The sequence below is a fragment of the Ranitomeya imitator genome, chromosome 3 (assembly GCF_032444005.1).
Source record: "Ranitomeya imitator isolate aRanImi1 chromosome 3, aRanImi1.pri, whole genome shotgun sequence".
NCBI classification, from domain to species: domain Eukaryota; kingdom Metazoa; phylum Chordata; class Amphibia; order Anura; family Dendrobatidae; genus Ranitomeya; species Ranitomeya imitator.
Window position 1 is genome coordinate 1,787,144 of NC_091284.1, and position 244,323 is coordinate 2,031,466.

Sequence of the window (244,323 nt, forward strand, 5' to 3'; positions counted from 1 at the left end):
TATATATATATATAGCTCAGAGTATAAGTCAACACCATTAATAGAGGGAACAAGTGCTCTGTGGGACATATAAATAAAGTCTCTTAGGGGGTCGTCACGGGGGGGGGGGGGCTTGTCACGAGGGGGCTGTCACCTCCGGCCTTCACCATCATTCTCCATGGACATCAGACAAGTCACACAAGGAAGGAACAGCTGGTAGCCATGATGACTTCAGACTTCACACAGACAGACGGCTTTTACCATTCAGAACTTTGGGAAAGATGAGTAACAAATGCTGATAGGAACAAATGGACAATCTGTTCGTAACTATTTCATCTATTTTTATGTTTTGCTGCAATGTGGTTTTTCTGTGGACAATTCAATAAACCACTACATTTTTAATGAAAATATCATGACATTTTTTCTTTAAGAGTAACGCACCTGGTAAAGTCTTGATTAAATAAATGTGTGAAATAAGCATATTTAACACATTGATGTTAGAGGGGGCAATACACGGTATTAAGAAATGGGGTATGTGAACGTTTGATCAGGGTCATTTGGATGTGTTGGGTTGTCATTATGATTTATAAAGAGAAAACACAGTAGTCTGACAATAAATGGCTTCACCCAACCACTGACCATGAGTGGAGAAAAAGTTTTGGTGTTATCATTCATATTCTCTGAAAAAAAGGCCAAGAAAGCAAAAATTCTGCCTGGGTATGTAAACTTTAGAGCAGGGGTCCCCAACTCCAGTCCTCAAGGCCCACCAACATGTCATGTTTTCAGGATTTCCTTAGTCTTGCCCAGGTAATAATTGCATCACCTGTGCAATGCAAAGGAAATCCTGAAAACATGACCTGTTGGTGGGCCTTGAGGACTGGAGTTGGGGACCCCTGCTTTAGAGCACAACTGTATCTATTTATTCTATTCTATGTGTATATGCTATGATTTTATTGTATGCGGCTGCTGAGTTGCCGGCTTTTCCAAGGATCTACAGGTATGGTTCTACAGGAAGTAGTTTGTTTTTTTCTCTGGGGCAATCAACTTTATTAGCATGCACAAAGAGACACAAGTTAACCCCCAAAAAACACATGAAAAAAACGCAACAAAAACACCCAGTGTGAACTTACCCAAACTGTATCAAATCAGCACAAAAACTGCATCAAATAAGCAGAAAACTGCATCAAATCAGCAGAAAACTGCATCAAATCAGCAGAAAACTGCATCAAATCAGCACAGAAATGTGTTATTTTTCAACAAAGATGTTATAGCCTGAAAAATCTGCTTCAGGGCTGTGTGTGAGAGCACCGAGCCACAGAAACAGACATAAGGCATCCGACTTCACCAGATGCCTATAAACGTTGCGGTGGAGCCGAAGTCTCTGCTCAGAGCGGGGTCCTCCTGGCAGCCGAGGTCGCGTGCTTCCCAGGATCTGTCCGTCCACTGATGGATCACATGGAGCCACTCGCGTTACAGAGGGACCAGATCAGACCCCATTAGATGAAAATAACTAACGATCGCTCGTCACGGCCACAAGCGCTTCACAGATGACATTGGCCATTGCTGGCTTTTTGGTCTGATGACGCATCCAGTGCCGATTACAAACGGGGAAATTGATTGGCCGGAGATGACTTCTTGTGGTCACGGATGGTCTGGGCACAGCCGCACGTCATGTCAGCAGCAGAGATGCCACGCACGTTACCCTCCTCTGATGATACAACACCAGCGTCCACTGATAATGTACAGAGGAAGATTACTACCATTCCGAGGACGGGAACTCCCATCATCCATTACTGCACCGGAGGACACAGCCCTCACCACAGAAGACGGAGTCAGCCGAAACTTTTCCAAGGTTTATTCTTTCACAACTCTACAAAAATACAGTTCTATATGGGGAGTAAAATGAAGATGTTGTGAATCTGCCACCAGGATGCTGCTGAGGCCGCGCTCCTCGCCGGGGTGGGCACCGAAGTCTCCAGGAATCCTACAGCTGGAGTGTAGAAATGCCGGCGGCAGGAGCGTTACAGGCGACGTGTGCACGGCCCTCAGCGACTCCACCGTCAGCAGGCGAGAAGTACGGCTGCTCCGCGCCCCGCAGGGATGTTTGGCACCGGGGAAGGGGTGTTAGGCAGTGAAATCCTTGGAAGCGACAGGTTTTGTTTTTTTAAGGTGCAAATATTTGTCGCAAGTGAAGATAAAATAGTTTGGGTCACAATTGCCCTGTGCGGCGTCATAATCATCACAAGCACAATCAAACGTGTGCGACCAACATGTCCTTCTCACTGGAGTCCTCCACCGCTCAGGACCAGACCCCGCAGCTCCCCCGCACTCAGTCCTGTCTCTGCGTCCTCCTGGTCTGTGTCCAGAGAGTCGTCATCACTCTGTCCTCCCAGCATCACCTGCTGCACTGCCAACGTGGCCCCGTCCGATGTCAGCGACTGCAGACTGTCTGCTCCGAGACCACCGGTAGCTGAGAGGGTCACAACGTCACCTGGGGGAGCGCAAGGCCAAACATTACACAGGTTAGTGTCCAACACACATACAGAGCCCCGTGACCATCCATCATACATACAGAGCCCACTGACCATCCATCACACATACAGAGCCCTCTGACCATCATACATAGAGAGCCCTCTGACCATCCATCATACATACAGAGCCCACTGACCATCCATCATACATACAGAGCCCTCTGACCATCATACAAAGAGAGCCCTCTGACCATCCATCATACATACAGAGCCCACTGACCATCCATCACACATAGAGAGCCCCCTGACCATCCATCATACATACAGAGCCCCCTGACCATCCATCACACATATAGAGCCCTCTGACCATCCATCATACATACAGAGCCCACTGACCATCCATCACACATAGAGAGCCCTCTGACCATCCATCATACATACAGAGCCCCTGACCATCCATCACACATAGAGAGCCCTCTGACCATCCATCATACATACAGAGCCCCTGACCATCCATCACACATAGAGAGCCCTCTGACCATCCATCATACATACAGAGCCCACTGACCATCCATCACACATAGAGAGCCCTCTGACCATCCATCATACATACAGAGCCCCTGACCATCCATCACACATAGAGAGCCCCGTGACCATCCATCATACATACAGAGCCCTCTGACCATCCATCACACATAGAGAGCCCTCTGACCATCCATCATACATATAGAGCCCTCTGACCATCCATCACACATAGAGAGCCCCGTGACCATCCATCATACATACAGAGCCCTCTGACCATCCATCACACATAGAGAGCCCTCTGACCATCCATCATACATACAGAGCCCTCTGACCATCCATCACACATAGAGAGCCCCGTGACCATCCATCATACATACAGAGCCCACTGACCATCCATCACACATAGAGAGCCCTCTGACCATCCATCATACATACAGAGCCCACTGACCATCCATCATACATACAGAGCCCTCTGACCATCATACATACAGAGCCCTCTGACCATCCATCATACATACAGAGCCCACTGACCATCCATCACACATAGAGAGCCCCGTGACCATCCATCATACATACAGAGCCCACTGACCATCCATCACACATAGAGAGCCCCCTGACCATCCATCACACATAGAGAACCCTCTGACCATCCATCACACATAGAGAGCCCCCTGACCATCCATCACACATAGAGAACCCTCTGACCATCCATCATACATACAGAGCCCCCTGACCATCCATCATACATACAGAAGCAAAGCGTCACGGAGCTAAGCGTCTTGATACAGCAGTTATTCCATAGCAAAGAACTAACATCCATCTTCTCTCTTCACACAGGTATAACTTCCCACCTCTGCTTGCTGTCTGTCATCTGCTGCTTTACCATCTAGACACATAATTTAATGTGTCTGCTAATTCATTGGTATAATTCATTTGGTGCATTGTACTTAAAACTCACTGTTGCAGATCCATGACTGGGATCAGTGTAGATCTTATCTGGTGGAAGGTGTTAAAGTAGATGTTACCAGGCTGAATGTCTTTGATCATCTTAAAAAAAAAAGCCCCTGGTGTGCTGCTCCCAGCTGCCAAATTATCCTCAACCAGTTCCCACAATCCATCTCTTCTGACCAAGCAGTCTGGAGTATAAATTTAGAACCATCCTTAGGGTGCACGCATGTGGGGGGTGCAAGCGTCCCAGAAGCAAAGAGTCACGGAGCTAAGTGTCGTGATACAGCAGTTATTCCATGGCAGTTAGTCAGGGCAGGAGTCAGGTAACCCACACTCTGTTCTCCCGTCTATCCATGTGCTTTATTCCTATCCTCCTATGTTCCCTTGCAATCCACTTACACCGACCAATCCCCCCTCCATCACGACTCATATACATCAGCTCCTCTCTCCTTCCCTGTTGTGAATTCTGTGGCGGAGCTCCCTCCTGTGGTCACAAGTGGTACTTCGGCTGGTTCTCTCTGTGAGCTTCCGTTGGTGGAGGAAAGTGGTACTGCGGCTTCTGAGTTTCCTTCCTCAGGTGATGTGGTGAAGTCGTTAGGTGCTGCTCTATTTAACTCCACCTAGTGCTTTGATCCTGGCCTCCTGTCAATGTTCTAGTATTGGACCTGTTTCCTCCTGAATCGTTCCTGTGGCCTGCTGCTCTGCATAGCTAAGTTCCTCTTTGCTATTTGTTTGCTGTTTTTTTCTGTCCAGCTTGTCAATTTGTTTTTTCTGCTTGCTGGTAGCTCTGGGACGCAGAGGGTGTACCTCCGTGCCGTTAGTTCGGTACGGAGGGTCTTTTTGCCCCCTTTGCGTGGTGTTTGTAGGGTTTTGTGTTGACCGCAAAGTTACCTTTCCTATCCTCGCTCTGTTCAGAAAGTTGGGCCTCACTTTGCTAAATCTATTTCATCTCTACGTTTGTCTTTTCATCTTAACTCACAGTCATTATATGTGGGGGCTGCCTTTTCCTTTGGGGTATTTCTCTGAGGCAAGGTAGGCTTATTTTCTATCTTCAGGCTAGCTAGTTTCTCAGGCCTTGCCGAGTTGCATAGGGAGCGTTAGGCGCAATCCACGGCTGCCTCTAGTGTTGTTGGAGAGGATTAGGGATTGCGGTCAGCAGAGTTCCCATGTCTCAGAGCTCGTTCTATGTTTTTTTTGGGTTATTGCCAGGTCACTGTATGTGCGCTGATCTCTATGTCCATTGTGGTACTGAATTACCTTTCATAACAGTACAGGAGGCCCAAAGTACTAATGATTCCCAATAGAGGGAAAAAAGAAGTTCTGAGACCATTTTTTTTTTCTTTGCACTGTGTTTTGCCTTTTTTTTCCCCTAGACATTTGGGTGGTTCAGGACACAGGTGTAGCGATGGACATTAAAGCTCTGTCTTCATGTGTGGATCAGCTCTCGGCAAGAGTACAAAGTATTCAAGACTTTGTGGTTCAGAATTCTATGTTAGAACCGAGAATTCCTATTCCTGATTTGTTTTTTGGAGATAGAACTAAATTTCTGAGTTTCAAAAATAATTGTAAACTATTTCTGGCTTTGAAACCTCGCTCCTCTGGTGACCCAGTTCAACAAGTTAGGATCGTTATTTCTTTTTTGCGTGGTGACCCTCAGGACTGGGCATTTTCTCTTGCGTCAGGAGATCCTGCATTAAGTAATATCGATGCATTTTTCCTGGCGCTCGGATTGCTGTACGATGAACCTAATTCAGTGGATCAGGCAGAGAAGAATTTGCTGGCTCTGTGTCAGGGTCAGGATGAAATAGAGGTATATTGTCAGAAATTTAGAAAGTGGTCCGTACTCACTCAATGGAATGAAGGTGCGCTCGCAGCTATTTTCAGAAGAGGTCTCTCTGAAGCCCTTAAGGATGTCATGGTGGGATTTCCTATGCCTGCTGGTCTGAATGAGTCTATGTCTTTGGCCTTTCAGATCGGTCGACGCTTGCGCGAGCGTAAATCTGTGCACCATTTGGCGGTATTACCTGAGCTTAGACCTGAGCCTATGCAGTGCGATAGGACTTTGACCAGAGTTGAACGGCAAGAGCACAGACGTCTGAATGGGCTGTGTTTCTACTGTGGTGATTCCACTCATGCTATCTCTGATTGTCCTAAGCGCACTAAGCGGTTCGCTAGGTCTGCCACCATTGGTACGGTACAGTCAAAATTTCTTCTGTCTGTTACCTTGATCTGCTCTTTGTCATCGTATTCTGTCATGGCATTTGTGGATTCAGGCGCTGCCCTGAATTTGATGGACTTGGAGTATGCTAGGCGTTGTGGGTTTTTCTTGGAGCCCTTGCAGTGTCCTATTCCATTGAGAGGAATTGATGCTACGCCTTTGACCAAAAATAAGCCTCAGTACTGGACCCAGCTGACCATGTGCATGGCTCCTGCACATCAGGAGGTTATTCGCTTTCTGGTGTTGCATAATCTGCATGATGTGGTCGTGTTGGGGTTGCCATGGCTACAAGTCCATAATCCAGTATTAGATTGGAAATCCATGTCGGTGTCCAGCTGGGGTTGTCAGGGGGTACATGGTGATGTCCCATTTCTGTCTATTTCGTCATCTACCCCTTCTGAGGTTCCTGAGTTCTTGTCTGATTACCGGGATTTATTTGATGAGCCCAAGTCCGATACCCTACCTCCGCACAGGGATTGTGATTGTGCTATCGATTTGATTACTGGTAGTAAATTCCCAAAAGGTCGACTGTTTGATTTATCTGTGCCTGAGCACTCCGCTATGCGGAGTTATGTGAAGGAGTCTTTGGAGAAGGGGCATATTCGCCCGTCATCGTCGCCATTAGGAGCAGGGTTCTTTTTTGTAGCCAAGAAGGATGGTTCACTGAGACCTTGTATAGATTACCGCCTTCTAAATAAGATCATGGTTAAATTTCAGTACCCCTTGCCATTGTTATCTGATTTGTTTGCTCGGATTAAGGGGGCTAGTTGGTTCACCAAGATAGATCTTCGTGGTGCGTATTATCTTGTGCGTATTAAGCGAGGCGATGAGTGGAAAACTGCATTTAATACGCCCGAGGGCCATTTTGAGTATCTAGTAATGCCATTCGGACTTGCCAATGCTCCATCAGTGTTTCAGTCCTTTATGCATGACATCTTCCGAGAGTACCTGGATAAATTCCTGATTGTGTACTTAGATGACATTTTGATCTTCTCGGATGATTGGGAGTCTCATGTGAAGCAGGTCAGAACGGTGTTTCAGGTCCTGCGTGCTAATTCTTTGTTTGTGAAGGGATCAAAGTGTCTCTTTGGTGTTCAGAAGGTTTCATTTTTGGGGTTCATCTTTTCCCCTTCTACTATCGAGATGGACCCTGTTAAGGTCCAAGCCATCCATAATTGGACTCAGCCGACATCTCTGAAAAGTCTGCAGTTCCTGGGCTTTGCTAATTTTTATCGTCGCTTCATCTGCAATTTTTCTAGTATTGCTAAAGCATTGACCGATTTGACCAAGAAAGGTGCTGATTTGGTCAATTGGTCTTCTGCTGCGGTGGAAGCTTTTCAAGAGTTGAAGCGTCGTTTTTCTTCTGCCCCTGTGTTGTGTCAACCAGATGTTTCGCTTCCGTTCCAGGTCGAGGTTGATGCTTCTGAGATTGGAGCAGGGGCTGTTTTGTCGCAGAGAGGTTCTGATTGCTCGGTGATGAAACCATGCGCCTTCTTTTCCAGGAAGTTTTCACCTGCTGAGCGAAATTATGATGTGGGCAATCGAGAGTTGCTGGCCATGAAGTGGGCATTCGAGGAGTGGCGTCATTGGCTTGAAGGAGCTAAGCATCGCGTGGTGGTCTTGACTGATCATAAGAACTTGACTTATCTCGAGTCCGCCAAGCGGTTGAATCCTAGACAAGCTCGTTGGTCGTTGTTTTTTGCCCGTTTTGACTTTGTGATTTCATACCTTCCGGGCTCTAAAAATGTGAAGGCGGATGCTCTGTCTAGGAGTTTTGTGCCCGACTCTCCGGGTGTATCTGAGCCGGCGGGTATCCTCAAAGAGGGAGTAATTGTGTCTGCCATCTCCCCTGATTTGCGGCGGGTGCTGCAAAAATTTCAGGCTAATAAACCTGATCGTTGCCCAGCGGAGAAACTGTTTGTCCCTGATAGGTGGACGAATAAAGTTGTCTCTGAGGTTCATTGTTCGGTGTTGGCTGGTCATCCTGGAATCTTTGGTACCAGAGAGTTAGTGGCTAGATCCTTTTGGTGGCCATATCTGTCGCGGGATGTGCGTACTTTTGTGCAGTCCTGTGGGATTTGTGCTCGGGCTAAGCCCTGCTGTTCTCGTGCCAGTGGGTTGCTTTTGCCCTTGCCGGTCCCGAAGAGGCCTTGGACACATATCTCTATGGATTTTATTTCAGATCTTCCCGTCTCTCAAAAGATGTCAGTCATTTGGGTGGTCTGTGATCGCTTCTCTAAGATGGTCCATTTGGTTCCCTTGTCTAAATTGCCTTCCTCCTCTGATTTGGTGCCATTGTTTTTCCAGCATGTGGTTCGTTTACATGGCATTCCAGAGAATATCGTTTCTGACAGAGGTTCCCAGTTTGTTTCGAGGTTTTGGCGATCTTTTTGTGCTAGGATGGGCATTGACTTGTCTTTTTCCTCGGCTTTCCATCCTCAGACTAATGGCCAGACCGAACGAACCAATCAGACCTTGGAAACATATCTGAGATGCTTTGTTTCTGCCGATCAGGATGACTGGGTGTCCTTTTTGCCTTTGGCTGAGTTCGCCCTTAATAATCGGGCCAGCTCGGCTACCTTGGTTTCACCGTTTTTCTGCAACTCTGGGTTCCATCTTCGTTTCTCTTCAGGGCAGGTTGAGTCTTCGGACTGTCCTGGTGTGGATACTGTGGTGGACAGGTTGCAGCAGATTTGGACTCATGTAGTGGACAATTTGACTTTGTCCCAGGAGAAGGCTCAACGTTTCGCTAATCGCAGACGCTGTGTGGGTCCCCGACTTCGGGTTGGGGACTTGGTTTGGTTATCTTCTCGTCATATTCCTATGAAGGTTTCCTCTCCTAAGTTTAAACCTCGTTTTATTGGTCCGTATAGGATTTCTGAGGTTCTTAATCCTGTGTCTTTTCGTCTGACCCTTCCAGATTCTTTTTCCATACATAACGTATTCCATAGGTCATTGTTGCGGAGATACGTGGCACCTATGGTTCCATCTGTTGATCCTCCTGCCCCGGTTTTGGTGGAGGGGGAGTTGGAGTATATTGTGGAGAAGATTTTGGATTCTCGTGTTTCAAGGCGGAAACTCCAGTATCTGGTTAAGTGGAAGGGTTATGCTCAGTAAGATAATCCCTGGGTCTTTGCCTCTGATGTCCATGCTCCCGATCTTGTTCGTGCCATTCATATGGCTCATCCTGGTCGTCCTGGGAGCTCTGGTGAGGGTTCGGTGACCCCTCCTCAAGGGGGGGGTACTGTTGTGAATTCTGTGGCGGAGCTCCCTCCTGTGGTCACAAGTGGTACTTCGGCTGGTTCTCTCTGTGAGCTTCCGTTGGTGGAGGAAAGTGGTACTGCGGCTTCTGAGTTTCCTTCCTCAGGTGATGTGGTGAAGTCGTTAGGTGCTGCTCTATTTAACTCCACCTAGTGCTTTGATCCTGGCCTCCTGTCAATGTTCTAGTATTGGACCTGTTTCCACCTGGATCGTTCCTGTGGCCTGCTGCTCTGCATAGCTAAGTTCCTCTTTGCTATTTGTTTGCTGTTTTTTTCTGTCCAGCTTGTCAATTTGTTTTTTCTGCTTGCTGGTAGCTCTGGGACGCAGAGGGTGTACCTCCGTGCCGTTAGTTCGGTACGGAGGGTCTTTTTGCCCCCTTTGCGTGGTGTTTGTAGGGTTTTGTGTTGACCGCAAAGTTACCTTTCCTATCCTCGCTCTGTTCAGAAAGTTGGGCCTCACTTTGCTAAATCTATTTCATCTCTACGTTTGTCTTTTCATCTTAACTCACAGTCATTATATGTGGGGGCTGCCTTTTCCTTTGGGGTATTTCTCTGAGGCAAGGTAGGCTTATTTTCTATCTTCAGGCTAGCTAGTTTCTCAGGCCGTGCCGAGTTGCATAGGGAGCGTTAGGCGCAATCCACGGCTGCCTTTAGTGTGGTTTGAGAGGATTAGGGATTGCGGTCAACAGAGTTCCCACGTCTCAGAGCTCGTTCTTGTTTTTTTGGGGTTATTGCCAGGTCACTGTATGTGCGCTGATCTCTATGTCCATTGTGGTACTGAATTACCTTTCATAACACTTCCCTCTCCCATGTACAGCTCCCATGCACTTCTCACCTTCTTGAAAAACCTCAGTCCATCTTACCCAAACACACTGCACAAAAAAACTTCATACAATTCCAAAAACTACTTGCTCTTTATCTTCCTGCTCCTACTGATTTTAGGGGACATCTCATCCAACCCCGGTCCACCAACCTCAACCCCTACCCTACCTCACATCGAAACCTTAATAATCTTACTAATATTATTTGCCACTCCTTCATCTCCTTCTTTTAATTGTGCCCTTTGGAATCCACGGTCTGTATGTAACAAGCTTCCTTTCCTTCACAATTACTTTCTGAAAAACTCTCTAAATCTATTGGCCCTCACTGAAACCTGGATTCAGGATTCTGACACGGTCTCTCCTACTGCCATTTCCCATGGTGGCTTACAATTCTCACATTCCCCGAGACCCACAAACAGACCTGGTGGTGGAGTTGGCATAGTCCTGTCCCCACAATGCACTTTCCGGGTCATCCCCCCAGTTCCATCACTCTCATTCCCTTCTTTTGAAGTCCACGCCATCAGGCTCTTCTGTCCCCTCTCCCTCAGAGTAGCAGTCATATACCGGCCCACAGGCTCACCCACCCACTTCCTGGACCATTTCTCAGCCTGGCTGCCGTACTTCATGTCCTCAGAACTCCCAAGCCTTATCCTGGGAGACTTCAACATCCCCATAAACAGCCGCACTTCCACATCTGCATCCCAGCTTCCATCACTAACCACTTGTCTCGGCCTCTCACAGCTCTCAACCTCTGACACACACAAAGACGGTAACACCCTGGACCTGGTTTTCGCCCGGCTCTGCTCAATCTCCTACCTAGATAACTCACCGCTTCCCCTCTCTGACCACAACATTCTCTCCTTCACACTCACAAATCCTCGCTCACCCCAGCACCCTCCTACCTACCATTCAGTCAGAAATCTACATGCCATTAACCCTCATACACTTTCAGACTCCCTACATTCATCATTGTCCCCAATCTCTTCTTTTTCCTGTCCTGATCTGGCGTCACTACAATGACACCCTTAGAAGCACCATTGCCCAAGTAGCTCCCCTCACCCTCAGAACCTCCAAACACAGAGTGAAACAGCCCTGCATTTCCCCTGGCTCACTCTCCACATTCGATCCCATCACAGAAGAAGAAGTCTCCAAGCTCCTCTCCTCTTCTGACTATATGCACCACCGACCCCATTCCCTCACATCTCCTCCAGTCTCTATCTCCAGTCGTCACAACTCACCTAACTACAATCTTTAATCTCTCCCTCTCCTCTGGCATTTTCCCCTCCTACTTCAAACACTCTATCATTACTCCATTACTAAAGAAACCCACCCTCGACCCATCCTGCACAAACAACTACAGACCAGTCTCCAATCTCCCCTTCATCTCTAAACTCTTGGAGCGCCTGATATACTCCCGCCTTACCCGTTACCTCTCCACTCACTCCCTCCTAGACCTTTCACAGTCCAGTTTCCGCCCCCTACATTCGACAAACTGCACTCATCAAAGTGACCAATGACCTTCTGACAGCAAAAAGTAACGGTGACCACTCTCTGCTCATTCTTCTCGACCTTTCTGCAGCTTTCGACACTGTTGACCACCCTCTCCTACTCTCTAGGCTCCAGTCACTAGGCATTAAGGACACTGCTCTCTCCTGGTTTTCCTCCTACCTTTCTGACCGCTCCTTCAGTGTTCTGTTCTCTGGCTCCACTTCATCTCCTCTTCCTCTCGCTGTCGGGGTACCTCAGGGCTCAGTCCTTGGCCCCCTTCTCTTCTCCCTCTACACGGCCCCAATTGGACAGACCATCAGCAGATTTGGCTTTCAGTACCATCTTTATGCTGATGACACACAACTATACACATCATCCTCTGACCTTACCCCCGCCGTACTACAGAACGCCACTGACTGTCCGCAGTCTCCAACATCATGTCCGCTCTCTATCTGAAACTCAACCTCTCCAAAACTGAACTTCTTCTGCTCCCACCGTCTACTAACCTCCCTAAACCTGACGTTTCCTTCTCCGTGGGTGGCACCATAATAACACCCCGGCAGCAGGCACGCTGTCTGGGTGTTATGTTTGACTCCGATCTCTCCTTCACCTCCCATATACAATCTCTTGCCCGCTCGTGCCGCTTACACCTAAAGAACATCTCTAGAATCCGCCCTTTTCTCACCATGGAGACAGCTAAAACCCTCACTGTCGCCCTGATCCACTCCCGCCTGGACTAGTGTAACGCTCTATTAATTGGCCTCCCCCCTCACTCGACTTTCCCCTCTCCAGTCCATCCTTAATGCAGCAGCCAGGGTTGTCCATCTGGCTAATCGTTACTTGGACGCGTCCGCTCTTCGCCAGTCGTTACACTGGCTGCCCATTCATTACAGGATACAATTCAAAGTACTTGTTCTCCCCCACAAAGCTCTCCACAGTGCGGCCCCCCTTACATCTCCTCCCTCATTTTTGCCTATCAGCCTAACTGACCACTGCGCTCTGCAAATGACTTCCGACTAACCTCTGCACTAATCCGTACCTCCCACTCCCGACTCCAAGACTTCTCCCGTGCTGCGCCAATCCTCTGGAATGCTCTACCCCAAGATATTAGGACCGTCCACAATTTGCATAGTTTTAGGCGCTCCCTCAAAACATATTTGTTCAGAGCGGCCTATCACGTTCAGTAATCAGTCATTTCATGTTTGTGTGTGTGTAGCCCATTCACTATCTCCATCTATTCCCCAACCCCTGAAGATGGCCGGACCCTCATTGTAAATACATCATTGTAAATACACACCTGTACTTTGTATCTCCCCACCTCATTGTAGATTGTAAGCTCTCACCAGCAGGGGCGGCTTATTGTGCTTTAATTATTGTATTGTTAACGTTGTCACTTATGACTGTTGTGTTTGAAACTGTTAAACTGTAAAGCGCTGCGGAATATGTTGGCGCTATATAAATAAAAATTATTACAGAGCCCTCTGACCATCCAAACATACAGAGTTATCTGACCATCCATCATACATACAGAGCCCCCTGACCATCCATCATACATACAGAGCCCTCTGACCATCAATCATACATACAGAGCCCTCTGACCATCAATCATACAGAGCCCTCTGACCATCATACATACAGAGCCCTCTGACCATCAATCATACATACAGAGCCCTCTGACCATCAATCATACAGAGCCCTCTGACCATCATACATACAGAGCCCTCTGACCATCTATTATACATACACAGCCCCTGACCATCCATCACACAGAGCCCCCTGACCATCCATCATACATACAGAGCCCCTGGCCATCCATCATACATACAGAACCCTCTGACCATACATCATACATACAGAGCCCTCTGACCATCCATCAAACATACAGAGCCCTCTGACCATCCATCATACATACAGAGCCCTCTGACCATCCATCATACATACAGAGCCCTCTGACCATCAATCATACAGAGCCCTCTGACCATCATACATACAGAGCCCTCTGACCATCTATTATACATACACAGCCCCTGACCATCCATCATACAGAGCCCCCTGGCCATCCATCCTACATACAGAACCCTCTGACCATCCATCATACATACAGAGCCCTCTGACCATCCATCAAACATACAGAGCCCTCTGACCATCCATCATACATACAGAGCCCTCTGACCATCTATAATACATACAGAGCCCTCTGACCATCATCATACAGAGCCGTCGGTCCATCCATCACACATACAGAGCCCCCGACCATCCATCAAACATACAGAGCCCCCGACCATCCATCATACATACAGAGCTCCATGTAACCACCCATCATACAGAGCCCCCTGACCATCTATCATACAGAGCCCCCAACCATCCATCATACATACAGAGCCCTCTGACCATCCATCATACATACACAGCCCCTGACCATCCATCATACATACAGAGCCCCCTGACCATCCATCATACATACAGAGCCCTCTGACCATCATACAGAGCAGAGCCCTCTGACCATCCATCATACATACAAAGACGCCTGACCATCCATCATACATACAGAGCCCTCTGACCATCAATCATACATACAGAGCCCTCTGACCATCCATCATACAGAGCCCTCTGACCATCATACATACAGAGCCCTCTGACCATCTATTATACATACACAGCCCCTGACCATCCATCATACAGAGCCCCCTGACCATCCATCATACATACAGAGCCCCTGGCCATCCATCATACAGAGCCCTCTGACCATCCATCATACATACAGAGCTCCATGTAACCACCCATCATACAGAGCACCCTGACCATCTATCATACAGAGCCCCCAACCATCCATCATACATACAGAGCCCTCTGACCATCATACAGAGCAGAGCCCTCTGACCATCCATCATACATACACAGCCCCTGACCATCCATCATACATACAGAGCCCCCTGACCATCCATCATACATACAGAGCCCTTTGACCATCCATCATACAGAGCCCTCTGACCATCATACATACAGAGCCCTCTGACCATCTATTATACATACACAGCCCCTGACCATCCATCATACAGAACCCTCTGACCATCCATCAAACATACAGAGCCCTCTGACCATCCATCAAACATACAGAGCCCTCTGACCATCCATCATACATACAGAGCCCTCTGACCATCATCATACATACAGAGCCCCCTGACCATCCATCATACATACAGAGCCCTCTGACCATCCATCATACATAGAGAGCCCTCTGACCATCCATCAAACATACAGAGCCCTCTGACCATCCATCAAACATACAGAGCCCCCTGACCATCCATCATACATACAAAGACCCCTGACCATCCATCATACATATAGTGCCCTCTGACCATCCATCATACATACAGAGCCCCCTGAAAATTCCATCATACATACAGAGCCCTCTGACCATCGATCATACAGAGCCCTCTGACCATCTTTTATACATACACAGACCCTGACCATCCATCATACAGAGCCCCCTGACCATCCATCATCATACAGAGCCGTTGGTCCATCCATCACACATACAGAGCCCCCGACCATCCATCAAACATACAGAGCCCCCGACCATCCATCATACATAGAGCCCTCTGACCATCCATCATACATACAGAGCCCTCTGACCATCCATCACACATACAGAGCCCTCTGACCATCCATCATACATACAGAGACCCCTGATCATTCATCATACATAGAGCCCCCTGACCATCCATCATACATACAGAGCCCCCTGATAATCCATCATACATACAGAGCCCCATGGCCATCCATCATACATACAGAGCCCCAACCATCCATCATACATACATAGCCCCCTGACCATCCATTATACATACAGAGCCCCCTGATCATCCATCACACATACAGAGCCCCCTGACCATCCATCATACATACAGAGCCCCCCTGATCATCCATCATACATACAGAGCCCCCAACCATCCATCATACATACAGAGCCCCCTGACCATCCATCACACATACAGAGCCCCATGTAGCCATCCGTCACACATACAGAGCCCTCTGACCATCCATCATACATAGAGCCCCCTGACCATCCATCATACATAGAGCCCCCTGACCATCCATCATACATAGAGCCCCCTGACCATCCATCATACATACAGAGCCCCCAACCATCCATCATACATACATAGCCCCCTGACCATCCATTATACATACAGAGCCCCCTGATCATCCATCACACATACAGAGCCCCCTGACCATCCATCATACATACAGAGCCCCCTGACCATCCATCATACATAGAGCCCCCTGACCATCCATCATACATACAGAGCCCCATGGCCATCCATCATACATACAGAGCCCCCAACCATCCATCATACATACATAGCCCCCTGACCATCCATTATACATACAGAGCCCCCTGATCATCCATCACACATACAGAGCCCCCTGACCATCCATCATACATACAGAGCCCCCTGATCATCCATCATACATACAGAGCCCCCAACCATCCATCATACATACAGAGCCCCCTGACCATCCATCACACATACAGAGCCCCATGTAGCCATCCGTCACACTTACAGAATGCCAAAACTGGAGATGACTGCATGGGACAGATGAAGAGAACCTGTCAGAAGGTGTGCTCGATATAACATATGGCCTGATATACAGGATTCTGTAATGCTGCATAACTGCCCCCCGACCCGAGGGAGCGAGAAGGAGGACGGCATCACAAAAAGAAGGGAGACGCCGGACCAAGACCAGCAACACCCCTCGGACCCGACGGTCCCACAGGTGAGTATAATAACAGGTCTTTTTCTTGTCTTGCAGGTCGGGTTGGGGACAGATATACAGCAGTATAGAGTCCTGCATGTCAGGCCCGAAAGGTGGTGGCCGTATCTCAAATCGGTCAAACCTGGTAACAGGTTCACTTTAAGGATTGTGGACAGCAGGACATGTAAGAAGGGTGTAGACAGAAGGGCACAGATGAAGGGTGGAAAAGAGAGCACGACAAAGATGAAGGGTGGAGGACACACGAGAAAATGTATGGAGTGTGGAGGAGACCGAAAAGGACGGATGAAGCATGGAGGAGACGACAGGGCAAGGATGAAGGGTGGAGGACACAGGAGAAAAATATAAAGGGTGGAGGAGACCACAGGGCAAGGATGAAGGAGACAGCAGGGTAAGGATGAAGGGTGGAAAAGAGAGCAAGACAAAGATGAAGGAGACAGCAGGGTAAGGATGAAGGGTGGTGGACACAAGAGAAAAAGGTTGAAGGGTGGAGGTGACCGCATGCAAAGGATTCAGGATACAGCAGGACACGGATGAAGGGTGGAGGAGACCGCAGGAAACAGATGAAGGGAGGAGGAGACTGCAGGGCACGGATGAAGTGTGGAGGAGAAAGCAGGGGATGGATGAAGGGTGGAGGAGACCGCAGGGGATGGATGATGGAAGGTGAAGAAACAGAGCATGAATGAAGGGTGGAGGAGTCAGCAGGACACGGATAAAGGGAGGAGGAGACCGCAGGGCATAGATGAAGGGAGGAGGAGACCGCAGGGCACGGATGAAGGGTGGAGGAGACTGCAAGGCAAGGATGAAGGAGACAGCAGGGCATGGATGAAGGGTGGAGGAGACCGCAGGAAACAGATGAAGGGAGGAGGAGACTGCAGGGCACGGATGAAGTGTGGAGGAGAAAGCAGGGGATGGATGAAGGGTGGAGGAGACCGCAGGGGATGGATGATGGAAGGTGAAGAAACAGAGCATGAATGAAGGGTGGAGGAGTCAGCAGGACACGGATAAAGGGAGGAGGAGACCGTAGGGCACAGATGAAGGGAGGAGAAGACCGCAGGGCACGGATGAAGGGTGGAGGAGACTGCAAGGCAAGGATGAAGGAGACAGCAGGGCATGGATGAAGGGTGGAGGAGACAGGAGGGGAAGGATGAAGGGTGGAGAACACTGCAGGGGATAGATGAAGGGTGGAGGAGACCACAAAGGACGGATGAAGTGAGGAGGAGTCAGCAGTGCATGGATGAAGGGTGGAGGAGAAAGCGGGGGATGGATGAAGGGTGAAGGAGACAGCGGGGGATGGATGAAGGAGACAGCAGGGCATGAATGGAGGGAGGAGGAGACATGTTATGTGCAGACAGCAGTTTTTAGGAAGTCTAGAGTCCTCATCTAACCGTCAGATATACCTAGGTCTTCTTCCTGCTGTGGTGTGCCCCCGGCAATGGAGTCTGGCCAGAACCTCTGCACGGGGCGACTCTGCCCGCTCTTCTTTTTCGCCTTTGGGGTGTCTGTTGTGCTTGAATCCAACATGGGCTGTAGGATTCTGCGTCTGGCATTTATAAACCTACAAATAAAGAGAAGAAGCTTGAGCAGGGGGTGTAGGACATAACATAACCCCATAGGAACGGCCGTCCTCATCGTCACATGGCTGATGGGTTGTTACAACGTAACATACAGCGCTAACCTAAACTGTACCTATTCCATCAGCATGTGTAAGGTGGAAGAGGCAACGTATACAGTCATGACTAGAGCACGGCGCTGTCACCAGGAGGCTCCGACCTTGGAATGGGGGACTCACCAGTTGTTGACCTGCAGAAGGGTGAGGTTAGTTTGAGCAGCAATCTGCTTCTTCTCATCCTCGGTTGGGTACGGATGCTGCAGAGATGGAGAAGATGGAACACATTCACACATAGCTGATGACGGTACTCCACATCCATGTCTATACTGGATGGCATGATGGATGGCATCAGGGAGAGAAGCATTTGTGGCGTCTTCTGGTGACGCCATGCATCCCAGATTACTGCAGAGCATAGGGCATAAGTGACGGCAGCGTCCACCACACCAAACTCACCCCAATGTGCTGGAACAGCCAGGACCTCATCACATTGGTGGCTTGCTTGGGAAGGACCCCACGCTTGTTCTTTCCAGATCCATCATCTGTTTGCAAGAGGCCGAGATCCTGACTGAGCTGCAACTGCAACTGGAACAAGATTTGATTGGGTTACCAGGCAGACGATTGGCACGTGGGGGCAGATAACGGAGAGCTGGAGGTAATTACGGGAGCGCTGTAAGATTTTGAGCAGCTCTCACCTGTGAGTTCTGGATTCGGATGGTCCCAGGAGACAGTGCTTGAGCCACAACCTGTCCCTGTGGGGTGACGACAGTCACGGGCTGGTACAACGTGCCGCCTGCTAGTTAGACAGATAAATAACACTGTGAGAAATCATGACGTGACATCATCACAGAAAATAGGAAGCAACACCCTCTCAACAAACAGAATGCAACATCATCACAGAAAACAGGAAGTGACATCACAGAAAACAGGAAACGACATAACAGAAAACAGGAAGTGACATCATCACAAAAAAAAACAGAAAGTTATATAATCACAGAAAATAGGAAGTGACATCATCATAGGAAACAGCAAGTGAACCCCTCACAACAAACAGAAAGCAACATCATGATAAAGGACAGGATGCAACATCATCACAATGAACAGGAAGTAACATCATCACAGAAATCAAGAAGTGACATCACAGAAAACAGGAAGCAACCTCATCATAGAGGACAGGAAGAAACATCATCATAGGGGACTGGAGGCGACACCATCACAACAAACAGGAAGCAATAATATCTTAGGGGACAGGAAGCAACCTCATCAAACAAGAAGCGACATCATTACAAACAGGAAGCAACATCATCATCATCATAAAAAACAGGAACAGACATCATCATAGGGGACTGGAGGCGACATCATCACAACAAACAGGAAGCAATATTATCATAGGGGAGAGGAAGCGACCTCATTACATGAAACAGAAATCAACATCATCACAGAAAATAGGTACCGACCTCATCACAGAAAATAGAAAGCGACATCACAGAAAACAGGAAGCAACATCATCATAGAAACAGGAAGTGTCATCATTACAGAAAACAGGAAGCAACATAATCACAGAAATGGGAAGCAAAATTATCACAGAAATAGGAAGTGACATCACAAAAATAGGAAGCAACATCACAGAAATAGGAAGCTTCATCACTACATAAAACAGGAAGAGACATCATCACAGAAATAGGAAGCAACATCACAGAAATAGGAAGCAACATCACAGGAAACGACATCATAACAGGAAACAGGAAGTGCCATTATCACAGAAAGCCGGAAGCAACATCAAAGAAAAAGGAAGCAAAATCACAGGAAACAGGAAGCAACATCATAACAGAAAACAGGAAGTGACATCATAGAAAACAGGAAGCGATATCAAAGAATCAGAAATCGACATCTTAACAGAAATAGGAAGCAACATCATCATAGAAACAGGAGGTGTCATCATTACAGAAAACAGGAAGTGTCATCATTACAGAAAACAGGAAGCAACATAATCACAGAAATGGGAAGCAAAATTATCACAGAAATAGGAAGTGACATCACAAAAATAGGAAGCAACATCACAGAAATAGGAAGCAACATCACAGGAAACAGGAGACAACATCATAACAGGAAACAGGAAGTGCCATCATCACAGAAAGCCGGAAGCAACATCAAAGAAAAAGGAAGCAAAATCACAGGAAACAGGAAGCAACATCATAACAAAAAACAGGAAGTGACATCATAGAAAACAGGAAGCGATATCAAAGAATCAGAAATCGACATCTTGACAGAAATAGGAAGCAACGTCAGTGCAGAAAACAGAAAGTGACATCACAGAAATAGGAAGCAACCCCTTCACAACAGAAAGCAACATCATCACAGAAAACAGGAAGTGATATCACAGAAATAGGAAGCGACATCATCACAGAAAACAGTAAGTGACAATCACAGAAAACAGGAAGCGACCCTCTCACAACAAACAGAAAGCAACATCATCACAGAAAACAGGAAGTGAAATCACCACAAAAAAACAGGAAGTGACATAACGGAAATAGGAAGTGACGTCAGAGATAACAGGAAGTAACATCATCACAGATAATAGGAAGCAACATCACAGGAAACAGAAAGCAACATAACAGAAAACAGCAAGTGGCATCATTACAGAAAACAGGAAGCGATATCATCACAGAAAACAGTAAGTGACATCACAAAAATAGGCAGCAACATCATCACAGAAAACAAGAAGTGACATCATCACAGAAATAGGAAGCAACATCACAGAAATAGGATGCAACATCATCACATAAAAAAGGAAGTGACCCCCTCACAACAGAAAACAGGAAGTGACATCATCTCAGAAAACAGTAAGTGACATCATCACAGAAAACAAGTGACATCACAGAAATAGGAAATGACATAATCACAGATAACAGGACGAGGCCCCCTCATGACAAACAAAAAGCAACATCATCACAGAAAACAAGTGACATCACAGAAAACAGGAAGTGACATCACAAAAAAAAGCGACATCATCACAGAAATTGGAAGTTACGTCATCACAGAAATAGGAAAAGACATCACAGAAATAGGAAGCAACATCATATCATCACAGAAATAGGAAGCGACATCACAGAAATAGGAAGCAACATCATCACAGAAAACAGGAAGCAACATCATCACAAAAATAGTTAAAGACATCATCATAGAAATAGGAAGCGACATCACAGAAATTGGAAGTTACGTCATCACAGAAATAGGAAAAGACATCTTCACAGAAATAGGAAGCAACATCATATCATCACAGAAATAGGAAGGGACATCATCACAGAAAACAGGAAGCGACATCATCACAGAAATTAGAAGCAACATCATCACAGAAAACAGGAAGTGACATCATCACAAAAATAGGAAACAACATCATCACAGAAATTGGAAATGACATCATCACAGAAATAGGAAAAGACACCATCACAGATATTAGAAGCAACATCACAGAAATATGAAGCAACATCATCACAGAAAATAGGAAGCAACAATATCACAGGAAACAGGAAGCGATATCATCACAGAAAACAGGAAGTGACATCAATCACAGAAATAGGAACAGACATCACAGATATTTGAAGCAACATCACAGAAATAGGAAGCAACATCATCACAGAAAATAGGAGGTGACAATATCACAGGAAACAGGAAGTGACATCATCACAGAAAACAGGAAGTGACATCACAAAAATAGGAAGCGACATCACAGAAATTGGAAGTAGCATCATCACAGAAATGGGAAAATACATCATCACAGAAATAAAAAGCGACATCATCACAGAAATAGGAAAATACATCATCACGGAAAACAGGAAGCGACATCACAGAAATAGGAAAAGACATCATCACAGATATTGGAAGCAACATCACAGAAATAGGAAGCCACATCATCACAGAAAATAGGAGGCAACAATATCACAGGAAACAGAAAGCGACATCATCACAGAAAACAGGAAGTGACATCATCACAAAAATAGGAAGCGACATCATCACAGATATTGGAAGTAGCATCATAACAGAAATAGGAAAAGACATCATCACAGAAATAAAAAGCGACATCATCACAGAAATAGGAAAATACATCATCACAGAAATAGGAAGCAACATCATCACAAAAAACAGGAAGCGACATCATCACAGAAATAGGAAGCAACATCATCACAGAAAACAGGAAGCGAGATCACAGAAATAGGAAGTGACATCATATCACAGAAAACGGGAAGCAACATCATCACAGAAAATAAGAAGTGACATCATCACAGAAATTGGAAGCAACATCATCACAGAAAACAGGAAGTAACATCATCACAAAAATAGTAGAACGCAACATCATCACAGAAATTGGAAGTGACATCAGGAAACAGGAGGCGACCCCTTCAAAACAAACAGAAAGCAACATCTGTCATGATTCCTTTGTTCAGAGTGTCTGGAATGTGGCTCTGTCATCCTATCCTGTGCTGGGGCATGCTGAGCTGTCGATGCTTTGATTGACAGCTTGGTTGACCTATATGACTGGAAGGTGCAGAGATTTCTGCAGGTGCTCCATGTGATTGGTAATTGCCCTGATATTTAGGTGAGCAGTCTGGCTCAGATCTTTGCCAGTCAAAAGCTTGTGCTCCCTGGTGTGTTCGCCTGTACCCTGTGCTGTAAGTTCTCATCTTCTTCTGCTGCTGACCTTTGGACAGTGTTCAGACTACTCGTTTGTTATTGCCCCTTTGATTATCCACTATTTCTCTGGTATTCTGACCCTGGTATGTGACCTGACTTACAACTTCGCATTTTCCCTTGGTTTACTACCTGATCCTTTGGTATTGACCCCGAAACGTCTGACTGTTCTGATTCACGGCCTAGCCATGGGCTATGACTAGCGTCACATTCGTGCACTCTGTGATCAGGTGGCGAATCAGACCCAGATGGTTCAGGATCTCGGAAGGGAACACCAGACACTAGAATCTACACAGTCCCAGCTGCAGGGTCAATTTTCTAGTCCTATGGATGCTTCCCAAAGCTCTTCACCATCAACTGTAGTAATGACTCCTTTACCTTCGGATGTGCAGTTGTTCTCTCCTGAACCTGTAGTTGCTTTTCCTGACAAATTCTCAAGGGAGAAGGATCAGGTTAGGGTGATGAGTCCCAGCTGGTGGGAATAGTCATGTCCCTATTGAGAGGGGGTCCTCAGACTTGGGCATTCTCTTTCTCCCCACTAGCCCCAGAACGGTCTTACGTTAATGTCTTTTTTGATGCCTTAGGGATGATCTCTGATGAACCTGACAGGGCCCACGTTGCAGAAGCTAAGATCATGAGCCTGACGCAGGGGGGCAGCACCGCGGAGGACTATAGCTCTGAGTTCCAGCACTGGTCCTCTGAGGTTTTGTGGAATGATGCAGCTCTCAGGTGTGAGTTTCACCGTGGCCTTTCTGATACCCTAAATGACGCTCTGGCTTTGCATACTCCACCCTGTTCCCTGGGGAAGGACATTCAAATGGATCGCCGAATTCGTGAGACTTGTGAACAACAGGGGGCTTCTGTCATCCTGCCCAAGTCTGTTCACTTGCCTGACACGGAACCAATGGAGGTTGGAACAGCCAGCTCTCAAGTTGTGGAGAGGAAGCGTCAGCGTAATCTTGGACTTTGCCTTTATTGTGGTCATGCTGGACATTTCCTCAAAGACTACTCCATTTGCTCTCAAGCCAGCAAGCCGTCAGGAAACGTCTAAGTCTGGGTGATATTCGAGGAGGTCACCCAGACTTCCAGGTACCCTTTTACTCCTCAGATAAAGTATTGCTGAATGTGGAACTTTGTTTTCAGAACCCGTGTTTATCTGCTCTTGCTTTCATTGACTGTGGATCTTCCACCAATTTCATTGATTCTGGACAGGTTCTTAAATTAGGATTAGGGACAGTTAGATTGGAAAGATCTATTCTAATTGTCACCATTGATGGACACCGTTACTTCAGAACTTAGTCCAGCTGGTAACAGTGGAATTTACACTTAGAGTGGGAACTCTGAACTCGGAGTCCATCTCCTGCTTTGTGTTGGGTAATTTACCTGCTGGGTTGGTGTTGGGATTTCCATGGCTGCACATCCATAATCCTGTTATTGATTGGTGTCGGAAGGATATTGTTAAATGGAGTTTCTACTGTCATAAGAAATGTCTTAGTTTTGTACATAATTTGCTCCGCTAGTCTGGAGTGTCTGCGTCTTACCTGAAAGACTTCGGAGATGTGTTCTCTGAGAAAGAGGCTGAGATATTATCGCTACATCGTCTTTATGATTTTGCTATAAATCTTTTTTCTTAATGCCAAATTTCCTAAAGCTCGGCTGTATAATTTGTCGGGACCTGAACGGACCACTGTGAAGGAATACAGTGGGTACAGAAAGTATTCAGACCCCTTTAAATTTGTCACTCTTTGTTTCATTGCAGCCATTTGGTAAATTCAAAAAAGTTCATTTTTTTCTCATTAATGTTCACTCTGCACCTCATCTTGACTGAAAAAAACAGAAATGTAGAAATTTTTGCAAATGTATTAAAAAAGAAAAACTGAACTCTCACATGGTCATAAGTCTTCAGCCCCTTTGCTCAGATGCTCATATGTAAGTCCCATGCTGTCCATTTCCTTGCGATCCTCCCTGAGATGGTTCTACTCCTTCATTGGAGTCCAGCTGTGTGGGAAGTCCATTAAACTGATGGGACTTGATTTGGAGAGGCGCACACCTGTCTATATCCCCTTAATCCCATTGGACGTACTATCCCATCAAGGTGACCTGGGACTTAATTCCCAGTGACGGGATAGTACGTCCAGCGCGATCAACTGCGCTCACGGGGGGAGCGCGGCCGATCGCGGCCAGGTGTCAGCTGACTATCGCAGCTGACATCTGGCACTATGTGCCAGGAGCGGTCACAGACCGCCCCCGGCACATTAACCCCCGGCACACTGCGATCAAACATGATTGCAGTGTTCCGGAGGGAAGCATTGCGCAGGGAGGGGGCTCCCTGCGACCCTCGGAGCAATGCAATGTGATCGCGTTGCTCCGAAGGTCTCCTACCTTCTTCTCCCTGCAGGCCCCGGATCCAAAGTGGCCGCGGGGCTGCATCCGGGTCCTGCAGGGAGGTGGCTTCACTGCGCCTGCTCAGAGCAGGCCCCGGGAAGCCTCCAGGAGGGCACGTCAGATCGCTGATCTGACACAGTGCACAGAAAAGTGTCAGATCAGCGATCTGTCACTTTACTGTGATGTCCCCCCTGGGGCAAAGTAAAAAAGTAAAAAAAAAATTAACATGTGTAAAAAAAAAAAATAATCCTAAATAAATAATAATAATAAAAAATATATTGTTCCCATAAATACATTTCTTTATCTAAATAAAAAAAAAAACAATAAATGTACACATATTTAGTATCACCCCACCTATAAAACTGTCCCACTAGTTAACCCCTTCAGTGAACACCGTAAAAAAAAACTAGGCAAAAAACAACGCTTTATTATCATACCGCCGAACAAAAAGTGGAATAACACGCAATCAAAAAGACGGATATAAATAACAATGATACCGCTGAAAACGTCATCTTGTCCCGCAAAAAAAGAGCCGCCATACAGCATCATCAGCAAAAAAATAAAAAAGTTACAGTCCTCGGAATAAAGCGATGCCAAAATAATTATTTTTTCTATAAAATAGTTTTCATCGTATAAAAGCGACAAAACATAAAAAAATGATATAAATGAGGTGTCGCTGTAATCGTACTTACCCGACGAATAAAACTGCTTTATCAATTTTACCAAACGCGGAACGGTATAAACGCCTCCCCCAAAAGAAATTCATGAATAGCTGGTTTTTGGTCATACTGCCTCACAAAAATTGGAAAATAAAAAGTGATCAAAAAATGTCACGTGCCCGAAAATGTTACCAATAAAAACGTCAACTCGTCCCGCAAAAAACAAGACCTCACATGACTCTGTGGACCAAAATATGGAAAAATTATAGCTCTCAAAATGTGGTAACGCCAAAAAATATTTTTTGCAATAAAAAGCGTCTTTTAGTGTGTGACGGCTGCCAATCATAAAAATCCGCTAAAAAACCTGCTATAAAAGTAAATCAAACCCCCCTTCATCACCCCCTTAGTTAGGGAAAAATAAAAAAAATTTAAAAAATGTATTTATTTCCATTTTCCTATTAGGGTTAGGGTTACATTTACGGTTGGGAATAGGGTTGGGATTAGGGTTAGGGGTGTGTCAGGGTTAGGGGTGTGGTTAGAGTTACCGTTGGGATTCGGGTTAGGGGTGTGTTTGGATTAGGGTTTCACTTATAATTGGGGGTTTCCACTGTTCAGGCACATCAGGGGTCTCCAAACGCGACATGGCGTCTGATCTCAATTCCAGCCAATTCTGCGTTAAAAAAGTAAAACAGTGCTTTTTCCCTTCCGAGCTCTCCCATGTGCCCAAACAGGGGTTTACCCCAACATATGGGGTCTCAGCGCACTCAGGACAAATAGGACAACAACTTCTGGCATCCAATTTCTCTTATTAACCTTGGGAAAATAAAAATATGGGGGGCTAAAAAAAAACATTTTTGCAGGAAAAAAATGATTTTTTATTTTCACGGCTCTGCGTTATAAACTGTAGTGAAATATTTGGGGGTTCAAAATTCTCCTAACACATCTAGATAAGTTCCTTGGGGGGTCTAGGTTCCAATATGGGGTCACTTGTGGGGGGTTTCTACTGTTTAGGTACATCAGGGGCTCTGCAAATGCAACGTGACACCTGCAGACCAATTCATCTAAGTCTGCATTACAAACGGCGCTCCTTCCCTTCCGAGCTCTGCCATGCGCCCAAACGGTGGTTCCCCCCCACATATGGGGTATCAGCGTACTCAGGGCAAATTGCACAACAACTTTTGAGGTCCAATTTCTCCTGTTACCCTTGGGAAAATACAAAACTGGGGCTTTTTGTGGAAAAAAAAAGAATTTTTATTTTCACGGCTCTGCGTCATAAACTGTAGTGAAACACTTGGGGGTTCAAAGCTCTCACAACACATCTAGATAACATCCTTAGGGGTCTACTTTCCAAAATGATGTCACTTGTGGGGGGTTTTCAATGTTTAGGCACATCAGGGGCTCTCCAAACGCAACATGGTGTCCCATCTTAATTCCAGCCAATTTTGCATTTAAAAGTCAAACAGTGCTCCTTCCCTTCCGAGCTCTCCCATGCACCCAAACAGTGGTTTACCCCCACATATGGAGTATCAGCGTACTCAGGACAAATTGCACAACAACTTTTGCGGTACAATTTCTTCTAGTACCCTTGGGAAAATAAAAAATTGGGGGCGAAAATTTCATTTTTGTGAAAAAATATTATTTTTTCTTTTTACTGCTCTACATTATAAACTTCTGTGAAGCCCTTGGTGGGTCAAAGCGCTCACCACACATCTAGATAAGTTCCTTAGGGGGTCTACTTTCCAAAATGGTGTAACGTGTGGGGGGTTTCAATGTTTAGGCACATTAGTGGCTCTCCAAAAAAACATGGCGTCCCATCTCAATTCCAGCCAATTTTGCATTGAAAGGTCAAATGGCGCTCCTTCCCTTCCGAGCTCTCCCATGCACCCAAGCAGTGGTTTACCCCCACATATGGGGTATCGGGGTACTCAGGACAAATTGTACAACAACTTTTGGGGTCCATTTTTTCCTGTTACCCTTGGTAAAATAAAACAAATTGGAGCTGAAGTAAATTTTTTTGAAAAAAAAAATTAAATGTTCATTTTTTTAAACATTTCAAAAATTCCTGTGAAACACCTGAAGGGTTAATAAACTTCTTGAATGTGGTTTTGAGCACCTTGAGTGTTGCAGTTTTTAGAATGGTGTCATACTTGGGTATTTTCTATCATATAAACCCCTAAAATTACTTCAAATGTGGTGTGGTCCCTAAAAAAAATGGTGTTGTAAAATGAGAAATCGCTGGTCAACTTTTAACCCTTATAACTCCCTAACAAAAAAATGTTGTTTCCAAAATTGTGCTGATGTAAAGTAGACATGTGGGAAATGTTACTTATTAAGTATTTTATGTGACATATCTCTGTGATTTAAGGGCATAAAAATTCAACGTTGGAAAATTGCAAAATTTTCGCCAAATTTCCGTTTTTTTCACAAATAAACGCAGGTAATATCAAATAAATTTTACCACTATCATGAAGTACAATATGTCACGAGAAAACATTGTCAGAATCAGCGGGATCCATTGAAGCGTTCCAGAGTTATAACCTCATAAATGGACAGTGGTCAGAAGTGTAAAAATTGGCCCGGTCATGAACGTGCAAACCACCTTCGGGGCTTAATGGGATATAAGACCTCAGAGCTCACAGTGCATGTCAGACCAAAGGAGAATCATGAGGTCAAAGAAACTGGCCAAGGAGCTCAGAGACAGAATTGTGGCAAGGCACAGATCTGGCCAAGGTTACAACAGAATTTATGCAATACTTAAGGTTCCTAAGAGCATAGTGGCCTCCATAATCCTTAAATGGAAGAAGTTTGGGACCGCCAGAAGTCTTCCTAGACCTAGCCGTCAGCTGCAGGGACAGGAAAACTGGTTGTCATTGAAGGAACCATGAATGCGGCCAAGTACAGAGATATCCTGGATGAAAACCTCTTCCAGAGTCCTCTGGACCTCAGACTTGCAGAAGGTTCACCTTCCAACAAGACAATGACCCTAAGCACACAGCTAAAATAACAAAGGAGCGGCTTCAGAACAACTCTGTGACCATTCCTGACCGGCCCAGCCAGAGCCCTGACCTAAACCCAATGGAGCATTTCTGGAAAGAACTGAAAATGGCGTCCACCAAAGTTCACCATCCAACCTGACGGAACTGGAGAGGATCTGCAAGGAAGAATGGCCGAGGATCCCCAAATCCAGGGGGGAAAACTTGTATCATTCCCAAGAAGACTCATGGCTGCACTAGCTCAATAGGGTGCTTCTACTCAATACTGAGCGAAGGGTCTGAATACTTATGACCATGGGAGATTTCAGTTTTCTTTTTTAATATTTTTAATACATTTGCAAAAATTTCTACATTTCAGTTTTTTCATTCAAGATGGGGTGCAGGGTGTACTTTGATGAGAAAAAAATTACGGTTAAGAAAACGTACCCGCTTCCACTCATCCCCGACCTATATAATCAGCGAAATGGTTTTCTAACCTTGACCTTAGAGGGGCATATAATGATGAGTGGAAAACAGCATTTTTAATTTTGGAGGGTTTGTTTGAAAATCTTGTCATGCCTTTTGGTTTAACCAATGCACCTGCTGTCTTTCAGAACGTTATAAATGACATTTTCTCTGATATTATTGGAAGGATTATTGTGGTATACCTGGATGACATTCTCATTTTTTCATCTAATCTGGATTCACCCTATGAGCACGATCGATTTGTTTTACGGAAACTCAGGGAAAATTCTTTGTTAGCTAAATTGGAGAAATGTACTTTTTCTGTTCAGGAAATATTATTCCTGGGATTTATTGCGTCTGCTGAAGGGTTTTAAATGGACCATGGGAAGGTGCAGACAATAATTTATTGAGTTCAACCTCGTGATCTGAAAGCATTGCAACGATTCTTAGGGTTCACTAATTACTACAGAAAGTTTATTAAGGCTATGTTCACACCTTGCGGCGTCCCTCTGCGGGTTTTCCCGCAGCGGATTTGATAAATCTGCAGGGCAAAACAACTGCGGTTCTCCCTGCAGATTTATCGCGGTTTGTTCCGCGTTTTCCGCTGCGGGTTTCCGCCTATACTATTGATGCTGCATATGCAGCAATATGCAGCATCAATAGTAATGTTAAAAATAATAAAAATTGGTTATACTCACCCTCTGATGTCCGGATCTCCTGGGCGCTGCACCCGGCGGTCCGGTTCCTAAGATGCTGTGGGAGAAGGACCCTTCGTGACGTCACGGTCATGTGACCGCGACGTCACCGCAGGTCCTGGTCGCACAGCAACTCTGACCGGACAGCCACGTGCAGCGCCCAGGAGCTCCGGACATCAGAGGGTGAGTATAACCAGATTTTTTATTTTTTAACCCCAAATATGGTTCCCAGGGCCTGGAGGAGAGTCTCCTCTCCTCCACCCCGGGTACCACCCGCACATTATCCGCTTACTTCTCGCATAGTGGGCACAGCCCCATGCGGGAAGTAAGCGGTTCAATGTATTCCTATGGGTGCAGAATCGCAGCGATTCTGCACAAAGAAGTGACATGCTGCGGGTTGTAAACCGCTGCGTTCCCGCGCGGTTTTTCCCGCAGCATGTGCACAGCGGTTTGCGGTTTCCATAGGGTTTACATGTTACTGTAAACGCTATGGAAACTGCTGCGGACCCGCAGCATCAAAATCGCGGCGGTTCCGCGGTAAAAACCGCTAAGTGTGAATATAGCCTAAGGGTTTTTTCTCAGACAGTGAAACCCCTTACAGACCTCACACGAAAGGGGGCGACTCTTAAGGATTGGTCGATGGATGCAGTTGGCGCCTTTGATAAATTAAAGGAGTGCATCATATCCGCTCCAGTTTTGATTCAACCTGATCTCCAGAAACCGTTCATCGTAGAGGTGGATGCCTCAGAGGTTGGGATGAGAGCTGTTTTTTCTCAAGGTTCCAGAACTCTGACCAACTTGCATCCATGTGCGGTTTTCTTCAGGAAATTTTCATCTGCTGAAAGAAATTATGATGTGGGGAATCGGGAGCTGCTCACGGTCAAGTTAGATTTTAAGGAATGGAGACATTTTTTGGAGGGAGCTATTCATCCTGTTACTGTGGTGACATATCATAAAAATGTAGCTCATATTGAATCTTCTAAACGTTTAACCCCTAGACAATCCAGATGGCCCTTATTTTTCTCTAGAGTCAATTTTTCCATCACGTTCAGACGGGGGGGGGGGGGGGGTCTAAGAATGTTAGGGCTGTCGCTTTGTCACGCAGCCTTGATTCAGTTTCTCCTCCAGAACCTCCATCATACATTCTTCCTCTAGGAATTGTGATTTCTATGGTATAATTGGAATTGGAAGCTGAAATTCGTGAGGTCCAGTCGTTGGCCCCATCTGCTACTCCTGAACTTAAATTATTTGTGCCTGTGTATCTTAGACTATGTCTATTGCAGGAATTTCATGACTCCGTCTTGAGTGGTCACTCGGGAGTCACTGCTACACAGAAAGTTGTTGCTAGACTCTTTTGGTGGTCATCTATGCTTAACGATGTTAAGGAATTTGTATCCGTTTGTGAGATTTGCGTGCGCACGCGCTAAAGTCTGTCATAGCCGGCCGGCTGGGTGGCTCCATTGCCCATTATAGAAAGACCATGGACTCATTTGTCCATGGACGTCATTACAGATTTGCCTTTATCTGGTGGAAAAACGGTCATTTGGGTACAATGATACAATAGTAACATAGTTAGTAAGGCCGAAAAAAGACATTTGTCCATCCAGTTCAGCCTATATTCCATCATAATAAATCCCCAGATCTACGTCCTTCTACAGAACCTAATAATTGTATGATACAATATTGTTCTGCTCCAGGAAGACATCCAGGCCTCTCTTGAACCCCTCGACTGAGTTCGCCATCACCACCTCCTCAGGCAAGCAATTCCAGATTCTCACTGCCCTAACAGTAAAGAATCCTCTTCTATGTTGGTGGAAAAACCTTCTCTCCTCCAGACGCAAAGAATGCCCCCTTGTGCCCGTCACCTTCCTTGGTATAAACAGATCCTCAGCGAGATATTTGTATTGTCCCCTTATATACTTATACATGGTTATTAGATCGCCCCTCAGTCGTCTTTTTTCTAGACTAAATAATCCTAATTTCGCTAATCTATCTGGGTATTGTAGTTCTCCCATCCCCTTTATTAATTTTGTTGCCCTCCTTTGTACTCTCTCTAGTTCCATTATATCCTTCCTGAGCACCGGTGCCCAAAACTGGACACAGTACTCCATGTGCGGTCTAACTAGGGATTTGTACAGAGGCAGTATAATGCTCTCATCATGTGTATCCAGACCTCTTTTAATGCACCCCATGATCCTGTTTGCCTTGGCAGCTGCTGCCTGGCACTGGCTGCTCCAGGTAAGTTTATCATTAACTAGGATCCCCAAGTCCTTCTCCCTGTCAGATTTACCCAGTGGTTTCCCATTCAGTGTGTAATGGTGACATTGATTCCTTCTTCCCATGTGTATAACCTTACATTTATCATTGTTAAACCTCATCTGCCACCTTTCAGCCCAAGTTTCCAACTTATCCAGATCCATCTGTAGCAGAATACTATCTTCTCTTGTATTAACTGCTTTACATAGTTTTGTATCATCTGCAAATATCGATATTTTACTGTGTAAACCTTCTACCAGATCATTAATGAATATGTTGAAGAGAACAGGTCCCAATACTGACCCCTGCGGTACCCCACTGGTCACAGCGACCCAGTTAGAGACTATACCATTTATAACCACCCTCTGCTTTCTATCACTAAGCCAGTTACTAACCCATTTACACACATTTTCCCCCAGACCAAGCATTCTCATTTTGTGTACCAACCTCTTGTGCGGCACGGTATCAAACGCTTTGGAAAAATCGAGATATACCACGTCCAATGACTCACCGTGGTCCAGTCTATAGCTTACCTCTTCATAAAAACTGATTAGATTGGTTTGACAGGAGCGATTTCTCATAAACCCATGCTGATATGGAGTTAAACAGTTATTCTCATTGAGATAATCCAGAATAACATGGTGGTTGGTTGACTGATTGTCAACATGGTGGTGGTTGACTGATTCAGTAAACAAGCTCACTTTGTTCCGTTATCTAGGTTACCTAATGCTGAAACACTTTCCAGGTTATCAATCATGTGGTGAGATTGGCATTCCTTTAAACATTGTTTCTGATAGGGGGATGCAATTTATCTCTAAGTTCTGGAGGGCATTCTCTAGGAAGTTGGGGATTGATTTGTCTTCCTCTGCTTATCACCCTGAAACAAGCGGTAAGACAGAGAGGACAAATCAACCACCAGAACAAATTTTAAGATGTTTTGTGGCTGTTCAGCAGGAGGACCGGTCCTCATTTTTGCCTCTTGCTGAGTTCGCTTTTAACAGTCAGGTTAATCAGTCCACTGGAACATCTCCTTTCTTTTGTAATTATGGTTTTCATCCTCATTTTGGTGAATTCTCTAGGATGAGTTCTGGTTATGCTGGAGTGGAGGTGACAATTCAGAAACTTGGGGAAGTTTGGAGGGAGGTTCAGAGGAATATTGTGCTGGCTCAGTTTCGGCAAAAATGTTAAGCTGATAGGAAACGTTCGGTGGGTTTCACTTTCAAAGTTGGGGATAAAGTTTGGTTATTGTCCATGACTATAAGGTTAAAAGTACCTTAGGCTAAGTTGGGTCCGAAAATAAATTGGCCCGTATGAGATTTTGGAGGTAGTAAATCCAGTTGCCTTTAGATTGAAGCTTCCACAGTCCCTTCGTGTCCCCAATGTTTTTCCCAAATCCCTGTTAAAGAAGTTTGCTCCTTCTGTGTTGTCTGTCTTTTCCCCTCCTCCTCCAGTCTCTGTTCATGGAGGTTTGGAGTATGAAGTGCAGAGGATCGTGGATTCTCGGAGGGTCCTAAATTCCCTCCAATAACTGGTTCACTGGAGGAGATACAGACCCAAGGAGAGATCCTGGGTTCCGGCTCATTCGGTGAAGGCTGATCGTTTGGTCAGAACTTTCACCGTAGATTTCCTGGGAAACCTGGAGGTCTGGTTCCCCCCTCCTTGAAGAGGGGGTACTGTCACGATTCCTCTGCTCAGTGTGTCTGGGACTCTGTGATGGACAGCTCTGTCATCCTATCCTGTGCTGGGGCGTGCTGAGCTGTCCTTACTTTGATTGACAGCTCAGTTAACCTATATGACTGGAAGGTGCAGAGATTTCTGCAGGTGCTCCATGTTCTTGGTGATTGCCCTGATATTTAGGTGAGCAGTCTAGCTCAGACAATTGCCAGTCAAAAGCTTGTTCTAAGCTTGTGCTCCCTGGTGTGTTCGCCTGTACCCTGTGCTGTAAGTTTTGATCTTCTGCTGATGACCTTTGGACCGTGTTTAGACTACCCGTTTGGTTTTGCCCCTTTGAATCTGATATTCTGTTGCTGAACTTTGGACCGTGTTCAGACTACCCATTTGTTATTGCTCCTTTGCATCTGATATTCCGCTGCTGACCTTTGAACTGTGTTCAGACTACCTGTTTGTTATTGCCCCTTTGATTATCTGCTATTTCTCTGATATTCTGACCCAGACATGTGACTTGACTTACAACTTTGTATTTTCCAAACAGGAAGCAACATAATCACAGAAAACAGGAAGAGGAATCGTCACAAAACAGGAAGCAATATTACCATAGGGGAGATGAAGGGACATCATCACAACAAACAGAAATCAGCATAATCACAGAAAACAGGAAGCGACCTTATCACAACAAACAGAAAGCGACCTCATCACAGAAAACAGGTAGCGACCTAATCACAACAAACAGAAACTGACATAATCATAGCAAACAGGAAGAGGCATCATCCCAAAAAACAGGAAGAGGCATCATCACAGAAAACAGGAAGCAATATCACAGAAAACAAGAAGCGACATCATCCCGACAAATAGGAGGCGATATTATCATAGGGCAAAGGAAACAACCTCATCACAACAAACAGAAAGTGACTTCTTCACAGAAAACAGGTAGCGACCTAATCACAACAAACAGAAATTGACATAATCATAGCAAACAGAAAGCAACATAATCACAGAAAGCAACAATCACAGAAAACAGGAAGTGACATAATCACAGAAAACAGGAAGGGACATCATCACAGAAAACAGAAAGTGACATCATCAGAGAAAACAGGAAGTGACATCATCACAGAAAACAGGAAGCGACATCATCACAACAAATAAGAAGCGATATTTACATAGGGTTGAGGAAGCAACCTCATCCCAACAAACAGAAAGCGATCATCACAGAAAACAGGAAGCGACTTAATCACAACAAACAGAAATTGACATAATCACAACAAATAGGAAGCAACATTATTACAGAAAACAGGGAGTGACATCATTACAACAAACAGGAAGCAACATCATCAGAGGGGATAGAAAGAAACATCATCACAGAAAACAAGAAACAACATCATTATAGAAAACAAGAAGTGACAATATCACAGGGGACAGGAAGCAACCTCATCACAGCAAACAGGAAGCAACATCATCACAGAAAACAGCAAACGACATCACATGGGGACAGTATAAGCCACCTCATCACAGAAAACAGGAAGCGTCATCATCATAGAAAATGGGAAGCAACATTATCACAGGGGAGAGGATCGACCTTATCAGAGAAAACAAGAAGCGACTTCATCACAACAAACAGGAAGCGACATCATCACAGAAAACAGGAAGTGAACTCAGCACAACAAACAGGAAGCGACATCATCATAGAAACAGGAAGAGACACTATCACAAAAACATTAAGCATCCTCATTGCAGAAAACAGTAAAGCAACATTATCACAGGGATAGGAAGTGATTTCATCACAATTAACAGAAAGCGACATCACAGAAAACAGGAAGAGGCATCATCACAGAAAAGAGAAAGCGACCTCATCACAACAAACAGGAAGCAACATCATCACAGGGGAAAGGAAGCAACATAATCACAGAAAAAAAGAAGAGACATCAAAGGAAGAGTCCTTCTCACAAAAAAAAGGAAGATACATCACAGGATATTACACCAAACTGGAAGCGACCAGATCACAGAGAACAGGAAGTGACATCATCACATAAAACACTAACATTATCACAAAAAGCGTTAAAACAACATCATCATAGAAAACAGGAAGCAATCTCATCACAGACAACAGGAAGCGACATCATGACAAAAAACATCACAACAGGAAGCAACATAATCACATAATTAGGAAGTGACATTATCACAACAAACAGGAAGCGACATCACACAGGGAAAAGGAAGCAACCTCATCATAAACAGGAAGCAAGCAACATTATCACAGAAAACAGGAAGATACATTTTTATAGTAAAAAGGAAGTGACATAATCACAGAAAACCGGAAGCGACAATATCACAACAAACAAGAAGCAAAGTCATCACAGAAAACAGGAAGTGACATCATCACATAGACCATTAAGCAACCTTATCACAAAAAATGTTAAAACAACATCTTCACAGAAAACAGGAAGCGACATCATCAAACAAAACGGGAAGCAACAACATCACAGAAAATAGGAAGAGACCTCATCACAACAAACAGGAAGCGACATCATCACAGAAAACTAGGAAGAGATATTATCATAGAAAATATTAAGCAACCTCATTGCAGAAAACGGTTAAGTGATATTAACACAGGGGAAAGGAAGCAATCTTATCACAATTAAGAGGAAGCAACAGCAATACAGAAAACAGGAAGAGATATCTTCACAGAAAACAGGAAGCAACATCACTACAGGGAAAATGAAGCGACCTCATCATTAACAGGAAGCAGCGTAAGCACAGAAAAAAGAGACATTATCACAGGAAGCGTCCTACACACAAAAAAAACAGGAAGAGACATCACAGCAAACAGGAAGCTACCTCATCACAACAAACAGGAAGCTACCTCATCACAACAAACAGGAAGCGACATTATCACAACAAACAAAAACGGACCTCATCACAGAAAATTGGAAACAATCTCATCACAGCAAACGGGAAGCTACATCATCACACATTATCATAGGATGCAGTCAAATAAACAAAGCAGCACACTGCGGCGTCAAAACCTGCAAACATGAAACATGAAAATTGAACTGCATTACTGCACTAGAAATATGAAAAATTGAGAAAGTTTAGCGCATAAATTGGCCAATTTACAGTATGTGTACCTTGCAGCCACGTTAAGGCATTTCTCGTATACAAGGTCCTAGCAATGCCTTTCCTCTCTGAGAATAAAATCTTCATCTGAATGGGAACCTAAAAGGGAGTCCTCTCTTTGCCTAAAAATCTCTCTCTCTCTGTGGAGGGGTACTGGACCTACTGTGATTAAAAACACCAGTGGCTAAGAGGCGGAGTGCTCAGTCAGAAGGCTAATGAATACAAACTTCAAAAAACTGACCGTCACATCCAAACATAGACTAAGTGTGAACAGGTGCTGAACCTAGAGTCGCCAACTCGCATACAGTCAAATAAATAAGGCAGCACACTGCAGCGCCAAAACATGCAAACATGAAAATGTAATTGCATTACTGCACTAGAAATCTTAAAAATTTTTAGTCAGAGAGGACTCCCTTTTTAGGCTTCCATTCAGATGAAGACTTTATTCTCAGAGAGGAAAGGCATTGCTAGGACCTTGTATACGAGAAATGCCTTAACGTGGCTACAGGGTACACATAAATTGGCCAATTTATGCACTAAACTTAATGCAATTCAATTTTCATGTTTGCAGGTTTTGGCGCCACAGTGTGCTGCCTTATTTATTTGACTGTATACGAGTTGGTGACTCTAGGTTCAGCAGTGCACCTGTTCACACTTAGTCTATGTTTGGATGTGACGGTCAGTTTTTTGAAGTTTATTATCACAAGCTGTGACCGTCACACACAGTGTAGGATAGACTAAGTGCAACACAGAGGGATAAGGGGAAGGGGGGCCCAAAACTAGGGAAGCGGGGAGTGGAGACCCCTAGGCAGATCTAATGTTACCCTGTCTGCCCTAAGAGACCCTAAATAGGTTCCACACTTATCAGTGAGCAGGACACCTAGTCCATGTCATACCCTAGCGGTAAGCCCTGCTTAGGGAAGGAAGGGGTGAACGCTGGTCAAACCCCACTAACAGTACAGAAAGCTAGGATACACAAAACAAGGGGAAACTTAGTTTGAGTAGACTCAGGAAGAAACACTGTTGTCCTTCTGCAAGGCTCATCTCTGAGACTTTCTGCAACCAAATGCATTGTGACTGTCTGCAGCCTTTGACATACCCGTGACAGTATGCCCCCCTTCATCGAGTGGCCTCTGGACACTCAGGATCAAGGTTCTCGGGATAAGAGGTGTGAAGTGAACAAACCAGCCTGGGAGCATTCATCTCTGATGCTGAGACCCACATTATTTCCTCTGGACCATAACCCTTCCAGTGCACCAAGTATTGTAGGGAACGACGTTGGAGACGAGAATCTACAATCCTCAAAATCTGAAACTCCAGATTTCCATCAACCATTATTGGGGGCAGCAGTAGGGATGAGGGTTCAAGAGGTTCCACATATTTCTTGAGTAATGACCTGTGGAAGACATTGTGGATTTTAAGAGCCTGAGGTAGCTCAAAACGAAACACTGCTGCATTAGTGACAGCGGTTATTTTATAGGGACCAATGAATCAAGGTCCCAACTTCCAGGAAGGAACCCTCAAACTGATATTTCTGGTCGACAACCACACAAAGTCATTCACATTCAGGTCCGGACCTGGCAAGCGTTTTCTGTCAGCCGTAAGTTTGTACCTGTCTCCCATAATCTTCAAATTACTCAGAACCCCCCCTACCCGCCACACTGAGGAGAACGGCATAGCAAAACATTCCTCTCCAGGAACTCCCAAAGCCCCTCCCTCACTAAAAGTACTAAACTGTGGATGGTAACCGTATGCATCAAAGAATGGTAGATTGCTGTCATTAGATTTCTGACGGTGATTATTGATTGCAAATTCTGCCAGCAGTAGGTAGGATGCCCAATCCTCCTGATTTTCATTGACAAAACACCTGAGGCAGGTCTCCAAATTCTGGTTAACGTGCCCGGTCTGACCATGACTGGGGATGGAAGGCAGAGAAAAAGGACAGTTGCACCCGCAGTCGAAAACAGAAAGTCCTCCAGAACTTTGAAACAAATTGGGTTCCTCGATCTGACACCACATTGGAGAGAACCCGATGAAGCTTCACAACCTCATTTATGAACCCCTGAGCAAGAGTCTTGGCATTCTGAAGTGTCGGTAATGCGACGAAGTGAACCATCTTACTGAACCCATCTACAACCACCAAAACCACAGTCTTGCCTGCATATACCTGTAGGTCAGTAATCTATGGACAAGTGTGTCCATGGTCTGCTGGGAATAGGCAGCGGAAGAAGAGGACCAGACGGATAGGTATGTGATACCTTAGAATGTGGGCAGACACTACAAGCAGATGTGTTCAACCACATCCCGATGCAACCTGGCCACCAAAAACGACGAGAAATGAGGTCCGCAGTTGCCGTACCACCTGGATGACCAGCAAGCACAGAGTTGTGATGTTCCCTTATTACTTTTCAGCACACATTTGGTGGTACAAATAACCTTCCTGAAGGGCAGGAGGCTGGGGCATCCCCCTGGGCCTCCAACACCTCACCCTCCAGCTCAGGGTACAACACCGAAATATCTACCCCTTTCTGAAAAATTGGGGCAGTGTTCTCATGGTCAGCATCACCAAGAAAGCTCCATGACAAAGCATCAGCTTTGACATTTTTTACCCCGACGGAAAGTGACCACAAAATTGAACCTCGTAAAAATAGGGACCATCTAGCTTGCCTATGGTTGAGACATTTAGTCGAAGATATGACAAGTTCTTATGGTCAGTGATAACAGTAATATGATGGACAGTCTTCAAATGCCAACTTGATTACCAAAAGCTCTCTATTACCCACGTCAGCTGAAGACAATTTCTTAGAAAAGAAATCACATGGACGCCATTTACCAGGGGACAGACCCTGAGATAACACAGCCCCAACGCCCACCTCCGACACATCAACCTGAACAACAAAGGGTTTGGAAACATCGGGTTGACTAAGTATAGGAGCCGTGGCAAAACAGCTCTTAAGGGAGGAAAAAGCCTGCAGGGCACCGTCAGACCATTTGGAAAAGTCAGACTCCTCCCTTGTTATGCCAGTAAGGGGTTTCACAATTACTGAATAATTCCGGATGAATTTCTGGGAAAAATTAGTAAACCCCAGGAAACATTGTAGGGCCTTCAGGTTCTCGGGACGGTCCCAATCAAGGACAGCACGGATCTTCTCCGGATCTATCCGAAAACCCGAAGATGACAACAGATACCCCAAAAACTGCACCTCATGGACTGCAAAAACACATTTTTAGAGTTTTGCATACAATTTGTTAACTCTTAATATTTGCAGCACCTGTTTAACATGCCCCCAATGTGTCTCCAGATCTGAAGAGTAAACCAAAATATCATCTAGATAGACCACCACAAACCTGCCCAACAAGTGATGGAAAATATAATTAATGAAATGCTGAAACACTGTGGGTGCATTAGTTAGACCAAAAGGCATAACCAGACTCCGGAAATGATCCTCAGGGGTATCGAATGCAGTTTTCCATTAATCCCCTTCTCTGATTGTAACCAGGTTGTAGGTCCCCCTTAAATCCAACTTGGAGAAAACCTGAGGTCCCACTACCTGGCTGAACAGATCTGGAATCAGCGGAAGAGGATATAGATCTCGGATGGTAATCCGATTTAATTCCTGGAAATCTAAACAGGGACGTAGCCAGACATCTTTTTTTCTTCACGAAGAAGAACCCTGCTGCCACGGGCGAAGATGAGTGTCTGATGCGTCCTTTCTCCAGAGTTTCCGCAATTAAATCCTTCATGACCGGAAAGATTATACAATCTGGATTTTCGCAATTTAGCTTCAGGAACAAGATTAACAGGACAGTCATATTCACGATAAGGAGGTAAATCCTGACACCACCTCTCAGAAAAAACGTCCTCAAACCCAGTCAAAAAGACAGGTACGGTTTCTGTAGAGACTGTAGAAAGGGAAATTTAACCAGTTCTCCTGGCAGTAATCCCCCCAACTCAATGATCACCCTGTCTTGCCAATCCACCAATGGATTATGTGTCACCCACCAGGGAAGACCCAATAATTGGAGTGGGAAGACCGTCCAGGACAAAGCAAGGAATGATCTCACAATGAACCAACCCCACCCACAGTATTACATTATGAACAATCTGAGTCAGAGCTTTATGTAAAACTGGCACTGAGTCCATGGAGAAGATGGGAATGGGCTTAACTAAAGCACCGCAAACCAGACCATGGGTTCTAGCAAACTCTGCATCAACCATGCTGACTCCAGCTCCACTGTCTACAAACACAGAAATCTTCTTGGTTTTGCTCTCCAGCACCACCTCTGCTGTCAGGACAAACTGGGAACTGCAGGTTGATAAAAAATGCACCCCTTCCTCATTTAACTCCACACTACCAAGGGTTAAACAAGTCTCCCTTTGTTTAGGCATCAAAGGACAGGCCCAAATAAAATGTTCCTTTTTTCCACAGAGAACCCCCCCCTTTTGGGGATCTCCGTGGAAATGTACGTTGGAGAGGCACCCCAAACTGCATGGGCCCCTCCACCCTCCCCAGTACAGGTTTACAGCTAGACTGCTCCTCTGGCAAAGGGGCATTACCCCGAAAAAGAGGCTCCGGAGAAGGTGGTCTTACCCATCTATCTCGGAGACGTCTATCTACCCAAATGGCCAATGACATGGCAGCCTCCAAGGACTCTGAGGTTTCATACACTGCCAATGCATCCTTCAACCTTTCTGTAAGACCTTAACAAAATTGGTTACTGAGAGCCGAGTCTTTCCATTTGGTATCGGTTGCCCACCGGCGGAATTCAGAGCTATAAGTGTCCACTGAACAATTCCCCTCTTGAAGGCAGCAGAGCCTGGATTCAGCCAAGGAAATACAGTCAGGATCATCATAGATAAGGGCTAAAGCCCTAAAACCTCTTCCACAGACTGCAGACACATATAATCCTGTGGTAGAGAAAAAATCCAGGACTGAGGTTCCCCTGCAACAGTGAAATAAAAATTCCTACTCATAAAATTTGCAAGCCTCTTTAAACACAAAAAACTTGTACCTATCCCCCAGAAAACCTGTCCGGGAGAGCAATTTTGGGTTCTAGCTGGAACGGCCTACCCAAACAATAGGTAAGTCACCTCCAGTGACAACTTCTGCAGCTGCTCTGCCAGCACAGAAACAAGATCCATGAACCCAGCAAAGGGAAATAAAAAAGTGTCAAAATATTTTAGTTTTTTTTCCTTTGCAAACGTGAACGGCGGGTGTTAATGTCATGCACAGTGTAGGACAGACTAAGTGCAACACAAAGAGATAAGGGGAAGGGGGGCCCAACACTAGGGAAGCGGGGAGTAGAGATCCCTAGTTAGATCTAACGTCACCCTGTCTGCCCTAAGAGACCCTAAATAGGTTCCGCACCTATCGCTGAGCAGGATACCTAGTTCTTGTCAGACTGTAGCGGTAAGTCCTGCATCGGGAAGGAAGGGGTGAACGCTGGTTGAACCCCACTAACACTACAGATATCTAGGATACACAAAACAAGGGGAAACATAGCTTGAGTAGACTCAGTGAGAAACACCGTCGTCCTTCAAACTGCAAAGAGGACGCTAGCCGACTGCTGCAGCTCCAAGCCTCAATAGGGAAGTGCAAATAGAAAATAAAACCTGGAACTCCCAACAGGAAGTTGGGAGTTATAAACATCCAGATCCAGGTGGCACCATTAAGGCCGGGGGAGGTGGCCACTAGTCTGCAAGGCCAACCGCTGAGACCTTCGGAAACCAGATGCAGTGCGACTGTCTGCAGCCTCTGACACACCCATGACAGCGACCTCATCACAGGAAGCGACCTCATCACAGAAAACAGGAATATACATCATCACAGAAAACAAGAAGCATCATCATCACAGAAAACAGGAATAGACATCATCACAGAAAACAGGAAGCAACATCATCATAGAAAACAGGAAGCGACAATATTCAAAACGAACAGAAAGTGACATTATCACAGGAAACATTAAACAACCTTATATTCCTCACCAACCTTACACCCAGGGCTGTGGAGTTGGAGTCGTGGCCCATTTTGGTGGAGTCGGTATAAAATGGACCGACTTCTAAAATATATAATAAATTGGGTACAGTAGTTCAATGCAGTTTGTGGGGAATATTTTTTCCATAAGAATTTGGGAAAGTTATGAAATCTCCTATAAATGTCTGTCCTATTCCTGATCTAAGGTCTAGACTTTTAGCTGAGATGAATCTGTGCTTCAGTTTATGTTCATGATAAGTAGTGAAGCTCCTCCTCTACAGATAAGGGGAAAAAATAAACACACAGGGAAGGAATGCCTGCATTCATCTCAGAACTTCTGGAGTGAATAGGAAAGCAGGATTAAAGTCCTTCTTAAAGCATATCTAAACTTTCAATAAAATGTGCATAAATCAATAGTCCAGTATATGTTGTCTCTATGCTTGATGTTTTAGAAAAAAGTAAGGAGGCACACACAGCTTGAGAGGGGGATGAGGTGCAAGCTGAACCGGATTGATCCGAAATATTGAAGGTCAAACAGCTGCACTCTCAATTTGATTGCAAAGGTTATTTAATAAGTAGAAAATTGACACCACAAGAAAACTGATTTTTGGTGTAAAAGGCACTGAATCAAGAAGCGTGTGTGACATTTCACGCCCTTGTAGGGTCTTTTTCGGCATTGTTGCGCCAGAATATCCCTGAAAAACACGCCCTTGCACACCATCGCAAATTGCGCTCCCGGACACTGCACATCAATGCATATTCCCAGCATCTAAATTGCACAGCAGTTTTGTTTTGGGCCATTTTGAATCTACATTAGCGTCGTTCAAAAAAGAAACTACACTAGGTCAAAACGTCACACACGCTTCTTGATTCTGTGCCTTTTACACCAAAAATCAATTTTCTTTTGGTGTCAATTTTCTACTTATTAAATATCCATTGCAATCAAATTGAGAGTGCAGCTGCTTGATGTTTTAGTTTGCTTTTCCTCTTAGCTCATGTTTGGAGAAATTAGCTGCTCTGATGAGTTATATACACTATACATAGAATATAAGGGGAAAAACTGTTTTCTAACATCATAAATTTTGAAATAGAGTAACAGAATCGATGAGGACATATATATTTGTTTGTGTTCTGGAATATGATTCAGCACAAACATGCTCCCTCCCTCGTCCCCTCTTCATAGACTGTGAAGAAATGTGAAGTGAAGCATTTAGTGAGCTGAACCCTGCTGAGACAAGCCTGACATTGAAAATTCAGCGTAACGCTATCTAACAACATATTTTACAAACTTTATACTTACTGTATCATCTGTCCTAATGATTCATGCAAAGATTGTTTTATTTCTATCCTAAATTATACAGTGCATGATTCCCTATTCTTGCAAAAATTGCAGTATACCTTATTCTTTTACAGGACAAAATTGCTTTGAGAGCGAATTTACATAATTACAAAATGTCTAAGAAGCATCTTATGAAGTCAGCTGTATTTGAGCATTTTATAGTGACTCAAGATAAAAAAAAATTGTGTCTCAGTGTATAGGTGACCCAGATGAAAACAAATGCAGTGATGCCAAAATCAGTGCATATTCAGGCAGTGATAAATATGCTCCTTCATGAGCTTCCAATCTAAAAGACATTTACAACTCTGCCACCCGGAAGTTTTTAAAGCTATGATTGAAAAAGACCACAGCAGCACCAAGAAACCAGAGACCAGCACTTCCCGCCAGGCAAAAGAGGAGGAAAGAACATCTCAATCATCAGTTACAAGATATTTTGTAAGTGACAAAGTTACTGTAATAATGACTTGAGAGTCCTCAGTGGGTGATACCTTTTAATGGCTAACTGAAAAGATGGTAACAAATTGCAAGCTTTCGAGACTACATACGTCTCTTCATCAGGCAAAGACTAAATACATTTCGGTTTCCCAAATCATAACATTATGGACATGAAATTACTTGTGCTAAAAGGTAGCTTCAAATCTCAGAGAGACAGAAGAGTCTGGGAATATAAACTGATGACGACCTTTGACACTCTAACTGCAGGAATGAATGTGTCGCACGGATTTATGTCTTTTTACATCAACTAAGGAACTTGCCCCTCAGACCTTGTGGGGTCATCACAACAGAACCAGACCCCAATCAGAGGACAATAAAACAATCCTTATCTAAGAATTGGCCCAATATTTATGGACGTAACTGTTTATCACCCATGGTAATTCTGCTTCATGTCACCTGGCTTATCCATGTTCTTTCCCTTTTTTTTTCTATACTATGTTGTGCATAAATATGTGATTCTTCAGAATTTGTTTTAGTCTTTGCCTGATGAAGAAACGTATGTAGTCTCGAAAGCTTGCAATTTGTTACCATCTTTTCAGTTAGCCATTAAAAGGTATTAACCACTGAGGACTCTCAATTCTAAATATTTTTCTATCTACTGGCTAACACGGTACCAAGATATATTTCTTTTCTGTAATAATGACAGCAGATGTGTTTAAAAGACCGCTCATCGAGTTTGTTGTGAAGGACTGTGTACCATTATCATTATTTGCACGACCAGGTTTTACAGTTCTTAATGGAGAAATGGCCCACAATCTTGGTGTTTCTCTGGAAAGAAAAAGTATTAGAAAATTAGTGATTGAAGAAGCCCTTAACCAAAAGGAAGATCTTAAAAAGACTCTCAAGAGATGCTTTGTGTTTATTAAAATGGATGCCTGCACACGTCACAGAGTGAACTATTTTGCTATCAACGGTCGATAGGTTTGTGACAGCAAAAAATTGTTACTAAGTCGCTGGCAGTAAAAGATACTAAAGATCATCACAGCAGCCAGTTTCTCCAGACCTTAGTGGAAAAAGTTCTGCAAGATTATGAACTCAAAAAAGAACAAGTTCTTGCTATTGTAACTGATAATGCTTCAAACATGATAAGTACAATTAAACTGATGAATGAGAATAATGAACATTTCACATTCAGTATGTTGGAGATGGAAGGCCACAGTCCTGTTCCCATAAACAGATATTACTACAGAAGAACAGCAAAATGATTCTTTACAATTAGATGATCTTTTTGAAGCTGCTTCACACCTCTTTCCTTTTCATCACATGCGCTGTGTTGTGCACACCCTGCAGCTGGCAATAAGAGACAGTCTGCAAGAGGGACATGCTGGAACTCTGATTAGCAAAGTGAGGAAATTGGCTATTGCTGCCAGAACCCCTAAAATTGGTTCCATCTTTAAGAGACGTGCTGGAAAAGGGGCAATTGTGGATCAAGCCACCCGGTGGGGCAGCACCTATTTGATTGATTGCTTGACCTGAAATCCTTCCTTGTAGATATGGACAACCCTCAGGTAACACTATATGAAAGTCAATGGACAGAGGTGGCAGAATTGAAGAAATTTCTTCATCACCCATTTACAGTGACTAACAAGTTACAAGCGGAGGATTTTACTCCTGGCATTTTTATAAAGGAGTGGAAGAACTTGTTGTTTTGCCTGTCCCAAAGAGGAGGTTTAATCGCAGACGGCATTGCTGCTTCAATAAAACGAAGAGAGACACTGCTATTAGAAAATAAAATTCTTCTGGAAGCTGTTTATGTGGACCCGAGTCATCGTATATTGCTGCATGATCAACAGTTTACTAAAGGAAAAGAAGCTTTGATTGAGGTAGCAGATAGGATGAGCTACAGGACGGCCAAGAGCAAGAGGACTCGGGTCCTGCCAGTGCTGCTGCTGTTCCTTCATCCTCATCAGATGAGGAGTTTGATTTCGACAAGTATTTGGACAACATGGAGCAGGCAAAGCGTTGCTGCAGGGAAAAAGATTCCACTCCCATAGAAAACAGATTGACCATATTTCAGCAACATTTTTCACTTGCTCTCAAAAAACTAGAAGAGTTCAATCGTTCATCAAAACTGACTGTGCACGAGGCAATTCCTTTATAGCCTGAAATTGTTAGAGAAGTCGCCCATGTGGTCACTGCTTTACCACCAACCCAAGTTAGTGCAGAGAGGTTGTTCTCCAGCCTTAAAATAATGAGGTCAGATGTGAGGTCATCTATGGAGGAGGATCTGATGGAGGCGATACTATTTCTCAGAACAAATTCATAGACTGCAGAAATGTTATTCAGTACGTTTTTGTTGAAAACTGTTTTTTTCCCACTTACTGCAGAGTGTATAATAAAGTGTAAACATGAAAAAGTTTTTTGTTCTAAGGTTGTATTCCAATAAATATATTTTATGCTCTATCTAAATGGCGTGATTATTGTATCATAATAATGATTAAAAGCCTGATGCTACCATTTTACTACAGTAAATTTATCACTTACATTTAAACATGAGCCGTGTATGAGGGAGTCGGAGTTGGTGTCATGGAAATTGAGGAGTCGGAAGTTTGGCTACCGACTCCACAGCCCTGGACACTGATGCCTCTGCTTTGTGCCAGTCATTGCACTGGTTACCCACCACTCCAGAATTCAATATAAACTTATCACTGTCACCCACAAAGCGCTCCAGGGTTCAGCACCACCCTACATCTCCTCCCTGGTCTCAGTCTACGCCCTTACCCATGCTCTCCGTTCTGCTAATGACCTGAGGTTACATCCTCAATAATCAGAACCTTCTCACGTGCTGTACCAATTCTTTAGAATGCACTACCCAAGAAATTTTGATTAATCCTCATTACCTATAGTTTTAGGCGTGCCCTAAAAACACATTTCTTCAGATTGGCCTACCGCCTCAATGCATTAACCTAACTATCCCTGTGTGGCCCATTCAAAATTTTCACCATAACCAGGCTCCTCGCATCATGTTCTCATACACTTCATGCAGTTATTAGCCCTCTGTGTCTGTACTGCTACATACTTAGGCTGATAGACACAGAAGAAAAAAACCCCATTGCATATTTAATATGCCAAAAGTGGGGATACTAAGTATCAACCCACATTCACAATATTTTATTGACTCCGTAATGTAACTATATAAATAGGAGAAAACCTGGAGTAACCAATAAATAAGTAAGAAAGTACAAAATTTATTTAAAAAAATCAAAGAAAAACACATATAATAAAATTGTCAATCAGGACAAGGACACGGAAGTGTCCTGAGGAAGTGTCTGGTATAGACACGAAACGTACGTCGGGGTCACCCGCCATCATTTGGGGCTCATTACCATCTGAGTAGTGTTGTGCACTGGGCCTGGTAAGTTTTGCCCTTAATTTATGATACAGTCCCTTTACTCTGCGGATCTCCAGCTGGGCTTGATCTATGTTGATTTACCCTAACCTTTTTTTTTTTGCCTTACTTTTGGCTTTAAACCTTGCTATAGAGCTCCCGCTGCTTCTGTGGATCCCCGCATTGTTATACAATACTTGGGCTTTATTTATTGTGCCTTATTTTTGGCTCTACTTACCTAGCACATGGACAAGCATTCAAATGTAAATCAGATAGATGTACGACCTCTGAACTCCCATGTGCACCGCACTACTGTATGGACTTCCGTGTCCTTGTCCTGATTGACAATTTTATTATGTGTTGTTCTTTGATTTTTTGAAATAAATTTTGTACTTTCTTACTTATTTATTGGTTACTCCAGTTTTTCTCCTATTTATATACTTAGGCTGATAACTGGTTCATGCAGCTTTACATGAACACCCAAGCCTTACACTATGGCTGGTCCGAATAACTAAAGCAATTGTTACCATCCACCTCTCGTGTCTCCCCTTTTCCTCATAGTTTGTAGCTTGCGAGCAGCAGGGCCCTCACTCCTCTTGGTATGTATTTTGAACTGTATTTCTGTTATGCTGTAATGTCTATTGTCTGTACAAGTCCCCTCTAAAATGTAAAGTGCTGCGGAATATGTTGGCGCTATATAAATAAAAATTATTATTAATTATTAACCTCATCACAGAAAACAGGAAGCAACATCATCACAGAAAACGGGAAGCAACATCATCACAGAAAACGGGAAGCGACATCATCACAACAAACAAGAAGTGACATCATCACAACAAACAGGAAGTGACATCATCACAGGAAACGGGAAGCAACATCATCACAGAAAACGGGAAGCGACATCATCACAACAAACAAGAAGTGACATCATCACAGGAAACAGGAAGCAACATCATCACAGAAAACAGGAAGCAACATCATCACAGAAAACAGGAAGCAACATCACAAAAAACGGGAAGCAACATCATCACAGAAAACGGGAAGCAACATCATCACAAAAAACAGGAAGCAACATCATCACAAAAAACGGGAAGCAACATCATCACAGAAAACGGGAAGCAACATCATCACAGAAAACAGGAAGCAACATCATCACAAAAAACAGGAAGCAACATCATCACAAAAAACGGGAAGCAACATCATCACAGAAAACAGGAAGCAACATCATCACAGAAAACGGGAAGCAACATCATCACAGAAAACGGGAAGCAACATCATCACAGAAATCGGGAAGCAACATCATCACAGAAAACAGGAAGCAACATCATCACAAAAAACGGGAAGCAACATCATCACAGAAAATGGGAAGCAACATCATCACAGAAAACAGGAAGCGACATCATCACAGAAAACAGGAAGCGACAGTATCACAACAAACAAGAAGTGACATCATCACAGGAAACAGGAAGCAACATCATCACAGAAAACAGGAAGCGACATTATCACAACAAACAGGAAGTGATATCATCACAGGAAACAGGAAGTGACATCATCAAAACAAACAGGAAACATCATTACAGAAAACACAAGTGACTTCATCACAGAAATCAGGAAGCAAATTTATTACACAAAAATAGGAAGCGACATCATCACAGAAAACAGGAAGCTACATCATCACAGAAAACGGGAAGCAACATCATCTGTTGTGAATTCTGTTGTCGGGCTCCCTCCTGTGGTCATGAATGGTACTTCGGCTGGTTCTGTCCATGGACTTCCTCTGGTGGGTGTTTCTGAGTTTCCTTCCACAGGTGACGAGGTTAATTCGTTAGCTGCTGCTCTATTTAACTCCACTTAGATCTTTGCTCCATGCCACCTGTCAATGTTCCAGTATTGGTCTAGTTCTCTCCTGGATCGTTCTTGTGACCTGTCTTCCCATCAGAAGCTAAGTTCCAGCTTGTATTTCTTTGGTTTGCTATTTTTCTGTCCAGCTTGCTATTTAATTTGTTGTCTTGCTTGCTGGAAGCTCTGGGACACAGAGGGAGCGCCTCCGCACCGTGAGTCGGTGCGGAGGGTCTTTTTGCGCCCTCTGCGTGGTCTTTTTGTAGGTTTTTGTGCTGACCGAAAAGTAACCTTTCCTATCCTCGGTCTGTTCAGTAAGTCGGGCCTCACTTTGCTAAATCTATTTCATCTCTGTGTTTGTATTTTCATCTTTACTCACAGTCATTATATGTGGGGGGCTGCCTTTTCCTTTGGGGAATTTCTCTGAGGCACGGTAGGCTTTATTTTTCTATCTTCAGGGCTAGCTAGTTTCTTAGGCTGTGCCGAGTTGCATAGGGAGCGTTAGGCGCAATCCACGGCTATTTCTAGTGTGTTTGATAGGTTTAGGGATTGCGGTCAGCAGAGTTCCCACGTCCCAGAGCTCTTCCTTTATTATCAGTAACTATCAGGTCATTCCGTGTGCTCTTATCCACCAGGTCCATTATTGTCCTGACCACCAGGTCATAACAGTACAGGTGGCCCAAAGTACTAATGCATCTCAATAGAGGGATAAGAGAAGTTCTGAGACCATTTTTTTTTTCTTTGCAGTGTTTTTTGTCTCTCTTTTCCCCTTTACCTCTGGGTGGTTCAGGATACAGGTGTAGACATGGACATTCAAGGTCTGTCCTCTTTGATGGATAATCTCACTATAAGTGTACAAAACATTCAAGATTTTGTGGTTCAGAATCCGATGTCAGAGCCTAGGATTCCAATTCCTGATTTGTTTTTTGGTGATAGATCTAAGTTCTTGAATTTCAAAAATAATTGTAAATTGTTTCTTGCCTTGAAACCTCGCTCCTCAGGTGACCCTGTTCAACAAGTAAAGATCATTATTTCTTTGTTACGTGGTGACCCTCAAGACTGGGCATTTTCCCTTGCGCCAGGAGATCCGGCATTGCATGATGTTGATGCGTTTTTCCTGGCGCTTGGATTGCTTTATGACGAACCTAATTCAGTGGATCAGGCAGAGAAAATCTTGCTGGCTCTGTGTCAGGGTCAGGATGAAGCGGAGATATATTGTCAGAAGTTTAGAAAGTGGTCTGTCCTCACTCAGTGGAATGAATGTGCTCTGAAGCCCTTAAGGATGTCATGGTGGGGTTTCCCATGCCTGCTGGTCTGAATGAGTCTATGTCCTTGGCCATTCAGATCGATCGACGCTTGCGTGAGCGTAAAGCTGTGCACCATTTGGCGGTATCTGAGCATGGGCCTGAGCCTATGCAATGTGATAGGACTTTGACCAGAGCTGAATGGCAAGAACACAGACGTCGGAATGGGCTATGTTTTTACTGTAGTGATTCCACTCATGCTATCTCCGATTGTCCTAAGCGCACTAAGCGGTTCGCTAGGTCTGCCACCATTGGTACGGTACAGTCTAAATTTTTATTGTCTGTTACTCTGATTTGCTCTTTGTCATCCTATTCTGTTATGGCATTTGTGGATTCAGGCGCTGCCCTGAATTTGATGGACTTGGAGTATGCTAGGCGCTGTGTTTTTTTCTTGGAGCCCTTGCAGTATCCTATTCCATTGAGAGGAATTGATGCTACGCCTTTGGCCAAGAATAAGCCTCAGTATTGGACCCAATTGACCATGTGCATGGCTCCTGCACATCAGGAGGATATCTGCTTTCTGGTGTTGCATAATCTGCATGATGTGGTCGTTTTGGGGTTGCCATGGCTACAGGTTCATAATCCAGTATTGGACTGGAAATCTATGTCTGTGTCCAGCTGGGGTTGCCAGGGGAGTAGTGTATAATCTAGATGATTCGTCAAACTCAATCTGACAGGTGCCCCGCCCCCTATCAAAGTGTATCAAAGTGTGTAACCCCTCCCCTTGTCTGACGGCTGGTATCCAGCTGTCCCTCCTTGTTTGATTTCCCCTTTTGATATAGTTTGATATTATTCTCGTATTTGTTTTATATTAGATTTTATACGTAGCTCGAGTTTGATTCTGTAAGCTGTGTTTTATTCACAGTGTACAGATATAGTGCAGAACTTTGTTTTATAACACAACCAGCTGTTTATTTGTGTTTCTACTGACCATTAACTAAATGTTTATTTTCACAAACAGAAGAGACAGATTTTCTGTTTGTACCTGTATTGTACCTGTAGGGTTATATAGGGTTATCTGCGGGTCATTTGCCCGGGCAGTGTGTTTTATTTATGTTTTTATAACGCACCATGTTTGATATTTGCTTTCTCTTTTTTGTGTCTGTAGATGTCATCTGAGAAGTTATTTGTGTTTCTACTGACCATTAACTAAATGCTTATTTACACAAACAGAAAAGACAGATTTTCTGTTTGTACCTGTAGGGCTATCTGCGGGTCAGTGGTTTATAACACCTAGGTCATTTGTTTTTGTTCTGTAAGATGTGTTTATTCACAGTGTACCAGATTTTCTCTTTTGTGCCTATATATATATATATATATATATATATATATATAATATGCCCCAATGTTACAACACAAGCAAGTAAGAAGCGGTGTGTTTTATACGAATATAAATTTTATTTCTCACAATAAAACAGCATCTCAAAGACATTTCAATACTATAAAAATTCTTACAGAATATAAAAAGTAAAAAATTCTTACAGAATATAAAAAGTAAAAACATTAATACATCCAAAGACATTTCAATACTATAAAAATTCTTACAGAATATAAAAAGTAAAAACATTAAATAGTACAATGAACATACATCATTACACTTCTTACAAAATAATTAATATAGCGTTACAAGGCGTGTACAGCATTTATCCAGTACATTCTTTACATTGTGAGCCACATGGTTTGTAGCATCGGTAGAGACCTTTTTTTTAGGTAGCAGAGTTCCGCGTGTGGTACCTAATGACGGGGAATGTAAAGATTGAATTGTACGGGGCGCCGTAGCTAACTTCAGCGGTGTAGATACAGAGCGTGTCTCACTGTTGGTTGCCCACAACTGTAGACGGCATATTTAGCTCGGCCATAGCCTGCATAAATGAATCCCAACCCGGCGGTAAATTTCTACTGTTCAGAGCATGGCTCTGCGTTGTACTACGTACCAAATCCAGTAAGTTAGACCCTGGTATTACGGATCCTTTGAAAATAAATTCAGCATTATTATTCCATGCTGTAACATTTTTATTCTGCAGCAGCCTGTTTAGTAAAAATTCAGCATTCTTTTTATATCTTTGGTTTATATGGCCGACAATTTCCGCGATCTCATGATTTTTATCAGAGTCGGTATTTGGCAATTGTTGCTGACCAGGATCAGGAGTGCTAATGAGATTTAAAGCCGTTACTTCTTTTGAGCTGTGTCGCGTATGTACCAAGTAGCGTTGTAGCACAGAGCTATACATTTTAATTTTCACATCATCGGGAATGTCACGACGCTGTAAAATGTCAGTTATCTGCGGGTCATAGCAAGTGGTAATGCCAAATTCTGAAAATAGCCATTTTATATTGAATTACTAACATTTTTCTATTTTAGCGCTGCCACATCCACACATATTATTCCAGCTTTCTTTAATTCTGCATTATTTTATCACATGATGAAAATAGCCATTTTATATTGAATTACTGCAGATCGCTGAGCGTTACCACCGGACTCGTTTCTCAATTAATTTCCCAGCTGGCGGCGCTATCTATAATTATGCTTATACCTTAGGCGTGTATTTACATGGCACTGTAATTCGCACTTTTACACACTATATGTGGATTACAGCCGGTATACAGTAACAGTCGGCATGACTGAGTGTAATATTGCACTCAATACTGTGCAAAGGGCCTGAATACTTATGTCCGTGTGATATTTCAGTTTTTCTTTTTAATAAATTTGCAAAAAAAAATCTACATTTCTGTTTTGTTCAGGCATGATGGAGTGCAGAGTGTACATTAATATATATATCTCAGAATGCAGCTGAATAGTATTGCTAATTAGTCCATATAAATAGAAAATTATGTAGAAACCCAAAGTTTTGATAAGTGTATGAAAATACACCAATATTAACTATTTGTGCTATTTTAGGCGCAAATTTGGTCTATATGTATAACAGTCAGGAGTTGGGGCGGTGAAATATGTGTTACAAGCGTAGTGAATTGCAGATATATTCTGTAGTGTATGTCATTTTGAGAAATGTGTAGCATAACCAATTACCTATCACGGCCACTAGATGGCAGAATATCATATTAATTATACATTGGGGTTTACTTTTGGAAACTTACAAATTCATTGGAAAATTTTTAAGCCATTATTGCTTAGGCAAATTCATTGGAAATTTATAAATTTATTGTACTAACTACATGCACTCATATTGATAAAACTTTACCTCAGCCTCTATGATTGTTACTTTTGCACATGTATTACTGTTTTTCTTATTTTTTGTGTAAAATCTCGGTCAGGCAGGCACGAACACACACAACAAACACACATAACATACAAAACACACACAACACATACAACACACACGACAAACATACACACACAACATACAGAACACATACAACACATGCGACACACAGAACGCACACACAACAAACACACAGAACACACACACACAAGAAATAGGCATTTAGGACTTATTTATGTTATTATGTTTATGCACTTTGCCTGTGCTGTCTATAATTTGACTCCTTTTTATTCAAAGACAGTTAACATATGCAGCCTTTTAAAGCTTTTTTACATTTCTATTGGTGTTACATTTCTATTGGTGTTACTTTTGCACATGTATTACTGGATTCTTTAAAAATATGAATATTATCTAGTTTACTTATGTTGCGGTATTTTATTTTCCTGGTGTTACTTTTGCACACGTATTACTGTTTTTCTTGTTTTTTTGTGTAAAATCTCGGTCAGGCAGGCACGAACACACACACACACACACACACACAACACACAGAACCCACACACAACAAACACACATAACATACAAAACACACAACACATACAACACACACGACAAACATACACACACAACATACAGAACACATACAACACATGCGGCACACACAACACACACACACACAACAAATACACAGAACACACACACACACAAGAAATAGACATTTAGGACTTATTTATGTTATTATGTTTTTGTTTTTATATGAAGTTGTTATGTGTTTACTGCAGTTATCAGAGCAATGTATTTATTTTACACAACAGTCACACAGGCCATAATGATAGTGTATCTGCAGCATGTTATTTAGTGTGTTTTATTCATGTCTTTATAACACACCATGTTTGATATTGTTAATTTGATTCTGTGTCCCGCCTTGTTTGATTTCCCCTTTTGATATAGTTTGATGGCTTACAAAGACATTTCAATAATATAATTGCTATCAGATGCTAGCTATAAGTGTGAAACTGACAGACAAGCACAGCTGTGTCTCTACAGGACATGCTGGTCACTAGACAGCCAGAGTTTCTGTGGGGGAGATATACTAACAGTCAGAGTTTCAGAGGACCGAAGTTTATAACTCCAGGCTCATTGTATTTTATCCCCAATGATCACATAGAGTGCAAAATTGTGTTTATACCAACAGTCAGAGTTTCTGTTGACCCAAAAACCGGTGTAGAACGTACACAGAGAGCAACTTACAATATTTACTAAGGTGGCTGAAATGAGTTTACTGTAGTTATCAGAGCATTGTATTTTACAAAGACATTTCAATACTATAAAAATTCTTACAGAATATAAAAATGGTTTACTGACAGTACTATACTGCTACTGGCTTATTTCTGTACAAATCCAGGCTGTCTGGTGACCCCACTTTTTTTGGCATGGCCGCTGCTTTTTCTTGTTTTTTGTGTAAAATCTCGGTCAGGCAGGCACAGCTGTATCTCTACAAGACATGCTGGGCACACCAGAGACATTGGAAATTGGATTTATAACGACAAATTCAGAAAATAACCATTTTATATTGAATGACTAATGATTTCTATAGGCATACTTTACTATGAAATTATGCATAAAAAGCTTCTTGGTTAGCCCAAAACCCGTAAGAAACAATCGTATAACTTTTAGCTCGAGCACATCAGCATATCCCAAAGTTTTGATAAGTGTATGAAAATACACCAATATTAACTATTTGTGCTATTTTAGGCTCAAATTTGGTCTATATGCATAACAGGCAGTAGTTGGGGCGAAGAAATATGTGTTACATGTGTGATGAATTGCAAATATATTCTGAAGTGTACGGCATTTTGAGAAATGTGTAGCATAACCAATTACCTATCACGGCCACTAGATGGCTGAATATCATATTAATTATGCATTGGGGTTTACTTTTGGAAACTTTCAAAGGCGGTGTGTATGTGCACAGGTATGACTTATTTTGTTTTTATAATCACTAGTATTCATATTAATAGTTACTTTTAACCATCCTTTTAGAGTGTCTAGTAGTTTTATATTCTTTGTCTGATATATTTCTACACAAAGCTTCAAAACTATTTTGTGCTTTATAATGTATCACAGTAGTTTCATGTGAAGTTACATCTTAGGCGCTGTTCTGACTATTGTAATATCTGTAGCTTAAAATAGAGCCAAATAGCTACTTTCAAATCCGGACATACACCCTTGATTTTCTTCACAAATGGATCCAATTTACACTATATCTCCTTCCTCTATATATATAGTTTGTAACATTCTGGCTCAAATACAGACGGCAGGCAGCCTATTTACACTGCACTTAATAAAATCTAAATCTTTATAGAAATAATACTTCTGCACTCATGGCCGCTTCTCCGTCACCTTTGTCTCCTGAACTCATCATTCACTGTGAAATAATGCAAAAATTCATCTTTGTATTTCTTGTGTGTGTTTGTGTGTGTGTTTGTTGTGTGTGTGTGTATGTTTGTCGTGTGTGCTGTATGTGCTGTGTGTTTTGTATGTTATGTGTGTCTGTTGTGTGTGGGTTCTGTGTTGTGTGTGTGTTCTGTGTGTTTGTTGTGTGTGTGTGTGTGTTTGTTGTGTGTGTGTGTGTATGTTTGTCGTGTGTGCTGTATGTGCTGTGTGTGTTTTGTATGTTATGTGTGTCTGTTGTGTGTGGGTTCTGTGTTGTGTGTGTGTGTTCTGTGTGTTTGTTGTGTGTGTTCTGTATGTTGTGTGTGTATGTTTGTTGTATGTGTTGTGTGTGTTCTGTATGTTATGTGTGTGTGTTCTGTGTGTTTGTTGTGTGTGTTGTGAGTGCTGAAGTATTATTTCTATAAAGATATATTGCAAGGTTTCCTATGTATGCCCAGTTATTTATTCAAAGTTTATTAAAACATCAGTGATCCCTTAACCAAGAAAAATCAGGAGAAACACATCTGTTATACAAAATGTTTAAGGCCGCCAAAGCACGGATTCAAAATGGTTCTATAATGGACAATTCATTTACCCATATTTATATAGAAAAGGTAAAAATCACAGCTGAAGAAGAAGCCAGTAGTACATGAACAAAAGTAGCCCCCGGAAAATAAAATACTGTAAACAAAAGTAAAACATTATATTCAATAATATTCATATTTGTAACCTTATATGTTTTGATTGCTGCAGTTCAGAGAAATCAAAAACCATATCATGTTTGGTGCGCTATATTAAATGCTTTATGCATATAAACTTACGTTATCTTAACCCAAGGATTCTTGATAATGCAAAAAGAAAGTGACTTACTAATGCTGATAGGTTATTTCTAGGTACCCAGATAAGGTCATTTTTTGTGATAAAATGTATTGTTAAACTGTAAATGATCTAGCCTAAGCAAATAAATAGCGCAAGTCACATATCTAATGAGAAAATTAATATTTAAATGCTTATAACTTTAAACCATAACGCAGAAAAACAAACTGTGATACATATGTTTGCCTGTGCTTTTAGAATTACTCGCTTATCGAGCCAGAGTTGCGCTTTAGAAATACAGAATAACCTTTCAAACGAAAGATTTTATAAAGTGCAGTGTAAATAGGCTGCCTGCCGTCTGTATTTGAGCCAGAATGTTACAAACTATATATATAGAGGAAGGAGATATAGTGTATATTGGATCCATTTGTGAAGAAAATCAAGGGTGTATGTCCGGATTTGAAAGTGGCTATTTGGCTCTATTTTAAGCTACAGATATTGCAATAGTCAGAACAGCTCCTAAGATGTAACTTCACATGAAACTACTGTGATACATTATAAAGCACAAAATAGTTTTGAAGCTTTGTGTAGAAATATATCAGACAAAGAATATAAAACTACTAGACACTCTAAAAGGATGGTTAAAAGTAACTATTAATATGAATACTAGTGATTATAAAAACAAAATAAGTCATACCTGTGCACATACACACCGCCTTTGAAAGTTTCCAAAAGTAAACCCCAATGCATAATTAATATGATATTCAGCCATCTAGTGGCCGTGATAGGTAATTGGTTATGCTACACATTTCTCAAAATGCCGTACACTTCAGAATATATTTGCAATTCATCACACATGTAACACATATTTCTTCGCCCCAACTACTGACTGTTATACATATAGACCAAATTTGAGCCTAAAATAGCACAAATAGTTAATATTGGTGTATTTTCATACACTTATCAAAACTTTGGGATATGCTGATGTGCTCGAGCTAAAAGTTATACGATTGTTTCTTACGGGTTTTGGGCTAACCAAGAAGCTTTTTATGCATAATTTCATAGTAAAGCATGCCTATAGAAATCATTAGTCATTCAATATAAAATGGTTATTTTCTGAATTCGTCGTTATAAATCCAATTTCCAATGTCTCTGGTGTGCCCAGCATGTCTTGTAGAGATACAGCTGTGCCTGCCTGACCGAGATTTTACACAAAAAACAAGAAAAAGCAGCGGCCATGCCAAAAAAAGGGGGGTCACCAGACAGCCTGGATTTGTACAGAAATAAGCCAGTAGCAGTATACAGTAGTACTGTCAGTAAACCATTTTTATATTCTGTAAGAATTTTTATAGTATTGAAATGTCTTTGTAAAATACAATGCTCTGATAACTACAGTAAACTCATTTCAGCCACCTTAGTAAATATTGTAAGTTGCTCTCTGTGTACGTTCTACACCGGTTTTTGGGTCAACAGAAACTCTGACTGTTGGTATAAACACAATTTTGCACTCTATGTGATCATTGGGGATAAAATACAATGAGCCTGGAGTTATAAACTTCGGTCCTCTGAAACTCTGACTGTTAGTATATCTCCCCCACAGAAACTCTGGCTGTCTAGTGACCAGCATGTCCTGTAGAGACACAGCTGTGCTTGTCTGTCAGTTTCACACTTATAGCTAGCATCTGATAGCAATTATATTATTGAAATGTCTTTGTAAGCCATCAAACTATATCAAAAGGGGAAATCAAACAAGGCGGGACACAGAATCAAATTAACAATATCAAAAATGGTGTGTTATAAAGACATGAATAAAACACACTAAATAACATGCTGCAGATACACTATCATTATGGCCTGTGTGACTGTTGTGTAAAATAAATACATTGCTCTGATAACTGCAGTAAACACATAACAACTTCATATAAAAACAAAAACATAATAACATAAATAAGTCCTAAATGTCTATTTCTTGTGTGTGTGTGTGTGTATGTTCTGTGTATTTGTTGTGTGTGTGTGTGTTGTGTGTGCCGCATGTGTTGTATGTGTTCTGTATGTTGTGTGTGTATGTTTGTCGTGTGTGTTGTATGTGTTGTGTGTTTTGTATGTTATGTGTGTTTGTTGTGTGTGGGTTCTGTGTGTTGTGTGTGTGTGTGTGTTCGTGCCTGCCTGACCGAGATTTTACACAAAAAAACAAGAAAAACAGTAATACGTGTGCAAAAGTAACACCAGGAAAATAAAATACCGCAACATAAGTAAACTAGATAGTATTCATATTTTTAAAGAATCCAGTAATACATGTGCAAAAGTAACACCAATAGAAATGTAAAAAAGCTTTAAAAGTCTGCATATGTTAACTGTCTTTGAATAAAAAGGAGTCAAATTATAGACAGCACAGGCAAAGTGCATAAACATAATAACAGAAATAAATCCTAAATGCCTATTTCTTGTGTGTGTGTGTGTTCTGTGTGTTTGTTGTGTGTGCGTTCTGTGTGTCGCATGTGTTGTATGTGTTCTGTATGTTGTGTGTGTATGTTTGTCGTGTGTGTTGTATGTGTTGTGTGTGTTTTGTATGTTATGTGTGTTTGTTGTGTGTGTTCGTGCCTGCCTGACCGAGATTTTACACAAAAAATAAGAAAAACAGTAATACATGTGCAAAAGTAACAATCATAGAGGCTGAGGTAAAGTTTTATCAATATGAGTGCATGTAGTTAGTACAATAAATTTATAATTTCCAATGAATTTGCCTAAGCAATAATGGCTTAAAAATTTTCCAATGAATTTGTAAGTTTCCAAAAGTAAACCCCAATGTATAATTAATATGATATTCTGCCATCTAGTGGCCGTGATAGGTAATTGGTTATGCTACACATTTCTCAAAATGACATACACTACAGAATATATCTGCAATTCACTACGCTTGTAACACATATTTCACCGCCCCAACTCCTGACTGTTATACATATAGACCAAATTTGCGCCTAAAATAGCACAAATAGTTAATATTGGTGTATTTTCATACACTTATCAAAACTTTGGGTTTCTACATAATTTTCTATTTATATGGACTAATTAGCAATACTATTCAGCTGCATTCTGAGATATATATATTAATGTACACTCTGCACTCCATCATGCCTGAACAAAACAGAAATGTAGATTTTTTTTTGCAAATTTATTAAAAAGAAAAACTGAAATATCACACGGACATAAGTATTCAGGCCCTTTGCACAGTATTGAGTGCAATATTACACTCAGTCATGCCGACTGTTACTGTATACCGGCTGTAATCCACATATAGTGTGTAAAAGTGCGAATTACAGTGCCATGTAAATACACGCCTAAGGTATAAGCATAATTATAGATAGCGCCGCCAGCTGGGAAATTAATTGAGAAACGAGTCCGGTGGTAACGCTCAGCGATCTGCAGTAATTCAATATAAAATGGCTATTTTCATCATGTGATAAAATAATGCAGAATTAAAGAAAGCTGGAATAATATATGTGGATGTGGCAGCGCTAAAATAGAAAAATGTTAGTAATTCAATATAAAATGGCTATTTTCAGAATTTGGCATTACCACTTGCTATGACCCGCAGATAACTGACATTTTACAGCGTCGTGACATTCCCGATGATGTGAAAATTAAAATGTATAGCTCTGTGCTACAACGCTACTTGGTACATACGCGACACAGCTCAAAAGAAGTAACGGCTTTAAATCTCATTAGCACTCCTGATCCTGGTCAGCAACAATTGCCAAATACCGACTCTGATAAAAATCATGAGATCGCGGAAATTGTCGGCCATATAAACCAAAGATATAAAAAGAATGCTGAATTTTTACTAAACAGGCTGCTGCATAATAAAAATGTTACAGCATGGAATAATAATGCTGAATTTATTTTCAAAGGATCCGTAATACCAGGGTCTAACTTACTGGATTTGGTACGTAGTACAACGCAGAGCCATGCTCTGAACAGTAGAAATTTACCGCCGGGTTGGGATTCATTTATGCAGGCTATGGCCGAGCTAAATATGCCGTCTACAGTTGTGGGCAACCAACAGTGAGACACGCTCTGTATCTACACCGCTGAAGTTAGCTACGGCGCCCCGTACAATTCAATCTTTACATTCCCCGTCATTAGGTACCACACGCGGAACTCTGCTACCTAAAAAAAAGGTCTCTACCGATGCTACAAACCATGTGGCTCACGATGTAAAGAATGTACTGGATAAATGCTGTACACGCCTTGTAACGCTATATTAATTATTTTGTAAGAAGTGTAATGATGTATGTTCATTGTACTATTTAATGTTTTTACTTTTTATATTCTGTAAGAATTTTTATAGTATTGAAATGTCTTTGAGATGCTGTTTTATTGTGAGAAATAAAATGTATATTCGTATAAAACACACCGCTTCTTACTTGCTTGTGTTGTAACATTGGGGCATATTATATATATATATATATATATATATATATAGGCACAAAAGAGAAAATCTGGTACACTGTGAATAAACACAGCTTACAGAACAAAAACAAATGACCTAGGTGTTATAAACCACTGACCCGCAGATAACCCTACAGGTACAAACAGAAAATCTGTCTTTTCTGTTTGTGTAAATAAGCATTTAGTTAATGGTCAGTAGAAACACAAATAACTTCTCAGATGACATCTACAGACACAAAAAAGAGAAAGCAAATATCAAACATGGTGCGTTATAAAAACATAAATAAAACACACTGCCTGGGCAAATGACCCGCAGATAACCCTACATAACCCTACAGGTACAATACAGGTACAAACAGAAAATCTGTCTCTTCTGTTTGTGAAAATAAACATTTAGTTAATGGTCAGTAGAAACACAAATAAACAGCTGGTTGTGTTATAAAACAAAGTTCTGCACTATATCTGTACACTGTGAATAAAACACAGCTTACAGAATCAAACTCGAGCTACGTATAAAATCTAATATAAAACAAATACGAATAATATCAAACTATATCAAAAGGGGAAATCAAACAAGGAGGGACAGCTGGATACCAGCCGTCAGACAAGGGGAGGGGTTACACACTTTGATAGGGGGCGGGGCACCTGTCAGATTGAGTTTGACGAATCATCTAGATTATACACTACTCAGGGGGTACATGGTGATGTTCCATTTTTGTCTATTTCGTCTTCCACTCCTTCTGAAGTTCCAGAGTTTTTGTCGGATTATCGGGATGTATTTGATGAGCCCAAAGCCAGTGCCCTACCTCCTCATAGTGATTGCGATTGTGCAATTAATTTGATTCCTGGTAGTAAGTTTCCTAAGGGCCGATTGTTCAATTTATCTGTGCCAGAACACGCCGCTATGCGGAGTTATATAAAGGAATCCTTGGAGAAAGGCCATATTCGCCCGTCGTCATCACCGTTGGGAGCAGGGTTCTTTTTTGTGGCCAAGAAGGATGGTTCTTTGAGACCTTGTATTGATTACCGCCTTCTTAATAAAATTACAGTCAAATTTCAGTATCCTTTGCCGCTGCTGTCTGATTTGTTTGCTCGTATTAAAGGGGCTAGTTGGTTCACCAAGATAGATCTTCGAGGGGCGTATAATCTTGTGCGTATTAAACAAGGCGATGAATGGAAAACAGCATTTAATACGCCCAAGGGCCATTTTGAGTACCTGGTTATGCCATTCGGGCTTTCCAATGCTCCATCAGTATTTCAGTCCTTTATGCATGACATCTTCCGAGAGTACCTGGATAAATTCCTGATTGTGTATTTGGATGATATTTTGGTCTTTTCGGATGATTTGGAGTCTCATGTGAAGCAGGTCAGAATGGTGTTCCAGGTCCTTCGTGCGAATTCCTTGTTTGTGAAGGGGTCAAAGTGTCTCTTTGGAGTTCAGAAGGTTTCATTTTTGGGGTTCATTTTTTCCCCTTCTATTATCGAGATGGACCCTGTTAAAGTCCAGGCCATTTACGATTGGACTCAGCCGACATCTGTGAAGAGCCTGCAAAAGTTCCTGGGCTTTGCTAATTTTTATCGGCGCTTCATCGCTAATTTTTCTACTGTTGCTAAACCGTTGACTGATTTGACCAAGAAGGGTGCTGATGTGGTCAATTGGTCTTCTGCGGCTGTAGAAGCTTTTCAGGAGTTGAAGCGTCGTTTTTCTTCTGCCCCTGTGTTGTGCCAGCCAGATGTTTCGCTTCCGTTTCAGGTTGAGGTTGATGCTTTTGAGATTGGAGCAGGGGCTGTTTTGTCAAAAAGAAGTTCTGATGGCTCGGTGATGAAGCCATGTGCTTTCTTTTCTAGAAAGTTTTCGCCTGCTGAGCGTAACTATGATGTTGGTAATCGTGAATTGTTGGCCATGAAGTGGGCATTCGAGGAGTGGCGTCATTGGCTGGAAGGAGCCAAGCATCGCGTGGTGGTCTTGACAGATCACAAGAATTTGACTTATCTTGAGTCTGCCAAACGGTTGAATCCGAGACAGGCTCGATGGTCGTTATTTTTCTCCCGTTTTGATTTTGTGGTTTTCGTACCTTCCGGGCTCTAAGAATGTGAAGGCTGATGCCCTGTCAAGGAGTTTTGTGCCTGACTCTCCGGGTGTTCCTGAGCCGGCGGGTATTCTCAAAGAGGGGGTAATTTTGTCTGCCATCTCTCCTGATTTGCGGCGGGTGCTGCAAAAATTTCAGGCTGATAGACCTGACCGTTGCCCAGCGGAGAAACTGTTTGTCCCTGATAGATGGACTAGTAGAGTTATCTCTGAGATTCATTGTTCAGTGTTGACTGGGCATCCTGGAATCTTTGGTACCAGAGATTTGGTGGCTAGATCCTTCTGGTGGCCGTCTTTGTCGCGGGATGTGCGTTCTTTTGTGCAGTCCTGTGGGACTTGTGCTCGGGCTAAGCCCTGCTGTTCTCGTGCCAGTGGGTTGCTTTTGCCCTTGCCGGTCCCGAAGAGGCCCTGGACGCATATTTCTATGGATTTTATTTCGGATCTCCCCGTCTCTCAAAAGATGTCGGTCATTTGGGTGGTTTGTGATCGCTTTTCTAAGATGGTCCATTTCGTACCTTTGTCTAAATTGCCTTCCTCCTCTGATTTGGTGCCATTATTTTTCCAGCATGTGGTTCGTTTACATGGTATCCCGGAGAACATCGTTTCTGACAGAGGTTCCCAGTTTGTTTCAAGGTTTTGGCGATCCTTTTGTGCTAGGATGGGCATTGATTTGTCTTTTGCCTCGGCTTTCCATCCTCAGACAAATGGCCAAACCGAACGAACTAATCAAACTTTGGAAGCATATCTGAGATGCTTTGTTTCTGCTGATCAGGATGATTGGGTGTCCTTTTTGCCGTTGGCTGAGTTCGCCCTTAATAATCGGGCCAGCTCGGCTACTTTGGTTTCGCCGTTTTTCTGCAATTCTGGTTTCCATCCTCGTTTCTCTTCAGGGCAGGTTGAGTCTTCAGACTGTCCTGGTGTAGATACTGTGGTGGACAGGTTGCAGCAGATTTGGACTCATGTGGTGGACAATTTGACATTGTCCCAGGAGAAGGCTCAACGTTTCGCTAACCGCCGGCGCTGTGTGGGTCCCCGACTTCGTGTTGGGGATTTGGTTTGGTTGTCGTCTCGTCATGTTCCTATGAAGGTTTCCTCTCCTAAGTTTAAGCCTCGTTTCATTGATCCGTATAAGATTTCTGAGGTTATCAATCCTGTGTCATTTCGTTTGGCCCTTCCTGCTTCTTTTGCCATCCATAATGTGTTCCATAGGTCGTTATTGCGGAGATACGTGGCGCCTGTGGTTCCATCCGTTGATCCTCCTGCCCCGATGTTAGTTGAGGGGGAGTTGGAGTATGTGGTGGAGAAGATTTTGGATTCTCGTGTTTCGAGACGGAAACTCCAGTACCTGGTCAAGTGGAAGGGTTATGGTCAGGAAGATAATTCCTGGGTTTTTGCCTCTGATGTTCATGCTGCCGATCTGGTTCGTGCCTTTCATTTGGCTCATCCTGGTCGGCCTGGGGGCTCTGGTGAGGGTTCGGTGACCCCTCCTCAAGGGGGGGTACTGTTGTGAATTGTGTTGTCGGGCTCCCTCCTGTGGTCATGAATGGTACTTCGGCTGGTTCTGTCCATGGACTTCCTCTGGTGGGTGTTTCTGAGTTTCCTTCCACAGGTGACGAGGTTAATTCGTTAGCTGCTGCTCTATTTAACTCCACTTAGATCTTTGCTCCATGCCACCTGTCAATGTTCCAGTATTGGTCTAGTTCTCTCCTGGATCGTTCTTGTGACCTGTCTTCCCATCAGAAGCTAAGTTCCAGCTTGTATTTCTTTGGTTTGCTATTTTTCTGTCAAGCTTGCTATTTAATTTGTTGTCTTGCTTGCTGGAAGCTCTGGGACGCAGAGGGAGCGCCTCCGCACCGTGAGTCGGTACGGAGGGTCTTTTTGCGCCCTCTGCGTGGTCTTTTTGTAGGTTTTTGTGCTGACCGCAAAGTTACCTTTCCTATCCTCTGTCTGTTCAGTAAGTCGGGCCTCACTTTGCTAAATCTATTTCATCTCTGTGTTTGTATTTTCATCTTTACTCACAGTCATTATATGTGGGGGGCTGCCTTTTCCTTTGGGGAATTTCTCTGAGGCAAGGTAGGCTTTATTTTTCTATCTTCAGGGCTAGCTAGTTTCTTAGGCTGTGCCGAGTTGCATAGGGAGTGTTAGGCGCAATCCACGGCTATTTCTAGTGTGTTTGATAGGTTTAGGGATTGCGGTCAGCAGAGTTCCCACGTCCCAGAGCTTGTCCTTTATTATCAGTAACTATCAGGTCATTCCGTGTGCTCTTAACCACCAGGTCCATTATTGTCCTGACCACCAGGTCATAACAATCATCACAGAAAATGGGAAGCAACATTATCACAACAAACAGGAAGTGACATCATCACAGAAAACAGGAAGCAACATCATCACAGAAAACGGGAAGCAACATTATCACAACAAACAGGAAGTGACATCATAACAGGAAACAGGAAGTGACATCACAACAAACAGGAAACATCATTACAGAAAACACAAGTGACTTCATCACAGAAATCAGGAAGCAAATTTATTACACAAAAATAGGAAGCGACATCATCACAAAGAACACAAAGCGACATAATAAGAGGAAACAGGAAGTGACATTGTGAGGGACGACAGAGACACCATTTTGATTTATTAATTTCAGGCCCAATATGTTTTCCAGACCTCTTCCTCTCCCCCTGCTGCTCCTGAACTGTGCCCTAACCCATGAGATACATACACAATGCCTCAAAAGAACAGGACCTTGCCAAATGGCCAAAGCATTAGAGGCCATGTGTTAATTAATTTAGAATTAAAACCAGATAGATGTATACAGACTGTGCCCTGCTATCTGCCACCATCACACTCTAACCAGCATGTCTATTCTTCCTACAGGTATGTTCATGCACCCAACTCTCCACCCAGCTCTCCTGCCTTGTCTTTCTATGAAGTGCACATAGTACATCACCCAACTTTAAACACAGACTTTCCTCTGCTCCTAGCATTCACATGTATGTTCATGCACCCAGCTCTCCTGCCTTGTCTGTCTATGAAGTGCACATAGTACATCACCCAACTTTCCACACAGACGTTCCTCTGCTGCTAGCATTCACGTGTATGTTCATGCACCCAGCTCTCCAGCCTGCTCTCCTGCCTTGTCTGTCTATGAAGTGCACATAGTACATCACCCAACATTCCACACAGACTTTCCCCTGCCCCTAGCATTCACATGGTATATTCATCCACCCAGCTCTCCTGCCTTGTCTGTCTATGAAGTGCACATAGTACATCACCCAACATTCCACACAGACTTTCCCCTGCCCCTAGCATTCACATGGTATGTTCATCCACCCAGCTCTCCTGCCTTGTCTGTCTATGAAGTGCACATAGTACATCACCCAACATTCCACACAGACTTTCCCCTGCCCCTAGCATTCACATGGTATGCCTTTCAGCTAACCCCAGCTCTACCCCAGTGTTATTTATGACCTTGGTTACTCAGGCCTGATTGTATGCATCTGGTTCACCCTTAATTCTCTGACCAAGATGAGCAGAGACCGCTCCGCTCTGCTTCACACCTGAATGCACGTAGTTGTACATATATTGCATAGCACAAGTCTGCATAGACTTCAGTCTACAGTGTGATTCCTATACCTGTGTCCTAGAAGTGTGAAGATTAATTTAGAATTAAAACCTGAATTGAACCAGAAGGGAACTGAAGGTAACCGGCCAGTCACTGTAAACAATATTTCTGTTTGTTTTCACTTTCACCCCTATAATCCTTCACTTTCTGCTACCTCCCCCAATCCCTACACCAAGTAAGGAACTGTTCATCTCCTCTTCAATCCTCCCCATCCACCTCACCTCCTCCTCAGAACTGATCCTTAACATACAATCTCCTGTCTCCAAGCACAGGCAGCCCCCTCATGCCCTCTCCTGCTCCCACCTGCTAACACTTTCTCTGCTCCTTCTCACTGCTGGTGATATCTCTCCAAATCCAGGTCCTCCTCACCATATTCTCACAATCATTTCTACCTCCCATCCACGCTCTATCACAAACTTCCGTAACCTCTCTAACCTTATACCCATTCGCCCAGCCCCCGCCTCCCCAGTCCCACTAACAGGAGCTCTGTGGAACGCTCGCTCTGTCTGCAACAAGCTCTCCTACATCCATGATCTTTTTGTTACTACCAAACTTTCCTTCCTCGCCATCACTGAAACCTGGCTCACCCCTTCTGACACAGTCTCCCCTGCTGCACTCTCTTACGGTGGCTTCCACCTTTCCCACACACCCCGCCCCAGCAGTAAACATGGCGGAGGAGTTGGTTTTCTCCTGTCAGATAACTGCTCCTTCACCCCAATCCCACTGCCACCCTCTGTTACCCTCCCTTCCTTTGAGGTGCACTCTGTGCGCATCTATGCCCCCACCAACCTCCAACTGGCTGTCATCTACCGCCCCCAGGGCCAGCCACCACCTTCTTTGACCACTTCACCACCTGACTACTTCATTTCCTTTCTGCGAACATCCCCACTATTATCATGGGCGATTTCAACATCCCCACTGACACTTCCCTCTCAGCTGCCACTACTATCTCTCACTTCCTCCTTCGGCCTCACTCAATGTTCTTCTGAAACCACTCACAAAGATGGTCACACATTGGACCTCATCTTCACCCGCTTCTGCTCCCTATCTAACCTCTCTAACTCACCTCTTCTTCTTTCTGACCACAATCTACTCACATTCTCTACCCTCTCCAATCCTTGTCTACAATCCCCACCCTACAAACTTGCACACCCTCCCAGAAATCTTAAACACCTTGACCTACACTCATTCTCTGAATCCCTCCTCCCTCTCACAGACATAAGTTCCTTACACAATGCGGATGACGCTGCCGCTCTATATAACACCACAATAGCTGCAGCTTTGGAATCTGCTGCCCCTCTCACACATACCAAAGCTCGCAAAATCAACAGACAGCCCTGGCAGACCAGCCTGACCAAAGAACTGAGGCGAGCTTCCAGGGCTGCAAAGCGGAGTTGGAAAAGATCCCACTCCAACGAGTACTTTATCGCGTTCAAACAGTCCCTCACTACTTTCAAGACCACACTCGCCACAGCTAAACAAACCTACTTCTCATCTCTCATATCCTCCCTGTCTGACAAGCCTAAACAGTTATTCAACACCTTCAACTCTCTCCTCCGTCCCCCAGCACCTCCTTCCTTCCCACTCATCTCAGCTGAAGACTTTGCCTCATTTTTCAAGCAGAAGATTGAGAACATCAGAGATCACATCTCATCACCTGTGCACTTGACCCGATCCCTTCCCACTTCATCCCAAACCTCACCACAGTCTTCATCCCAACCCTAACCCATCTCTTCAACCTATCACTAACAACTGGTGTTTTCCCCTGAAGCTTTAAACATGCCTCAATCACACCTATCCTCAAAAATCCCTCTCTTGACCCATCCTCTGTATCTAGCTATCACCCTATATCACTTCTCCCCTATGCCTCAAAACTACTGGAACAACACGTTCATCTTGAACTGTCCTCCCATCTATTTTCCTGCTCTCTTTTCGACCGCTTACAATCAGGCTTCCGGTCACACCACTCCACTGAAACTGCCCTAACTAAGGTCACCAATGACATATTAACTGCCAAGAGCAAGCGACACTACTCTATCCTCCTCCTCCTCCTGGACCTGTCCTCTGCCTTTGACACAGTGGACCATTACCTATTACTACAGGCCCTCTCATCCCTTGGCATCACAGACTTGGCCCTATCCTGGATCTCATCATACCTAACAGATCGGACATTCAGCGTCTCCCATTCGCACACCACCTCCTCACCTCACCCCCTATCTGTCGGAGTCCCACAAGGTTCAGTCCTTGGGCCCCTGCTCTTCTCCATTTACACCTTTGGCCTGGGACAGCTCATAGAATCTCATGACTTTCAGTATCACCTCTATGCTGATGACACACAGATCTACATCTCTGGACCAGATATCACCTCCCTACCAACCAGAATCCCTCAATGTCTGTCCGCTATTTCATCCTTCTTCTCCGCTAGATTTGTAAAACTTAACATGGACAAAACAGAATTCGTCATCTTTCCCCCATCTCACGCGACCCCCCCAACGAACCTATCCATTACAGTAAATGGCTGCCCACTCTCCGCAGTCCCACAAGCTCGCTGTCTCTGGGTAATCCTGGACACTGATCTCTCCTTCAAACCTCATATCCAAGCCCTTTCCACTTCCTGCCGCCTTCAACTCAAAAATATTTCACGGATCTGTACATTCCTAAACCAAAAATCTGCAAAAACCCCAGTCCATGCCCTCATCATCTCCTGCCTACTGTAACCTCCTGCTCTGTGGTCTCCCCTCGAACACTCTCGCACCCCTCCAATCTATTCTAAACTCTGCTGCCCGACTAATCCACCTGTCCCCCCGCTATTCCCCGGCCTCTCCCCTCTGTCAATCCCTTCACTGGCTCCCCATTACCCAGAGACTCCAGTACAAAAGCCTAACCATGACATACATAGTGGATGCTTTCCTGAAACGGAAAGTACTTGCAAGCAGCATAATACAAAGAATAGCAGGTTTACCCAGAATCCTTTGCAGTAGGTGGAGCTATGCAAATCATCTCTTTCCACCCCAGTCCCGCTACATTTAGCCCAACTTGGGTCTCTCCCTAAGGTGGCTAGCATATATGTATCACTTGCTCACCGAGCCCCACTCCATACAGCCAACCAATTCCAGCCCTGTGCTGATGAGGGCCTAAAGCCCGAAACACGTGTCCACAGGTAGGAATTGGTTGGCTGTGTAAATTTAGAAACTAATCCGCAGCATTGCACGCTTGGCGGTTCCAAGCGCTGTGGATTAGACTAGGGTGGAAAGAGATGATTTGCATAGCTTCGCCTACTGCAAAGGATTCTGGGTAAACCTGCTATTCTTTGTATTATGCTGCTTGCAAGTACTTTCCGTTTCAGGAAAGCATCCACTATGTATTTCCTTTAAGTAGAGGGCTTTTCGGTCTCTTTCGTCCCGCTACATTTAGCCCAACTTGGGTCTCTCCCTAAGGTGGCTAGCATATATGTAACCATGACATACAAAGCCATCCACAACCTGTCTCCTCCATACATCTGTGACCTCATCTCCCGGTACTTACCTACACGCAACCTCCGATCCTCACAAGATCTCCTTCTCTACTCCCCTCTTATCTCCTCTTCCCACAATCGCATACAAGATTTCTCTCCCGTATCACCCCTACTATGGAACTCTCTACCACAACACATCAGACTCTCACCTGCCATCGAAACCTTCAAAAAGAACCTGAAGACCCACCTCTTCCGACAAGCCTACAACCTGCAGTAATCACCTATCGACCAAACCGCTGCACGACCAGCTCTACCCTCACCTACTGTATCCTCACCCATCCCCTGCAGACTGTGAGCCCTCGAGGGCAGGGTCCTCTCTCCTCCTGTATCCTCACCCATCCCTTGTAGATTGTGAGCCTTCGCGGGCAGGGTCCTCTCTCCTCCTGTATCCTCACCCATCCCTTGTAGATTGTGAGCCCTCGTGGGCAGGGTCCTCTCTCCTCCTGTACCAGTTATGACTTGTATTGTTCAAGATTATTGTACCTGTTTTTATTATGTATACCCCTCCTCACATGTAAAGCGCCATGGAATAAATAATAATATAAATAATAATAATAATAATTAATGCGAGGAGGAAAAGAGCTGGGACCCCCTGCTGTCTTTGGGCAGGGCGGCCAGCTATCAATGGGAGCCCTAGACGGAGTGGCACCAACACATAGAGATAAATTATGAGAGTACCGTGCATCTCAGGGTTGAGTCCAATATACCACCAGAATCATGGGAGCCCTCCGCACACACACACCTGTGTCTCATCATCCCCTTGCGGTCCCAGATACTGAGCTATCGAGATTGCATCTCCAGAATCACTTTGCTGACCCAAGTTTGGATTCTACATATTGGTCAAGCCCCAACGAACCCTTTGAGACGTCAGTCGTCCCATTTGGACCTCCCACTAGAAAGTTATGACCCATCCTAGATATTGGGAATAGTTAGGAAGTCAGGAGAGGAGATTTCAGTCCAGTCCAGAGGGGCGGAGGCAAATATGGGAGGGGGCGACCTAGGGGTTAAAAGCTAGCTACACACCTTTAGCCAGTGTCAATGTTTTGCTACGGAAGCTGTGTCACGTCACGAGTGGAGACAGACCAGAAACTAAGAAAGTACCTGTAGTTTCCAGTGCTTCTCTGGATCCAAATGCTACAAGGAACGGTAACCTGACACATACAGCTAACTGCAGTCCCATACCTGAACCCTGCCTTTATCTGTACTTCTGGCTGCATTATCTGTATATTCCTCTGTATAGATTTGTATTAATTAGTGCGCCTTTCTGCAATTAAAATATCAATTAATTTTGGGCTGCTCTTTTACCTCGCATCCCGATTTCCCATGTCCGTGAGTCTGGCTAGTAAATATACGCTACCTGGGGTTGGTTTCTGACCCAATATAAGCTTGTTAACAGACCGGGCTTATATCTAACGAGGAACTGGTGGCAGCATAGCGTTCTGGTGCTATTGGGGATACTGGCAGTGAAGGACCGGAGGTATATATATATATATATATATATATATATATATATATATATTTTTTTTTATTTTTTTTTTTTTTTTTTTCCCGGCCTGGAACTGTGAATATATATACCGCCCTCACTGCAGAGTGCCCCAATAACCAGTACTGACCAGAGGGTAAGGGGGCACCAGACAGCTGTGACTGTGTAAGCTCCATCACAGATTGGTGACGGCGGTGGTATAGCTGTATCCCTCTGACTCTCGTTTGTCACAGACATGATCACAGAAAACGGGAAGCAACATCATCACAACAAACAGAAAGTGACATCATCACAGCAAACAGGAAGTGACCTCACCACTGAAAACAAGAAGAGACTTCATCACAGATAACAGGAAGCGACATCACCACAGAAAACATAATGAGACATCATCACAGAAAACAGGTAAGGACCTCATCACAATAAAGAAGAAAGCGACCTCATCACAGCAAACATGTAGCGTCATAATCACAGAGAACAGGAAGCGAAAACTCAGGAGAAAACAGGAAGCGATCTCATCAAAGAAAACAGGAAACAACCTAATCACAGAAAACATGAAGAAAAATGATCACAGCTATGGAGAGAACAGATTTGCATGTGGTACCTGACACAGTGGCCACCGCTACATTTCCCTGCTGAAGAGCAGATGCTGGAACTACGATCCCCTGAGGACTAAGGGCACCACTCAGTCCACTCTGTAAATATGAAAAGAGCAGTGAATGTGGGGGAACAAGATTACTTATCAGTTTCACATGTTCCCTACTGGCTACAATATACTAGAACCAGGGAGTACGATATATTATACAATGATTATCTACCTTTCCACGGGAGTACGGTGTATTACAGTGATTATTTACCTGTACTGGGGACTACGGTGTTGTGGAGACACGGGGGGTCAGCGGGCGATCCAATCAGCTAGCCGAAACCGCATGAACTAGGGGTCATCCCACAGCACACCCTTTCTCTTTTCACAACACAGGGTGAGGATAAAACAGTGTAGCAATACTTTATTGAACCACACAACAGGCAGAAAACACGTAGAACAGTCCCAGCATAATACTGCAAGATTGTGCACATTACAGAGGCTCACCCTTCCATTGACTCGCCGGGATAGAGCAATTGTGACTTCAGATCTTCCAGGGCTGATTACCCCACCTGTGGCATGTACACAGAGAGGAAGTAACAACAAGCGTAGGAGGCTGACAGTTCCTTCATGTACAAGGCCAGATGACCCGAGAGTCACAACCTGGCTTCATCTTTTAGGGCCGACTACCTCACCTGTGCCACGCACAGAGAGAAGGTATCGACAAGCTTAGGAAGATGACAGTCCATTGAGGTACGTGGCAAGATGAGCAGATGGTTCCAACCTGGTTTCCCGAAATGTATCCACGGTGCCAGGTGACCAGATGGCCTCAACCTGGTTTCTCCAAAAATATCCATAGGTGACCAGTTGGTCCCAACCTGGTTTCTTCAAACGTATCCATAGGTTCCAGGTGACAGAATGGTCCCAACCTGGTTTTCACAAAAGTATCCATAAGTTCCAGGTGACCGGATGGTCCCAACCGGATTTCTCCAAATGTATCCATAGGTGCCAGGTGACCAGATGGTCGCAACCTGGATTTCACAAAAGTATCCATAAGTTCCAGGTGACCAGATGGTTCCAACCTGGTTTCTCCAAACATATCCATAGGTGACAGGTGACCGGATGGTCCCAACCTGATTTCTCCAAACGTATCCATAGTTGCCAGGTGACAGAATGGTCCCAACCTTGTTTTCACAAACGTATGCATGGTTCAGCGATGGTCAATGGAGCATATCTGTATTCTTCCAGACATGGCCAAGGTCCCCTAAGCTGGCATCCTGTAGAATGATAAATGTGTGTCCCTTGTGATGGAGCCATGATGCATTGCCTGCAGTCCTGTAGATACTCTCTGGATGTCTTGCCTGAATCTCTGATTATCTCTCTGACTTTTACAGAGGTGTATCACCTCTTTTTAAATGTAACAAGTATCCTTTATTCAGTATCCACAGGTAATGTTGATAAGACCAATTCGTATTGTTTGATTATGTAATCTACTTGCATAGATTTTCCTCCTATATTTTATTTTAAACTGACTGGCCTGGACAATGTGTAATTAGCATATCAGTAAAAATGACTAGTCATCAAGGAGTAGAGCACAATATGTTACATCAAAGGTCATGTTACAAGTCAATATTACAGGCTTATACAAGCAAAAATCTGTTTTCTTGACCTACCAGAAAGAAACACATAAATTCAAAGTCAACACATAGATAACAGTCTATTCTTCATGGCTTACTAAAAATAGGCATCTGGTTTATTAAGATACAATGCTGTGTCTCCACAGGTGTATTATACAATGATTATGCACCTGTAGCGGGAGGTACGGTGTATTATACAGTGATTATGTACCTGTGAATACAATATATTATAGATTATCATCATCTCCAGCCTTGACTACTGCAACCTTCTACTCTCTGGCCTCCCCTCTACACTCTTGCACCTCTCCAATCCATCCTACACTCTGCTGCCCGAGTAATCCATCTGTCTCCTCGCTATTCCCCAGCATCTCCCCTATGCCAAGCCCTTCACTGGCTTCCTATCATTCAGAGACTTCAGTTCAAAACCCTTACTATGACATACAAAGCCATCCACAACCTGTCTCCTCCATACATCTGTGACATGGTCTCCCGGTACTTAGCAACACGCAACCTTCGATCCTCACAAGATCTCCTTCTCTACTCTCATTTCTTCTTCCCACAATCGTATCCAAGACTTCGCCTTCATACTCTCTACCCCAACAAATCAGACTCTCGCCTGCCATAGAAACCTTCAAAAGGAACCTGAAGACCCACCTCTTCCGACAAGCCTACAACCTGCAGTGATCCTCATCCTACTGAACCGCCGCACAACCAGCTCTACCCTCTCCTAGTGTATCCTCACCCATCCCTTGTAGATTGTGAGCCCTCGCCGGCAGGGTCCTCTCTCCTCCTGTATCCTCACCCATCCCCTGTAGACTGTGAGCCCTCGCCGGCAGGGTCCTCTCTCCTCCTGTATCCTCACCCATCCCCTGTAGACTGTGAGCCCTCGCCGGCAGGGTCCTCTCTCCTCCTGTATCCTCACCCATCCCCTGTAGACTGTGAGCCCTCGCTGGCAGGGTCCTCTCTCCTCCTGTATTCTCACCCATCCCTTGTAGATTGTGAGCCCTCGCGGCAGGGTCCTCTCTCCTCCTGTATCCTCACCCATCCCCTGTAGACTGTGAGCCCTTGCAGGCAGGGTCCTCTCTCCTCCTGTATCCTCACCCATCCCTTGTAGATTGTGAGCCCTCGCGGCAGGGTCCTCTCTCCTCCTGTATCCTCACCCATCCCCTGTAGACTGTGAGCCCTCGCGGGCAGGGTCCTCCCTCCTAGTGTATCCTCACCCATCCCTTGTAGACGGTGAGCCCTCGCGGGCAGGGTCCTCTCTCCTCCTGTATCCTCACCCATCCCTTGTAGATTGTGAGCCCTCGCGGGCAGGGTCCTCTCTCCTCCTGTATCCTCACCCATCCCTTGTAGATTGTGAGCCCTCGCGGCAGGGTCCTCTCTCCTCCTGTATCCTCACCCATCCCCTGTAGATTGTGAGCCCTCGCGGGCAGGGTCCTCCCTCCTAGTGTATCCTCACCCATCCCTTGTAGACTGTGAGCCCTCGCGGGCAGGGTCCTCTCTCCTCCTGTATCCTCACCCATCCCTTGTAGATTGTGAGCCCTCGCGGGCAGGGTCCTCTCTCCTCCTGTATCCTCACCCATCCCTTGTAGATTGTCATCGGCTGCCATAGAAACCTTCAAAAGGAACCTGAAGACCCACCTCTTCCGACAAGCCTACAACCTGCAGTGATCCTCATCCTACTGAACCGCCGCACAACCAGCTCTACCCTCTCCTAGTGTATCCTCACCCATCCCTTGTAGATTGTGAGCCCTCGCCGGCAGGGTCCTCTCTCCTCCTGTATCCTCACCCATCCCCTGTAGACTGTGAGCCCTCGCCGGCAGGGTCCTCTCTCCTCCTGTATCCTCACCCATCCCCTGAAGACTGTGAGCCCTCGCCGGCAGGGTCCTCTCTCCTCTTGTATCCTCACCCATCCCTTGTAGATTGTGAGCCCTCGCGGGCAGGGTCCTCTCTCCTCCTGTATCCTCACCCATCCCTTGTAGATTGTCATCGCCTGCCATAGAAACCTTCAAAAGGAACCTGAAGACCCACCTCTTCCGACAAGCCTACAACCTGCAGTGATCCTCATCCTACTGAACCGCCGCACAACCAGCTCTACCCTCTCCTAGTGTATCCTCACCCATCCCTTGTAGATTGTGAGCCCTCGCCGGCAGGATCCTCTCTCCTCCTGTATCCTCACCCATCCCCTGTAGACTGTGAGCCCTCGCTGGCAGGGTCCTCTCTCCTCCTGTATTCTCACCCATCTGTCATGATATGGTATGAAATATCATAAGTAGTTCCCTAGCCTGTGTGGGCTAAGCCCCCTTCTTGGAGCAACAGTTTGAGCTGCAAATTCCTGGCTTTCCTTCTCTGAGAGTATGGGGGAAGAGAGGTTTTATTGCCGAACGGAATTTACGACTAGCATTTCCTGTGTAAGCTCTTGTTCAGCTATAAGGGAAGTAGAAACTTCAAGAATCCATGAAAGATTCTTTGTTTAGTTTTTGTTAGATATTAGGCAAACGATTTAAGCTAGGAACATGAAAATATATATTCGTATTCCCACTCGGTGTAGGTACCCATCCCTTTAAACTCGGGCTTCTAACTCCATCTGGTAAAGAAGTAGGGATTTCTCTGTAAATATGTATCCCAGATAGGACATATTTGATCTCATTAGAATGCTCACGTTAACCCGAGATGAATTATGGGTTTGGTCTGACTCTGTCATGTTTTGTAGTGAAGTTATAGAAATTAGAGAGAATAGTTTAAAGTTTAGGCAGAATGTAGAGAGAGGAGGGTCTGGATAAGCCAGCCTTTCTGTGATGTCACAGCCTTAATGTTTTAAGGGTCTGGCAGGCTCTGAGGAGTCACTTTTTGCTGATTTCTCCTTCTGGACTGCTTTGTCCTATTGTCCTGGAAGAGCTGGTACATCCCATGGACTGGGATGTATGGAAACTGCACTAGCCTGGATGCCTGCAATGCTTTTAATATGTGAGTGTTATCTTTTCTCATTTATTCCCTTTATGTTATAATTACCCTTGTACATATTTGCAATTGTCTCATGTATAACATCTTTATAAACTATTTTTGATAACGCACTGCCTAGTTATTTTGAATGGGATATACTATTATATATTAGTTCGTTCTCCTGCTCTAAACCGTACCCTAAGTCTCTTGAAGGGAAAATACGCTACTGTTACTGTTGTGTTGGGTTAGCTTCGGACCCGTTTAATCGAAGCTGGTGGCAGCGAAAGTGTGCTGACGGTTGGATTATGCTGAAGCAACTGCGGGTTTGATAATTATTGTTCCTGCCTGTGTGGGAGTAGTTATCGCGTCGCTGCAGCGTGCCCAATAGCCAGTACATAGCAGGCAGCCTTTCTGGCGACTAATTACCCAGGGTGCAGTACCTAATCTGACCTGAGAGTAAGGGGGGCGCCAGAGAGCTGCAAGTGTTAAGTGGAACTGTAAGCGGGATATACATAAATCCCTGCAGTTCGTGGTATATAGAAAAGCAGTGGGATACCTAGAATAAGCCCCTGCTGTAAGCAAGAGGTCAATAGCCTTGTGTGTGGTTTTATTTTCATCACATTGTTAGCAGTGGAGGGATAACTAAGATAAGCCCCCCTGCACATGTGATAGCCGTCTGTTGGCCTAAAGTCACCTCAATCCATGACGTAGGGGTGACGGTCACGGTGTGAATCCTGACCCATTGGTGACAGCGGTCAGGGGGAATCGTGACAATTGGTGGCAAGGCGGTGGGATATCTTAGAGCATTAGTGATTTTGTTTGAGTAATCATTCCTCTCACTAAAAACTTGCAGAAAGTTCTTGCGAGGACTCTGCGCAAATAAGTTTGGAGAACGAACTCAGTGCTTTTTAGTTGTGAGACAATTGCGTATTGGTAATTATCCCCTCCCTTTCTCTTCGTTTTTCTATCCTATCTTTTATTTGGCAACCATGGTTGTGCTGGGAGAAACCTTCTATGAGCAGCAGACCAGAGACACCCTTGTCGCCTTATGCAAGTCACAACACATTGACTTTGCAAGCAAAAACAAAGCCCAACTGGTCGCAGATCTGGTGCAATGGGAAGCCGCTCGAGACCAATCTCAGAGCTCAGAGGCCGCAGAAGCCAGCACCAGCGAACATGAGACTGCAGCAGAGGTCCAACCACTGAATACGGGCCCTACTGGCAACCAGGGGGGCGCAGACCTCCTCCTGCAGCTGGCTCTGCAACAATGCGCCGCAGATGACCTAGAGGGACGTCGGCAGCTGATTCAGCAATACCATGAGCGAGCCGAGCGAGAGGCCCAGCGAGCCGAGCGGCAAGCGGAGCGGGAGTACCAGCTGCAGTTAGCCCAACTGCAAATGCAGGGGTCGTCCCAGTCCAGCCGTGAGCCCAGCAGCGCTCAGATACCTAAGCCCCGGCCCGATCACTTTCCTGTTATGGAGAAGGACGGGGACTTGGACACTTTTCTGCGGGCCTTTGAGAAAGCCTGCAGACAGTACCGACTGCCTACCGATGAATGGGCACGATACCTGACACCAGGGCTGAGAGGCAAAGCTCTGGAGGCGTTTGCTGCCCTCCCTCAAGAACAAGATGGTGACTATGAGGCCATCAAGCAGGCCCTGATAGCAAAGTACCAGCTTACTCCCGAGGTGTACCGTAGAAAGTTCCGGACCCTCCAACGTGGCCCACACGACAGTTACAGTGATGTGGTGCATGGACTGGGGACCCACTTTGACCAGTGGACCCAAGGACTGTCAGTGACCACCTTTGCGCAGCTGCGAGACCTGATGATCAAAGACCAGTTCTTTCATCTTTGCCCAGCTGAGGTGCGACAGTTCGTGATGGACAGAGAACCCAAAGACGTGACGAAAGCAGCACAGATTGCCGATGCCTATGAGGCCAACCGTAGATCGGAAGTGCGGAAGCCAGTCACCACCAGCTGGAGAGGGGGTAAGCCTGCAACCAACGCCAGTACCCCTGCCAGCCAGCACACCCGAGGTCCTGGCCCTGTGGCCAACAGCACCAGACCTACCACCGAACCTCGCGCGTGTTACACCTGCAAGCGGCCTGGGCATATCAGTACCTTCTGTCCAGACAGGCCGAAGAACCCCCCAGCCAAGGCCCCAGGGCCTAATGCAGCAGTTCTTTTGGTGGGTGGTGTGGTTGGGAGGGTGTGTGACAACGTACAGCCCGTCACTGTGGGGGGCCATGTTGCTACAGGCCTCAAGGACACCGGGGCTGAACGAACCCTCATCCGACCCGAACTGGCGGCCCCTGAAGAAATCATTCCGGGAAAAACCCTAACTGTCACTGGGATTGGGGGCATCAGCTGTCCCTTACCGATGGCCCGGGTTTTTATTGATTGGGGTGCTGGGAGCGGGGTGAAGGAAGTGGGGCTGTCTGATAATTTGCCCACTGATGTTTTGTTGGGGACTGATTTGGGGAGGATGTTTGCATACTACGTTCCTGACACCCCTCCCCAATCTACTAATGCGGGTAAAGTTAACCCTGATGATGATGATGATGATGGGAAATCGCATGTGTTACCTGACCATGCTTTATCTTGTAATGATGCATCTAATAACCATTTTTTCCCTAGGATTGATGGTGAAAATGTTGTACCTGTGCCAGCTGAACCTGATAATGATTTTTCTGTGAAGGTTAATATGTCCATAGGTACAGGCGTGCCCAGCCACGTCGCTCTGCGGAGTGAGACGGCTGAGGAACCCCTAACAGGGGCAAGTGTCGGTGCTACAGGGAATGGGGAGATGCATGGGAACCGTGAGGAAGGTGATGCCATGAAAGTGACCAGTGCCACCGAGGAAGGTAACTGGCCCATAAGTAGCACTGCCCCTGGAGTGTTGGGGGTGGATGGGGAGGTAGAGCCCATAGCAGCGCCGGCTGATGGGACTGTAGAAACCCCCGGGGAGACAGCCTACGTAGCTGCTGTCACCCGCAGTCAGAGTGCCCGGAACGCAGATAACTGTCTGCCTTCCGGACCCTCCTCAGTCATCACTGTGACTGAACCAGAGGTGGACCCAGAGCAGGTCCAAGAGGGTTCCCGTGGGGAAGGGACCCTGACGTCGCTTCTGGCTTCCCCTAGCCAGGAGTTTCAGGCCGCTCTGCACACAGATGCGAGCCTAGAGAGTTTGAGACAACTTGCCGGGACGCCCTTCTCCGAGACTGATAAGGAGAAGGTGTTCTGGGAACAAGGAAGGTTGTACCGGGAGACAGTACCCGGAGAATCACAAAAGGAGTGGTTGAGGGAAAGACAGCTGGTCGTCCCACAGCAATTCCGGGGTGAGTTGTTGCGGATTGCCCATGAGATCCCGCTAGCTGGACACTTGGGGATCAGCAAAACTAAGGCCCGGCTGTCTCAACACTTCTATTGGCCTAAGATGGGGACAGATGTGTCAAACTACTGCCGCTCCTGTGTCACCTGTCAAAGGGTGGGGAAAGCAGGGCCTGCTATTAAGGCTCCCCTGATCCCTTTGCCAGTGATAGAGGAGCCTTTCCAGAGGATCGCGGTGGACATTGTGGGCCCGCTGGCCGTCCCCAGCAGCTCTGGAAAGCAATATATCCTTACTGTGGTAGACTACGCTACCCGGTACCCAGAGGCAGTAGCTCTGTCGTCAACTAGGGCAGATAAGGTGGCGGATGCCCTGTTGGCCATCTTTTCACGTGTAGGGTTTCCCAGGGAAATGCTTACTGATCAAGGGACCCAATTTATGTCTCGCCTAATGGAGGCTCTCTGTAAGAGAATTCAGGTGAAGCACCTGGTATCGAGTGCGTATCACCCACAGACCAATGGCTTGTGTGAACGCTTCAATGGTACCCTCAAACAGATGCTACGCATGCTGGTTGAGACTCAAGGGCGCGACTGGGAGCGGTACCTCCCACACCTGCTGTTCGCTTACCGAGAGGTTCCGCAGGCCTCGACGGGGTTCTCACCCTTCGAGCTCCTGTACGGCAGGCGAGTCCGGGGACCCCTTGGGTTGGTAAGAGAATTCTGGGAAGAGGAGCCGAACCCTTCTGAAGTGTCCATAGTGGAGTATGTCATGCGCTTCCGTGACAAGATGCAGACCTTGACGCAGTTGGTGCATGACAACATGACGCAGGCTCAGGCTGATCAGAAGCACTGGTACGACCAGAACGCCCGGGAGCGGACCTACCACGTGGGTCAAAAGGTGTGGGTGCTGGTCCCGGTACCAACGGATAAGCTTCAGGCAGCCTGGGAGGGCCCGTACGTCGTCCACCAACAGCTCAACCCGGTCACTTATGTGGTCACGCTTGACCACGCTCGGGGTAGGCGAAAGGCCTTTCACGTCAACATGATGAAGGCTCATCACGAACGTGAACCTTTCGTCCTACCGGTCTGCAGCTTGCCCGAAGACGGTGAGGAAGACACCCTCCTGGACTTGCTGGCCCAAGCCAAGGCCAATGGGTCCATCGAGGATGTGGAGGTAAGCGCCTCGTTAACTGAACCCCAGCGGGTGCAGTTGCAAACCACACTGGAACCTTTCCGGGTCGTGTTCTCCAACCGACCTGGGAGGACTGAGTTAGCAGTCCACGAGGTGGACACCGGGAATCACGCCCCACTACGGCGAACACCCTATCGAATCTCTGACCAGGTGCAGCAGACTATGCGCCAAGAGATCAATGAGATGTTACAGCTGGGGGTGATTCGACGGTCAAAGAGCGCGTGGGCATCACCTGTAGTTCTCGTGCCAAAGAAGGACCGGACCACCCGGTTCTGCGTGGACTACAGGGGGCTCAACGCCATCACAGCCTCGGATGCGCACCCAATGCCGCGCATGGAGGAGCTGCTTGAGAAGTTAGCTGGCGCAGATTACCTAACAATAATGGATCTGAGTCAAGGATACTGGCAGATTCCCCTGAGCCCCGAGGCGCAGGAAAAGTCCGCCTTTATCACACCCTTTGGACTGTACGAGTCCACGGTCATGCCCTTCGGCATGAAGAATACCCCTGCCACTTTCCAGCGGATGGTCAACCTCCTGCTTCAGGGACTGGAGACGTACGCAGTGGCGTACTTGGATGACATTGCCATCTTCAGTCCCTCCTGGAAGGAACACCTGCAGCATCTCGAGGAGGTGCTCAGGCGAATTCACCAAGCAGGACTGACCATCAAGCCGGGAAAGTGTCAGATGGGCATGAGGGAGGTTCACTACCTGGGGCACCGGGTAGGCGGGAACACCCTGAAGCCAGAGCCTGACAAAGTAGGAGTGATCGTTAACTGGCCCACTCCCGTGACCAAGAAACAGGTGATGTCCTTCTTGGGCACTGCAGGGTACTATAGGCGCTTCGTAAAGCACTATAGTAGCCTGGCAAAACCTTTGACGGACCTCACCAGGAAGAAGCTACCTCACATTGTCAACTGGACAGATGGCTGTGAGGGGGCCTTCCAGGCGTTGAAAACCGCACTGTGCAACGCCCCTGTGTTGAAAGCAGTCGACAGCAGTCGACCGTTCTTGGTGCAGACCGATGCCAGCGAGTTTGGCCTTGGTGCTGTGCTCAGCCAGGTTGACTCGGAGGACCAAGAGCACCCCGTGTTATACCTGAGCCGGAAACTTTTGCCGAGGGAAGTGGCCTACTCCACAATTGAGAAGGAGTGCCTGGCCATAGTCTGGGCCCTGCAGCGCTTGCAGCCCTACTTGTATGGTCACACTTTCACTGTGGTGACCGACCACAACCCTCTTCGCTGGCTAAACGCCATGTGTGGAACCAACGGCAGGTTGCTAAGCTGGAGCCTTGCCCTTCAGCAGTTTGACTTCACCATTGAACATAAAACGGGCAAAGAGCATGGGAATGCAGATGGACTCTCCCGCCAGGGTGAACCTACTGAGGTGCCCATGGAGGCATACCGTGGGGTACTGCCTCCCTAGCGCACACCAAAAGGGGGAGGTGTCACGATATGGTATGAAATATCATAAGTAGTTCTCTTGCTAGCCTGAGTGGGCTAAGCCCCCCCTTCTTGGAGTAACAGTTTGTAGCTGCAAATTCCTGGCTTTCCTTCTCTGAGAGTATGGGGGAAGAGAGGTTTTATTGCCGAACGGAATTTACGACTAGCATTTCCTGTGTAAGCTCTTGTTCAGCTATAAGGGAAGTAGAAACTTCAAGAATCCATGAAAGATTCTTTGTTTAGTTTTTGTTAGATATTAGGCAAACGATTTAAGCTAGGAACATGAAAATATATATTCGTATTCCCACTCGGTGTAGGTACCCATCCCTTTAAACTCGGGCTTCTAACTCCATCTGGTAAAGAAGTAGGGATTTCTCTGTAAATATGTATCCCAGATAGGACATATTTGATCTCATTAGAATGCTCACGTTAACCCGAGATGAATTATGGGTTTGGTCTGACTCTGTCATGTTTTGTAGTGAAGTTATAGAAATTAGAGAGAATAGTTTAAAGTTTAGGCAGAATGTAGAGAGAGGAGGGTCTGGATAAGCCAGCCTTTCTGTGATGTCACAGCCTTAATGTTTTAAGGGTCTGGCAGGCTCTGAGGAGTCACTTTTTGCTGATTTCTCCTTCTGGACTGCTTTGTCCTATTGTCCTGGAAGAGCTGGTACATCCCATGGACTGGGATGTATGGAAACTGCACTAGCCTGGATGCCTGCAATGCTTTTAATATGTGAGTGTTATCTTTTCTCATTTATTCCCTTTATGTTATAATTACCCTTGTACATATTTGCAATTGTCTCATGTATAACATCTTTATAAACTATTTTTGATAACGCACTGCCTAGTTATTTTGAATGGGATATACTATTATATATTAGTTCGTTCTCCTGCTCTAAACCGTACCCTAAGTCTCTTGAAGGGAAAATACGCTACTGTTACTGTTGTGTTGGGTTAGCTTCGGACCCGTTTAATCGAAGCTGGTGGCAGCGAAAGTGTGCTGACGGTTGGATTATGCTGAAGCAACTGCGGGTTTGATAATTATTGTTCCTGCCTGTGTGGGAGTAGTTATCGCGTCGCTGCAGCGTGCCCAATAGCCAGTACATAGCAGGCAGCCTTTCTGGCGACTAATTACCCAGGGTGCAGTACCTAATCTGACCTGAGAGTAAGGGGGGCGCCAGAGAGCTGCAAGTGTTAAGTGGAACTGTAAGCGGGATATACATAAATCCCTGCAGTTCGTGGTATATAGAAAAGCAGTGGGATACCTAGAATAAGCCCCTGCTGTAAGCAAGAGGTCAATAGCCTTGTGTGTGGTTTTTTTTTTCATCACATTGTTAGCAGTGGAGGGATAACTAAGATAAGCCCCCCTGCACATGTGATAGCCGTCTGTTGGCCTAAAGTCACCTCAATCCGTGACGTAGGGGTGACGGTCACGGTGTGAATCCTGACCCATTGGTGACAGCGGTCAGGGGGAATCGTGACACCATCCCTTGTAGATTGTGAGCCCTCGCGGCAGGGTCCTCTCTCCTCCTGTATCCTCACCCATCCCCTGTAAACTGTGAGCCCTCGCGGCAGGGTCCTCTCTCCTCCTGTATCCTCACCCATCCCTTGTAGATTGTGAGCCCTCGCGGCAGGGTCCTCTCTCCTCCTGTATCCTCACCCATCCCCTGTAGACTGTGAGCCCTTGCAGGCAGGGTCCTCTCTCCTCCTGTATCCTCACCCATCCCTTGTAGATTGTGAGCCCTCGCGGCAGGGTCCTCTCTCCTCCTGTATCCTCACCCATCCCCTGTAGACTGTGAGCCCTCGCGGGCAGGGTCCTCCCTCCTAGTGTATCCTCACCCATCCCTTGTAGACGGTGAGCCCTCGCGGGCAGGGTCCTCTCTCCTCCTGTATCCTCACCCATTCCTTGTAGATTGTGAGCCCTCGCGGGCAGGGTCCTCTCTCCTCCTGTATCCTCACCCATCCCTTGTAGATTGTGAGCCCTCGCGGCAGGGTCCTCTCTCCTCCTGTATCCTCACCCATCCCCTGTAGACTGTGAGCCCTTGCAGGCAGGGTCCTCTCTCCTCCTGTATCCTCACCCATCCCTTGTAGATTGTGAGCCCTCGCGGCAGGGTCCTCTCTCCTCCTGTATCCTCACCCATCCCCTGTAGATTGTGAGCCCTCGCGGGCAGGGTCCTCCCTCCTAGTGTATCCTCACCCATCCCTTGTAGACTGTGAGCCCTCGCGGGCAGGGTCCTCTCTCCTCCTGTATCCTCACCCATCCCTTGTAGATTGTGAGCCCTCGCGGGCAGGATCCTCTCTCCTCCTGTATCCTCACCCATCCCTTGTAGATTGTGAGCCCTCGCGGCAGGGTCCTCTCTCCTCCTGTATCCTCACCCATCCCCTGTAGACTGTGAGCCCTCGCGGGCAGGGTCCTCTCTCCTCCTGTATCCTCACCCATCCCTTGTAGACTGTGAGCCCTTGCAGGCAGAGTCCTCTCTCCTCCTGTATTCTCACCCATCCCTTGTAGATTGTGAGCCCTCGCGGGCAGGGTCCTCTCTCCTCCTGTATCCTCACCCATCCCTTGTAGATTGTGAGCCCTCGCGGGCAGGGTCCTCTCTCCTCCTGTATCCTCACCCATCCCTTGTAGATTGTGAGCCCTCGCGGCAGGGTCCTCTCTCCTCCTGTATCCTCACCCATCCCCTGTAGACTGTGAGCCCTCGCCGGCAGGGTCCTCTCTCCTCCTGTATTCTCACCCATCCCCTGTAGACTGTGAGTCCTTGCGGGCAGGGTCCTCTCTCCTACTGTATCCTCACCCATCCCCTGTAGACTGTGAGCCCTCGCCGGCAGGGTCCTCTCTCCTGCTGTACCGGTTAGTGCCTTATTTTTGCTCATGTTTATTGTACTTGTCTATATTTGCCCCCTTTTCAAATGTAAAGCGCATTGGAATAAATGGCGCTATAAAAATGTTCAATAATGTACTGCATCAGTGAGTATGATATAGGGCTCATACTCACTTGCGAGAAAAAAAACGGTCCGTAATCTGGACCGAAAAAATTGGATGCAAACTATGAGATTGTCAATGCGATTGTCATGCGAGTTCAAAGCGTTTTTTAATCGCACCATCCGTTTACATAATGATGACATCCGTATGCAATGCTTTTTTTTTCTCTACAACTATTTTTTTACAATCATTTACAGGACCATTTACAGTGTTCTATGCCACAGAATGGTAAGGTATCTGTGAAAACGGACGGAAAACGGATGGTCCGTATTCCGTGCGGGTTTTTTATCGCACCCATTGACTTGCATTGGTGAGACTCGCAGCATGCTGCGATTTTTTTCTCAGTCCGATATTGGCTGAGAAAAAAAAAATCGCAAATGAGAGGTCACCTATTGAATAACATTAGTCTGAGTGCAATCCGATTATTTATCAGATTCCACTCGTCTGTTTTGCTCGCAAGTGAGTATGAGCCCATAGAGTGATTATGTTAGGGCATGTTAGGTTAGGCTATGGGTTGAACTAGATGGACTTAAAGTCTTCCTTCAACCTTAATAAATATATTACTATGTTACTATGTACCTGTAACGGGGAGTACGGTGTATTACACAGTGATTATGTACCTGTATCGGGGAGTACGGTGTATTATACAGTGATTATGTACCTGTATCGGGGAGTACGGTGTATTATACAGTGATTATGTACCTGTATCGGGGAGTACGGTGTATTATACAGTGATTATGTACCTGTATCGGGGAGTACGGTGTATTACACAGTGATTATGTACCTGTATCGGGGAATACGGTGTATTATACAGTGATTATGTACCTGTATCGGGGAGTACGGTGTATTATACAGTGATTATGTACCTGTATCGGGGAGTACGATGTATTATTCAGTGATTATGTACCTGTATCGGGGAGTACGATGTATTATTCAGTGATTATGTACCTGTATCGGGGAGTACGATGTATTACACAGTGATTATGTACCTGTATCGGGGAGTACGGTGTATTATACAGTGATTATGTACCTGTATCGGGGAGTACGATGTATTATACAGTGATTATGTACCTGTATCGGGGAGTACGATGTATTATACAGTGATTATGTACCTGTATCGGGGAGTACGGTGTATTATACAGTGATTATGTACCTGTATCGGGGAGTACGATGTATTATACAGTGATTATGTACCTGTATCGGGGAGTACGATGTATTACACAGTGATTATGTACCTGTATTGGGGAGTACGATGTATTATACAGTGATTATGTACCTGTATCGGGGAGTACGGTGTATTATACAGTGATTATGTACCTGTATCGGGGAGTACGGTGTATTACACAGTGATTATGTACCTGTATCGGGGAGTACGGTGTATTATTCAGTGATTATGTACCTGTATCGGGGAGTACGATGTATTATACAGTGATTATGTACCTGCATTGGGGAGTACGGTGTATTATACAGTGATTATGTACCTGTATCGGGGAGTACGATGTATTATTCAGTGATTATGTACCTGTATCGGGGAGTACGGTGTATTACACAGTGATTATGTACCTGTATCGGGGAGTACGGTGTATGATACAGTGATTATGTACCTGTATCGGGGAGTACGGTGTATTATTCAGTGATTATGTACCTGTATCGGGGAGTACGGTGTATTATTCAGTGATTATGTACCTGTATCGGGGAGTACGGTGTATTATACAGTGATTATGTACCTGTATCGGGGAGTACGGTGTATTATACAGTGATTATGTACCTGTATCGGGGAGTACGGTGTATTATACAGTGATTATGTACCTGTATCGGGGAGTACGGTGTATTATTCAGTGATTATGTACCTGTATCGGGGAGTACGGTGTATTATACAGTGATTATGTACCTGTATCGGGGAGTACGGTGTATTATACAGTGATTATGTACCTGTATCGGGGAGTACGGTGTATTATACAGTGATTATGTACCTGTATCGGGGAGTACGGTGTATTATACAGTGATTATGTACCTGTATCGGGGAGTACGATGTATTATTCAGTGATTATGTACCTGTATCGGGGAGTACGATGTATTATTCAGTGATTATGTACCTGTATCGGGGAATACGGTGTATTACACAGTGATTATGTACCTGTATCGGGGAGTACGGTGTATTATACAGTGATTATGTACCTGTATCGGGGAGTACGGTGTATTATACAGTGATTATGTACCTGTATCGGGGAATACGATGTATTATACAGTGATTGTGTACCTGTATCGGGGAGTACGGTGTATTATACAGTGATTATGTACCTGTATCGGGGAGTACGGTGTATTATACAGTGATTATGTACCTGTATCGGGGAATACGATGTATTATACAGTGATTATGTACCTGTATCGGGGAGTACGGTGTATTATACAGTGATTATGTACCTGTATCGGGGAGTACGATGTATTATTCAGTGATTATGTACCTGTATCGGGGAGTACGGTGTATTATTCAGTGATTATGTACCTGTATCGGGGAGTACGGTGTTGTCACGATATGGTATGAAATATCATAAGTAGTTCTCTTGCTAGCCTGAGTGGGCTAAGCCCCCCTTCTTGGAGCACAGTTTGAGCTGCAAATTCCTGGCTTTCCTTCTCTGAGAGTATGGGGGAAGAGAGGTTTTATTGCCGAACGGAATTTACGACTAGCATTTCCTGTGTAAGCTCTTGTTCAGCTATAAGGGAAGTAGAAACTTCAAGAATCCATGAAAGATTCTTTGTTTAGTTTTTGTTAGATATTAGGCAAACGATTTAAGCTAGAAATACGAAAATATATATTTTTATTCTCACTCGGTGTATCTACACAACCCGCGAAACACGAGCTTCTAACTCCATCTGGTAAAGAAGTAGGGATTTCTCTGGAAATATGTATCCCAGTTAGGACATATTTGATCTCATTAGAATGCTCACGTTAATCCGAGATGATTGATGGGTTTTTTAGGACGCTGACATGTTTTGTAGTGAAGTTATAGAAATCAGAGAGAATAGTTTAAAGTTTAGGCAGAATGTAGAGAGAGGAGGGTCTGGATAAGCCAGCCTTTCTGTGATGTCACAGCCTTAATGTTTTAAGTGTCTGGCAGGCTCTGAGGAGTCACTTTCTGCTAGATTTCTTCCTGACTTCTTGTCCTCTCCTGAAGCCAGCAGCATCCCATGGACTGGGATATATGGAAACTGCCCTAGCCTGATTGCCTGTCATGCTTTGAACATGTAAGTGTTGCTTTTTCTCATTTATTCCCTTTATGTTATAATTACCCTTGTACATATTGGCAATTGTCTCCTTTGTAACTTCTTTATAAAATATTTTTCATAAAGCACTGCCTAATTAATTTCAATGGAATATACTATTATATATTAGTTCGTTCATCCATGCTCTAAACTTACCCTGTCTTCTGAAGTGAAATACGCTACTGTTACTGTTGTGTTGGGTTAGCTTCGGACCCGTTTAATCGAAGCTGGTGGCAGCGAGAAGTGTGCAGACTTTTGGGTTATGTTGTAGCGGCTGCGACGTTAATAATTATTGTTCCTGCCTGAGTGGGAGTAGTTATCGCGTCGCTGCAGCGTGCCCAATAGCCAGTACATAGCAGGCAGCCTTTCTGGCGACTAATTACCCAGGGTGCAGTACCTAATCTGACCTGAGAGTAAGGGGGCGCCAGAGAGCTGCAAGTGTTAAGTGGAACTGTAAGCGGGATATACATAAATCCCTGCAGTTCGTGGTATATAGAAAAGCAGTGGGATACCTAGAATAAGCCCCTGCTGTAAACTAAGAGGTCAATAGCCTTGTGTGTGGTTTTTTTCATCACATCGTGGAGTGGAGGGATAACTAAGATAAGCCCCCTGCACATGTGATAGCCGTCTGTTGGCCTAAAGTCACCTCAATCCGTGACGTAGGGGTGACGGTCACGGTGTGAATCCTGACCTATTGGTGACAGCGGTCAGGGGGAATCGTGACAATTGGTGGCAGCGGTGGGATATCTTAGAGCATTAGTGATTTGGTTTGAGTAATCATTCCTCTCACTAAAAACTTGCAGAAAGTTCTTGCGAGGACTCTGCGCAAATAAGTTTGGAGAACGAACTCAGTGCTTTTTAGTTGTGAGACAATTGCGTACTGGTAATTATCCCCTCCCTTTCTCTTCGTTTTTCTATCCTATCTTTTATTTGGCAACCATGGTTGTGCTGGGAAAACCTTCTATGAGCAGCAGACCAGAGACACCCTTGTCGCCTTATGCAAGTCACAGCACATTGACTTTGCAAGCAAAAACAAAGCCCAACTGGTCGCAGATCTGGTGCAATGGGAAGCCGCTCGAGACCAATCTCAGAGCTCAGAGGCCGCAGAAGCCAGCACCAGCGAACATGGTGCTGCAGCAGAGGTCCACCCACTGAATGCTGGCCCTGTTAGCAATCCGGGCGAATTGGACCCCCACCTGCAGGCGGCCTTGAAAGAATTCCCCACTGACGACCATGAGGGATGTCGGCAGCTGATTCAGCAATACCGGCAAGAGGCCCGAGCTGAGCGAGAGGCCCGAGCTGAGCGAGAGGCCCAGGCCCAGCAAGCGGAGCGGGAGTACCAGCTGCAGATGGCCCGACTGCAAATGCAGGGGTCGTCCCAGTCCAGCCGTGAGCCCAGCAGCGCTCAGATGCCTAAACCCCGGCCCGATCACTTCCCTGTTATGGAGAAGGACGGAGACTTGGACACTTTTCTGCGGGCCTTTGAGAAAGCCTGCAGACAGTACCGGCTGCCTACAGATGAATGGGCCCGATACCTGACACCAGGGCTGAGAGGTAAAGCTCTGGAGGCGTTTGCTGCCCTCCCTCAAGAACAAGATGGTGACTATGAGGCCATCAAAAAGGCTCTGATAGCCAAGTACCAGCTTACACCCGAGGTGTACCGTAGAAAGTTCCGGACCCTCCAACGTGGCCCACACGACAGTTACAGTGATGTGGTGCATGGACTGGGGACCCACTTTGACCAGTGGACCCAAGGACTGTCAGTGACCACCTTTGCGCAGCTGCGAGACCTGATGATCAAAGACCAGTTCTTTCATCTTTGCCCAGCTGAGGTGCGACAGTTCGTGATGGACAGAGAACCCAAAGACGTGACGAAAGCAGCGCAGATTGCCGATGCCTATGAGGCCAACCTTAGATCGGAAGTGCGGAAGCCAGTCACCACCAGCTGGAGAGGGGGTAAGCCTGCAACCAACGCCAGTACCCCTGCCAGCCAACACACCCGAGGTCCTGGCCCTGTGGCCAACTGCACCAGACCTACCACCGAACCTCGCGCGTGTTACACCTGCAAGCGGCCTGGGCATATCAGTACCTTCTGTCCAGACAGGCCGAAGAACCCCCCAGCCAAGGCCCCAGGGCCTAATGCAGCAGTTCTTTTGGTGGGTGGTGTGGTTGGGAGGGTGTGTGACAACGTACAGCCCGTCACTGTGGGGGGCCATGTTGCTACAGGCCTCAAGGACACCGGGGCTGAACGAACCCTCATCCGACCCGAACTGGCGGCCCCTGAAGAAATCATTCCGGGGAAAACCCTAACTGTCACTGGGATTGGGGGCATCAGCTGTCCCTTACCGATGGCCCGGGTTTTTATTGATTGGGGTGCTGGGAGCGGGGTGAAGGAAGTGGGGCTTTCTGATAATTTGCCCACTGATGTTTTGTTGGGGACTGATTTGGGGAGGATGGTTGCATACTACGTCCCTGACACCCCTCCCCAATCTACTAATGAGGGTAAAGTTAACCCTGATGATGATGATGATGGGAGATCGCATGTGTTACCTGACCATGCTTTATCTTGTAATGATGCATCTATTAACCATTTTTTCCCTAGGATTGATGGTGAAAATGTTGTACCTGTGCCAGCTGAACCTGATAATGATTTTTCTGTGAAGGTTAAAGTGTCCATAGGTACAGGCGTGCCCAGCCACGTCGCTCTGCGGAGTGAGACGGCTGAGGAACCCCTAACAGGGGCAAGTGTCGGTGCTACAGGAAATGGGGAGATGCATGGGAACCGTGAGGAAGGTGATGCCATGAAAGTGACCAGTGCCACCGAGGAAGGTAACTGGCCCATAAGTAGCACTGCCCCTGGAGTGTTGGGGGTGGATGGGGAGGTAGAGCCCATAGCAGCGCCGGCTGATGGGCCTGTAGAAACCCCCGGGGAGACAGCCTACGTAGCTGCTGTCACCCGCAGTCAGAGTGCCCGGAACGCAGATAACTGTCTGCCTTCCGGACCCTCCTCAGTCATCACGGTGACTGAACCAGAGGTGGACCCAGAGCAGGTCCAAGAGGGTTCCCGTGGGGAAGGGACCCTGACGTCGCTTCTGGCTTCCCCTAGCCAGGAGTTTCAGGCCGCTCTGCACACAGATGCGAGCCTAGAGAGTTTGAGACAACTTGCCGGGACGCCCTTCTCCGAGACTGATAAGGAAAAGGTGTTCTGGGAACAAGGTAGGTTGTACCGGGAGACAGTACCCGGAGAATCACAAAAGGAGTGGTTGAGGGAAAGACAGCTGGTCGTCCCACAGCAATTCCGTGGTGAGTTGTTGCGGATTGCCCATGAGATCCCGCTAGCTGGACACTTGGGGATCAGCAAAACTAAGGCCCGGCTGTCTCAACACTTCTATTGGCCTAAGATGGGGACAGATGTGTCAAACTACTGCCGCTCCTGTGTCACCTGTCAAAGAGTGGGGAAGGCGGGGCCTGCTCTTAAGGCTCCCCTGATCCCTTTGCCAGTGATAGAGGAGCCTTTCCAGAGGATCGCGGTGGACATTGTGGGCCCGCTGGCCGTCCCCAGCAGCTCTGGAAAGCAATATATCCTTACTGTGGTAGACTACGCTACCCGGTACCCAGAGGCAGTAGCTCTGTCGTCAACTAGGGCAGATAAGGTGGCGGATGCCCTGTTGGCCATCTTTTCACGTGTAGGGTTTCCCAGGGAAATGCTTACTGATCAAGGGACCCAATTTATGTCTCGCCTAATGGAGGCTCTCTGTAAGAGAATGCAGGTGAAGCACCTGGTATCGAGTGCGTATCACCCACAGACCAATGGCTTGTGTGAACGCTTCAATGGTACCCTCAAACAGATGCTACGCATGCTGGTTGAGACTCAAGGGCGCGACTGGGAGCGGTACCTCCCACACCTGCTGTTCGCTTACCGAGAGGTTCCGCAGGCCTCGACGGGGTTCTCCCCCTTCGAGCTCCTGTACGGCAGGCGAGTCCGGGGACCCCTTGGGTTGGTAAGAGAATCCTGGGAAGAGGAGCCGAACCCTTCTGAAGTGTCCATAGTGGAGTATGTCATGCGCTTCCGTGACAAGATGCAGACGTTGACGCAGTTGGTGCATGACAACATGACGCAGGCTCAGGCTGATCAGAAGCACTGGTACGACCAGAACGCCCGGGAGCGGACCTACCACGTGGGTCAAAAGGTGTGGGTGCTGGTCCCCGTACCAACGGATAAGCTTCAGGCAGCCTGGGAGGGCCCGTACGTCGTCCACCAACAGCTCAACCCGGTCACGTACGTGGTCACGCTTGACCACGCTTGGGGTAGGCGAAAGGCCTTTCACGTCAGCATGATGAAGGCTCATCACGAACGTGAACCTTTCGTCCTACCGGTCTGCAGCTTGCCCGAAGACGGTGAGGAAGACACCCTCCTGGACTTGCTGGCCCAAGCCAAGGCCAATGGGTCCATCGAGGATGTGGAGGTAAGCGCCTCGTTAACTGAACCCCAGCGGGTGCAGTTGCAAACCACCCTGGAACCTTTCCGGGTCGTGTTCTCCAACCGACCTGGGAGGACTGAGTTAGCAGTCCACGAGGTGGACACCGGGAATCACGCCCCACTACGGCGAACACCCTATCGAATCTCTGACCAGGTGCAGCAGACTATGCGCCAAGAGATCGATGAGATGTTACAGCTGGGGGTGATTCGGCGGTCAAAGAGCGCGTGGGCATCACCTGTAGTTCTCGTGCCAAAGAAGGACCGGACCACCCGGTTCTGCGTGGACTACAGGGGGCTCAACGCCATCACAGCCTCGGATGCGCACCCAATGCCGCGCTGTCACGATATGGTATGAAATATCATAAGTAGTTCTCTTGCTAGCCTGAGTGGGCTAAGCCCCCCCTTCTTGGAGTAACAGTTTGTAGCTGCAAATTCCTGGCTGTCCTTCTCTGAGAGTATGGGGGAAGAGAGGTTTTATTGCCGAACGGAATTTACGACTAGCATTTCCTGTGTAAGCTCTTGTTCAGCTATAAGGAAAAGTGGCTCCAAGATTCAGGAAAGATTCTTTGTTTAGTTTTTGTTAGATATTAGGCAAACGATTTAAGCTAGAAATACGAAAATATATATTTTTATTCTCACTCGGTGTATCTACACAACCCGCGAAACACGAGCGTCTAACTCCATCTGGTAAAGAAGTAGGGATTTCTCTGGAAATATGTATCCCAGATAGGACATATTTGATCTCATTAGAATGCCCACGTTAATCTGAGATGAATGAGGAGTTTGGTCTGACTCTGACATGTTTTGTAGTGAAGTTATAGAAATCAAAGAGAATAGTTTAAAGTTTAGGCAGAATGTAGAGAGAGGAGGGTCTGGATAAGCCAGCCTTTCTGTGATGTCACAGCCTTGAAAGTATAACTGGCTGCACACATCCCCAGCTGTGTCTCTGCTAGATTTCTTCCTGACTTCTTGTCCTCTCCTGAAGCCAGCAGCATCCCATGGACTGGGATATATGGAAACTCCACTAGCCTGGATGCCTGTCATGCTTTGAACTTGTAAGTGTTGCTTTTTCTCATTTATTCCCTTTATGTTATAATTACCCTTGTACATATTTGCAATTGTCTCCTTTGTAACTTCTTTATAAAATATTTTTCATAAAGCACTGCCTAATTAATTTCAATGGAATATACTATTATATATTAGTTCGTTCATCCATGCTCTAAACTTACCCTGTCTTCTGAAGTGAAATACGCTACTGTTACTGTTGTGTTGGGTTAGCTTCGGACCCGTTTAATCGAAGCTGGTGGCAGCGAGAAGTGTGCAGACTTTTGGGTTATGTGGTAGCGGCTGCGGCTTTAATAATTATTGTTCCTGCCTGAGTGGGAGTAGTTATCGCGTCGCTGCAGCGTGCCCAATAGCCAGTACATAGCAGGCAGCCTTTCTGGCGACTAATTACCCAGGGTGCAGTACCTAATCTGACCTGAGAGTAAGGGGGCGCCAGAGAGCTGCAAGTGTTAAGTGGAACTGTAAGCGGGATATACATAAATCCCTGCAGTTTGTGGTATATTTAAAGCAGTGGGATACCTAGAATAAGCCCCTGCTGTAAGCTAAGAGGTCAATAGCCTTGTGTGTGGTTTTTCATCACATCGTGGAGTGGAGGGATAACTAAGATAAGCCCCCCTGCACATGTGATAGCCGTCTGTTGGCCTAAAGTCACCCCAACCCGTGACGTAGGGGTGACGGTCACGGTGTGAATCCTGACCCATTGGTGACAGCGGTCAGGGGGATCGTGACAATTGGTGGCAAGGCGGTGGGATATCTTAGAGCATCAGTGATTTGGTTTGAGTAATCATTCCTCTCACTAAAAACTTGCAGAAAGTTCTTGCGAGGACTCTGCGCAAATAAGTTTGGAGAACGAACTCAGTGCTTTTTAGTTGTGAGACAATTGTGTACTGGTAATTATCCCCTCCCTTTCTCTTCGTTTTTCTATCCTATCTTTTATTTGGCAACCATGGTTGGGCTGGGAGAAACCTTTTATGAGCAGCAGACCAGAGACACCCTTGTTGCCTTATGCAAGACACAGCACATTGACTTTGCAAGCAAAAACAAAGCCCAACTGGTCGCAGATCTGGTGCAATGGGAAGCCGCTCGAGACCGCTCTCAGAGCGCAGAGGCCGCAGGAGCCAGCACGAGCAGAGGTGCTGCAGCAGAGGTCCAACCACTGAATGCTGGCCCTGTTAGCAATCCGGGCGAATTGGACCCCCACCTGCAGGCGGCCTTGAAAGAATTCCCCATTGACGACCATGAGAGACGTCTGCAGCTGATCCAGCAATACCAGGAGCGAGCCGAGCGAGAGGCCCAGGCCCAGCGAGCCGAGCGGGAGGCTGAGCGAGCCGAGCGCCAAGCCCAGCGAGAACATGAACTGGAGATGCTCCGGCAGGGGGGGATGCCCTCCACCGCCCAGAGACGTGAGCCCAGCAGCGCTCAGATACCTAAGCCCCGGCCCGATCACTTTCCTGTTATGGAGAAGGACGGAGACTTGGACACTTTTCTGCGGGCCTTTGAGAAAGCCTGCAGACAGTACCAGCTGCCTACAGATGAATGGGCCCGATACCTGACACCAGGGCTGAGAGGTAAAGCTCTGGAGGCGTTTGCTGCCCTCCCTCAAGAACAAGATGGTGACTATGAGGCCATCAAAAAGGCTCTGATAGCCAAGTACCAGCTTACACCCGAGGTGTACCGTAGAAAGTTCCGGACCCTCCAACGTGGCCCACACGACAGTTACAGTGATGTGGTGCATGGACTGGGGACCCACTTTGACCAGTGGACCCAAGGACTGTCAGTGACCACCTTTGCACAGCTGCGAGACCTGATGATCAAAGACCAGTTCTTTCATCTTTGCCCAGCTGAGGTGCGACAGTTCGTGATGGACAGAGAACCCAAAGACGTGACGAAAGCAGCACAGAATGCCGATGCCTATGAGGCCAACCGTAGATCGGAAGGACGGAAGCCAGTCACCACCAGCTGGAGAGGGGGTAAGCCTGCAACCAACGCCAGTACCCCTGCCAGCCAACACACCAGAGGTCCTGGCCCCGTGTCCAACAGCACCAGACCGACCACCGAACCTCGCACGTGTTACACCTGCCGTCAGACTGGTCATATCAGTCTCTCCTGCCCAACCAAGCAGGAGAACACCCAAGCCAAGGCCCCAGGGCCTAATGCAGCAGTTCTTTTGGTGGGTGGTGTGGTTGGGAGGGTGTGTGACAACGTACAGCACGTCACTGTGGGAGGCCATGTTGCTACAGGCCTCAAGGACACCGGGGCTGAACGAACCCTCATCCGACCCGAACTGGCGGCCCCTGAAGAAATCATTCCGGGGAAAACCCTAACTGTCACTGGGATTGGGGGCATCAGCTGTCCCTTACCGATGGCCCGGGTTTTTATTGATTGGGGTGCTGGGAGCGGGGTGAAGGAAGTGGGGCTGTCGGATAATTTGCCCACTGATGTTTTGTTGGGGACTGATTTGGGGAGGATGTTTGCATACTACGTCCCTGACACCCCTCCCCAATCTACTAATGAGGGTAAAGTTAACCCTGATGATGATGATGATGGGAGATCGCATGTGTTACCTGACCATGCTTTATCCTGTAATGATGCAGCTAATAACCATTTTTTCCCTAGGATTGATGGTGAAAATGTTGTACCTGTGCCAGCTGAACCTGATAATGATTTTTCTGTGAAGATTAATGTGTCCATAGGTACAGGCGTGCCCAGCCACGTCGTTCTGCGGAGTGAGACGGCTGAGGAACCCCTAACAGGGGCAAGTGTCGGTGCTACAGGAAATGGGGAGATGCATGGGAACCGTGAGGAAGGTGATGCCACGAAAGTGACCAGTGCCACCGAGGAAGGTAACTGGCCCATAAGTAGCACTGCCCCTGGAGTGTTGGGGTGGATGGGGAGGTAGAGCCCATAGCAGCGCCGGCTGATGGGACTGTAGAAACCCCCGGGGAGACAGCCTACGTAGCTGCTGTCACCCGCAGTCAGAGTGCCCGGAACGCAGATAACGGTTAGCCTTCCGGACCCTCCTCAGTCATCACTGTGACTGAACCAGAGGTGGACCCAGAGCAGGTCCAAGAGGGTTCCCGTGGGGAAGGGACCCTGACGTCGCTTCTGGCTTCCCCTAGCCAGGAGTTTCAGGCCGCTCTGCACACAGATGCGAGCCTAGAGAGTTTGAGACAACTTGCCGGGACGCCCTTCTCCGAGACTGATAAGGAAAAGGTGTTCTGGGAACAAGGTAGGTTGTACCGGGAGACAGTACCCAGAGAATCACAAAAGGAGTGGTTGAGGGAAAGACAGCTGGTCGTCCCACAGCAATTCCGGGGTGAGTTGTTGCGGATTGCCCATGAGATCCCGCTAGCTGGACACTTGGGGATCAGCAAAACTAAGGCCCGGCTGTCTCAACACTTCTATTGGCCTAAGATGGGGACAGATGTGTCAAACTACTGCCGCTCCTGTATCACTTGTCAAAGAGTGGGGAAGGCGGGGCCTGCTCTTAAGGCTCCCCTGATCCCTTTGCCAGTGATAGAGGAGCCTTTCCAGAGGATCGCGGTGGACATTGTGGGCCCGCTGGCCATCCCCAGCAGCTCTGGAAAGCAATACATCCTTACTGTGGTAGACTACGCTACCCGGTACCCAGAGGCAGTAGCTCTGTCCTCAACTAGGGCAGATAAGGTGGCAGATGCCCTGTTGGCCATCTTTTCACGTGTAGGGTTTCCCAGGGAAATGCTTACTGATCAAGGGACCCAATTTATGTCTCGCCTAATGGAGGCTCTCTGTAAGAGAATGCAGGTGAAGCACCTGGTATCGAGTGCGTATCACCCACAGACCAATGGCTTGTGTGAACGCTTCAATGGTACCCTCAAACAGATGCTACGCATGCTGGTTGAGACTCAAGGGCGCGACTGGGAGCGGTACCTCCCACACCTGCTGTTCGCTTACCGAGAGGTTCCGCAGGCCTCGACGGGGTTCTCCCCCTTCGAGCTCCTGTACGGCAGGCGAGTTCGGGGACCCCTTGGGTTGGTAAGAGTATCCTGGGAAGAGGAGCCGAACCCTTCTGAAGTGTCCCTAGTGGAGTATGTCATGCGCTTCCGTGACAAGATGCAGACCCTGACGCAGTTGGTGCATGACAACATGACGCAGGCTCAGGCTGATCAGAAGCACTTGTACGACCAGAACGCCCGGGAGCGGACCTACCACGTGGGTCAAAAGGTGTGGGTGCTGGTCCCCGTACCAACGGATAAGCTTCAGGCAGCCTGGGAGGGCCCGTACGTCGTCCACCAACAGCTCAACCCGGTCACGTACGTGGTCACGCTTGACCACGCTCGGGGTAGGCGAAAGGCCTTTCACGTCAACATGATGAAGGCTCATCACGAACGTGAACCTTTCGTCCTACCGGTCTGCAGCTTACCCGAAGACGGGGAGGAAGACACCCTCTTGGACTTGCTGGCCCAAGCCAAGGCCAATGGGTCCATCGAGGATGTGGAGGTAAGCGCCTCGTTAACTGAACCCCAGCGGGTGCAGTTGCAAACCACACTGGAACCCTTCCGGGTCGTATTCTCCAACCGACCTGGGAGGACTGAGTTAGCAGTCCACGAGGTGGACACCGGGAATCACGCCCCACTACGGCGAACACCCTATCGAATCTCTGACCAGGTGCAGCAGACTATGCGCCAAGAGATCGATGAGATGTTACAGCTGGGGGTGATTCGGCGGTCAAAGAGCGCGTGGGCATCACCTGTAGTTCTCGTGCCAAAGAAGGACCGGACCACCCGGTTCTGCGTGGACTACAGGGGGCTCAACGCCATCACAGCCTCGGATGCGCACCCAATGCCGCGCATGGAGGAGCTGCTTGAGAAGTTAGCTGGCGCAGATTACCTAACAATAATGGATCTGAGTCGAGGATACTGGCAGATTCCCCTGAGCCCCGAGGCGCAGGAAAAGTCCGCCTTTATCACACCCTTTGGACTGTACGAGTCCACGGTCATGCCCTTCGGCATGAAGAATGCCCCTGCCACTTTCCAGCGGATGGTCAACCTCCTGCTTCAGGGACTGGAGACGTACGCCGTGGCGTACTTGGATGACATTGCCATCTTCAGTCCCTCCTGGAAGGAACACCTGCAGCATCTCGAGGAGGTGCTCAGGCGAATTCACCAAGCAGGACTGACTATCAAGCCGGGAAAGTGTCAGATGGGCATGAGGGAGGTTCACTACCTGGGGCACCGGGTAGGCGGGAACACCCTGAAGCCAGAGTCTGACAAAGTGGGAGTGATCGTGAACTGGCCCACTCCCGTGACCAAGAAACAGGTGATGTCCTTCTTGGGCACTGCAGGGTACTATAGGCGCTTCGTAAAGCACTATAGTAGCCTGGCAAAACCTTTGACGGACCTCACCAGGAAGAAGCTACCTCACATTGTCAACTGGACAGATGGCTGTGAGGGGGCCTTCCAGGCGTTGAAAACCGCACTGTGCAACGCCCCGGTGCTGAAAGCAGTCGACAGCAGTCGACCGTTCTTGGTGCAGACCGACGCCAGCGAGTTTGGCCTTGGTGCTGTGCTCAGCCAGGTTGACTCGGAGGACCAAGAGCACCCCGTGTTATACCTGAGCCGGAAACTTTTGCCGAGGGAAGTGGCCTACTCCACAATCGAGAAGGAGTGCCTGGCCATAGTCTGGGCCCTGCAGCGCTTGCAGCCCTACTTGTATGGTCACACCTTCACTGTGGTGACCGACCACAACCCTCTGCGCTGGCTAAACGCCATGTGTGGAACCAACGGCAGGTTGCTACGCTGGAGCCTTGCCCTTCAGCAGTTTGACTTCACCATTGAACATAAAACGGGCAAAACGCATGGGAATGCAGATGGACTCTCCCGCCAGGGTGAACCTACCGAGGTGCCCATGGAGGCATACCGTGGGGTACTGCCTCCCTAGCGCACACCAAAAGGGGGAGGTGTCACGATATGGTATGAAATATCATAAGTAGTTCTCTTGCTAGCCTGAGTGGGCTAAGCCCCCCCTTCTTGGAGTAACAGTTTGTAGCTGCAAATTCCTGGCTGTCCTTCTCTGAGAGTATGGGGGAAGAGAGGTTTTATTGCCGAACGGAATTTACGACTAGCATTTCCTGTGTAAGCTCTTGTTCAGCTATAAGGAAAAGTGGCTCCAAGATTCAGGAAAGATTCTTTGTTTAGTTTTTGTTAGATATTAGGCAAACAATTTAAGCTAGAAATACGAAAATATATATTTTTATTCTCACTCGGTGTATCTACACAACCCGCGAAACACGAGCTTCTAACTCCATCTGGTAAAGAAGTAGGGATTTCTCTGGAAATATGTATCCCAGATAGGACATATTTGATCTCATTAGAATGCCCACGTTAATCTGAGATGAATGAGGAGTTTGGTCTGACTCTGACATGTTTTGTAGTGAAGTTATAGAAATCAGAGAGAATAGTTTAAAGTTTAGGCAGAATGTAGAGAGAGGAGGGTCTGGATAAGCCAGCCTTTCTGTGATGTCACAGCCTTGAAAGTATAACTGGCTGCACACATCCCCAGCTGTGTCTCTGCTAGATTTCTTCCTGACTTCTTGTCCTCTCCTGAAGCCAGCAGCATCCCATGGACTGGGATATATGGAAACTCCACTAGCCTGGATGCCTGTCATGCTTTGAACTTGTAAGTGTTGCTTTTTCTCATTTATTCCCTTTATGTTATAATTACCCTTGTACATATTTGCAATTGTCTCCTTTGTAACTTCTTTATAAAATATTTTTCATAAAGCACTGCCTAATTAATTTCAATGGAATATACTATTATATATTAGTTCGTTCATCCATGCTCTAAACTTACCCTGTCTTGTGAAGTGAAATACGCTACTGTTACTGTTGTGTTGGGTTAGCTTCGGACCCGCTTAATCGAAGCTGGTGGCAGCGAGAAGTGTGCAGACTTTTGGGTTATGTGGTAGCGGCTGCGGCTTTAATAATTATTGTTCCTGCCTGAGTGGGAGTAGTTATCGCGTCGCTGCAGCGTGCCCAATAGCCAGTACATAGCAGGCAGCCTTTCTGGCGACTAATTACCCAGGGTGCAGTACCTAATCTGACCTGAGAGTAAGGGGGCGCCAGAGAGCTGCAAGTGTTAAGTGGAACTGTAAGCGGGATATACATAAATCCCTGCAGTTTGTGGTATATTTAAAGCAGTGGGATACCTAGAATAAGCCCCTGCTGTAAGCTAAGAGGTCAATAGCCTTGTGTGTGGTTTTTCATCACATCGTGGAGTGGAGGGATAACTAAGATAAGCCCCCCTGCACATGTGATAGCCGTCTGTTGGCCTAAAGTCACCCCAACCCGTGACGTAGGGGTGACGGTCACGGTGTGAATCCTGACCCATTGGTGACAGCGGTCAGGGGGATCGTGACACGCGCATGGAGGAGCTGCTTCAGAAGTTAGCTGGCGCAGATTACCTAACAATAATGGATCTGAGTCGAGGATACTGGCAGATTCCCCTGAGCCCCGAGGCAGGAAAAGTCCGCGTTTATCACACCCTTTGGACTGTACGAGTCCACGGTCATGCCCTTCGGCATGAAGAATGCCCCTGCCACTTTCCAGCGGATGGTCAACCTCCTGCTTCAGGGACTGGAGACGTACGCCGTGGCGTACTTGGATGACATTGCCATCTTCAGTCCCTCCTGGAAGGAACACCTGCAGCATCTCGAGGAGGTGCTCAGGCGAATTCACCAAGCAGGACTGACTATCAAGCCGGGAAAGTGTCAGATGGGCATGAGGGAGGTTCACTACCTGGGAAACCGGGTAGGCGAAGGCACCATGGAGCCAGATCATGGCAATGGTGATGGGTTGGCCCACCAGGGTGAACCTGCTGAGGTGCGCATGGAGGAGAACCATCAGGTCCTGCCTCCCTAGCGCACACCAAAAGGGGGAGGTGTCACGATATGGTATGAAATATCATAAGTAGTTCTCTTGCTAGCCTGAGTGGGCTAAGCCCCCCTTCTTGGAGCACAGTTTGAGCTGCAAATTCCTGGCTTTCCTTCTCTGAGAGTATGGGGGAAGAGAGGTTTTATTGCCGAACGGAATTTACGACTAGCATTTCCTGTGTAAGCTCTTGTTCAGCTATAAGGGAAGTAGAAACTTCAAGAATCCATGAAAGATTCTTTGTTTAGTTTTTGTTAGATATTAGGCAAACGATTAAAGCTAGAAATACGAAAATATATATTTTTATTCTCACTCGGTGTATCTACACAACCCGCGAAACACGAGCTTCTAACTCCATCTGGTAAAGAAGTAGGGATTTCTCTGGAAATATGTATCCCAGTTAGGACATATTTGATCTCATTAGAATGCTCACGTTAATCCGAGATGATTGATGGGTTTTTTAGGACGCTGACATGTTTTGTAGTGAAGTTATAGAAATCAGAGAGAATAGTTTAAAGTTTAGGCAGAATGTAGAGAGAGGAGGGTCTGGATAAGCCAGCCTTTCTGTGATGTCACAGCCTTAATGTTTTAAGTGTCTGGCAGGCTCTGAGGAGTCACTTTCTGCTAGATTTCTTCCTGACTTCTTGTCCTCTCCTGAAGCCAGCAGCATCCCATGGACTGGGATATATGGAAACTGCCCTAGCCTGATTGCCTGTCATGCTTTGAACATGTAAGTGTTGCTTTTTCTCATTTATTCCCTTTATGTTATAATTACCCTTGTACATATTGGCAATTGTCTCCTTTGTAACTTCTTTATAAAATATTTTTCATAAAGCACTGCCTAATTAATTTCAATGGAATATACTATTATATATTAGTTCGTTCATCCATGCTCTAAACTTACCCTGTCTTCTGAAGTGAAATACGCTACTGTTACTGTTGTGTTGGGTTAGCTTCGGACCCGTTTAATCGAAGCTGGTGGCAGCGAGAAGTGTGCAGACTTTTGGGTTATGTTGTAGCGGCTGCGACGTTAATAATTATTGTTCCTGCCTGAGTGGGAGTAGTTATCGCGTCGCTGCAGCGTGCCCAATAGCCAGTACATAGCAGGCAGCCTTTCTGGCGACTAATTACCCAGGGTGCAGTACCTAATCTGACCTGAGAGTAAGGGGGCGCCAGAGAGCTGCAAGTGTTAAGTGGAACTGTAAGCGGGATATACATAAATCCCTGCAGTTCGTGGTATATAGAAAAGCAGTGGGATACCTAGAATAAGCCCCTGCTGTAAACTAAGAGGTCAATAGCCTTGTGTGTGGTTTTTTTCATCACATCGTGGAGTGGAGGGATAACTAAGATAAGCCCCCTGCACATGTGATAGCCGTCTGTTGGCCTAAAGTCACCTCAATCCGTGACGTAGGGGTGACGGTCACGGTGTGAATCCTGACCTATTGGTGACAGCGGTCAGGGGGAATCGTGACAGGTGTATTATTCAGTGATTATGTACCTGTATCGGGGAATACGATGTATTATACAGTGATTATGTACCTGTATCGGGGAGTACGGTGTATTATACAGTGATTATGTACCTGTATCGGGGAGTACGATGTATTATTCAGTGATTATGTACCTGTATCGGGGAATACGATGTATTACACAGTGATTATGTACCTGTATCGGGGAGTACGGTGTATTATACAGTGATTATGTACCTGTATCGGGGAGTACGGTGTATTATACAGTGATTATGTACCTGTATCGGGGAGTACGGTGTATTATACAGTGATTATGTACCTGTATCGGCGAGTACGGTGTATTATACAGTGATTATGTACCTGTATCGGCGAGTACGGTGTATTATACAGTGATTATGTACCTGTATCGGGGAGTACGATGTATTATTCAGTGATTATGTACCTGTATTGGGGAGTACGGTGTATTATTCAGTGATTTTGTACCTGTATCGGGGAGTACGGTGTATTATACAGTGATTATGTACCTGTATCGGGGAGTACGATGTATTATTCAGTGATTATGTACCTGTATCGGGGAGTACGATGTATTATACAGTGATTATGTACCTGTATCGGGGAGTACGATGTATTATACAGTGATTATGTACCTGTATCGGGGAGTACGATGTATTATACAGTGATTATGTACCTGTATCAGGGAGTACGATGTATTACACAGTGATTATGTACCTGTATCGGGGAGTACGGTGTATTATACAGTGATTATGTACCTGTATCGGGGAGTACGGTGTATTATACAGTGATTATGTACCTGTATCGGGGAGTACGGTGTATTATACAGTGATTATGTACCTGTATCGGGGAGTACGGTTATTATTAAGTGATTATGTACCTGTATCAGGGAGTACGATGTATTATACAGTGATTATGTACCTGTATCGGGGAGTACAATGTATTACAAAGTGATTATGTACCTGTATCGGGGAGTACGGTGTATTATACAGTGATTATGTACCTGTATCGGGGAGTACGATGTATTATTCAGTGATTATGTACCTGTATCGGGGAGTACGGTGTATTATACAGTGATTATGTACCTGTATCGGGGAGTACGGTGTATTACAAAGTGATTATGTACCTGTATCGGGGAGTACGGTGTATTATTCAGTGATTATGTACCTGTATCGGGGAGTACGATGTATTATTCAGTGATTATGTACCTGTATCGGGGAGTACGGTGTATTATACAGTGATTATGTACCTGTATCAGGGAGTACGGTGTATTACACAGTGATTATGTACCTGTATCGGGGAGTACCGTGTATTATACAGTGATTATGTACCTGTATCGGGGAATACGATGTATTATACAGTGATTATGTACCTGTATCGGGGAGTACGGTGTATTATACAGTGATTATGTACCTGTATCGGGGAGTACGGTTATTATTCAGTGATTATGTACCTGTATCGGGGAATACGATGTATTACACAGTGATTATGTACCTGTATCGGGGAGTACGGTGTATTATACAGTGATTATGTACCTGTATCAGGGAGTACGGTGTATTACACAGTGATTATGTACCTGTATCGGGGAGTACCGTGTATTATACAGTGATTATGTACCTGTATCGGGGAATACGATGTATTACACAGTGATTATGTACCTGTATCAGGGAGTACGGTGTATTACACAGTGATTATGTACCTGTATCGGGGAGTACGGTTATTATTCAGTGATTATGTACCTGTATCGGGGAATACGATGTATTATACAGTGATTATGTACCTGTATCGGGGAGTACGGTGTATTATACAGTGATTATGTACCTGTATCGGGGAGTACGGTGTATTATACAGTGATTATGTACCTATATCAGGGAGTACGATGTATTATACAGTGATTATGTACCTGTATCGGGGAGTACGGTGTATTATACAGTGATTATGTACCTGTATCGGGGAGTACGGTGTATTATACAGTGATTATGTACCTGTATCGGGGAATACGATGTATTACACAGTGATTATGTACCTGTATCGGGGAGTACGGTGTATTATACAGTGATTATGTACCTATATCAGGGAGTATGATGTATTATACAGTGATTATGTACCTGTATCGGGGAGTACGGTGTATTATACAGTGATTATGTACCTGTATCGGGGAGTACGGTGTATTATACAGTGATTATGTACCTGTATCGGGGAATACGATGTATTACACAGTGATTATGTACCTGTATCGGGGAATACGATGTATTACACAGTGATTATGTACCTGTATCGGGGAGTACGGTGTATTATACAGTGATTATGTACCTGTATCGGGGAGTACGGTGTATTACACAGTGATTATGTACCTGTATCGGGGAGTACGGTGTATTATACAGTGATTATGTACCTGTATCGGGGAGTACGGTGTATTATACAGTGATTATGTACCTGTATCGGGGAGTACGGTGTATTATACAGTGATTATGTACCTGTATCAGGGAGTATGATGTATTATACAGTGATTATGTACCTGTATCGGGGAATACGATGTATTACACAGTGATTATGTACCTGTATCGGGGAGTACGGTGTATTATACAGTGATTATGTACCTGTATCGGGGAATACGATGTATTACACAGTGATTATGTACCTGTATCGGGGAGTACGGTGTATTATACAGTGATTATGTACCTGTATCGGGGAATACGATGTATTACACAGTGATTATGTACCTGTATCGGGGAATACGATGTATTACACAGTGATTATGTACCTGTATCGGGGAGTACGATGTATTATACAGTGATTATGTACCTGTATCGGGGAATACGATGTATTACACAGTGATTATGTACCTGTATCGGGGAGTACGGTGTATTATACAGTGATTATGTACCTGTATCGGGGAGTACGGTGTATTACACAGTGATTATGTACCTGTATCGGGGAGTACGGTGTATTATACAGTGATTATGTACCTGTATCAGGGAGTATGATGTATTATACAGTGATTATGTACCTGTATCGGGGAGTACGGTGTATTATACAGTGATTATGTACCTATATCAGGGAGTATGATGTATTATACAGTGATTATGTACCTGTATCGGGGAGTACGGTGTATTATACAGTGATTATGTACCTGTATCGGGGAGTACGGTGTATTATACAGTGATTATGTACCTGTATCGGGGAGTACGGTGTATTATACAGTGATTATGTACCTGTATCAGGGAGTACGGTGTATTACACAGTGATTATGTACCTGTATCGGGGAGTACCGTGTATTATACAGTGATTATGTACCTGTATCGGGGAGTACGGTGTATTATACAGTGATTATGTACCTATATCAGGGAGTATGATGTATTATACAGTGATTATGTACCTGTATCGGGGAGTACGGTGTATTATACAGTGATTATGTACCTGTATCGGGGAGTACGGTGTATTACACAGTGATTATGTACCTGTATCGGGGAGTACCGTGTATTATACAGTGATTATGTACCTGTATCGGGGAGTACGGTGTATTATACAGTGATTATGTACCTATATCAGGGAGTATGATGTATTATACAGTGATTATGTACCTGTATCGGGGAGTACGAAGTATTATACAGTGATTATGTACCTGTATCGGGGAGTACGGTGTATTATACAGTGATTATGTACCTGTATCGGGGAGTACGGTTATTATTCAGTGATTATGTACCTATATCAGGGAGTATGATGTATTATACAGTGATTATGTACCTGTATCGGGGAGTACGAAGTATTATACAGTGATTATGTACCTGTATCGGGGAGTACGGTTATTATTCAGTGATTATGTACCTGTATCGGGGAGTACCGTGTATTATACAGTGATTATGTACCTGTATCGGGGAGTACGGTGTATTATACAGTGATTATGTACCTATATCAGGGAGTATGATGTATTATACAGTGATTATGTACCTGTATCGGGGAGTACGAAGTATTATACAGTGATTATGTACCTGTATCGGGGAGTACGGTGTATTATACAGTGATTATGTACCTGTATCGGGGAGTACGGTTATTATTCAGTGATTATGTACCTATATCAGGGAGTATGATGTATTATACAGTGATTATGTACCTGTATCGGGGAGTACGAAGTATTATACAGTGATTATGTACCTGTATCGGGGAGTACGGTTATTATTCAGTGATTATGTACCTGTATCGGGGAGTACCGTGTATTATACAGTGATTATGTACCTGTATCGGGGAGTACGGTGTATTACACAGTGATTATGTACCTGTATCGGGGAGTACCGTGTATTATACAGTGATTATGTACCTGTATCGGGGAGTACGGTGTATTATACAGTGATTATGTACCTATATCAGGGAGTATGATGTATTATACAGTGATTATGTACCTGTATCGGGGAGTACGAAGTATTATACAGTGATTATGTACCTGTATCGGGGAGTACGGTGTATTATACAGTGATTATGTACCTGTATCGGGGAGTACGGTTATTATTCAGTGATTATGTACCTATATCAGGGAGTATGATGTATTATACAGTGATTATGTACCTGTATCGGGGAGTACGAAGTATTATACAGTGATTATGTACCTGTATCGGGGAGTACGGTTATTATTCAGTGATTATGTACCTGTATCGGGGAGTACCGTGTATTATACAGTGATTATGTACCTATATCAGGGAGTATGATGTATTATACAGTGATTATGTACCTGTATCGGGGAGTACGAAGTATTATACAGTGATTATTGTCACGATATTGTATGAAATGTGATATGATTTTGTAGCTTTGCCTGTTAGACCCATGCTGCGGGCTAAAAAAACCCCTCCTCTCTCTGTCTCTCGTTGCTTCTATGTGTGTGTGAAGCTATTCTTCTCAATGCTCTGCCCTGCCCCCAAGCCCAAGAAGGTTTATTGCGCTTGTAGCGGCACAAATCTCCCTCCAGCTAGAACTGTATGAGGGGTGTGCTGGGATTCTGGCATGTTCTGGAGTGGGGATACGAGCATTATAAAACTTATATAAGTATATATTGCTAACCTCCATTGGTGAATCTATCAGCCACTGTAAGCACGAGCCTCTAATTCCACCAGGTAAAATAGGGATTTTTGTGTACTCACCGTAAAATCCTTTTCTCCGAGCCATTAATTGGGGGACACAGACCTTGGGTGTATGCTGCTGCCAATAGGAGGCTGACACTAAGTGATACAAAAAAAGTTAGCTCCTCCCCTGCAGTATACACCCTCCTGCTGGCTCTCAGCTAACCAGTTTGGTGCAAAAGCAGTAGGAGATCAATAACAATATATGAGCGTATAGCATGTCATATTCTAAAAAACAAGCCTAAGCTAATAACAGGGTGGGAGCTGTGTCCCCCAATGAATGGCTCGGAGAAAAGGATTTTACGGTGAGTACACAAAAATCCCTATTTCTCCTTCGCCTCATTGGGGGACACAGACCGTGGGACGTCCCACAGCAGTCCCTGGGTGGGGACAACAATAGATCATAGTAACATAGTAACATAGTTAGTAAGGCCGAAAAAAGACATTTGTCCATCCAGTTCAGCCTATATTCCATCATAACAAATCCCCAGATCTACGTCCTTCTACAGAACCTAATAATTGTATCTAATATATAATTGCCTAGAATACTACTTCCTGCAATTTGTGCCAACTTCCTGTCCGGAGCTAATGTCCGGAGCTAATGTCCGGAGCTAATGTCCGGAGATAAGTGACGTCAACAGTGTCCAGTGTCTGATTGGTTGCCGCCTGCTGCGAGCGACCAATCAGAACCGTGCCGTACTGTGACACACTCCGCCCGCCATTTTGGTGTGATTTTTGAATTTTTACCTCACAGCAAGTTTCTACTGCGTGGAGGCGGGCCCAGTGACGTTGCTCTTCAAGCTCCTGCCGAATTTCGTCTAAAAAATGATAATACCATTTACCAAAACTATATATATTTAGTTGTGAAGTGGTTCAGTGACATTTTCACACCAATTTTGAACTTTTGTTTGGTGTTTTCTCCATATACTGCCTATTATTCACTGACTGTTATACTGAGAGACTGCCGTTTATTAACCTCTTCTTTGCCACATTGGGTATATTGCTCTATTATTTGCCACATAAGGACATTGTCCATTATTGCCCAGCAATTTCTCTGCAATATAAACTGCCTATTTATTAATATCTGCATTCCTGCAAAGAACTATTGCCTATTATTAACTGGCTATTTTCCTACTACCTGACACTGCCCACAACACGCAAAGTTGTCGTCTGATGTCTTTCATCCCTCCCCTCATAAGCATGTTCATGGATCCTGTGTAACTGTACCTTAAATAACAAGAATTGTCAAGAGCTGGTGAGTGCAGCCATTTTTTGTTCTTTCTTACTATTATTTATTAATTGTATTATTCTTACATTTGAATAAATAAAGTATATATGGATTCTAGACTCCCGATTCTTTACAATCGGGCTGCCATCTAGTGATACAATATTGTTCTGCTCCAGGAAGACATCCAGGCCTCTCTTGAACCCCTCGACTGAGTTCGCCATCACCACCTCCTTAGGGAAGCAATTCCAGATTCTTACCGCCCTAACAGTAAAGAATCCTCTTCTATGTTGGTGGAAAAACCTTCTCTCCTCCAGACGCAAAGAATGCCCCCTTGTGCCCGTCACCTTCCTTGGTATAAACAGATCCTCAGCGAGATATTTGTATTGTCCCCTTATATACTTATACAGGCCCTGTGTAACCGCTACTTACAAGTGCGCCACCGCGGCCTGCAGAGTCCGCCTGCCCAGACTCACATTTGTGGAAGTGTGGGAATTATAGTGCTTCAAGAATGCATGCGGACTGGACGAATCCGCAAGCTTGCAGGCGTGCCTTGCTGACGCCTGGTGCCTAGAACCCTTGATAGACAGGGAGATAGGCTGACATCTAGCACGGAAGGACTCCTGGATGGTGAAAAGAATTCACCATGTTATCATGGTCGATGAAAAGGCTAAACCCTTCATGAAAATGTCAGGAAGCCTTCCTCTGCCGTCAGGAAGCCCAAATAAAACGTCCAACCTTCAGAAGGACGCCATCCTCAAGACGTACCTACTCAGAGCACTCACTTCGTCCAGAATATGGGAGATCTTATTCCATTTTGTGGACTGGAGCCAAAAGAGATGAGGGAAGAACTATGCCCTCATAACAGTGGTAATACAGTACCACCTTGGTAACAAGGGATGGAGATGGCCTGAGGACAACCTTGCCTCGAAGGTAAAAAGGGAAAAAAGTCTGAAAGAGCAGAGAAGCTAGCTCTGAAGACTCGTCAGAGTGAGAATATCGCAGAGGAGAACGGGACGACTTTCCCTGATAGTAAAGTCTTCCCGAATGAAAAAGGAGCCTACTGTAAGGCTTCTAGGAATAATAAGGTCCCAATGATCTAACGGTATGCGATAGGGAAGAACTATGTGTGAAAACTCCCTGTGAGAAAGTCCCTACTTGCAGTTGTGCTGCGATAAGGTGAGAAGATACTATCTCCGCAAACAAAAAATGGACGTGGTCAGTGTGGATCTCTGAGGATCACTGGGGCCCCTTTCTGCTTCCGAAAGGCTTTCGGAAGCAGTGGAAGGGGAGTTATGGAAACTGGTACCACGGCAGAACCAGAGCATGGAGAGCGATGGCTCTTGGATCTCGAGGCCGAACCACGAACTCGAGTACATTGGCCTTCAGTCTGGATGTCATCCCACCTACAACTGGAGAGCTCCAGTAAGGACAGATCTGATGGAAGACTTCGGGGTGAAGTTCCCACTGACTTGAGGCGGAACCCTGACGGCTGAATTTGTTTGCCGTTCAGAGTTCTACTTCTGGGATATATACTGCCGAGATCACCGAATAATAGACTTCGGCCCATCAGAGAAAGTGAGGTACCTCGGTCATGGCGCCTGACCATGGGTACCTGCTAAATGACTGACGTAAGGCACCGCCGTGGCATTATCCAATTGAATTCGGATAGGGAGACCCGCCAGAAGGCAGTGGACCTGCTGTAAGACTACCGTTCGGATCTCCAGAACAATGATGGGGAGAAGAAGACTGGCATTGGTAGTTACTAATAACCATTGAACCGGGAGAAAGGCCCTGGATGAAGAAGGAGCTCAGAGACTATTGTCTGAAAGTCTGTTTGACTTGCTGAAAATGAGCGGAGCGAAGGAAACCGCTTTCATTGTCGTCACCATTTTTCCTCAGAACTCTCTTAGCAAATCGAATGAAATGAGGGGTTGAGTAATCAAGTCCTCAGAACTCTCCTTGCGCGAGCTCCCTGTTGAAGGGCCATGACCTTGTCTCGAGGAAGAATTACCATCCTTCTAGAAGTGTGCAGGATCATCCTCATAAAGGATATCTGCTGGGCTGGAAATGAGGAGAACTCGTCTAAGTGTAGCTGCCAGCCCAGGAGAGAAGGTATCGCAAGAGATCTAGACGACTCAGCGTAGTCCTGGAAGGGCGGCTAGACAGACCAAACAGGGCAGGACGAGCACGCCTCTAGAGTGCAAGAGAAACATGACATCCGCCAAGACCCGAGCGAACACTCTGGGTGCGGAAGCAAGGCCAAAGGACAAGGTTGTGACTTGAAAATGCTGTTGACGAATGGAAAGGCGAAGGAATTTTTGCAGAGGGCAAGCAACCCGAATGTCGATGGATGCCGGAAACTGCACCTTTTTCTGTTGAAGTAATGGCTGAGCGGAGGAACTCCATCCAAAGAAGGAGGACCATGTCAAAGGTTGTTAGAAGTTTGAGGTCCAGGGTCGATCTTACTTTTCGTTCCCCTGCTTGGAACCAAGATCCCTTAGATCTAGACTGTGCTGGACAATCCTTATACAATCCTTTGTCAGTCTCCCGCTCAAAGGATTTGATTGGCTAGTTGTTGCTGGTGTGAATCAAGGTAGTTAAGGTCTCCAGCCAGGAGACCATTGCTCTAGCAATCCATGCGGCCGCTAGGGAGGATAGAGCGCTGGACCCGAAGCCGCAAGACGGAACGAACCAGATTTGCTATCTGACAGTCCGTGGTATTTTTAATTGATGACCCATCAGGTAGGGATATTGGTAGGTATACCACAGGAGATTCTACCCGGTTAATCTGCCCCATGGCAGAATGTGCGGCTGCATCCAGCAGGTCATAGTCTCTTGCCATCTCCTCTTTTCATGGTGCAGAGATAAAAATTAGGAACCCTCGATCCATCAACCTCTTAACAGGGAAGTGGAGAGGAATTGTCCGCCTTCTTGCATCATCCACTAAATAGTGGTGATGCAGAGGGGGGGGGCTCGTACGCCAAAAAGGGTGCCTCTATATGTCCACAGAGTACAGGTCTCCAGGTGGACAGGACAGGTTGTCTGGCATTAGGCCTGGATGCAGAAGAGGAAACATGGAGGCGACACTCCGTGTGCTCGTCTGTTGATGGTGTGGGGAGATCAGTGCCCTTTAAAGGACCCGTCGCCCTTAAAAAAAACAGGCCAGGCATGGCATCCCACGTAGATGCTTCTGTCCAGTGAATTGCTTATCCAAATTGAATGGCAAATGCTCTCGAGGGAGTTTAGTCTCTGAAGCTCTGGCAAGCTCAGGCAATATCCAATCCATATTCAGAGCCTTGTTGTCATCAAATCATTGGTGAGGGAGCAGGAAACGAAAAACTTCCGTTTTCTAGATGCCTGTATGTTTCTAGACGCCTGCACGTTTCTAGAATACTTGCGGCCCCTGCTAGCCGACGGCTCCCATGTAGGATAGGGACCATGTATGTTGGTCCTGCGAGCACTCCAAACACAGAGGGTACACAGAGGGATTCAATCTCTTGGTCAGAGAACCATGGATTGGTCAGTGAAGAAGTCCACTGAGGGGAACTAGAGGATAAAGCTGGGGTCGGCGGCGGAGGGCTCCTCGGACTGACCAAGCGCCTTTAAGACCAGGGAATACTGGTCATGCACCTTTAAGACCAGGAAATACTGGTCATACGCCTTTAAGACCAGGGAATACTGGTCATGCACCTTTAAGACCAGGGAATACTGGTCATGCGCCTTTAAGACCAGGGAATACTGGTCATGCGCCTTTAAGATCGGGGAATACTGGCCATGCGCCTTTAAGACCGGTGAATACTGGTCATGCGCCTTGAAGACCAGAGAATACTGGTCATGCGCCTTTAAGACCAGAGAATACTGGTCATGCGCCTTTAAGACCAGAGAATACTGGTCATGCACCTTTAAGATCGGGGAATACTGGCCATGCGCCTTTAAAACCGGGGAATACTGGTCATGCGCCTTGAAGACCAGAGAATACTGGTCATGCGCCTTTAAGACCAGAGAATACTGGTCATGCGCCTTTAAGACCAGAGAATACTGGTCATGCACCTTTAAGACCACGGAATACTGGTCATGTGCCTTTAAGACCAGGGAATACTGGTCATGTGCCTTTAAGACCAGGGAATACTGGTCATGCGCCTTTAAGATCGGGGAATACTGGCCATGCGCCTTTAAGACCAGGGAATACTGGTCATGCGCCTTTAAGACCAGAGAATACTGGTCATGCGCCTTTAAGACCATAGAATACTGGTCATGCACCTTTAAGACCAGGGAATACTGGTCATGCTCCTTTAAGACCAGGGAATACTGGTCATGCACTTAAGACCAGGGAATACTGGTCATGCACCTTTAAGACCAGGGAATACTGGTCATGCACCTTTAAGACCAGAGAATACTGGTCATGCACCTTTAAGACCAGGGAATACTGGTCATTCACCTTGAAGATCAGAGAATACTGGTCATGCACCTTTAAGACCAGAGAATACTGGTCATGCACCTTTAAGACCAGAGAATACTGGTCATGCACCTTTAAGACCAGAGAATACTGGTCATGCACCTTTAAGACTAGAGAATACTGGTCATGCACCCTTAAGACCAGAGAATACTGGTCATGCACCTTTAAGACCAGAGAATACTGGTCATGCACCTTTAAGACCAGAGAATACTGGTCATGCACCTTTAAGACCAGAGAATACTGGTCATGCACTTTTAAGACCAGAGAATACTGGTCATGCACCTTTAAGACCAGAGAATACTGGTCATGCACCTTTAAGACCAGAGAATACTGGTCATGCACCTTTAAGACCAGAGAATACTGGTCATGCACCTTTAAAGACCAGAGAATACTGGTCGTGCACCTTTAAGACCAGAGAATACTGGTCATGCACCTTTAAGACCAGAGAATACTGGTCATGCACCTTTAAGACCAGAGAATACTGGTCATGCACCTTTAAGACCAGAGAATACTGGTCATGCACCTTTAAATACCAGAGAATACTGGTCGTGCACCTTTAAGACCAGGGAATACTGGTCATGCGCCTTTAAGACCAGGGAATACTGGTCATGCACCTTTAAATACCAGAGAATACTGGTCGTGCACCTTTAAGACCAGGGAATACTGGTCATGCGCCTTTAAGACTGGGAATACTGGCCATATGCCTTTAAGACCAGGGAATACTGGTCATGTGCTTTTAAGACCAGGAAATACTGGTCATGTGCCTTTAAGACCAGGGAATACTAGTCATGTGCCTTTAAGACCAGGTACTTCCTTACCCGGGTACTGATGTAGAGTCGATGTGCCCCTTTAATGCAAAAATACTGTCACCCTAGTGTGAGCTGGCCGGGTGGACCAAGATGGCCACCGGGAGCTGCAGAGTTGATAAAATCTCGCAGAGAGCGAGAAGCGCCAATTTGGGGGGCGGAGCCACAGACACGATGTTGAATAGGCCTAAGCCGGGGCCTAAATTTCTGTAGCCGGCGGACGTCACCAGTGGGTCGTTCCATCAAGACTTCCAGGATGCGGCCTACAAATCGGCCGAAGCCGGGGACTAAATTTTTGCAGCCATCCAGAGCGTTACCTCAGAGAGGTGGGCCACAGGGAAGTGGCTGAGGCTGCCTGTCAGCATGTGGATATCCCTCTGAAGATGGATCCACTCACCATCGGTGCGCGTCCCGGCATGGAGCCGCCGCGGATGTGGGTTTCAGCGCTGTTCTGTGCAGCGTGGACGGTGCAGGGATAAGCCTCAATCCATCATCCGTTTGTTAGGGAGGTGGAGAGGACCCGTCCGCCTCCTTGTGCCATCCGCTTTCACAGTGGTGGACAGTGGGGGCTGCTCGGACGCCATAGAGAGGGGCCTCTGTACAGCCACGGAGTTCAGTCCGGGTGGACAGGGCCAGTTGTCCGGCATTAGGCCTGGCTCCAGGAGAGGAAACATGGAGGCGACACTCCATGTGGTCGCCTGCTGCTGGTGTGGGGAGATCGGGACCATGAAAGGAACAGTCGCCCCTGAAGTGAGCTCAGGCATGGCTTCCCACGTCGCAGGAGAGGGTACGGGGAGGTATACTCGCCGTGCTCGCCTGCTGCTGGTGTGGGGAGATCGGGACCATGAAGGAACCGTCGCCCCTGAAGTGAGCTCAGGCATGGCTTCCCATGTCGCAGGAGAGGGTACGAGGAGGAATACTCGCCGTGCTCGCCTGTTGCTGGTGTGGGGAGATCGGGACCATGAAAGGAACCGTCACCCCTGAAGTGAGCTCAGGCATGGCTTCCCACGTCGCAGGAGAGGGTACGGGGAGGTATACTCGCCGTGCTCGCCTGTTGATGGTTCGGGGGAGATCGGAACCTTGAAAGGAACCGTCGCCCCTGAAGTGAGCTCAGACATGGCTTCCCACGTCACAGGAGAGGGTACGAGGAGGAATACTCGCCGTGCTCGCCTGTTGATGGTTCGGGGGAGATCGGAACCTTGAAAGGAACCGTCGCCCCTGAAGTGAGCTCAGGCATGGCTTCCCACGTCACAGGAGAGGGTACGAGGAGGAATACTCGCCGTGCTCGCCTGTTGATGGTTCGGGGGAGATCGGAACCTTGAAAGGAACCGTCGCCCCTGAAGTGAGCTCAGGCATGGCTTCCCACGTCACTCGCCGTGCTCGCCTGTTGCTGGTGTGGGGAGATCAGGACCATGAAGGAACCGTCGCCCCTGAGGTGAGCTCAGGCATGGCTTCCCACGTCGCAGGAGAGGGTACGGGGAGGTATACTCGCTGTGCTCGCCTGCTGCTGGTGTGGGGGAGATCGGGACCATGAAGGAACCGTCGCCCCTGAAGTGAGCTCAGGCATGGCTTCCCATGTCGCAGGAGAGGGTACGAGGAGGAATACTCGCCGTGCTCGCCTGCTGCTGGTGTGGGGAGATCGGGACCATGAAGGAACCGTCGCCCCTGAAGTGAGCTCAGGCATGGCTTCCCATGTCGCAGGAGAGGGTACGAGGAGGAATACTCGCCGTGCTCGCCTGTTGCTGGTGTGGGGAGATCGGGACCATGAAAGGAACCGTCACCCCTGAAGTGAGCTCAGGCATGGCTTCCCACGTCGCAGGAGAGGGTACGAGGAGGAATACTCGCCGTGCTCGCCTGTTGATGGTTCGGGGGAGATCGGAACCTTGAAAGGAACCGTCGCCCCTGAAGTGAGCTCAGACATGGCTTCCCACGTCACAGGAGAGGGTACGAGGAGGAATACTCGCCGTGCTCGCCTGTTGATGGTTCGGGGGAGATCGGAACCTTGAAAGGAACCGTCGCCCCTGAAGTGAGCTCAGGCATGGCTTCCCACGTCACAGGAGAGGGTACGAGGAGGAATACTCGCCGTGCTCGCCTGTTGATGGTTCGGGGGAGATCGGAACCTTGAAAGGAACCGTCGCCCCTGAAGTGAGCTCAGGCATGGCTTCCCACGTCACTCGCCGTGCTCGCCTGTTGCTGGTGTGGGGAGATCGGGACCATGAAGGAACCGTCGCCCCTGAGGTGAGCTCAGGCATGGCTTCCCACGTCGCAGGAGAGGGTACGGGGAGGTATACTCGCTGTGCTCGCCTGCTGCTGGTGTGGGGGAGATCGGGACCATGAAGGAACCGTCGCCCCTGAGGTGAGCTCAGGCATGGCTTCCCACGTCGCAGGAGAGAGTACGGGGAGGTATACTCGCCGTGCTCGCCTGCTGCTGGTGTGGGGGAGATCGGGACCATGAAAGCAACTGTCGCCCCTGAAGTGAGCTCAGACATGGCTTCCCACGTCGCAGGAGAGAGTACGGGGAGGTATACTCGCCGTGCTCGCCTGTTGATGGTTCGAGGGAGATCGGAACCTTGAAAGGAACCGCCGCCCCCTTCACTCTGTTAATTAAAAAATAAAAATTTACAGAAAAGTAAACAATAAAATAAAAACGTTGGGGTCTGAAACAGACCCATGTGCCTCCTACAGACACTAAGCAAGAACTGGTTAGCTGAGAGCCAGCAGGAGGGTGTATACTGCAGGGGAGGAGCCGAGAGCCGGCAGGAGGGTGTATACTGCAGGGGAGGAGCTGAGAGCCAGCAGGAGGGTGTATACTGCAGGGGAGGAGCTGAGAGCCAGCAGGAGGGTGTATACCGCAGGGGAGGAGCCGAGAGCCGGCAGGAGGGTGTATACTGCAGGGGAGGAGCCGAGAGCCGGCAGGAGGGTGTATACTGCAGGGGAGGAGCCGAGAGCCAGCAGGAGGGTATATACTGCAGGGGAGGAGCCGAGAGCCGTCAGGAGGGTGTATACTGCGCAGGGGAGGAGCCGAGAGCCAGCAGGAGGGTGTATACTGCAGGGGAGGAGCCGAGAGCCGGCAGGAGGGTGTATACTGCAGGGGAGGAGCCGAGAGCCGGCAGGAGGGTGTATACTGCAGGGGAGGAGCCGAGAGCCAGCAGGAGGGTGTATACTGCAGGGGAGGAGCCGAGAGCCAGCAGGAGGGTGTATACTGCAGGGGAGGAGCCGAGAGCCGGCAGGAGGGTGTATACTGCAGGGGAGGAGCCGAGAGCCAGCAGGAGGGTGTATACTGCAGGGGAGGAACAGAGAGCCAGCAGGAGGCTGTATACTGCAGGGGAGGAGCCGAGAGCCAGCAGGAGGGTGTATACTGCAGGGGAGGAGCCGAGAGCCAGCAGGAGGATGTATACTGCAGGGGAGGAGCCGAGAGCCAGCAGGAGGGTGTATACTGCAGGGGAGGAGCCGAGAGCCAGCAGGAGGGTGTATACTGCAGGGGAGGAGCCGAGAGCCAGCAGGAGGATGTATACTGCAGGGGAGGAGCTGAGAGCCGGCAGGAGGGTGTACACTGCAGGGGAGGAGCTGAGAGCAAGCAGGAGGGTGTATACTGCAGGGGAGGAGCCGAGAGCCAGCAGGAGGGTGTATACTGCAGGGGAGGAGCTGAGAGCCAGCAGGAGGGTGTATACTGCAGGGGAGGAGCTGAGAGCCGGCAGGAGGGTGTACACTGCAGGGGAGGAGCTGAGAGCAAGCAGGAGGGTGTATACTGCAGGGGAGGAGCTGAGAGCCAGCAGGAGGGTGTATACTGCAGGGGAGGAGCCGAGAGCCAGCAGGAGGGTGTATACTGCAGGGGAGGAGCTGAGAGCCAGCAGGAGGGTGTATACTGCAGGGGAGGAGCTGAGAGCCAGCAGGAGGGTGTATACTGCAGGGGAGGAGCCGAGAGCCAGCAGGAGGGTGTATACTGCAGGGGAGGAGCTGAGAGCCGGCAGGAGGGTGTATACTGCAGGGGAGGAGCTGAGAGCCAGCAGGAGGGTGTATACTGCAGGGGAGGAGCTGAGAGCCAGCAGGAGGGTGTATACTGCGGGGGAGGAGCTGAGAGCCAGCAGAAGGGTGTATACTGCAGGGGAGGAGCTAACTTTTTTTGTATCACTTAGTGTCAGCCTCCTAGTGGCAGCAGCATACACCCACGGTCTGTGTCCCCCAATGAGGCGAAGGAGAAAAAGTACAGATTTCTCTGGAACTGCATGTCCCAACTAGCCCAAATTTGGTTTCATTGGAAAGCCAATTTTAAAATAAGCTGAATGAGGGGTGTGCTGGGATTCTGGCATGTTCTGGAGCGGACATACGAGCATTATAAAACTTTGTGTTAAATTTGGCAAGTTTGAGGAGATGGGAGGGTCCGAGGAAACCAACCCCTTTAGTGATGTCACGAGGCTGGGGTTTAAAAGTCTCTACACTTAACCCAGCCTTGAGTCTGAGTCTTACCTGAGGAGCCCTTACTGCTAGCCCCGATGAACTGGGATATTTGGGAACTCCGTCCACTAGCCTGGTTGCCTGCAATGTCCTGAACACATGTAAGTGTTAATTTCTCATTTAACCCGTTATTTTGTTATAATTAAATTGTACATATTTTCAATTGTCTTTTTTGTAACATCCTTGTAATATTTTCTATAAACACTGCCTATACTTTTGGAGTAAAATATATAAATTACTAGTTTCATTTCTCCTGCTCTAAAACCTACCCTAAGTCTTTTGAAGGGAATTACGCTACTGTTTTGGGTTAGCTTCAGACCCGTTAATCAAAGCTGGTGGCAGCATACCGTGTTCTGGGTATTAAGGGGTCGTTGTAGCGACGGCGGCGTTGATAATTATTGTTCCTGCCTGAGTGGGAGTAGTTATCGCGTCGCTGCAGCGTGCCCAATAGCCAGTACATAGCAGGCAGCCTTTCTGGTGACTAATTACCCTAGGTGCAGTACCTAATCTGACCTAAGAGTAAGGGGGGCGCCGGAGAGCTGCAAGTTTTCAAGCGAAACTGTAAGCGGGATATACATAAATCCCTGCAGTTCGTGTTATATTGTAGAGCAGTGGGATAACTAGAATAAGCCCCTGCTGTAAACTAAGAGGTCAATAGCCTTGTGTGTGGTTTTTCATCACATTGTGGAGTGGAGGGATAACTAAGATAAGCCCCCTTGCACATGTGATAGCCGTCTGTTGGCCTAAAGTCACCTCAATCCGTGACATAGCGGTGACGGTCACGGTGTGATCATGACATATTGGTGGCAGCGCGGTGGGATATCTTAGAGCATTAGTGATTTGGTTTGAGCAATCATTCCTCTCACTAAAAACTTGCAAAGTTCTTGCGAGGACTCTGCGCAAATAAGTTTGGAGAACGAACTCAGCATTTATTAGTCCTGAGATAATTGTGTGTACTAGTAATTATCCCTTCCCTTCTCTTTGTTTTTCTGTCCTATCTTTTATTTGGCAACCATGGTTGTGCTGGGAGAAACCTTTTATAAGCAGCAGACCAGAGACACCCTTATTGCCTTATGCAAGTCACAGCACATTGACTTTGCGGGCAACAACAAAGCTCAACTGGTCGCAGATCTGGTGCAATGGGAAGCCGCTCTAGACCACTCTCAGAGCCCAGTGGCCGCAGAAGCCAGCACAAGCGAACATGGTGCTGCAGCAGAGGTCCAACCACTGAATACTAGCAACCAGGGCGAATTGAACCCCCACCTGCAGGCGGCCTTGGAAGAACTTCCCACTGATGACCATTAGGGACGTCTGCAGCTGATTCAGCAATACCGGCAGGAGGTCCGAGCCGAGCGAGAGGCCGAGAGAGCAGAGCGCCAAGCCCAGCAAGTCCACGAACTGGAGATTCTCCGCCCTCCACCGCCCGGAGCCGTGAGCCCAGTAGCGCTCAGATACCGAAGCCCCGGCCCGAGCACTTTCCTGTGATGGAAAAAGACGGGGACTTGGACACTTTTCTGTGGGCCTTTGAGAAAGCCTGCAGACAGTACCAGCTGCCTACAGATGAATGGGCCCGATACCTGACACCAGGGCTGAGAGGTAAAGCTCTGGAGGCGTTTGCTGCCCTCCCTCAAGAACAAGATGGTGACTATGAGGCCATCAAGCAGGCCCTGGTAGCAAAGTACCAGCTTACACCTGAGGTTTACAGTAGAAAGTTCCAGAACCTCCAACGTGGCCCACACGACAGTTACAGTGATGTGGTGCATGGACTGGGGACCCACTTTGACCAGTGGACCCAAGGACTGTCAGTGACCACCTTTGCACAGCTGCGAGACCTGATGATCAAAGACCAGTTCTTACATCTTTGCCCAGCTGAGGTGCGACAGTTCGTGATGGACAGAGAACCCAAAGACGTGACGAAAGCCGCGCAGATTGCCGATGCCTATGAGGCCAACCGTAGATCGGAAGTGTGGAAGCCAGTCACCACCAGCTGGAGAGGGGGTAAGCCTGCACCCAACGCCAGTACCCCTGCCAGCCAACACACCAGAGGTCCTGGCCCTGTGGCCAACAGCACCAGACCTACCACCGAACCTCGCCAGTGTTACTACTGCAAGCGGCCTGCGCATATCAGTACCTTCTGTCCAGACAGGCTGAAGAACCCCCCAGCCAAGGCCCCAGGGCCTAACACAGCAGTTCTTTTGGTGGGTGGTGTGGTTGGGAGGGTGTGTGACAACGTACAGCACGTCATGGTGGGAGGCCATGTTGCTACAGGCCTCAAGGACACCGGGGCTGAACGAACCCTCATCCGACCCGAACTGGCGGCCCCTGAAAAAATCATTCCGGGGAAAACCCTAATTGTCACTGGGATTGGGGGCATCAGCTGTCCCTTACCGATGGCCCGGGTTTATACTGATTGGGGTGCCGGGAGCGGGGTGAAGGAAGTGGGGCTGTCTGATAATTTGCCCACTGAAGTTTTGTTGGGGACTGATTTGGGGAGGATGGTTGCATACTACGTCCCTGACACCCCTCACAATCTGCTAATAAGGGTAACGTTAACCCTGATGAGGATGATGATGATGATGGGAAATCGCATGTGTTACCTGACCATGCTTTATCTTGTAATGATGCATCTAATAACCATTTTTTCCCTAGGATTGATGGTGAAAATGCTGTACCTGTGCCAACTGAACCCGATAACCATTTTTCTGCAAAGGTTAATGTGTCCATAGGTACAGGCGTGCCCAGCCACGTCGCTCTGCGGAGTGAGACGGCTGAGGAACCCCTAGACGGGGCAAGTGTCGGTGCTACAGGAAATGTGAACCATGAGAAAGGTGATGCCATGAAATTGACCAGTGCCACCGAGGAAGGTAACTGGCCCATAAGTAGCACTGCCCCTGGAGTGTTGGGGGTGGATGGGGAGGTAGAGCCCATAGCAGCGCCGGCTGATGGGTCTGTAGAAACCCCCGGGGAGACAGCCTACGTAGCTGCTGTCACCCGCAGTCGGAGTGCCCGGAACGCAGATAACTGTCTGCCTTCCGGATCCTCCTCAGTCATCATTGTGACTGAACCAGAGGTGGACCCAGAGCAGGTCCAAGAGGGTTCCTGTGGGGAAGGGACCCTGACATCGCTTCTGGCTTCCCCTAGCCAGGAGTTTCAGGCCGCTCTGCACGCAGATGCGAGCCTAGAGAGTTTGAGACAACTTGCCGAGACGCCCACCTCTGGGACTGAGAAGGAGAGGGTGTTCTGGGAACAAGGAAGGTTGTACCGGGAGACAGTATCCGGAGAATCACAAAAGGAGTGGTGGAGGGAAAGACAGCTGGTCGTCGTGCAGCAATTCCGGGGTGAGTTTTTACGGATTGCCCATGAGAACCCGCTCGTTGAACACTTGGGGATCAGCAAAACTAAGGCCCGGCTGTCTCAACACTTCTATTGGCCTAAGATGGGGACAGATGTTGTCACGATTCACACCGTGACCGTCACCCCCACGTCACAGATCGGGGTGACTTTAGGCCAACAGACTGCTATCACATGTGCAGGGGGCTTATCTTAGTTATCCCTCCACTCCACAATGTGATGAAAAACACACACAAGGCTATTGACCTCTTAGTTTACAGCAGGGGCTTATTCTAGGTATCCCACTGCTCTTCAATATACCACGAACTGCAGGGATTTATGTATATCCCGCTTACAGTTCCACTTAAAACTTGCAGCTCTCTGGCGCCCCCCTTACTCTCAGGTCAGATTAGGTACTGCACCTGGGGTAATTAGTCGCCAGAAAGGCTGCCTGCTATGTACTGGCTATTGGGCACGCTGCAGCGACGTGATTAACTACTCCCACTCAGGCAGGAACAATAATTATCAACGCGGCAGTCGCTACAACGACACCCAAAGGCGGCACACGGTATTGCTGCCACCAGCTTCGATTAAACGGGTCCGAAGCTAACCCAAAACAGTAGCGTAATTCCCTTCAGAAGACTTAGGGCACGTTTTAGAACAGGAAGAACGAACTAGTATTAAATAATATACCCCATCAAAAGTTTCAGGCAGTGTTTATAAACGGTTATATAAAGATGTTACAATATGAGACAATTGAAAATATGTACAAGGTAATTAGAAAAAAAACGGGGATTACATGAGAAATAACACTTACATGTGTTCAGATCATTTCAGGCAACCAGGCTAGGTCCATATGTCCCAATGCATTAGGACTGGTTAAAAAAAGCTCTTCACGTCAGGCTCACATAGACTCCAGCAGCAGACTGACTCCTGGGGACTGGCCAAAAACTTATAGCTGCAGCCTGTGACATCACAGAAAGGGGTTGGTTTACTCCGTCCCTCCTACCTCTTCAGTTTAACTAACTTTACCCTAAATTTCTCTAATGCTTGTAACTCCGCTACAGAACATGTCATGGTCATAACAAACCCAGCATTCATTTCGTATTAACATTGGCATTCTAGCAAGATCAAATATGTCCTATTTGGGATGCCTAATTACCGAGAAATCCCTACTTTTTTACCTGATGGAGTTAGAAGCTCATGTGTACAGCGGTTAACAGATCCGTCGCTGGACATAAAGAATATGTATTTTCCTTTTTTCTAGCCTAACTCATTAGCCCAATATCTTATCATATTAGAACAAAGACTCTCATGGATTCTGGAAACTTCTAAACCAGTGTCTGCTAGAGGAAGATTTGAGCCTAGTCGTAAATACCTTCCTTCAATAAAACTCCCCCACATGCATGGACAATACAAGCTAAACACAGAGTGAAGAGGGGTCGCCAACCCACTCTATATGGGCTGGCAGAGTAACTATACTTATATGATATTTCATACAATATTGTGACAGATATGTCAAACTACTGCTGCTCCTGTATCACCTGTCAAAGAGTGGGGAAGGCGGGGCCTGCTCTTAAGGCTCCCCTGATACCTTTGCCAGTGATAGAGGAGCCTTTCCAGAGGATCGCGGTGGACATTGTGGGCCCACTGGCCGTCCCCAGCAGCTCTGGAAAGCAATACATCCTTACTGTGGTAGACTACGCTACCCAGTACCCAGAGGCAGTAGCTCTGTCGTCAACTAGGGCAGATAAGGTGGTGGATGCCCTGTTGGCCATCTTTTCACGTGTAGGGTTTCCCAGGGAAATGCTTACTGATCAAGGGACCCAATTTATGTCTCGCCTAATGGAGGCTCTCTGTAAGTGAATGCAAGTGAGGCACCTGGTATCGAGTTCGTATCACCCACAGACCAATGGCTTGTGCGAACGCTTCAATGGTACCCTCAAACAGATGCTACGCATGCTGGTTGAGACCCAAGGGCGCGACTGGGAGCAGTACCTTCCACACCTGCTGTTCGCTTACCGAGAGGTTCCGCAGGCCTCGACGGGGTTCTCTCCCTTCGAGCTCCTGTATGGCAGGCGAGTCCGGGGACCCCTTGGGTTGGTAAGAGAATCCTGGGAAGAGGAGCCGAACCCTTCTGAAGTGTCCATAGTGGAGTATGTCCTGCGCTTCCGTGACAAGATGCAGATCTTGACGCAGTTGGTGCATGACAACATGACGCAGGCTCAGGCTGACCAGAAGCACTGGTACGCCCAGAACGCCCGGGAGCGGACCTACCACGTGGATCAAAAGGTGTGGGTGCTGGTCCCCGTACCAAAGGATAAGCTTCAGGCAGCCTGGGAGGGCCCATACGTCGTCCACCAACAGCTCAACCCGGTCACTTACGTGGTCACACTTGACCACGCTCGGGGTAGGCGAAAGGCCTTTCACGTCAACATGATGAAGGCTCATCACGAACGGGAACCTTTTGTCCTACTGGTCTGCAGCTTGCCCGAAGACGGGGAGGAAGACACCCTCCTGGACATGCTGGCCCAAGCCAAGGCCGGTGGGTCCATCGAGGACGTGGAGGTAAGCACCTCACTAACTGAACACCAGCGGTCGCAGTTGCGGACCAAGCTGGAACCCTTCCGGGCCGTGTTCTCCAACCGACCTGGAAGGACTGAGTTAGCAGGCCACGAGGTGGACACCAGGAATCATGTCCCACTACGGCGAACACCCTATCGAATCTCCGACCAGGTGCAGCAGGTTATGTGCCAGGAGATCGATGAAATGTTACAGCTGGGGGTGATTCGACGGTCAAAGAGTGCGTGGGCCTCACCTGTAGTTCTCGCGCCCAGAAGGACCCGACCACCTGGTTCGGCGTGGACTACAGGGGGCTCAACGCCATCACAGCCTCTGACGCGCACCCAATGTCGCACATCGAGGAGCTGCTTGAGAGAGTTTAGCTGGCGCAGATTACCTAACCATAATGGATCTGAGTCGAGGATACTGGCAGATTCCCCTGAGCCCCGAGGCGCAGAAATCCGCCTTTATCACACCCTTTGGACTGTATGAGTCCACGGTCATGCCCTTCGGCATGAAGAATGCCCCTGCCACTTTCCAGCGGATGGTCAACCTCCTGCTTCAGGGACTGGAGAAGTACGCCGTGGCATACATAGATGACATTGCCATCTTCAGTTTCTCCTGGGAGGAACACCTGCAGCATCTCGAGGAGGTGCTCAGGCGAATTCACGAGCTGGACTGACTATCAAGCGGGGAAAGTGCCAGATGGGCATGAGTGAGGTCCACTACCTGGGGCACAGGGTAGGCGGGGGCACCCTAAAGCCAGAGCCTGAGAAAGTGGGAGCGATCGTGAACTGGCCCACCCTCATGACCAAGAAACAGTTGATGTCATTCCTGGGCACGGCAGGGTACTATAGGCGCTTAGTACAGCACTATAGTAGCCTGGCAAAACCTTTGACGGATCTCACCAGGAAGAAGCTACCCCACATCGTCAACTGGACCGACGGCTGTGAGGGGGCCTGCCAGGCGTTGAAAACAGATTTAAGGCAGTGTTTATAAAAAGTTATATAAAGATGTTACAATATGAGATAATTGAAAATATGTACATGGTAATCATAAAAATAACAGGGTTAAATGAGAAATTAACACTTACATGTGTTCAGGTCATTTCAGGCAAAATCAGGCTAGTGGGCGGAGCTCCCAAATGTCCCAATGCATCAGGGCTGGCAGTGAGGGCTCAAGTCAGACTCAGACAGACTCTCACAGACTCAGCAGGCTGGGTAAAGTGGAGTCACTTAAATAACCACAGCCTCATGACATCACTAACAGCATTGGTTTCCTCAGACCCTCCTATCTCTTCAGTCTTACTACATTTCACACAAATTTGTCTGCCTGTATCTCCGCTACAGAACATGTCAGAATCATAACACACCCAGCATTCATCTTGTATTAACATTGGCGTTCTAATGAGACCAAATTTGGGCTTGATGGGATGCATAGTTCCAGAGAAATCCATACTCTGTCCCTGTTGGAACTAGAAGCCCGCGCTTACCGTGGCTGATAGATGCGTCGATGGAGATTCACAAACTGGACGTATTATTTTCCTAGCCTAAACCGTTGGCCCAATATCTCACTATAATGGAACAAAGAACTTCTTGCCTTTAAAGAAGGAAATCAGACCAGTTCCTGCTGGAGGAAGTTTTGAGCCGACACCAGCGATCGTAAAAATTCTTTTGGGAGGGGCATGAGGGGTTTGTGAGCCGCACATACACATCTCAGAACAGAAACACAAGGGGGGTTTTAGCCCACAGCATGGGCTAGTGTCACGATATTGTATGAAATATCATATAAGCTTGTTAGCCAGGCTGCAGGCTAAAAAGCCCCCCTTCCCTTTCACTCAGCCAAGAGCTTTCCTTTCCAATGTATGGGGGAAGAGAGATTTTTTTGCCTCTAGCTCTGAGAGCAAAGGAAATTACGACCGCTAGTGAAGGCTCAAACTCTGTCGAGCTAGAACTGGATTACAAGTCCCCAGAATCCCTGAGGTCTTTGTTCTGTTATTGTAAGATATTAGGCAAACGATTTAAGCTAGAAATAGGAAAAATATATATTCTTTACGTCCCTTGGCGGATCTATCCGCCACTCTAAACACAAGCTTCTAACTCCATCTGGTAAAAAACTAGGGATTTCTCTGTAAAGACGCATCACACATATGACATATTTGATCTCATTAGAATGCCCATGTTAATACGAGATGAATGCTGGGTTTGTTATGTCTATGACATGTTCTGTAGCGCAGTTAGGGTAAAATTAGTTAACTGAAGAGGTAGGAGGGACGAGGTGATCCAACCCCTTTCTGGGATGTCACAGGCTGCAGCTATAACTGTCTGGCCAGATCCCAGCAGTCAGTCTGCTGTTGGAAGAACACGTGAGTCTAACTGAAGAGCTGTTCTAAGGCACTGGGACAGATGGAAACCCCCCACCAGCATGGTTTTTGCCTGAACTGATATGAACTGAGAACATGTGAGTTGTACCTTTTCTTATGTAATCCCTGTTTATTTTATAATTATCTTGTACATATTTTCAATTGTCTCATATTGTAACATCTTTACATGACCTTTTATAAACACTGCCTGAAACGTTTGATGGAGTATAATATTTAATACTAGTTTGTTCTCCTGTTCTAAAACGTACCGTCTTCTGAAGGGAATTACGCTACTGTTTTTGGGTTAGCTTCGGACGCGTTTAATCGAAGCTGGTGGCAGCTTACCGTGTGCAGGCTTTTGGGTGTTGTTGTAGTGACTGCGGCGTTGATAATTATTGTTCCTGCCTGAGCGGGAGTAGTTTATCGCGTCGCTGCAGCGTGCCCAATAGCCAGTACATAGCAGGCAGCCTTTCTGGCGACTAATTACCCCAGGTGCAGTACCTAATCTGACCTGAGAGTAAGGGGGGCGCCAGAGAGCTGCAAGTTTTAAGTGGAACTGTAAGCGGGATATACATAAATCCCTGCAGTTCGTGGTATATTGAAGAGCAGTGGGATACCTAGAATAAGCCCCTGCTGTAAACTAAGAGGTCAATAGCCTTGTGTGTTTTTTCATCACATTTTGGAGTGGAGGGATAACTAAGATAAGCCCCCCCCCCTGCACATGTGATAGCCGTCTGTTGGCCTAAAGTCACCCCAACCCGTGATGTAGGGGTGACGGTCACGGTGTGAATCGTGACAGCTAGCAAGAAGCAATAAAAGCTCTTCTACACCCATTGAAAAGAAAAGCTAAACCCTGAAGTAAAGGGGGCTCACCCTATATGTGCTGGCAGAGAAACTAAACTTATTATATACATTTTCCTCACAGCCAGCACCTATAGGGTGGGCGTTAACCCCCCTTCACTCTGTGTTTCTATGTGTGTGTGTTTAGCTTTTCTTCTCAATGCCTGCCCTGCCCCCAAGCCCAGGAAGGTGAAATTTAGTAAGACTGAAGAGATAGGAGGATCTGAGTGAACCAGCCCTGTTAGTGATGTCACGAGGCTGTGGTTATTTAAGTGACTCCACTTTACCCAGCCTTGGGAGTCTTAGTCTGAGCCTTACCAGAGGAGCCCTCACTGACAGACCTGATGCATTGGGACATTTGGGAGCTCCGCCCACAAGCCGGGTTTTGCCTGCTGTCACGACATTGTATGAAATATCATATAAGTTTAGTTTCTCTGCCAGCACATATAGGGTGGGCGTTGACCCCCCTTTACTCTGTGTTTAGCTTGCCTTGTCAATGTATGTGGGGAAGTTTTATTGAAGAAAGGTATTTACGACTGGCATAGCTGCAGTGGAAAGTTGTACTAGCTAAAACCGGTCTGATTCCCTTCTGTAAATGCAAGAAGTCCTTTGTTCCATTCTTGTAAGATATTGGGCTAACGATTTAGGCTAGAAAAAGGAAAAATACATGTTCTTTACGTCCGTCGGCGGATCTGTCAACCGCTGTAAACATGAGCTTCTAACTCCATCAGGTAAAAAAGTAGGGATTTCTCTGTAATTATGCATCACAAAGAGGACATATTTGATCTCATTAGAATGCCAATGTTAATACGAGATGAATGGTGGGTTTGTTATGACTATGACATGTTCTGTAGCGGAGTTACAGGCATTAGACAAATTTAGGCTAAATTTAGTTAAACTGAAGAGGTAGGAGGGTCTGGAAAAACCAGCCCTTTCTGTGATGTCATCAGGTTGAGCTATAAGTCTGTCTGTCTGCTGGAGCCTAGGGGAGTCTGACTTGAAGAGCTGTTCCTAACCAGAGTCCTCATGCACTGGGACATTTGGGGAGCTCCGCCCACCAGCATGGTTTTGCCTGATATGAACTGAGAACATGTGAGTTGTACCTTTTCTTATTTAATCCCTGTTTATTTTATAATTTACCTTGTACATATTTCAATTGTCTCATATTGTAACATCTTTTTATAAACACTGCCTTAATTTTAACGGAGTAAAATATATAAATTACTAGTTTTCGTTCTTTCTGCTCTAAAATGTACCCTAAGTCTCCTGAAGGGAATTACGCTACTGTTTTGGGTTTGCTTCGGACCCGTTTAATCGAAGCTGGTGGCAGCTTACCGTGTGCAGGCCTTTGGGTGTCGTTGTAGCGACTACAACGTTGATAATTATTGTTCCTGCCTGAGTTGGAGTAGTTTATCGCGTCGCTGCAGCGTGCCCAATAGCCAGTACATAGCAGGCAGCCTTTCTGGCGACTCATTACCCTAGGTGCAGTACCTAATCTGTCCTGAGAGTAAGGGGGCGCCAGAGAGCTGCAAGTTTCAAGTGGAACTGTGTTATGATCTGGTGGTTTAGGAACAACATGAGACAAGCTCTGAAGGAGGTGGTATCTGTACTGACCGCAAACCCTGAACCTAACAGCGCAGCTAAAAATAGCCATGGGGGGTACCTGACGCTCCCTAGACCCCTCGGCACAGCCTAAGATCTAACTTCCCCTAAAGATGGAAACAGGAAACCTATCTTGCCTCGGAGAAAATCCCCAAAGGAAAGATAGCCCCCCACAAATATTGACGGTGAGAAGAGGGGAAAATAACATACGCAGAAATGAAATCAGATTTTAGCATAGGAGGCCAGTCTAGCTTGATAGATAGGACAGGAAAGGATACTGTGCGGTGTAAGGATTTCACTCACTCAGCTGCGACGGCTGACACTCAGGAGACGTGTTCCTTTAAAGTTCACTGGGTTTATTGCTTCATAAACCATGTGGCAAATAACAGAAAGCAAAATGGGCCTTTGGTTCAGGCAAAGAAAAGCAAGTGTCCAGTTCATCCGGCTCAGTCCTGAAGCCGTAACACACTCAGGAGGGTTTCACCTCCACACATATCTACTGTGTAAAGGATTAGCCAGTCTTATAAAGAGCTAACCCCACCCAGTAACCCATCACATGATTAGCCATGTGGTCTGACATTACCACAGGTCCTGAAACACATATACAAGATTATGTGCAAGAAAGGAATACTCCGGGCTACATTACAGCAATCAGGCACTTATGTGGCACATACCTCCCATCGACCACAAACCCTTTAGCCATGCTACATACCTCCCCCCTCTGCCTAAAGCCGTGGGGCTTGGCACTTTCCCCCACTAAACAAGGGATTCTCGATAGGGCATACGCATTACCGTGCAGCTTTCCGGCCCTATGTTCCACATGGAAACTGAAGTCCTGCAGGGCTAAGAACCAACGGGTGACTCTAGCATTTCTTCCTTTCGTTTCTCTCATCCACCTAAGCGGGGCATGGTCAGATACCAGTCTAAATTTACGTCCCAGCAGATAGTACCGCAATGTGTCCACTGCCCATTTTATGGCCAAGCACTCCTTCTCAACGACTGAGTAGTTCTTTTCAGATGAGGACAGCTTCCTACTCAGATAGAGAACAGGATGCTCCTCCCCATGTAGTTCTTGGGAAAGGACTGCTCCCACCCCAACATCTGAGGCATCTGTCTGAAGAATAAACTCTTTCTTGAAGTTTGGGGCCATCAGAACGGGTTGCTTACACAAAGCGTTTTTCATTTCTTGGAAGGCTGACTCTGTTTCTTCGGACCACTTAACCATTACTGATTTTGTCCCTTTTAGCAGGTCAGTCAGAGGCGCAGCCATCGTGGCGAAGTTTGGGATGAACCTCCTGTAATATCCCACGATTCCCAGGAAGGCTTTAACTTGTTTCTTGGAAACTGGTTTTGGCCATGTTTGGATTGCCTCCACTTTATTGATTTGGGGTTTTATTTCTCCATGACCCACTATGTATCCAAGGTACTTAGCTTCTTCTTTACCCAAGGCGCACTTCTTCGGGTTTATAGTAAATCCGGCCTCTCTTATAGCATCCAACACCGCTTGGACTTTCTCCAGATGACTCTCCCAGTCCGGGCTAAAGATGACGATATCATCTAGGTACGCAGCAGCGTAGGCCTTATGGGGTGCAAGGACTCTATCCATAGCCCTCTGGAAGGTCGCCGGAGCTCCCTGTAGGCCAAACGGCATCCGGGCATATTGGAAGCATCCATCATGTGTCGAAAAGGCCGTCTTCTCCTTGGCTTCCTGTGCCATGGGGATCTGCCAATACCCCTTTGTCAAATCCAAGGTGGATATATATCTGGCGTGCCCAAGCCTTTCGATGAGCTCATCAATACGGGGCATGGGATAAGCGTCGAACTTGGAGACTTCATTCAACTTCCGATAGTCGTTGCAAAACCTCCACTCTCCATCAGGTTTTGGGACCAGGACAATTGGGCTCGACCAACCGCTCTTGGATTCCTCAATGACCCCAAGCCTCAACATACGCTCCACTTCCTTGGAGATAACTTCTCGACGAGCCTCAGGAATACGATAAGGTTTCACATTCACCCGCACATGTGGCTCTGTTAGGACCTCGTGCTCTATGACCTTCGTGTATCCTGGCAATTCTGAAAACAGGTCCCTGTTTTTCTGGAGTAACTCCCGGCACTGCTGTTTCTGGGTCTTTGATAGCGTCTCTGCTATAGTAACCGCTCCAACCTCACCTTCTGGGTTGCTTAACAATGATGGAGTTGCTGTCGGCTCTCTATCTTGCCATGGCTTGATGAGGTTGACATGGTAAACTTGGAATGGTTTCCGTCTTCCTGGTTGGTGAATTTTATAATTTACCTGACCAAGTTTCTCGACAACCTCATATGGCCCTTGCCATTTGGCCAAGAACTTGCTTTCCACCGTTGGAACTAACACAAGAACTCGGTCTCCCGGATTGAACTGCCTCACTCTTGCAGACCGGTTGTAGACCCTGGCTTGAGCTTCTTGTGCTTGGAGAAGGTGTTCTTTCACGATAGGCATCACCTTTGCAATCCTCTGCTGCATCAGGGCCACATGCTCAATGACGCTTCTGTGGGGTGTGACTTCGGCCTCCCAGGTTTCCTTGGCTATATCCAGGAGTCATCGTGGATGTCGGCCATATAGAAGCTCAAACGGTGAGAACCCTGTGGAGGCCTGTGGAACTTCACGAATGGAAAACATCAGATAGGGTAAGAGACAATCCCAGTCTCTACCGTCTTTCTCTATAGCTTTTCTCAGCATGCTCTTTAGGGTCTTGTTAAACCTCTCAACAAGGCCATCTGACTGGGGATGGTACACCGAGGTCCTCAACTGGGAGATCTTCAGGGCTTTGCATAACTCCCTCATCACCTTGCTCATGAAAGGTGTACCCTGGTCAGTCAGGATCTCCTTTGGCAGACCTGTCCGGGAAAAGACATGGACCAACTCGCGGGCTATGCTTTTTGAGGAAGAATTTCTCAAGGGAATGGCCTCAGGATAGCGTGTGGCATAGTCCAGGATGACTAATATATACTGATGGCCCCGAGCTGATTTAACTAAGGGACCGACCAAGTCCATGGCAATTCTCTCGAACGGTACCTCAATAATGGGCAGTGGCACAAGGGGGTTCCGGAAATGAGGAGTAGGAGCAGTTAGCTGACATGTAGGGCAGGACCTGCAATAGTTCACTATTTCCCGGTGACACCCAGGCCAATAGAACCTCTGCACAACCCGTTCCTGCGTTTTTTCCACCCCCAGGTGTCCACCCAAGATGTGTGAATGGGCCATGTCCAACACTTTCCGTCTATACGGACCCGGCACTATCAACTGCTCTACCAACTCCTCCCGTATTTTCGTGACACGGTACAACAACTCCCCCCTCAACAGAAAATGGGGAAATCTTGTGTCTGCCCCCGGCTCCTGTACCACCCCGTCAATAACTGTGACATTATTAAAGGCTTCCCTCAGAGTGGGGTCCCTATGTTGGGCAGTCCCAAAATTTTCACCGGTAACTTCTAACTCCAGAATGTCAGATGTAGGGGATACTTCCTCCTCATCCCCAACCAGAACACAAAAAGGAAAACTGTCTGCCTCTGGGTGTGGCGATACCCTTCCAGGGTTCACTGGTTCCCTGCCAGGGAGCTCAGAACCATTTCCCCACAAATCCCAAAACAAACAGAAATCCCGGCCAATAATTATAGGGTGCAACAAGTCCTGAACCACGCCGACTATGTGGGACTCAGTGCCACATGCCGTTTCAATGTCCACCCTGGCCATAGGGTAGTCCTTTGCATCACCATGTATGCACCGCACTCCGACCTTCTTTCCTGGGAGCAGGTGGAGAGGAAAAGTGGCCCTCACCAGGGTCACTAGGCTCCCCGAGTCTAACAGTGCCGTTACTGCTCGACCGTTCACCTTTACGGGACACGCTTGAGGTCCCTCGTTGGATGGAGAGTTCACACTACAGGCTGGATACGCATAGTATGAACAACGGCGTCCCATGCTGCAGTCCATCTGCTCAGTGGTTTGGGAACAACAGGCAGCTATATGTCCTGGCTTGTGGCACCTCCAACAAATAATATCACCCGTGGGGACCTTGGGCACCACCTCCCCCGCCCTTTGTGACCTTGGACGCACCACCCCTTTTTGGGACTCAGCTGCCTTCTGGGACCCCCAGTACGGCATGGGCTGCCTCCCGAAGGAGCCTTCCAACCCTTGGTATCTCTCAACCAGTCTGATCAGCTCGTCGGCATTCTGGGGATCACCCTGGGCAACCCAAGACTGTATAGGCCTCGGGAGGGAATGGACAAACCGATCCATCATCACCCGTTCTACCATCTGTGCAGGCGCAGAGGATTCTGGCTGCAGCCATTTCTGGACCAGGTGCAACAGATCAAACATTTGGGAACGAGGTGGTTTGTCCCGGTGATAGCCCCAGGAGTGAACTCGCTGTGCCCTGACAGTCAGTGTCACCCCCAAACGTGCGAGAATCTCGGCTTTCAATTTGTGATACTCTTTGGCATCCTGCAAGGTCAAATCATAGTACGCCTTCTGGGGTTCTCCCGTCAGGTATGGCGCAAGTACCTCTGCCCACTGCTCTGGCGGAAGTTTTTCCCTCTCAGCGACCCTCTCAAACACCGTCAGGAAGGCCTCAACATCATCCCCGGGAGTCATTTTCTGCAATGCGCGTCTTACCGTCTTCCGGACGTGGGTGTCATCAGCCAAACCTGGGGTTGGGGCGCTCGCCTTGCCCTGGATGGCGGTTGCCAGAAGCTGCATCTGCTGCTGATGCTCCTGCTGGCTCTGCTGCATCTGCTGCCGTTGCTCCTGCTGACTCTGCCATTGCTCCTGCTGACTCTGCCGTTGCTCCTGCTGGCTCTGTTGTATCTGCTGCATCAACAGCCTGTTGGTCTCTTGCTGCCTTTGCTCCTGCTGGACCAAGTGTTTCAGCAAGTCCTCCATTTTCTCCGGCAATGCTTGCTGGCTTGCAACAGCCTTGACCCAGGACATTCAAAAATAAACTCACGTCTCCGCTGGGAACGCTGCTCGCACGTCTACCACCAATTGTAAGGATTTCACTCACTCAGCTGCGACGGCTGACACTCAGGAGACGTGTTCCTTTAAAGTTCACTGGGTTTATTGCTTCATAAACCATGTGGCAAATAACAGAAAGCAAAATGGGCCTTTGGTTCAGGCAAAGAAAAGCAAGTGTCCAGTTCATCCGGCTCAGTCCTGAAGCCGTAACACACTCAGGAGGGTTTCACCTCCACACATATCTGCTGTGTAAAGGATTAGCCAGTCTTATAAAGAGCTAACCCCACCCAGTAACCCATCACATGATTAGCCATGTGGTCTGACATTACCACAGGTCCTGAAACACATATACAAGATTATGTGCAAGAAAGGAATACTCCGGGCTACATTACAGCAATCAGGCACTTATGTGGCACATACCTCCCATCGACCACAAACCCTTTAGCCATGCTACAGCGGTCAGTATAAAAACTACAAAACAATCCACACAGAGTTTACAAAAATCTCCACACCTGACTAAAGGTGTGGAGGGTAAATCTGCTTCCCAGAGCTTCCAGCTAACAGAAATAATCCATACTGACAAGCTGGACAAATATAGAATGCACAGAACAATAAGTCCACAACATGTGGACTGAAATGAGCAAAGCCAGAACTTATCTTTGCAGAAATTGGTCAGGAAACCAGGAGAATCCAAGCAGAGATGTGAATCCAGCCAGGAAACATTGACAAGTGGCACTGGCTGAAGAAAGAGCCAGACTTAAATAGCCGAGCAGAAGAGACGATGTGGAGGCAGCTGATGACAGCTAACTCCAAGGAGCAGCCATACCACTAGAAACCACAAGAGGGAGCCCAAGAGCAGAACTCACAAAAGTGCCACTTACAACCACCGGAGGGAGCCCAAGAGCGGAATTCACAACAGAACTGTAAGTGGGATATACATAAATCCCTGCAGTTCGTGGTATATTGAAGAGCAGTGGGATACCTAAAATAAGCCCCTGCTGTAAACTAAGAGGTCAATAGCCTTGTGTGTGTTTTTCATCACATTTTGGAGTGGAGGGATAACTAAGATAAGCCCCCCTGCACAGGTGATAGCAGTCTGTTGGCCTAAAGTCACCCCGATCCGTGACGTAGGGGTGACGGTCACAGTGTGAATCGTGACACCTGCCAGCATGGTTTTGCCTGACATGATCTGAAAACATGTGAGTTTTACCTTTCTTCTTTATTCCATGTTATTTTATAATTGCTTGTACATATTTTCAATTGTCTCATATTGTAACATCTTTTATACCTTTTTATAAACACTGCCTTAATCTTTAATGGAGTAAAATATTTAAAATACTAGATTCATTCTTCCTGCTCTAAAACATACCCTAAGTCTCCTGAAGGGAATCACGCTACTGTTTTGGGTTAGCTTCGGATCCGTTTAATCGAAGCTGGTGGCAGCATATCGTGTGCTGTGCCTTTGGGAGTCGTTGTAGCGACTGCGGCGTTGATAATTATTGTTCCTGCCTGAGTGGTAGTAGTTAAATCGCCTCACTGCAGCGTGCCCAATAGCAAGTACATAGCAGGCAGCCTTTCTGGCGACTAATTACCCTAGGTGCAGTACCTAATCTCACCTGAGGTTAAGGGGGCGCAAGAGAGCTGCAAGTTCAAGCTGAACTGTAAGCGGGATATACATAAATCCCTGCAGTTTGTGGTATATTGAAGAGCAGTGGGATAATTAAAATAAGCCCCTGCTGTAAACTAAGAGGTCAATAGCCTTGTGTGTGTTTTTTCATCACATTGTAGCAGTGGAGGGGTAACTAAGATAAGCCCACCTGCACATGTGATAGCCGCCTGTTGGCCTAAAGTCACCCCGATCCGTGACGCAGGGGTGACGGTCACGGTGTGAATCGTGACAATTATGTACCTGTATCGGGGAGTACAATGTATTACACAGTGATTATGTACCTGTATCGGGGAGTACGGTGTATTACACAGTGATTATGTACCTGTATCGGGGAGTACGGTGTATTATACAGTGATTATGTACCTGTATCGGGGAGTAACATGTATTACACAGTGATTATGTACCTGTATCGGGGAGTACGGTGTATTACACAGTGATTATGTACCTGTATCGGGGAGTACGGTGTATTATACAGTGATTATGTACCTGTATCGGGCAGTATGATGTATTATACAGTGATTATGTACCTGTATCGGGGAGTACGGTGTATTATACAGTGCTTATGTACCTGTATTGGGGAATACGATGTATTATACAGTGATTATGTTCCTGTATCGGGGAGTACGGTGTATTATACAGTGATTATGTACCTGTATTGGGGAGTAAGATGTATTATACAGTGATTATGTACCTGTATCGGGGAGTACGATGTATTATACAGTGATTATGTACCTGTATCGGGGAGTACGATGTATTATACAGTGATTATGTACCTATATCGGGGTGTACGGTGTATTATACAGTGATTATGTACCTGTATCGGGGAGTACGATGTATTATACAGTGATTATGTACCTGTATCGGGGAGTACGGTGTATTATACAGTGATTATGTACCTATATCGGGGTGTACGGTGTATTATACAGTGATTATGTACCTGTATCAGGGAGTACGGTGTATTGTACAGTGATTATGTACCTATATCGGGGAGTACAGTGTATTATACAATGATTATGTACCTGTATCGGGGAGTACGGTGTATTATACAGTGATTATGTACCTGCATTGGGGAGTACGGTGTATTATACAGTGATTATGTACCTGTATCGGGGAGTATGGTGTATTATACAGTGATTATGTACCTGTAGTGGGGAGTATGGTTATTATACAGCGATTATGTACCTGTATCGGGAGTACGGTGTATTAGTTTACGCACCTGTATTGGGGAGTACGGGCCCCCCGGGTCCCCACTCAGCAGCGTTTCGCTGTTCATCTTGGTCTTCAGACATGATATGTAGCGGCTGCAGAAATCCTTGCACAGCTCATTGACCTTCTCCAGTTCCAGGAGGTGAATCCTCAGCACCTGAATGGCCTTCACCATCTGCAGAGAATAGCACAGAAGTGACGGGGCAGAGCAGAGGCTGCGCCACACGACCCCCACATGGGGTGTCACTGACAAGGGTCCGGATGGTCACACTGCTGACAGCACCCTCCACAGTACCCCAGAGATATGTCCAGTCCTAACTGGTGACCTTGAGGGGCTACGCACCAGGCTGTCAGTCTCGGGGTCCTCGGAGAAGAAGTCCTTCCCCTCCTTGTGCTGTCTCCTCACGAAGGTCTCTATGTCCAGGTCGAAGCTGGCGGAGGTCGTGCTCTCTGATCCCTGAGTGCAGCCTTCACATTTCTCAAAAAGCAGAGCGAGCAGAGGGAAGAGCGGGTGCCTGCGGGTGAGAGAAGCAGAGGGTGCTACAGTCGAGGCTTCTAACCGTGAGTGCGCTACATCCAAGGCTTCCACCCGTGAGGGCGCTAAACCAAGGCTTCCACCCGTGAGGGTGCTACAGCCAAGGCTTCCACCTGTGAGGGCGCTACAGTCGAAGCCTCCACCCATCAGGGCGATACAGCCGAAGACTCCACCTGTGAGAGCACTACAGACGAAGATTCCACCCGTGAGAGTGCTACACCAAAGCATTCCACCCATGAGAGCGCTACAGCTGTGGCTTCCATCCATGAGGACGTAACAACCGAGGCTTCCACCTGTGAGAGCGCTACAGCCGAGGCCTCCACCCCTGAAAGCACTACAGCCCAGGCCTACACCCATGAGCCCTCCACAGCCGAGGCCTCACCTATGAGAGCTCTACAGCCGTGGATTCCACCCGTTAGAGCGCTACAGTGGAGGATTCCACCCGTTAGAACGCTACAGCCGAGGCTTACACTCGTGAGGGAGCTACAGACGAGGCTTTCACCCATGAGTGCGCTACAGACGAGGCTCTCAAACGTGAGCGTGCTACAGCTGAGGCGTCCTCCCATGAGAGCACTACAACCAAGGCTACCACCTGTGAGGGCACTACAGCCAAGGCTTCCACACTACAGCAGGGGCTTCCAGCCGTGAGGGGGCTAGAGCCGAGGCTTCCACCCATGAGCACGCTACAACCGAGGCCTCCATCCGTGAGTGTGCTACAGCCGAGGCCTCCTGCTGTGAGCGTGCTACAGCAGAGGCCTCCACCCGTGAGCAAGCTAAAGCTGAGGTCTCCACCCATGAGCAAGCTACTGCCAAGGCCTCCACCCCTGAGAGTGCTACAGACAAGGTATCGACCCGTGAGAGTACTAGAGCCCAGTCCTCCACCCGTGAGCCTTCCACAGCCGAGGCATGCACCTATGAAAGCACTACCACCGAGGCTTCCACCCGTGAGAGCTCTACAGCCGTGGATTCCACCCCTGAGAGCGCTACAGCGGAGGATTCCACCCGTGAGAGCACTAGAGCCAAGGCTTACACTCGTGAGGGCAGTACAGATGAGGCTTCCACCTGTGAGCGCGCTACAGTCGAGGCTTGCAACCGTGAGGGCGCTAAAGCCGAGGCCTCCACCCATGAGCGCACTACAGCCAAGGCCTCCACCTGTGAGTGCGCTACAGCTGAGGCTTCTACCCGTGAACGTGCTATATTCAAGGCCTCCTTCCATGAATGTGCTACAGCCGAGGCCTCCACCCTTGAGAGCGCTACAACCAAGGCTTTCACCCGTGAGAGCGCTACAGCCGAGGCCTCCACACCTGAGAGCGCTACAGCCAAGGCCTACACTCATGACAGCGCTACAGCAAAGGCCTCTACCCGTGAAAGTACTGCAGCCCATGCGTCCACCCGTGAGCCCTCCACAGCCGAGGCATGCATCTATGAGAGCAACTATGTTACTATTTGCTTGCCTGAGGAGGTGGTGATGGCGAACTCAGTCGAGGGGTTCAAGAGAGGCCTGGATGTCTTCCTGGAGCAGAACAATATTGTATCATACAATTAGGTTCTGTAGAAGGACGTAGATCTGGGGATTTATTATGATGGAATATAGGCTGAACTGGATGGACAAATGTCTTTTTTCGGCCTTACTAACTATGTTACTATGTTACTATGTTACCGCCGAGGCTTCCATCTGCGAGAGCTCTACAGCTGTGGATTCCACCCTTGAGTGCTACAGACGAGGCTTCCACCCGTGAGCGTGCTACAGCCGAGGCTTCTACACTACAGCAGGGGCTTCCAGCCGTGAGGGGGCTAGAGCCGAGGCTTCCACCCGTGAGCACGCTACAACTGAGGCCTCCATCCGTGAGTGTGCTACAGCCGAGGCCTCCTGCTGTGAGCGTGCTACAGCAGAGGCCTCCACCCGTGAACAAGCTAAAGCTGAGGCATGCATCTATGAGAGCGCTACCGCCGAGGCTTCCATCTGCGAGAGCTCTACAGCTGTGGATTCCACCCTTGAGTGCTACAGACGAGGCTTCCACCCGTGAGCGTGCTACAGCCGAGGCTTCTACCCGTGAACACGCTATAGTCAAGGCCTCCTCCCGTGAATGTGCTACAGCCGAGGCTTCCACCTGTGAAAGCACTACAGCTGAGGCTTCCATCTGTGAGGGTACTACAGCTGGGGTTTCCAGCCGTTAGAGCGCAACAGCGGAGGATTCCACCCATGAGAGCACTACAGCCAAGGCTTAAACTTGTGAGCGCTCTACAGCAGAAGCTTCCAACCGTGAGGGCGCTACAGCCGAGGCCTCCACCCGTGAGCACACTACAGCCGAGGCCTCCACCCCTGAGAGCGCTAAAGCCGAGGCCTACACTCGTGAGAGCACTACAGCCAAGTGTGATGATAATGTATAATATGATTTTTAGTTTTCCCTGTTAGCACACATACTGTGGGCTCTGACCCCCCTTCTCTCTGTGTTTCTGCTTGCTGCATCCCAAATCCCTCATGGCCCCAACCACAAGAATTTTTATTGCGTATGTAGCCGCACAAATCTCCCTCCAATACCAGCTGAAAGTGGTCTAGTCTCTCTCAAAAGACATGAGGTTCTTTGTTCTATTATAAGATATTGGGCCATTGATGTAGGCTAGAAAAATAATGAATATATATTGCTAACTTCCATCAGTAGATCTGATAAACACTCTAAGCGCGAGCAGCTAAACACAACAAGTACAAAGTGCGGATTTCTCTGGAACCGTGTGGAACAACTAGGACGAATTTGGTATCATTAGTAAGCCAATATTAAAATAAGATGAATGATGGGCGTGCTGTGATTCTGACATGGTCTCAAGCTAAGATAAGAGAATTACAAGTATTGTTGGTAAAAGCTGCAAATATGAGGAGAGGGGAGGGCATTGGTAACTCAAACCCCTTTAGTCATGTCACAAGCCTGCAGTTATAAGTTGCTGCACTTGACCCAGCCTTCATTCTTGCTTGAGACCTCACCACAGAAAGACTAATGAATTGGGACATTTGGGGCTCCGCCTACCAGCATGATTTGCCTGAAATGACCTAAGCAAATGTGAGTTTATCTTCCTTTAATCCATGTTTATATTATAATTGCTTTGTACATACTTTGTCTAATATTGTAACATCTTTATATGCCTTTTCTAAACACTGCCTAATCTTTTATGGGGTAAAACATATAAAATACTAGCTTTGTTATCCTGCTCTAAAATGTACCCTAAGTCTTCTCAAGTTAATTACGCTACTAATTTAGGTTGGCTTGAACCCCTCCCTGTGAGAAATCTGAGCTGGTTCTGGGCTAGGCAGATGAGCTGGCAGTGACGGAGCAGGGTTTTATAAGCTATTGTCTGGCTGTGGCCTGAGCTTTTATAATTACCTCGCTGCAGCGTGCCTGCTAGCCAGTCCACAGTGAAGCAGCCCACCCGGCGACCAATTATCCTAGGTGTAGTTCCCTGACTGACCTGAGGGTAAAGGGGGCGCCGGAGAGCTGCAAGTTCCGAAGCGGAATTGGAAAAGCAGGATATACATAAATCCCTGCAGTTCATGATATTGTAGTAGCAGTGGGAAAACTAAAATAAGCCCCTGCGGTAAATTGATAGGTCAATAGCCTTTGTGTTTTCTCCACATTGTAGCAGTGGAGGGATAACTAAGATAAGCCCCCCTGCACATGTGCTAGCCATGTGCAGGCCAAAGGTCTCAAGGTCTCCCCCGATCTGGGACATATTGTTGGCAGCACGATTTGACATTGGCGGCAAGCGGTGCGATCATAGAGCATTAGTGATCTGGTTTGAGCAATCATTCCTCTCACTAAAGACTTGAAAAGTTCTTGCGAGGACTTTGCGCAAATAAGTTTGGAGAACGAACTCAGTGTTTATTAGTCCTGAGACAATTGTGTGTACTGGTAATTATCCCTTCCCTTTGTTTTTCTATCCTATCTTTTATTTGGCAACCATGGTTGTGCTGTGTCACGATCACACCGCAACCGTCACCCCTACGTCACAGATCGGAGTGACTTTAGGCCAACAGATGGCTATAACATGTGCAGGGGGGCTTATCTTAGTTATCCCTCCACGGCTACAATGTGATGAAAAAACAACACACACAAGTCTATGGACCTCTTAGTTTACAGCAGGGGCTTATTCTAGTTATCCCACTGCTCTACAATATAACACGAACTGCAGGGATTTATGTATATCCCTTGAACTTGCAGCTCTCTGGCGCCCCCTTTACCCTCAGGTCAGATTAGGTACTGCACCTAGGGTAATTAGTCGCCAGAAAGGCTGCATGCTATGTACTGGCTATTGGGCACGCTGCAGCGAGGCGATATAACTACTCCCGCTCAGGCAGGAACAATAATTATCAATGCCGCAGTCGCTACAACGACACCCAAAGGCACCGCACACGGTATGCTGCCACCAGCTTCGATTAAACAGGTCCGAAGCTAACCCAGAACAGTAGCGTAATTCCCTTCAGAAGACTTAGGGTACGTTTTAGAACAGGAAGAACGAAACTAGTAATTTAAATATTTTACTCCATTAAAATTAGGCAGTGTTTATGAAAAATATTACAAGGATGTTACACAAGAGATAATTGAAAATATGTACAAAGTAATTATAAAAATAACATGGATTAAAGAAGAAAGGTAAAACTCACATGTTCTCAGTTCATGTCAGGCAAAACCATGCTGCAGGCAGACCCCAAATATTCCAATGCATAGTACAGCTCCTCAGGCAAAAAACTCAGACTCCCGGCTGGGTAAAGTGTGGAGGCTTAATGATATTCACTGAGGTCTCAGAGATCTTTACGTTTTCAGACCCTGGAGACATAGAAATTCCTGACTGAGAAGGGAGGGACCACAGGTGGCTTTGCAGGATTGGTCACCTGCAGTTTAAAGCCACACCCTGCTCACACACTAGCTTCAAATTACCCAGTGTCTGCCATAGGGCTGGTTTGTTGTATTCGGGGGCGGGGGTGGGGGAGAGGGTTTTTTTTCAGCTGCCATGCTTTTGGGACCATGGTCAGAAGTGCAAAAATCCCTCAGCTATGGTTTTTACATTATCGTGACATACATTTTCCTCACACCTCCCCCTTTTGGTCTGCGCTATGGCAGCAGAACCTCTCGGTATGCCTCCATGCGCACCTCAGTTGGTTCGCCCTGGCAGGACAGTCCATCTGCATTTCCATGCTCCCTGCCCGTTTTGTGTTCAATGTTGAAGTCAAACTGCTGAAGGGCAAGGCTCCAGCGTAGCAACCTGCCGTTGGTTCCACACATGGCGTTTAGCCAGCGCAGAGGGTTGTGGTCAGTCACCTCAGTGAAGGTGCGACCGTACAAGTAGGGCTGCAAGCGCTGCAGGGCCTGTTATGAATAGGTAATTCAGAACCACAATGGACCTTGAAGTTCAGAGCACACAAAGTGACCTGACGATAAGCAAAAAACATAGGACGAACTCTGAGACGTGGGAACTCTGCTGACCGCAATCCCTAATCCTATCACACCACACTAGAGGTAGCCGTGGATTGCGCCTAACGCTCCCTATGCAACTCGGCACAGCCTGAGAAACTAGCTAGGCCTGAAGATAGAAAAATAAGCCTACCTTGCCTCAGAGAAATTCCCCAAAGGAAAAGGCAGCCCCCCACATATAATGACTGTGAGTTAAGATGAAAGTACAAACACAGAGATGAAATAGATTTAGCAAAGCGAGGCCCGACTTACTGAATAGACCGAGGATAGGAAAGATAGCTTTGCGGTCAACACAAAAACCTACAAACAACCACGCAGAGGGGCAAAAAGACCCTCCGCACCGACTAACGGTACGGAGGTGCTCCCTCTGCGTCTCAGAGCTTCCAGCAAGCAAGAATAACAAATTAAAGCAAGCTGGACAGAAAATATAGCAACAAAAGTAACACAAGCAGAACTTAGCTTATGCTGAGCAGACAGGCCACAGGAACGATCCAGGAGGAAGCAAGACCAATACTAGAACATTGACTGGAGGCCAGGATCAAAGCACTAGGTGGAGTTAAATAGAGCAGCACCTAACGACTTAACCTCATCACCTGAGGAAGGAAACTCAGAAGCCGCAGTACCACTTGTGACCACAGGAGGGAGCTTGATCACAGAATTCACAACAAGGGCCCAGACTATGGCCAGGCACTCCTTCTCGATGGTGGAGTAGGTTACTTCCCTCGGCAAAAGTTTCCGGCTCAGGTATAACACGGGGTGCTCTTGGTCCTCCGAGTCAACCTGGTTGAGCACAGCACCAAGGCCGAACTCGCTGGCGTCGGTCTCGATGCGCGGCATTGGGTGCGCGTCAGAGGCTGTGATGGCGTTGAGCCCCCTGTAGTCCACGCAGAACCGGGTGGACCGGTCTTTCTTTGGCACGAGAACTACAGGTGAGGCCCACGCGCTCTTTGACCGTCGAATCACCCCCAGCTGTAACATCTCATCGATCTCCTCGCGCATAACCTGCTGCACCTGGTCAGAGATTCGATAGGGTGTTCGCCGTAGTGGGGCGTGATTCCCGGTGTCCACCTCGTGGACTGCTAACTCAGTCCTCCCAGGTCGGTTGGAGAACACGACCCGGAAGGGTTCCAGTGTGGTTTGCAACTGCAACCGCTGGGGTTCAGTTAACGTGGCGCTTACCTCCACGTCCTCGATTGACCCATTGGCCTTGGCTTAGGCCAGCATGTCCAGGAGGGTGTCTTCCTCCCCATCTTCGGGCAAGCTGCAGACCGGTAGTACGAAAGGTTCATGTTCGTGATGAGCCTTCATCATGTTGACGTGAAAGGCCTTTCGCCTACCCCGAGCGTGGTCAAGCGTGACCACGTAAGTGACCGGGTTGAGCTGTTGGTGGACGACGTACGGGCCCTCCCAGGCTGCCTGAAGCTTATCCTTTGGTACGGGGACCAGCACCCACACCTTTTGACCCACGTGGTAGGTCCGCTCCCGGGTGTTCTGAAGGGTCCGGAAGGCAGACAGTTATCTGCACTCCGCTCTCTGACTGCAGGTGACAGCAGCTACGTAGGCTGTCTCCCCGGGGATTTCCACAGACCCATCAGCCGGCGCTGCTATGGGTACTACTTCCCCATCCACCCCCAACATTCCAGGAGCAGTGCTACTTCTGGATAGATTCATCTCTCCGACACATGTTCCTTTAACCAGATGGAGCATCACGTATATTTTTGTGCTAAATTCACTAGTATATATCACTCCTGTTTGCATTATTTGACATGTACTTTTGCATCATGTGAAACTATATTTATTTATATATTTCATGGTAAATGTCAAAGAAACGCTCTGACGAAGGTCCGGTGTGGACCGAAAACGTTTAGCAGTTTTGTTTGTCTGGATGCATCAATAAATTAAGAAGCTTTTTCTTCTCACATTGAGTGCCAAGTTTTATTCATCTTTATTCGACGGGGTGGACACCCTACTTGAGCACCTCCAATCTCTACATCTATCGAGTGCCGTGTTTTCTAATAGTATCCAAGCTGGAACCCATCCGGGCCGTTTTCTACAACCGACCTGGAAGGACTGAGTTAGCGGTCCACGAGGTGGACACCGGGAATCATGCCCCACTACGGCGAACACCCTATCGAATCTCCGACAATGAGCAGCAGGTTATGTGCCAGGAGATCGATGAGATATTACAGCTGGGGGTGATTCAGCGGTCAAAGAGGGCGGGGGCCTCACCTGTAAGCCTCGTGCCAAAGAAGGATCGGACCACTCGGTTCTGCATGGACTACAGGGGGCTCAACACCATCACAGCCTCTGACGCGCACCCAATGCCGCGCATCGAGGAGCTACTTGAGAGGTTGGCTGGCGCAAAATATCTGACCATAATGGATCTGAGTCGAGGATACTAGCAGATTCCCCTGAGCCCCGAGGCGCAGAAGTCCGCCTTTATCACACCCTTTGGACTGTACGAGTCCACGGTCACGCCCTTCGGCATGAAGAATTCCCCTGTAACTTTCCAGCGGATGGTCAACAACCTGCTTGAAGGACTGGAGAAGTACGTGGTGGCGTACTTGGATGACATTGCCATCTTCAGTTCTTCCTGGGATAAACACCTGCAGCATCTCGAGAAGGTGCCCAGGCGAATTCACCGAGCCGGACTGACTATCAAGCCGGGAAAGTGCCAGATGGGCATGAGTGAGGTCCACTACCTGGGGCACGGGGTAGGCGGGGGCACCCTAAAGCCAGAGCCTGAGAAAGTGGGAGCGATCATGAGCTGGCCCACCCCCAGGACCAAGAAACAGGTGATGTCCTTCCTGGGCAACGCAGGGTACTATAGGCGCTTCGTACAGCACTATTGTAGCCTGACAAAACCCTTGACAGACCTCAACAAGAAGAAGCTACCCCACATAGTCAACTGGACCGACAGCTGTGAGGGGGCCTTCCGGGCGTTGAAAACAGCTCTGTGCAATGCCCCTGTTTTGAAAGCAGTCGACAGCAATCGACCATTCTTGTTGCAGACCGACACCAGCGAATTTGGCCTCGGTGCTGTGCTCAGCCAGGTTGACTCGGAGGATCAAGACCATCCCGTTTTGTACCTGAGCCGGAAACTTCTCCCGAGGGAAGGGGCCTACTCCACCATCGAGAAGGAGTGCCTGGGCATAGTCTGGGCCCTGCAGCGCTTGCACCCCTACTTGTACGGTTGCAGCTTCATTGTGGTGACTGACCACAACCCTCTGCGCTGGCTAAACGCCATGTGCGGAACCAATGGAAGGTTGCTACGCTGGAGCCTTACCCTTCAGCAGTTCGACTTCACCATCGAACACAAAACAGGCAGGGAGCATGGCAATGCGGATGGGTTATCCCGCCAGGGTGAACCTGCTGAGGTGCGCATGGTAGACTACCAAGAGGTCCTGCCTCCGTAGCACACACCAGAAGGGGGAGATGTGATGATAATGTATAATATGAATTTTAGTTTTCCCTGTTAGCACACATACTGTGGGCTCTAATCCCCTTCTCTGTGTTTCTGCTTGCTGAGATGTGTGTGTGTGGATCCCAAATCTCTCATGGCCCCGGCCACAAGAATTTTTATTGCGCCTGTAGCTGCACAAATCTCCCTCCAGTACCAGCTAAAACTGGTCTAGTCTCTCTCAAAAGACATGAGGTTCCTTGTTCTATTATAATAAGATATTGGGCCACCGATTTGGGCTAGAAAAATCAGGAATATGTATTGCTAACTTCCATCGGTAGATCTATCAAACACTGTAAGAGCGAGCAGCTAAACACAACGAGTACAAAATGCGGATTTCTCCGGAACTGTGTGGAACAACTAGGACGAATTTGGTATCATTAGAAAGCAAATTTTAAAATAAGATGAATGATGGGTGTGCTGTGATTCTGACATGGTCTCAAGCTAAGATATGAGAATTACAAGTATTGTTGGTGAAAGCTGTACATCTGAGGAGAGGGGAGGGCAATGGTAACTCAAACCCCTTTAGACATGTCACAAGCCTGCAGTTATAAGTCACTGCACTCGACCCAGCCTTCATTCTTGATTGGGACCTCACCACAGAAAGACTATCTCAGGAATTGGGACATTTGGTGCTCCGCCTACCAGCATGGTTTGCCTGAAATGACCTAAGCAAATGTGAGTTATCTTCCTTTAATCCATGTTTATTTTATAATTGCTTTGTACATACTTTTTAATCTTTTATGGAGAAAAAAATGATAATTACTTACGGGTAATTTGATTTTCCAGAACCATGACAGCACCGTACGTGAGAGATGGTACAGGAACAGGAAATCTGCAGCAGAGATAAAAGAATGGGGCGGCACCTCTCTCCTCAGTTTATTTCAGAGTATGGAAGACGACCGCCTTGTTAGTACACACTCGTATATAATATGCATTTGTATAGCTCCTTATTAGCTTCTATCTATGTATATCTCTTTTTATATACACATACAATATATATATATAATTATTTATTTTTATTTATTTTTTTGTGCTTCACACAACCATCACCAAGATAGGGCGGGAATTAATGCGGTGCTGTCATGGTTCTGGAAAATCAAATTACCCGCAAGTAATTATCATTTTTTCCCTTCACCATGACAGCACCGTACATGAGAGGAAGAAATAGAAAAACTCCTAGGGTGGGACAACAGCAGATAGTACCTTTGTCCCGAAAGACAAGTTCGATAGACCTAAGTCTAGCCTATAATGTCGGAAGAAGGTGGATGGTGAGGACCATACTGCTGCTCTACAAATACGTTCTACCGAAGCGTTTGCCCTTTCCGCCCAGGATGTGGCAATAGCACGCCTGAAGTGAGCCGTAACACCCTGTGGGGGAACTTGGCCAGAAGAGGAGTATGAAAGTGAAATAACCACAGTGCAATAGTTGCCTTTGAGGTCTTTTTTCCCCCTGTTTGTCCCCTGGAAGGCGACAAAAAGGGCTGATGACTGACGCCAAGATTTTGTGGCTTCTATGTATTGAAGCAGGCAGCGTCTGACATCAAGACAATGGAAGGTATGTTCTCCCTGGGATTTTGGTTGAGGACAAAAAGAGGGCAAAATTATTTCCTGGTCTCTATGGAATTTTGAGTTGACCTTTGGAAGGAAGGCCGGGTCAGTTTTAATAATCACTTTGTCATCCTGAAAGGTAGTGTAAGGAGGGTTTACCGAAATAGCTTGCAGCTCGCAGGTATGTCGAGCCGAGGTTAGGGCAACCAGGAGGACCGTTTTTAGGGTTAAGGCCTTTATTGAAATGGAACTGAGAGGCTCAAAGGGGGAAACAGTAAGGGCATTTAAAACTAAATTTAAATCCCAGGGAGCCACCTTAGGTGATAATTTTGAGGGTCTGGATGTAAAAGAGGCTCGGATGAACCTATAGACCCAAGGGTGGTCAGCAAGTTTTTGATCAAACAGTGCACCCAGGGCAGAGACTTGCACTTTTAAGGTGCTAGTAGATAGTCCCCTTTCTAACCCTTTCTGAAGAAATTCAAGAATTTCTTTTACCGGAATTTCTTGTCTTGTCTCGGACAATTGTCGCCCCGAGAATTCCAGGAACTTCTGCCATATTTTCTGGTATTTTTCCGACGTGACCTTTTTCCTGCTAGCAAGCAAAGTGGTCACCAAAGGGTTTGAGAATCCTTTTTCTAACAGAAGCCCCCTCTCAAGTTCCAGGCGGTGAGATGTAGCCTGTGTACTTGAGGGTGTTGTACTGGCCACTGGTGTAGGAGATCCGGTATATCCGGAAGGATCCACGGGTCCGAGATAGACATGCGTCTGAGCCACGTGAACCACACTTTTTTTGGCCAAAAGGGAGCTATAAGGATTACTCGTGCCTTGTCTTCCCGAATTTTCTTGAGGACTGTCGGGATTAACGGTATCGGGGAAAATGCGTATGCTAGGAGAAAGTTCCACTGGTGCAGAAACGCATCCACTCCATCTGGGTGTTCTCTTGGGTTCAAATAATAGAACTTCCTCACCTTCCGATTTTCTTTTGTGGCAAATAAGTCTATTTCGGGGACGCCCCAGCTGGCACAGATTTTCCCAAATATTTCTTGATTCAGGGACCACTCCCCTTGATGTAATATGTGACGGCTTAAGAAATCAGCTACCTGATTCTCTGACCCTTTTAAGTATGTTCCTGTTAAGGATAGAAGGTTGCTCTCAGCCCATATGAACAGCTCTTTTGCCTCTGCCATAAAGGATGCTGATCTTGTGCCCCCTTGTCGATTTATATAGGCTATTGTCGTGTTGCTGTTGTCGGACAACACCACGACATGCCTTCCTCGTATCTTCTCTCCTATATGAAGAAGTGCTTGCCTCACCGCCGACAGTTCTTTTAGGTTGGAGGACGCTGTTCTCATTGAGGCTCTCCATTGACCCTGTAGGACTTGATCTCCCAAATGTGCTCCCCACCCCCACGGGCTCGCATCGGTAGTAAGGACTACTGGATTCTGTACTGACCAAGGCACTGCATTGATTAGATTTTCCGTTTTTAGCCACCATTGTAGTGAGTCTTGAACTTTTGGAGATAGAAGAATTCGGCAATTCAGATTGTATGGATTTTCCACTTGCTCGGTTAGTACCTGCCATTGTAATTCTCGTGTGTGGCTTTGTGCCCACCGGGTCGCTGGAATTGTTGCCGTTAGAACCCCTAAGAGCGACATTGCTTCCCGTAGTGAAATGGCCCGTCTCAGTTGGAACAGTTGTATTTTCTGTTGGATAGCCTGAATTTTCTTCTGTGGGAGGACACACTCCTGTTTGACTGAATCCAATAGGATCCCTAGGAATTCTTGAGTTTGAGTTGGGATCAGTTTTGATTTCTTTAGGTTTATGATCCAGCCTAATTCGGTCAGTATCTCCAATACTCTTGCGACAGTTTTTTCGCAATTTTCTCTGTTGTTTGCTATTATCAGAAAATCGTCCAAATAGGGTACCAGCATTATGTCTTCCTTCCTGATGAACGATGCTACTTCGGCAATAATTTTTGTAAATATACGGGGCGCTATAGCCACCCCGAAGGGAAGGCATTGATATTGTAGGTGGGTGGGAGTGTTGGCGATGCTTACCACTAATCTCAGGTATTGTTGGCCAGCAATCGGCACATGGTAGTAAGCATCTGTTAGCTATTACTGCCATGTAACAGTTTGGGTTGAGTACTTTTACCGCCGTTGTTAGAGTCTCCATTTTGAAACTGTCCACTTGAATATACTGGTTCAGCGCCTTCAGGTTGATTATTGTCCTTAATGAGCCGTCTGGTTTTGGTGTTAGGAACAAGGTACTGTAGAACCCTTTCCCTATCTCCTGGTGGGGTACTTTTATTAAAACCTCTTTTTGCATGAGGAGATGAACCTCTATCTCTAGTGTGGCCTGATTTTTCTCGGCCACCCGGGTCATTATTATGCGATTCGGTGGGTGGCTGGAGAACTTGAATCTTAGACCCTCTGACAATAAGCTGGTTACCCATTGAGAAGCTGGTAGCGCTGCCCAGTGGTGGACAAACCATCGGAGTCTTCCCCTGACTGGGATTTTGGCGTCATTGGTGTTTTGGATCAGACTTGGGGGGAGGCTTATTGAAAAGGAATCCTCTCTCTTTCCTGTCTTTCCAGGGTCTGCCCCGAACAGACCTGTCATCTGACCGGCTGCGACCTCCTCTATATCCGGATCCACGAAAGGACAAACGGGAGGTTTCCCATTGGCGCCTAGGAAAGGAGGGCGGTGGAAACCGTTTTTTCTTGTCTGACGCTTTCTCTAGGATCTCATCTAGGGCTTTCCCAAAGAGATATTGCCCTTCACAGGGTACTGCACAAAGTTTGACCTTTGATTGGAAATCAGCAGTCCAATTTTTAGCCACAATGCTCTACGTCCTGAGTTAGATAAAGCACATGCACGTGCGGCACCTCTGACAGAATCAATCGAAGCATCTGCTAGGAATCTTGCGGCGCCCTGTAGAGAGGGTAATGCTTCAAGTAGTCTCTCCCTCTGGCATTTGTTTTTAATCTGGTCACTCGGTTCCTCTAACCACTTAACCATAGCACGTGCTGTGCAAGTGGCGGCCACCCCGGGTTTAAACGACCATGTCGCTGCTTCCCAAGACGATTTTAGAAAGGCATCCGCTTTCTTGTCAAGGGGATCTCTTAGGGCTCCCATGTCCTCAAATTGTAATGCTACTCCCTTAGAGGTACCGGCAATGGCTGCATCCAATTTAGGAGCTTTTTCCCACTTTTCACAGACCTCTTCAACAAAGGGGTATTTACGCTTCAATGCCTGAAGGATGGATATCTTTTTATTGGGTTTCTTCCACTCCCTCTTGATTAAATTCATTATATTATCGTGGAAGGGAAAACATTTACGCTTCTTCCCTTCCAAGTTGCTGAACATAGTGTCCTGCACTGACCTCGGCTCCCTGGGGGTTTCTACTCCCATAGTCGCCCTAACAAGTTTGAGCAGTTTCCCGATATCTTCGGATTGAAAGTAAGGGTGGCCATACTCCTCGTCCGAGGAGTCCAGGTCTGAGGCATCAGAAGGGGTTAATTCCCCTGAATCTATGTCAGACCCTTGTATACTTGCTGGGGGAGGGGGAGGAGGTCCCTTTGTAGTGTGATGTTTTAACTGCTCTTTAACAGTTGATTTGACTTCTTCTCTAATCGTTTTAATGTTTTGCAATAGGGAAGAGGATTCTTCTGCCACCGTTTTATGAATGCAAGGCTGGCAGATTTTCTTGCTACATAGCCTAGGGAGTATTTCCTTGCATAGTGCTTTCTTTCCCTAAAAAAACATAGTGTACAGGACATCAGTATGTGTAATTCGCCTTACAAAGGCACTGACCCCTCCAGGACCCTGGGTACCCCGGTAGCTTATTCACCCAATTTGGGTGTAGGCCCCGTCGGTATGTCAGGATCCATTGCTGGTTCAGCCATATTAGCCAGCAGTCCGCAAGCCTTAGGGAACCAGCGTTTTCTCTCTGGGCTGCTTCTTTTATATCAGGAGCGGTGTGCGCGCCTCTGGAACAACTTCCACCCGGAAGCGTCCAGCACACCAGCTCCCTGAGCGTGTGACGTCACTTCCTGTGCGACCGGAAGTCGACGTCCCTCACTTCGGCGCCAGCGTCAGTGAGGACACGCCCCCTTCATTCCCCGGACCAGCCTCCTGCACAGAGCGGACGCCGGGGAGTCCAGCGGGGGGATGAGGCGCGGCCTGTTATGCTGTGCTATCAGGCAACACAGTGTGCAGTAATCAGCGCACATACAGTGATATGGCAATAACCCAAAAACAATAGAACAAGCTCTGAGACGTGGAATCTCTGCAGACTGCAATACCTGAACCTATCCTCACACAACTAAAAGCAGCAGTGGATTGCGCCTAACACTACCTATGCAACTCGGCACTGCCTGAGGAGCTGACTAGCCTGAAGATAGAAATACAAGCCTGACTTGCCTCAGAGAAATACCCCAAAGGAATAGGCAGCCCCCCACATATAATGACTGTTAGCAAGATGAAAAGACAAAACGTAGGAATGAAATAGATTCAGCAAAGTGAGGCCCGATATTCTAGACAGAGCAAGGATAGCAAAGAGAACTATGCAGTCTACAAAAAACCCTAAAGCAGAACCACGCAAAGGGGGGCAAAAAGACCCACCGTGCCGAACTAACGGCACGGCGGTGCACCCTTTGCGTCTCAGAGCTTCCAGCAAAAGAGAATAGCACAGCTGGACAGAAAAAACGGAAACAAAAACAAAGTAACACTTATCTAGCAGAGCAGCAGGCCACAGGAAAGATGCAGTAGCTCAGATCCAACACTGGAACATTGACAAGGAGCAAGGAAGACAGACTTAGGTGGAGTTAAATAGCAAGGCAGCCAACGAGCTCACCAAAACACCTGAGGGAGGAAGCCCAGAGGCTGCAATACCACTTGTGACCACAAGAGTGAATTCAGCCACAGAATTCACAACAGTACCCCCCCCCCTTGAGGAGGGGTCACTGAACCCTCACCAGAACCCCCAGGCCGACCAGGATGAGCCACATGAAAGGCACGAACAAGATCTGGGGCATGGACATCAGAGGCAAAAACCCAGGAATTATCCTCCTGAGCATAACCCTTCCATTTGACCAGATACTGGAGTTTCCGTCTAGAGACACGAGAATCCAAAATTTTCTCCACAATATACTCCAATTCCCCCTCCACCAAAACAGGGGCAGGAGGCTCCACAGATGGAACCATAGGTGCCACGTATCTTCTCAACAACGACCTATGGAATACATTATGTATGGAAAAGGAGTCTGGGAGGGTCAGACGAAAAGACACCGGATTGAGAATCTCAGAAATCCTATACGGACCAATAAAACGAGGTTTAAATTTAGGAGAGGAAACCTTCATAGGAATATGACGAGAAGATAACCAAACTAGATCCCCAACACGAAGTCGGGGACCCACACGGCGTCTACGATTAGCGAAAAGCTGAGCCTTCTCCTGGGACAAGGTCAAATTGTCCACTACCTGAGTCCAGATCTGCTGCAACCTGTCCACCACAGAATCCACACCAGGACAGTCCGAAGACTCAACCTGTCCTGAAGAGAAACGAGGATGGAACCCAGAATTGCAGAAAAACGGAGAGACCAAGGTAGCCGAGCTGGCCCGATTATTAAGGGCGAACTCAGCCAACGGCAAAAATGACACCCAATCATCCTGGTCAGCAGAAACAAAACATCTCAGATATGTTTCCAAGGTCTGATTGGTTCGTTCGGTCTGGCCATTAGTCTGAGGATGGAAGGCCGAGGAAAAAGATAGGTCAATGCCCATCCTACCACAAAAGGCTCGCCAGAACCTCGAGACAAACTGGGAACCTCTGTCAGAAACAATATTCTCAGGAATGCCATGCAAACGAACCACATGCTGGAAGAACAAAGGCACCAAATCAGAGGAGGAAGGCAATTTAACCAAGGGCACCAGATGGACCATTTTAGAAAAGCGATCACAGACCACCCAAATGACCGACATCTTTTGAGAAACGGGAAGGTCAGAAATGAAATCCATCGAAATATGTGTCCAAGGCCTCTTCGGGACCGGCAAGGGCAAAAGCAACCCACTGGCACGTGAACAGCAGGGTTTAGCCCTAGCACAAATCCCACAGGACTGCACAAAAGCACGCACATCCCGTGACAGAGATGGCCACCAAAAGGATCTAGCCACTAACTCTCTGGTACCAAAGATTCCTGGATGACCAGCCAGCACCGAACAATGAAGTTCAGAGATAACTTTACTAGTCCACCTATCAGGGACGAACAGTTTCTCGGCCGGACAACGATCAGGTTTATTAGCCTGAAATTTCTGCAACACTCTCCGCAAATCAGGAGAGATGGCAGACACAATGACTCCTTCCTTGAGGATACTCGCCGGCTCAGATAACCCCGGAGAGTCGGGCACAAAACTCCTAGACAGAGCATCCGCCTTCACATTTTTAGAGCCCGGAAGGTACGAAATCACAAAATCAAAACGAGCAAAAAATAACGACCAACGGGCCTGTCTAGGATTCAAGCGCTTGGCAGACTCGAGATAAGTAAGATTCTTATGATCAGTCAATACCACCACGCGATGCTTAGCTCCCTCATGCCAATGACGCCACTCCTCGAATGCCCACTTCATGGCCAGCAACTCTCGGTTGCCCACATCATAATTACGCTCAGCAGCAGAAAATTTCCTGGAAAAGAAAGCACATGGTTTCAACACTGAGCAACCAGAACCTCTCTGTGACAAAACCGCCCCTGCTCCAATCTCAGAAGCATCAACCTCGACCTGGAACGGAAGAGAAACATCTGGTTGACACAACACAGGGGCACAGCAAAAACGACGCTTCAACTCCTGAAAAGCTTCCACGGCAGCAGAAGACCAATTAACCAAATCAGCACCCTTCTTGGTCAAATCGGTCAATGGTCTGGCAATGCTAGAAAAATTACAGATGAAGCGACGATAAAAATTAGCAAAGCCCAGGAATTTCTGCAGACTTTTCAGAGATGTCGGCTGAGTCCAATCCTGGATGGCCTGGACCTTAACCGGATCCATCTCGATAGTAGAAGGGGAAAAGATGAACCCCAAAAATGAAACTTTCTGCACACCGAAGAGACACTTTGATCCCTTCACGAACAAGGAATTAGCACGCAGTACCTGGAAAACCATTCTGACTTGCTTCACATGAGACTCCCAATCATCAGAGAAGATCAAAATGTCATCCAAGTAAACAATCAGGAATTTATCCAGATACTCACGGAAAATGTCATGCATAAAAGACTGAAAAACAGATGGAGCATTGGCAAGTCCGAACGGCATCACTAGATACTCAAAATGACCCTCGGGCGTATTAAATGCCGTTTTCCATTCATCTCCCTGCCTGATTCTCACCAGATTATACGCACCACAAAGATCAATCTTAGCAAACCAACTAGCCCCCTTAATCCGAGCAAACAAGTCAGATATCAATGGCAAGGGATACTGAAACTTAACAGTGATCTTATTAAGAAGGCGGTAATCAATACACGGTCTTTGCGAACCATCCTTTTTGGCTACAAAAAAGAACCCTGCTCCCAATGGTGATGACGATGGGCGAATATGTCCCTTCTCCAGGGATTCTTTCACATAACTGCGCATAGCGGTGTGTTCAGGCACGGACAAATTAAACAAACGACCCTTAGGGAATTTACTACCAGGAATCAAATTGATAGCACAATCACAATTCCTATGCGGAGGTAGGGCATCGGACTTGGGCTCTTCAAATACATCCTGATAATCAGACAAGAACTCTGGGACCTCAGAAGGGGTGGATGACGAAATCGACAAAAATGGAACATCACCATGTACCCCCTGACAACCCCAGCTGGATACCGACATGGAATTCCAATCCAATACTGGATTATGGGTTTGTAGCCATGGCAACCCCAACACGACCACATCATGCAGATTATGCAGTACCAGAAAGCGAATAACTTCCTGATGTGCAGGAGCCATGCACATGGTCAGCTGGGCCCAGTACTGAGGCTTATTCTTGGCCAAAGGTGTAGCATCAATTCCTCTCAACGGAATAGGACACCGCAAAGGCTCCAAGAAAAATCCACAACGTTTAGCATAATCCAAATCCATCAGATTCAGGGCAGCGCCTGAATCCACAAACGCCATGACAGGATACGATGACAAAGAGCATATCAAGGTAATGGACAGAAGGAATTTGGACTGTACAGTACCAATGACGGCAGAGCTATCGAACCGCCTAGTGCGTTTAGGACAATTAGAAATAGCATGAGTGGAATCACCACAGTAGAAACACAGCCTGTTCAGACGTCTGTGTTCTTGCCGTTCAACTTTAGTCATAGTCCTGTCGCACTGCATAGGCTCAGGTTTACTCTCAGACAATACCGCCAGATGGTGCACAGATTTACGCTCGCGCAAGCGACGACCGATCTGAATGGCCAAGGACATAGACTCATTCAAACCAGCAGGCATAGGAAATCCCACCATGACATCCTTAAGAGCTTCAGAGAGACCCTTTCTGAACCAAGCCGCCAGTGCAGATTCATTCCACAGAGTGAGCACTGACCACTTCCTAAATTTCTGACAATATACTTCTATATCATCCTGACCCTGGCACAAAGCCAGCAAATTTTTCTCAGCCTGATCCACTGAATTAGGCTCATCGTAAAGCAATCCAAGCGCCTGGAAAAACGCATCAACATTACTCAATGCAGGGTCTCCTGGCGCAAGAGAAAACACCCAGTCCTGTGGGTCGCCGCGCAAAAAAGAAATAATAATCAAAACCTGTTGAATAGGATTACCAGAAGAATGAGGTTTCAAGGCCAGAAATAGCTTACAATTATTTTTGAAGCTCAGGAACTTAGTTCTGTCACTAAAAAACAAATCAGGAATAGGAATTCTTGGTTCTAGCATAGATTTCTGATCAATTGTATCTTGAATCTTTTGTACATTTATAACGAGATTATCCATTGAGGAGCACAGAGCCTGAATATCCATGTCCACAGCTGTGTCCTGAAGCACTCTAATGTCTAGGGGAAAAAAAAAAAAAAAACTGAAGACAGAGCTGAGGAAAAAAAAATGATGTCAGGACTTCTTTTTTCCCTCTATTGAGAATCATTGGTTTTGGCTCCTTGTACTGTTATGCTGTGCTATCAGGCAACACAGTGTGCAGTAATCAGCGCACATACAGTGATATGGCAATAACCCAAAAACAATAGAACAAGCTCTGAGACGTGGAATCTCTGCAGACTGCAATACCTGAACCTATCCTCACACAACTAAAAGCAGCAGTGGATTGCGCCTAACACTACCTATGCAACTCGGCACTGCCTGAGGAGCTGACTAGCCTGAAGATAGAAATACAAGCCTGACTTGCCTCAGAGAAATACCCCAAAGGAATAGGCAGCCCCCCACATATAATGACTGTTAGCAAGATGAAAAGACAAAACGTAGGAATGAAATAGATTCAGCAAAGTGAGGCCCGATATTCTAGACAGAGCGAGGATAGCAAAGAGAACTATGCAGTCTACAAAAAACCCTAAAGCAGAACCACGCAAAGGGGGGCAAAAAGACCCACCGTGCCGAACTAACGGCACGGCGGTGCACCCTTTGCGTCTCAGAGCTTCCAGCAAAAGAGAATAGCACAGCTGGACAGAAAAAACGGAAACAAAAACAAAGTAACACTTATCTAGCAGAGCAGCAGGCCACAGGAAAGATGCAGTAGCTCAGATCCAACACTGGAACATTGACAAGGAGCAAGGAAGACAGACTCAGGTGGAGTTAAATAGCAAGGCAGCCAACGAGCTCACCAAAACACCTGAGGGAGGAAGCCCAGAGGCTGCAGTACCACTTGTGACCACAGGAGTGAATTCAGCCACAGAATTCACAACAGCGGCCCGCAGCAGCCCTTCATCTCACAGCACCTACGAGATGCCGCCGAGTATCGCTGCCCCCACCGCGGACCTCAGCCTCTGGACTGGTACTTCATCAGAGGGAGATCCCTCCGGAGGTAGAAGCTCTGCCGCAGCATCCACCTGCAGGAACAGGAAACCTAAACTGAGGAGAGAGGGGCCGCCCCATTCTTTTATCTCTGCTGCGGGTTTCCTGTTCCTGGGGGCGGATATCATCTCTCACGTACGGTGCTGTCATGGTGAAGGGAACAATATATAAAACTAGATGGTGGCTCGATTCTAACGCATCGGGTATTCTAGAATATGTATGTCCACATAGTGTATTGCCCAGCCACGTAGTATATTGCCCAGCCACGTAGTATATTGCCCAGCCACGTAGTATATTGCCCAGTCACGTAGTATATTGCCCAGCCACGTAGTATATTGCCCAGTCACGTAGTATATTGCCCAGCCACGTAGTACAGTTAGGTCCATATATATTTGGACAGAGACAACATTTTTCTAATTTTGGTTATAGACATTACCACAATGAATTTTAAACAAAACAATTCAGGTGCAGTTGAAGTTCAGACTTTCAGCTTTCATTTGAGGGATCCACATTAAAATTGGATGAAGGGTTTAGGAGTTTCAGCTCCTTAACATGTGCCACCCTGTTTTTTTAAAGGGACCAAAAGTAATTGGACAATTGACTCCAAGGCTATTTCATGGACAGGTGTGGGCAATCCCTTCGTTATGTCATTCTCAATTTAGCAGATAAAAGGCCTGGAGTTGATTTGAGGTGTGGTGCTGCATTTGGAAGGTTTTGCTGTGAAGTAAACATGCGGTAAAGGAGCTCTCCATGCAGGTGAAACAAGCCATCCTTAAGCTGCGAAAACAGAAAAAACCCATCCGAGAATTTGCTGCAATATTAGGAGTGGCAAAATCTACAGTTTGGTCCATCCTGAGAAAGAAAGAAAGCACTGGTGAACTCATCAATGCAAAAAGACCTGGGCGCCCACGGAGGACAACAGTGGTGGATGATCGCAGAATAATCTCCATGGTGAAGAGAAACCCCTTCACAACAGCCGACCAAGTGACCAACACTCTCCAGGAGGTCGGCGGATCAATATCCAAATCTACCATAAAGAGAAGACTGCATGAAAGTAACTACAGAGGGTTCACTGCACGGTGCAGCCACTCATAAGCATCAAGAAGAAAAAGGCTAAAAACATCTAAAAAAGCCGCACAGTCTTGGAAGAACATTCTATGGACAGATGGAACCAAGATCAACCTCTACCAGAATGATGGAAAGAGAAAAGTATGATGAAGGCGCGGTCCAGCTCATGATCCAAAGCATACCACATCATCTGTAACACCCGGCGGAGGCAGTGTGATGGCGCGGGCATGCATAAACCCGGCGGAGGCAGTGTGATGGCGCGGGCATGCATAAACCCAGCGGAGGCAGGGTGATGGTGCGGGCATGCATAAACCCGGCGGAGGCAGTGTGATGGCGCGGGCATGCATAAACCCGGCGGAGGCAGTGTGATGGCGCGGGCATGCATAAACCCGGCGGAGGCAGTGTGATGGCGCGGGCATGCATAAACCCGGCGGAGGCAGTGTGATGGCGCGGGCATGCATGGCTGCCGGTGGCACTGGGTCACTAGTGTTTATGGATGATGTGACACAGGACAGAAGCAGCCGAATGAATTCTGAGGTCTTCAGAGCCGCCATACTGTGTGCTCAGATCCAGCCACATGCAGCCAAACTGATTGGTCGTCGTTTCATACTACAGATGGACAATGACCCAAAACATAAAGCCAAAGCAACCCAGGAGATTATTACAGCAAAGAAGTGGAATATTCTGGAATGGCCAAGTCAGCCACCTGATCTCAACCCAATTGAGCAGCATTTCACTTATTAAAGACTAAACTTCAGACAGAAAGGCCCGAAACAAACAGCAACTGAAAACCACTGCAGTGAAGGCCGAGCATCAAAAAGGAGGAAACACAGCGTCTGGTGATGTCCATGAGTTCAAGAATTTAGGCAGCCATTGCCAACAAAGGGTTTTCAACCAAGTACTAGAAATGAACATTTTATTTAAAATTATTGAATCTGTCCAATTACTTTTGGTCCCTTTAAAAACAGGGTGGCACATGTTAAGGAGCTGAAACTCCTAAACCCTTCATCCAATTTTAATGTGGATCCCCTCAAATGAAAGCTGAAAGTCTGAACTTCAACTGCATCTGAATTGTTTTGTTTAAAATTCATTGTGGTAATGTCTATAACCAAAATCAGAAAAATGTTGTCTCTGTCCAAATATATACGGACCTAACTGTATATTGCCCATCGACGTAGTATAATGCCCAGCCACGTAGTATATTGCCCAGCCACGTAGTGTATTGCCCAGCCACGTAGTATATTGCCCAGCCACGTAGTATATTGCCCAGTCACGTATTATATTGCCCAGCCACGTAGTATATTGCCCAGCCACGTAGTATATTGCCCATCGACGTAGTATATTGCCCATCGACGTAGTATATTGCCCAGTCACGTAGTATATTGCCCAGTCACGTAGTATAATGCCCAGCCACGTAGTATATTGCCCAGCCACGTCATATATTGCCCAGCCACGTAGTATATTGCCCAGTCACGTCATATATTGCCCAGCCACATAGTATATTGCCCAGTCACGTAGTATATTGCCCAGCCACGTAGTATATTGCCCAGTCACGTCATATATTGCCCAGCCACATAGTATATTGCCCAGTCACGTAGTATATTGCCCAGCCACGTAGTATATTGCCCAGCCACGTAGTATATTGCCCAGTCACGTAGTATATTGCCCAGTCACGTAGTATATTGCCCAGCCACGTAGTATATTGCCCAGTCAAGTAGTATATTGCCCAGTCACGTAGTATATTGCACAGCCACGTCATATATTGCCCAGCCACATAGTATATTGCCCAGTCACGTAGTATATTGCCCAGCCACGTAGTATATTGCCCAGTCAAGTAGTATATTGCCCAGCCACGTAGTATATTGCCCAGCCACGTAGTATATTGCCCAGCCACGTCATATATTGCCCAGCCACGTAGTATATTGCCCAGTCACGTAGTATATAGCCCAGCCACATAGTATATTGCCCAGTCACGTAGTATATTGCCCAGCCACGTCATATATTGCCCAGCCACATAGTATATTGCCCAGTCACGTAGTATATTGCCCAGCCACGTAGTATATTGCCCAGTCAAGTAGTATATTGCCCAGCCACATAGTATATTGCCCAGTCACGTAGTATATTGCCCAGCCACGTAGTATATTGCCCAGTCACGTAGTATATTGCCCAGCCATGTAGTATATTGCCCAGCCACGTAGTAGTATATTGCCCAGTCACGTAGTATATTACCCAGTCACGTAGTATATTGCCCAGCCACGTAGTATATTGCCCAGCCACGTAGTATACTGCCCAGTCACGTAGTATATTGCCCAGCCACGTGGTATATTCCCCAGTCACGTAGTATATTGCCCAGTCACGTAGTATATTGCCCATCGACGTAGTATATTGCCCAGCCACGTAGTATATTGCCCAGTCACGTAGTATATTGCCCAGCCACGTAGTATATTGCCCAGTCAAGTAGTATATTGCCCAGTCACGTAGTATATTGCCCAGCCACGTAGTATATTGCCCAGTCATGTAGTATATTGCCCAGTCACGTAGTATATTGCCCAGCCATGTAGTATATTGCCCAGCCACGTAGTAGTATATTGCCCAGTCACGTAGTATATTGCCCAGCCACGTGGTATATTCCCCAGCCACGTAGTATATTGCCCAGTCACGTAGTATATTGCCCAGTCAAGTAGTATATTGCCCAGTCACGTAGTATATTGCCCAGTCACGTAGTATATTGCCCAGCCACGTAGTATATTGCCCAGTCACGTAGTATATTGCCCAGTCACGTAGTATATTGCCCAGCCATGTAGTATATTGCCCAGCCACGTAGTAGTATATTGCCCAGTCACGTAGTATATTGCCCAGCCATGTAGTATATTGCCCAGCCACGTAGTAGTATATTGCCCAGTCACGTAGTATATTGCCCATCGACGTAGTATATTGCCCAGCCACGTAGTATATTGCCCAGCCACGTAGTATACAGCACAGAGCCACGTAGTATATTGCCCAGTGACGTAGTATACAGCACAGAGCCACGTAGTATATTGCCCAGCCACGTATGTCACAGGTTAAAAAAATAAAAATAACCATATACTCACCTTCCGAAGGAGCCCTTGTAGTCATGTCGCCTGTGTGCTGTGCTTTCGGCAGCTTCCGGTCCCAGGGTTGGTAACGCAGGACCCGTGATGACGTTGCGGTCACATGACCATGACATCATGGCAGGTCCTTCTCGCGCAGGACCTGTGATGAGGTCGCGGTCACATGACCGTGACGTCATGGCAGGTTCTTGTCACATACCATCCTCGCCACCGGAAACTGCCGCTTGCATGGAGTGGTTACCGGAGCGTCGCGGGGATCGGGAAAGGCTGCGGACAGTGAGTATATAATGATTTGTTATTTTTTAAATTATTTTTAACATTAGATCCTTTTACTATTGACACTGCATAGGCAGCATCAATAGTAAAAACTTGGTCACACAGGGTTAATAGCGGCGGTAACGGAGTGCGTTACCCGCGGCATAACGCGGTCCGTTACCGCTGGCATTAACCCTGTGTGAGCGGTTACTGCGGGGAGTATGGAGCGGGCGCTGACTGTAGGGGAGTAGGGAGAGACTAATCGGACTGTGGCCGTCGCTGATTGGTCGCGGCAGCTATGACAGGCAGCTGGCGAGACCAATCAGCGACTTGGATTTCATGACAGACAGAGGCCGCGACCAATAAATATCTGTGACAGAAAGACAGACAGACAGAAAGACGGAAGTGACCCTTAGACAATTATATAGTAGATACTAGCTTTGGTATCCTGCTCTATAACGGACCCTAAGTCTTCTGAAGTTAATTACGCTACTAATTTGGGTTGGCTTGAACCCCTCCCTGTGAGAAATCTGAGCTGGTTCTGGGCTAGGCAGATGAGCTGGCAGTGACGGAGCAGGGTTTTATAAGGTATTGTCTGGCTGTGGCCTGAGCTTTTATAATTCCCTCGCTGCAGCGTGCCTGCTAGCCAGTCCACAGTGAAGCGACCCATCCGGCGACAAATTATCCTAGGTGTAGTTCCCTGACTGACCTGAGGGTAACCGGGGCGCTGGAGAGCTGCAAGTTCCGAAGCGGAATTGGAAAAGCGGGATACACATAAATCCCTTCAGTTCGTGATATATTGTAGCAGCAGTGGGATAACTAAAATAAGCCCCTGCAGTAAACTGATAGGTCAATAGCCTTTGTTTGTGTTTTCCTCACATTGTAGCAGTGGAGGGATAACTAAGATAAGCCCCCCTGCACATGTGATAGCGCGGTGCTGGCCTAAGGTCACCCTGATCCGTGACATAGTGGTGTCAGCACGGTGTGAAGTGTGAATCGTAAATTCGGACAAACAACCGCACTCAGACAATATTTTAAAGTTGCATCAGAGGTGTGAAGTATTTATTGAGTAACACCACAGTGGTCAATAGAGTTCTGAGGTAACCTTTCGACCCGTAGGGTCTTTCTCAAACCTCACTTAGTGAATGAACAGTGATGGAAGAGAGAGGAGGAGGACACTTGTCCGATGAATGGAGACAGAAGCTCCACAAATGGTCCAGAGGAACTAAGAGGTACGAGGGTCCGGAACGGCACGGACAGGGCGCAGAGTCCCTAGAAGCACTGTGGGTCCACAGTGCCGTCTCCCTCCTCCCTGCTGGACCCACAGTGCTTCTAGGGACTCTGCGCCCTGTCCGTGCCGTTCCGGACCCTACGGGTCGAAACGTTACCTCAGAACTCTATTGACCACTGTGGTGTTACTCAATAAATACTTCACACCTCTGATGCAACTTTAAAATATTGTCTGAGTGCGGTTGTTTGTCCGAATTTATGATTGAACTGGATCCAGTCCAGGTTCAGCCGGCTCCAGCTTCATTTCTACAGAGTGCACGCCTTTCCCCTCTAACTGAAGTGTGAATCGTGACACAAAGACCTCCACCTGTGAAAGTACTACAGCCCAGGTGTCCACCCGTGAGCCCTCCACAGACGAGGCATACACATATGAGAGCGCTACCGCCGAGGCTTCCATCCGTGAGAGCTCTACAGCCGTGGATTCCACCCATGAGAGTGCTACAGCGGAGGGTTCCACTTGTGAGAGCACTACAGCCAAAGCTTAAACTCTTGAGAGCGCTACAGACGAGGCTTCTAACCGTGAGCACACTACAGCCGAGGCCTCCATTCGTGAGCGCGCTACAGCCGAGGCCTCGACTCGTGAGCTTACTACAGCCAAGGCTTCTACACGTGAACACGCTATAGTCAAGGTCTCCTCCCGTGAACGTGCTACAGCCGAGGCCTCCACCCGTGAGAGCGCTACAACTGAGGTTTCCACCCGTGAGAGCGCTAAAGCCGAGGCCTCCACCCTTGAGAGCTGTGAGGATAATGTATAATATAAGTTTTAGTCTCTCATTGCCAGCACCTATAGGGTGGGCGTTGACCCCCCTTTACTTAAGGGTTTAGCTTTTCTTTTCAATGGGTGTAGAAGAGCTTTTATTGCTTCTTGCTGCAAATTCCTGACTTTCAGCTCCCAAACCCCTCATGCCCCTCCCAAAGGAATTTTTACGATCAGCATAGATGCATAGACAGTTGAACCAGCTGAAACTGGTCTGATATCCCTTTTAAAACATAAGGCTCTTTGTCTTAATCTTAAGATTCTGGGCCAACGGTTTAGGCTAGGAAAATAATAAATCCAGTTTGCGAATCTCCATCGACGCATCTATCAGCCACGGTAAGCGCGGGCTTCTGGTTCCAACAGGGACAGAGTATGGATTTCTCTGGAACTATGCATCCCATCAAGCCCAAATTTGGTCTCATTAGAACGCCAATGTTAATACAAGATGAATGCTGGGTGTGTTATGATTCTTACATGTTCTGTAGCGGAGATACAGGCATTAGACAAACTTGTGTGAAATTTAGTAGGACTGAAGAGATAGGAGGGTCTGAGGAAACCAGCCCTGTTAGTGATGTCACGAGGCTGTGGTTATTTAAGTGACTCCACTTTACCCAGCCTGCAGAGTCTAGAGAGTCTCTCTGAGTCTGACTTGAGGATCCCTCACTGCCAGTCCTGATGCATTGGGACATTTGGGAGCTCCGCCCACTAGCCTGATTTTGCCTGAAAAGACCTGAACACATGTAAGTGTTAACCCCTTCATGACCCAGCCTATTTTGACCTTAATGACCTGGCCGTTTTTTGCAATTCTGACCAGTGTCCCTTTATGAGGTAATAACTCAGGAACGCTTCAACGGATCCTAGCGGTTCTGAGATTGTTTTTTCGTGACATATTGGGCTTCATGTTAGTGGTAAATTTAGGTCAATAAATTCTGCGTTTATTTGTGATAAAAACGGAAATTTGGCGAAAATTTTGAAAATTTCGCAATTTTCACATTTTGAATTTTTATTCTGTTAAACCAGAGAGTTATGTGACACAAAATAGTTAATAAATAACATTTCCCACATGTCTACTTTACACCAGCACAATTTTGGAAACAAAATTTTTTTTTGCTAGGAAGTTATAAGAGTTAAAATTTGACCTGCGATTTCTCATTTTTACAACGAAATTTACAAAACCATTTTTTTTAGGGACCACCTCACATTTGAAGTCAGTTTGAGGGGTCTATATGGCTGAAAATACCCAAAAGTGACACCATTCTAAAAACTGCACCCCTCAAGGTGCTCAAAACCACATTCAAGAAGTTTATTAACCCTTCAGGTGCTTCACAGCAGCAGAAGCAACATGGAAGGAAAAAATGAACATTTAACTTTTTAGTCACAAAAATTATCTTTTAGCAACATTTTTTTTATTTTCCCAATGGTACAAGGAGAAACTGAACCACGAAAGTTGTTGTCCAATTTGTCCTGAGTACGCTGATACCTCATATGTGGGGGTAAACCACTGTTTGGGCGCACGGCAGGGCTTGGAAGGGAAGGAGCGCCATTTGACTTTTTGAATGAAAAATTGGCTCCACTCTTTAGCGGACACCATGTCACGTTTGGAGAGCCCCCGTGTGCCTAAAAATTGGAGCTCCCCCACACGTGACCCCATTTTGGAAACTAGACGCCCCAAGGAACTTATCTAGATGCATAGTGAGAACTTTGAACCCCCGGGGGCTTAACAAATTGATCCGTAAAAATTAAAAAGTACTTTTTTTTCACAAAATAATTCTTTTAGCCTCAATTTTTTTCATTTTCACATGGGTAACAGGATAAAATGGATCCTAAAATTTGTTGGGCAATTTCTCATGAGTACACCGATACCTCACATGTGGGGGTAAACCACTGTTTGGGCACATGGTAAGGTTCGGAAGGGAAGGAGCGCCATTTGACTTTTTGAATGAAAAATTATCTCCATCGTTAGCGGACACCATGTCGTGTTTGGAGAGCCCCCGTGTGCCTAAACATTGGAGCTCCCCCACAAATGACCCCATTTTGGAAACTAGACCCCCCAAGGAACTTATCTAGATGCATATTGAGCACTTTAAACCCTCAGGTGCTTCACAAATTGATCTGTAAAAATGAAAAAGTACTTTTTTTTTCACAAAAAAATTCTTTTTGCCTCAGTTTTTCATTTTCACATGGGCAATAGGATAAAATGAATCCTAAAATTTGTTGGGCAATTTCTCCCGAGTACGCCGATACCTCATATGTGGGGGTAAACCACTGTTTGGGCACACGGCAGGGCTCGGAAGGGAAGGCGCGCCATTTGACTTTTTGAATGGAAAATTAGCTCCAATTGTTAGCGGACACCATGTCGCGTTTAGAGAGCCCCTGTGTGCCTATGCATTGGAGCTCCCCCACAAGTGACCCCATTTTGGAAACTAGACCCCCCAAGGAACTTATCTAGATGCATATTGAGCACTTTAAACCCCCAGGTGCTTCACAGAAGTTTATAATGCAGAGCCATGAAAATAAAAAATAATTTTTCTTTCCTCAAAAATGATTTTTAGCCTGGAATTTCCTATTTTGCCAAGGGTAATAGGAGAAATTGGACTGCAAATGTTGTTGTCCAGTTTGTCCTGAGTACGCTGATACCCCATATGTGGGGGTAAACCACTGTTTGGGCGCACGGCAGGGCTCGGAAGGGAAGGCACGCCAATTGGCTTTTTAAATGGAAAATTAGCTCCAATCATTAGCGGACACCATGTCACGTTTGGAGAGCCCCTGTGTGCCTAAACATTGGAGATCCCCCACATATGACCCCATTTTGGAAACTAGACCCCCAAAGGAACAAATCTAGATGTGTGGTGAGGACTTTGAACTTCCAAGTGCTTCACAGAAGTTTATAACGCAGAGCCATGAAAATAAAATAAAAATTTTATTTTCTCTAAAATGATTTTTTAGCCTGCAATTTATTATTTTCCCAAGGGTAAAAGGAGAAATTTGACCCCAAAAGTTGTTGTACAGTTTCTCCTGAGTACGCTGATACCCCATATGTGGGGGTAAACCACAGTTTGGGCACATGTCGGGGCTCGGAAGTCAAGTAGTGACATTTTGAAATGCAGACTTTGATGGAATGCTCTGCGGGCGTTACGTTGCGTTTGCAGAGCCCCTGATGTGGCTAAACAGTAGAAACCCCCCACAAGTGACCCCATTTTAGAAACTAGACCCCGAAAGGAACTTATCTAGATGTGAGGTGAGCACTTTGAACCCCCAAGTGCTTCACAGAAGTTTATAACACAGAGCAGTGAAAATAATAAATACGTTTTCTTTCCTCAAAAATAATTTTTTAGCCCAGAATTTTTTATTTTCCCAAGGGTTACAGGAGAAATTGGACCCCAAAAGTTGTTGTCCAGTTTCTCCTGAGTACGCTGATACCCCATATGTGGGGGTAAACCACTGTTTGGGCACACGTCGGGGCTCAGAAGGGAAGTAGTGACTTTTGAAATGCAGACTTTGATGGAATGGTCTGCGGGTGTCACGTTGCGTTTGCAGAGCCCCTGGTGTGCCTAAACAGTAGAAACCCCCCACAAGTGACCCCATTTTGGAAACTAGACCCCCCAAGGAACTTATCTAGATATGTGGTGAGCACTTTGAACCCCCAAGTGCTTCACAGACGTTTACAACGCAGAGCCGTGAAAATAAAAAATCATTTTACTTTCCTCAAAAATGATGTTTTAGCAAGCAATTTTTTATTTTCTCAAGGGTAACAGGAGAAATTGGACCCCAGTAATTGTTGCACAGTTTGTCCTGAGTATGCTGGTACCCCATATGTGGGGGTAAACCACTGTTTGGGCACACGTCGGGGCTCGGAAGGGAAGGAGCACCATTTGACTTTTTGAATAAAAGATTGGCTGGAATCAATGGTGGCGCCATGTTGCGTTTGGAGACCCCCTGATGTGCCTAAACAGTGGAAACCCCTCAATTCTAACGCCAACACACCCCTAACCCTTATCCCAACTGTAGCCGTAACCCTAACCACAACCCTAACCGCAACACACCCCTAACCACAACCCTAACCCCAACACACCCCTAACCCTAACCACAACCCTAATTCCAACCCAACCCTAACCCTAAGGCTATGTACCCACGTTGCGGATTCGTGTGAGATTTTTCCGCACCATTTTTGAAAAATCCGCGGGTAAAAGGCACTGCGTTTTACCTGCGGATTTACTGCGGATTTCACCTGCGGATTCCTATTGAGGAATAGGTGTAAAACGCTGCGGAATCCGCACAAAGAATTGACATGCTGCGGAAAATACAACGCAGCGTTTCCGTGCGGTATTTTCCGCACCATGGGCACAGCGGATTTGGTTTTCCATAGGTTTACATGGTACTGTAAACCTGATGGAACACTGCTGCGGATCCGCAGCGGCCAATCTGCAGCCAAATCCGCACCGTGTGCACATAGCCTAATTCTAAAGGTATGTGCACACGCTTCGGAAAACGCTGCGGATCCGCTGCAGTTTCCCATGAGTTTACATTTCAATGTAAACCTATGGGAAACAAAAATCGCTGTACACATGCTGCGGAAAAACTGCACGGAAACGCAGCGGTTTACATTCCGCAGCATGTCACTTCTTTCTGCGGATTCCACAGCGGTTTTACAACTGCTCCAATAGAAAATCGCAGTTGTAAAACCGCAGTGAAATGCGCAGAAAAACCGCGGTAAATCTGCCATAAATCCGCAGCGGTTTAGCACTGCGGATTTATCAAATCCGCTGCGGAAAAATCCGCAGAGGACCAGAATACGTGTGCACATACCGAAACCCTAACCCTACCCCTAACCCTACCCCTACCCCTAACCCTACCCCTACCCCTAACCCTAACCCTACCCCTAACCCTACCCCTAACCCTAACCCTAGTTCTAACTCCAACCTTAGTGAAAAAAAAAAAAATTTCTTTATTTTATTATTGTCCCTATCTATGGGGGACAAATGGGGGGGGTCATTTACTGTTTTTTTATTTTGACCACTGTGATAGATTATATCACAGTGATCAAAATTCACATTGGAACGAATCTGCCGGCCGGCAGATTCGGCGGGCGCACTGCGCATGCGCCCGCCATTTTGGAACATGGCGGCGCTCGGGGAAGAAGACGGACGGGACCCCGCCAGGATCGGTAAGTATAAGGGGGGGAGATCAGGGCACAGGGGGGGGGGAGATCAGGGCACGGGGGGGCGTCGGAGCACGGGGGGGGAGGGATCGGAGCATGGGGGAGAGTGATCGGTGTGCGGGCGGGTGGATCGGTGTGCAGGGGGGGTGGATCGGTGTGCAGGGGGGGTGGTTCGGAGCACGGGGGGGGATCGGAGTGCGGGGGGGTTTGATTGGAGCACGGGGGGGTTTGATTGGAGCACGGGGGGAGCGGGCAGGAGGACGGGGGAGCGGAGCACAGGACGGAGGGGAGCGGACCACAGATCGGGGGGCTGGGGGGGCGATCGGTGGGGTGGGGTGGGGGCACATTAGTATTTCCAGCCATGGCCGATGATATTGCAGCATCGGCCATGGCTGGATTGTAATATTTCACCATTTTTTTAGGTGAAATATTACAAATCGCTCTGATTGGCAGTTTCACTTTCAACAGCCAATCAGAGCGATCGTAGCCACGAGGGGGTGAAGCCACCCCCCCTGGGCTAAACTACCACTCCCCCTGTCCCTGCAGATCGGGTGAAATGGGAGTTAACCCTTTCACCCGGCCTGCAGGGACGCGATCTTTCTGTGACACAGCATATGCGTCACAGGTCGGATTGGCACCGACTTTCATGACGCATACGCTGTGTCACAGGTCGGGAAGGGGTTAATTTCTCATTTAACCCCTGTTATTTTTACGATTACCTTGTACATATTGTCAATTGTCTCATATTGTAACATCTTTATATAACTTTTTATAAACACTGCCTTAAAGGGACACTGTCACCTGAATTTGGAGGGAACAATCTTCAGCCATGGAGGCAGGGTTTTTGATTCACCCTTTCCTTACCCGCTGGCTGCAATATTGGATTGAAGTTCATTCTCTGTCCTCCGTAGTACATGCCTGCACAGTGCAATCTTGCTTTGCGCAGGCGTGTACTATGGAGGACAGAGAATGAACTTCAATCCAATATTGCGGCCAGCATGCAGCCAGCGGGTAAGGAAAGGGTGAATCAAACACCCAAAAACCCCGCCTCCATGGCTGAAGATTGTTCCCTCCAAATTCAGGTGACAGTGTCCCTTTAAATCTTTTATGGAGTATAATATTTAAAATACTAGATTCGTTCTTCTGCTCTAAACTGTACCCTAAGTCTTCTGAAGGGAATTACGCTACTGTTTTGGGTTAGCTTCGGACCTGTTTTAAACGAAGCTGGTGGCAGCATACCGTGTTCTGGGTATTTGGGAGTCGTTGTAGCGACAGCGGCGTTGATAATTATTGTTCCTGCCTGAGTGGGAGTAGTTATCGCCTCGCTGCAGCGTGCCCAATAGCCAGTACATAGCAGACAGCCTTTCTGGCGACTAATTACCCTAGGTGCAGTACCTAGTCTGACCTGAGAGTAAGGGGGGCGCCAGAGAGCTGCAAGTTCAAGCGGAACTGTAAAGCAGGATATACATAAATCCCTGCAGTTTGTGGTATATTGAAGAGCTGTGGGATAACTAGAATAAGCCCCTGCTGTAAACTAAGAGGTCAATAGACTTGTGTGTTTTTTTTCATCACATTGTAGCAGTGGAGGGATAAATAAGATAAGCCCCCCTGCACATGTGATAGCCATCTGTTGGCCTAAAGTCACCCCGATCTGTGACGTGGAGGGTGACGGTCACGGTGTGAATCGTGACAAGAGCGCTACAGCCGAGGCCTACACTCGTGAGAGTGCTACAGCCAAGGCCTCCACCTGTGAGAGTGCTACAGCCTAGGCGTCCACCCTTGAGCCCTCCACAGCCGAGGCATGCACCTATGAGAGCACTACTGCCGAGATGTCCACCCGTGAGAGCTTTACAGCCATGGATTCCAACCGAGAGAGCGCTACAACGGATGATTCCACCCGTGAGAGCACTACAGCCAAGGCTTACACTAGTGAGGGCACTATAGACAAGGTTTCCACCTGTGAGCACGCTAGAGCCGAGGCTTCCAACCATGAGCACGCTACAGCCAAGGTCTCCACCAGTGATTGCGCTAAAGCCGAGGCCTCCACCCATGAGCGTGCTACAGCTGAGGCTTCTACTTGTGAACTCGCCATAGTCAAGGCCTCCACCCATTAGCGGGCTAGAGCCAAGGCCTCCACCCATGAGAGCGTTACAGCCGAGGCTTCTATCCATGAGGGCGCTAAAGCCGAGACTTCCACCCGTGAGAGAGCTATAGCCGAAGCCTCCAGCCGTGAGAGCGCTAAGGCTGAGGCTTCAACCTGTGAGGGCACTGCAGCCAGGGCTTCCAGCCATGAGGGCGCTACAGCTGAGACTTCCACCCGTGAGTGCACTACAGCCGAGGCCTCCAGCCATTAGCATGCTACAGCCGAGGTCTCCACCCCTGAGAGCACTACAGCCGAGGTCTACACTCGTGAGAGCGCTATAGCCAAGGCCTCCACCCGTGAGAGTACTACAGACCAGGACTCCACCCGTGAGACCTCCACAGACGAGGCATGCACCTATGAGAGCACTACCGCCGAGGCTTCCACCCGTGAGATCTCTACAGCTGTGAATTCCAACCCTGAGATCGCTACAGAGGAGGATTCCACCCATGAGGATTCCACCCATTCCAGCCAAGGCTTACACTTGTGAGGGCGCTACAGCTTCCACCTGTGAGGGAACTACAGCCGAGGCTTCCAACCGTAAGCGCACTACTGCCGAGGCCTCCACCCGTGAGCGAGCTACAGCCGAGGCCTCCACCCGTGAGAGCACTACAGCCGAGGCTTCCACCTGTGAGAGTACTACAGCCGAGGCTTCCACCTGTGAGGGTACAACAGCCGGGGCTTCCACCTGTGAGGGCGCTATAGCCGAGGCTTCCACCCATGAGAGACTACAGCCGAAACCTCCACCCGTGAGAGTGCTACAGCCGAGGCTTCCACCTGTGAGAGTACTACAGCTGAGGCTTCAATCTGTGAGGGCACTACAGCCAGGGCTTCAAGCTATGAGGGCGCTACAGCCGAGACTTCCACCCGTGAGAGCCCAACAGCCAAGGCTTATACTCGTGAGGGCGCTACAGATGAGGCTTCCACCTGTGAGCATGATACAGTCGAGGCTTCCAACCGTGAGGATGCTACAGCCGAGGCCTCCACCCGTGAGTGTGCTACAGCCGAGGCTTCAACCTGTGAGGGCACTGCAGCCAGAGTTTCCAGCCATGAGGGCGCTACAGCCGAGGCCTCCACCCATGAGGGCGCTACAGCCGAGGCCTCCACTCGTGAGCAAGCTACACCCGAGGCCTCCACCCGAGAGTGCTACAGCCGAGGCCTACACTCGTGAGAGCGCTACAGCCGAGGCCTCCACCTGTGAGAGTAATACAGTCCAGTCCTCCATCTGTGAGCCCTTCACAGCCGAGGTATGTACCTATGAGAGCGCTACTACTAAGGCTTCAACCCGTGCGAGCTCTACAGCCGTGGATTTTACCCGTGAGAGTGCTACAGCAGAGGATTCCACCCAGCCAAAGCTTACACTCGTGAGGGTGCTACAGACGAGGCTTCCACCTGTGAGCGCGCAACAGCCGAGGCTTCCAACCATGAGCGCAATACAGCCGAGGCTTCCACCTGTGAGGGCACTACAGCCAAGGCTTCCACCTATGAGGGCATTACAGCTGGGGCTTCCAGCCATGAGGGTGCTACAGCCGAGACTTCCATCCATGAGAGCACAACAGCCGAAGCCTCCGTGTGAGCGCAACAGCCGAGGCTTCAACCTGTGAGGGCACTGCAGCCAGGGCATCCAGCCAGGAGGGCGCTACAGCCGAGGCTTCCACCCATGAGCGCGCTACAGCCGAAGCTTCAACCCCAGAGAGCACTACAGCCGAGGCCTACAATTGTGAGAGCACTACAGCCGAGGCCTACACCCGTGAGAGCGCTACAGCCGAGGCCTACACTTGTGAGTGCTACAGCCATGGTCTCCACCCGATATAGTACTACAGCCCAGGCCTCCACCTGTGAGCCCTCCACAGCCGAGGCATGCACCTATGAGTGCTACCGCCGAGGCTTCCACCTGTGAGAGCTCTACAGCCGTGGATTCCACCTGTGAGAGCGCTACAGTGGAGGATTGCACCCGTGAGAGCACTACAGCCAAGGCTTACACTCGTGAGGGCGCTACAGACGAGGCTTCCACCTGTGAGCGCGCTACCGCCGAGGTTTCCAACCGTGAGCGTGCTACAGCTGAGGCCTCCACCCATGAGAGAGCTACAACCGAGACTTCCACCCGAGAGAGCACTACAGCCAAGGCCTCCACCCATGACAGTACTACAGCCCAGGCCTCCACCTGTGAGCCCTCCACAGCCAAAGCATGCACCTATCAGCGCGCTACCGCCGAGGCTTCCACCCGTGAGAGCTCTACAGCCGTGGATTCCACCAGCGAGAACGCTACAGCAGAGGATTCCACCAGTGAGAGCACTAGAGCCGAGGCTTCCACCTGTGAGGGCACTACAGCCGAGGCTTGCACTTATGAGGGCATTACAGCTGGGGCTTCCAGCCGTGAGGACGCTACAGCTGAGACTTCCACCCATGAGAGCGCTACAGCCGAAGCCTCCGTGAGAGCGCTACAGCCGAGGCTTCTACTTGTGAGGGCACTGCAGCCAGGGCTTACACCCATGAGGGCGCTACAGCCGAGGCCTCCACCCATGAGCGCGCTACAGCCGAGGCCTCCACCCGTGAGCAAGGTACAGCCGAGGCCTCCACACATGAGCAAGCTACAGCCGAGGCCTTCACCCGTGAGCGTGCTACAGGCGAGGCCTCCACCTTTGAGCATGCTACAGCCGAGGCCTCCACCGGTGAGCGCGCCACAGCCAAGGACTCCACTGGTGAGCGCGCCACAGCAGAGGACTCCAACCGTAAGCGTGCTACAGATGAGACTTCCACTCGTGAGCGCGCTACAGCTGAGACCTCCACCTGTGACAGCGCTACATCCGAGGCCTCCACCCATGAAAGCACTATAGTGGAGGCCTCCTCCTGTAAGAGCGCTAAAGCCGAGGCCTCCACCCGTGAGAGCGTTATAGCCAAGGCCTCCACCCATGAGCCCTCCACAGCTGAGTCTTCCACCCGTGAGAGCCCTACAGTCGAGGCCTCCAGCCATGAGTGAGCTACAGCCAGGGCCTCCACCCGTGAGAGCGCTACAGCTGATGCCTCCACCTGTGATAGCACTACAGCAAAGGCCTCCACCCATGAGAGCGCTTCAGCCGAGTCCTCCACCCATGAGAGCGCTACAGCCGAGGCCTCCACCCTTGAGCATGCAGCGCACCAGCCCCTTCTCACCTGTATATTGCCTGCTTATCTGTTTCCATGGGGTTGTCTCCAATCCCCGGGCTCTGCGAGGATTGCTCCGCGCTCACCGCATCCTCCTCCGTCTTAAAGTTGGTGACAACCTGAATCTGGAGGGAAGAAATTAGGGTAAGAGGCGAGGCTAGTGCATCACCCAGCAGAGCATCGCCCTCACAACATCACCCAGCAGAGCAACGCCCTCACAACATCACCCAGCAGAGCAAGAGCATCGCCCTCTCAACATCACCCAGCAGAGCATCACCCTCACAACATCACCCAGCAGAGCATAGTCCTCACATCACCCAGCAAAGCAAGAGCATCGCCCTCTCAACATCACCCCGCAAAGCATTGCCCTCACATCACTCGAAAGAGCATCGCCCTCACAACATCATCCAGTAGAGCATCAAACTCATAACATCATCCTGCAGGGGGTCGATGCAGAGCATAAGCTGCAGAGCCCCACACACAGAGCATTTTCCTCACAACAAAACCCAGCAGAGCATTACACACAGAGCATTGCAAAACATCAGCCTGCAGAGCATCACTACAAAGTATCGCTGCAGAGCATCACTAGTACCACAAGATGTTACCACATTGAGGCCCCCACATGATAACAAAGGCGCAATGCTCTGTACTGCACAGGCAGCAGGGTCCACCAGGGGGCGCTGTCCAGTTACCTGCGGCTCCTCCGGGTAGGTCTCCATACCCATCTGCTCGGTGGACATCATACTGCATTCACCGCTGACCTCATCTCAAACGGGCAGATCTGGGCGCTGACCTGCGGGAGCACAGGAGGGATAATGGGGTCCACACATCAGTGACACCGGCAGAGGTCACAGGACCGGCAGTACCTCCTAATACTGCGTGGGTGTGCACCACGAGGTCAGGGGGCAGTGTTCAGGTTGTGAACAGTGGGGAACATTTTTTCAGGGTACACATACCAGGGGTGGAGACACATTTTCAGGGAGCAAATAGTTGGGAGAGGATAGGATTTCAGGTGGGGAACGAGTTTTCAAGGTGCACACAGGAGAAATTTTCAGGCTGCACATGGTGGGGGGAAATGTTTTCAGCGTGCACACAGATGGGGAAACTTTCTTAGGGTGCACACAGTGGGGGTTGGCACATTTTCAGGGTACACAGTGGGAGTGACTCGTTTTCAGGGTGCATGACATGTTTTCAGGGTGCACACAGTGGGGGGGACACATTTTCAGGGTGCACACAGTGGGGGTACACATTTTTTAAGGGTGCACACAGTGGGGGTTGGTACATTTTCAGGGTACACACAGTGGGGAACACACATTTTAAGGGTGCACACAATGGGGGGACACATTTTCAGGGTGCATACAATGGGGGACATTTTAAGGGTGTACACAACGGGGGAAACATTTTCAGGGTGCACAATAGGGACACATTTTCAGGGTGCACACAATGGGAACAGAGCCAGGTGTAGGTACCACCTTCTCACACACCACCAGACATTCGAGGCAGAGTGGCAGACTTTGAGGGGACGGCATGGATGAAGGGGAACATACTGACACCCCCAGCGCTCCAGGTCCTGCTGCATCTTCTTCATTTGCATCCTCCTCTTTTTAGAACGCACAGTAAGGGAACTTTTTGAGAACAAAACCAAACTTGACAAAGGACAGGCTGAGCACTCAAAACTAATTCTCAAACATGACCTTGAATTTTTATTACCGACATTCCCCTCAGTAGCAACCTTCTACACTACCAAAGGTGCTTGGTACCTCTAAAGGGACGCCCCATTGTCTCAGGGGTTAACTTGTTGACACAAAACTGTGGGATCTATATAGATAACATCCTTTTGTAGATTCACTTCCTTCATACATCACGGACACCACAGATCTCCTGAACAAAATCGAGGGTGTCCAGCTGAATGAAGAAAGGTGGCTGGCATCAATAGATGCGGACAGTCTATAGAGAAATATCCCTCACCATTGGGGTATCAAGGGAGTGGGACACTTCTTGAGGTCTACGTCTATCAAATTTATAAACCATAACATCTTGGTCGAAAAACTCCTTAAATTCACCCTTACCCATAATTTCTTCCTCTTCGACAAGAAGTACTATAACCAGCTCAGGGGCACAGCGATGGGGAGTCCGTGTGCCCCATCATACGCCAATCTGTTCCTGGGCTGGTGGGAGGAGACCCTGGTCTTTGGGCATGAGCCAAGGTGGTGGCATTCCTTCATAGGAGCCTGGTACAGGTTTATTGATAACATCTTTATTATCTGGTCAGGGACAAGGGGAAGTTTGAAAAGTTTGTGGGGAGTTTAAAGATCAATGAACTCAACCTGTGTTTCAATTCAGAACTAGCCAAAGAACAACTACCCTTTCTAGATGTGCTGATCAAGAGAAAACAGGATGGCACCCTAGTTACTGATATCTACCACAAACAGACCAGCACAAACAGGCTCTTTAGATGGGATAGCCACCACCCAGCCCCCTCAAAAGAGGAATAGCTAAGGGTCAGTTCCTCAGGTTAACAAGAAACTGCTCAGCAACATCAGACTTCCAGAGACAGGCCATTGATATGTGGCGGAGGTTTCTAGAAAAGGTTTATCCCCCGGCATATCATCGAGTCAGCCCGTGAGTTTGCAGAAGATAAAGAGAGACAAACCCTATTGAGGAAAAAAACCAGAAAGAAACAACAGGAACAAAGTGAGACTATACGAATCATAGACACATATGATAATCAGCATAACCAGCTGTTTACCATCCTTAGGAGGCAATGGGATGTTCTGGGAGCAGACCCCGACCTAAGAGGGATGACCGGAAAAATCCAACAGTTACATACAGAATGTCAAGCTCCCGCCCTGACTGGTTGGCTTCAGCCAAGGGGGTTTGTGGCCCCACTGTGCCACGAACCAGACTACCCTGGAAGGGGCGTGACTATGACAGCTGCCTTGGTCTTCACTGGAGCCTCTGATGGTGAAGTCAGGCTTGAGCGGCAGGCAGCTGCCAGGTGCTACTCCAGGGTGGTGTCTGGCTGTGGCTGCTGATCCCACTGGGAGACAGGAACACCAGGATTGGTGCGGGCTACTGGCAGATGAGCACTGCTGAAACTTGGACGAGTAGGCTGTTAGGCACGGCAGAGAACACAGGGCTGGCAGGCACGGCAGAGAACACAGGGCTGGCAGGCACGGCAAAGAACACAGGGCTGGCAGGTACGGCAGAGAACACAGTGCTGGCAGGCACGGCAGAGAACACAGGGCTGGCAGGCATGGCAGAGAACACAGGGCTGGCAGGCACAGCAGAGAACACAGGGCTGGCAGGCATGGCAGAGAACACAGGGCTGGCAGGAATGGCAGAGAACACAGGGCTGGCAGGCACGGCAAAGAACACAGGGCTGGCAGGCACGGCAGAGACACAGGGCTGGCAGGCACGGCACAGAACACAGGGCTGCCAGGCATGACAGAGACACAGGGCTGGCAGGCACAGCAGAGAACACAGGGCTGGTTGTTGTGGTGTATGAAGGAACAGGTATGGACCTGTTTACACAGAAGATGCAGGTACGGAAACAAGCAGGAAGGAATGGAGTGTGAAGGAACAGGTTGGGACCTGTTCACACAGGAAGAGAACCACAAGGCTGCGGATAGGTGCAGTAGAGCAGCAAGAGATAGCGCAGCAACAAAAGCTAAGCAGAGCGGAACCGCAAGGAATGCGGAGGAGCTGCAGCAAGAGATAGCGCAGCAACAAAAGCTAAGCAGAGCGGAACTGCAAGGAATGCGGAGAGGAGCTGCAGCAAGAGATATCTGCAGCAGCAGAGCAGAGTAGAACAGAGCAGAACTGCAGGAGCGCGGAGCAGAGGTAAAGCTGCAAGAGAGCAGAGCCCAGGCAAAGTCACAAGGGTTCAAAGCAGGCAGAGCCGCAAGAGTGCGGAACATAAGCAGACTGAGAACACAAGGAAAGACACAACAGGGAAGGAAGCCACAGACAAGGTGACCGAGATAAGACGAAGTTCAGACAAGGTAATAGAACAAGACAAGGAACAAGAACAAAGACACAGGGACAAGGATATTCTGCCTCCTGGAGGGTGGACAACAAGATCAAGGCAAGAACACTGAGAAAAGCCTCTAGAGAGAGTAACACAGAGCAAGGCCAGGCAAACTCAGCAGCTAAACAGTAACTGAGCTAACAGATTGCACAGGCCCAGACCACAGGGTGGAGCTGCACTATATACAGGAGGCCTCTTGATAATTGGTCAGGAACTGATTAGACAGATGCACCTGATTCCTATAAGAACCAGAGAGTTCAGGCTCCGCCCCCCTATACACAGCCAGGAAGCATGCAGAGAGCAGAGACACAGAACATGGAGCTGGCAAGAAACAGAAACCACATCATGGCCTGGAGCAGTGGGTAAGATAGTGTGAGAGATGAGAGGCCATGCCGTGATGCCAGCAGAGTTGTTACATAGAAAAGGGCGATCACTCAGGAATCGCCTGGTGCACAGTCACACCTGAGGGCACATGGCTAGATAGGAAACCTTGTGGTTGTGACTGTAAGTGGATGAGACCCTGTAAGAAGGTCAAATGTGCCTCTACAGGCAAAACCTTCTTCCAACGGGATTTCTCCAATTGCAAAACCACGGGCCTGATATACCGTATATACTCGAGTATAAGCCGAGATTTTCAGCCCATTTTTTTGGGCTGAAAGTCCACCAGGGGTTGGCAGGGGAGGGGGAGCGGGGGCTGTGTAATTATGCTCACCTGCTCCTGGCGCAGTCCCTGCTTCTTCCAGCGCTGCAGCTTCTTCCAGTACTGAGCCCTCACATGGTACCACTCATTACAGTAATGAATATGCGGCCCCACCTCCCATAGGGGTGGAGCCGCATATTCATTACTGTAATGAGCAGTAACGGTGACTGATCAGTACAGGAAGAATATGCAGCGCCGGGAGAAGCAGGGACTGCACCGCGCCAGGAGCAGGTAAGTATACGGGGAGGGGGAGCGCAGAGCTGCGCGAAATTTACCTGCTCCTCGTTCGGGTGCGGCTCCGTCATCAGCGTCCCCTGGCTGTGACGCTCAGGTCAGAGTACGCGGTGACGTTGTCAGTGCGTGCCCTCTGCTGAGCGTCAGTGCTGAGGACGGAGCCGCACCCGAACGAGGAGCAGGTACAAGCGCCGGGGGCCTGAGCGACGGAGAGAGGTGAGTATATGATTTTTTTTTTTTTTTAACGCAGCCACAGCATATGGGGCAAGTGACTATACGGAGCATCTTATGGGGCCATAACGTTTGTGCAGTACTATATGGGGCAAATATCTCTATGGAGCATCTTATGGGGCCATAATCAGCATTTGTGCAGCACTATATGGGGCAAATATCTCTATGGAGCATCTTATGGGGCCATAACGTTTGTGCAGCACTATATGGGGAAATATCTCTACGGAGCATCTTATGGGGCCATAATCAGCATTTGTGCAGCATTATATGGGGCAAATATCTCTATGGAGCATCTTATGGGGCCATAATTAGCATTTGTGCAGCACTATATGGGGCAAATATCTCTATGGAGCATCTTATGGGGCCATAACGTTTGTGCAGCATTATATGGGGCAAATGTCTCTGTGGAGCATCTTATGGGGCCATAATCAGCATTTGTGCAGCATTATATGGGGCAAATATCTCTATGGAGCATCTTATGGGGCCATAACGTTTGTGCAGCATTATATGGGGCATATTTTAATATGGAGCATCTTATGGACCCATGATGAACTTTATGGAGCATTACATGGGACTCCTGATTCAATATGGATATTCATAAACACTTAACCTACTGATATCTCAATTAATTTTACTTTTATTGGTATCTATTTTTACTTTTGACATTTACCGGTAGGTGATGCATTTTGCACCCTAGGCTTATACTCGAGTCATTAAGTTTTCCCAGTTTTTTGTGTCAAAATTAGGGGTCTCGGCTTATACTCGGGCCGGCTTATACTCGGGTATATACGGTATGTGGCCACCTTTTCCTGTTCTCTAGAGAATTCAGGAGGAGAGTAGGTGAGCAAATCAGAGATGTTCACCACAAACAATATACCCCCTTGCGAGACACTTGAATGATGTGCATAAAGGGGTCTTGAAGGATATCTCCTTCTGTATCCTGGAAGTGATAAGACCAAATGTGAGAGGGGAACCATGATAGAAGGATACTACAAGAGAGTGAGAGGCTCTTCCGCATGGACCCCCTGGCCCCAAGAGGCCTGAATCAACACAACTCTTAGGCCTGTTTCTGGAAATCATTCTAGCCTTTTCTGAGGGATGTTTTTTTTTAAAGGTGGGCACTAAATATATAAGTTTTCTTGCCATTGCTATACAAGGCCTCTGAGATTAGGGACCACAGATCCGTGTGGAAAATGGTTATGACATCCTGATTACTAATAGTTTATCTCCACCGCCATCTGAGCCATAGCAGCGAATCCTCCACAGCAAAAATTCATTTTACTAATTTACTTGTCCCCCCCAGAGTCAAGACAAGGAGTCTTAATTATTGTCCAGTTAGATTGGAATAGTGTCCCATTATATTATCTCTGTACGTATCTCAGAATGGGGAGTGACGGAGAACTACCCCAAGGATAACTGAGGGCCATACTCCATAGGTAATAGTGGCTAGAAACAATGCTCCTAATTTATAAATGTAACCGGATCCAAATGACGCTATTGCAGTTGCCATGGTGAGGCATGTATTACAGGCGGTCAGATTGTGAGGAAATAATACATTACATCTGGTGGTATGCGCTCCAGCGTGACACGCAGTGAGTCACAGACATGCGCAGTCAGAACCCAGAACGTCACTTCCGGTTTCTCGGATACCTCTACTGTCTAGAAGATAGCGAAGGTGCAGTCAGGACCCGGAACGTCACTTCTGGTCTCCCGGATACCTCTACCGTCTAGCAGATAGCGCATGCACAGTCAGGACCCGGAACATCACTTCTGGTGTCCCGGATACCTCTACCGTCTAGAAGATAGCGCATGCGCAGTCAGGACCTGGAACATCACTTCTGGTCTCCCGGATACCTCTACCGTCTAGAAGATAGCGCATGCGCAGTCAGGACCCGGAACGTCACTTCTGGTCTCCCAGATATCTCTACCATCTAGAAGATAGCACATGCGCAGTCAGGACCTGGAACGTCACTTTCAGTCTCCCGGATACTTATACCATCTTGAAGATAGCGCATGTGCAGTCAGGACCCGGAACTTCACTTCTGGTCTCCCGGATACCTCTACCGTCTAGAAGATAGCGCATGCGCAGTCAGGACCCGGAACGTCACTTCTGGTCTCCCAGATATCTCTACCATCTAGAAGATAGCACATGCGCAGTCAGGACCTGGAACGTCACTTTCAGTCTCCCGGATACTTATACCATCTTGAAGATAGCGCATGTGCAGTCAGGACCCGGAACTTCACTTCTGGTCTCCCAGATATCTCTACCATCTAGAAGATAGCACATGCGCAGTCAGGACCTGGAACGTCACTTTCAGTATCCCGGATACTTCTACCGTCTTGAAGATAGCGCATGTGCACTCAGGACCTGGAATGTTACTTTCAGTCTCTCGGATACTTCTACCGTCTAGAAAATTGTGCATGCACTGTCAGGGCCCAGAACGTCACTTCCATTCTCCTGGATACCTCTACCGTCTACAAAATAGAAGTGGAGAAACGGGGTCAGTGGGTGCTTTCGTCCGCTGGCCCAATTGTCTTTAGCAAGACTGCATGCACTAGGATTCATATCACTGAATGCCCGCTCTCTCTCCCCATGGGCAGGACACTACTCAGACAACACAGGGTGAGGGGAAAACAGTGTGGCAATATTTTATTGAACCACAACACACAATAGCAAACAGAACAGCCCCAGCAAATACCCAAGAAGGTGCAAATTACAGAGTCTCATCCTTCCGCTGACTCGCTGGGATTAGAACTGCTTCCAGTGTCGCATACCCCCACCAATGGCTTCCCACTTTTGGCAGGCCCCCACAATGAGGCGGTAACAACAAGCTTACGAAGCTAACCAAGAGCAGTGAGGTATGTGGCCAGGTGAACCGATTGTCCCAACCTGGATTCTTTAAGATGTCTCTGGAATTTCACTGATGGTCAGTAAAGCAGTCCTGTGTTCTTTCAGCCGGGTCCAATGTACTCTCAGCTGAGATCCTGAAGAGACACACTGACCAGAAAAAAAAGTCTCTATATATAGCGCCATGTAACCTATTTTCAGATCTAACAAGTGTCCTTCAGTCTAGCATCACAGATAAGGGGAACAATAGTGATTAGATCAAGTAGCATTACTTGAAGATTTAAACTATTTGCATATATTTTCCCTCTGCTTTCGAAATCAACAAACTGGCTCCGTAACACAATGCATACAGTCATGGCCAAAAGTATTGACACCCCTGCAATTCTGTCAGATAATACTCAGTTTCTTCCTGAAAATGATTGCAATCACAAATTCTTTGGTATTATTATCTTCATTTAATTTGTCTTAAATGAAAAAAACACAAAAAGAATTGTTCTGAAACCAAATTGGATATAATTCCACACCAAACATAAAAAAAGGGGGTGGACAAAAGTATTGGCACCTTTCGAAAAATCACGTGATGCTTCCCTAATTTGTGTAATTAAAAGCACCTGTAACTTACCTGTGGCACCTAACAGGTGTTAGTAATAACTAAATCACACTTGCAGCCATTTGACATGGATTAAAGTTGACTCAACCTCTGTCCTTTGTCCTTGTGTGTACCACATTGAGCATGGAGAAAAGAAAGAAGACCAAAGAACTGTCTGAGGACTTGAAAAACAAAATTGTGAGGAAGCATGAGCAATGTCAAGGCTACAAGTCCATCTCCAAAGACCTGAATGTTCCTGTGTCTACCGTGCGCAGTGTCATCAAGAATTGTAAAGCCCATGGCACTGTGGCTAACCTCCCTAGATGTGGATGGAAAATAAAAATTGACAAGAGATTTCAACGCAAGATTGTGCGGATGTTGGATAAAGAACCTCGACTAACATCCAAACAAGTTCAAGCTGCCCTGCAGTCCGAGGGTACAACAGTCTCAACCCGTACTATCCGTCGGCATCTGAATGAAAAGGGACTGTATGGTAGGAGACCCAGTAAGACCCCACTTCTTACCCCGAGACATAAAAAAGCCAGGCTGGAGTTTGCCAAAACTAACCTGAAAAAGCCTAAAATGTTTTGGAAGAATGTTCTCTGGTCATATGAGACAAAAGTAGAGCATTTGGGGCAAAGGCATTAACATAGAGTTTACAGGAGAAAAAAGAGGCATTCAAAGAAAAGAACACGGTCCCCACAGTCAAACATGGCGGAGGTTCCCTGATGTTTTGGGGTTGCTTTGCTGCCTCTGGCACTGGACTGCTTGACCGTGTGCATGGAATTATGAAGTCTGAGGACTACCAACAAATTTTGCAGCATAATATAGGGCCCAGTGTGAGAAAGCTGGGTCTCCCTCAGAGGTCATGGGTCTTCCAGCAGGACAATGACCCAAACACACTTCAAAAAGCACTAGAAAATGGTTTTAGAGAAAGCACTGGAGACTTCTAAGGTGGCCAGCAATGAGTCCAGACCTGAATCCCATAGAACACCTGTGGAGAGATCTAAAAATGGCAGTTTAGAGAAGGCACCCTGCAAATATCAGGGACCTGGAGCAGTTTGCCAAAGAAGAATCGTCTAAAATTCCAGCAGAGCATTGTAAGAAACTCATTGATGGTTACCGGAAGCGGTTGGTCGCAGTTATTTTGGATAAAGGTTGTGCAACCAAGTATTAGGCTGAGGGTGCCAATACTTTTGTCTGGCCCATTTTTGGAGTTTTGTGTGAAATGATCAATGTTTTGCGTTTTGCTTCATTCTCTTTTGTGTTTTTTCATTTAAGACAAATTAAATGAAGATAATAATACCAAAGAATTTGTGATTGCAATCATCTTCAGGAAGAAACTGAGTATTATCTGACAGAATTGCAGGGGTGTCAATACTTTTGGCCATGACTGTAGTTAACATATCAGCAAACCTCACTATTCACAAGGATAAAAGCACACTATGTTATATCACATATCAGCTTACAAGTCACTATTCCAGGCTTCCAAAAACAAAAGTCTGTTTCCTTGACCCACCAGAATTCAACTTACATCCAAAAGCCAACATACAGATAAAAAATCAATTCTTCTTGGTTTGCTAAACATGGTGGTCTGGGTAATTAAGATATAATCTGGCTTCTACACAATAGCACATGTACAGTCAGGACCCAAAACGTCACTTCTGGTGTCCCAGATACCTCTACCATCTAGAAGATAGCACATGTGCAATCAGGACCTAGAACATCACTTCTGGTGTCTCAGATACCTCTACCATCTAAAAGATAGCACATGCGCAGTCAGGTACCCAGAACGTCATTTCCAGTCTCCAGGGTACCTCTTCCATCTAGAAGATAGCACATGCGCAGTCAGGACTCGGAAAGTCACTTCCAGTCTCCAGGGTACCTCTTCCGTCTAGAAGATAGCACATGCAAAGTCAGGACCCAGAACATCACTTCTGGTGTCTCACATACCTCTACCATGTAGAAGATAGCACATGCGCAGTCAGGACCCAGAACGTCATTTCCAGTCTCCAGGGTACCTCTTCCATCTAGAAGATAGCACATGCACAGTCAGGACCGGGAAGATCACTTCCGGTCTCCAGGATACCTCTACCGTCTAGGATATAGCAAATGCGCAGTCAGGACCCAGAACATTATGCATGCACAGCATGGTCATGAATCCAGTATCTGATACATACTGTAATGTGGGCTGACTAGGGACAACCAGGGACAGCCGCCGAGGAGCGGGGGCGGCACGTCGCCTGCGGTTAGGGTGCCCCAGTCCGCCGCCAGGCAGGAGCCAGCCTGACAGATAAATATCAGGGCAAGATGGTTTCTGTTGTGAATTCTGTGGCAGAGCTCCCTCCTGTGGTCACAAGTGATACTTCGGCTGATTCTCTCTGGGAGCTTCCGTTTGTGGAGGAAAGTGGTACTGCGGCTTCTGAGTTTCCTCCCTCAGGTGATCTGGTGAGGTCGTTAGGTGCTTCTCTACTTAACTCCACCTAATGCTTTGATCCATGCTTCCTGTCAATGTTCCAGTGTTGGACTTGCTTTTTCCCTGGATCATTCCTGTGGCCTGCTGCTCTGCATAGCTAAGTTCTTCTTTGCTATTTGTTTGCTATTTTTTCTGTCCAGCTTGTCTAATTTTTTTGCTGGAAGCTCTGGGACGCAAAGGGTGTACCTCCGTGCCGTTAGTTCGGTACGGAGGGTCTTTTTGCCCCCTTTGAGTGGTTTTCTTTAGGGTTTTGTGTAGACCGCAAAGTTATCTTTCCTATCCTCGCTCTGTTAAGAAAGTCGGGCCTCACTTTGCTGAATCTATTTCATCCCTACGTTTGTCTTTTCATCTTAACTCACAGTCATTATATGTGGGGGGCTGCCTTTTCCTTTGGGGTATTTCTCTGAGGCAAGGTAGGCTTATTTTCTATCTTCAGGCTAGTTAGTTTTCTCAGGCTGTGCCGAGTTGCATAGGCAGAGTTAGGCGCAATCCACGGCTGCCTCTAGTGTTGTTTGGAGAGGATTAGGGATTGCGGTCTGCAGAGTTCCCACGTCTCAGAGCTCGTTCTATTATTTTGGGTTATTGTCAGATCACTGTATGTGCTCTGACCGCTATGTCAATTGTGATACTGAATTGCCTATCACAACAGTACAGGAAGCCAAAAGTGCTAATGATTCTCAATAGAGGGAAAAAAGAAGTTCTGAGACCATTTTGTTTTCTTTGCACTGTGTTTTGCCTTTTTTTTCCCTTAGACATTTGGGTGGTTCAGGACACAGGTGTAGCAATGGACATTAAAGGTCTGTCTTCATGTGTGGATCAGCTCACGGCAAGAGTTCAAAATATTCAAGATTTTGCGGTTCAGAATTCTTTGTTAGAACCGAGAATTCCTATTCCAGATTTGTTTTTTGGAGATAGAACTAAATTTCTGAGTTTCAAAAATAATTGTAAACTATTTCTGGCTTTGAAACCTCGCTCCTCTGGTGACCCAGTTCAACAGGTTAGGATCGTCATTTCTTTTTTGCGTGGCGACCCTCAGGACTGGGCATTTTCTCTTGCGTCAGGAGATCCTGCATTAAGTAATATCGATGCGTTTTTCCTGGCGCTTGGATTGCTGTACGATGAGCCTAATTCAGTGGATCAGGCAGAAAAAAATTTGCTGGCTCTTTGTCAGGCTCAGGATGAGATAGAGGTATATTGCCAGAAATTTATAAAGTGGTCCGTGCTCACTCAATGGAATGAATCTGCGCTGGCAGCTATATACAGAAAGGGTCTCTCTGAAGCCCTTAAGGATGTCATGGTGGGATTTCCTATGCCTGCTGGTTTGAATGAGTTTATGTCTTTGGCCATTCAGATCGGTCGACGCTTGCGTGAGCGTAAATCTGTGCACCATTTGGCGGTATTACCTGAGATTAAACCGGAGCCTATGCAGTGCGATAGGACTATGACCAGAGTTGAACGGCAAGAACACAGACGTCTGAATGGGCTGTGTTTCTACTGTGGTGATTCCACTCATGCTATCTCTGATTGTCCTAAGCGCACTAAGCGGTTCGCTAGGTCTGCCACCATTGGTACAGTACAGTCAAAATTTCTTCTGTCCGTTACCTTGATCTGCTCTTTGTCATCGTATTCTGTCATGGCATTTGTGGATTCAGGCGCTGCCCTGAATTTGATGGACTTGGAATATGCTAAGCGTTGTGGGTTTTTCTTGGAGCCCTTGCAGTGTCCTATTTCATTGAGAGGAATTGATGCTACGCCTTTGGCCAAGAATAAGCCTCAATACTGGACCCAGCTGACCATGTGCATGGCTCCTGCACATCAGGAGGTTATTCGCTTTCTGGTGTTGCATAATCTGCATGATGTGGTCGTGTTGGGGTTGCCATGGCTACAAGCCCATAATCCAGTATTGGATTGGAAATCCATGTCGGTGTCCAGCTGGGGTTGTCAGGGGGTACATGGTGATGTTCCATTTCTGTCAATTTCGTCATCCACCCCTTCTGAGGTTCCAGAGTTCTTGTCTGATTACCGGGATGTATTTGATGAGCCCAAGTCCGATGCCCTACCTCCGCATAGGGATTGTGATTGTGCTATCAATTTGATTCCTGGTAGTAAATTCCCAAAAGGTCGACTGTTTAATTTATCCATGCCTGAGCACACCGCTATGCGCAGTTATGTGAAGGAATCCCTGGAGAAGGGGCATATTCGCCCGTCGTCGTCGCCATTAGGAGCAGGGTTCTTTTTTGTAGCCAAGAAGGATGGTTCGCTGAGACCTTGTATAGATTACCGCCTTCTTAATAAGATCACTGTTAAATTTCAGTACCCCTTGGCATTGTTATCTGATTTGTTTGCTCGGATTAGGGGGGCTAGTTGGTTCACCAAGATAGATCTTCGTGGTGCGTATAATCTGGTGCGAATCAGGCGAGGCGATGAATGGAAAACTGCATTTAATACGCCCGAGGGTCATTTTGAGTATCTAGTGATGCCATTCGGACTTGCCAATGCTCCATCAGTGTTTCAGTCCTTTATGCATGACATCTTCCGAGAGTACCTGGATAAATTCCTGATTGTGTACTTGGATGACATTTTGATCTTCTCGGATGATTGGGAGTCTCATGTGAAGCAGGTCAGAACGGTTTTTCAGGTCCTGCGTGCTAATTCTTTGTTTGTGAAGGGATCAAAGTGTCTCTTGGTGTGCAGAAGGTTTCATTTTTGGGGTTCATCTTTTCCCCTTCTACTATCGAGATGGATCCTGTTAAGGTCCAAGCCATCCATGATTGGACTCAGCCGACATCTCTGAAAAGTCTGCAAAAGTTCCTGGGCTTTGCTAATTTTTATCGTCGCTTCATCTGCAATTTTTCTAGTATTGCCAAACCATTTACCGATTTGACCAAGAAGGGTGCTGATTTGGTCAATTGGTCTTCTGCTGCTGTGGAAGCTTTTCAAGAGTTGAAGCGTCGTTTTTCTTCTGCCCCTGTGTTGTGTCAACCAGATGTTTCTCTTCCGTTCCAGGTCGAGGTTGATGCTTCTGAGATTGGAGCAGGGGCTGTTTTGTCGCAGAGAGGTTCTGATTGCTCAGTGATGAAACCATGCGCTTTTTTTTCCAGGAAGTTTTCGCCTGCTGAGCGAAATTATGATGTGGGCAACCGAGAGTTGCTGGCCATGAAGTGGGCATTCGAGGAGTGGCGTCATTGGCTTGAAGGAGCTAAGCATCGCGTGGTGGTATTGACTGATCATAAGAACTTGACTTATCTCGAGTCTGCTAAGCGTTTGAATCCTAGACAGGCTCGTTGGTCGCTGTTTTTTGCCCGTTTTGACTTTGTGATTTCGTACCTTCCGGGTTCTAAAAATGTGAAGGCGGATGCTCTGTCTAGGAGTTTTGTGCCCGACTCTCCGGGTTTATCTGAGCCGGCGGGTATCCTCAAGGAAGGAGTAATTGTGTCTGACATCTCCCCTGATTTGCGGCGGGTGCTGCAAAAATTTCAGGCTAATAAACCTGATCGTTGTCCAGCGGAGAAACTGTTTGTCCCTGATAGGTGGACGAATAAAGTTATCTCTGAGGTTCATTGTTCGGTGTTGGCTGGTCATCCTGGAATCTTTGGTACCAGAGAGTTAGTGGCTAGATCCTTTTGGTGGCCATCTCTGTCGCGGGATGTGCGTACTTTTGTGCAGTCCTGTGGGATTTGTGCTCGGGCTAAGCCCTGCTGTTCTCGTGCCAGTGGATTGCTTTTGCCCTTGCCGGTCCCGAAGAGGCCTTGGACACATATCTCTATGGATTTTATTTCAGATCTTCCCGTTTCTCAAAAGATGTCAGTCATTTGGGTGGTCTGTGATCGCTTTTCTAAGATGGTCCATCTGGTACCCTTGTCTAAATTGCCTTCCTCCTCTGATTTGGTGCCATTGTTCTTCCAGCATGTGGTTCGTTTGCATGGCATTCCAGAGAATATCGTTTCTGACAGAGGTTCCCAGTTTGTTTCGAGGTTTTGGCGAGCCTTTTGTGGTATGATGGGCATTGACTTGTCTTTTTCCTCGGCTTTCCATCCTCAGACTAATGGCCAGACCGAACGAACCAATCAGACCTTGGAAACCTATCTGAGATGCTTTGTTTCTGCCGATCAGGATGACTGGGTGTCCTTTTTGCCTTTGGCTGAGTTCGCCCTTAATAATCGGGCCAGCTCGGCTACCTTGGTTTCGCCATTTTTCTGCAATTCTGGGTTCCATCCTCGTTTCTCTTCAGGACAGGTTGAGTCTTTGGACTGTCCTGGTGTGGATACTGTGGTGGACAGGTTGCAGCAGATTTGGACTCATGTAGTGGACAATTTGACCTTGTCCCAGGAGAAGGCTCAACGTTTCGCTAATCGCAGACGCCGTGTGGGTCCCCGACTTCGTGTTGGGGATCTGGTTTGGTTATCTTCTCATCATATTCCTATGAAGGTTTCCTCTCCTAAGTTTAAACCTCGTTTCATTGGTCCGTATAGGATTTCTGAGGTTCTTAATCCTGTGTCTTTTCGTCTGACCCTCCCAGATTCTTTTTCCATACATAACGTATTCCATAGGTCATTGTTGCGGAGATACGTGGCACCTATGGTTCCATCTGTTGACCCTCCTGCCCCGGTTTTGGTGGAGGGGGAATTGGAGTATATTGTGGAGAAGATTTTGGATTCTCGTGTTTCAAGACGGAAACTCCAGTATCTGGTTAAATGGAAGGGTTATGCTCAGGAAGATAATTCCTGGGTTTTTGCCTCTGAGGTCCATGCTCCCGATCTTGTTCGTGCCTTTCATGTGGCTCATCCTGGTCGGCCTGGGGGCTCTGGTGAGGGTTCGGTGACCCCCTCCTCAAGGGGGGGGGTACTGTTGTGAATTCTGTGGCAGAGCTCCCTCCTGTGGTCACAAGTGGTACTTCGGCTGATTCTCTCTGGGAGCTTCCGTTTGTGGAGGAAAGTGGTACTGCGGCTTCTGAGTTTCCTCCCTCAGGTGATCTGGTGAGGTCGTTAGGTGCTTCTCTACTTAACTCCACCTAATGCTTTGATCCATGCTTCCTGTCAATGTTCCAGTGTTGGACTTGTTTTTCCCTGGATCATTCCTGTGGCCTGCTGCTCTGCATAGCTAAGTTCTTCTTTGCTATTTGTTTGCTATTTTTTCTGTCCAGCTTGTCTAATTTTTTTGCTGGAAGCTCTGGGACGCAAAGGGTGTACCTCCGTGCCGTTAGTTCGGTACGGAGGGTCTTTTTGCCCCCTTTGCATGGTTTTCTTTAGGGTTTTGTGTAGACCGCAAAGTTATCTTTCCTATCCTCGCTCTGTTAAGAAAGTCGGGCCTCACTTTGCTGAATCTATTTCATCCCTACGTTTGTCTTTTCATCTTAACTCACAGTCATTATATGTGGGGGGCTGCCTTTTCCTTTGGGGTATTTCTCTGAGGCAAGGTAGGCTTATTTTCTATCTTCAGGCTAGTTAGTTTCTCAGGCTGTGCCGAGTTGCATAGGCAGAGTTAGGCGCAATCCACGGCTGCCTCTAGTGTTGTTTGGAGAGGATTAGGGATTGCGGTCTGCAGAGTTCCCACGTCTCAGAGCTCGTTCTATTATTTTGGGTTTTGTCAGATCACTGTATGTGCTCTGACCGCTATGTCCATTGTGATACTGAATTGCCTATCACAACAGGTTTCAGCATCCAGATCAGTTTTATGAGACATCATGAGGGTCATTGTTGTGGGGGATACATCTTTACAAGTATTGACACAAGCATCGATATCTGTACGTGTCCACTACCCCTCCTTTCTTGACTAGTTGGTAACTGTTACGTGTTACGAAACCACTCAGCACCCAGAATATGTTGTGCAGTTATATGTATGTATAATAGGTTCCATGTGAGACGCATGTCCCTAATGCATCAGCCCACAGGCTGCGCCCCTGGGCAGAGGGGACACGATATTCCCCTTTTGTCCTTCCCCACCTTTGTAATTCCCACAGTAAATATCGGCAGGCTCCGGCCACCTGCGGCTATTGTAATGTATGTCTGGCCTGCTGCTTTTCTATTGGCCTGCCCTCTGTATCTGTGTGATATATTCTGTGTCTTGTAAGTAAAGTGTTGTCAGACTTGAAATACGTGGAGAAGCAGTGATCTTTTACATGCATGTAACCAAGGAATTCCAGCCAGCGTCCTTCATTCAGACTCCAGCCAACGCAGAGTGGACCTCCGGAAACACGGGGTGGTACTGAAAGAGGTACCCCAGCTGGGTAGACCCCGTTACACTGGTGGCAGACAGCGGGATGTGATACCCCTTCTACAGGAGGAAAGGAATGAATGGAAAACAACTACCAGAAATTAAAGAGGACTACATTAAAAGATCTGGTGGAAGCCCGAGGGTTGATTGCCAGCAACAAAACAAAAGCGGATTTGATAGCAGCCATCATGGAACACAACAGTGCAGCGCCCCCCAATGTGAACGTGGAGGAGACTGAATTCCAGAGGGAGGTAAAGAACAGACTGGCGTTCTATGGCCCAAACCCTGCAGTAGAGATCATACGAGAGGTGATGGCTGATGTGCAGCACGGTGGCGCAGTGGTTAGCTCTGCAGCCTTGCAGCGCTGGAGTCCTGGGTTCTAATCCCACCCAGGACAACATCTGCAACGGAGAGTTTGTACGTTCTCTCCGTGTTTGCCTGGGTTTCCTCCGGGCACTCCGGTTTCCTCCCACATTCCAAAGACATACTGATAGGGAATTTAGATTGTGAACTCCATTGGGGACAGCGATGATAATGTGTGCAAACTGTAAAGCGCTGCGGAATATGTTAGCGCTATATAAAAATAAAGATTTATTATTATTATGTGCGTACTGATCTGAAGGAAAAGATGGCCGAGCAGACCAGGATAGAGCTAGCCAAGATGAAGATGGCAGAGCGGACCAAAGTGGAGCTAGCCAAGATGGAGATGGCAGAGCGGAGAGAGGAGAGTCAGTGAGCAGGGGGAGCTCTGGCCTTCGACCAGGTACCTTCAACAGTAAGCCACAAAAAGATCCAGTATAATGCCTTCCGACAGTTGGGGGAGGCAGAGGAAGACATTGATGGCTTTCTGCAGGACTTTGAGCGGCAGTGTGCCCTTCATCAAGTGAAGCCGGAGGAACGGGTTCAGATTCTGGCCAGCAAGCTGACAGGCCGGGCAGCGGACGCCTATCGCACGGTACCTGATGAGGACTGTATGGACAATGAGCGGATCAAAGAAGTGATCTTGGCCCAGTATGCGCTGACACCAGAGGCATAGCGCCACAAGTTCCACAGACTTATAAAACGTGTAACCGATACCCACGCTGAATGGGCCTGTAAATTACGGCGGTCACTGCTACAGTGGGTACAAGGAAGCCAAGCAACCACTAAGGAGGACGTCCTCCAGCTCTTCTTGTTAGAACGATTCTTTAATGGACTAACCCCCGAGACACAGGAATGGCTTCGGGACAGGCGGCCAACGATTCTTGAGGAAGCCGCTCGTCTGGCCGATGAACATCATGATGCCAGGAGGCCGCAGTTGTCCGGATCAAAGATGGTCACTAGGGGTCCGCCCATGGACCTGGAGGGCCCCAAACCACCGAAGATTGTAGGGGGACCAGCTAGAAACCCGGCCTACCACAGTCCCCCTGGGGCGCGATGCCACACCTGCCGTCAGCTGGGCCACGTGCAACGACAATGTCCCAACCGGACTCAGCATACCCAGTGGCCAAACGCGGGAACAGCTACCTTCCGCCGGGCTGCTGTATACTGCTACCAAGGCGAAGCTGACCCGGCATTGGGGGCTACGACTAACCAAGGGTGGAAGAGATGGAGGATTTGCCCGCAGACGTCTTGCTGGGAAATAACTTGGGGACCATGTTGTCTGCCTTCTCGGTTGCCCCTCTGGCTGAGACCTATCCTGTGACCACCCGGAGACAAGCTCGAGCTGCGGAGGCGGAATCACACGCAGAGGAGGCCCAGGTAAGACATCCCAGCACTACACGTATTCCCATAGCCAGACACATTTCTTGGGCCACCCCAGATGAGTTTAAGAGGGAGTTACTTGAGGATCCTTCATTGGAGGGATATCGTGGGAAGGCACAGGAGGGGAGAGTGGTACTGGAAGGGGAACAGTTTGTATGGAAGCAGGGACTCCTCTACCGGATCACAGAGCAGCACCACACAGGGACGAGCCCCACTATAAAACGACAGCTGGTAGTTCCCAAGAAGTATAGGCAGGAGTTACTGCGAATCTCTCATAACATACCCTTGGCCGGGCACTTTGGCGTCAGTCGCACCAGGCATCGTCTGACACAAAACTTCTTTTGGCCGGGGGTAACCTATGATGTCCGTCAATACTGCCAGACCTGTGACAGTTGCCATTGGCAAGAGGGGGGATCGATGCAAGGCCAAATTACGCCCCCTCCCCATTGTGGAGGAACCATTTAGCCGAGTAGCGGTCGATCTGATAGGGCCGTTAGCCAAACCCAGTCCGTCAGGGAAAAGGTATATATTGACAGTGGTAGATTATGCCACACGGTATCCAGAGGCGGTTGCGTTACCTAACATACTGGCAGAGACGGTGGCGGCTGCCCTGCTCCCGGTTTTCTCACGGGTTGGATTTCCCCGGGAGATTATCTCAGACCAGGGTACCCAGTTTACAGCAGAGGTGACCAACCAACTGTGGAAGCTGTGCAGCGTAAAGTCCATTAGAAGCGCCCCGTACCACCCGCAAACCAATGGGTTGTGTGAACCCTTTAACGGGACGTTAAAACAACTCATTGGGACTTTTACCAGGACCTACAGGGACTGGGAGAAATTCTTGCCTCACCTCCTGTTTGCCTATCGGGAGGTGCCCCAAAAATCCATGGGGTTCTCCCCGTTCGAGCTGGTATACGGGAGACAGGTAAGGGGACCCCTAGACTTAGCACAAGAGGTTGGTACACAAAATGAGAATGCATGGTCTGGGGGAAAATGTGTGTAAATGTGTTAGTAACTGGCTTAGTGATAGAAAGCAGAGGGTGGTTATAAATGGTATAGTCTCTAACTGGGTCGCTGTGACCAGTGGGGTACCGCAGGGGTCAGTATTGGGACCTGTTCTCTTCAACATATTCATTAATGATCTGGTAGAAGGTTTACACAGTAAAATATCGATATTTGCAGATGATACAAAACTATGTAAAGCAGTTAATACAAGAGAAGATAGTATTCTGCTACAGATGGATCTGGATAAGTTGGAAACTTGGGCTGAAAGGTGGCAGATGAGGTTTAACAATGATAAATGTAAGGTTATACACATGGGAAGAAGGAATCAATATCACCATTACACACTGAATGGGAAACCACTGGGTAAATCTGACAGGGAGAAGGACTTGGGGATCCTAGTTAATGATAAACTTACCTGGAGCAGTCAGTGCCAGGCAGCAGCTGCCAAGGCAAACAGGATCATGGGGTGCATTAAAAGAGGTCTGGATACACATGATGAGAGCATTATACTGCCTCTACACAAATCCCTAGTTAGACCGCACATGGAGTACTGTGTCCAGTTTTGGTCACCGGTGCTCAGGAAGGATATAATGGAACTAGAGAGAGTACAAAGGAGGGCAACAAAATTAATAAAGGGGATGGGAGAACTACAATACCCAGATAGATTAGCGAAATTAGGATTATTTAGTCTAGAAAAAAGACGACTGAGGGGCGATCTAATAACCATGTATAAGTATATAAGGGGACAATACAAATATCTCGCTGAGGATCTGTTTATACCAAGGAAGGTGACGGGCACAAGGGGGCATTCTTTGCGTCTGGAGGAGAGAAGGTTTTTCCACCAACATAGAAGAGGATTCTTTACTGTTAGGGCAGTGAGAATCTGGAATTGCTTGCCTGAGGAGGTGGTGATGGCGAACTCAGTCGAGGGGTTCAAGAGAGGCCTGGATGTCTTCCTGGAGCAGAACAATATTGTATCATACAATTAGGTTCTGTAGAAGGACGTAGATCTGGGGATTTATTATGATGGAATATAGGCTGAACTGGATGGACAAATGTATTTTTTCGGCCTTACTAACTATGTTACTATGTTACTATGTTAGTGCTAGAACACTGTGAAGGGGAGGGCAACATAGAAGGGGTACCTATTGTACCCTATGTGCTGGAATTCCGGGACCGCCTACAGGAGCTGACCCAGGCTGTACGTGGGAACATGCAGGTGGCCCAGCGGCGCCAGCGCGTATGGTACAATCAGATGGCCAGAGAGCGCACCTTGGAAATAGGGCAGAAGGTCCTGGTATTAGAGCAAGTTCCAAGATGCATGGCAGGGGTTCTGCCAGGTAGTGGGGAAAATAGCCGACACCACCTATAATGTCGCCGATTGTGACGACCCCACGTGAATATGCTGAGGCCCTATCGGGAGCGCCCTGAAGAGGTAGTGGCCATCTGTGCACCTGAAGCAGAGGATTTAGCCGGACTTCCCTTGCCTGATGTCTTAGGGGAGAGGACTCAGTCTAAAACATGGGACCAGGTATACTTGGGTGAAGACCTAGGCTCCCGGGAGAGACAGCAGGCGGAGGAGTTGTTGAGGCAGCGACAGAGGATGTTTTCGGGGAAACCCGGGTACACTCACCTGGCACAACACAAGGTTGAGACCCAGGATCAGACCCCCCTGCGACAACCCCCCTTCCGCGTCCCTGAGTCTGTACGAGAAAGGATGCGACAAGAGATACAAGAGATGTTGCGTTTAGGGGTTATTGAAGAGTCGGATAGTCCCTGGGCATCCCCAGTAGTGTTAGTGCCCAAGAAGGATGGGAGTACACGGTTTTGTGTAGACTATCGTAAGCTCAATGAGAAAACAGTGACGGATACGTATCCCATGCCGCGTGTGGATGAGTTGTTAGACCGGCTGGCAGGGGCAAAGTATTTGACCACCATCGATCTATGCAAAGGCTACTGGCAGATTCCCCTTAGTCCTGACGCTATTCCCAAGTCGGCATTTGTCACCCCGTTTGGCTTATTCCAGTTTCGAGTTATGCCATTCGGGATGAAGACTGCCCCGGCGACCTTCCAGAGGCTGGCTGACCGGCTTCTGGACAGTCTCCAGGACTATGCGTGTACCTACCTGGATGACATCGCCATCTACAGCGCGACATGGAAAGAGCATCTAAATCACCTAGAGACAGTATTGGACAGGATCCACCAGGCCGGAATCACCCTGAACCCAAACAAGTGTCACGTGGGCAAAGCAGAGGTTCCGTATTTAGTGCATTGGGTGGGAAGTGGGAAACAGCGACCAGAACCAGCCAAGATTGAGGCCATAGCCAAATGGCCCACCCCACGCACTAAAACCCAGGTCATGGTGTTTCTAGGGACAGCGGGGTATTACAGGAAATTCGTTCCCAATTACAGCAGCGTGGCCAAGCCCCTCACTGATCTGACCCGTAAGAACAAACCCCGCCAGGTAACCTGGACCCCAGAGTGTGAGGAAGCCTTCCGCCAGCTAAAGGACGCCCTCACCAATACCCCAGTATTGGCCGCACCCGATCCAACTAAATGTTTCCTTGTTCACACAGACGCTTCTATGTTTGGATTGGGGGCAGTACTAAGCCAAGTCGGGCCAGACGGCCAAGAACACCCGGTAGTTTACATGAGTCGGAAACTACTGCCCCGTGAAGTGAGCTATGCGGCCATCGAGAAGGAGTGCCTGGCAATAGTATGGGCACTCAAAAAGTTACAACCATATTTGTATGGACGACAGTTTTCCCTCCTAACGGACCATAATTCCCTAGTCTGGCTTAATCGGGTCTCCGGAGACAATGCCAGATTACTGCGGTGGAGTTTAGCGCTACAACCTCTGGACTTCACCATCCACTACAGACCCGGTAAACAAAACGGTAACGTCGATGGACTAAGTCAACAAACGGAACTTGTACCAACCCCATAAACTTCAGTCATCCCCAAACCGATTCGTTAAGGATCAAACTGTGTATGCCGATCGCATCGCTGAAAAGGGGAGCCGTGTTACAGAACCCCCAGCACCAAGAATATGTTGTGCAGTTATATGTATGTATAATAGTTTCCATGAGAAATGCATCAGCCCACAGGCTGCGCCCCTGGGCAGAGGGGACAAGATATCCCCCTTCTGTCCTCCCCCACCTTTGTAATTCCCACAGTAAATATCAGCAGGCTCGGCCACCTGCGGCTATTGTAATGTATGTCTGGCCTGCCGCTTTTCTATTGGCCTGCCCTCTGTATCTGTGTGATATATTCTGTGTCCTGTGATAAAGTAACATAGTAACATAGTAACATAGTTAGTAAGGCCGAAAAAAGACATTTGTCCATCCAGTTCAGCCTATATTCCATCATAATAAATCCCCAGATCTACGTCCTTCTACAGAAAGTGTTGTCAGACTGGAAATATGTGGAGAAGCAGTGATCTCTTATATGCGCCCATGTAACCAAGCAATTCCAGCCAGCGTCCTTCATTCAGACTCCATCCAAAGCAGAGTGGACCTACTGAAACACGGAGTGGTACTGAAAGAGGTACCCCAGATTGGTAGACCCGTTACAGTAACTGTTGGTGGTCATCAATATTAGGACACCAGACCACTTCTCTGACTGTGATCTTTGCAGTCTTTTCCGTTGGGATGAGGGAATGGTAGAACCATATTTGTTTTTCTGCCATATTGCCTTGTGCGTAGGGCGGAATAGGGACACCTCGGACAGCAGCGAGGAGTGGTGCGCCACCGGCGTGGGAATTAGGCTACGCACCTCCGCTGATAGGCAGTGATACAGCACCGGTACCTCACAAGGGACAGCGGCGAGGAGCGGGGCGCCACCGGCGTGGGAATTAGGCTACGCACCTCCGCTGATAGGCAGTGATACAGCACCGGCACCTCACCAGGGACAGCAGCAAGGAGCGGGGCACCACTGGCGTGGGAATTAGGCTGCGCACCTCCGCTGATAGGCAGTGACACAGCACCGGCACCTCACCAGGGACAGCAGCGAGGAGCGAGGCACCACCGGCGTGGGAATTAGGCTGCCCACCTCCGCTGACAGGCAGTGACACAGCACCGGCACCTCACCAGGGACAGCAGCGAGGAGCGGGGCGCCACCGGAGTGGGAATTAGGCTGCGCACCTCTGCTGACAGGCAGTGATATAGCACCGGCACCTCACCAGAGACAGCGGCGAGGAGCGGGGCGCCACCGGCGTGGGAATTAGGCTGCGCACCTCTGCTGACAGGCAGTGATACAGCACCGGCACCTCACCAGGGACTGCAGCGAGGAGCGGTGCGCCACTGGTGTGGGAATTAGGCTGCGCACCTCTGCTGACAGGCAGTGATATAGCACCGGCACCTCACCAGGGACCGCAGCGAGGAGCGGCGCGACACCGACATGGGAATTAGGCTGCCCACCTCCGCTGACAGTGACACAGCACCGCCACCTCACCAGGGACAGCGGCGAGGAGCAGGGCGCCACCGGCGTGGGATTTAGGCTGCCCACCTCCGCTGACAGGCAGTGATACAGCACCGGCAACTCACCAGGGACAGCAACGAGGAGCGGTGCGCCACCGGCGTGGGAATTAGGCTGCCCACCTCCGCTGACAGTGAGACAGCACCGACACCTCACCAGGGACAGCAGCGTGGAGCGGGGCACCACCGGCGTGGGAATTAGGCTGTGCACCTCCGCTGACAGGCAGTGACACAGCACCGACACCTCACCAGGGACAGCAGCGAGGAGCGGGGCACCACCGGCGTGGGAATTAGGCTGCACACCTCCGCTGACAGTGACACAGCACCGGCACCTCACCAGGGACAGCAGCGAGGAGCAGGGCGAAACCGGCGTGGGAATTAGACTGCGCACCTCCGCTGAGAGGCAGTGACACAGCACCGGCACCTCACCAGGGACAGCGAGGAGCGGCACGCCACCGGCGTGGGAATTAGGCTGCCCACCTCCGCTGACAGTGACACAGCACCTCACCAGGGAAAGCAGCGAGGAGCAGGGCGCCACCGGCGTGGGAATTAGGCTGCACACCTCCGCTGACAGGCAGTGATATAGCACCGGCATCTCACCAGGGACAGCAGCGAGGAGCAGGGCGCCACCGGCGTAGGAATTAGGCTGCGCACCTATGCTGACAGGCAGTGACACAGCACCGACACCTCACCAGGGACAGCAGCGAGGAGCGGGGCGACACCGGCGTGGGAATTAGGCTGCGCACCTATGCTGACAGGCAGTGACACAGCATCGGCACCTCACCAGGGACAGCGGCGAGGAGCGGGGCGCCACCGGCGTGGGAATTAGGCTGCCCACCTCCGCTGACAGTGACACAGCACCGCCACCTCACCAGGGACAGCAGCGAGGAGCGGTGCGCCACCGGCGTGGGAATTAGGCTGCTCACCTCCGCTGACAGTGACACAGCACCTCACCAGGGACAGCAGCGAGGAGCAGGGCGCCACCGGCGTAGGAATTAGGCTGCACACCTCCGCTGACAGGCAGTGATATAGCACCGGCACCTCACCAGGGACAGCAGCGAGGAGCAGGGCGCCACCGGCGTGGGAATTAGGCTGCGCACCTATGCTGACAGGCAGTGACACAGCACCGACACCTCACCAGGGACAGCAGCGAGGAGCGGGGCGACACCGGCGTGGGAATTAGGCTGCGCACCTATGCTGACAGGCAGTGACACAGCACCGGCACCTCACCAGGGACAGCGGCGAGGAGCGGGGCGCCACCGGCGTGGAAATTAGGCTGCGCACCTCCGCTGACAGGCAGTGATACAGCACCGGCACCTCACCAGGGACAGCGGCGAGGAGCGGTGCGACACCGACGTGGGAATTAGGCTGCGTATCTCCACTGACACAGCACCGTCACCTCACCAGGGAAAGCGGCGAGGAGCGGTGCGACACCGACGTGGGAATTAGGCTGCCCACCTCCGCTGACAGTGACACAGCACCGCCACCTCACCAGGGACAGCGGCGAGGAGCGGGGCGACACCGACGTGGGAATTAGGCTGCGCACCTCTGCTGACAGTGACACAGCACCTCACCAGGGACAGCAGCGAGGAGCAGGGCGCCACCGGCGTGGGAATTAGGCTGCACACCTCCGCTGACAGGCAGTGATATAGCACCGGCACCTCACCAGGGACAGCAACGAGGAGCAGGGCGCCACCGGCGTGGGAATTAGGCTGCACACCTCCGCTGACAGTGACACAGCACCGGCACCTCACCAGGGACAGCAGCGAGGAGCGGGGCACCACCGGCGTGGGAATTAGGCTGCCCACCTCCGCTGACAGTGACACAGCACCGGCACCTCACCAGGGACAGCAGTGAGGAGCAGTGTTATGAACTGGTGATTCAGAACCACAACAGACCTGGTGGTTAAGAGCACACAAAGTGACCTGATAGTTACTAATAACATAGGACGAGCTCTGAGACGTGGGAACTCTGCTGACCGCAATCCCTAATCCTATCACACCACACTAGAGGTAGCCGTGGAGCGCTCCTGACCAGACCTAGGCGCCTCGGGCACAGCCTGAGAAACTAGCTAGCCCTGAAGATAGAAAAATAAGCCTACCTTGCCTCAGAGAAATTCCCCAAAGGAAAAGGCAGACCCCCACATATAATGACTGTGAGTAAAGATGAAAATACAAACACAGGGATGAAACAGATTTTAGCAAAGTGAGGCCCGACTTACTGAATAGACCGAGGATAGGAAAGATAGCTTTGCGGTCAGCACAAAAACCTACAAACAACCACGCAGAGGGCGCAAAAAGACCCTCCGCACCGACTAACGGTACGGAGGTGCTTCCTCTGCGTCCCAGAGCTTCCAGCAAGCAAGAAAAACCAATATAGCAAGCTGGACAGAAAAAATAGCAAACAAAAGTAACACAAGCAGAACTTAGCTTATGCAGTGAAGACAGGCCACAAGAACGATCCAGGAGAGAGCAAGACCAATACTGGAACATTGACTGGAGGCCAGGAACAAAGAACTAGGTGGAGTTAAATAGAGCAGCACCTAACGACTTAACCTCGTCACCTGAGGAAGGAAACTCAGAAGCCGCAGCCCCACTCACATCCACCAAAGGAAGCTCACAGACAGAACCAGCCGCAGTATCACTCATGACCACAGGAGGGAGCTTGACCACAGAATTCACAACAGTACCCCCCCTTGAGGAGGGGTCACCAAACCCTCACCAGAGCCCCCAGGCCGACCAGGATGAGCCAAATGAAAGGCACGAACCAGATCGGCAGCATGAACATCAGAGGCAAAGACCCAGGAATTATCTTCCTGACCATAACCCTTCCACTTAACCAGGTACTGGAGTTTCCGTCTCGAAATACGAGAATCCAAAATCTTCTCCACTATATACTCCAACTCCCCCTCAACCAAAATCGGGGCAGGAGGATCAACGGATGGAACCACAGGTGCCACGTATCTCCGCAACAATGACCTATGGAATACATTATGGATGGAAAAAGAAGCTGGAAGGGTCAAACGAAAAGACACAGGATTAAGAACCTCAGAAATCCTATACGGACCAATGAAACGAGGCTTAAACTTAGGAGAGGAAACTTTCATAGGAATATAACGAGACGACAACCAAACCAAATCCCCAACACGAAGTCGGGGACCCACACAGCGCCTGCGGTTAGCGAAACGTTGAGCCTTCTCCTGGGACAATGTCAAATTGTCCACTACATGAGTCCAAATCTGCTGCAACCCATCCACCACAGTATCCACACCAGGACAGTCTGAAGACTCAACCTGCCCTGAAGAGAAACGAGGATGGAAACCAGAATTGCAGAAAAACGGCGAAACCAAAGTAGCCGAGCTGGCCCGATTATTAAGGGCGAACTCAGCCAAAGGCAAAAAGGACACCCAATCATCCTGATCAGCAGAAACAAAACATCTCAGATATGTTTCCAAGGTCTGATTGGTTCGTTCAGTTTGGCCATTTGTCTGAGGATGGAAAGCCGAGGAAAAAGACAAATCAATGCCCATCCTAGCACAAAAGGATCGCCAAAACCTCGAAACAAACTGGGAACCTCTGTCCGAAACGATGTTCTCCGGGATACCATGTAAACGAACCACATGCTGGAAAAACAACGGCACCAAATCAGAGGAGGAAGGCAATTTAGACAAGGGTACCAAATGGACCATCTTAGAGAAGCGATCACAAACTACCCAAATGACCGACATCTTTTGAGAGACGGGGAGATCCGAAATAAAATCCATAGAGATATGTGTCCAGGGCCTCTTCGGGACTGGCAAGGGCAAAAGCAACCCACTGGCACGAGAACAGCAGGGCTTAGCCCGAGCACAAATCCCACAGGACTGCACAAACGAACGCACATCCCGCGACAGAGACGGCCACCAAAAGGATCTAGCCACCAAATCTCTGGTACCAAAGATTCCAGGATGACCAGCCAATACTGAACAATGAATCTCCGATATAACTCTACTAGTCCATTTATCAGGGACAAACAGTTTCTCCGATGGGCAACGGTCAGGTCTATTAGCCTGAAATTTTTGCAGCACCCACCGTAAATCAGGGGAGATGGCAGACAAAATTACCCCCTCTTTGAGAATACCCGCCGGCTCAGGCAAACCCGGAGAGTCGGGCACAAAACTCCTAGACAGGGCATCCGCCTTCACATTTTTAGAGCCCGGAAGGTACGAAACCACAAAGTCAAAACGGGAGAAAAACAGCGACCAACGAGCCTGTCTAGGATTCAACCGTTTGGCAGACTCGAGATACGTCAAGTTCTTGTGATCAGTCAAGACCACCACGCGATGCTTAGCTCCTTCAAGCCAATGACGCCACTCCTCGAATGCCCACTTCATGGCCAGCAACTCTCGATTGCCAACATCATAATTACGCTCAGCAGGCGAAAACTTCCTGGAAAAGAAGGCACATGGTTTCATCACTGAGCCATCAGAACTTCTTTGCGACAAAACAGCCACTGCTCCAATCTCAGAAGCATCAACCTCGACCTGAAACGGGAGCGAAACATCTGGTTGGCACAACACAGGGGCAGAAGAAAAACGACGCTTCAACTCCTGAAAAGCTTCCACAGCAGCAGAAGACCAATTGACCACATCAGCACCCTTCTTGGTTAAATCAGTCAACGGTTTAGCAATACTAGAAAAATTATTGATGAAGCGACGATAAAAATTAGCAAAGCCCAGGAACTTTTGCAGACTCTTCAGAGATGTCGGCTGAGTCCAATCATAAATGGCCTGAACTTTAACAGGGTCCATCTCGATAGTAGAAGGGGAAAAAATGAAACCCAAAAATGAAACCTTCTGAACACCAAAGAGACACTTTGACCCCTTCACAAACAAAGAATTCGCACGCAAGACCTGGAACACCATTCTAACCTGCTTCACGTGAGACTCCCAATCATCCGAGAAGACCAAAATATCATCCAAGTATACAACTAGGAATTTATCCAGGTACTCTCGGAAGATGTCATGCATAAAGGACTGAAATACTGATGGAGCATTGGAAAGCCCGAATGGCATAACCAGGTACTCAAAATGGCCCTCGGGCGTATTAAATGCTGTTTTCCATTCATCGCCCTGTTTAATACGCACAAGATTATACGCACCACGAAGATCTATCTTGGTGAACCAACTAGCCCCCTTAATCCGAGCAAACAAATCAGACAGCAGCGGCAAGGGGTACTGAAATTTGACTGTGATTTTATTTAGAAGGCGGTAATCAATACAAGGTCTCAGCGAACCATCCTTCTTGGCCACAAAAAAGAACCCTGCTCCCAATGGCGACGACGACGGGCGAATATGACCCTTCTCCAAGGATTCCTTTACGTAACTCCGCATAGCGGCGTGCTCAGGCACAGACAAATTAAACAGTCGACCTTTAGGAAACTTACTACCAGGAATCAAATCGATAGCACAATCACAATCCCTATGCGGAGGTAGGGCACTGGACTTGGGCTCATCAAATACATCCCGGTAATCCGACAAGAACTCTGGGACCTCAGAAGGGGTGGATGATGAAATAGACAGAAATGGAACATCACCATGTACCCCCTGACAACCCCAGCTGGACACAGACATTGATTTCCAATCCAATACTGGGTTATGGACTTGTAGCCATGGCAACCCCAACACGACCACATCATGCAGATTATGCAACACCAAAAAGCGAATATCCTCCTGATGCGCAGGAGCCATGCACATGGTCAGTTGGGTCCAGTACTGAGGCTTATTCTTGGCCAAAGGCGTAGCATCAATTCCTCTCAATGGAATAGGATACTGCAAGGGCTCCAAGAAAAACCCACAACGCCTAGCATACTCCAAGTCCATCAAATTCAGGGCAGCGCCTGAATCCACAAATGCCATAACAGAATAGGATGACAAAGAGCAAATCAAAGTAACGGACAAAAGAAATTTAGACTGTACCGTACCAATGGTGGCAGACCTAGCGAACCGCTTAGTGCGCTTAGGACAATCGGAGATAGCATGAGTGGAATCACCACAGTAAAAACACAGCCCATTCTGACGTCTGTGTTCTTGCCGCTCAGCTCTGGTCAAAGTCCTACCACATTGCATAGGCTCAGGTTTATGCTCAGATAATATCGCCAAATGGTGCACAGATCTACGCTCACGCAAGCGTCGATCGATCTGAATGGCCAAAGACATAGACTCATTCAGACCAGCAGGCATAGGAAATCCCACCATGACATCCTTAAGGGCTTCAGAGAGACCCTTTCTGAAAATTGCTGCCAGCGCACATTCATTCCATTGAGTGAGCACAGACCACTTCCTAAACTTCTGACAATATATCTCTATCTCATCCTGACCCTGACACAGAGCCAGCAAATTTTTCTCTGCCTGATCCACTGAATTAGGCTCATCATAAAGCAATCCGAGCGCCAGAAAAAACGCATCAATATTACATAATGCAGGATCTCCTGGCGCAAGGGAAAATGCCCAGTCTTGAGGGTCGCCACGTAATAAAGAAATAACGATCTTAACTTGTTGAACTGGGTCACCAGAGGAGCGGGGTTTCAAAGCCAGAAACAGTTTACAATTATATTTAAAACTCAGAAACTTAGCTCTATCTCCAGAAAACAAATCAGGAATAGGAATTCTTGGTTCTAACATAGAATTCTGAACCACAAAGTCTTGAATATTTTGTACTCTTGCAATGAGAAGATCCACACATGAAGACAGACCTTTAATGTCCATCACAACACCTGTGTCCTGAACCACCCAAATGTCTAGGGGAAAAGAAAGACAAAACACAGTGCAGAGAAAAAAAAATGGTCTCAGAACTTCTCTTTTCCCTCTATTGAGAAGCATTAGTACTTTGGGCCTCCAGCACTGTTCTGAACTGGTGATTTAGAACCACAACAGACCTGGTGGTTAAGAGCACTGAATAGTTACTGATAGACCTGATAGTTACTGATAACATAGGATGAGCTCTGAGACGTGGGAACTCTGCTGACCGCAATCCCTAATCCTATCACACCACACTAGAGGTAGCCGTGGAGCGCTCCTGACCAGACCTAGGCGCCTCGGGCACAGCCTGAGAAACTAGCTAGCCCTGAAGATAGAAAAATAAGCCTACCTTGCCTCAGAGAAATTCCCCAAAGGAAAAGGCAGCCCCCCACATATAATGACTGTGAGTTAAGATAAAAATACAAACACAGGGATAAAATAGACTTTAGCAAAGTGAGGCCCGACTTATGCAGGGCAGACAGGCCACAAGAAAGATCCAGGAGAGAGCAAGACCAATACTGGAACATTGACTGGAGGCCAGGAACAAAGAACTAGGTGGAGTTAAATAGAGCAGCACCTAACGACTTAACCTCGTCACCTGAGGAAGGAAACTCAGAAGCCGCAGCCCCACTCACATCCACCAGAGGAAACTCATAGACAGAACCAGCCGAAGTACCACTCATGACCACAGGAGGGAGCTTGACCACAGAATTCACAACAGAGCAGGGCGCCACCGGCGTGGGAATTAGGCTGCGCACCTCTGCTGACAGGCAGTGACACAGCACCGGCACCTCACCAGGGACAGCAGCGAGGAGCAGGGCGCCACCGGCGTGGGAATTAGGCTGCGCACCTATGCTGACAGGCAGTGACACAGCACCGGCACCTCACCAGGGACAGCAGCGAGGAGCGGGGCGCCACCGGCGTGGGAATTAGGCTGCTCACCTCCGCTGACAGTGACAGAGCACCTCACCAGGGACAGCAGCGAGGAGCGGGCCGCCACCGGCGTGGGAATTAGGCTGCGCACCTATGCTGACAGGCAGTGACACAGCACCGGCACCTCACCAGGGACAGCAGCGAGGAGCGGCGCGACACCGACGTGGGAATTAGGTTGCGCACCTCCGCTGACAGGCAGTGACACAGCACCGGCACCTCACCAGGGACAGCAGCGAGGCGCGGCGCGACACCGACGTGGGAATTAGGCTGCGCACCTCCGCTGACAGGCAGTGACAAAGCACCGGCACCTCACCAGGGACAGCAGCGATGAGCGGCGCGACACCGACGTGGGAATTAGGCTGTGCACCTCTGCTGACAGTGACACAGCACCGGCACCTCACCAGGGACAGCAGCGAGGAGCGGGGCGCCACCGGCGTGGGAATTAGGTTGCGCACCTCCGCTGACAGGCAGTGACACAGCACCGGCACCTCACCAGGGACAGCAGCGAGGAGCGGCGCGACACCGACGTGGGAATTAGGCTGCACACCTCCGCTGACAGTGACACAGCACCTCACCAGGGACAGCAGCGAGGAGCGGGGCGCCACCGGCGTGGGAATTAGGCTGCGCACCTATGCTGACAGGCAGTGACACAGCACCGGCACCTCACCAGGGACAGCAGCGAGGAGCGGCGCGACACCGACGTGGGAATTAGGCTGCACACCTCCGCTGACAGTGACACAGCACCTCACCAGGGACAGCAGCGAGGAGCGGGGCGCCACCGGCGTGGGAATTAGGCTGCGCACCTATGCTGACAGGCAGTGACACAGCACCGGCACCTCACCAGGGACAGCAGCGAGGAGCGTCGCGACACCGACGTGGGAATTAGGTTGCGCACCTCCGCTGACAGGCAGTGACACAGCACCGGCACCTCACCAGGGACAGCAGCGAGGAGCGGCGCGACACCGACGTGGGAATTAGGCTGCGCACCTCCGCTGACAGTGACACAGCACCTCACCAGGGACAGCAGCGAGGAGCGGGGCGCCACCGGCGTGGGAATTAGGCTGCGCACCTATGCTGACAGGCAGTGACACAGCACCGGCACCTCACCAGGGACAGCAGCGAGGAGCGTCGCGACACCGACGTGGGAATTAGGTTGCGCACCTCCGCTGACAGGCAGTGACACAGCACCGGCACCTCACCAGGGACAGCAGCGAGGGGCGGCGCGACACCGACGTGGGAAGTAGGCTGCGCACCTCCGCTGACAGTGACACAGCACCGGCACCTCACCAGGGACAGCAGCGAAGGAGCGGCGCGACACCGACGTGGGAATTAGGCTGCACACCTCCGCTGACAGTGACACAGCACCTCACCAGGGACAGCAGCGAGGAGCGGGGCGCCACCAGCGTGGGAATTAGGCTGCGCACCTCTGCTGACAGGCAGTGACACAGCACCGGCACCTCACCAGGGACAGCAGCGAAGGAGCGGCGCGACACCGACGTGGGAATTAGGCTGCACACCTCCGCTGACAGTGACACAGCACCGGCACCTCACCAGGGACAGCAGCGAGGAGCGGCGCGACACCGACGTGGGAATTAGGTTGCGCACCTCCGCTGACAGTGACACAGCACCTCACCAGGGACAGCAGCGAGGAGCGGGGCGCCACCAGCGTGGGAATTAGGTTGCGCACCTCCGCTGACAGTGACACAGCACCTCACCAGGGACAGCAGCGAGGAGCGGGGCGCCACCGGCGTGGGAATTAGGTTGCGCACCTCCGCTGACAGGCAGTGACACAGCACCGGCACCTCACTTCTTCGTGTCTCTCATTTTCTAGTCTTTATAGTGGTGATTGTTGTGTCTGGTTTGGGAACAGCCATTATCTTCATGTAGTGTTAATAAAAGGCATTTTCTAGACTTTGTTTATGTTAGGTGCACATAATGGGGGACACATTTTCAGGGTCCACATAATGGGGGACACATTTTCAGGGTGCACATAATGGGGGACACATTTTCAGTGTGTCCACAGTAGGGGGGGGCACAATTTGAGGGTGCACAGTGGGGGGGCACATTTTGAGGGTGCACACAGTATGTGGGACACATTTTCAGAGTGCACACAGTAAGGGGGACACATTTTCAGGGTGCACACAGTAAGGGGGACACATTTTCAGGGTGCACACAGTAAGGGGGACACATTTTCAGGGTGCACACAGTAAGGGGGGCACATTTTCAGGGAGCACACAGTAAGGGGGACACATTTTCAGGGTGCACACAGTAGGGGGGACACATTTTCAGGGTGCACACAGTAAGTGGGACACATTTTCAGGGTGCACACAGTAAGGGGGACACATTTTTAGGGTGCACACAGTAAGGGGGACACATTTTCAGGGTGCACACAGTAAGGGGGACACATTTTCAGGGTGCACACAGTAAGGGGGACACATTTTCAGGGTGCACACAGTAAGGGGAACACATTTTCAGGGTGCACAAAGTAGGGGGGACACATTTTCAGGGTGCACACAGTAAGGGGGACACATTTTCAGGGTGCACACAGTAAGGGGGACACATTTTCAGGGTGCACACAGTAGGGGGACACATTTTCAGGGTGCACACAGTAGGGGGACACATTTTCAGGGTGCACACAGTAAGGGGGACACATTTTCAGGGTGCACACAGTAGGGGGACACATTTTCAGGGTGCACACAGTAAGGGGGACACATTTTCAGGGTGCACACAGTAGGGGGACACATTTTCAGGGTGCACACAGTAAGGGGGACACATTTTCAGGGTGCACCCAGTAAGGGGGACACATTTTCAGGGTGCACACAGTAAGGGGGACACATTTTCAGGGTGCACACAGTAAGGGGGACACATTTTCAGGGTGCACACAGTAGGGGGACACATTTTCAGGGTGCACACAGTAAGGGGGACACATTTTCAGGGTGCACCCAGTAAGGGGGACACATTTTGAGGGTGCACACAGTAGGGGGACACGTTTCCAACAGACACATTTTCCTAGTTTTCCCCGCCCCCATTCTAGCCTGGCCACTCCCCCGGAGTCTCCGCCGCGATGGTTTTGCCCCTCCAGGCACAAATACAGGGGCCCTGGCAACAGCCCTCTGCGCGCTGTGATTGGCTGAGCGCTGCACCCGACGCGGTGGATTGGATGGAGAAAAAGGCGCGGTCATGTAAGACAGGCGCGTGCACGCGGTGAGAGGGCGGGCCCAGAAATCGCGCACAGGGAGGGGGAGGGCCCGTGGACGCGCAAGGACGGCACCGTGGAAGGCAGGGAGCGCGCAAAACGGAGAAGGGGGCACCGGGGAGCCCATAGCAACGTGTGTGTGTGGTGTGCGGGGGCGAGGGAGGCGGGGGGTGCGGCGGAGCGGCGCGGGCCGGCGGGCGGGCGCTGTGACTGACAGCTTACCCGGTGCCAATCTTCGTCACACTGACAAGCGGCTGCAGCAATCGGGACCCGCAGGGGCGCCTACGTCATCGCGCTGCACGCCTCACATTAGCATGAGGCGGCCTGGCGTCATCGTCATCACGTACGGGCGGGGCCTGCTCGTAGTCAGTGAGACGTCTGTCCGCTGATTGGCCGGGGAGCAGTGAAGGTCCCGCCTACACGTCTTGTAGGGACGTGCGTCTGAGCATGCGCAGTGCGAGGTTACAGCTCAGGAGGAACAAGAGATATCGCAAAAACCGAACAGAAAGCTCCTATACGTGTAACAGTATATATGTATACAGCAGACACAGAGTGTATATATAATGTATACAGCAGGCAAAGAGTGTATATATAATGTATACAGCAGACACAGAGTGTATATATAATGTATACAGCAGGCAAAGAGTGTATATATAATGTATACAGCAGGCAAAGAGTGTATATATAATGTATACAGCAGACACAGAGTGTATATATAATGTATACAGCAGGCAAAGAGTGTATATATAATGTATACAGCAGACACAGAGTGTATATATAATGTATACAGCAGGCAAAGAGTGTATATATAATGTATACAGCAGACACAGAGTGTATATATAATGTATACAGCAGGCAAAGAGTGTATATATAATGTATACAGCAGACACAGAGTGTATATATAATGTATACAGCAGGCAAAGAGTGTATATATAATGTATACAGCAGACACAGAGTATATATATAATGTATACAGCAGGCAAAGAGTGTATATATAATGTATACAGCAGACACAGAGTGTATATATAATGTATACAGCAGACACAGAGTGTATATATAATGTATACAGCAGGCAAAGAGTGTATATATAATGTATACAGCAGACACAGAGTGTATATATAATGTATACAGCAGGCAAAGAGTGTATATATAATGTATACAGCAGGCAAAGAGTGTATATATATGTATACAGCAGACACAGAGTGTATATATAATGTATACAGCAGGCAAAGAGTGTATATATAATGTATACAGCAGACACAGAGTGTATATATAATGTATACAGCAGACACAGAGTGTATATATAATGTATACAGCAGACACAGAGTGTATATATAATGTATACAGCAGGCAAAGAGTGTATATATGATGTATACAGCAGACACAGAGTGTATATATAATGTATACAGCAGACACAGAGTGTATATATAATGTATACAGCAGACACAGAGTGTATATATAATGTATACAGCAGACACAGAGTGTATATATAATGTATACAGCAGGCAAAGAGTGTATATATAATGTATACAGCAGACACAGAGTGTATATATAATGTATACAGCAGGCAAAGAGTGTATATATAATGTATACAGCAGACACAGAGTGTATATATAATGTATACAGCAGACACAGAGTGTATATATATGTATACAGCAGACACAGAGTGTATATATAATGTATACAGCAGACACAGAGTGTATATATAATGTATACAGCAGACACAGAGTGTATATATAATGTATACAGCAGACACAGAGTGTATATATAATGTATACAGCAGACACAGAGTGTATATATAATGTATACAGCAGGCAAAGAGTGTATATATGATGTATACAGCAGGCAAAGAGTGTATATATGATGTATACAGCAGACACAGAGTGTATATATAATGTATACAGCAGACACAGAGTGTATATATATGTATACAGCAGACACAGAGTGTATATATATATGTATACAGCAGACACAGAGTGTATATATATGTATACAGCAGACACAGAGTGTATATATATATGTATACAGCAGACACAGAGTGTATATATATGTATACAGCAGACACAGAGTGTATATATAATGTATACAGCAGGCAAAGAGTGTATATATGATGTATACAGCAGGCACAGAGTGTATATATATGTATACAGCAGGCACCGAGTATATATATATGTATACAGCAGGCACAGAGTATATATATATATATATATATATATATATATATATATGTATACAGCAGGCACCGAGTATATATATATACAGCAGGCACAGAGTGTATATATATGTATACAGCAGGCACCGAGTATATATATATGTATACAGCAGGCACAGAGTATATATATATATATATATATATATATGTATACAGCAGGCACCGAGTATATATATATACAGCAGACACAGAGTGTATATATATGTATACAGCAGACACAGAGTGTATATATAATGTATACAGCAGACACAGAGTGTATATATAATGTACACAGCAGGCAAAGAGTGTATATATGATGTATACAGCAGGCAAAGAGTGTATATATGATGTATACAGCAGGCAAAGAGTGTATATATGATGTATACAGCAGACACAGAGTGTATATATAATGTATACAGCAGGCAAAGAGTGTATATATGATGTATACAGCAGGCAAAGAGTGTATATATGATGTATACAGCAGACACAGAGTATATATATAATGTATACAGCAGACACAGAGTGTATATATAATGTATACAGCAGGCAAAGAGTGTATATATAATGTATACAGCAGACACAGAGTGTATATATAATGTATACAGCAGACACAGAGTGTATATATAATGTATACAGCAGACACAGAGTGTATATATATATGTATACAGCAGACACAGAGTGTATATATAATGTATACAGCAGACACAGAGTGTATATATAATGTATACAGCAGACACAGAGTATATATAATGTATACAGCAGACACAGAGTGTATATATAATGTATACAGCAGGCAAAGAGTGTATATATAATGTATACAGCAGACACAGAGTGTATATATAATGTATACAGCAGGCACCGAGTATATATATATATATACAGCAGGCACAGAGTATATATATATATATATATGTATACAGCAGACACAGAGTATATATATATATATATGTATACAGCAGACACAGAGTGTATATATAATGTATACAGCAGGCAAAGAGTGTATATATGATGTATACAGCAGGCACCGAGTATATATATATATATATATATATATACAGCAGGCACAGAGTATATATATATATATATATGTATACAGCAGACACAGAGTATATATATATATATGTATACAGCAGACACAGAGTGTATATATAATGTATACAGCAGGCAAAGAGTGTATATATGATGTATACAGCAGGCACAGAGTATATATATATATATATGTATACAGCAGGCACCGAGTATATATATATACAGCAGACACAGAGTGTATATATATGTATACAGCAGACACAGAGTGTATATATAATGTATACAGCAGACACAGAGTGTATATATAATGTACACAGCAGGCAAAGAGTGTATATATGATGTATACAGCAGGCAAAGAGTGTATATATGATGTATACAGCAGGCAAAGAGTGTATATATGATGTATACAGCAGACACAGAGTGTATATATAATGTATACAGCAGGCAAAGAGTGTATATATGATGTATACAGCAGGCAAAGAGTGTATATATGATGTATACAGCAGGCACAGAGTATATATATATATATATATATGTATACAGCAGACACAGAGTGTGTATATATAATGTATACAGCAGGCAAAGAGTGTATATATAATGTATACAGCAGGCAAAGAGTGTATATATGATGTATACAGCAGGCACCGAGTATATATATATACAGCAGGCACAGAGTATATATATATATGTATACAGCAGGCACCGAGTATATATATATACAGCAGGCACAGAGTATATATATATATGTATACAGCAGGCACCGAGTATATATATATATATACAGCAGGCACAGAGTATATATATATATATATGTATACAGCAGGCACAGAGTATATATATGTATGTATACAGCAGGCACCGAGTATATATATATACAGCAGGCACAGAGTATATATATATATGTATACAGCAAGCACAGAGTATATATATATATATATATATACAGCAGGCACAGAGTATATATATATATATATGTATACAGCAGGCACCGAGTATAGAGATATGTATACAGCAGGCACAGAGTATATATATATGCAGCAGGCACAGAGTATATATATATATATATATATATATATATATATATATACAGCAGGCACAGAGTATATATATGTATACAGCAGGCACCGAGTATATATGTATACAGCAGGCACCGAGTATATATGTATACAGCAGGCACAGAGTATAGAGATATGTATGCAGCAGGCACAGAGTATAGAGATATGTATACAGCAGACACAGAGTGTAGAGATATGTATACAGCAGACACAGAGTATAGAGATATGTATACAGCAGACAGAGTATATATGTATACAGCAGGCACAGAGTGTATATATATATATGTATACAGCAGGCACAGAGTATAGAGATATGTATGCAGCAGGCACAGAGTATAGAGATATGTATACAGCAGACACAGAGTGTAGAGATATGTATACAGCAGGCACAGAGTATAGAGATATGTATACAGCAGACAGAGTATATATGTATACAGCAGGCACAGAGTGTATATATATATGTATACAGCAGGCACAGAGTATAGAGCTATGTATGCAGCAGACACAGAGTATAGAGATATGTATACAGCAGGCACAGAGTATAGAGATATGTATACAGAATGCACAGAGTATATATATGTATACAGCAGGCACAGAGTATAGAGATATGTATACAGCAGGCAGAGTATATATGTATGCAGCAGGCACAGAGTATAGAGATATGTATACAGCAGGCACAGTATAGAGATATGTATACAGTAGACACAGAGTATATATAATGTATACAGGAGGCACAGAGTATAGAGATGTATACAGCAGGCACAGAGTATATATAATGTATACAGCAGGCACAGAGTATAGAGATGTATACAGCAGGCACAGAGTATAGAGCTATGTATACAGGAAGCACAGAGTATATGTATACAGCAGGCACAGAGTATAGAGATATGTATACAGCAGGCACAGAGTATATATGTATACAGCAGGCACAGAGTATATATGTATACAGCAGGCAGAGAGTATATATGTATACACCAGGCACAGAGTATAGAGATATGTATACAGCAGGCACAAAGCATAGAGATATGTATACAGCAGGCACAGAGTATATATGTATACAGCAGGCACAGAATATAGAGATATGTATATAGCAGGCACAGAGTGTATGTATATAGCAGGCACAGAGTAGATATGTATACAGCAGGCACAGAGTATAGAGATGTAACAGTATATATATGTATACAGCAGGCACAGAGTATATATAATGTATACAGCAGGTACAAAGTATAGAGATGTATACAGCAGGCACAGAGTATAGAGATGTATACAGCAGGCACAGAGTATATAGATATGTATGCAGTAAGCACAGAGTATATATGTATACAGCAGGCACAGAGTATAGAGATATGTATACAGCAGGCACAGAGTATAGAGATATGCATACAGCAGGCACAGAGTATATATGTATACATCAGCCACAGAGTATAGAGATATGTATACAGCAGGCACAGAGTATATATATGTATACAGCAGGCACAGAGTATATATATGTATACAGCAGGCACAGAGTATATATATGTATACAGCAGGCACAGAGTATATATATGTATACAGCAGGCACAGAGTATATATAATGTATACAGCAGGCACAGAGTATAGAGATGTATACAGCAGGCACAGAGTATAGAGCTATGTATACAGGAAGCACAGAGTATATATGTATACAGCAGGCACAGAGTATAGAGATATGTATACAGCAGGCACAGAGTATATATAATGTATACAGCAGGCACAAAGTATAGAGATGTATACAGCAGGCACAGAGTATAGAGATGTATACAGCAGGCACAGAGTATAGAGATATGCATACAGCAGGCACAGAGTATATATGTCTCATGATATGTACTTTTGCCCTGTCCTGTATTTGAATAATATGCCATTTGATGTATGTAACTGTTCTCTGGTTTCTATTAGCTGTAATTTATGTATTTTCTTGGCTGGGAGTTCACCTGTAACAATATGTCTCCTTCCCCCAATACTTGCAGCCCTAAGCTCTAATGTAATTAAGCTTTGTCAACATCACTAGTGGAGGAATAGCCATTCTTCCTCACAGCAGGTGGCTAGTCAAATGTACATATTGCATAGACTGCCTGGAGCCCACCAGTCTAGAATCTTCTGGTGGACCCAACCCTTGAATAGGTGTAACCCCTACCCCCTTCATGGGCGGATCCCAGGAGCTCAGACCATCCATTCTTATTTTGAGATCAGATGTGAGTTGATCCTTGAAGGAGGAGTGGGGATTCTTAGCTGAGGCAAGACCCCACGCCCATCTGGGACTGTGGAAGCAAACGGGGCGAGACTTGAGCTGAGGACATATCTCGTCGTTCGTGAGATTGTTTTGGGATCCCTTGGACTAATTGTGGACTATTGCTTTATTACCTGGCACAAGGATTATCGGGAGGTGCCCCGAACCTGTTCCATTGGACTAATTGTGGACTCTGTAGATCTACCTGCATGTGTTGTTCCAGCATTCTTGATAATAAATCTGTTGAATCATCCCTCGGCTTGTTGTCCCTTCTTGCTCTGCCGTACACCCCGTCACAAACTGGTGGCAAGCAGTGGGATCAGAGCAGAAGGAATGGAGGACAATGGCCCAACATCGGGAACCAACACCGCAGAGTACAAGAACTGGACTTTGGGGAGCCTACAATCAAAGGCCCGTGAAGTAGGAGTCCGTTTTAAGGGACTCTCCAAGGAGCAGCTTATTGAGGCTTTGGAAGGAGTTCGCCTGCAAGATGACGCTGAGGAAGGACCCTCACAGCAAATGGAGGAAAGACTGCAGCCGGAGGTAAATACCCAAAAAAGTCAGTGGGTTGTGTGGTACGAGGAGGAGTTGGCATTGCTGGGAGAAGAGGCCACCATAGACTATAAGAAAGAGGCCATTCACCGAGCTCAGGAGAGGGAGAGGGAGGCCATTCACAGAGCCGAGGAGAGGGAGGCCATTCACAGAGCCGAGGAGTGGGAGAGGGAGGCCATTCACAGAGCCGAGGACAGAGCTCAGGAGATGGCATTGCTGGAGAGGCAGATCGCTTTGGAAGCAGCTAGAAGCTTCAGACAGACTCTAACCCCAGCACCCACCATGAGGGAACTCCCCAGAGTGTCCCGCAAAGACTTCAAGCCCTTTAATGAGGCTGCAGGCGACATTGAGGGCTTCTTCCAGGACTTTGAGCATCAGTGTCGATTAATGGAAGTCCCGGAAAGGGACCGAGTCCAACATCTGGTGGGGCTCTTAGAGGGTGGAGCTGCCGCAGCCTATAGAGCTATGGACCCTCAGGGGAACTGTGAGTATGCGGAGATTAAACGGACTATTCTAGAACATTATGCTGTTACCCCAGACACTTACAGGACTCAGTTCCGTACTTTAGCCTGTGATGAGGAAGTGTCTTTCAAGATGTATGCCCACAGACTCAAACAGATATGTCATCGCTGGCTGGAGGCAGATGAGGCCTTAACCTGGGAGACCTTCCTCCAGGTTATCCTAAAAGAGCAGTTTTACTTCAAGTGCCCTGCTGAGATCCGGGAATGGGTGCGTGAGAGGAGACCAGCCACTGTGGAGGAAGCTGCAGCTCTAGCTGATGAGGCTCTCACCATCAAGCCTCAGTGGAGGGTTCTGTTGGAGGATGGAGAGAGGCCTACCTGCTCCACAACACCGGTGGCCCCCTGTTCTTCTGTCCCCATTGTTCCCCGTTCCTCTAAGCCACCACCTCATGCTGATACCCGTGTAAATGTGCCTCCAGTTGCTTCTACTGCGTTTTCTGGAATACGACGAGGAGAGGAAGTAGCAGAGCGCAAGTGTTATGGTTGTGGGCATCTGCAGGCCTCATGCCCAGCCAGCTCATGGAGAAGTCGTCCTCAAACCCCTACAGCACCTTCAGGTGGAAACCGGCCTCCAGGTTCCCTTACCCCTCGCCCAAGAGGACGCCTTGGATGGAGTGAGACCCAGCAGAGATGCTATCGATGTGGACAGCCGGGGCATCTGCAAGCCTCCTGCCCAGCTGTTCAAATGAGGATTAATCCTGTACCCAGTCGTATTATTAATTATGTACAGCCAAGTGCCATGGAGGACGATGTGTCACCACTACGTGAGGACTGGCCAAGTGCCTCACCCACCCATGTTGCACCACTAGGAGTTTATGGTGTGCGACCCGCAGCTATGACGACTTCTGCTCATCGAGGTAAGCACTTGCAGGAGGTCGTGCTGGATGGACAGAGACTTATTGGATTTTGTGACTCAGGGGCTTTCCTCACACTGGCTGATCCCCGAGTGGTTCGGCCTGAGGCAATCCATAGAGGACCTGGGATTGTCATTAAACTGGCTGGTGGACAATGGAGGACTATTCCCACAGCCACTGTGGATCTGAACTTTGGTTTTGGGGTCAGGCGATGTGTGGTTGGGGTGATGGGTGGTCTGCCTGCAGATGTTCTTCTGGGCAATGATGTGGGAGAGCTACGATGCCAATTCGTGGCTGCATGAAGCCACATGTAAGTTACGCTCTGCCTGTGTGTACTTAACCAACGACCTGTAGAGGTCCCTAGTACGTACACAAATTGGGAGGGGAAGGGATTGTCATGATATGTACTTTTGCCCTGTCCTGTATTTGAATAATATGCCATTTGATGTATGTAACTGTTCTCTGGTTTCTATTAGCTGTAATTTATGTATTTTCTTGGCTGGGAGTTCACCTGTAACAATATGTCTCCTTCCCCCAATACTTGCAGCCCTAAGCTCTAATGTAATTAAGCTTTGACAACATCACTAGTGGAGGAATAGCCATTCTTCCTCACAGCAGGAGGCTAGTCAAATGTACATACTACATAGATTAAGAGGAGCCCACCAGTCTAGAATCTTCTGGTGGACCCAACCCTTGAATAGAAGGTGTAACCCCTACCCCCTTCATGGGCGGATCCCAGGAGCTCAGACAATCCATTCTTATTTTGAGATCAGATGTGAGTTGATCCTTGAAGGAGAAGGAATGTAACATACATAGTAACATAGTAAGGCCGAAAAAAGACATTTGTCCATCCAGTTCAGCCTATATTCCATCATAATAAATCCCCAGATCTACGTCCTTCTACAGAACCTAATTGTATGATACAATATTGTTCTGCTCCAGGAAGACATCCAGGCCTCTCTTGAACCCCTCGACTGAGTTCGCCATCACCACCTCCTCAGGCAAGCAATTCCAGATTCTCACTGCCCTAACAGTAAAGAATCCTCTTCTATGTTGGTGGAAAAACCTTCTCTCCTCCAGACGCAAAGAATGCCCCCTTGTGCCCGTCACCTTCCTTGGTATAAACAGATCCTCAGCGAGATATTTGTATTGTCCCCTTATATACTTATACATGGTTATTAGATCGCCCCTCAATCGTCTTTTTTCTAGACTAAATAATCCTAATTTCGCTAATCTATCTGGGTATTGTAGTTCTCCCATCCCCTTTATTAATTTTGTTGCCCTCCTTTGTACTCTCTCTAGTTCCATTATATCCTTCCTGAGCACCGGTGCCCAAAACTGGACACAGTACTCCATGTGCGGTCTAACTAGGGATTTGTACAGAGGCAGTATAATGCTCTCATCATGTGTATCCAGACCTCTTTTAATGCACCCATGATCCTGTTTGCCTTGGCAGCTGCTGCCTGGCACTGGCTGCTCCAGGTAAGTTTATCATTAACTAGGATCCCCAAGTCCTTCTCCCTGTCAGATTTACCCAGTGGTTTCCCGTTCAGTGTGTAATGGTGATATTGATTCCCTCTTCCCATGTGTATAACCTTACATTTATCATTGTTAAACCTCATCTGCCACCTTTCAGCCCAAGTTTCCAACTTATCCAGATCCATCTGTAGCAGAATACTATCTTCTCTTGTATTAACTGCTTTACATAGTTTTGTATCATCTGCAAATATCGATATTTTACTGTGTAAACCTTCTACCAGATCATTAATGAATATGTTGAAGAGAACAGGTCCCAATACCGACCCCTGCGGTACCCCACTGGTCACAGCGACCCAGTTAGAGACTATACCATTTATAACCACCCTCTGCTTTCTATCACTAAGCCAGTTACTAACCCATTTACACACAATTTCCCCCAGACCAAGCATTCTCATTTTGTGTACCAACCTCTTGTGCGGCACGGTATCAAACGCTTTGGAAAAATCGAGATATACCACGTCCAATGACTCACCGTGGTCCAGCCTATAGCTTACCTCTTCATAAAAACTGATTAGATTGGTTTGACTGGAGCGATTTCCCATAAACCCATGCTGATATGGAGTTAAACAGTTATTCTCATTGAGATAATCCAGAATAACATCCCTCAGAAACCCTTCAAATATTTTACCAACAATAGAGGTTAGACTTACTGGCCTATAATTTCCAGGTTCACTTTTAGAGCCCTTTTTGAATATTGGCACCACATTTGCTATGCGCCAGTCCTGCGGAACAGTCCCTGTCGCTATAGAGTCCCTAAAAATAAGAAATAATGGTTTATCTATTACATTACTTAGTTCTCTTAGTACTCGTGGGTGTATGCCATCCGGACCCGGAGATTTATCTATTTTAATCTTATTTAGCCGGTTTCGCACCTCTTCTTGGGTTAGATTGGTGACCCTTAATATAGGGTTTTCATTGTTTCTTGGGATTTCACCTAGCATTTCATTTTCCACCGTGAATACCGTGGAGAAGAAGGTGTTTAATATGTTAGCTTTTTCCTCGTCATCTACAACCATTCTTTCCTCACTATTTTTTAAGGGGCCTACATTTTCAGTTTTTATTCTTTTACTATTGATATAGTTGAAGAACAGTTTGGGATTAGTTTTACTCTCCTTAGCAATGTGCTTCTCTGTTTCCTTTTTGGCAGCTTTAATTAGTTTTTTAGATAAAGTATTTTTCTCCCTATAGTTTTTTAGAGCTTCAATGGTGCCATCCTGCTTTAGTAGTGCAAATGCTTTCTTTTTACTGTTAATTGCCTGTCTTACTTCTTTGTTTAGCCACATTGGGTTTTTCCTATTTCTAGTCCTTTTATTCCCACAAGGTATAAACCGCTTACACTGCCTATTTAGGATGTTCTTAAACATTTCCCATTTATTATCTGTATTCTTATTTCTGAGGATATTGTCCCAGTCTACCAGATTAAGGGCATCTCTAAGCTGGTCAAACTTTGCCTTCCTAAAGTTCAGTGTTTTTGTGACTCCCTGACAAGTCCCCCTAGTGAAAGACAGGTGAAACTGCACAATATTGTGGTCGCCATTTCCTAGATGCCCGACCACCTGCAGATTTGTTATTCTGTCAGGTCTATTAGATAGTATTAGGTCTAAAAGTGCTGCTCCTCTGGTTGGATTCTGCACCAATTGTGAAAGATAACCAAGAAAAATTATTAGCAGAAACCTGTTGCCTTTATGGGTTTCACAGGTTTCTGTTTCCCAGTTAATATCCGGGTAGTTAAAGTCCCCCATAACCAGGACCTCATTATGGGTTGCAGCTTCATCTATCTGCTTTAGAAGTAGACTTTCCATGCTTTCTGTTATATTTGGGGGTTTGTAACCGACCCCAATGAGAATTTTGTTACCATTTTTCCCTCCATGAATTTCGACCCATATGGACTCGACATCCTCATTTCCTTCGCTAATATCCTCCCTTAAAGTGGACTTTAGACAAGACTTTACATAGAGACAAACCCCTCCTCCTCTCCGATTTTTACGATCCTTTCTAAACAGACTGTAACCCTGTAAGTTAACTGCCCAGTCATAGCTTTCATCTAACCATGTCTCGGTTATTCCCACTATGTCAAAGTTACCTGTAGATATTTCTGCTTCTAGTTCTTCCATCTTGTTTGTCAGGCTTCTGGCGTTTGCGAGCATGCAGTTTAGAGGATTTTGTTTTGTTCCAATCTCCTCGCTGTGGATTGTTTTAGAAATGTTCTTACCTCCCTTCTGAGTATGTTTTCCTGGATCTTCTTTGTTCAAGTCTAATGTTTTTCTTCCCGTCCCCTCTTCTTCTAGTTTAACGCCCTCCTGATGAGTGTAGCGAGTCTTCTGGTGAATGTGTTTCCCAGAGTGAGGATTCTTAGCTGAGGCAAGACCCCACGCCCATCTCGGACTGTGGAAGCGAACGGGGCGAGACTTGAGCTGAGGACATATCTCGTCGTTCGTGAGATTGTTTTGGGATCCCTTGGACTAATTGTGGACTATTGCTTTGTTACCTGGCACAAGGATTATTGGGAGGTGCCCCGAACCTGTTCCATTGGACTAATTGTGGACTCTGTAGATCTACCTGCATGTGTTGTTCCAGCATTCTTGATAATAAATCTGTTGAATCATCCCTCGGCCTGTTGTCCCTTCTTGCTCTGCCGTACACCCCGTCACAATATGTATACATCAGCCACAGAGTATAGAGATATGTATACAGCAGGCACAAAGTATATATATGTATACAGCAGGCACAGAGTATATATATATGTATACAGCAGGCACAGAGTATATATATATGTATACAGCAGGCACAGAGTATATATATGTATACAGCAGGCACAGAGTATATACAGTGGGGCAAAAAAGTATTTAGTCAGTCAGCAATAGTGCAAGTTCCACCACTTAAAAAGATGAGAGGCGTCTGTAATTTACATCATAGGTAGACCTCAACTATGGGAGACAAACTGAGAAAAAAAAATCCAGAAAATCACATTGTCTGTTTTTTTAACATTTTATTTGCATATTATGGTGGAAAATAAGTATTTGGTCAGAAACAAAATTTCATCTCAATACTTTGTAATATATCCTTTGTTGGCAATGACAGAGGTCAAACGTTTTCTGTAAGTCTTCACAAGGTTGCCACACACTGTTGTTGGTATGTTGGCCCATTCCTCCATGCAGATCTCCTCTAGAGCAGTGATGTTTTTGGCTTTTCGCTTGGCAACACGGACTTTCAACTCCCTCCAAAGGTTTTCTATAGGGTTGAGATCTGGAGACTGGCTAGGCCACTCCAGGACCTTGAAATGCTTCTTACGAAGCCACTCCTTCGTTGCCCTGGCGGTGTGCTTTGGATCATTGTCATGTTGAAAGACCCAGCCACGTTTCATCTTCAATGCCCTTGCTGATGGAATGAGGTTTGCACTCAAAATCTCACAATACATGGCCCCATTCATTCTTTCATGTACCCGGATCAGTCGTCCTGGCCCTTTTGCAGAGAAACAGCCCCAAAGCATGATGTTTCCACCACCATGCTTTACAGTAGGTATAGTGTTTGACGGATGCAACTCAATATTCTTTTTCCTCCAAACACGACAAGTTGTGTTTCTACCAAACAGTTCCAGTTTGGTTTCATCAGACCATAGGACATTCTCCCAAAACTCCTCTGGATCATCCAAATGCTCTCTAGCAAACTTCAGACGGGCCCGGACATGTACTGGCTTAAGCAGTGGGACACGTCTGGCACTGCAGGATCTGAGTCCATGGTGGCGTAGTGTGTTACTTATGGTAGGCCTTGTTACATTGGTCCCAGCTCTCTGCAGTTCATTCACTAGGTCCCGCCGCGTGGTTCTGGGATTTTTGCTCACCGTTCTTGTGATCATTCTGACCCCACGGGGTGGGATTTTGCGTGGAGCCCCAGATCGAGGGAGATTATCAGTGGTCTTGTATGTCTTCCATTTTCTAATTATTGCTCCCACTGTTGATTTCTTCACTCCAAGCTGGTTGGCTATTGCAGATTCAGTCTTCCCAGCCTGGTGCAGGGCTACAATTTTGTTTCTGGTGTCCTTTGACAGCTATTTGGTCTTCACCATAGTGGAGTTTGGAGTCAGACTGTTTGAGGGTGTGCACAGGTGTCTTTTTATACTGATAACAAGTTTAAACAGGTGCCATTACTACAGGTAATGAGTGGAGGAAAGAGGAGACTCTTAAAGAAGAAGTTACAGGTCTGTGAGAGCCAGAAATCTTGATTGTTTGTTTCTGACCAAATACTTATTTTCCACCATAATATGCAAAAAAAATGTTAAAAAAACAGACAATGTGATTTTTTGGATTTTTTTTTCTCAGTTTGTCTCCCATAGTTGAGGTCTACCTATGATGTAAATTACAGACGCCTCTCATCTTTTTAAGTGGTGGAACTTGCACTATTGCTGACTGACTAAATACTTTTTTGCCCCACTGTATAATGTATACAGCAGGCACAGAGTATAGAGATGTATACAGCAGGCACAGAGTATAGAGCTATGTATACAGGAAGCACAGAGTATATATGTATACAGCAGGCACAGAGTATAGAGATATGTATACAGCAGGCACAGAGTATATATAATGTATACAGCAGGCACAAAGTATAGAGATGTATACAGCAGGCACAGAGTATAGAGATGTATACAGCAGGCACAGAGTATAGAGATATGTATGCAGTAAGCACAGAGTATATATGTATACAGCAGGCACAGAGTATTATATTGACAAATATGTTACTTGAGGCTTATGGGTCTAGTGACTAGACCCATAAGCCTCAAGTAACATATTTGTCAATATAATCCATATTGTGGCACAAGGAGCCAAGGCATACGTGTAATACCTGTGGTAACATAGTAACATAGTAACATAGTTAGTAAGGCCGAAAAAAGACATTTGTCCATCCAGTTCAGCCTATATTCCATCATAATAAATACCCAGATCTACGTCCTTCTACAGAACCTAATAATTGTATGATACAATATTGTTCTGCTCCAGGAAGACATCCAGGCCTCTCTTGAACCCCTCGACTGAGTTCGCCATCACCACCTCCTCAGGCAAGCAATTCCAGATTCTCACTGCCCTAACAGTAAAGAATCCTCTTCTATGTTGGTGGAAAAACCTTCTCTCCTCCAGACGCAAAGAATGCCCCCTTGTGCCCGTCACCTTCCTTGGTATAAACAGATCCTCAGCGAGATATTTGTATTGTCCCCTTATATACTTATACATGGTTATTAGATCGCCCCTCAGTCGTCTTTTTTCTAGACTAAATAATCCTAATTTCGCTAATCTATCTGGGTATTGTAGTTCTCCCATCCCCTTTATTAATTTTGTTGCCCTCCTTTGTACTCTCTCTAGTTCCATTATATCCTTCCTGAGCACCGGTGCCCAAAACTGGACACAGTACTCCATGTGCGGTCTAACTAGGGATTTGTACAGAGGCAGTATAATGCTCTCATCATGTGTATCCAGACCTCTTTTAATGCACCCCATGATCCTGTTTGCCTTGGCAGCTGCTGCCTGGCACTGGCTGCTCCAGGTAAGTTTATCATTAACTAGGATCCCCAAGTCCTTCTCCCTGTCAGATTTACCCAGTGGTTTCCCGTTCAGTGTGTAATGGTGATATTGATTCCCTCTTCCCATGTGTATAACCTTACATTTATCATTGTTAAACCTCTTCTGCCACCTTTCAGCCCAAGTTTCCAACTTATCCAGATCCATCTGTAGCAGAATACTATCTTCTCTTGTATTAACTGCTTTACATAGTTTTGTATCATCTGCAAATATCGATATTTTACTGTGTAAACCTTCTACCAGATCATTAATGAATATGTTGAAGAGAACAGGTCCCAATACTGACCCCTGCGGTACCCCACTGGTCACAGCGACCCAGTTAGAGACTATACCATTTATAACCACCCTCTGCTTTCTATCACTAAGCCAGTTACTAACCCATTTACACACATTTTCCCCCAGACCAAGCATTCTCATTTTGTGTACCAACCTCTTGTGCGGCACGGTATCAAACGCTTTGGAAAAATCGAGATATACCACGTCCAATGACTCACCGTGGTCCAGCCTATAGCTTACCTCTTCATAAAAACTGATTAGATTGGTTTGACAGGAGCGATTTCTCATAAACCCATGCTGATATGGAGTTAAACAGTTATTCTCATTGAGATAATCCAGAATAACATCCCTCAGAAACCCTTCAAATATTTTACCAACAATAGAGGTTAGACTTAGACGTAGATCTGGGTATTTATTATGATGGAATATAGGCTGAACTGGATGGACAAATGTCTTTTTTCGGCCTTACTAACTATGTTACTATGTTACTATGTTACTTACTGGCCTATAATTTCCAGGTTCACTTTTAGAGCCCTTTTTGAATATTGGCACCACATTTGCTATGCGCCAGTCCTGCGGAACAGACCCTGTCGCTATAGAGTCACTAAAAATAAGAAATAATGGTTTATCTATTACATTACTTAGTTCTCTTAGTACTCGTGGGTGTATGCCATCCGGACCCGGAGATTTATCTATTTTAATCTTATTTAGCCGGTTTCGCACCTCTTCTTGGGTTAGATTGGTGACCCTTAATATAGGGTTTTCATTGTTTCTTGGGATTTCACCTAGCATTTCATTTTCCACCGTGAATACCGTGGAGAAGAAGGTGTTTAATATGTTAGCTTTTTCCTCGTCATCTACAACCATTCTTTCCTCACTATTTTTTAAGGGGCCTACATTTTCAGTTTTTATTCTTTTACTATTGATATAGTTGAAGAACAGTTTGGGATTAGTTTTACTCTCCTTAGCAATGTGCTTCTCTGTTTCCTTTTTGGCAGCTTTAATTAGTTTTTTAGATAAAGTATTTTTCTCCCTATAGTTTTTTAGAGCTTCAATGGTGCCATCCTGCTTTAGTAGTGCAAATGCTTTCTTTTTACTGTAAAAGAGTGAGTTTGTGGAGTGGAGGTTGCGCGCTAGGAGAGGAGAGGGAAGAGAATGACAGTAGGTTGTGGTCAGACAGGGGGAAGGGTGAGTTAGTGATAGTAGATAGTGATTAGTATATTTGCATACAATCATGGTTATTGCGCATTAGTAGTTTTTTGTATATTTAAAAATGTTTATATATTATCAGCTTTAGTTATTAATATACTGCACCTTAGCACTGTTAGCACTTTATATTTTCACATAATCATGATTACTCTGCATTAGTAGATTTTTATATAATTAATGTCTATATATTTTAATGTTCAAGACATACTAGTATTTGTTGTATAATATTTCATGCACTGATGCACTTCTATATATGTAGTGGTTCTGCCGTTCATGTTATTTAATAGATTGTCCTTTTTATCTTCCATTTGGCCAGTGCGCATGCCCGTTGTTAACGGGTTGCTTAGCATCACTGACGGCGTCTTTATCACACTCACCTCTTGGTGCGGGCAAGGACCTGCACACGTGATTGTGGGCGGTCTCCTTGTCCGATCATATGACGATGACGCACTCGGTGATGCGGACGCCTCACATCTTAACTGGGCATGCGCCGATATAGGGCTAATACTAAATGTAATTTTAATGACACAATCCGATTGAGTGGCTTTTGTTATTTATACTGCAAAAAGACCTGACGACACCACTCCCCCGGAAGAAGGCACGCACGCCGAAACGCGCGTAGAGGTGGTGGCGCCGCAGGTCTGAGGTAAATATGCTGCATGAGTGGTTGTAATTCCCCTTATATTTTCCTCTGTGTTGTTGCTGGATGCTCTTTACCAGCTTAGTGTACTAAGTTCTATTTTTTATGAACTCACTATGCACGTTATTATTTATTAGGGGCATCAGTACTATTATATGCATGTTTGTAGCCTCCGACCTGTGGCTCCAGTGTAGTTTAGTGATAGATATAGCGTGCACTCTGTCAGAGAATTGGGGTGCAGGTGCAACGGACCGAATGGTCCCGTAAATAGCCAAATATAAATTTCACCGCACTCTCAAAGGGAATATAATGCCAAATTTTTAACAAATTTATTAAATGTGTTCAGGGAGCATAACAGTTGTTATGCTCCCTGAACACATTTAATAAATTTGTTAAAAATTTGGCATTATATTCCCTTTGAGAGTGCGGTGAAATTTATATTTGGCTCCAGTATAGTTGTCATTCATCAGAGTATCCCATAGATTGTTAGGAATTAATTTTATATGTGGTTTGCTTAATACAATTATTTTGTTTGATTTTGATCCCGTCCATGCAATTCTTTTTGTGTATATATATACACAACAGGCACAGAGTATATATATGCATACAACAGGCACAGAGTATATATATGTATACAGCAGGCACAAAGTATATATATGTATACAGCAGGCACAAAGTATATATATGTATACAGCAGGCATAGAATATAAAGATATGTATACAGCAGGCACAGAGTGTATATGTATACAACAGGCACAAAGTATATACATGTATACAGCAGGCACAGAGTATATATATGTATACAGCAGGCACAGAGTTATAGAGATATGCATGCAGCAGGCGCAGAGTATATATGTATACAAGCAGGCACAGAGTATAGAGATGTATACAGCAGGCACAGAGTATATATGTATACAGCAGGCAAAGAGTATAGAGATATGCATACAGCAGGCACAGAGTATATATGTATACAAATCAAACAGTAATCCCACGATTGGAAAGAATCGTTCAATAGTAATTAGTTGTATTATAACGCGACCTCCAAACCAATCCTTAGTACGCCCCCGTTCTACGCAAAAATAGATAGAATCATATAGAGACTGAAGCGTATTATGAACCACGTATAACAATCTTTATTAGAATAAAAACAAACAAACATGTATCTAAAAAATAGTACCCATAGGTGAATGAGCCAAAAAGAAACGTAAGTGGCACCACTACTGAGCAACAAGTCCGGCAAGGCCTAGTGAACCATAGTAGTACATTATATTTCCATATGGGACGGAGCTCCTGCTATAGTAATCACTACAACCCACCAAATATATTCAGCTGAAAGCCATAGTCTTAAGCCAAAATAGCATGTCAGAGTTGTCATATACAAAGATCTAATAAACCGCAGGGAGGCACACGTCTATGTTTAGGCGTAATATAGCTAAGTAGCAAGGTCTTACCAGAGCTCAGGAGATGGTGCCACAGCCCCTACGCGCGTTTCGGCGCTGTGCCTTCAAGGGGTGGTGGCCTAAAAATGGGCAAAGGCCCAAAAGGGGATAGTGGCCCGAAAAGGGGTGGAGCTTTCAAAAGGGGCGGCACTGGTTACCTCAGTAGACATGTCTGGGGAATAGCAGTGTTTGTGTTTTGCGTATTCCGAGTGCGGCATAGACTTCCCGTTTGATGACAGACTGCAGGTGTGTACGGTTATGTTAAATGTATCAAAAAGCTCGGCACTCAAAATTGCTTGTAGAAAATAAAGTCATTTATTTTACATCTGGACAAACAGATCAGCGGTAGCTCGTTTCTTGCTAAATGTTTTCGGTCCTTTGTGGACCTTCCTCAGAGCAAGTTTATCTGGAGCGCCGGTGGCGCGCCTCCCTCAGTGTCTCGGCACGCCACCAGCGCTCCAGGCAACAGAACGCACACAGTGTGGACACACAGCATGCCCAAGCAGCTTATTCTGCTCACCGTCACCAGTCTCCATCACTGCCTCTGAAATTTGCCTCCACATATATTGCCAAATATACTCATACATCTGCTTATAAGTCCAGATCCTAGGCTCCAGATAAACTTGCTCTGAGGAAGGTCCACAAAGGACCGAAAACGTTTAGCAAGAAACGAGCTACCGCTGATCTGTTTGTCCAGATGTAAAATAAATGACTATTTTCTACAAGCAATTTTGAGTGCCGAGCTTTTTGATTCATTTGATTTAACCCCTTAAGCCCCGAGGGTTGTTTGCACGTTATGGACCGGGCCAATTTTTACAATTCTGAGCACTGTCCCTTTATGAGGTTATAACTCTGGAACGCTTCAACGGATCTTGGCGATTCTGACATTGTTTTCTCGTGACGTATTGTACTTCATGTTAATGGTAAAATTTATTCGATATAACTTGCGTTTATTTGAGAAAAAAACGGAAATTTTCCAACTTTTAATTTTTATACCCTTAAATCACAGAGATATGTCATGCAAAATACTTAATAAGTAACATTTCCCACATGTCTACTTTACATCAGCATAATTTTGGAACCAAAATTTTTTTTTTATTAGGGAGTTATAAGGGTTAAAAGTTGACCAGCAATTTCTCATTTTTACAACACCATTTTTTTTTTTTTAGGGACCACATCACATTTGAAGTCATTTTGAGGGGTCTATATGATAGAAAATACCCAAGTGTGACACCATTCTAAAAACTGCACCCCTCAAGCTGCTCAAAACCACATTCAAGAAGTTTATTAACCCTTCAGGTGTTTTACAGGAATTTTTGGAATGTTTAAATAAAAATGAACATTTAACTTTTTTTCACACAAAATTTATTTCAGCTCCAATTTGTTTTATTATACCAAGGGTAACAGGAGAAAATGGACCCCAAAAATTGTTGTACAATTTGTCCTGAGTACACTGATACCCCATATGTGGGGGTAAACCACTGTTTGGGCGCATGGCAGAGCTCGGAAGGAAGGAGCGCCATTTGACTTTTCAATGCAAAATTGACTGAAATTGAGATGGGACGCCATGTTGCATTTGGAGAGCCCCTGATGTGCCTAAACATTGAAACCCCCCACAAGTGACACCATTTTGGAAAGTAGACCCCTTGAGGAACTTATCTAGATGTGTGGTGAGCACTTTGACCCAACAAGTGCTTCATAGAAATTTATAATGCACAGCCGTAAAAATAAAAAATCATATTTTTTCACAAAAATGATCTTTTGGCCCCCAATTTTTTATTTTCCCAAGGGTAAGAGAAGAAATTAGACCACAAAAGTTGTTGTACAATTTGTCCTGAGTACGCTGATACCCCATATGTGAGGGATAAACCACTGTTTGGGTGCATGGGAGAGCTCGGAAGGGAAGGAGCGCCATTTGACTTTTCAACGCAAAATTGACTGGAATTGAGATGGGACGCCATGTTGCGTTTGGAGAGCCCTTGATGTGCCTAAACATTGAAACCACCCACAAGTGACACCATTTTGGAAAGTAGACCCCCTAAGGAACTTATCTAGATGGGTTTTGAGAGCTTTGAGCCCCCAAGTGTTTCACTACAGTTTATAACGCAGAGCCGTGAAAATAAAAATTCTTTTTTTTTTTCTTCACAAAAATGATATTTTAGCCCCCAGTTTTGTATTTTCACAAGGGTAACAGGATAAATTGGACCCCAAAAGTTGTTGTCCAATTTGTCCTGAGTACGCTGATACCCTATATGTGGGGGGGGGGGGGGGAACCACTGTTTGGGCGCATGGCAGAGCTCGGAAGGGAAGGAGCGCCATTTGGAATACAGACTTAGATGGATTGGTCTGCAGGCGTCACGTTGCATTTGCAGAGCCCCTGATGTACCCAAACAGTACAAACCCCCCACAAGTGACCCCATATTGGAAACTAGACCTCCCAAGGAACTTATCTAGATGTGTTGTGAGAACTTTGAACCCCCAAGTGTTTCACTGCAGTTTACAACGCAGAGCCGCGAAAATAAAAAAATCTTATTTTTCCCACAAAAATGATTTTTAGCCCCCCACATTTTTATTTTCCCAAGGATATCAAGAGAACTTGGACCCCAAAAGTTGTTGTCCAATTTGTCCTGAGTACGCTGATACCCCATATGTTGGGGTAAACCCCTGTTTGGGCGCACCGGAGAGCTCGGAAGGGAAGGAGAACTGTTTTACTTTTTCAACGCAGAATTGGCTGGAATTGAGATCGGACGCCATGTCGCGTTTGGAGAGCCCCTGATGTGTCTAAACAGTGGAAACCCCCCAATTATAACTGAAACCCTAATCCAAACACACCCCTAACCCTAATCCCAACAGTAACCCTAACCACACCTCTAACCCTGACACATCCCTAACCCTAATCCCAACCCTATTCTCAACTGTAAATGTAATCTAAACCCTAACTGTAACTTTAGCCCCAACCCTAACCCTAACTTTAGCTCCAACCCTAACCCAAACCCTACCCCTAGCCCCAACCCCTGATGGGAAAATGGAAATAAATACATTTTTTTTATTTTATTATTTTTCCCTAACTAAGGGGGTGATGAAGGGGGGTTTGATTTACTTTTATAGCGTTTTTTATATCGGATTTTTATGATTGGCAGCTGTCACACACTAAAAGACGCTTTTTTTTATAGCAAAAAAGTTTTTGCGTCTCCACATTTTGAGACCTATAATTTTTCCATATTTTGGTCCACAGAGTCATCTGAGGTCTTGTTTTTTGCGGGACGAGTTGACATTTTTATTGGTAACATTTTTGGACACGTGACATTTTTTGATCACTTTTTATTCCGATTTTTGTGAGGCAGAATGACCAAAAACCAGCTATTCATGAATTTCTTTTGGGGGAGGCGTTTATACCGTTCCGCGTTTTGTAAAATTGATAAAGCAGTTTTATTCGTCGGGTCAGTACGATTACAGCGACACCTCATTTATATCATTTTTTTTATGTTTTGGCGCTTTTATACGATAAAAGCTATTTTATAGAAAAAATAATTATTTTGGCATCGCTTTATTCTCAGGACTATAACTTTTTTATTTTTTTGCTTATTATGCTTTGTGGTGGCTCGTTTTTTGCGGGACAAGATGACGTTTTCAGCGGTACCATGGTTATTTATATCTATCTTTTTGATCGCGTGTTATTCCACTTTTTGTTCGGCGGTATGATAATAAAGCGTTATTTTTTGGCTTTTTTTTCTTACGGTGTTCACGGAAGGGGTTAACTAGTGGGACAGTTTTATAGGTTGGGTCGTTACGGACGTGGCGATACTAAATATGTGTACTTTTATTGGTTTTTTTTTTTTAGATAAAGAAATGTATTTATGGGAATAATATTTTTTTTTTATTTATTTATTTGTTATTTTTTTATATATTTTTTTTTACACATGTGGAAATTTTTTTTTTTACTTTTTTACTTTGTCCCGGGGGGGACATCACAGATCGCCGATCTTACAATTTGCACAGCACTCTAAGATCGGCGATCTCATTCATCGCTGCAGGCTTACAGAGCTTCAGCTGCAGCCTGCTCCTGACCCGGATGCAGCCCCGTGGCCATTTTGGATCCGGGGTCTGCAGGGAGAAGACGCTCGGTACAAGGTGAGCACATCACCTTGAACCGATCGTCTCAGGGAAGCACGTAGGGAGCCCCCTCCCTGCGCGATGCTTCCCTGTACCGCCGGCACACCGCGATCATGTTTGATCGCGATGTGCCGGGAGCGGTCCGTGACCATTCCTGGCACATAGTGCCGGATGTCAGCTGCGATAGGCAGCTGACACCCGGCCGCGATCGGCCGCGCTCCCCCCCGTGAACGCGGCCGATCGCGTATGACGTACTATCCAGTCGGTGGGAATTAAAGCCCACCCCACCTCGACGGGATAGTACGTCATATGGGATTAAGGGGTTAAGGGGCTGCAAACCCTACTTGAGCACCTCTACTCACAAATTTATAGAGTGCCATGTAACTTGTTCTTGTACTGTTATGTTACACCGTGAAGAAGTATCTGGACTGCTGGACTCAGAGTCAGGTGACTGACAGGAACTCCTCTCGTCTTCTGTCTAACCGAGAAAAAGGTCAATGTTCGCTGCATCCATGGGGTCACTGTTGACTATACTGTAGACAGAGTGACCATTGATATGTCCAAAAGTGTTGAGTGCCAAGATGGCGGTATAACACCAAACTTGTTCTACCCCTTTGAGAGGGGCCGGGACTTTGTGATCTTTGAAGACGTATGGGAAGTTGATGAAGTGTGGGGTTGCTCAGAGGAGCGACGGAGCGGTCGTATTGAAGCCCCACTACAGCAGCAGGCTGTGGGGATTCCTGTTAATGGGATGCATAAAGAGGAGGAGGTAGCGCCACCTAAGGTCAATAGTCCAGAGTTACGGGTGACCGGAAGAAAGTGTGGGTCTGATACCTGTTTAAGTGGGGAATTGCTGTTCCAGGATGACAGGGTGAGGGGGTGACTCCTATTCAGACTGTGACTCGAACGCAAGGGGAAAAGAGTGCAATAAAGGAAAGCCGAGTAAAAGTGACAAATCTTCATCTCGTCGCGGGGGCCGCGGAAAGGCGGGACAGGCTACACTCTTTCAGAAGAAGGATGAGTAAGAGACAGGGTCCGGTGCAGATCACATTATTAGCTTTCATGAGGAGGTCACTTTATCTCTGACAAACCCTAGCACTGAGGTAGTTAGTGAGGGGCTGGGGTTAGAACAGACCTGTAGTAGACCCACATCTGCAATGCCCGGAAAGAGTGAGGTGGCTCAGTATGATGAAGTACCTGATGCTGAAGAGATGGAGAACTATGAAGTTACCAAGAGTCAAGAGGTACCTAGGAGTAAACAGAGAGCCCAGGAGAGACCATTGAGGCGGATGCAGAAACATGTGGAACTCTGAAGAGGCAGAGTGTGGGTTGGCAAGAGACCCCATCTGAAAATCTAATTAAAGAAGTGATGGTGTGACATGTGCTGGCCAAAAGAGAGCAGGACCATGATATAGAGCTGCTTAAAGAAATAGTCGAGCGAGAAAGTGTCCTGAGAGAGGTGATTGAGCACAGAGTGGATGAGCTGGAGAAGGAAGTCTCTGAGCTCAGAGGTCACCTGTCAGCATGTCAAACCATGAATAAGGCCGTACTGAAAGATATGGCGGTGCTCAGAGAGGCCCAAGAGAAGAATCAGCAGGAGCTTCTCCAGAGAGAGGATGAGCGTCGCTGTTTGGTAGAGGTGCAAGATAAAGTTCTCCGAGAGCTCAAGATAAAGGAGACTAATCAACAGCTCCAGAAATCCACGGATGACCGGGAAATCAAACTGTTGCGCTCTCCCAATCTGATCGCTATGAAGGAGAGTGAGCTGGAGAGGCTGACCAAAGAAGGGGCCTCCACGGAGGAAGAAATCAGCAAGGGAAGAGCCACGCAGATGGCCAAAGGACATCGAGGTCTTGGGAAACTGCGCTGACGCTAAGGACGAGGAGGTCCAACAATATGACCAAGAAGGTGAGACTTCGATTTTCAAGTGCGTAATAGACGTACCCGAAGACATGCAGTGAGGAGGTGCATGAAGCTTTTAAAAAGGCGGTCAAAGCATATAGGGTGCACTCGGCACCTGAAACTCATCAACTGGTCATACTGTCGACTAGGGAAGTCACAGCGAAGCAGGTGGCTGTCCTGAGAGAGATGCATCTACAATGCCTCCGCACAAAACAAATGATCACGTTGAAGAATGAGGAAGCCGCTCGACGTCTGCAGCTAGCGAGAGAAGCTCAAAATCAGCTCGGCTTGGTGGAAGACAACATTCTGGTACCCAGAAATTTGGTGGGAAAAGTCATTGGAAGGCTTGGGTGAGTGATGCAGGAGATTGTAAATAGATCCGGTGTGAAGAGACTGAGGGTTCTGGGTGATGACAAGGCCCAGGTCGTGGGTGAAGATGGGATGGTTCCATTCCTTGTTGTTGGATCCATGGAGAGTCTTGAGAATATCCGGATGCTCCTGGGGTATCGCGTGGGTTACCTAAAAGAAGTTGAGCAGCTAAGACATGAGAGGGAGCAGATCAATATAGAACTGCAGGAAACGGCACACAGATTGCCACAACCTTCAACTCGCGGTATAGAGAGGCGAAGAGGTTCGCATAAGACTGGAAGTCCTCAAGCTGAAGCTAACAGAGGACATAGAGAAAAATGGATGGATTGCTCTCCAGGCAATAAAGACCATGAAAGAACTGGCCAGCAGAGACATAACAGAAGGTGGCCTGATGGAACAGGTAGAAGCAGTGATGCCTCAGTTAGCTCAGGGCTGAGTGACCTAAGTGGGAGACCCTGTAGTGGACGAAATGACAAAGAGTCAGACCAGACAGGACGTATGGGTTCAAACTTTTGCATCCTCTTGGTACTTTTTAAAATGTATAAAATGACTAAATATTTTTGCCTAAAATACAAAGGGAAATGTGTCCTTTGTAACTTTAGAATTTAGATCATTTTATTTTCAACTTCCAAAACTGTTCACAATAACAGTCATTTTGACCAGGCGTGCACAAACTTTTACATGCCACTGTATATTTGGATTACAAAATGGGATAAATGAATGTAGTTTATGGTTCCGTGTGGAAGATCTTAAAGCAGTGAGGCTTGAGGCTGGTAATGATGGGCAATAATAGTGGGCATCATGCCGCATTCATCCTTTGGTACATATTCGACATCTACTCTGGGCGTTCTCTCGTTTCTGCTGCTGGAATGAGTGCAATAAAATGTCGCTCATCTTCTGACTGCTGTAGATGCTAATGAAAGAGCAGGGCCAACATTTACAAAAACACGACTTTCAATGACCTTTTGATACTTTCATTGATTATCTGAATATCCTCTTTTTTTTTATAAACATAAAAGAATTATCTGTGGTTACCAGGTATGACTTTCATGATACTTGGTATGGCTGTAGAACCTGGTCGTTAAAGTCTACCCCCCATGTATTTGTTGGAATTGATGACGGACACAGGTTTTAGCTTTGGAGTAGTGGGTCTTAGTTCTACTATAGCCCTTGTGGCATCTATGTGGATTGAGCGGAAGGTAAAAATATATTTCTTGTCCTTATACTTGAGGGCAAGCTGCTCTCCATTGCGTTCAGCCTGACTGCCCTTTTCGTTGACCAATGATCATGTAACCTCTGATGGTTTATTTGAATGGTCCCACAAGTCCCGATGTTGAGTTCAACTGGACTTTTAAATAGGGGTAAGCTGGTGTAGTAGTTGTCTACTTACAGGTTATAGCCTTTTTGGAAAAATTGACTTATTAGCGCCCAGTCGATTTTTCCAGATGTCCCAAGTAGGACATCCTGGTGGGTTAGTTGGCTAGATTTCCCCTCCTAAATGTAAAAAGTTGATGTGTATCCTGTTGAATTCTCGCCTTCTTGGATGAAATAAATTGAGGTGTAGTCTTCCTTTGGATTTTACTCAGCAATGTTGTGTTGGGGTGTAGAGCCCTTAGAACTTCTGTCCACTCATCAATGATGGGTCTTATTTTATGTAGTGTCATGTTCGGGGCATTTCTGGGCAGGTATTGACTATTGTTGTTAAACTGCCAAAATCTCATAAGCATGTCCTCGGAAAAATGACAGAAAACACAAGGGTGGCTTGAACAGGGCGGTTGGATCAGTAAGGCTGAATATTCGTTTTTGTTTTAACAAGCCCCATAACAGATCCTAAAATGTTTTCATTTCAGGAAGATGAGTTGGCGTCCATAAATCTGACCTAGCATAATAGGATTGTGGATTCTGACTGATAAATTGGGAAGCATATAAAGGTGTTTGCAGCACAATATGCTCTTGAAACCTATCAAACACTTAAAAAAAAATGAATCATCTGGTCCAAAATCTTCCACCCCCTCAATTACACGAGGAAAGTCATTACAATGAGGGCTGAATGAAGTAGCCGAAGCCCCCCATCCGGGAATGCTACATCACATGGCCAGCCCCTTGTACTAGTGAACTGGTGCAGGACAATGGACGATGGCCACAGCTTGTACTGGGCACGATTTGCCTCCTTTGTAGTGGTCCGTGTCGTTTTTGAGGTTGGACCAGGATTTGGCCTTCACTCCAGTTGAAGCTTCCCCTCTCTCCAAATAATTAACATTCTATAATGAATGACAGAGAGTGAACGGTTCACATGACTCTGGGAAGATGGCTGATGCGGGAATTCTCTAGTGTGACACATGGCCCCTGCTTTTATTGGAGGTCACCCCTCAGGCGTTCTTTATCCTCCTTTTTTTTTAATTGAAGTATACGCAGGATCCCTGGAGCTGTGATCATGTGATTCATCATGTGATTGGTGCGGGTCATGTGACGGCTAATGCGTCGCTGCAGGAAGGTCCTGTCTGAGGGTGAAAGGTCCTGTCTGAGGGTGGAAGGTCCTGTCTGAGAGTGGAAGGTCCTGTCTGAGAGTGGAAGGTCCTGTAAGGTAACGTTGGTAGGTCGGTGTTTGACCACATAGTAGCCGCAGGTGTTCCCTCAGGTAATGCTTCCTATGTATGCAGCTAGTCTAATTCACAGGTGAGACTTAAATCAGCGTGATTGGTTGTCAGTGTCTCGCCATTTGTGAGTAACAGCAGGGTGGGCACTTGGCCTTGATTCTAAGAGTGCAAATGACCTCGCCTGATGACCCAAAAGGAAAAAACCCAAATAAATGTATATAATTTATACAATGTGATATTCTGGATTTTATTATTTGTGATATTCTATCTCTCGACGTTAATATTAACCTACCCTTAAAATTATAGGCTGTTCATGTCTGTCAGTGGGCAACTTACAAAAACAGCAAGGGATCAAATACTTATTCCCCCCCACTGTATACGGACCTATTGGGCCTTGCAGGGTTCATGCTCCTGCCTTTACATCATCCAGACCTGATGAGGATGATCTCCTTTGACGCTCCGGATGATGAGGGTCTCCTTGACTTCCCTGTGAGCTGCAACCTTGGGTGAGAGATTCCCTTTTTTTTTTTTTAAGGTGTAAGAGCTGTGATCGAACGTGTTCTCATGCACTTCATCTACATCTTACGTGCACTCTGTGACCACCGTCGTTTTCAGGTCTCCATTATGAAGCATTGAGCAATGCCTCTTTTCTAGACCTATATGCGACCGCCGTTGTTTTCAGAGCTCTGAAAGTTTTGTTTTGCTGTGTGAAGGATTGAGGGACAGGTCGTTGTAGACATTAGTCCACCACTGTGGCTGCACTACGGTCATCTAATCCTTAGGTAAGGGCGACATTTTCATCTACTTAAAACTTTAACTTCTCACCAAGATCCGTTACTTTGATTTTGTGAGATTGGGAAATATCCGCTCACCTGGGACCTTGTTATCTTGTGCTCATTTCTGAGCCGTCGTCGCCATCGGACATGACGGTCTTCACTCTCAGCACAGACGCCTCCTCTGCTCTATGGGGGCGGACGGCCAGGTTATTACTCTTTATATAGAATTGTACACTCTACAGAGTTATAGTTTAGTAGAAAATATGTTCCCGACGGATCATGTGCTTACAGTGTGTATAGTAGTGCAACAATGAACTACTGGATCAAACACTTGATGTGACCACTAAACGATAGGGAGAACATTAGCGAGCAACCCTAACAATCTTAAGAATGTAAATATATTATGAATAATCTAATTTATCTAGTCAACTTATACTGTACACCCACCGTGTACCCCAACATTGATGGGACGAACTGGGAAACCTATTGACTTGGCTGTGTTTTTACTATATATCAGACTGCTCACCGACACCGCTCGTCAGAAGCACTTGTCATGCAGTCTTATCCGATTGCTCACCAACGCCGCTCGTCAGAAGCACTTGTCACTCCGTCTCTCCTCAGACTGCTCACCGACACCGCTCGTCAGAAGCACTTGTCACTCCGTCTCTCCTCAGACTGCTCACTGACACCGCTCGTCAGAAGCACTTGTCACTCCGTCTGTCCTCAGACTGCTCACCGACACCGCTCGTCAGAAGCACTTGTCACTCCGTCTGTCCTCAGACTGCTCACCGACACCGCTCGTCAGAAGCACTTGTCATGCAGTCTTCTCCTCCGATTGCTCACCAACGCTGCTCATCAGAAGCACGTATGCCGTCTCTCCTCAGATTGCTCACCGACACCGCTCATCAAGCACTTGTAACGCAGTCTCTGACTGCTCACCGACAACGCTCATCAGAAGCACTTGTTACGCCATCTTCTCAGATTGCTCACCGACACCGCTCGTCAGAAGCACTTGTCATGCCGTCTCTCCTCAGATTGCTCACCGACACCGCTCATCAAGCACTTGTAACGCAGTCTCTCAGACTGCTCACCAACACCGCTAGTCAGAAGCACTTGTCATGCCGTTTCTCCATTTCTTGTCCACTGATTTGTGTGTTTTAGGGCTCTTTCACACGTCCGCATCATTGCTATGTATGGTGACAGTTTTCACACGTACTGGAGACCCTTACACATATAGACTTGAATGGGTCTGTGCACATGTCCGTGTGACCAACACATAGACATGTCCGTTTTTTTACCTTCAGCATGGACCGCAAAATGTCCCGCACAAGGATGACACACTGGGATGTCATCAGTATGAGATGTCCCGGCGCCAGAGAAGTTGCGGTACAGTTAGCGCTGTTCCACTTCACCGGGTGCTGAAGACTACTACCATCATTCTCCCCTGCTCTGCCAGCGATGAGCGTGCAGGGAGAATGATGAGAGTTGTATTCAAGTGAGAACATTGACAGCAGGCAGCTGATGGGGTTATTACTCCCATCAGCCTACAACTGCTGCCGCTAATAACTAACAGCAGGACCATCTGATGAGAGCATTCATCTGCCTCCTGCGCTCTAAAAAAAAAAAAAAATGTTGTGGGGTCCCCCTCATTTTTTACAACCAGCCTTGCTAAAGCAGACAGCTGGGGGCTGGGATTCTCAGGTTGGTAAGGGACCATGGATATTGGCCCCCCAGACTAAAAATAGCAGCCCCCAGCCGCCCAGAAAAAGGTACATCTATTCGATGCGCAAATTCTGGCGCTTTGCCCGGCTCTTCCCACTTGCCCTGTAGCAGTGGCAAGTGGGGTTCATATTTGTGGGGTTGATGTCGCTTTGTATTGTCAGGTGACATCAAGCCCACGGATTAGTAATGGAGAAGCATCTATAAGACACCTATTTATTTACCATGTAACTATAGATTAGTAATGAAGACACAGCCAGAATAAAGTCCTTTATTTGAAATAAGACTAAACACAGTTTCACTTTCTTATTTAAAAATAACAAAGCACAGGTATACTCACCCAGCGCCTAATTCAACCGAAGCCCTCGTCTGCTGTAATAAATCTAAAATAAAAAACAAATATCCCTCACCTCTCAGTCATTCTGTGCCACGCCGTAATCCACGTCTGGGGATTAAGTTTTAAACCTGGACAGTGCCAAGATAGGACCGTCCCGGCTGAGAACCACTGATAAATGTGCTGCTGCGAGCACAG

General features: G+C 47.0%; 1 protein-coding gene across 5 annotated transcripts; it reads right to left on the reverse strand.

The window, feature by feature from the left end:
• Positions 1 to 1,819: 1,819 nt before the first annotated feature.
• Positions 1,820 to 213,527, reverse strand: PKNOX1 (PBX/knotted 1 homeobox 1). 5 transcript variants are annotated; one of them, XM_069760369.1, is made up of 12 exons: positions 213,418 to 213,482; positions 188,333 to 188,409; positions 178,440 to 178,540; positions 177,757 to 177,872; positions 140,174 to 140,345; positions 139,841 to 140,005; positions 73,522 to 73,612; positions 18,794 to 18,894; positions 18,555 to 18,683; positions 18,282 to 18,358; positions 17,890 to 18,047; positions 1,820 to 2,470 (listed from the first exon to the last, which is right to left on the reverse strand). In XM_069760369.1, exons 3-12 carry the CDS (start codon positions 178,488 to 178,490, stop codon positions 2,259 to 2,261), a joined length of 1,272 nt encoding a protein of 423 aa, XP_069616470.1. In that variant the 5' UTR covers positions 178,491 to 178,540; positions 188,333 to 188,409; positions 213,418 to 213,482; the 3' UTR covers positions 1,820 to 2,258. The 5 variants fall into 5 exon arrangements, with proteins under 5 accessions (XP_069616470.1, XP_069616468.1, XP_069616473.1 ...); XM_069760367.1 differs by lacking the exon at positions 188,333 to 188,409 and having other exon boundaries at positions 213,418 to 213,527; XM_069760372.1 differs by lacking the exon at positions 188,333 to 188,409 and having other exon boundaries at positions 18,555 to 18,677; positions 18,794 to 18,891; positions 213,418 to 213,512.
• Between the last annotated feature and the right edge of the window lie 30,796 nt (positions 213,528 to 244,323).

Coding starts and splice junctions, on each gene's coding strand:
- PKNOX1 (XM_069760367.1), bottom strand. CDS start 178,490: ATGATGTCCACCGAGCAGATGGGTATGGAGACCTACCCGGAGGAGCCG. Junction 177,873..178,439: donor CCTACCCGGAGGAGCCGCAG/GTAACTGGACAG, acceptor TCTTCCCTCCAG/ATTCAGGTTGTCACCAACTT. Junction 140,346..177,756: donor GATAAGCAGGCAATATACAG/GTGAGAAGGGGC, acceptor TCTCACCCGCAG/GCACCCGCTCTTCCCTCTGC.